Source organism: Excalfactoria chinensis, chromosome 1, assembly GCF_039878825.1.
Source record: "Excalfactoria chinensis isolate bCotChi1 chromosome 1, bCotChi1.hap2, whole genome shotgun sequence".
Taxonomy (NCBI): domain Eukaryota; kingdom Metazoa; phylum Chordata; class Aves; order Galliformes; family Phasianidae; genus Excalfactoria; species Excalfactoria chinensis.
This window is the reverse complement of record NC_092825.1, coordinates 12,181,079-12,447,641: the sequence shown is the minus strand read 5'-3', so window position 1 is coordinate 12,447,641 and position 266,563 is coordinate 12,181,079. Positions and strand designations below refer to the sequence as shown.

At 41.6% G+C, this 266,563-nt stretch overlaps 1 protein-coding gene across 3 annotated transcripts; it reads right to left on the bottom strand.

Annotated features, from left to right (window-relative positions):
* Positions 1-37,812: 37,812 nt before the first annotated feature.
* LHFPL3 (LHFPL tetraspan subfamily member 3) lies at positions 37,813-264,923 on the bottom strand. 3 transcript variants are annotated; one of them, XM_072350187.1, is made up of 4 exons: positions 264,341-264,923; positions 114,733-114,969; positions 71,100-71,127; positions 37,813-40,367 (listed from the first exon to the last, which is right to left on the bottom strand). In XM_072350187.1, the coding sequence occupies exons 1-3, from the start codon at positions 264,807-264,809 to the stop codon at positions 71,111-71,113; spliced, it is 723 nt and encodes a 240-aa protein (XP_072206288.1). In that variant the 5' UTR covers positions 264,810-264,923; the 3' UTR covers positions 37,813-40,367; positions 71,100-71,110. The 3 variants fall into 3 exon arrangements, with proteins under 3 accessions (XP_072206288.1, XP_072206279.1, XP_072206270.1); XM_072350178.1 differs by having other exon boundaries at positions 37,815-40,367; positions 71,080-71,127; positions 264,341-264,921; XM_072350169.1 differs by lacking the exon at positions 71,100-71,127 and having other exon boundaries at positions 37,815-40,367; positions 264,341-264,922.
* Positions 264,924-266,563: the final 1,640 nt, after the last annotated feature.

Here is a 266,563-nt window from a genome sequence, read left to right as displayed (position 1 = left end):
GCATTGCTTAAGCTGCTCTTCTCTGCTCCTGTAGATTAGTGTTCTGACATCAAAGCACAGTGCTCTGTCACTCCAGTTGTGTTGGTGGGTATTGGGAGAGTGCTCTGAACAAGAGTCTGCTCTGCGCAGTTGATAGAGCACTTTCCCACACCTCAGTTTTTGAGATGGGGCCCAGTGCAGACCCATCTGCAGTCCTTCAGAATAGAAGGGAGCTGTTGTATGTTGTAGAACATAAACATTCCAAGCCCTTGTTGCTACAGAAACACTTATTTTATTCACTAGTTTTCCAACAGTGTAAGTGGGTTTTCACACATCACATCAGTGCCTCACATCAAGGGCTTAAGTAACAAGAAATTTATCCCTAGTTATTAATGAAGAAGGCTTCAGGAATTTAGTCATTTTGGAAATCTAAGGCAGAGATGGGGGCAAAATCTCAAAGGCGTATTGTTAAATATTTACCACAAGATGCTATTAGTTGTAGACTCATTAGCTGGTCACAATTTAACAAAACTATTTCTACAGCAAATATGAAGCAGGCTTTGTCCTTTGTTTATAACTTGACAAGGAAGAAATTAGGCAACAGCATGTGGCTTGTAATTATGAACTTTGTAAAACAAGAGGTCTGGTTGTTCAGGCAGCCTGTTCTGATACTTCTCAACTTCTTACTGTTTGATTTTGTAGTGTTACAATAGAGCTGAGCTGAGCTTGATTTTCTGCAAATGTTTCTTCTGAGCATCAAACATTTCTCACTTTCATTTCATGGGCTGAAACAATGCAATTAAAACAATGAGCTTAATGACAGAGCAAGTCTTGCTTCATCCCATACTCCTTTCCATGGTAGCTCCAGTCCTTCACAAGTTACTCCTAATGCTGGCAGCGAAGCTGCTGTTTACAGCTCAGTCTGATGCTTTTTGAATACAATCTTCAGTCTTCTCTAGCAAATTAGAACCAGATGGGAACGGTAGGGAGCAGAATGGAATTCAGTTCTGTTTTGTGGCTTGTGATGTTAACAAAACTCTTTGGTTTGTTTTTTGGGTTTTTTTTTATTGTTATTTTGGCAAGAAAATGGCTGGTAATCCTTCTGGTCCAATCACTGTAATGCGCAGTTTCCTTCCAGCACACTGGGCTGTGTGCACTCACTGAGATGTGTTGCTTTACTTCCACCAGAGTGATGGACTGTGGTATGAGCATATTACACAGATAGTTTTTTTCCAAGTAGAAAGATCAAAAAACAGTACATCCAGACAGAAAAGTGTTTTGTCTGTTCATCTGGTGCTACTAATTCTGAAGCAAAATGCCTCTTGCAGCAATAAGTAATAAGTTTTTTCTCCTTTATCCTTTTCTCCCTTACACTCCCCTAACTGAAAGTACTTGAAGCAGTAAAGGAACACGTAGTGGAGTTTGATGAGGGAGATGGGCTCCGTCCCACCAAACTTGAAATGATCATGGGATCTTCAGTGCAGACAGGAAAAGGATTTTTTTCATGTAGCTACTGCTGTGCTGCTTCTGCTGGTTGGTGCACTCTCTCAGGAAGAGATGCAAGCTGGTGAATCACAGAAATGACACTTCCTGTTGGGCCATGGGGATTTTCTTACAGCTTTCCCCTTTGTAGCCACCGGAGCTGGTTTTGTGCAGCCTGTGTGTCCAGACAAGAACTGCTTGGAGACAGAAGCCAAACAGTTATGCATAGAGTGTAATAGTTTCTGACTCAAATTGTGTGATAATTGCAAAAATATTGTAGGGTGTGGTCGGAATTGCTGTGTCTAATATTGCTGAATATCTGTCACTTCGTAATTTGCCTAGAAGAACATGGTATGCTAATTCTTATTAACATACAAGGGTGGGGGAAGGGTTTGTTCTTCCCTCATTGTTTTGAACCTGTTAATGTGCAAGAAGTTGTTTCAGTACACTGGAGTTGTATTGGTTTATTGGTTTTCTTCCAGTTGCTCAATCTTAAACTCCCGTATGTCTAATTTCCTACAGAAAGAAAGCCTGCATGCAGGAGAGACAGTTATAACTTCAGAAAGGTTGCTTGGGAGAGTGAGTATTGGAAGCAATGGTAAAGCCTGGAGTTACTATCAGATTTCACTCAGAACTGAAAAAATGTTATGAAAAAACATAGTTTGTATCAATTGACTGTTGTGAGATATATACCTGGTCTTAAGCAGTTATTCCTAGAAACATTCCTGACAGTTTATGACAGTAATGTATTCCAGTGTCACAAACAAGACTTACGGTGTTACCCAGGACACACCTGAGAATTTGTGAGTACCCGGCTTCTTTGGTGATTGTTCTTAATGAACTGGGTGTCACAGCTTCAGGAGGTGGACAGACTGATGCTGTTTTTTGTAGTAATCCATTCAATTAAATCTTGCACTTCTGTATAGCAATGGCCTGCTCTGCAACGCTTAGAAATATCAGCCTGCTGCTTTCTGGGAAGCATATTCCCCTGGGGCTTAAGTTCAGGGCTGAGTCTAAAGACTCTTAATGCCTTTATTGTGCTGTCTCTATGATACAACACAGGCGTTTGTGATGGAAATATTTCTGTGGTCAAGTGGAAGTTCTTTTTCTTTTTTCGGGTGGTCTGTTAGATAAATGGGAATGCTTTTGATATGAATGCAGAAGCTTTCTGAATGTGGAATAAAGATATGATGCATTACTCCTGCATGCAATTTTGTTACTTCTCATCTGGTGTTGTCTTTTTACCCCAGTACCAGGTGTGAGCTCTGGAAGAAGAATCCTTCCTCTCCCATGTTTGAACCTTTGCTCTACTTGCTCTAGCCCTTGTACAGCAGACTGTTTACTGTGGTAGACTGTGTTCTGGTGCACATTTGAGGAAGTGAAAGAGTTAATGCGGGATTTGGATTAGAGGACTGCCTGGATTTCTCAATGTAGCATCTGACATTCAGCTTCCAAAAGAGACCATTCCATAGGATAATCTGTTTCCCAGTGTTTGGAATGCAGGTGTTGCCACTGCCTTTTGAGTCTTCCTTTCTTTGTTAAGGTGACCCTAAAACATAAGCTCGTATGTAAAGCACTGCCTGAAATGCAGTCCTCACACCGTTTTCAATAGGTAGAACTAATGCTTCCATTCCTAAATGAAGTTCTTGTTTGGATAAAAAGGGCTGTCTGTTTTAATTAGATACAGTTAAGGTCCATGTACCTCATTCGAGATACTGAAATTTTTTTCACATATTTTTAAATGAAAATATTCCTTAATGGTGAATGACAGCCATGTAAACTACTGCTAGACTGTGAGTATTTGTTGAAGGAAAAGCATGTTTTCAGAGTGTGGTTTTTGGACTTCCAGACTGATTACACAAGCTCAAGAAGGCCCACCCCACATCCTGTGTAGAAAGCCAGTTCACAGAAATGCCCATTGTTCATCAGGATTATAAGTCACTGTACTTTCTGCCTAGTCCCTTTTTCAAAGCACTATATGGAAAATCTTAATGTAAACGAACTCCAGCAGCTTAACAAGTGCTTGGTCCTGCCAGGTACTGAACACTCTGCTCGTACTGAAATGGAGGGAGGGGGGAATAAACCCACTGGCCTCTCTGGCTAAAAAACAAAGGTGTTGTGCTGATTAAAAACAGCTGAGGGTGTTTTATTAGTTCTGTGAATCAATTGATAATTTATGTACTTTGAGCCTGAAAGTTGTGGCAGCCATGCTGGTATTTACTTTCTTGGGGACAGGAGAGGAGCTACAAGGAATGCAGTTTGCTCTAAGCCTGATAAATTTATCTTGGCAGTGCTTCCTCACCGCTCACTTGCTAATGTAGAAGGAGGATGGGGTGTCTGGATCTCACACCCCACACTGCTGAGGTCTTGGCTATTCTACCTACAAGTTAACTGGACCTATCCATGAAGAAGGAACCTATTGAGTACTTGCTCAGCACTTTTGGTTTTTTCCTGCTTCACCTAAACTGTTAACTTGGAGAGTATATTTTTGAAAGGTGAGGGGCAGCTTGTTATGTTTTCTAACTGGAAAAAGTGTTTCAAGATCAATTTTAAATTTTGTTCTGTGTTTTTATTTATATATATATGTCTATTGTGTGTGTGTATACGTATATGTATACATAAATATATATGTATGTATATACACATATACATATGTATATACACACACACACACTGAATAGAAACACCAAGTACTGATATTGTTTGGTAGAGTTCAGTATCTGTTTAAGACCAAAATATCAGTTGCAGTGCAGGTGAGCACAAGCCTGCCATGGGAATATTCAGGGCTGCATTGTGCTTTACAGCAGCCCTCTGAAAGGAATCGCCTCTCTTCAGTTGCTGCCAGTCTCCTGACTGTTCAGCGTTCCCAAAACATGTAGCCCAGAAAATGGGATTATAAGGGAAGGCATTCAAGTAAACAGAAGTTCCCTCAGGACAAGATTTGCTTTCTCATGTGGAGCTGCTGCCTGCTGCAGCCTGGCTGCTGCTAGCCCCATCCCTGGCCAGGGTTTGGCACTGCTCCTCCAAGTGAGCCAGCTCTCATGCTGGCAGGGTGTGCAGCCTGCCCCTGTCCTGGAGGGAACAGTCTCCTGAATAGCTGGCACAGCAGAGCCCCCTCACTGTATTTTTGGAAGGGTTCACCTGATTCCGAGTAAAGGGAGCTCGCCCTTTCTGTGTCTTTTCTGTGTCTGCATGTAGCAGTAAATGACTGGTCCCATGGTGCGGAGCTAGCTGCCAAAAATGTGCAGTGGGCTGTATCCAGCAGTGACTGTACAGTACTGCTGCAGTGGCCCAGTGTGTTCATGCAGTGAGTTCCTGGATAAGTGGCTGGTGTTTTTTTTACATTTGTTTCTTTGAACAACAGTTATATTGGTGGGTAATAAGGTGATTATCTCAGTGATTGTGTGGTCCTGTCCAGCCTGTTTCTTGAAAATGCTCATCCTCAACCTCAGTCTGTAGTTTGAGCACTGTCGGGTTCTGTGTTGAGTCAAAACATTACATCAGCCTCAGCGAGGAGCATTCCCAGTCCTGCTCCCTCGTGGTCTGCATCTGGTGCTGACCCTGCCAATTCACTCTGTGGTTTCTGCTCAGCAGGGTTATGCCGTATGAGATATATCAAGTCACAGAGCCTTCGGACTTCGTTCCTTTCAGCGTATTTTCTTTCATAATTAAAAATAAAGCCACAAATCTCAGGTGCCTTTTGTCCTTCTTTTTCTCCAAGAGATGTTAGTCACCCCGGTAATGGTTCTGGTGGTAGAAGTCACCTTGTCTCAGCTTCTAGAGGTACCACTTTGTACTACAGCATGGAGGCTTCAGTCTTCAGAGGCTACAGTCAGAAGTGCTCCTTAAGACAACAAGAGTTCATCAGTTCACATACGTGTGTTCCAGGCTGGCGTCACGTTGCTGATGGCCGTTAGTGGGGATTGTTGATTTCGTGGTCTGTGTGGGACAGAAGGCAGGCTGGTGCCTCTGAGACTCTGCATGGTTATGTGTTTTTTCCATTACCTTTCTTCAGGGGTGACTGAAGAGAAACTGTTACACTTGTTGCAGTTGGCCTCAGTGTGAAGCTTTGAACAAATTCAGCGGTAAGAATTCTCAGTTTTCTGAAGAAACCGAAGCCTGCAACTTTGTTTTCTTGTTCTGTACTGAGCAGCCCTGTGAGCAGAGAAGCCAGCCCAGTTCCTGCCCTGCTCAGAAGCACTGAATTCATGCACCTGTATACACCCTACATTAGTCCAAACAAAGAATTACTTGCAGATAATTACAGATTTGAAGTTAAAAATAGCCCTTCCATTTTGCTTGTTGCTAGAATGGGTTAACTTCTTTCCAAAACTTCTGAAATGTGTAATTCATTTATGAAATCAGAAGCGGTAAATTCAGGGCCTGTAACTCACACCACAGATGACTGTGGGGTTGCCAGGAGTGACTGCACTCAGGAGTAACGTCAGCATCACAGATGGGCACAGCTCTCATGTCTAAAGGGTGCTGTTTGCTGTGCTGGTGGGTATGCGGTGCATGAGGGAGCAGGCTGCCTTGGGGTAATGCTGGCCTGCAGGCGGGAACACAGTTTTTTTAGACCTTTAATTCTCTTCCAGACTGGAACTTTTTTGGAAAGTTCTGTACCAAAGTCTGTGTAAAGCTGAGAGCTGTTTGTTTCTCACCATATTTTCTATATTCTCTATTTCATATATTCATTATATTTCAAATGTACTAGTGTTAAAAAGCAAACAAGATAGTTAGATCAGGTTTTCCAAAGCTTGAGGAGATTAATTATATTTTTAATACATCCCGGTTTATAGAGTCTGCTGAATTATGAGGGAGAGTAATGACACAGTTACCGTATTTTCCAAACATGAGGTAGAATGTATAGATCCAACAACAGGGAACTGAAAACGTCTTGTGAATAATAGCAGCAACACCTGCTTGTATTTCACTTCATAATTTCTGTGTGTTTATGTTGTAGAAAATTATGTTTTATGGACAAGCTTTTGAGGGCTATGGTACGTTGCTAAGGCTGCAGCGTTTTATATTATGCTGTGCAGATTCTGTCTTGTAAATCAAAGGAGACAGATATCCATGACCTCAGCTCCAAGAGCTCTGTAGTTAGCGTTGATTTAAATTAACATGGTTTATATGGGAAGGAGCTTTTTAGATATCTTGGCAAATTAGAGACATATTCAGTGGAGGGCACGTGGCATTGAAGCACTGACTGGCTGCTGCGAGCTGCCCATTTGGCTTCAGTAGGTTGTGCGCTATTAAAACTAACTGAAACCTGCATGTGGGGCATGCTGCTGAGTTAAGTGGAATCAACATAATTGCTTGGTAATAACGAGTTGTAAGCCAAGCAGATATCCTTACGGGAGTCTTTACCAATTCATTTCAACCTGTTCAGTAATGTAGTGCATCATTTAATGATTCAACAAAGTTGATCATGTTACCCTGGTTAATGCGAGCTTCATTTCCTCCTCAGTTCACCTAGATTGCGGTACTGGCAGTCAGGTGAGAGAGTTCACCTGAGTGTGATTATTAAGCAGAAAACTGATCACTTTCCTTGTAGCAGCCACTTGATGCTTTTTAGCTCTGAATTGGCTTCTCATGGGGGTCACGTGAGTGCCAGGGCTAGTGCAAGTGACATAGAATGGGGAACCTGCTGCTTTTTCAGCAGTCGGTGGTGAGATTTTGTTTCACACAGTTATATCAGTAGGTTTTACACAGCTGTCTGTAAAGCTGAGGACACTGAAGGTGCTGCCTCCCAGCAGCTCAGTGCTGCCCTGTTGTAGGCACTGCTGCTCAGTTTCTCAGTTGCTTGGCCCAAAGCCAGGCAGGGGGCACGTGAAATTTCTAGGGTTGATGTGGAGAAGTCTTAACAATAAAGTGTGGTCCAGATGATCCTGTTTGTATGTTTTCATTCAGATGAGACGACGTCGGTGCCACTTGTGTCTAGGCAAGTCTAGGCACAGGTTTGGTCAGGTTTGTTCAGGCACACAAGCCATCCTGAAGGAGATGGGAGGTATTCAGTGCATTGTTCTGTAAAACAGAGAAAGTAGTAGTAAAAAAATAGAAAATGCAAGAAGTGCTGGTTAATATCACCGCAGTCAAGCAGTGTAACTCAGTGTGCAAATCCCAGCCAGTTTTATCTGGGTCATTAGGCTGGTGTCAAAGTACTGGATTCAGTTTTTAGACTAAGTAAGACATTAGAAGGTCATCATCACCTTGGAAAAAACCTTCATTTTCCATGTGAAGTTGAAAGGCCCTGAGCACCCTCTCAGAGGACTGGATTTTACTGTTACGAGTGACACTAGAGATTACTAAAACTGGAAGAAGTCAGATGAACCAATCACTATTTCATTTCTGTTTAGCGCAGTCGTTAGTGTTCTTGGCAGTGTTTCATATGTATTCAGTTTCAGTGGGGTTTTGCTTCCTGTCTTATTTATTAACATAGTGATGTCATTCCTGTGCACTGCTGTGGAGGAGCATGGTTGTATGTTCTTCCTCAACCTCTGCAGGAAAGGCCTGGCCCTCCTGTGAGATGACTTCGGTTGTACTTTGGTGTTTGAAATCCACATGGGAGGGTCCCCTATTTTGTGAGCCTCTGCATGGAAATGTAGAGCAGAGCAGGAGGAGGGGCCAGCAGAAGGATTTCATGCTTCTGTAGGAGAGACTTGTAGGACTGTCCATCTTCACCTCCTGTTGGTGAGCAGCCAGAACCTTTGTGATCCTGTGGGAAGGCAGGAATGGGCAGGGAAACCACCTAGCCCTGAAGCAAGCAAAGCAATGCAATCTAGGAGCAGGAGCGTCATCCGTGTCCCTGCTTCTTTGGCTGGGGACTGAGTGTAAGAGGAACATACTGAGGAGGCCCCATCTGCTTGGTGTTCTTTGGTGACCAGGAGAGCAGCAGGCACTGAGCAGAACGTGTGATTTGTTCTTCTGGCATGTCCTGAGGAGGCAGCAGGTGTGGGAGTGTTTTTTCCATGGGGATATCTCTGGGAGCAGGCAGGTCCCGGCACATCTGGGCAGGTAGGCTTGGGCCTGCTGCTCTTGCTGTGGCCTGAAGCGCGCAGCATGCACCAGCCTGGGCTGTACAACAGGAGCAGTCATTATGCAGAAAGCTTGAAATGATAGAAATCTGCATATTAAAATGACTTAATGACTTTGGAAACACTTCCGGAAGACTTTGTCCCATTAAATCTCATTGGAAGGGTCCTTGCCAGCATGAGTCATTTGCAGCTGTAGAGGACCCTGGGCAGAGCCTTCCTCTTCTCTGCTGAACAGGGTTGTCAGAGCTCCCAGGGTCAACACTGGGAGAAAAATACCCTGATTCATTTCCCAACCAAATACACATAGGAGAACTCCCCACAGGGCTGCTGCTGGGGGGGTGAGGGGGGGGAGTTGTGGCTTTGGTTTTTCAGTCGCTCTGCTCTACATAAGCAACATTATGCAGCTCCAAGGTCCCACCCAGAGGACTGTAACACCCCAGAGCCCATCCCCAGGCAGCACACAATGGTGTTGATATGACTGTTGCTACAGAGGAAGTGGCTTCTGTTATAACCAGAGAGCAATCTGCCAAAGTCCACAGTCTGGGCAGCTGCCAAACTAAGTTTGACAAAAATACTTAACTTTGACTTTCATCTTAGCTTTTTCTGAAGATAATTCTCCTACTTCCTACCACTGATACCTCACCTATGCTAGGATTCTTATTTTTATATAAACTAGTTTATGCTTTTACTGAAAGTTACTTCACAACAGATTAAAATCTTTATCTTGAAAATTGTGTAAAATGTGTTCAGTGCAGTAACAAAACTGACGTTAGGCTATATGCAGCTCAGAGCGTTGCTCCGGGCTTTTTTGTACCCTCTCCCATTCTTGCTCTGAGCTGTTCCTGTTCTTGATCTGATTTAGACGCTGGAAATACTACAGAGGTACTACTGTAGCAGAGAACACAGGGTGTGAAAGCCTTGGGATATTTGAGGCCTCAGGCGCCCCCTTGTGCCCTTTCTTTTTTGTGTTGCAATGCCAGCAAATGCAGGAGATGCAGGCTGCACGTACAAAACAGCTGAGCTTCAGCTGCACCATTGTGTGGGGCCTGGGCTGTGCTCTGGAACTGGCATCGTACTCAGTCATAGTTTGGATGTGTAGGAGTTGCTTGTTGACAAGTAACACAAAAAAAGTTCACCCCAACTATACAATGTGCTTATTGAAAAGTTTTGAGCATATAGAAGCTATCTTTCTCTTCTAAAAGGCAAGAATAAGGTTTTGGATTCATTTAAATGTAGCAAGATTTGTGGGATATAAATTTTGTCGGGTGGGCCTGATTTTAAGTTGGGTTTTGAACCTCCCTGACTGTTAAGAATACTATGCAAACTTAGCTTTCGTTCAGTCTACTCCATACTGTGTTTTAAAATCATCCGTCTTGGAAAAGATAGAGTTCTTGAACATCTTTGTTGCTTCAGTCTTTTACAACTTAGGCTGTCCCTTGTGAATTCCAGGCCATGGAGATAGGAAGGAGAGCGGGGAAAAGAATACTTCCCTTGATCAGGGAGGATCTGGTCTGGGATCATCTATGCAAACTTGTTTCACACAAATCCACAGACTCTAATGAGATGCATCCATGAATGCTGAGGGAGCTGGCAGAGGTGATTTTCAGGCTGCTCTCTATCAACTTGGAAAGGTCTTGGAAAACAGGAGAGGCCTGTAAACTGGAGGAATGCCAGTGTCACTCTGGATGTCATCTCCAAACAAGTGAAAGGAGGGTATCCAGAGTAGTCGGCTTGGTTCACCAAGGGCAAATCATACTTGACTAATCTGGTAACCTTCTGTGATACCGTGACTGTCCGGGTAGATGTAGGAAGAGCAGTGATTGTTATGTACTTTGACTTCATCGAGGCTTTTGACACTATCTTCCATAACATCCATGTGGATGTAGTAAGCTTAGGAGGTGTGGGATAGGTAAGTGGGCAATGACTGGTGGTGCCCAGAGGGTTGTAGTCAGTGGTGCAGAGTCTGGTTGGAGGCCTGTAGCTAGCAGAGTTCCTCAGGGGACAGTGCAGGGTCTGTTCTTGTTCAACATCAATGGCCTAAATTAAGGGTTAGAAGGCCCCCTCTGCAAGTTTGAATATGATATGAAGCTGGGAGGAGTGGCTGACACACCAGAATGCTGTGCTGCCATTCATTCAGCAAGACTTGAGCAGGCTTGAGAGTTGGGTGGAGATTAACCTGATGAGATTCAACAAGGGCAAGTGCACCTGAGTAGGAATAACCATATGCATGAGTACAGGTTAGATGCTGGATTGCTTGAAAGGAGCTCTACAGAGAAGGACCTGAGTGTCAGCAGGTTGGCCGTGAACCAACAGTGTGCCCTTGTAGCCAAGAAGGCCAATGGTATCTTGGAGTGCATTAAAAAAAGCATGGCCAGCAGGTTGAGGGAGGTGATCCTCCCCCCCTACTCTGCTCTGATGAATCCACATCTGAAGTACTGTGTGGTTCTGAGCTCCCCATTTCATCATAGACAGGGAACTGCTAGAGAGTCCAGCAGAGGCCACAAAGATTATTGAGGGCCTGGAGCATCTCCTATATGAGGAAAGGCTGAGAGACCTGGGTCTGTTTGGCCTGGAGAAGAGAAGGCTGGAGAGAGATATTGCTTATATATATTTGCTTATATATATTTGCTTATAATGCTTATAAATATTTAATGGACAGCAGTCAAGTGGATGGGGCCCAGTGGCAGAAAAAGGAGCAACTTACAAATGATTTTAAGATGCAAAAGCAATTGAACATAATGTGTACAGTGTGTTCTGTGGGGATTAAAGGTGTAGTTTATTTCTATCATACTGACCCAGAGAAGTTTTAGACTGGGCTACCTGCCAATTCTGTGGTGACAATTCTAGCTAAATAGCAGTTTCTATCAGTGTACTTCTCCTGAGTTTGTTTCATATAGCAGTAACTAGAATATTAAGCTAGAGTGACCATGGCATACTTAGCCAGGATCCATCTACTTCAGTATCCCATCTCCAGCAGACACTGTAAGTGAATACCTTAATGAAAGTCTAAGAACAGATCAAATATAAATACTTCTTTGTTCACTGTTCTCACAGACTCTGACCATTTTCAATTCTCAAGCCGATTATGGGTTTTGTATATTTAGCAAACTTTGAACAGATTACTTTGCAAGATTGTCTAGTCTTCACAATATCCTTTGGCAAGGAGTTCAGGAGATCAGCTGACCCCTGGATGAGGAGCCTCCTCTTTTTCTTTGTGTTGAACTGCCTGTTATCTTCAGTGAGTGTTACCTCAGCCTTCTCTTGGAAGAAAAGTGAACAGTGACCATCCAAGGTGCTCACGATTTTACAGTCCTCTGTTCTATCCTTCCAGTTGTCTCTCAGTTGTCTCAGTCTGAAAAGTCCTGTCTTATTTAATGGAAATTGTACCGTATCTGTAAATAACACAATCTGTAAATATCAAATAAAAATCCTGACAGTTGCTTTGAGTCTTGAATTTCTACTGGAGACTGAAATAAGGCTTTAGGAACTTCCTATCATAACTTCAGTGTTTTACTTCTGAGTGCTAATGGTCAGTTCTGAATACATGTAGGAGCAGGTATGTGCAAAGTTAGAATTGCTTTTCTTCCTGTACATCATTTTGCACTTACCTCCATTGAATCCTACTTGCTGTTTTATGACCAGTTAATTCCTGTCTGGTCTGTTGCTCCTCATGCTCACCACACTGAATATCACAAAGCTAGCATAATCTTGTCCACCCCTTTTCCTAGTATGCTGAACCTGATAACTCTATCACAAGTCTCCGAGGAGCTGTGCTGGTGAACTTTGTTTACTGAGAGCATGTTGACCAGATAGAAAAGGTTTTAACCACCTCTTCTACCCCACAAGGACCTTTCCTTAAAAGCTTTGTTATAGTTGGAAGCTTGCTGGCAACTCAACTATGTTTATCAACCAGGCCACCTTATGAGCCCTTCAAAGAAGCTTGATAGTTACTTAATGCAGACAGCCTTGGTTCTTCCAAGCTGTCTCATGTTTAATAATAGATGTTTAATAATTTTATTCCTTGTTAAAGTTTGTACTACTTGCTGATAGGTGAAGTCACCAGAGATGATGAAAGAAACAGGTTTTTTGAGTAGTTAGACCTCTTGCAAAGTGCTGAGTGAAGCTCTTCAAAAGGCAGTGCAATTTGCATAGCTGAAATAGCTAATGTAAATGGATTCAGGAACAAATCGTAGCAGAATCAGCCATTCCCCAGCACAGGCTGTTGTCACAAATAATTTGATCACAGTGTGTGGATATAGTCGTTTTTTCATTACTACCTACTGTAAAGTAACAACAAAAGGCTCCTTGTGGCTGCACAGCGTAATGTCTGTGTCTGAAAACCTGACAGTGTCAGGTCTGAGATGCAGCTGTTGATAAGAGATGATTTGCAGATCTACTCCAAATTTATTCAGTGAAAGACAAAATAAGAGGTGAAAAAATTCTCCAACAGATCCAGCAACTTGGAAATAATTATTCTCTTTATGTTACAAGTCCTCAGAATTATGGCTCAGTGAATAATGCAGTGAAAGTTTCCGGAAGAATGGCAGATGTTTCATAAAACACAAGAATGCACTTATTAACATAGGCCTGTTCGATCTGTGCATGCACAGCTTGGGTAAGAACTCACATTGGTGAGGTATGAGGGCTACGCAGTTTGTAAATGAATCAGTTCAAATTGATGCACTGTACCTCATTCAGTGGTTGTTCTGCTTTGTGTGTATGCTTTTCTCTGTAATACCCAATAGTAAGCGTGACACAATTAAAAGCATCATATCCTGCATTTACAGGAAGAAGGAAAAGCTGGAAGTGTGTACATAAATATTCCCTGCTAGAACTGCTGGTCTGTGTCAGTCCATACTGTGCATTGCAGTATACTGTGCATTGCAGTGGTTAACTCTTGCCTTTAAGAAAAGAAGAAACGTTTGAATTCATCTGCTTTCTAGATGTGTCCAGGGGCCAGCTCTGAGCTCTGACTATTGCCACATGGTGCTGTTGCATGCAAGATTATCTTTCCAGATAAGCGTGATAAGTGTTCAAATGAACTTATCAATAATCAGTGGAAAGGATGTTTCTTTTGCTTATGAAACATCGGGAAGTAAAAGCCATTCTCGAGAGGAAAGAACACTGGAAATAAAAGTTCTTTGAAGTCAAATGGAGTACAGTGTCATAAGAGATTTGTGATTTCTTTTTTTTTCTTAATCTCTTAGATTTGTCACAATAAATACAGCTAAGAGAAAAAAGTATGTAAACAGGAGATGGAGTAAGGAAGAGATGCTGAAGATCCAAAGCATGATGTTGATTACTCAGTTCCCAATTCTCTGATTTCTTTATGTAATTAAACTACTTTCAGTTGAGTTTTGGTTTGTAGCATTTGCTGAAATGCAGAGTTTGTGTGATACAGTGCTGAATCTAAGCAGGATGTGATCAGAAGTACTCACTTCATTTTCTCTGAACACCACAGTCTCTCTCAGGACTCCCATCACTATTGGCAGGCACATTTCTCAAAATCTACTTTCTTACAGCATCAGTGAAATCAAAGAATCACGGAATTGCTGGGGTTGGAAGGGACCTCAAGAGATCATTGAGTCCAATGCCCTGTTAAAGCATGTACCCTACAATAGGTCACCCAGGTAGGCATCCACATCGGTCTTGAATATCTCCATAGAAAGAGACTGCAACCTCTCTGGGCAACCTATTCTAGTGCTCCATCACCTTTACCATAAAGAAGTTCTTAATGCATGTCAGTACAAAACTTACTCTCTTGAAGTTTTAGGCTATTACTCTTTGTCCTATCATTACGGCCTCTCATGCTACAGTACAAGCAATCTTTCATAAATTAATGATAAAAAGAATACTGACTTTTGACACTGAAAACTGCTTTTGTTGTTGTTTTTTTGTTTGTTCTTAGACAAAGTGAAACAACACAGTCTCTTACTGAATTTGGCTGATGCCTGTGAAAGATGTTATTTGATTATATGAAGTCTTAGACATAAGCCAGCTGAGAAAAGGAATGTCTTTTGTATACTCTAGAGTCAATGTTGTTTCCACGCAGTCTCTCAAAAGCATCTCTCTTCAGTGCACTGTTTCCTCTCCTGGATATTGCCCTCTTATATATACAGTCTGTGCAGCATCTAATGTCTTTGCCGCTTATCATTCCCCACCATCCTGGCATACACGACCTACTTCATTGCACTGACTCTAGTGCTCACATAGATGTTACTCTGTCCTGATTGAACACAAATCTTCTGTTTGCAGCATTGTATAATTTTTCAGCCAGATCCATGGTTGTATAAACACCAGTGCAGACAGAAGGAAGCAAGTATGTTTGGCTGGGGATAGATGAGCTCCTTTCATCATCACTTCTGCTTTAAATCTTGACTCTGAAGACACATCCTATTCAATGATGTGATACAACACGAGTGAGTTAACGAGAGCATCACATTCCGTGGCATTTAGCTCAATAGAAAATCACTCACAAGCAGATACAATCAAGATAAGGGGTGCAAGAAGAAAGAATAAAGACAGCATTAATACATTTGTGTGAATTATGAATAATTATCTAATAATGTAGTCATTATTTACTGTATTTCCGGATTAGATACATACTCCCATTAACTGCATCAAGCTAAGTAACTCCTTTGTTTATTAGCCCTATTCCCCCATGCCTTGTTTATGAGAGGATACATCTCCTCCTATTTGTGTCCTTTGCAAAACAGCCCCTTTGGCACAGTGTAGATCAACTAGCTTTTATGCAGATATTCTCTTAAGAAAAACTAGAGGCGTAAACGAAATATTTGTTTTGACAAGATGCCTACTTTGATCATAAATCTTAAGGTCAGGAGACAGTCGTATGATATTATACTCACTGAGTAATACGATCTGTAGTATCTTTCTCCAGTAATTTCATCATTAAGTCAGTAATTTCCCTTTGAACTAAAGTCTGTATTTTAGGAAAATACCTTGTGTTGATAGTACAAGGCCAATTTTAGCCATAGAAGAATTTGTGCTGTCATTTTGAAGTATTATACATCAAGAGAGAATCGAATTTCTTTACTAGCATTTGCAGCATTTGAGCGTAGATATGTTGTGCTCACAGTGCTTCCTTCTGGCCTGAACACTTGGGCTTTCCATTTTAGGAGAATAAACCCACATATGAATTCATGCATTTTTAGTGCCCCTCTGTATCTGAATGTTGTAGGAACACACAAAATGATTTTCTGTGACCATACCCAACCTTGCATCTCTGGCTAGGCTGCTGTTTCAGACTTCTACATCTGCATCCCTTCTAGGTTGCAGTTAGAGCTGCCTGCTTTCTGTCTGCTGCTTTTTTTCCCCCAAAGCTCAAGCAGCTGTGTCCTGTCTTCTGCTACCACTGCAAATCTTTGTCCTACCTTGGGTATGTGGGCAGTGACTTCTGATGTGTCCTGCCATCTTCCCATAAAGCAGCTTACTTGGTTTTCCACTTAGCCTGAGTGAGAGGTGGCTGTCAAGCTTCCTGCCCTCTGCCTCATCAGCCTGTGACTGATCAAAGACATGTTTAATGTCCTGAGTTTCCCACAGTGTGACAGCCTGGGATTTACAGAAACAACGTTGGAGGAAAATGGTTTTTTTTATATGGTTGCACTTATTGTGAATAGTCTCCATTCTTATGTGTCTTCTGAGCTGTGCAGTACGTCTGTTAAGTAGTCTTTACTATCACAACACAGACAACCTGGTATGATTATGGTGCCCATTCGTTGGCTTTTTCTTTAATTTCTCCACCTTTCCCATCGATGTTTATTGCCATCTTTTAACTTTACTGCTGCACAAAGGGGTGCAGAATGGGCACTAAAAAGTAATGACCAAGCAAGAAAATAAAGCAAAGCATACTCTTCACTGGTAAGTTATTGCACAGTTGTCAAGTTATTCTTGCTTAGTACCTTGAGTAAGACCTGCTAAATAAATATATATTCTGTAAGGTCTTGGGGGATGGCTCTGAAGTTCTTCACTCAGGAAGTACTGTGAAAATAGGGTCAAGAAAATGTGCCTCCTTGTGAGAGACCTAGGAACTCTGAAAAGAAGCATTGGCTTCAGTTGAGTGGTTTGAGAATGCAGAACTAAAGAAATCTCACACCCCAGATAGATATAGAATTATTGCTACATCTCACTGATGAGAGGGAGTCTCCTGTCAGGCAACTCCGCCGACATGCAGGGACAGATGATTCAGCCCTGCAGTGGAGAATGTCGCCAGTGCAGCTTTCCTGGAAGCATCTTCACTTGTAGGTTTCTCATTGAAGAGTTAATTTGCTTATGGAAATGGATCAGTTGACAGAGCCTGGGGTGGCACAGCTACAGGCAGATTTCACTCTCACTGGTGAGGATGCAAAGCTGTAAGCCAGCCTAGTAAGACCTCTGATGAATTTTCCAGTGAAACCATACCAGTAGTTGTTGGGATCTGTTAAGTAGATACAGGTTGGTTATCCTCAGTCCTGTCTTACTGTTGCACAAGGTTGTAACCATCCTATCTTATCAGGAATGAAATGCATGAGGCATATTAAAGGAGGCAGTGTTTGCTATTCACTGGTGATTTGTTACAAATAAAAGCTTTCAGAAATGGCACAAGACAGGTCTGGCAGCAGTCAACTGACCTGTAATTCTAAGACTGAGGTAATATTTAGAGAAAGGAAGCAGAGTGTAGCAGAACTCAGAGCCTGTTCATTCCCATGAGCTTAACTGGAACTTGAACCTACTATCATGTGTGCAAATGAGATCCCGAGAATCTGAATCTGCTGCTGAACTTCGCCCTTCTGGGAAATAAGGGAGAAGCCTGTTTCTATCAGAATTGGTTTTTTCCTTCCATTACAAGAGACCAACCTTATCAATAGCACTGATGTTGAGATCTCATTACCTATAGGCATTCTTTCAGCTCTTATTATTTTATGAAGGGTAATCTAGCTAGATAATTGTTGCAGGAAGTGGCTCTGTTATCAAGGCACTGTGGCCGCATGCTTAACACCTGTACGGAAGTTCTGCCCAATTCTAGCTGCACAAACCAGTTTTAAGCCCGGTTTGAAATATCTGATATTCTTAGAAGTCCTCTGGTTGCCTATGGCTGAAAAGACAGCACCATCCCAATAGTTGCTAGAACGAGCCCAGCTGGCAACCGTGATATAGGAGAAGCTGTCTGGAATGTGCACCTGGATGTTGACTTCACATGTGGAACAGGAGTTTGCTGAGCACCTGGAGTATCTGCTTTACTTGTCAGCCTTTCAGTCTCCTAAGCAAGAAAGAACAAACAGTGACACATCAAATTTGTGGGTCCCTATGCTAACAGTTTGAACACTGTTCTGCATATGAGAGGGTGGAGTAGCAGAGTGATTAAGGGGTCCCCCGTGCTGCCAGATGTGCAAGTTTATGTCTTAGTTTGTTATTAGCCCCCATCCAACCCAGGTGAAAGTTGTCTTTTGGGACTAGTGAAGTTAATTCCAAGGAATCTAGATGGTATGTTAAACCCTTCCTGATAAGGGTCTGGTTAACTGCAGAAAATGAAGGGTCTTAGCCAAACACCTGATGGATTAGAGAGCTGGCAGACTTCTGAACTCCGGACTAGAGAAGTACCAAACCATTGAAACCTCTGGACTCAATGAAACTTCTGTGTTGGTTTAGAAAAATAGGTTGGGCCCCTAATGTCATTAGGATGTTGCTTTATTTCCCAGAACTGACTCTCTTAACTTTAAAACTTTGAGCATGTCAACAGTTTTAGAGTGAGGAATAAACCCATAGCGATTTGCAAGTTGTGTGACTGCAAAAGGATGTTGTTGCTTTCCTGGCTGCAGCGTGTGTGCCTTGGAAAGTGTCAGATTTACAGGTATGGTAAGGCATCAGTGTGCACTGATTGAAGTATGTTCAGAAAAAAACAAACAAACAAAAAAAAAGGTTTTAAATTGCTTTTTCTTAAGAGAAACTTCAGCCTGTCCTTTTGAAATATCCCAGAGCTGCCTGGTTGCAAGAGTCATTTATTAAGAAGTCTTTAAAGTAGAATGAAAGTAAGAAATCCTATGAGAAAAACAGTTTGTTTCTTACATTTTCTCCACCCTTCCCTTGCCCTGGTCTGCTCCATATGCGTAAGAGGAACGTCTTTTCAAACCCTTTCAATCTAAACTATCATCAGATGGAGCAAAAGGAAAGCAGAACTTGCCCCAGAAGCATTCCCACACTAGAATGTTTTAGATGCTCCAGCCCCAGAGCTTTGGCTACAGAGAAAGTATGAGTAGGGAGATGTTCAGGCTGTCTGTGGAGGGGTGGATCAGAGAGAGTCTCATGCCTCTGGCAATGCAGGGAACTATCTGACAGAGCAGAACTCCTGCTGCACTGTGATGCTGTGGGGACTTTGGTGGCAATACTAGCTCACAGACTTCTTGCTTATTCTCTCTCCCTGCCTGCCCGTTTCCATGCCATGGTGCATCACAGTTGTGGCTGTGTGAGTGCGGTTCTCTACAAACCTACTGAAGCCTAGATTATTGTGAGAGCAGGGTGGGACTGTCCTTTAAAGCCAGGGAAGCCCGACACTGATTTTACTTCCAGCAATTTACATTGTTTACCCTGAGGTGTTACTGAAGGCTGCAGGGCACGCAGGAAGACCAGAAGAGGAACATGGAGTATAAAGTTTGTTGGGTTGAAGCTGCAGTTCAGTGTTGTCAAGACCAAGGGACTTGTATTAGAATTCCTGGGAAATCAGAAAAACTGGTGTCTCTACTCCAGAGCAACCTGAGGGAGCTTAGGGGTGTTCTAGATTCAGGTGGTAAGTTGCTGACTGAGCTCCACCAAAGCTGCTCAATGGATGTGCTGTGTCACCTCTCCTCTTGAGATAATGTTGTCACAGTGTTGTGTTCAGTAATGGGACTCTGAGGAAAGTTTGAATTTATGTGTATGCATATATCTGTATATGTATATGTATGTTCTACTAACTTTCTCTTGTCCTTGAGGACACAGAATGCATTCTAATTGCACAGTGTAATTGGGTCACACAATGACTAGGTGGGATAAAACCATCTCAAGTTTGTAACATAAGTTCGGGTTTTAAGAAGATTGCTAAAAAAAAAATAAGTTACACTATTTTTCCTCTTACTTTAACAAGTCAACTGCAAGGAAAAACAATTACCTAAATACTTGTTTTTATATGACATCATTAGAAAGAAAATGAGAGGAACTGCATGCCACATTTGTTGTAACTGCATTAGGATCCAGGTAGATCTAATTTATATGGGGAGCCTGTTTCCATGTTGAGGAGAAAATTAATTTCATATGGCTGACAATTGAGTTACGAAGGCCTCACATTCAAACTCTTCTCCAACAGAATGTAAACAGGACACATTGTTTAATAGGATCAAACAGATAATAAGGAGCTAAATGATGGCAGGACTCATCAGTCAGTGACACGTACTGCTAGACCTCAAAGGATGCAAGTTAATATTCAGTAAAGCTGAAGGTTTAGCTTAACCCTAATACCTCTGCCTGTCTGCCTGTCTGGAGAGTGGAAAGAGGACTTAGAGGAAGTAAATTTATAAACCTTAAAGGTAAACACATATTTGTGCGGCAAGTTACAAAAGCTTTGAGGTCTCTCAAAGACTTACAGATCATCTCCCTGCAGCACTAGAATTCCACTGTAATTATATATATATATATATATATATAGACTGTAAAGTAACATTTGAGACTTAAAATTTGTGCTCTGTGGATTGACTGAAACTGCACAAGCAGGATATTCATGTAGTGAAATGGTGAAAGTGCATCTCTTTTAAATGCTCCATGGAAAGTGCTAAGCAGGCTGGAATAGTTCCAAAATCTGTAGGTGGGATTGCTTTCCACAATTCACTCCATTATTGTCAGAGTGACTCAGCTGAAATTGTCCACAATATGCCAGACATATCTTACAGTCAGTATGTTTTTTCCTGGCCTTTTTTTTTCTGTGGCTGTGTGACCTTAATTCAACTAAATTTCTAAAATGGTTGGGTAAAGTGGTTCTGATAACAGCTCTGCACTTGTTCCTATCTAAACATGATGTAGACTCATCTGTATATTCAGGAAGGCAGTGTGCCATTGCCTTGTGTCAATGTTTTCTTGGTTAATCTGCTGACAAAAGAAAGATACTGCCTTCCCTGCTATTGGACTGAGCTCTCTTCTATGCATGGTGCTGCCAGTTGCTAAATGACCTTGAAGTACAGAAAAGCAACCACTGGAAGCCATGATGCTTAATTAAATCAACCAGCCAGTGAATCCTGTTTTCCTCTGTTTGGGGGAGCAAATGGACCATTTTCATTCTAAGATAGATTAGAGCTAAGTGAGTTTTGTGCAGATAAAAATTAAAGGTTTCCATGTGTGTATCTGTAATCATCTGAAATCATCTGGCAAGATGGCTTCTCCTGATGTTGTAGCCCACAACGCTTTTAAACAGAGAACAGTTTGTGCTTCATGCCCTTTTATCTAGAATATTGCTTGCCTTAAATATCAGCTTTTATGAGGGTTTATTTTTTCAACAAATTCACTGGAGTTCCCGTAATCTCATTGGAGATTAAAATCCAACGCAACATATGGAATTGCAGCATCTTGTTTTTAGAGCAGTCAGTACCAGCTGTTGCAGAATAAGATTGAAGATCTGTAGAGGCCAAATGTGAAATCATCTTGAATTCTGCCTCTGAACATTGAGACAGGGACTGAGTTGTAAAGCATGGCGGTGATTTTTAAATCCTGTCTAAAAAGTGTCAGATACCCTCATTACCTGCTTACCTACCCAGTAATGGTTTGGATACTATAAATCTCAGCACTAACAACTGATGAGGCTTTTATAGGTTAACTGAAGGTGTCACACTCCTCTGCTCTACAAACCTTCCATTTGCAATTGTCTTGCTTCAGTTTCATCATTTTCCTCTTATTTAGCTGTCATACCCTCCTGTCCTAAACACCCTCCAGCTTCCAGTTCTAGCTTCTTACCCCAGCTGTGGATGAGGTACGTGTGCTAAATGTCCCCTGTCCTTTCCTTGTTCCCCAGGAATCCTGGCACATTGGCTAAAAGGGAGACACTTTGGCCAGGTACCATTTGGGTCAGAACACTCATTTTTCCCTAAGTCAAGGCACAGCTCTGTTATCTTTTCTTTCTGTATTCCTTCTAGATAAAATTATTTGTATGTAACATTATTTTCTTGTGTTTATATCCATTTTAACTAATTCAGTCTCATATAAATAGTTTATTATGCTCTTTAAGATGAAATAAAACATACCAGTGCTCTTTATTAAGTCTCCTTGGATATTTTACAATGGCAAAACAGCTGCTTTTTGTGTTGGATGAGACAAATAGAACATAAAATTATGTAAGCACTTCATTCCTTAAAAAAAAAACAACAACACCAAAAGCCAACCAACCAAACAACAACAACAAAACCCAAAACCCCCAAATAAATAAACAAATGGTGGAATTTAGGCACAAAAACAACAACTCCTCAAGTCCTTGACCACTTTTATACGCTTAGGCCCAAGTGTCTCCTTTTCAAAGGAAGTTTCCTGAAACTTGGTTGTTCTGTTGTAGATTTGCAAGCCAAAATATGAGATTCCAGTTTCTACCACCCATCTCAAGGATAAGAAAGGCACTCCCTGGGGCAGGTAGCCAGAAAGTAGCAGATAACACAGAAGAGAACATGTAACTTAACTCCACTTGTGCTAGCAAGCCAAATTATGGGGACTATGGTGATTATGCGGGGCTGCAGGAAAGAAATGAGTGGCTGGATTTTGAGTTACAGGAGGAAATAAAATTGAAGATCTCTGTTGCATAGGATATTGGGTGGCACAAGAGAACTATTGGACCTCAGGCTAGCACATTTCAAACTACTCATCTACTGACAGCATGTCATAACCAGACAAGAACAAAACTATAAATAACAGTGGGAAATGTAGCTCTATCACGCCAAGACAGTGAGTCAGTTAGTCACCTGGTGCTTTTCTTAAAAATTGGGGATTTTGCCCAAATCCTACTGAAAACTGCTCCTCTCCCCTTCTTTAATACCAGAGGGCATTTGCTTTATGTGTATTTTCTTAGATTTGATGCCATTAGTTTGCCTGCCCACAGCATTTAACAAACTTTTTAGCATCTTTATTAAAAATCAAATCTGTTTATTAAAATAATTTCCCTTAGAAGTTTTTCTGCAAAACATCTCAGCCCTGTGCAAGGTAAAATCAGCACATAGGATAGATAGCTGGAGACATGGGAGAACTTGTGCTGTTCCACCAGCCTGAATTCCTTTTGTCTTTAGACCTATGTGATTAATAAAACAGAGAAGGTTTCTTAATACTGATATGGCAGCATATTTTAGCAGCAGAAGTATGCAATATACAAGACAGTGTAGACTTAGACTTTCTTACGTTCTGTGACTTATTTCATTTCAGGCCTTTAAAGCACTTCTTTTGAAGCCACTTATATATTAAGAAGTATCTTGTAGTAAGGTAAGTTTGGTCACACTGATAGATTAAACTGGATTGTTTAACTCACCTTGATCTGAGAAATCCACAAGTAACTTACTTCCATGGGGATATTTTGTCCATGTAAAGGATGGTCAATTCACAGGGTCACCTCTCACTGAATTCAGGGTGAAATCTCATCTCTGTGGTCTTTGTAGTCCAGCAGGAAAGTAAATCTGTGTGGATAAATGTCTTTTGTAAACACTAGTAAACTAAATAGTTTTAGGGATCTTTCTTGGAGCTAAACCTTCTATACCAGCGCAGTGTTTCCTAGTCTTGTTTTGGCCTGAAGCAAACATGATCTTCCAAGCAATTGCTCAGGTATGATTTGAGAATTAGCATATGCCAGGCCCCAATCCCAGTGAGCAGCCTGGTGAAACCACACTGCTTTGGAGACTAAGACTTCAATAGTAAGGGTGTGGGGCTTTCTGTGTCAGAGAATGGTCTCAGACAACTTTAATTTACTTTAGTACATTAATATTAATTTGTATACACTGAGCTATGGAGTGTGGATAATACCTCTGGGGAGAAGGGCATGCTGCTAGCTCAGCGTTCCCCCTGCCTCAGAGGAATGCTCTTCTGGCTTTAGTTGTTTAATGCTCTGCTGCTGCACAGGAGCATCACAAGCATCCAAACACCTCTCTGTGTCTTTGTTACATTGGCATAACAAGGTGGCAAAGGAGTAGGTGTGAAGAAGGATGACCACTGTAGGAATCATATCAATAGCAAAATGCAGAGTCTATCAGTATTACCCTGCAGTGCTGGGTTTCCTATGGAAGCCTCTGCTACAGACAGCTCTTGGAGGGAAGGGAAACCTTCCAGAAGGGAGCAGGGCTTCATGCAGACACCTGCTGTCCTGTCCATCTGCTGGTGGTAACAAGCTGGAAGCTGAGCATCAACAACTGATAAAAGACACTCAATAAGCACATTTCTGTGTTACCAGCAGGCAGTTGGGTGGGCTGCATTTCAGCTTTATTTTGTATTGATACATCCATCAGTACTGACTTTCAAAGGTTGGCACAATGGAAGACATGGCGGCATGGCCTAGATAAGCACCTATATGCCAGGAGCAGAACCTCACAGCTGCACAGTGGCTGTTTTGAGACTGAGAACTCTGTTGAGGACTGGCATTTATTATGTAAACAAACCATCTTGCAGGCAGGTACTGGGGAAAACAAGATAATTGAAAAGATAAGGTACCCGCATGGTCTTGAAAGAGTTGGGTTTATGAAGAATGCACAGCTTCATTAAGGAGATGTGGGTTGAAGCATGTTTGAGCTGGTAACAACAAAAAGAGAGTTGGGCCCTGATGCCTGGGTAAACACCTGAGATCACTGTGCTCCTAAGGCAAGGCCTTGGAGCTGACAGTTCTGCAGCAGAGGGAGGCAGAACAGCAAACTCTGCTCAAAATGCTTTAATTAAACCACAGAGGGGAGCAGGTGAAGGCAGATGTTTCGCAGGAAGGTCTCACAGGACCTGGCTGAGGCATTCCAGTGGGCAGAGGTTCTTCAGCCAGGAGCTCTCTCCTGAGTGCCAGCTGCTGGCGCATTCCTTCAAAGGAGAAGTCAAAATGCAAAAAGTGTTGCAAAAAAAACCCAACAAAACAAAAAGTACTTAAAACATGGTGTGAGGGTGGATTTACCATAGATGTTTCCCTCTGGAAGAATGCCCTGGTGAGCAGCTCCCTGCCCAGGACACTTTGAAGGTCAGGAGGGAGCACGAGTCAGCTGCCTGCTCTCACCTCCTCATGGCCCTCCCTCCATGGCAGCCCACCATCACCCACCCTCACCTCCTCATGGCTCTCCTGCCACGGCAGCCCACCCTTGCCTCAGCACAGCTCCGGTTTCAGGGGTCCCATTCTGCCAGGGCAGAAAGCCCAGTCTGGCTGGGCAGGACATCTGCATGGCCTCTGTGGAGAGTTTTTCATACACTTATTGTTTTTTAAGCATTAAATTGATTTAATGCAAACAGAGGCACAGAGAGCAAATGATTTCTCTGCATAAATCCTCTGTGTTCCTGCTTGTTTCCAGCTGTTCCCTGCTGTGGGCAAAAGGGTTCCAGAAGGTGCAAGAAGGAGATTTTTGAAGCTAATTATTTACTGGCTTATAGACTTTCAGGAATTTCTACCTGTCAGGTTTGATAAGAAAACCTGGCACTTCAATGAAAGCAATTAGCACAGCTTCTATGATGTGTTACTAAGTGATTGAGCAATTATTTATTTCCTGTAAAGTGACAGACCACTAAAAAGGGCTTTGTGTTTTCTGTTTGTAGATTATCAGGGTGGATGCAGTCACCAGGAGGATGGCAAGTAGTTGTGGGAGCACTACAAAGCCTTTCCCTACAACATTAAGAGGACATGTACTCTGCATTTAGTCTACTGTCCTCTATATTGTCCCTTCATTTTATTCAGTGATTATTAATCATGATGATGATACCTGGAGTCAGGTCTGTATTGGTGTTAGCTCTTGCCCCAGAGAGGGACAAGCACACCCTGGGTTAAAAGCATATTGTGCTGGGTAGACAAGGGGACAGACCATGGATGGACTCGTGTATCTGCTTTATTGGGCAGACTTGCAGGTGGATGTGTCTGTGTTCACTTATTGACAACAGAAGAAATAGCAAGGCTCCATTTGCCTCCACTTAGAGGTTTCCTTTCCAGCTTGTAGTGCTTCCTGCCAAGCTTGAAATCAAACCCCTTTGTATGCAGGAATAATTCAGTCCACCTCGAACCAGTTCCAATCCACTCTGCAGATGAAATATGAGAACTACTAAAAATAATCACCAACAGAGCAAGAAATAAATAATCCACGACTTTGTCCAGCGAGAAATACTTTCTGACTTGGTAATCAGAAAGTAATTATCCTTGCTGAAACTGTCTACGAGGTTAACGGTGCATATCTGATCCTGTCTTTGGAAGAGAGAGGGCTAGAGACTTTCTGAGGTCCTTTCTGGTATGATTGCAAGGATAGCACTACAGAAAATGTATAACAAGGGGATGTTTGGTAATTTGGACTTTTTTTTTTCTGGAACTCATGAACACTTTATAATTTTTCAAGGCCAGCATTGAATTGTTACAACTCTTGGAAGCTCTGTGAAAGAAAAAGAACAAAAGATAAAGAAGGAGCAGAAAGCAAATTTGCTAAATGCTTTAGTCCAAACAAATACATAAAATCTTTGAGTAATTGTGAGCCAGAAAATGAAGTAGAAAGGAAAATTGTATATGGTAAATACTATTTACCTTGAAATTGGAACAGCTAATGTTTTTGAGAATGAGCCACAACATTTGAATGAGGTTATTCCTTTGAAAGAATACCTGTTATGTAAGCGAAAAAGAGGTGCTTTAAGGTCTTGAGGAAATTATTTAAATTGTTATGAAAACCCAAATACATCCCAAGGACCTCTAGATGGAAAAGAAAAAAATGAAAAAAAAAAAATGAAAAAAAAGGAGAAAAAAACCAACTCCTGGGTTCTCTCGGGGCAATGATAAAGTGAGGAAAGTCTATACTGGGAAAAACAAGATTGCCACAGGCAGCACTGACCCTAATGTCAATCCTGACACTTATTCTTAGGATGGTAATGCAAGAGTTTCTTGAAGCTCAGAATAGCAAAAAAGAAATAATAGATATGTATTTTCTGTGTTCTTTCAGTGTGTGAGTGACTGAACCTCAGCTGGGCTAATTCTTTGTAGCTGCTCAGGCAGAAAGCCAGACCTTTCAGGTGGTGAGTTACTGGCACAACAAGAGTTCTGGCACACATGCAAACAGGGCACTCCTGAGCAGGGGAAAGCCCAGAAATTATTGAAGTGCCCCATACTGCTCTCCTACATGGGCTTTTAAGCACCAAGATAAGAAGCAACCAGCAGGAAGGTAGCAGTGGGATTCCAAGAACCATGAGAAGGGGCAAAGAATGTGGCATGACTCCACTTAACTCACCTGGAACACAGCTTTACCTGTCTTAAAGGATAGGTTAAAAAAAAAGAAAAGAAAAAAAAGTAGGGGACTTTGATGTGCATGCACAGTAAAATTAGTACAGAGTTTTAATACCTCTTCTGCTCCATAGGCCTATCAGTGTACATCATTCCTCCATCCTCCCTCTCTCCCTCCCTCCCTCATGCTGACTAATCCTCTAATACTCTGCCGTTAAATTCTCCTCTCTGTAATTTTATTATTTTTCTGTTTCAAAATAGTTGGAGCCCTTCTGATTTCCTTGCTTTGTTAGTGCATGTCCCTTCAAGCAAATGCTCCCTGACAGAGCCAGGCATTGGCACAGCACCATCCTTTCCTATAACAGATTCTGCTTCCCTATGGAAATAGATCCTCTACTTCTGTGTATCCGTTTAGGTGCCAGAGCTCACATGAGACCTGATGCTGTTGAAAGCTTCTTGTCCATCTAATTAATGAGCGCTTATCAAGAAATCTCTGCTCATGAACACAATGTGTATATCTGAGTGAATTAAGGTAACTTTTTTTCTGTATGCCATCTTCAGTTTTCAGTCTCAACTGTGTAAATGGTGCAGATGGGATGAATTCAGATTATGAGAGAATGTTAGGTGTTCTCAAGTGAAAAAACAAACAAACAAACAGCAAGCTAATGTCATATTAAAAGCTAAAGTTCTTCCCCAGGAGTCTGTATCTAAAAATGTCCCAGTCTGAAATCATTATTTATCCTCTGTGCTGTCATGAGTCACATAAAAACTCCTGAAAAATCTGAGCAGGTGTGTAAAATTTAGAATATCTGTATAAGTCAGATTGAACAGAAGAATATTTCCACCTCAACTGCCACAGAGCTGCTGTCCTGCTGTAGCTTCCCGGGACTGAGCTGAGATAATGGATCTCTCAGTCTTTCACTTAACTTTGACGGCAGCAAGTAACAGAAGCTCCAATGGGAATGCCATTCAGCTGGTGCTGGTCCATAACCAAACCCAGCCCTGCAGAAGGCAAGTTCCTTGCAGGAGGGTGGGGCTGCAGGGCAGGAAGGAGCTGCTGTTTCCTGTTCACTTGGCTAGTTGTTCTGTTCGGAGTGTTTGGCTAAAAGGACTGAGTTTGGGAAAGAGAAGGGCAATTTAGACAGTTTCTGTTGCCTTTGTGTTCTTATTGCATTTAAAAGCTGTATACTGGTGAGTTGCAGCTGGAGCAGTCCAGGCTTGCCTGTGCCATAGTGAGATGGGAGGTGTGGGGAGAAGGTTGGTGATCCCTGAGGGATCTGCTGGGGGAACCAAAAACTCAAAGCACTGTTTATGTAAGAAAATGGCATCATCTAATTCAGAAAAAAGGCATCAACTCAAATGTGTGTGCTGGTGGCTGTGGGAAAAGGATATGATTCGGTACCGTGAGGAGTCACTCCTCAGTTTTGAGGGACAGCTGAGAGAAAAGCAAATTATATCCCTTCACAAGTCTGAAACTTTTCAGTTCACCCTTGTCATGCAGGTGACCTGGTGATTTATCGTTGCACCATCAAGGTGGCCTGTCATCGGTCAAGATCTACGTGCTGTTTCTTAAATGAAAGCAAAAAGCCTGTCCTTTGACAGGAAGAACCAGCAGTGACAACTTGCTCCAGCAGTAGAGCTAAATTCAACAGTCTGACAAGGCTGTGTTCAGCGACACGGGGGCAACGTCTGCAGGCTCTGGCCCAGGGCCTCAGTTTGGAAAGGACCTGACTGGGAACCGTTCTACTGAAATCTGGTGCAACTCTGATAAAATGGCCCAGCCCATCCTGTAAAGACTGTTACTCAAAAATCTTGAAATAATCACAGGGGAAACGACAGGAACTCAGGCCTCACGTCCCACCCCGGCGAGACACTCCCTGTCTCTTTTTCCCTCCAGCCCACTAAGCACGCAAGGATCTGATGGAAAGGGCAAGAGTTTCAGCAGCTGGAAACCTGAGCCAGAGCCACAGCAAGGCCAGGCTGAGATGGAGCTGCCCCTGTGCCTGTTCCAAGGCAGGAGGGCAGCAGGCTGCTGAGGTGGGGCTGCAGCAGTGTGTTGAGTCCACACTAAACTTGTGGGAGTATGGAAATGTAGGATCAAGTTCAGGGATTGCAGTGGCAGGAAAAGGAGGAACAATTCCTTTGGCCTGAGTGACATTTCACTTATATGTGCTAGCTGTAAATCTTATCTGGAATCTTGAGAGGCTTTAATGTGGTTTTCCTCATTTACGTTTAAGAACACATCCAATTAACAGAAACACAGCAGCTGAAATGCCTGTTTTATAAGAGGGTGGTGCTGAGCAAGCTTAAGATGTATAGGACTGGAGTGTATCAGTCCCCGCTGATGAGACTTTCAGCTCTGCCGGCCCAATCCGTGTATCTCTTCTTTCATCAGTGGATTAGATACAAAGGAACTACTCTCCCTATTTTCATCAAGCAGGTGAAGCTGTTGTGTTTGATTTTTACCCTGTGGTTTTTGACAAGTCAGTTCCTGGTGAGACAGTCTGAATTGGGCTCTTGTTTGATATCAAGAAGGCAATGAGGCATAAGCTGTACAAACTGTACGTGCTCTTTTATATGCGCAGAGTGGGGATCTGCCTGCATATATGGTGACAGTGTGGGAAGGGAAGGTTTGAGGAGCTGTGTTCCTTGCTCCCTTAGATTCACCTGGGAAAAACAAACAGAATAACCTTTGATCCATGGAATTATATAGTCCAGTGACAGGAGGATACAAATGGGAAGTCTGATGAGATGAGGTGCCCTCAGCAAGGCTGTTTCAAGGCTTAGTGTCAGGCAGATATCCTCTCCTATAGGCGTCCTGCTGGATGTTGGTGCCACCAGCTCCCGCACTGCCAACCCTACAGCCTCAGCCCTTGTCCCAGGCAGCAGCAGGCAGCAGGGCTGGGGTGGGTTTGCCCCCTGTACCTCTGCATGGCTCTGAGATTCATAACGACATTCCAGACTCTGAAGAAGGCATCTAAAGCCTGTTCAGCCTGTATGAAGGAGCTGAAGTTGCCAGAGGGCAGGGAAGGGACCGCCAAGGGATCTGGACAGTCATGGGAAAAGCCATAGTGAGGAGGGATGAGCAGGCCTCGCTCTGGTCTGTGGGAGCCTGCGCTCACTCTTGGCCTGTAAATGACCTGTGGCAGGAACTGTCATCCCTTGTGAGACACAGTGGGTGGTACCGGCCACATAAAATACATCTAAATCCCAGCTCAGTCCAGACTGTAAAACTGGCTTTAAGTGAAAACAGATTGAGATCAAGAGGAGAGAGCTTCTTAGGCTTCAGACAGCCACCATTTAGCAGCTCCATCCGGGCCTGTGTCAGTGGGCCACCCTCACTCCTGAGCCCCAGTGCAGTGACGCAGCTCCTGTTTTAAGTCGGGCAGTGATGGGCAGCTGCAGCTGGGCCGGGAGCAGAGAGCTTTGCTGGCATGGCTCTGCGCAGTGCCGCTGTCTGCAGCGCTAGGTCAGCGCCCGATGGAGACGTTGCCCCTTTTCAGCTGTTCGTTGCCTCTCCGATGCCAGGGATGCCCTGGGATCTGCTGTCAGATCAGGGCAGGCTCTGTGGGAACACGTTAATCCCCTTCAGGAAAGTTCCCGTGGCTCAGTTCAAATACCCGGTTAGAACTGGTTAATCTGACCCGGTCGGTCTGTCTGGCGGGGCACCGACACGCTCTGCGCTGCCGCGGGTGAAGGTCGGCTCTCGCTCAAGGGCGGTGACGGGGAGCAGCTGGTTCTGCTGCTTCCAAGAGAGACATCTGCTCGCAGCCTTAAAATCATTTAGCCCAAATCCCGTGCAGTTCGAGGCTGTTTCCTGTGCAGCTTTTAGTGCTTTTTGTCCTTCCTTAGTTTAAAACAGGACTTCTATTGTTTGTCTGGTGAGGCTGGTAAAAGCTAGGAGGATATTCCTCTTATATTACCCCTTTATATCTGATTATACACCTGGGTAGCCAAGTCGTTTGTCCTAAAGAAGCAGATGGGGTGAATATGGGACTGTGTCTGAATTCTGCAGAGCGACTCACAGATGCCATTTTCGGCACGAGCTGTTTTTGCTGCAGCACAGTTTATCTTCTTGCTCAGGAGAAATTTCAGGAAGTTGTGCGGAGCAAAAGGGAGCAGCTTGGCTTCTCATTGTTTTCATTTCTCCTACTCTTCCATTACACAGGAAAACAGGGGAAAAAAATCCTCTCCCTGGGATTCATTCCCATGTTTCTCATGAACTCAGAGTTCCTCTGCCTGGAATCAAACATCTATGAAGTGAAAACTGAAGGAATAAAGAAAGCACTGGGAAAAGACCGCGTTCAGTGCAGTGCACATTTTTCATGCTGGTCTGAAGTTTATTTCTCCTAATTCCAAAACATTTAAGGAATCTCACTAATATTTATGCATAAATAACTTTCCCCGACAAACAGCATCAAACTTTCGTGCTCAGGAAGATTCATCTAAAACTGTTTTCATGTAAAACAAACTTGGGAGTACCTTTTTCAGTCATCTAATGGTAAGTATCCTACATTCACATTTTATGCCCGATGAAGGCAGACTGCTTTATGAACTATTTGGAGGGCACTGGCAAGGGAACTCTGTGTAGTTCCCTGCATTTGATTTAAGTAACCTGTGGCCATAGAGTGAGTTGAATCAGCTTGCTGGAGTGGCTGACCATGCAGATAAATAAGTACCAGAACTGATATGGGAGAGGTGATGGGAGCAGGCAAGATTGCTCCTTTGCACAGTAGCACATGCTTAGCTAAATAACAGCCAGCCCTGACACCACATGCTCAGTGATTTGGCAGGATTTTTAGCACATCAGATAGCCCTGGAAAAATTATGTCTGGGCTCGTTCATTCATGAAATTAGTGAAGACTTGACATCATAGAGGACAAATTCCTCTACATCCATCTGGTAAAGGGGACCTAACTGGGATACTGGGACTACTGCAGTTCTGGATAGGACTGGCTAGGGTGGACTAATCCCTGCATATATGAGAGCCAGGATCACTGAGACTACATGGATGGGCATACATGGATACAGAAATTGCAGCTGTATTGAATAGTTCAGTTGCTTATCTTCTAGGTTAAAGTACTGCCCAGTCCCTGTAAAAGGATTATATTGATCTCTAATAGCTGCAGCTTACGGAGTAAATAAATGTTTCTAGTAACACATCTGCTACTGTGCTTCACTGTTTACTCAGACAGTGAAGTCCCGGGTCTTGGAGCTTAATCCCTATTGATTTTCTGTCAATTCCTTCTGTGATGACCCCAAATCTTTACTAAACTGTAGCAGATCAGTGCATTTGACTGCGATTGGCTCCCCTGGGGAACTTGGAGGCATTTCATCTAGCTGCCACAATCTGCAAATGATGAATCTTGGTCTGGGACTTTCTGTATGGGACTCTGGTTTGCTCCATCTTCGGAAATACTTCTCCTTTAACCTGCAATAATCATTCCATCTGTAAAGTTTTCCTTTGCTTCCCGTTGGATTCAATAAACTTTGTTGCTTTAAAGGTCTCTTGTTGATACTAACCATCTGTCGTCTGGGGGGGATGGGGGAGCGGGGAGGAGAAGACATAGGAAAGACAACTTAAGTAATGAAGTGCGTGTCAGGAGTCTCATCTGTAAAATCCTGACATAGAAGCATGCTGGAAAGGGAGAGAACAGGAGTAAGAACTGGGAAAACTTCTGCTTCAGGCCTTTGTGTGCTGGCACAGTGCCCAGCAGGCACCGCATTAGGCAGCTTGGACTGACAGCTTGTTTTCACGTCCGCATCGGTGCTTCATCTCCTGGCCTGGGACGACATCTGGCTGGCATGTTCTTCTCCACACCCCAGGAGAGGACTTGTTAGCTGGTTACCGCAGTTCTCAGCATTAAAACGTACTGAAGCAGACCGCAAAGAAGCACGAGACTGATTTAAAAACAATGAGATTTATGTATTAAGTTGAGCTTTGAGTTCTTTTTATTTGCTTTCTGGCTCAGAAACCTTTAGAATGTGCGATGGGTACATTTTTTGCTTTTCATCATGATTGTGAATGCTTTAAACGCACACGCACACAAAGCAAGAAGACAAATGAAATAGACCCTTACCTTATAATTGAGAAATCCTGAATAAATGATTTGGGCTTTCACAATCATGTCTGTTATCAGAAACTTGCAATATAAAATAGAAGAATTGGCAGTATTCTTGCCAAGAAGGGACAGGGAACATGGTGGGACAAGAAAAATGGAGAAACTGGAGTGAAGTCTTGTTATCTTCATGAGGTTGCTAAGTCCAGGAAGTAACAGTAGTGTAACATTGATGGGCTTGTCTCCAGATTTTGGTCACTTTCTCTGAGGCTGGAAATAATTCCCTCCAGCAGCAGAAAAGGAGTACTGGATAAACAGAATCCATGGTCTGGAAATGGACACCAAGGCTGAAATGAAATACATCCACTTCAGGTACCACAAGTGTATAATTCAGTACCAGCAACAAGTTAGCACAAGTATATTAAAATTTGACCTCTGTGCACATGTCTAACAGTTAAAGATCCCTTCCAACACGACTGTTCCTGTGATGATGTGACTCTGGGCCCCTCAGGCACAAGCTTTAGTTTTTGAGACTTTTGCCTGCATTCCCTGCATCCCTCACAGTACACTTTTGCTTATGGTTAACATATTAATGGCCTCCTCAGTCCGTTTTGTTCCTCTATGAGGAGGAACTTTAACCTCTCCCAGCCTGCAGCTCAGCAATCCATAATCTCATCAGATTATAGTATGCATGGAGAGAACGCCATCCATGACAGCCTGAATCTGATAGTCTGGTCCTTTAGTGACCATCAGTTTTCATGCTTTGTAGCCTCTGAAGATGCTAACGAGTTTCCCATTGCATGACCACAACTCATCAGTGCTGTGCTTAGTATCTTCTCATGGTTATTATTCCATCAGCCTTATTAACCCCTGCTGTTGAAACAAGGGCAGTCTGGAGCAATGCTGACTGGTTGCAGTTGTCTGGTATAGCAGTTTGATACAGGAGAAACTGAAAGGACAGAGACTGTGCAGCCTAGAGAAGGAGATGGAGAGTAGGTATCATCAGTGTCCACAAACATCTGACTGGAAGGAGCAAAGAGGACAGAGCCAGGCTCTTCTCAGTGGTGCCCAATGCTGGGCCACAAACTGGAACACAGGAGGTTCCTTCTGAACCCCAGGCACCACTTCTGTTCTGTGTGGGTGGCTGAACACTGGCTCAGCTGCCCTGTGGATCTCCTCCTTGGAGATCTTCAGAAGCTGCCTGGCTGTGGCCATGGGCACCCTGCTCTGGGTGTCCCTGCTGGGGAAGGGGTTGGGCCAGATGGATCCAGAGATTGCTGCCACCCTCAGCCACTCTGAGATCCTGCAATAAGCTGCTTGCTTTACCCATCCTTTCTGATGCTTGATATCTCTCCTCTATCCTTCCACCTCATACTCCTGAACACCCCTAAAAGCCTCAATGATGGGCCTCCTGTCCAGCTGAGAACAGTTGTAAAAGGCTGTGGATTTAGGAAGGACTGTAACACAGCAATACTGGACTCTTCTTCAACTCTTCCATCAGTCTTCATTCCTCTCTCCTGTTACATCTCTGTACGAGTCACATTGCCCTATGGGCAGCTCTCACCCTGAGCTCCTTACGGCTTTGCTACCTTGCCTGTTTTTCCAATTTAGGAAAAAAATTCCAATTTAGGTTGGATATCAAGGGGAAGTTCTTTACTATGAGGGTGGTGAGGTGCTGGCACAGGCTGCCCTGAGAGGTTATGGATGCCCCATCCCTGGAGCTGTTCAAGGCCAGGTTGGATGAGGCCCTGGGCAGCTTGGTCTAGTATTAGACACCTCCATATCTAATGTTGGCCCTGCATGTGTCAGGGGTGTTGGAGTTTGGTGATCCTTGAGGTCCCTTCCAAGCCAAGCTATTCTATTCTATGATTCTATTCTACAGTAAACTGAGAGAAAAAGCCCATATGTTTTGTCACTGAGTACACTGCAAAACCTGCCGTGTGCCAAGAGAGAAGAAAAATCACCGTTAACTGCTTGTTCCCTGATAAGATAAATAGGGAATTAGTGTCTGTGCCCCCTGGGGAATGCAGGAACCTGACCTGGGAAATGCTTTACAAACATTAGGTGGAGTTCTGGTCCACATTTACCCAGATGTCTTTGTATATTCAAATAAAGGTGTAGAAGTTCTCACACGCGATGGCTCCCCAGTGTAAGTTAACAAGCAGATTTTCCTCCACCTTCGAAGAGAGGCACAGAAGAGACGCGTAACCTCCGCGCTGTTTTTCTTCCCTCGACCTCTGCAAAGGCAAACCCCCCCCCGGCCGCCGCTAGGGGGCAGCACGACTCCGCGCAACGCGCCCGGCCGCCTCTTTCGGCGCCCCCGGGACCTTCCGATTTGCTGAAGAATTTGTAATTACTTAATGTAAAATTAATTAAAGAATGTAAACGAGGGATCTCATCTGGTATTACAGCAAATGAAATGAAATGAAATAAAGCCATGGTAGCACGTATTAACCTGAAACGCCTTAGAATTTCGGAGCGGTTTTGTTCCGTATCCTTCTGAAGCAGGCGAGTTCAGCAGGAGCGGAGCAGCTCCTTTCCTGGCGGTGGGGGGGCGGAGGCTACTGGCCTAAAAGCTCCCAGCCTGATGCCGCCACCCACCTCGGCTCCGTGCCCGAGAGCCGGAGTACTTCACGTTCTTCTGCCAGCTGAGAATCACAGCAGCTGCCGTAGGATCACAGACCTGTTTGGGTTGGAAGGCACCGTTAAGACCATGTAGTTCCAACCCCCTGCTGTAGGCAGGGACATCACGTCCATCTTGTGGTGGGGGCCTGAGAACTGGATGCAGTACTGCAGATGGGGTCTCACAAGGGGCAGAATCACCTCCCTTGACCTGCTGGTCACCCTTCTCTTGATGCAACCCAGGATACAGCTGGCCTTCTGGGCTGCAAGTGCACATTGCTGGGGTAGTGTTGAGTTTTTATCAGCTGACAGCCCCAAATCCTTCTTCTCGGGGTAGATCTCAAGTCATTCTCCACCCAACCTGCATCCGTGCTTGGGATTGCCCTGACTGAGGTGCAGGACCTTGCACTTGGTATTGCAGAACTTCAGGAGGTTGGCATGAGCTCACCTTCCAAGCCTGTCCAGGTCCCTCTGGATGGCATCCCTTCCCTCTAGCATGTCAGTAGGCATTTAATGGAGCATAATGTCAGATAAAAAAGAACTGAGGTTCTAGTCATGTACCCCGAAAGCTGACATTAGTTCTGTGCTTCACCTGGTGCCTGTGAGAAGGCTTTGCTTGGGGACTGTCAGCATAATGAGGGGCCCAGTCCTGTTTGTGACACCCTGAAACCAGAGCAGAGCTTGGTGCTTAGAGCTCATGGAAGACTCCCAACAGGTAATGTCACCAATATTCTACATCGTTGTCTGCTGTAAAAAAGTGGAAATATTTTCAAACATCTGGTAAAGAATCTTCCGTTTAGCATATAGGATTTATTTCAGTTTTCTCCTTAATAAATACCAAGGCAACAGACTAATTAGATGTTACTTATTATTAATACATAAACCATATTCATTGCATTTAATTCTTACAGCTGCATGAGAAGACGTGTGAGGTTCATGGAGCTAAAGGCAGGCATAGATCCCAGATTTTTAGGGCATCTTCTGGACTGCTTTCCTGGTGACTGTGCTGAGGTTCACAGCTGGAGGTAGTCCTGCACCCCTGGGCTCAGTAATTGGAGTGCAGCAACATTCTGTGCCAGAAGGAGAGGATTTTTTGGTGCCTTGCAGGCAATTAGAGGCCACAGCTCCTTCTGGGAGTTAATGAGCACAGCATGTCGCTTATGCCTGATTTCCTGGAAATCTCTCTCTCCTGCACAGACATTACTTCCCTTGCCGCACTGTCAAGTAGAGAAGGTATGTAACTGCATGCAGAGGTGTTAGAGCACTCTGAAAGAAGCAGGGAGTGCATCAGTTCACTTTATAAAATGTATCAGGCTTTTCAGAATGCAATATGGGGTAACACTAAGAAAAGTCTACCAGAGACACCTGGGGATTAGGAAGTGGCGCTATGGTGTCTGGTTGCTGCAAGCGCACAGGGCTGTGACTTTGTGTACTTCTGCAGCACTGGGTGAGCATTGCTCAAAGCGAAGGGAAGAGTGTGAGTTTTGAGGCTGCATACTCTACTTTCTGCAGAAGTTTTGTTCTTGTGTGAAAGTTGCTTGTCAAATTAGTGATACAACACAATGAGGATGTGATGTCAATGTGGTGTGGCTGCAGGCATGGCTCAGTGTCCAATGTGTGCAGGTGTTGCTGCTGCTGCCCCAGCAACAGACAAAGCCAATCCCCCCTGCACAGAGCTCCCTAGGAAGGAGAAATGGGTAAAGCTACTGACTTTAGTGCGTGAGGAAAAAGCCTTGTTACTTTATGAGAACCAGCACGTATCTGGTTTTCAATGTAGAAACTACTCAGTTTGTTACCGTTTTCCTTCCTTCCTTCCTTCCTTCCTTCCTTCCTTCCTTCCTTCCTTCCTTCCTTCCTTCCTTCCTTCCTTCCTTCCTTCCTTCCTTCCTTCCTTCCTTCCTTCCTTCCTTCCTTCCTTCCTTCCTTCCTTCCTTCCTTCCTTCCTTCCTTCCTTCCTTCCTTCCTTCCTTCCTTCCTTCCTTCCTTCCTTCCTTCCTTCCTTCCTTCCTTCCTTCCTTCCTTCCTTCCTTCCTTCCTTCCTTCCTTCCTTCCTTCCTTCTTTCCTTTCATTTTTGGCTGGTTAACTGCCTAGTTCTTAATTCCTTTTGAATAATCAGATAATCAGCTGAAAGTACTAAAGCTCTGTGTAGGTGCAGGTATGTGGGAGGTGGCCAGCCTTGTGTTCAGGAGGACAGTAATCCCAACAACAGCAGCCATTACCACATGTGAGCTGGAGAAAAGCACTATCACACTTTATTTTAGTATGCTACAAAATTCCTTGTTGGACTTTATTAGGTACTTTAATACCAAGCATACTTTAAAGTAACAAAAATTATTGTCGTTATTATTTTTTTACAGAAAATCAGGTATTCCAACAGTTTTCTTTACAGTCTTTTGTTGACTTAAAAAAAATTACAGTTGACAAATTACAATGGAGTGTAATGGGAAAACGGTTACATTTAAAAAGGGAAAACATACTATTCATACTGAGCCAACATTTAGTGATGTATGTCCTCGTAAGTCTCCTGTTTGTGTACGAATGGTACCTTTTGGTGGAGCTGTCCTGCTTGGGCTGCAGGGTCTTGTGATGACACTTTTTGCAACGTTGTGTGTATTTATAAAGGACTTTTTCTTCACACAGTCACCATGATGCAAAACTTAGTGCTATAGAACCAAATAAAATACGACAGAGAAACCCTGTTTCAGTGATTTCCGTCACAGCAAAAGTCCTGCGACTGCAGTAATCTGGGATAGAGGTAAACATAAGGAGCAAGAGGAGATGGTGATACAGCAGCACATCCAAATAGCGGAGCTTCCACAGCCTTTTGAGCTGAGTGTGTGTCTGTGGGCCAACAGGATCACTGACTGAAGGTAGGCTTTGCTGAGACACCACTGAGTAGGAACTCCTGAATGCACCCGGCCTTTGAGGATGTGCATTTCCCAGCTGCCATAGGTTGGACTGACTGATCACAGTCTTAAAAACCTTTTGGAACTGGGACCTCAGTGATTTCATACAGCCTCACGTCCAATTATCTGTTTTTATCTCTGCATGCACTTTAGCGCAGCAGCAGGTGCTGGGATTGCATTTATGGGGGGTGGGTTGAGTTGGGTGGCATTTTTGACCAGCTCTAACACCAGTCCTGCAGAGGTCAGGGAGTCTCCTACACACAGTTACAAGAGCAGATTTAGATTAAAACAACATTTATTTATATCTCTTTTTATATGCTCCCCAGATTCACATATAAATTTATTTGCAGCCATCCATCTACATCAGTGTTTGGTTTCTAAAACCAGCAGTGCCACACTGGTACCTCGGTGATTAGATAAGTTACCAAATTCCTTGAGTTTATTTGCTGGAAGATGATTTTTCAGTCAAAGATGAAACCAGTTTTCTGAGATCTACGCACTGAATTCTTGAATACTTTGTGTTGTGCAGCTAATCATTAAAAATCAGCTTTAACTCATGCTTTGCCATGTCTTCAATGTATCATATCATTTAGGACTGACAATAGCAACCAGTGATGCTTTGAGCCATTTCTTCTGATACTCAGGAGAGGGCAGGAGGAGTGTGGGGCTGCTGCCATGCCATGAGGAGCTGCACGTGGCACTGGGTGCAGTGAGCACAGGCTGCTCTCTGCCTGGTGCTCAGACCCAAGTCTTTCTCAGTACCGTGTCTCCATCTATGTTCTGCTCTGGAAGGAGGGTGCCTGTTGGGCAGCCCCTGCGGATTGGAGCCTTGGGCTCTGCACACCCATATGGCACAGAGCTGTCTGCAGTGGGCATTTGTTTGTGGTCTCTTCACTAACGTGTGGGGTTAAGGCCAGAAGGGACATTTAATCACCGATTCTGATTGGCAATAATGGGGCCAGATATCTTCCCCTGTAGTTGTGTGGCAGAACAGGGAAAAGAACAGAAATGCCTTTACAGCTGTTTAGTACCTTTAAAGGGTAAATCTGTTTTCCCTACGAAAAAAGAAATCAAATGCTTTTGTTTTGCTACTTTAAATGCAAACAATTCTATGTTGCTTGGGAAATTATAGCATGATGATATTCAGTCAGACATATCTTATACTATATATGCTTCATAGAACTAGATTATAGGTCAGAAATAATTTCTCAGTCTTAAATTTGTTACAGACATAGATTAATTGGAACACATATGCCGTAAAAATTGAGAAGCATTACAGTTTTAGTCAACTTATTATACACTGAAGTAAATGAAGTGCAGAAATGTAGCATTAAAAGTTATGCTTTTCCACTAGATGATGGAGACATTCATTGTCTATTTATAAATGCTTATTTAAGAGATGTCCTATCAGCTTCTTGGCTACTGGGATAGGAATAGTCTGGAGTTAACTGCCTCTCTACTGTGAAAGGTTTTAAAGCTCTTTGCTTTCTGTCTGAATAAAAAAAATGACATTTACAAACCTCCTCGATGCATATATTTTACATATGTTTGTCTAGCAACAACTACACCCCTTTGAATTTATTCCCCAAATGTGACTTTTCATGCATGTCTTCTGAATGCTGTATTCAGCAACAGTTTCTAATGAGCTGGTGTGTAATCCATGATTGCATTTCTCTTCTAGAAATCCCTTCCACGTCTGGCTGGTCTATGTTAGAAGGTAGCGTTTACCAATCAGGCGGTTTTGCTCTCGTCAGCGTTCTTCTCTCTCGGAGGCCCCTTCCCAAGCTTCTTCCCATTTTAATGTTGATGTACAAAAGCTGTTGTTCATTTTGTTTTGTGCTCATTCTAGTGAGGATTGGCTTAGAAGGACTGTGAAAAACAGAGAGAAGAGAAAAGGTGGTTTACTGCCAGCCAACATAGAGACGTTCACACTGCGTGCACTTGGCTCAAGCCAAACATCTGAGCAGTATTTGCACACACTTCATTACTGGCATTTCCACTTAGCATGAAAAATGGCAAGTTCAGTCTTCAAATATAGCAATGATTTGTAGACCATAAGCCTTAAAAACCAGTTTTCATCAGAAATTAACACATGAGGTCAAAATAGCGATGTTGTTTCATTTAAGTTTTGAATGATATGAAAATAAAGACCCAATGTGTACGAGACCAGAATCAAATTTGCTGGAGGAACACAGAAATGCACGTTTGTAACCGTGATAAAACAATATATGGTGATGCTGTAGGGGATGGTTGTGCTGTGCCCACCCTGTCAAGCCCTCAGGAGCTGCTGTACACAGCTGCATTTGGCTTTGAACCAAAAAGTGCCAGTAAACTTGTATCTGGATGGTGTTCAGCCCAAGGGAGAGGAAGTAGTACCTCCATCTTGATGCCACTGGGCTCATCCTAATGTGGCCTACCATGGGAGGCCGCTGGGATTTATAACTTAGAGGAAAACACGGTTGTTTAGAATGAATTTGACCATGGAATGACAGTGAATGAAGTGTTTCAGAACTAGAAGCTCTTAAACATGTTGGAGCAAGAAAACAGATAATTGATTCTCCCTAAAGTTAATTCCCCCTGGCCCTGAGCGCTTGCTTCCTGCATCAACTTCCCATTGATGCTTGAATTGATGTCTTTCAAGCAAAGTTGATCCTGGCAGGAAAGTTCTGTCTCCTTTTAGTTCACACATGTTCAGCATTTATTTATAATCCAGATGTATTTCACAAAAAAAAAAAAACAAAAAACAAAAAACAAACAAACAAAAAAAACATTTTTAATTGATGTTGCTGATACTAGGAACTAGGAAATAATAAACCATCCAAGAATCATAATCATTGTTTCTTTTCTTATACAGTCCAAGGTTGGTGAAACAAAAAGGTGAGGAAAGCCATAGTTACATGGTGAGGAGCACATGTCCTTATGTCATATGAGCAAGGTAAAACTAATAGAGCTGAAGAAACCATATATTTCACTTGTTTTTTAATCATAACATAATGTGCCCATGTTATGCAAATCCTTAGCAGTGTTCTTTGGATTTCCAGCAATACTCAGTGTTTGGACTGTAATAGTGTTTGGGTTGCTAAGCCCTTTATTTATTCCTTTGACAAATTTTACATACAGGTGTTACACGCAAAGAAATGACATTTAGTAACTGCCAGAGGTGCCTAGCTGATAAAGCAGAAAGAAGTCATTCACATCCAGCATCTCTCAGTCTGACTCGTTATCACCCCATGGGCTCTTGATTGACTCCTTGCTGCTGCCTAGAAATCAGGTAATGAGAGCCATCTTTGTGAAAGCTCCATTGCCCGAACCACCCAGGAACTCTGCTGTTAAATTCTCTATCTAAAGCTGTGAAGGACTGCCTATTGGGCTGACATCCTGACAGGGTGTTACTCGTATTTGAGATATTCTTTTAGGGAAGTTGCATGTCTGTTGATGGCAGACCTGGGTTACATCCACTCTGCAAGGGATTTGCAGCATTTTAGTGTTCATGTAAATATTCAGGGAGAGGACACTGCTATTTCTGTGTTTTGAAGATAAAAACAGACGTTAAGATTCTGTGGTTGCTCCCTCCCAAGGTGTGGAACACACTGGATTACATGGAGTCAGTTACATGCTATTACCTTGAAGCCAGCTGGATGGTAAGTACATGGAAGAAGGCATCCTGCAAGTCAGAATACAATTTCTCTACAGCAGGCTTAACACTCCACCCCCTTAATTATCATCAGCCACATTCGAACAATCTTCTTGCTGTTTATTTGACTGGTACTCTAGAAAATAGCAACTTTCTGCGCATTAATCTTTTATTGCTGTCTCCAAATACACTCAAACACTGTGGTTTCCCGAGCTAATGATCGGCTGGCATGCGTGGCCACACCAAAATCAGTGCTACTCCAAAACCACATCAATTGGCAGGAGCCCACAGGTGAATGGACCAGAGGTTTCTCCCAGCACCTCCACAGTGTTCTTCCAACCTAGGAAGCAACATTTTCTATCTCTAGGGGGCTGGTATGGTGTTTGGTGTCTGGTAGCAGACGGAGGGATCTTCTTACTTTGAAGATAATCCCTTAAATGTAAGTGATAAAAATTATTTGGGTGGCCTGAGAGAATGATTTTATTTGTCTAGTGTTGAAGAGGAATAAATAGATGTGTGTCCTCCTTGGCTTACCTGCTATGGGTGCCTTGTCCTGCCCAATGCATGGAGCACCTTTGCCCTGGCCTCACTGCATGTTCTTATGCATTACCCTGATAGCCACGCTGGGGTAAAGTCAGGCATCAGCTCAGATCCTCTCCTAACTCATAAGAGTCCAGGTGTCAAAGCCAAAATCCTAACGTGGGCTTTCTGGGGATTCATCCCATAGACAATTCTGTCTAAATGTCCCACAGTGCTGTGGGAAATGGTTTCAGAAGCATTCAGGAATTTTCTAAATGCTCTGAAAGAACTCCCAGTCTGTTTTGCCCACAGAAGAGTCAGTTCATGGTTGCACAGGGGCCTTTCTAGTATCCAAGAAGAGAGTTTCAGGGCCACAGGGAGATGGCAGAAATGAACCATTAAACCAAAAGAATGGCATCTTATAAGAGACCCTTTCCAGGAAGAGGTAGAAAAATGGATAAAGAGAATCCAGTCAGAATAATTTTGCTGACCTTTTGGTATCTGCGTACTTCTTACAGCCATAAACAACTCATATGCTGTCAGTCACAAGGAGAAACCCTGTGCATTGCAGGCACACCGCAGACCTGAAGCTGCACTCCATGCTCCCAGTATCTGCCCTGTAGTTTCAAAATCCAATCTATTCTTACACTGCATTATGTTTTTCCTTTTTCTGCTGCTGTATGTAGAGAATGACACAGAGCAGGAGAAAAATGCTGTGGGTGCAGAGAGGCTGTTTGGTTGCAGGCTCAGTGTGCTCATTGTGCTATGGAGGAGGAGGGGGGAAAGAGTGGGATACATTATTTGGGGGATTTTTTTTTTTTCTAATTTTGAAGGTTTTTTTGTGTGTTTTGAAGCTGTTACAGTAAGAAAAAATAAAGTTTCAAGAAAAAAAATGTGATTTTTAAGAGAAATTTGTTTGAAAAAAAAAGAAAAAAAAAAAAAAGAAAAGGAACAATTAAGCCCAATCATCTTGTGCCAAAGAATGAAAGGAGAGATATATTGGGAAGTCAGGGCTGGAGCCCAGGGTTCAGCAGTCTCCCTGTTTGTACTCTTGATTTCTTCAAGTTCATTTTCTTTTCCAGATGAAAGAGTTGAGGAGTTTGGGAGGAGAGAAGATGGAAGATAGGAGGTGGGAGGTGGGCTTGGGGTGATATTTCACGTAACATCAGCTCCCAGAGTCAGGCATTTGGGCAGGCAAGGGAAACTGATTCCATCCTCTGATGGTTCCTAGCATTGGTGAGCACCTGTGGGCACCTGCAGCACTGTAGACCATGGGAGGAGACTGGAGTCCTATATCTGAGATGGACAGAGTGAGATGTGGGAATCCTGGACGATGGGATTTGTAGTTGTCCTGTATGGAGACTAACAGCATGCGTGGAAATGTGGAGAGAGAAATTGCTGCCCACGCAGTGATGATCTTTATCCTGAAATATCGAATTATTAGGCAGTTGTGGATTAGTTGTTTGTAGCAGGTTGTCAGAGAACTCATGTCAGCACAGCTTGAGGGCTGGTATTTTTAGTCCTGCTGGGGCGTGAGGCTGAGTCTCAGGGCTGCCTTCATAGAGCAAGAATGGCTTTGCCAGAGGTGAGCTTAAGGCTTCACCTCCACAGCAGTTGGACTAGATGATTTTAGTGGTCTTTTTCAACTGTAGTGATTCTACAGTTCTGTAATCCTAGAAGGGCGGAATTCATAGGATGAGAACCACAACACAGGGGCTGGTGGACCTGGTGCAGGGGTGCCAGGAGGAGGCTGGGCAGGTGAGGCATGAGTCAGGCTCACAGTAAAGAAATCTGTCCTCCCACTTGTGTTCTAGTTCATGCCATTGCCCCTTGTTCTGCCTCTGGGCACCACTGAAAAGAGCATAGTCCCATTCTCTTGACACATACTCTTTACATATTTTTCAGTGTTGATAAGATCCCCTTTCTCTTCTCAAGGCTGAACTGTCCCAGGTCTCTCAGCCTTTCTTCATCTCTCCAGCAGTTCCCTGTCTTTCTTGAACTGGGGAGCCCAGGACTGGACACAGCACTCCAGCTGCAGCCTCACCAGGGTAGAGTAAAGGAGGAGGATCATCTCCCTTGACCTGCTGGCCACGCTCTTTTTAACGCATCCCAGGAAACCACTGGCCTTCCTGGCTACAAGGGCACACTGCAGGCTCATGACCAACCTGGTCTCCATCAGGACCCCCAGGTCCTTCTCCTCAGAGCTCCTCTGCAGCAGGTCAGTCCCTCACCTGTACTGATGCATGCAGTTATTCCTCTCAGGGTGTAGGACAGTACACTTGCCCTTGCTGAACCTCATCAAGTTCCTCTCTGCTCAGCTCTCATGTCTGGGCAGCTGGAGTTTGACTGCACTTCTTCAGTGCCAGTGTTAGCTTAAAGAAAGCACCTCATCAGAGCCTGGCAACTTCTTTTCTTTTAACAGGATTCTCTTTCAGATGAACCTAGATAAAACCAGATGGCAATGACAGGCTCTGAAGCCCCAAGTAGAGGCTGATTTCAAGCTTCATCCGCCAACCTGCCTAATCCCCAGATCAAGTGGCCTTCTGGTTTGAAAATGGCTCCAAAAGTACAACATATGCATGTGCATTGGTGAGAAAGGCAGGAGGAGAGTGACAAGCAGAGGGAAGAGAGACCTATCCAAGAACAGAGGAACATCATAGTTGCTATCCCTGTCAGCTGTCAGTACCAGTCTGTGCTGATGGAAACATCCTGGGATGACAGCTCTTCTGCCTTGCCACCAGCAGCTCCTGGGTTCCCCAGTGGGACAGTTGGGGGCCAGCACTGCCACTGCTCTGCTGCACAGCACTGAACAAGGCAGGAGGCTGTGTGCCAAGGTGGGTGCCGGAATGCTGGGATGTAGGGACCAGCTCCAGCCAAACAGTGGAAAGTGTTTTCTTCCATTTCAATATTTGCTCTGTGCCTAGTGAGAAAAGGAAGATTTTTATCATAATGAACAAACACAGCAAAAAAAAGCCTCCTATTCTTTCTCCCAGAGAGCTTTCTTTTACTGAAGAACAGAAATTCAAGAGGCATCTGAGAGATGCTCCTTCCTCTGGTGGTTCCTTTCCAGAAGGCTCATCAATTTGTCTTTTGTACTTGCTGATGTTGCTGGGGGTTTGGGATGGCAGCCACGTCTCAGGACAGGTTTGCTGGCATGGGGGATCTGGTCTGTTGATGGAAGGATGGAGAGGCTAAAATGCCTCCATCAATACCGCCTTTCACTTGAAGCAGCTTCCTGCTCCACAGAGTTGTAGGCTCAAGTCAAGCCGAATCAGTGACTTGTTGTTCATCTATTTTTATTTCCTCCGTGTGGTTTGCTGCAGTCTTTCTTTACCCAGATGGTCAAATAAATTGCTGTCACTGAACAGGAGTCCCTGAGCAGCAATTCCTAAACTCTTCCTGTTCCTTAGCTGTTGAATGAGAAAACATTGTACTTTCTTTGTATTCTACACATTTGCTGGCATTGCTTTTTAATTTCTTTCTTGGAACCCAGAGGATCTGTGGGTATTTTTGTTTGTTTTGTGAGTTTTCAAGCTGCGTGACCAGACTGCTCAGAAAGCTCCGCATCAGCTTTATTTAAAAGCTGTTGGGATCTTTGATCTTACTTGTTTACTGAGAGCCATGCTGAGGGCCAGGCTGTGTCGGAGCAGTACGCAGCCCCGAGCAGAGAGGCCTGAAAACGTTTGGACTGTCAATGTATATTTGTCTGTTTTCCTCATTTTGTTAATAATAGATTTGTATTGAGCATTACTAGTTCTGTACATTCCAGGAGTTTGCTGGTTCTGTGCTGGACAGCATTAGAAGCTGATGTCAGCGTACCTTCAATATGGGAAAACAGATCCTGCTGATGTTGATACAAAGCTCTACTTTTTCATGCTGAGAAGTCAGAAAGGAGCCCAGAACCATCCTGTGGGGCTGTGAGCATGGCTGAGCTCAGGGAGAGCTGCTCACCAGGACCAGCACCATGCTCAGGCTTAGTGATGTTCCAGACTCCGGTGAGACCACGGCTTAATTGCTTTGTTCAGTTTTGGGCCCCTCACTACAAAAAGGAAACTGAGACCCTGGAGCATGTCCAGAGAATGGCAACAGATCTGGGAATGGTCTGGAGCACAGCTCTGATGGGGAGACCTTACTGCTCTCTACAACTGCCTGAACAGAGGCTGTGGTGAGGCGAGTCTCTGATCCTGTGTAACAAGTGACAGGACAAGAGGGAACGGCCTTAAGTTGCACCAGGGGAGGTTCAGGTTGGATATTAGGAACAATTTCTTCTCAGGAGTGGCGAAGCACTGGATCAGGCTGCCCAGGGAGGCGGCGGAGTCCTTGTTCTTGGTGGTGTTCAAGAACCAAGGTGGATGTGGCACTGAGGGACATGGTTTAGTAATGTTTGGTTTTTTCTTTTTACTGTGGCAGAAGAAACAGAGCTTGGCTTTGTTTCAAGAGATTGGATTTCCCCTAATAATTTCCCACTTCATATAATGAGCTTTTCCCCCATTAGGAAGCAGCAGAGCCGTGACAATTTGCTGGCCATTCTGGCATGTTAAAAGGAAATTTTCTATGCATCAAATTTTCTGAAATAATTTGCTGACTATCCAATGTTATACTTCATTAAAACAACCGCAAGAAGTTCAGTGTAAGCATCTTGGAAACCATAGCAAATAATATCAGTGCTGGTAAATCTTTAATGCTGCAGAATAATAAAAGCTTTTAAACTGTCTTTTCTTTCTGTGAAATGAAATTTCCTCCTCCTTGGCCAGCACGATCTGAGAGCACTGCAAAGACCTGACCTGCAGGGACTGGTGCTGCAGCCTGCCCTACCTTGGTGTCTGCAGTACCAGGAGGCATCCCCACCCTAAAACCTGTGCTCTTGATTACTTCTCTTGATCTTTAGCATCTACGGGGACAAATGTTTGAGCAAAATGGAAGTTTCAGCAAGGATGAGTGTTTCAGTGAGTGCTTATTCATTTTGAGTGCAGCAGTTTTTCCTGGTGCCTCTGACTGCAATCAAGATTCATATGAAACAAACATGAAACAAATATGCAAGGCTCATCACAGGGCTGTGTTCCCATGAGAAGCCATCAATCCTCAAAGCCATCTCCAGAGCTGATGCAATGCGCGGTGTTTCCTCACCCAAGATAGCTCCTGCCTGTCAGTGTGGAGAAAGCAAACACTGAACCAGGGCTGCAGGAACCTGGGGTCTGCATCCCAACCCCACTAATGAGCTGCTAGCATCGATCCACTTCCTGCTCTGCTAAGAGGTAGTTGCCAAACGGTGTGTTTGAAGGAAGCAGGAAATTAATGTTCTAGAGAAGCTTTAGTCCTAGGCTCAAAACCACAGCTTAATGTTTAGTTAAAGGCTTATTTGAGAATGCGAATATTAATTAACTATCTATATATTCTTTGGGAAAAGAGGGAATATCTGGGGCCATGCATAATACAAATACACATGTAACCCAAAGCAATGTGGTTACATGTAAAACTCCTCCTTACAGGAAATTACCCTAAAATATCTCTATGAGGCTCAGTGAAATTCAGCTAGGTTTGGGGATGGCAAAATGAGGATCTAAAGAGAAGGAGAGACTTCTGGTGACCACCATCAGCCATAGAGAACTGCCTGGCAAGCAGCAAGGAGCACCTGAGACCTCCTATGTCCTGAGGGAACTTCTGGCAGCATCATTTTGTTCATCTTCCCTTTCAAGCTGTCCTGCAGGATTGCTGCAAAGCTGATTTGTGAAGGCTTTGGACAATATATCAGGGTACGTATCAGGATATTGTTATTAATTTATATTATTCCCTTAAACATTGTTTTTTAGTTGCCATAGGAGTTCTAAGTGCAGACTTGTGAAAGAAAGTAAGATTCCCTCTCCAAAATGCTTTCAGCTCAGAGGACAGCACTCAGCAGTGCAGAGACAGAAATCCTGCACAGGGAAGGAAGGGAGGGCTGTGTTGGGAAACTGCTGAAGAGTATGCAGGAGGGCTGTCAGGTTTGCTACAGCCCTGAATGGCATCTAGCAGCCTCTCTGTAAGAAGATACAAATACAGAAGCTTAACTGATTGAACTTCACGGCAGGGTGGAGTCATAAAACCACCAGCCTGACTGGAAAGACTGACGAGAAGAGGAAACACCTCACTCACCACCACAAACCAGCATCCAGTTTTATTGGGCTTCTCAGAACTCAGTGATCAGTCATCCTTTCCTCAATGACAGTTCAGCACTGCCCATTACGTAAAGGTGGCACTCATGTAGATTTACTCAGAAATGAAAGTTATCAGTGAAAAAAGGGAGGATTTGGGACAAAGACAAATTGAATGTGGTCTGTGCTGTTACACCCTCAGCAGCATTCCCTGAGGAGCAGTGAAATTGTGCCCTTCACAGCACTGCGAGTCCTCGGTGCGGGTGCTAATGGAGTAGCCTGCTGTGCAGCTCAAGCAAAGCTCTCCTAAGGGCTTTCTACCCTAAATAAGTGATTTTTGTCCATTGTTCCCTCTCATTTTCCTCCACCAGGGTATGGCACTGTGGTGAGTGCAGAGCCAGGACTGTCCTCTCCTACAGCCAAAGCTCAGCTGTGCCAATTGCCAGCACAGATGCCTCCTGCATTTGCTATCTGCTTCCCGCTGAGACACCTCATCGGAGCTTAAATCCTAATGATGGATTTCTGCTCTGGAGTGACGGCTTGTGATGTGAGTCTGGGTTAATACATGTCAGCTGTCATCCTCCTTGTCAGTCGCTGCTGTCAGTGAGCAGCGGATAAGTAAATCTGTGATGATGAATATCCCAGAGAGAGCAGGGTTTAAATATTTCATTGCTTCAGACACCAAAACTTCTCATTTGGAGTTCTTTTCTTATGTCCTCTGAGATCACTCTGGCCCTGGAGAAGAGCAAAGGCTGTGTGGGTCCCCTGAGAACTCAGCAGATGTGGGACAGGGGGTGGCTAAGGCAAAATTCCCAGCACTTGGTGTGGGCTGAGCTACTACTTCAGCCCCAGTAAATGCAAAAACAAGCAGAAACTGAAGGAAAAAGGCAAATCTTTTCTTTCTTTTTTTCATCATCTTCCTTGCTTCCCCTCTGCTGCTGAGCAGGGTCAGGACTACAAGCAGCCAGCTTAGGTCAAACACCTCTGGGTAGGGTGCTGCATTTCTCTGTGTGAGCAGCAACACTATGGAAGGCTTCAGCCATGGTTACCGTTTAGTAGGCATGGTTGTTCCCAAAGCTGTGGGTCTCCAGTACCTGGAGATGGGCTCAGTGTTCATCTCTATGGCTTCTGCAGCACTTGGTGTTCCTTTGAGAATCATAGAATATCCCAAGTGGAAGGGACCCATGAGGATCATTGAGTCCAACTCCTGGCTTCAGTTTTTTAGATACAGCTCTTTCTCAAGCCTCGTTCATTGAAAAGAAGTTCTCTGAGCATGATGGTTGGAGTGGCGATGGGATGTACACTGAAGTGTAGAGATATCCTTGGATTTGTCTTTGAATAATATGGCCAATAGTCCAATTGCATAACACTATCAGAATTACCCTAAGGCATCTAAAGGATGACACCTTGCTATAAATTCATTTTATGACTTCCTAATCAAGAATAAGAACTTCAAAAAGCAGAGTTAACAATCATTTCCACCTAGGGAGAAATAATTGCATGCACCAATACAGGCTGGGGAATGACCTGCTGGAGAAGAGCTCTGCAGAGAGGGGACCTGCGTGTCCTGGTGGACGACAGTCTGGCCATGGGCCAGCAGTGTGCCCTCTTGGCTAAAAAGGCCAATGGCATTCTGGGGTGCATTAAAAAGAACGTGGCCAGCAGGTTGATTGAGGTGATCCTTCCCCTCTACTCTGCCTTGGTAAGGCCTCATATGGAGTACTGTGTTCAGTTCTGGGCTCCCCAGTACAAAAAAGAGGGATCTCTTGGAAAGAGTCCAGTGTAGGGCCACAAAGATGGTGGAGGGCCTGGAGCATCTCCCCTATGAAGAAAGGCTAAGAGAGCTGGGTCTGTTTAGCCTTGAGAAAAGAAGACTGAGAGGGGACCTGATCCAGGTCTATAAATATCTGAGGTATGGGGGGCAAAGTGGGGAGGCCAGACTCTTTTCAGCACTGTGTGGAGACAGGACAAGTGGAAATGGACATAGGAAGTTCCGCATGAATGTGCACAAGAATTTCTTTACAGTGAAGGTGACGGAGCACTGGAACAGGCTGCCCAGGGAGGTGGTAGAGTCTCCTTCTCTGGTGATATTCAAGACCCGCCTGGACGTCTACCTGTGTGATGTGGTGTAGGGAGCCTGCTTTGGCAGGGGGGTTGGACTCGATGATCTCTGGAGTGCCCTTCCAACTCCTACGATTCTGTGATTCTGTGATTCTGTGATTCTGTGATCTCCCACATGAGTTAATGCAAATTCAAATACTAGAAAAAAAAAATAATAAAATCCAGACTTTATGGCAATATACACTGAAAAAATTTGCTAAGACCATCAACACTTTATTGCTCTGAAGTATTCTCAGTCCTCTTCTGGGGGAACAGACAGTTAAATACATACAGGTTTCTACCAGACACTTACATGTGAATGCTGCATGTTTTTCCTTTTACACCTCTACCCCTCCTGCTGCTCACTTAACCAAAGCATCCAAGAAGAAGCAAGATTTCTTCAACTGTCCCCTCCTGTCACTCAACACCACTATGACCACAGAATATCCAAAAGAAGGAAGAGGAGCTGCCTGGAGGTGAGTTTGTTTTCTTCCTTCTCTGTAGTGTCCCACAAAACTCCTTGATAGCGAAGTCTCATTATTGATCACTTGAAGGCAGAAAAAAGATGCAGTCATTCATATTTTCAGTCTCCCAGGCTTCCCAGGTATTTTGCCCACAACAGCTTTACAATAAAAGTTTTTTCAGTGCAAAATACCAATTTGTTGAGACTGAAGTTTTCTCGGGTGCTTCTTTTTAATCACATCAAAGATGTTATTCTGGGAGGGGTGTGGAAAATGAAAGGAAATGCTCTGATAAACAAGTCCTTAGCTTCTTTGGGAACTGGCTTTTTTCCCTCTAACTACCTACAGAACCAAATAAAAATGAAAACATGCCCATTTTTGTTCCATGCCAGAAGAGAGAAGCACAATCCTGTCAACATTTCTCATGAAACAAAGTCTTTGCTTTCCAGAAAACCTTAATGAGCCACGAATCTCCTAAACAAGGGAGACCTACAAACTTCAGCTTCTGAAAATCTGATTTCTTTCTTATTTACCTCACATTTCTTGAAGGCAGGAGTTTTCTTGGCAATTATAAACAATAGGAAGGGTTATTATTTGAGAACTGATATTCAAGTTCAATGCAGGATTCACATGAAAAAGAAGATCTTGAGTATCTGCAACATTTCTTAACCTGCAGGAAACAGTGCAGTCATTTCACCTTCATCCTTTCCTCCTTTTTATCTCATCTCCTGTTTGTTGTGCTTTTTATCCCTGGACAACAGATGAGCGATATCTTCCATACGATCATGTTCCTGTAAGTCTGTCTCTCTGTCTCCCCTGTCTCTGGTATTTGAGGACTCAGCAGCTAGATCCCAGCAGAGGACAGGTAGTATGAATTCGTGGGTGGAACTTGCTGCTTCCCTATTATATAAAGCACCCAAATCAGTATTCATCTGTGCATTAAGTGGCAGCATTCTGCTTTTTTCATGCAGGGAAAGTACAGTTTGTGCTGTCTTCTTATATAAAAATTGGAAATTTTATGAGATGCATTTCCCTCAGGACATGAGGAATAGAATTTGTTCCTTAATAACTAACCGATGGGTTTTATCATAGTATCATAGTATCATAGTATCGTGCGAGTTGGAAGGGACCTTAGAGATCATCGAGTCCAACTCCCGGGTTTCGAGCCCTCTGTGTAGCGAAGCGGCACTTCTACCCCTGCGCCACAGGGGGGATTCGAACCCGGGCCCTCCAGTGCCGCAGGCAGCAGCTTAAACCACTGCGCCACTTAATTGCTTGCTTGTTGCTATTACCTGTTAAATTTATCTAAAAGTGTGATGCTAGCAAAAAACCTGCTTTACTTCCTTCTACTTTTCATCCATCAAGTCACTTCAATAACTTAGGATAAAACGTGACAGATGACTCAAGTCACATATGGCAGTTCATAAAATATTGATTCTTAATGTTATCTCCTAATGAAACACGTAACTGCAGTAAAGTCTTTAATTGGGATTCCTTGCTTCTGGTTCTTAGAATCCTGGCTTAGGCTGCAGTCTAGTATTCTGGTTTGGGCTTGAAAGGTTGAAGATGGAAATAAGGAACCAGTTTTACTTTACTTTTCTTAAACCAATACTTCAAATCCAGGCTCCCAGTCATATTTTCTGTTACAATATTGGTTCCAGTAAAACATTTTGGACCTTTATGATCCTTTTCGAATCAGTAGAGCCAATCCATTTCTTAGGATCGTCTGATAATGAGAAACACTGCAGCTCTATCAAGGATCTTATCCCAAGATAAGCACCTCCTCTGGATTATTTATGAAATATATAATAATCAGTTGCTAGTTTATTTTTCAGAGCTTTGAAATTTATCTGACCAAACTTTATTTTCAGACTTTGAAAGTCCATTTCCAGCTAGCAAAGACTCAGAGTGGGCTTTTTGTCTGTTCTTCCATCAGAATGGGGTCTATTTGTATGAATTAAGATGAAGTTTGTTGAGTGGAGCTCAGTGTGTACAGTCTCGGGGCAGCAAGGAGATGCTGCCCTCCTTGAACCTTTCAAGCAAAATTCTAGAAAATAATGTTCACCATTAGATTTACAGTCTCTTTTGAACAGGAGTTATGACTTCTGCAAGGTTTCTAATCCCAGCTGGAAAATTTTGCTCCTTCTCTGAGGGAGGGCATTGCCAATGTGGCCAGGGCTGACAGTAGGAGCCGTCTGGATGATTCTGTTGGTGTGGCTCGACCTTGTGGGTATGTGCCTGAGGTTTTAGGGCCTACTTTTGTGACCAAATGATGATTAGAACTGACACAGTACTTCACCCAGCAAGTAAAACAGTCCTTGTATCACATCAGCCCCATCAGTAATGGGTGAAAAGTAAAAGTCTATTGAAAGTATAAAAGAAATATAAGATAAACTGTCTGATGGCGCACCTGCATTCCACCTGTTTTCCATTTATTCAATCTACTATATATATTGTATATAATTATTCCATTTTTAATGTAAATATGCACCTATTTCCGATTTATATAAGACAATCTAATAATAGAATTGAATCATTCCTGCAAACTTCGTGCTTGGTAATTACCACTGGGGCTACAAGCTGAAGAGCATTCTCACAGCATCTAAGAAACACTATGCAGGTAAACTGCTATGAAAATCAATGCAAAACGTGTTGGAAAAGCACAGTCCTAGGGCGGTGATCAGTGATTCACAGTCCAGCTGAAGAAATGCATTAACTGGAGTTACATGGCAACCCCTCTTATGTCTGATATTGTTCAATGATTTTCATTGACCATTTGGATAAGGGAATAGAGGACCTCTTCTTCCATTACGGCAGCCCCCTGGGGTCACTGTCCCACAGAGGCTGTTAATAAGCCAAGTGACAAGCGAGGGACAACTGCTCACAATTTCCCCAGCTAACAGAAGGGCTAACCTTCACAGGGGCAAGGTGCTTTCTTCCCTGATGACTTACACAGAGGGCATTTCCACCGATGAGTGGAAGAAAGATTCCCCAGCCCTTATTTCTGTGCCAACTGCACTGTCTATTTTTAACAGCAGGCTCCCATTAGCATTTGTTTGCTAAAAATAAACATATTTCAAATGCAATTCATTATATAGCACATTAGGGTAAAGGCAATTTATGCTTCAGTCAAGAAGAAACATTTTTAAGAGACAAATTGGTTCATGCAAATATCTGTGCCTTGCACTCAGTGCACATGGTGCCAGCGGACATGGTGCTCTGATTTCAGTGGGTTGATGGGATGGATCACAAATTGAGGAAGATGCTGAGGAGATCAGCTCAGCGTTTTCTTTTAACTCAATTAAAACTGCAATCATCATTGTGTAAAACAAAACCAACCAAACAAACAAAAAAAAAAAAGGATATGGGTGAGTAGGTAGAAACAGCACAGGTGTAACATATGGGAGGATGTGGGTTTATTTTTGGGGAAGAGAAGGTGTCCTTGTTGTACTGAACAGAATGGTGCCCTAAAACCTAAACTCTCCACGCTGCTGCTTCTCACTTGCAGAACAGGGGAATATTACAGACGCATTATTTGAAATCTGAAATGCCAGTGCTGAGGATTTTGAAGTGGGGGTAGATGAACTGCTGAGCAAGGTACTGCAGCCAGAAGGTGATCTCTGGTGGGTCTGTCCTTCGTGAATCGCCTACTCGCCTTTTGAGTTAAAAAACATAATCACAGCATCAGAGAATCACAGAACTGTGGCAGTTGGACAGGATCTCTGGACACCAAGTCCAACCCCTTGCTAAAGTAGGGTCCCTGCAGTGGGTCACAGAGGAAGGCGTCCAGGTGGGTCTTGAATACTTCCAGAGAAGACGACTCCACAGTATCTCCAGCTTCATAAGAATTTTGTGAAAACAAGGTATTTTAAGCAAAACTTGTTAGTCCTGGTGGCACTGTTAGTGGGAGGGCTTCTGGGGCGTGCCAAGAACCCCTGCTCTGAACTGAGACACACACAGGAACTGAGCCCAAGCCTCACGTAACTCTTATAAGCACCCCTCTCTCCTTCCTGTTATAGCTCAGGACTAAAATAAAATGCCACAAGTAACTCACAAGCCATAAAAAGATGAAAACAACTCACAGACTCTGGAATATGTGGGGATAAAAGCAATGCTTTCATTTCCAGCCAGCGCTAATGAGCGGGATGCGGCAGGTCCTGCAACGCTGGGCTGGGCCGCTTTCACCCACTAGAGGGCAGTGCTGTACCTACAGTTACCAGCTCCCTCACAGCAACACTGCTCATTCCAAACTAAGTGGCATTATTAAGAAAATTAATTAATGTTACTTGTAATTTAATTAAATATATATGTATATATGTAATTGGAATGTGCATGAAAACGTTATTACATCTTCTAAATCCAAAAATAATAGCTTATCAGATTTAGGATCCTTCATTAAACACCCATTTGGGGATAGCAGACTTCTTTTAGAAAAAAATCTCCTGCTTTTTCTGAAAAAGGGTTTTTTTTTGCTATTTCTCCCCTATCCCCCCCATACTGTTTCACAACACGCAGATGAAGTAGTTTAAATTAAAGCCCATTTTGTTTAGCCTGGGGACTGTATATATAAAACACTCCTGATGGTTCACAGTCATTGCTGTTAAATCTGCAAAACCCCGTGCCTCACCGTCCCAAAATCATGTGGTGTCAGGATCTCAGCTGCTCACAGTCACCTGAAACTGAATGCAAAGGGGGAGGCAAGGGGTCCAGGTGTGCTTCCCACTTGGGTTGTGCTGCTGGGGGAATGCCACCTCCCCAGGTGTAGGGCCTGGCATCTCCCTGTATGCAGCTGCACAGGCTCCCATTCTTTGTATCTGCTCCACCATCCTGGTCACCAGTGCAGATGTGAAATGGCATTGGCCCCATTACCAATTGGTGATGCTCTGGCAGTGACAGGCCTCCAGCCTCACACTGCGCCCCTGAACACAGCCCTTTAAGCCCAAGAGTTCAACCAGATTTCAATCCACCCCACCGGCTGCTTCTCTACCTCATACTTTATCAGCTTGTCAATGAGGATGTAAAGGCAAACTGTCAGAATCCCTGCTCGAGTCAAGATAAACAACTTATCCTGCTTTCCCTTGTGCACTGAGCCAGGCGAGGCTCCCAGCTCAGTCAGCCCATGCTGACTGCTCTTGATCACCTTCTTGGCCTCGTGTATGGAAATGGTTTCCAGGATGATGTCTCCATCCTGCCCTCATGAACAGTGGTGTCTGCCACACCTACAGCTCCCTGTGCACTCTGCCTTCCTGTAAACAGCAGTTGCACTAAATGCTTTGTTTCTGGTATGCCTAAAATATCAACTGCTTTTCACAGCTGTTTGTTTGGTTCAGCCACGGAATGGAGCAAACATTTTTCATGGTTTCTTCTCATTAAGGGAATGGCAATCTTTTCTGGTGCCCCAGAAAGCAAGGATTTCCCTCAGACCCTCCCTCATCTCCCCTGCCTTCTTGCAATGGCTAGAGCCAGAGACCAGGAAGCAACCCAAGGCAGATGAGTCACTGAGGTGTTTCCAAACATGTGACCTGGTGCACCACGGGCTCTAGGGGGCCACGTGGATTACAAGCCAGTGAAATACAGGCTTTGCCCTCCCAGAGTTCCTTCCCTTCCTTCTTCGTCCATCCCTGCAGTTCAGCTACCCCCTGTTCCCTCTCCTCCCTCGGTTTCTCCCCTTGCTTTGCTCCCTATGCAGGCAGGAGGGCACTTTTCTCTCATTACTGAGGTTTTTCCTTCCTATTTCCATCACAAGTTTCAAGCTATTCTCTCCTCATCTGCTTTTCATTCTCTTATTTTTTATTCCAAGAGGAAAAAGCAAGAAGCACCGGCATCCCAATTATTTATATGTAAATATTTTCCCTAGTTTTGTCCTGATTTAGCAAAACTCGGAGTCCTGCAGGAGCCAACAACAGTCTCTTTTATTCCCATCAGGCATCCTTGCAGCTTTCTTCTTGGCCAGCAAAGCAGTTTACAGGACTGACAGAAAACTGGCATTCTTTTATCCCTGCTGCAAAACGTGTTTCATAATTCCTATTCTAAAATGTCTATGCAGCCTTAATCCCCCTAATATGTAGGGTTTAATATGTATAAAATGCCTGCGATGTACATCAACTCAGAGCAGAATTTCAATCGCTAGAAAGGCTGAGACCGAATTAAGGAGGAAGCACTGTGCATGGCAATGAGCTCATTTTGACGGGCTGAATTAATTTTAAATAATAAGGAAGTAATTTCCATCTCACTAAATGTCTGCGTTTTCCTGCAAAAATAAAACAGTATAGACAGAGAGGTACTCCAGAGAAATGAGCCTCGCACAGAAAAGTAAACCAGATAGTAATTAAAAAAGTAAATAAGTCATAATTGCAATTGTAAAAGGTAGTAATAAGTATTAATGCACTTCAAGCCCGGTTGCTTTGATTGCTTTATCTCATTAGCTTTATAATCAGAAAAATGTCATCATTTGAAGATCCGCAGATGTAAGCACAGACAAATACCTACAGCAGCCGGATCTGGTGTTGTGAGGATGCACAATCATTTGTGTAGGAAAGGACTCTCAAAGGCCATCTCATCCAACTCCTCTGCAATGAGCGGGGACACCTACAGCTCGATCAGGTGCTCAGAGCCCCATCCAGCTTGATTTTGAATGTATCCAGGGATGGGGAATCTGCACCCTCTCTGGGCAACCTGTGCTGGTGCTTCACCATCCTTACTGTAAAAAACCTTTCTCCTATATCCCATCTAAATCTCCCCTCTTTTAGTTTGAAACCATTTTTCCTTGTCCTATCACCACAGACCCTGCTAGAGAGTCTGTCCCCTTCCTTCTTCCTGCCCATCTTCAGATACTGACAGACCACTCTCAGGTCAGGTCAGCTTGCAGCCTTCTCCAGGCTGAGCAGCCCCAGCTCTCTCAGCCTGTGTTTGTGGAAAAACCAGCTCAGGCATAGGTGAGCATCAGGCTTTGTATGAAGTTTGGGCACAACATCCCCTTTTTATATGCAACATCCTGGTGGCTTTACCATGTACCAGGAGCTGGGACAGCCTGGCTCAACTTTAATCCTTTCTCCAACTGCTTTACTCTAAAGTCTCCTGTGAAATGCAGCTTTCCCTGCCCTGTAGGTGAAACTGGGAGAAAGGGAATAAAAAAAAAAATGAGATCAAAGATGACATTGTAGCCTGGTGACAGGGGCACTAAGCTGCTGCAAAGGTGATCTGACTTCCACTCTCTGCTCCCATTAATATTTAATAGTCATTAAATTAAAAGTCAGGAATATGTAGGATTAACTACAGGTCAGCATCCCCATACTTATATCTGAATGAATGAGATACTCTTTGTATGGCTGGAAATAAGCTATTAGCAGTGAGCATGCCAGGATGTCAGCACCAGGCATAAATTTAAATGATTTAAACACTGTCTCCACAACAAGACACAAAAATGAGATGGCTGCTCCAGGACAGAACTGCACAAACTTAAGCCTGATGGGTGCAGAAACTCCCTGAGATCCAAAACCATTTGGCAAAAATCAGCCCTCAAAGCAGTGTTGAGGCTGGCATATAGAACAGTCATGAACACCTTTTCATATACTCAGAAGTAATGATCACAAAGCAGCAGCCCTTGAAAGGTGCCACAGTCAACCCTTGTGCCTCAGGAGGAGGATGCTTGGTGTGCCCACTCCCAGGCTGCTTTCTGCTTTGCAAACTTGAGTGGCTCCTGGCTATAGGACTGCCTTGGGATATGCTGTGCCATGCCATGCTGTGCCGCTTGATGACACTGAGCTCATCCCCCTCGTTGCAAGGAGGATGGAGGTGGGCCGGTTTGAGGCCGGGTTCCTTGGGCTCCCCACCAGCTCTCCCTATGCCTGTAGGCACAGCAGTGCGGCAACACTCCTCTCCAGGGGTGCCAGTGGGCTTGGCCAGACATCTCACATTTCCAGTAGCTTCTTTTCCCATAGTTGCTAAGAGACCAAAGCAGTCCTCTCAGCTGCTAAAACAGATGTTTAGTGATTTCCTGCCCCTTCCCCCACCCCCATCATAATTCTGGTAACAACAGCAGCTCTGAGCCCAGGACCTTCCCTGTGTGGAGATGAGCTGGGCAAACAGGGTGCTGGGTGGGGGTTATGACCCCAGCAGCATTTTGGGAGGGAGATAATGGCAAAGATTGCTTCCATGTACAGTGGTTGTGCACAGAGTGCCCACAGCTGGGAGCCAGTGAGGAGCAGCAATCCCACATGAGCTTAGAATCATACAATCATAGAGTTTTGAAGGTTGGAAAGGGCTTCTAAACCACTTGGTCCATCCGTCAGCCCATCCCCACCATATCCACTAACCACAATCCTCAGTGCCACATCTCCATGTTTCTTGAACACCTGCAGGGACAGTGACTCCACCACCTCCATAGGCAATCTGCCCCAGTGTCTCATCACTCTAAGAACAGATTTTTCCTAATATTCAACCTGGTGTCCACAGGGAGCATTATGAGGAATAACATTCATCCCACACTGAGCTGCTATACCTGAAATGAATGGGAAAATGGACTTGGGCAAAGGGCAGGAAGCTGATCCTTGTGAGGTCTCTGGGTCCATTTTGTGCAATAGCAGCACAAAACTTTGGGCTGCGTTTGGATGGTGATTGAATGCTGATAAAAACCCTTGGGAATTCAGTGATGAGGATCTCAGTGATCTTTGGGGTCCCTTCCAGCATAAGCCATTCTCTAATTCTATGATTCTATGATCTCTGCACAAATGGTTCCAGGAACATCTCTTGTTATTTCTCTGCCATTTTAGGATTTTTCTAAGTTCAGCTGTGTGCTCACAATTAATAATGGGTCCAACTCAGTGAAGATTTGTTGTGTCTTGGAAATACCAACAATCAAGATACACAAATGCAGCTAAAACAACATCAAAATATTAAGTAGTGTGTGTGTTTGCTAACTGTGCTGTGCTGACTGCCAGGGCTGGATGGCAGCTCCCAGCTCAGTGCCTGTAAGTCCCATCGGCTCCCTGTGGGCTTGGGTTGACTTTATTAAGCAGTTATGTGTCATGCTTCAAAACTTCTTCCCAATTGAGCTGTAGCTAGGAGAAAAACTTACAACTTCTCCTCTTATAGCCTTGGTGAAAACTGTTCCTTGTATCACCTCATATATTTCCTAACTCCGGCAAATAACAGAAATAAATCTGGGCACATTTATAAAGCTGAGATTTCTCTGCTCAGGGAAGGAGTGAGGGTGGTGAGGACTGAGTGTTTGAGCTGAGGATGTTCTGCTGAATCAGTGCTGCTGCTCTGTGGTGAGATGTGAGAGATGGGGTGTAATTGTCCTAATAAGAATACTGGGCTGGTAGAGCATGAGGGCACAGAAGGGGACCAATCACATGCAGCAGTATTCCCAGGTAAGCAGGTGTTCCCCAGGCAGCTGGGACGCTGCTGGTAAGGGCTCATTAGGGTGAGAGGGAATGGCCTTAAGTTGTGCCAGGGAAGGTTCAGGTTGGATGTTAGGAACAATTTCTTCTCAGAAGGAGTGGTGAGGCACTGGTGTAGGCTGCCCAGGGAGATGGTGGAGTCACTGTCCATGGAGGTGTTCAAGAAATGTGGAGATATAGCACTGAGGAACATGGTCAGTGAGCATGGTGAGATGGGTAGGTAGTTGAACTAGATGACCTTAGTGCTCTTTTACAACCTTAATGATTTCATGATTGTATGATTTCACACCTGAGGTCAGTTCAGAGGCCCTATCAGCCCATTCCTTTTTTTCTGGCAGTGGATGCCTAAGGCAGAGCAGGGAGATCTTGGGGGTTGTATTAGGATATTGTGCTACCCAGCAGTTTCCCTGTTGGGCTTGTGGAGCCTATCGTCACCAAGAATCACTGACTGGAAGAACTTTGCTTGTCTTTCTTCTATGAATACATCCAGTAATTCCATGAACTGTTTTAGCACAACTAGTCTCAGAGAGGGAAATAGGGGAAGGTAAAGTCCAAATTGATAGGACACGGCTGCCTGGCCTCAGCCCACAGCCTGTGGCATGGTGTCAACCTCCAGGCCATCTCACTCTCTGCAGGGTGAACCACTAACTGTGGTTAAGATAGTGAACTAACTTACTCCTGAGCAGGCACCATTCACCCAGTCAGTCATTAATTTTTCAAGGCTGACATGTGGTTACAGATATAAAGAAAAACAGGGCTGGTCCCCCAGCATGGGAGTTTTTGTGTGAGCCCTGAGATAACAGAAGAGGAGATGTTTCTACAGAGCATGGAAACAGTTATGACGAGCACATTTGCTGCACCTTCCGGTGGTATCACTGATGGTGAGGAAAAACAGGAACAAGAGGATTTCTGATTAGCTGGGTAAATAGCCAAGTTACCTAATTGGATTCCTCCAGGCAGCTGCTATCCTCATCAAGAAACATGGCTATTATTCTACAGTGGCACAATCTGGGAAATCCTGCCAAATTCATGACCCCTATTTTTTACTCCTCTGAGCAAAATGTCCATGGTTTTTCCAAGATGTGCCTGTCTATCAGACAGCATTTAAAAACACATCTGACTGACTGAGTTACTGAGCTCCCAAAAAGAGGCAGGAGTAAGTTTTCAGTGTGCTCTGATTAGAAAAAGAACTCCTATCCCAACACGTAGTAAGAGGAGTGTCATGCTCTGAGTATCACTAGAATGATGTACATTTAGCCAAACCAGATGATTTTCCACTTGGGAAGTGATGCTCACTATTTACTGAATTAGTATTAATCACCAGACCAGCACTGCCAAGAGTTACTACCTGGTTCTCAGAGTTTTCAAGGAAGCCAGAGAGCGGCCTGTGCTTTTGCTCAATTGCTAGTTTATAAACGCTGCCTGTTACCTTTCATACAAAGGGCTCATCAAGGTTTATGTGAAGGAGGCAGCCTTTGTAGGACTCAGTAAACTTTACCACTGTGAGTGACAGAGATGCTTTTAAAGCAGATGAGAAGCTCTGCATTTTTATAAGTCTCCAGACTGAGATCGTGGAGAGAGATTTATTACTAGGGGCATGTAATCTACAAATTAATTAAATTCTAAGCATGCGAATGGAGCATCATAACATTTTATACAAGCTATATTTAATTAGACTTAGAATGTACAAGCATTGCTGTTCAGTTATGACTTGCACATATTTTGCAACATTGAAAACCTATCACAAATGATTTGACAATTTTTTGCTGCAGGACATGATGTCCATCATGGCTGCTATTGGTCAAATGGGATTTGCCCTTTCAAATGCTCTAATTTCGGATGTAATTTCTGTAGTATAATTATCCTGCCTATCTAGGCTCTAAAACCTTAACACCTAAGTTATGCACAGCACTCAAAATCGCCAACCACTGTAAGCACCGTGGGACACAGACCTGAATGAATTACCCCAATGCACTGCCTGCTTATATCATCAGTATATAACAGATAAAATAGTTGTACTCTTTTTTGTTTGTTAATTCTGATATGTAATTGCGAAGACTAATCTTCACTCTACAGCGATCCATTTAATCACAATTAATTCTTGTTACTCAGAAATCTTTGTGGCATCTCTGATCTCTCTAATCTGTTATCAGCATTGCCTTTAAAGAGACTCAAAATTCACTTCTTAATTACAAAGCTCTTCAGAGGCAAGTGACATCATGCAAAATTTGTCTCTAAATAACAGAGCTGAAATAAGGAGCTCAAGTAAATGGTCTGGGTTACAGTAACTATTTCTAAACCTCATATTCCAGCTTGAGCACCATAGGGTAAGGTGGAAATACTTAAAGAACGGATGTCCTCTGGATGATGGGTAGAAAAAGCAATTACATTCAATAAAGGTTATTCAGACAGTACCATGTGGTCACACTGATACTTCCATTATTTTTTCCTCTCTAGAAAAAACAAACAACCAAAAACCAAAAACCAACCCAGCAGGATTTCTGGATACACTCATTCTTAAATATTTTCCCTCTTCAGATGTAATTCATAAATCCATGTAAATTTTCCAGAGGGATTCTTTTCCACAATATAATTCTAATACAATGCCAAGTGTATCACCGAGATTTAAAGCGCCCTCTATTCCTAATAACTTCTAATGGAGGCAGGAAACACACAAAGGCTACAAAAGAGAATGTCTTCAGCTAAGGATGAGAGCTAGGTCCCTTGCTACAGAACACATGGTAGAAATAAACCATCTCTGCCTTACTTTGAGGTAAGCTCATCAAGTCTAACTTGGGCAAGAGCAAAGCACTGACCTTTCCTCCAGCAACCCCACACATATTGAGTCTCCATGGGGCACTGCAGTGAGAGGATATGCATCCGGTCATAAGGTAACACCTCCGTGCCAGAGTCAGGAGGAAGTGGGAGACCAAGGGAAGACTTGAAAATAGTTTAGATGGGCCTCATTCTCTGAAAACAGCTCACATCTGTGGAAAACTTGAAAACTAATAGGATTTGAAGCTCACCGTGGTGGCACTGTGAGAAGAGATTCTGTGTCACATTGGGAAACCTCACACAGAAGGAGAAACAGGGAACCTGGAGTAAAGAAGGAGACAAGCAAGACAAACAGGAAGGCCCAGAAGAGTTGTTTTATGGAAAATTTTGAAAGACTGGGACATGAACTTGACAAAGAAGATGAAGGTGAAGAAGTGAAAGGATTTAGTGTGGTTTGTTTTTTTTGAGAACTGAATCAAAGAATCAATTTTAGCTGTGACATTTTGAGGGAAGGCAAAGTGAACATCAAGAGGGCCAGAACAGAGAAGGTCACGAAGACTGAGGATATAGCTATCAGCCCTTACTGTGGGAAAAAATAATAATGAATGTTTGTCTGTGGCACTGCAGAGGGAATTTCAGTGGGCTTAAATGACAGCATCAGCCTGGAAAGAAGAAGATGGTGAGAATTCTGGAAATAAAACTGAGGTTGTGTGCTGCCTGGATGTGGAAGATAATAGTTTTACCAACTACAATCAAACAAGATAGGCATGTGAGGTAAGATAAGGGGTCACTTGTAGCTACAGCTGCATAGTTAAATGAAGCCATTTGACATTGCAATTGTGGAGAGTGGAGACCTCCCTACAGAGAAGGGACATAGATAACTCTGCAAGAAGGTACAGACTGAGGTGCAGACCCTAGGGCACTCGAGGTATTGTCCAGAAGCTGTCATTGCTCAGGAGGAACAGTATGGAAGATGGGGAACAACAGCTACATCAAAATGTGAGGAAAGAAGAACACAAAATAAAGAGTATGAAGGACAGATATGAAGGACTCAGGGAGTAGGCAAAGTTGGGATAGTTTTTAGTGGCGTTTTTGAATAGCCATCCTGCTGTAGCTTCCTGTATGAGTGCTCTTTCTCCTTTCAGCAATGAAATCTCATCAGTATTTGAGTTTTGGTGTATTTGCCCCCAGAGTTTAGCAGGTCAGTGGTGCACATGCACAGAACCATGTATGGTGTAATATGTGCTCTGTAGACCCATGTTGCATTGCTTTCCCATCCCTTGGGTATGTGCCTGGGATAAATCAGAGTCAGACACTTCAGTATCTGTGGACATGTGTGTGTACAGAAGAATTCAACCCCTCCTTTTCTGGCTTAGAGAGTGACTTTCCCACATGTCTGAGCAGAAGCAAATTTTACAGACTAAAGGGATTATGTGCTGGATATTGCACATACAACACACCAACACATATCTGCTGCCAGCCAGGGATAATTTGACCTACTGGTTTTTGGGTGGTTGGGTTTATCATGTCCTTCAGTCAGGCGCACAGACATTGTCCTACAGAGATCATACGATATTCAGCCGGAGGTGAGTACACTCCCCACAGAGATATGCTATTGATAGGGAGATGTAATGACTTAGATGAAATCATTACTTATCCTTCCAGTAAGTCATGTCCTGATTTAGTAACAAATTCCATTTGTAGATCATATTGTCTCCGGTGAGTCTGCTTTACAGCAGCAGTGCAAACAAATTAAACAAAGTTTTGATATGCTTTTATCAAAGATTTGTCCCTAGTGTCCTTTGATTTACTTCTTAAGTTCTCCTCTGGCACGAACTGGATGGAAGCAATATTTTCTCCCCTTCAAAGCCAATCTGAGCTCAAGCACCTCTGAGAATATATGAGCTCTGCTTTCAGAGCTGGCTTCGGGCATTCTGGAGAATGACTGTGCTCCCCTTAATATATAATAGGCTGAAGATAACTGTATGTCTTCATTTCAGTGAAACTACTTTTTTTCTGCATTTCATTGGCATCCAGATGGTGGTGCTCTTTGTGGCTTGAGCCACTGCCAGAATCAGAACAACCTGCTGCCCTTTCTCACTGGTTGATGGAGTCAGAGAGGTGAATGTTCTCCTTGCCTTCAGACACCTTTCCCTTTCTAGTGAAGACCAAATTCATGGACAGATCTCACAGGGAAAGATTCTTGTATTTTTCTATTTTTGTAGTCGCACTGCAGAGGTTAGAGATGGGACAAACCTTTTAATTAGCATTTACATCACTCAGTGTCTGTTGAAGTTGGTTGTCTGTATCAGGAAGTATGGTTTCCAGTGAACATGCAGTGAAACGTGGAAAGGGAAAAGAACACCCTATTCCACTGGCAGCAGCATGCAGTCTTTGTCTCTAGTTTTCCAGAAAAGCATTTTCTGCTGAAAGCACTGTGACTAAGAGATCTCATGGTGCTAACGTGATTGCCAGTGGGACTACAAAATGGAAATACATTTTAAGACTATGTTTTAAGAATATCTTTAAGAAAATACTTTTAAAGATGAGCTCACTAGACAGCTAGAAAATCCCAAATAGCCATTCACCATGAGGACAGGTAAAGCAGTGTGTGCAACAGCATTCCCTGCTTCTAGCTCACTTTGCATATAATAATTTTCCAGGTTAATGCATTGTCAGGATAATAAGATGCTAGTGCTCTGTCAAGGTTTCTTCTCTTGTGTATCAAATTCTTTGGGCAGTCTCAGTGCAGAGGAGGGATACCACTTGCTGCCAATATGAAAGAAAGATTTTTATGGCAATGATATAAAGCGAATGCAGCCCCCATGACAGTGGATAACTTCTGATCATTTGTCCAGATATGGTGAGAGGTTCAGCTCTGGTTCCTATGCCCCGTGTTTCCTGTAGGACTGACAGCATCCACCCAGCACAGGAATACCTGTGGCAGGACAAGCTTTGGATCTGCAGACACCAGCACAGCCAAGCCATGTGGGCTTCAGATGTGAACCCAACCTAACTGTCTTTTATACTGAGTGTGGGACAGGACCCTGCCCTTTTCTATAAAATACTTCAAGACCTTGGTGCACTGATGGACAGTCAGCTGAATATGGGCCAGAGTGTGCCCAGGTGGCCAAGAAGGCCAGTGGCATCCTGGCTTGTATCAGGAATGGTGTGGTGAGCAGGACTAGGGAAGTCATTCTGCCCCTGTACTTGGCATTGGTGAGGCCTCACCTCAAGTACCGTGTCCAGTTTTGGGCACCTCAGTACAAAAGGACATGGAGGTGCTGGAGCAGGTCCAGAGAACGGCAACGAGGCTTGTGAAGGGCTTGGAAAATCAGCCCTATGAAGAGAGGCTGAGGGAACTGGAGCTGTTTAGTCTGGGGAAAAGGAGGCTGAGGGGAGACCTTATCGCGCTCTTCCAGTACCTGAAAGGTGCTTACAGTGAGAGCAGGACAAGTCTCTTCTCACTGGTGACAGGTGACAGGATGAGGGAAAATGGCCTCAAGTTGTGCCAAGGTAAGTTTAGGTTGGATGTTAGGAAAGCCTTCTTTACAGAAAGGGTAGTTAAACACTGGAATAGGCTCCCCAGGGAGGTGGTCGAGTCACCGTCCCTGGATGTGTTTGGATGTGATGCTCAGAGATAAGATTTAGCAGAGGGTTGTTAGAGTTAGGGTACTACGGTTAGGCTGTGGTTGGACTTGATGATCTTCGAGGTCTTTTCCAACGTGTGTAATTCTATGATTCTATGTGTTTCTTTTACTGAAAGATAATGGAGAGAGATGCTGGAAGCCAGACTCCTAATCTGATGTGGGCAGAGCTGCATACAGCTGAAGAGTGAATGAAATTGTAGGGGGCAATTCTGATCAATGATGATATTCTGGGAACGACTTTCAGAGGAGTTAGCTTTCACGTGAGGGATAAAACTGTGCTGCAGGTAATAAAGCAAAACTAATCCTGTCATTTGCTCAGGAAGATAAAACTGAAGAAGATAACTGTACTGAGCACTTTGTGAAAGATGGGTTTTCTGAGGCTTGAAGGGAAAGCAACCAAGGCAAAAGGGTTTGCAGAAGAAGATGTGAGAACATATTCTGGTGGGACTGGGGTATAACTCACTAGTGATTCTAACTAGGAAGCACCAGAAAAAGGGAGATAGGCTAGTTTAGCACAAGGCTCTCAGACAGGTGTAGTTAGGTTATACTCTTACGTTTTGAGAACACTAATTAACAAATGACTGGCTTTACTGAAAGCCAAGAGTATGAAGAAAATATGAAGAAAGGTTGAGGGAACTGGGCTTGATTATCCTGGGAAAGAAAAAACTCCAGGGAGACTTCATTGTGGCCTTCCAGTATTTGACGGGAGTGTATAAACAGGAGGGGGAATGGCTGTTTGCAGTGAAAGGACAAGGGGAATAGTTTTAAACTGAGACAGGGGAGGTTTAGGTTAGATATTAGGAGGAGGTTTTTCACACATAGGGTGGTGACACACCGGAAAAGGTTGCTCAGGTAGGTTGTAGATGCCCCATTCCTGGAGGCATTCAAGGCCAGGCTGGATGTGGCTCTGGGCAGCCTGGTCTGGTGGTTGGCGACTCTGCACATAGCAGGGGGGTTGAAACTGGATGATCATTGTGGTCCTTTTCAACCCGAGCCATTCTATGATTCTATGAAAAGCTCAGCAGATGATCTTTATACAGGTTGGCTGGCTCTGGGGACACTGTTGAAGCTGGCTGACTGTGTAATGCCAACCTACACCCATGTGAGGATGTGCATAGAAGGGAGATGGTGACATTCAACAGCCTGCAGCAGTTCCACAGGTCTGTCCTCTCCTGCTGATGAGCTGGTGTCCTGGTGTCACCACTCATTGTGCGGGCCATCTAATGTGGTGATTAAATTCTGCAGCTGCAGTTGTTAACATAGATTAAAATAACACAATCATGAAAAAAAATCAAGAGATGACTTCAGGAGGTCATGCAGACCACTCCTTGTTCCAGGGCAGGCTAATTGCACTGATGGCACTTCTGATACGTTGTCCTGATTTGTCCTTAAACCTCTACAAAAGTGGCAGCTCCCATTCAGGGAAAGAAACATGGTTTCAAGTACTATTGACCCCATACAAGTGCTGAAAGACAAAAAATACCCTCTCTCCTTTATGGACCACTTCCTCAGACTTTTAAGATAAGAGGAAAGAGTTGAGGACATCCCTGTCATGCCAGGGATATCAGAGGGGAAACCAGGCTTGCTCCAACAGTGCCAGGACATCACAGCACCCAGAGAGGGATGAGTAAGGAGGTGGCTGTTGAAAACATGGATTATAGGTTGAATAGGCAGAAGCAATGCACACATCAGCAATTATCTGCCAGGCACTGGTGCCTAAGAGTCAGCTGGTGGGAGCAATCCTGCAATTTGGGGCCGGAGTTGAGAGGAGGCAGTGGCAATCTGGGGGAACTAGTCCAGTTCAGGTAATGTGAACTCTGAACCAAGAGAAGACTAGGGGAAGAAAATGAGAAGAAGAATGTTTATCTGAGTGCTATGGGAAGAGGGAGTATTTCTTGTCACAGGGGTGCTGTGCAGCAAGACTTGAAGAGCTGAAGTGGCTGGAGATAGTAAAGGTGCTCCTGCACTGGGGTCATAGCTGAGCTTCAGAGTCAGACTGCTTGTGGGAACTCACCCAGGAAAGGGAGGCGGTGTAATCACAAAACAGCTATTGAGTCCCTGTTTTTCTGCAACACATCCCCAGCATTAACTGTATTTGAAAATACAGCTTCCAGGCTTCTTTTACAATTGTTTCAAAAAATAATCTTACCTCTGTAGAGTCTTAGCTTGTGTGCTCTACTTTTTCCCTAGGTTTTAAGTTCACCATTGATGTTAATTAGGACTTCCTTAGCCTTGTTACTTTGATGTTTTCCTTTGTCACTGAGGATAGAGAAGGTGACCTTGCTCACCAGGTGGATTTTCTCAGCTCTGACAGTCTAATCGTTAGCCTCTTAGAGAATAGAGGTAGAGATCTTACATGAGAAAATTGAGATAAACCATAAAAACATCACATAGATGGCTGTCAGTGTCATTTGCCATAGCTCTGATAGTTCAAAAAATAATAGATATATTTCTGGAAAGTCATTCTGTTCCCACACAACACCTGCTGTAACTCCACACTTTATAGTATAGTGTACAATGCAGAGAAGTGATGGTTTTGTGGCATGATAAGAAAACACAGCAACTGCCTATGAGTGTAGCTTGATAGCAAGAAGCTGAACTGGGCACACTGAGAAAAATAACTGACATCTTATTATGCAGAAAAGTGGAACAGTGACCAGTATATTGACCTCTGGTGATCTGGTTTCACACTATAATTACAGCACAGTGAAAGATACTTTGGTGGCTTTACTGTACTCTCCACCAATGCAGACATGAAATTACAGAAACATTGAAAAAATTAAGTTGAAAAGGATTTCTAGAAGCCAGTGCAGTGTGTTCTAGAAGATCCAACTAGAGCAGGTTGCTTATGGTCATGCTTAGTCAAGTTCTGAATATCTCCAAGGATGGGGTTGACACTACTTTGCTGGGTAAACTGGTCAGTATTTGATCATATTCACCACAAAAACTCACAGTGCACTAAAAATATGAGTGGCAATCCTGGGTGAACAGGAATCCAGACAAGGAATAACTGAGTTCTGCCACTCACTACCGGACAGCACCTGAACACTCACTTGAATAAACATATTTCAAGACACTGATTGGTGTTACCCTCATAAGTGTTACAAACACTAAGATTAAAATAAATATATAAACACAGGAGAATATAATCTTTAGGATCACATAATGGTTTGGGTTGGAAGGGACCTTGAAGGCCATCCAGGTGGGCTGGTTGCCACCCACTGGACCAGGTTGCCCAAAGCCCCATCCAACCTGGCCATGGGTGCCTCCAGGGATGGGGTGTCAGTAACTTCTCTTCATCCCTAGCAGTCTTTTTTAAGAATACTGTGAAAATATAACATCCATAATTCCAGCGTGGTACTTGTCTCATGAAGTAAATGTTTTTTTTTTTTACAACAGAAGAGCTGGGACAAAGCATTCACATTGCAAAGGCACAGCTGTGCGTAGCAGAGCCATACGCAGCAGGCAGCTGCACCAGTATCAGCCTTGAATTTTGGAGAAAGCAAACAAGGAGCTTCTGCATTTCAGCGATAAGCACAGGAGCAATGTCAATACTGCTTCTGATCCATTTGGACTGAAAACTTAAATAATTCTGCAGCACGTTTCTGAACAGCCATAACCAATTGGGCCCTGATCCTTGCAGGTGTTTCTGAACATTAAGAATAACACACACGGCTTGCCGATTTGCCACTAAGCAGTTGCCACAAGCTACTGAAAAAAGACAAATTATTAAGACTATAAAAATACAAAGCTGGGAATATAAAAATCATATGAATGCTTAAACATTGCTGAACATGCTGCCTAACATCAGAAACACGAGACAACAGCAGAAAGCCATGCAACGTATTTTGGCAGAAGCGCGCAATCACTCCACAGCTCGTCCCTTGGATGCCATGCTCACACTTACATTAGTCTGTGTCATACTACCTTAACTTGTTTTAAGCATTTCCATCATCTGTGAGGTAGGGAGGGAAAAACAGAACAGTTAAGGTATAATCAAATGAGATTATGCACATTGTAGTATGATTTGTAAACAATATTATTTGTTACGGTGGGGAGAAAGTGAGTCATTCAGGTTTTTGCTGCTATTTAACCAGATATGGAACTTTCTGAAAGGCAGGAGTAATTCAGTGGGTTACTAAGGATGAAAGGGTAGGATTAACAGATTGTGGCAGAACTTCAATAAACGCAAAACAGCAAAGTAATCCTAGTGTGTTGCTGATTTTTTTTTGCTATTGTATCAGAATCAAAACTCCAGGTAACATCTTTTGTTCCATGGGCAATTTTAAGCACTACGTTAAACATACTACTTCAGAAGGATTTGAACAAAGGTGTAAAATTAAAAAAAAAAACCCACAAGTCAGAACTGTTGAACAGTTATTGAGATGAAAGATGAAAACACATCAGTTACAATGTCAGTAAATACAGATCTACAGAATTTTGTTTTCTGGATGAGAAGTAATAAAGATATACTTACTACCTGACTCTCGTTGGCTTGTCATTTTTGACTGTACTTACAAAAACATTGGCACTGTCTGAAAGAACTCAACCTACCTGTTGTCTGCAATGGCTAATATCTGAAGGGTGGCTGTGGCTTGTGCTTTAAATTATGCACCCATGGAACTACACACTGGTGAGGTCCTGCACACCTGGTGCCCTGAGGAAGCCAACAGGAAACCTGAAGATACTTCAAGACTCAGAGGAGCGTACTTTCAGTCATGTACTCAGGTAATTTTTTGTGAGTTTACAGCACTTTACACAGCCTTCTGTGCCCAGTGAGCACTGAAAGTCACCTACAAGCTACAAGGATTTATATCAAGAAAAAAATGTGTGCCTGCATCTCTGTATACTACACTTCTGAGCATCTAAAAATCTGTAACAAGCTTGGGAGAAAGAAAAGAGGATCTCCTGTGGGAGCAGCAGAGCAATCAATTGGGCAAAACTTCTGCTGTTCCAGAGGGGCTTCAAAAGAGATGCTAAAATAGAGCCTCAGATCTTAAAGCAATCATTTCTCAACTAAAAACACAGCCCAGTGGTTCCAATAGCACCCCCAGATTGTTTGGAAAACAGTTTAAGAATTTCAAACTGGACTTGACGTATGAATCTCAAATAGACAACAAAGAATCAGACATTTCCTAGCTGTTTCTAATGCAGAAGAACTGTAAAATAGACCAGTAGAGTTAGAAGGAATAGCTGGAAGTACCTACATGGAATGGTTAAACAACTGACACTGGTGAAAGTAATATTAACTTTTCTAAAGCTTCACAGCAGGCAGTAAGAAATCTATTTTTTTTTTTTTTTTTTTTTTTTTTTTTAACACAAATCAGCTGGATTTCTGTCTGCCTTGGAAGCTGCGACCGCACGTATACTGACACTGGATTGCCTCCTAAAACAAGGAGTTGGACTGGCTCCTACCTCTATTTGGGCAATGGAAGGTGGAACAGAGACACTGAAGGATACACATGCTGGCTGATTACTGAGGTATAAAGCAAAGCATCTATCTCATATATAATAATGGAAAATGACAACAAGAGGAAAATACACTGTCCAGTAAGTATTAAGTAACGTGTTAGGTTGCTCCTTCTGCACTGTAAGACCAACATGGAAGCATTTGTATGTATGTAAGTGCACTTGGCTGCCTGCCTTCTTCCTATACATCCTGGACAGGTGGAACTGATGTTGGTGCAGGTTGGGTGGCAGCTCTTACAAGTCAGCAGCACCACAGTGATTTGGTACACTTGGGAAATGTCCTAGGAAAACTATTCAAGCATGCACTGATGAAGGCTCCATCCTCCCTGTGCCCTGCTTTTCCCCAGACACATGCACTTTCCCCAGGAACCCAAGGATGTTCCTGCTCCTCTTTCTGCCCCCAGTGACACACCAGCTGTCCAGCCATGCAATCCTACCCATGGGCACTATGGAGCAGGCCTAGGGGAGCCCAGGCATTTATTGCCTGGGTTGAGGTTTGCCATTCTTGTGGAGCTGAAGACTTAGTTATCTCCCCGTCAGCACAAATACATGCAAGGGGAGCCATTGGGTCCATTCCAGCCTCAGGAACTTCCAGCACATGCTTCCAGCAGCAGGCAGCTTCCCTCAGCAGGACGTGTTCCTGCCAACACTTTAATCAGGCCAAGGAACATTTCCCCTCCATATGTATGTAAGCATCACACAGCCATATGAAGAATCATTCCTGTCCCTCAACTGACTTGCTTTGCTCAGATGTAAAATTCTTGTCCTCCTTTTAGCTTCTTCTTGGCATTAGACTCAGTGATCCTCACGTGTCACTTCCAACTCAGGATATTCTGTAAGTGATGTACCTCTCATTGTGCCATAATTCCTGCATCAGTCTGTATCCCAAAATACTGGATTTTATACAGGTTAAACGCATACAGTTGGTGACTGTCTCCTATACAAACCCAGTCATAGGAACAATCCAGCACCTGGTGAACTGGGAAGACCAGTCCCCGTTCTTGTTTCTCAGGTAAAGCAGGATAATGTACATCAGATAGTGGCAGGCCTGAGGCCATCTAGGGATATGTCCACACTCATGTTCTGATTGGGATCAGGAGTATACTTCTGAGGTGAATTTCCCATCAACTGTGCTTGTTCCAGCTGATAACTGGCTGATAACCACAGGGGCAAGAAGGAGGCTGGGTGGAATAATGACCTCCCTACACTGTGCTGCTGGCACAGACATGGAGCCTCAAGCATGAGCTGCACGTCCCACAGCACCACTGCTAACACAAGCACTGCCTGGGAGAATCCTGCTGACTTGATTGATCGTATTTAAATCAATGCAGTTGTCTATGTGAATAAAGTAGACAGACCTGGCCCTAAATGGCATTTAGTCTACCCTATTATTTGGTGTATAAACGGACAGTGGTAAATATTTTGTTACTATTGTGAATTCAGAAAAAATCTATTGAAGTCACTGAAGGAAGTCCATACTTACACTGGCGTTACCAATTTTAGCATTTGACTGTTTTTTATTCAGATATGTAAAGCAGCCTTACTCTGGAGCAAGTCTAAGGAGAATCATTTGTCTTTCGGGATCGTTGACTATAGAGCTAGAGGAAGAAATAATCAATTTTGTGATAATCCCTTTCTTCTCAGTGATCAATTTTTGCAGGTTACATATCTGTGCATTGCTGTTTATATATTCTTTTAACTTTGTTAATGGTGACAGTAAAATTCTCCATGATGTATATAACAAGTAATAATTTGCATCTAGAAATACTGATGATGTCTTGCCTTTGGCAACAAACATGTTTTAATACAACAGCATAACGTGCCATGTCTTCCTAATTAGTCTCCATTGATTAAACATGCAGATTATTCACAAAAAGCCTGACACAACTGAAAGGAAGGATAACTAATGGAATGGTTGTATTCCCAGAATCACACGCAATTCATCTTTACTAAGCTATCTGAGCCCCTCAAAGTATTTATGAAATAAGTAAAGTATTTATCTCAAAGTATTTATGAAATAATAGGGGGAAAGCTTTAAGTCAAGCATATTTGGTATAAAATATGCTTGTTCAATTTGTTTCTTAAGATGAAATTCTATTTTTGATGGAAAAGTAGAGAGTCCAACGTGTTAATGCCACAGACATCTTGCAGTAAGACATAAGAAACACAGAACACTAGAAGTAATTTTTACAATGCTGAGATTTTGTTCCATATAATTAAACATCTCAGTTCAGCCACAGAAACCTGTATCAACCTTGCCTGCCCTATTTTACACATCATAGCAATTAGAGAAGCACACTGTATATATTTAGACAAAGACTTCGTGGCAGGAGCTGGTGATAGAGTGACTCAGCAAGGCATCATCAGAAGGTATTAGCAGCACTCAGGCTTTGTACACCCCTGGGAGGGCCAGACCTGTCAGATTAATACACGGGACTATTTTTGTATCACCCAGAAAGTTTCTGCCATACATCAAACTGCACTGGCTGCTTATTTTAGATGACAGCAATTCATATGTTTTACTCGAACAATAAAATCTTCAACGTTTTTTTGGTTATGCACATCTACAATGAATCTTTCCTTTGAAGCATTTTGCAGAGGAAAGGTTTCTAAATGGAGAGCATCAGAGACATTTTCATCAGACATTCCAACGTACCAGTGAATTAACCACCCACACACCAAAGGCAGGCAGCAGCCGTGCTCACATGCTGATGCGGTACCAGGGTATATGCTGGGCGCATACTCTGGGATGGATCAACATCTGGATGAGTGCCTTGCTCTGTTGTACCCTGTGGGGGGCTCAGCCCCATGCAGTGCCTCTTGGAAGAGCCTGGGCTCCTCAGCTTCTTGCAATAGGAGCACAGATAACATGGCACTGGGATGAGGCCCTTTGGTAGTAACAGAATAATGCTACTTGTTCTTAACTTTAGATTTGATCCATCATTTTTTCTTTTCTTGATAATTCTTGAGAACTCTTTTAATTTCTATAAGCATTTTCCCTTCAAATTAGCTTTAAGAAGAGCTGCAGCCATTGTATAGTCTGTAAACGCAGAATAATTAAATCTTGTCCCCTTTTCCTTCATTGCCTTTCTCTGTCTGAGGTGAAAAATCTCCTTCCCTGGTTGCAGCCCTGGCATGTCTCTGACAAAGTCCAGTTCTCCCTCTACATTTCCTCCCTCTCCACTTCCACACTCCAACATCCTCCATCTCTTCCTCCTGCACCTCCACCACCATAATCTTTCCAAAGCTGGAAACTGTTTTTTTACTTATCCTGTTCATTTCTTCTCATTGCAATGGCAATCTCTTCCTTCTTGCCATCCACTTTGTTTTTATTCCTGAAAACAACTTGGCTGAAAACTGGTGATTTGCTGCAGGTGTTGTTGATGTTGGGTCATATGAATGGCTTATGTGATCCTGACTTGAGCAGCCTGGTACTAGGGGAGGGCCTGTGCTCTGTTTTAATTGCCTGTAAATGTGCCTGTGGTATTGGAGGGTTAGCCTAAAGCTGAGCATTTTACCTCCTGCCTCCTTCCACATGCCTGCACTGGAGGGTCAGATCCCAATTATGAACATGTGAAGATTTGGAAGACACCAGAGTGGTCCCAGTTTCTTCTCCATGGGTAGAATCAAGGATTTCAAACAACTTTGAGTGAATGGAAATGGCCACAAAAGCCAGGTAATTTCACAAAAAATCATTAACGTTCAGCTTTCACAACCTTTTCCTTGAGTAAATTTCAGAAACGTATTGTTAAAGAGATCAGTTATTAACTCTAACAGGACAATGAAGTCATTTGGAGAAAGTGACACTGGAGCCATCAATAAAATAGAAGTGAGCTTTTCTGAGTCAGAGGCTGACTCTTAGCCCTCTTAGTGCCTCCTGCCTCGATGCTGCTGGATGTCTGTCTCCCCTTTCCCACTGCCCTTTTGAGGTTCCATATCAGCTGCCCAACCTTGCTCACCAAAGCACTTACCAAAGTGCCTTAATTGGAGTACAGTCCCAGGTCACGCTTGGTAAAACTTAGCTGTGTCTGCACACTGCTAAATGAGGATGGATTAATTGCATGCTTAAAAGCTTTTCTGGACAGACAGCTGCACCCTAAAGCCAGACCAACCTTCATTACTTGAGGCTGGAGAGAGAAGAAAAAGATGTTTTTCTCCTTCTCACATTCTGCCTGGGAAAACAGTGGGCAGGGGGAGCACTGACTGTTTCTGCATCAGAACAGGTGGTACACAGCTCTCAGCAGTGGAGAAAGTGAAGTGTGAGGCTCTGAGCACTTGCCTTCATCCCTGGAGCACCCCCTGAGAGCCACCAGCAAGGCTGGCTAACAAGCCCACTATGTAGCAGAGGGTCTGCCATGACTTTAATACAGATGTTTGGATAAAAGGACTCCCTGCTGGGAAAAAAATCTCATAAAAATATCCAACATTTTTTTGTGCAGGTACTTATTAAAATCATTAGGGTTGGAAAAGACCTCTAAGATCATTGAATCAAACCATCCATCTACCACTAGTATTGTACTCTAAACCATAGTTTTCGATACCACATCTACCCTTTCCTTAAGCACTTCCAGAGTTGGTGACTCTACCTCCTCCTTGGGCAGCCTGTTCTAACACCTCACCATTCTTTCTGAGAAGGAATACCCAATCTGAACCTCCTCTGGTGCAAACTGAGTCTTTTCTCTCTTGTCTGAGTAGTAGTATACTAAGATAATTAGCAACAATAATAATAATTGCTGGCATAAAAAGAATTGTCCTTTTAATGAGAACTGGGTATTAAAAATACTTTTAGTTAAGTGGCCCTTTTATGTGCAAAACATGTGGGACAGTGTCTAAGCCATGCAATGTGGAGGTCCTGGAGCCCCCACTACGTCAGCTACTAAACAGCCTTTAAACTGTGGAACAAAAGAACCATGTTGTGTCCATTCCTATAGGAACACATCATTTAACACCCTGGTAGAAGGAGAGACTGTATTTCTTACATCTTTTTTTCTGACCAAATCTTATTTCCAGAGAAACAACCGAGTTTAGACTTAACCTGTTTAATCACACCTTCTATTTTTATCCCTTTGTGTTGTTATCATCAATGTGCAATAGTTAAAATATCTGTTCACAAATTTCTTTCTCTTTCTCATGCATTATTTTTGCTTCTGAGCGATATGTAAACTCACCCGTGGTATTGGGGACAAAGGTCTGTCTGCTGAAACACTACAGTTCATAGGAATTTCAGTATTTATCTCTACGGCAGCTGGGTCAGCTCCCTTTTAGATCCTTTCCCTTTTAAGCTATAGCTTTTGTTTCAGATCTCCCTGGACTTCCAGTATCGCTCACTGAAGCGCGAGCACAGGGTCTCACTGCTGGAGCTGAAACAACCATTGGTTTTATTTTTAGTTCGGCAGCAAAACCAGGAAAAAAAAAACACACAAAAAACCCCCTTTCTATCAGCCTTCTGAAATGAAATCTGAAAATTTCAGATCAGCAAAACACATGATTTGAGGGACAGGCTATAAAAGTAGAGGAAGAAAGCCTGGCAGCACAAAGCGGAGAAGTTGGATGGCAGCTATTCTTCCCTGACCTGGCACTCAAAGGAAGGAGCGTTCACTGAGGTCAAAGCCACGCTCTGCTCCATGCAGGGATTTGAGCCAAGGCTTTTCTTTTACTGAAGATGTTCCCTAAGTCCAGCCAGAGGTCGCCTGAAATAAGATGTTCTCCAGCTCTCCAGTGGCGGCTATTTTACTTTTCATTGCAACAGCACAAACTCTCAACAGTCGCAAGGGAAAGAGCACGTGTTAAAAGTGACTGCAGCCTGGTGGGTATGGTACCATTGGGTTTGTGGCTGGTGGCGATGACTATTGCAGCCCCAATTAAACTACAGGGAAAGAATACTTTTGGGGCACTTTTCCCCACATTTCCTGACAGTGTGATGGATTAATAGGGACTTTCCTGAAGGGTGGACAGTGGTGGGTCCTCTTTCCTGGAGGAGGGCTGGAGCCCCACATCCTGAACGTTCAGCAGTACATCTGGCAGAGAAGAGGGAAGCAAATACCAAGGTCCAAATTATCAGATAAAATTATGCTGAATTTGACCCAAATCCATAAATAATTGTTATGACCCCATGTGGGATTTTTAATTAATAAAAGTAAAAAAAACCCAAATGCTACTGTTAAACACTGCTCACTATCTCTGAACATCATGTGCACTGAAATTGCCACTTTCTGTGACATCCTATGGCCACACACAGGAAGGTGTCATCAAGGTCCCAGTCGCACCCCTATGATCTCCTCACACCTCTCTGAGCCAGACCAAACCCGAAGGACCTGCACACTAATGCTATATCACAAATCCCACTATTTTAGGTTGGGAATTCCTGATGCTGCACGTCAGCTCCATCACACACACTATTATTTCTATATCTAAATCTTCTTTAGATATTGAGCAAGTTCTTTTCATAGCTGAGCAGTCACTCCAGCAAGTGTGGAGGTTGATTTACAGTTTGTACTTTGTACACTTTCTGTAGCAGAGCATAAAAATAAAGGCTTACATCAAATTCATTCATACATGGACACATTCAAGAACAAATTAATTTTAAAGCACTTACACAATATGTAATGATTCTATGTCATACCTTATAAATCTATAAAGTAATTTATAATATAAAGTCTGCTTTAGAAGAAGGCTGCAGTAGAACAGATATGAGGGCAATTTAGATCAAAAATATCCTGGTGCTGTATTCCCCCAGATATCTGCAATTCAGATCTGATAGGAATCATGAGTAATCAGTTTCTAAAGCAAAAATATTATACAGGGAAAGGCTCTCATTACAATACCCACTTGCAAAACCAGGCTATTCTAGGACAAATTAAGTTTTCTAACCATCACTGTGCAGCATACTAGATAAGGTGAGAGATTCAGATCTCAAACGAGTCTAAATCAGGAATCATGGATATGCAGGACTAGAATAAACTCATTTAGATGAGTACTGGATAAATGTAATGTGTCACTTCAATATCAGTGCCATTATAATTAACCTGAAGAGAATTTCCACCCTGTCCATGAGGTACTATGGCCATGGTCCTTCTCTTCTGACCTGCACAGCCCACAGACTGCACCACTGCAGAGGATGAGCATCTTCTCTGCACCATCTGAGCATGGATCTCTCAGTGTTCCATCCAACATCTTGTGTTTCTGGGGACCACTGGCTTCCTTTTGCTTTCTTCAGCAGGCTCTGAGAACTGCAAACACTTCTGAGACCCAGGCACTCAAAGCAATATTGTGCTTATAAATTCCCCCACGCTGAGCACTTGCCATTAGCAAATCACAGAATCATAGAGCTGTTTGAGATGGAAGTGACATCTAAAGATCAGCTAGTCCAATTCCCCTGCAGTGAACAGGGACACCTACAAGTTGCTCGGAACCCCATTCAGCCTGATCTTGAATGTTACAAGGATGGGGCATCCACCACCTCTCTGAGCCATGAGCCTCATCTGTGCCAGAGCCTTATCAAACTTACTGTAAAAAAAAAAAAACAAAACACATTTTCTTGGGGTAGGCAATCATCAAAAATGTTCAAAGACAAGTAATGACCCAGACTCAACCCTAAGATGATCAGCTACTTCTCTCCTGAAGTTGCAGACTGGCACAGGCAGGATGGAGTGCTGAGCCTAACGAACTGGCAGCCAGCTGGTGTCACAGCTCCTGCTCCCTCGCACCTGTGTTTTTTCAGGAAGCAGTCTTGCTCTCTTCAAGCTGAAATTTCATGTACTAAAAGTACAAGGAGTAAAATAAACAGCATTGGCTGAGAAGTTCTACCATGATCCTCTTAGCAGAACTCACCCAGTTTGGCTTGCATGAGACACTGGGGTAGCTGACTCTAATTCAGACACAGTGTAATCCCTCATCTTCTCTGGAGAAAAAAAGACATAATTAGATTGAGGTGGCTTCTAAAAGGTGCATATTTCAAAGGCAAAACCAGAACATAATGCTTTCCTAAAATCCACAAGAGAAGTATAATCTGTGCACAGAAGGAAAATTCTGTTCTTCACTACAGACAATGTCTGACCATTCTTACTTCTCACATCAGAGGGAGAAAGGACTAGCTTAAGCTTCCCACACTATGAATTCTAAGTTGTTTATAAAAAGTGGTATAACAAAAGTCAGTGATCTGGGGAGAAACCTCGGTGACGCAGTGGCAGAGCCCTCCCCGAGGACACACCAGTCATGCAGGATGGAAGAGCTGCTCCTTGATCAGGTTTCTCAAAAGCAATTAAGAATATTGGGTGCTTTTAAACTGATTTTAAATTGATTTTGTTGGATGTTTTCTTTAAGGAAGCGTGTTCAAACTGGGTCCCCCGTGAGCCAAAGGTCCTTAGGAACAGGCTGATCTTTGCCAACCTTCTTGCAGCCTACAGCTGCAATGTCTCTGGTATGCATGATGGAGCAATGAATGAAGAAGAAAGAGCTGCTAGTAGGAAACTCTGAAATGGAACAGGAGGCAGATTTCAAAGGAACCTGAAGAAAACTGGCATCCATCTCAGTGGGAATGCCTCAGGTCCAGACTTCACCTATTTCTGTACAGAAAGCAAGCTAATGCTGCAACCTGCACAATGGCTTTAAAGAAAAGAAATCTGAAAAGGAGATTTGTTATCAGAAGGTGATTGCCTGCAGATGGGAAGCAGGATGAAGCAGTGGGGTGCAGGAGGAGCCTCACTCCACTCCTCCCAGCTGCTGCCCAGCGGCAGCTCTATTGAGGCGCATTCTGTTGTGCATTTTGCTGAACGTTTTGCATACTCCCCTTTGTGGTTGCTTATACATACGCACAGCCTTAATCATTTGGGCTGGAGTCCTCTGTGACTTCTTCCTGCCTCTGGTTGCATTTTTTTTTTCTTCTTTTAAGTTTCAGTATAACAGTTCAGCAGTTTTTGAGAATCTGTATGATTGCCTAAGGAGTTCCTGACTTTGAGAAAAGACAAAACTCATCAGTTTTCCTGAGACTGTCACAGTAGTATTCAAATATTCAATAAAGTGTGTTTAGATGGAGTTTTTCTGATTTGCGGTTGTGAAAGCTAACCATAAAGATCTTGATAATTTAATGTCAGTGTAGACATAGCCCACCATTGCAGTACTACGGGGATCCAAAGTGCTCTGGGGCTATTTGTGCCCAATCATGTCAAGATGATGTATCATCCACTTTGCAGGGCCTAAGCTGCTCCATCAAGCATTCACAAAGCAGGAAATAATAAGCAGCAGTCTGCAGTGTAAGGGAGAGATGGGTGCCTAAACATGGGATCCAGGGAAGTCAGTGCAACACAGAAGGACCATCTACGCCAGGTGACAGAAAATAGAAAGCATGGAACACATTGGAAACATAAGACTGTTGAGCTCTGCACAAAATGCAGAGGAAGTACTCCGGCCTTTTGTGGCTGCTGGAGAGCTGCTTCTGCCTGAGAGCATTTTAGTGCAAACTTGCTGCTTCCTACCCCTGCATTCTGGAAAGATGGCTATTGTAAATCTTCCCATTTGTAGTATAAGGCTCAGGGAAACCTCATCACAGTATTCCAGTACTTGAGTGGTGACTACAAAGAGGACAGAAGCTCTCTTCAGAAAGATCCACATGACATCCAGAGGAACCTTGGCAAGCTTGAGAGGTGGGACCATGTGAACTTCATGAAATTCACCAAGGCCAAGTACATGGTCCTGCAACCTGGGTCAGGGAAATCTCAAACATGAATACAGGCTGCACAATGAGTGGATTGAAGGCAGACCTGCAGAGAAGGACTTAGCGATGTTGACGGACAAAAACCTTGCATGATCCAGCAGTGAGCAATTGCAGCCCTGAAGACCAGCAGTATCATGGACTTCATCAACAGAGAGGTGGCCATCAGGAAGAGGGAGGTGATTGTCCCTCTCTGCTCTGCCCTCGTGAGTACTGCATCGTGGCCTGGGGCCCTCAGCACAAGAAAGATGTGGAGCTGTTGGAGTGGGTCCAGAGGAGGACCACAATGATGCTCAGAGGGCTGCAGCACCTCTCCTATGAAGACAGGCTGAGAGAGATGGGCTTGTTTAGCTTGGAGAAGTGAAGACTCCCAGGACACATCATTGCAGCTTTCAGATACTTGCAAGGGCCTAAAGGAAATCTGGAGAAGGACTCTTTATCAGGGAGTGTAGTGATAGGACAAAGTGCAATGTTTTTAAACTAAGAGAAGGGACATTCAGATTAGATAAAAGGAAAAAAATCTTTACTCAGAGGGTGGTGCACTGGCACCCCTGAAAGTGCTCAAGGCCAGGTTGGATGGGGCCCTGGGCAGCCTGATCTAGTGGAGATGTCCCTGCCTAAGACAGAAGATTGGAACTAGATCATCTTTAAGGTCCTTTCCAACCCAAGCCATTCTCTGATTCCATGGAGAAGATGAGGGATGATGGATGCAAGTTGCATTGGAAGATGTTTTGTCTTGATATAGAATATTTTTTTACAGTTAGAACAGTCTCAGGAACAGCCTCCCCAGGGACATGGTAAAATCCTCATCACTGGAGACTCAAGCCAAATTTGCCTCCTCTGGCCATGCAGATCTTCAGATTAATAGTGTGATGTCTGCAATTTCAGGTAGAAGTGAAAGCTCCCTGGATATTGCCAAGTATCTCTTTCATGCCTAAGTAAAAATCTGCTACAGGTAGATCCTTGCTGTGTGTGGATAAGGGAATAATCATCAAGCAAATGCCTGTTTGCACAGAAACATGCTTATTAACAAATTACATTTGTTTCTCAGTGTTAGCACTGTCATAACTTTCTTGGTGAACTGAAGTGGAGGTGTTTCTCTCTCTGGAACTGACTCTTTAATTGCACTGCTAATGAGGTAGGTAGAGCGCCAGGGTAAATAAATACACACAGTGCTTGCTACTGTTATGGCTGGAGATTACCTCCACCTGCTGAGCTAACACAGCAATATTAAAGGCTGCAGGGTAGATAAACATTTTGCTATTGCCTCAGCTTTCAAGTTAGCTTATAAAAATATGAATTTATGTAATTAAAAAAGAATTTCAAGTTGTCTGACTTCATATTGCAGGGCATAACATTACCACTGTGTAGGTTATATAAATCCCATATGAAACAAAGATTAAGAACTACTAAAAACTAAGTTCTCTGAGCCCAACTTGACAACAAGCTACCATCATCAAACAGGTGATTGTTTCTAGGCCTAAAACTATTCACTAGCAGTAGATGCTACCTTAGAGCATGGCTGATAAAATCTGTAGCTTACAGAAGAAATGTAAATATGTAAACATGTAAAATAACAAAGAATACAGCCATATGATCTGTCACTTGGTCGTCTGGGCACATTGTCTTTAAAAACTGCCAAACACAAAGTTAAAGTCCAAGAAAGGGGAAATATTAGCTGCTCTTTTTAGGTGCTGTTTTTCCTGAAAGGATCTAGAGGTCAAACAAGAAGATGAAACCTCAAGCCCTATTGTAGCTGAAAAGGCTAATGAGACCTTAGGTGGATAGATGTGAGTTGCTGGACAGAGGTAGCAGCTGGCTATCCTCCCCCTGGTAGTGTCGGGGCTAACATGCAAGTGCAGTGTGTAGTCTTAGTACTTGTTTCATCATGGATGCTGAAAAACTGGGAGAGACACAGAGAACTGCAAAAGTGGACCAAGGACTGGAGAAGGTACCTAATGTGAGAGAGAGATTTAGAAAGTACAATTTGTCTAGCTTATTAAAAAGAAAAATTGAAAGATCTTGATTACAGTGAATAACCATCTTCATAGGGAAAAAAGAACCCTTTAATCTAATGGGGAAGGATGAATGGCTGAAAGCTGAAACTAGATACATCTGAAGAGGAAATTAGGCAAAACATGTTAAAAAGTGAAGGTTGGAAACAAGCTACTGAGGGAAGGCATCTGCAGTGCTTGAAGAAGACGGCACGATGCTTTTTAAAGGACTTTCACATACATGTACTAGGCCTCGGTCTAGCCCAAGATAGACAAAGCTAACTAAGATTTAAAGAGCAGTGATAAACCCAGTTGTCTCAGTCAGCCCCTGGCTCTGTGGCCCCATATGAGCTGTCAGGAGCTGCTGGGCCTGAGAAGGGAGAAAGGGACCCTGGTTTCTCTCCCTTGCAGCAGGATAACTGAACTGGGATTTACCCCTGTAGGCTTGTCTGGCTGTTTCTTCAGCCTGTCTCCAAAATGCCTGGCATCACAGTGAGCCTTTTGCTCATTTTTCTGTCTGAAACTCAATGCTTTTTTTAAACTGAAATACATTTCCTCCCCCTGTCCCTCTCACCATCTCCTCATGTTCCACAGACATAAACAATTATATTTTTCCCCAGCATAACAACAGCATCCTTCAAATGCCTATTAGAGAGCTTCACCCTCGCTTAGGTGGTGAGCTCAGCTGTGCACACGCTTTCCATGAGCCAGTGCTTGCAGCCAGAACAGCCATGCTGCACTGCGGCTGAGCCCTTGCATCTGGCAAATGATTCCTAATACAATTATAATGTTTTCAATCTGCAGCAGGACTGAACTCAACGGGACTAAGATGCTCAAAATAAGATGGCTATGATGTAATCTGCAGAAAACCCAGAATCCCCATCTTCTTTGAAACTAGCTGTAGCTATTTTTTTATTCTTTCATGCTGTCAGTCTCATGGCAAAATGCTGGCAAATATTAATTCCCACACTTGGCGCTGCAGGAGGAAGGGAACTGCATCACAGAATGATGTTTCAGGCTTTAATAATTTTCTTTGATAAAATGCATCTTTTTAGTGAGAGAAAAGCTAAGCTGGAAATAAGCAGAGAATTCTAATATCCCAGCATGATGCTTCTAGACTTTTTCATGACGGTGATTCCCTTACTTAAAGATCACAAAAATTGTCAATCTCCATATGCTTACTGTAGAAGGAAAAGTGAAAATCTGAATGCTGCAAGGGTATGTGGCTGGAGCAGCTCCTGCTCCTGGGATACAAAGGCACAGGAGCTGAGTTACAAAGTTGTTCCCTGAGCAGTGCCACTCACTGCTGGTTAAGCTCAGAAATACTCTCTAGTTATTTTTCTTAAAGGAAATAGAGAAGACTGTCAGACAATAAAGCTAAAGATTTAGCGATGCATTTTCAAAAGGATGGAATAAGAGTTATTTGACTGAAAACTGAGCGGCTTAATTGTAGCTCCTCCAACACCTATTTGGTCAAGGTAAAATACGTTGACTTTCCTAACAGCCCTAATTAACCAATCAGAAGTAAAGGACAAATTATACCCAAACAGCACATTTCTAGGCAGTTAAAAGCATAACATTCTATCTAGTAGAGATGTACAAGGAGTGGCTGAGGTCCCTGTGTTTGCTCAGTGCAGAGCAGAGGAGCTGAGGGGAGGCCTGATGGTGGCTGTAGCTCTTCATTGGGAGCGGAGGGCAGCGCTGAGCTCTGCTCTGTGTGACAGCGACAGGGCCCGAGGGAACGGCATGGAGCTGTGCAGCTGGGGGTCAGGAAAAAGGGTCTGTACCAGAGGGTGGTGGGCATGGAACAGGCTACTCAGGGCAATGAGCACAGCACTGAGCTGCTGGAGTTCAAGAAGTGTGCGGATAATGCTCTCAGTTTGAATTTTGGGTGGCACTTCATGGAGCCAGGTGCTGGACTCAATGATTCCTCCATTTCCTTCCAACAAGGGATATTCTATGATTCTATAATTCTACGAACCTTTAGACCATCTGATCTAACAACAATTAAACAAGGCCTGGCTTATGTGTACGATAAGGGAATCAATAGAAAGGTCAGGATAAAACACGTGAAATTGTCAAAGAGAAACGGAGAAGTGGAAATTAATGACTTTTCATAGCAAAGAGCCTTCCAGGGCAACAACTCCTCAATAAAGAAGAGGAAAGCAAAACTTATGAAAACATTAATCAAGATACAAGTGAAAAGAAAATGAGGTGCTTTGGGGCATAGTGATGACAGGACATGTATCTATGGCAATAAAGGCTGATGGAAAAAGGAGAATAAAACAAAGACTGCGTGTGGAAAAGGATGCAAGTGCTGCAGAACACCTACTCTGACAGTGTAGTCTCTTGCTATTACTAAAAGAGAAAATCAATAAACTGTGTAGGATGAAAAGCTTATTAAATGATTGACTGTCCAACTGGATACTCCTGTTGGCAAATACATTGCTCTGTGTGATAGATGGTCACCAGGGTCAAGAGGTCATTCTCTGAAGTGATCAGGCTTCATAAAACATAGATTTGCAAGCAACAGAGGCAATGGTGACCTGGTGGAGTTACTGCTTTCAGGTTGTTTTTGTTTTTTTGCACAGACACCAGCAGCTCCTGTATTGCACAGTGGGTGTTTCAGTCAGTGGGAGGATGCTTGTAGCTCTGCTTTGGAACACACCTAACTGTTTTACCCTGATGGCCACAACCATCATCATCTGCTTGGCTTTTCAGCCAGAGGGAGAACCTCGGGGAACCTGGCAGTGGATGTCATCTTGATACAGCTGGACCTCCAGCTCTGACAAATTGCCCCCTTCTAAGAGAAGAATGGACGTGATTTTGCCCTGGCCAGGCACTGCCTATTTTTCTGCCTGCCTTCCCCACTGGCTGTTATCAGCAGGTCCCCAGTCACTCAGGCAAGTCTTAGAACACTGGTCACCCCCTCACTGCACTGCTCTCACCCATGGGTGAGCTGTGCCTCTCAGGCAGGACCAAGATCTAGGAGACTTGTTTTAGACTGACGGAGTACCAGGCTTTGAGGATAGGTCAGTGGTGTCTGTAAATCCCCAGCTCCCAAATGCCTCATGTTTGCTTGATGTGGATTTGTATCTACCCAATTTGACCTCAACTCGAAGTTTTCCTGCTTTTTCAGAGTTTAAGGTTGGAGAAAAGACAAAATGATTTTCACTTTTCCTGGAATAAGAAGTGCTCTATCAGGATTGTGAACACTTGGGGCTTTTGGCTCGCTTCAGTCTGAGGAATGACAGGGAATCAAACTGAGCATTGGTCCCTTGACTGTAAAAAACACACAGAAAAGCATTTAGAGATTGTTTCTCCTTCCCAAATTAACATCAAGAAAACCTCGTTGTTGCTTGTGAGTTGAGGAGAATTTTTACATTCCATTTCATTTCTTCCGAGTGCTTGCAATTTAGGAGAAAAACAAAATAATTATGTACATTAATAATAACATGTAGACATTAAGATAACCTTGAGGCATCTGAATTTGATACCTATTTCTCCAGATTGCAGTTAGCTTTTGAATGTGAGTAGATTAAAATAAAGAAAAATAATGCAAACAAAATTTAAATGTAAATCCTATTGTCTAAAACAAAAACCAAACAAACATCGACTTGTAAGTAGTTCTTATTTTCCACAATCAAAAATAATCTTTCTATCTGGAAGGAATGCATTTCCAACCTTGAATAGTTAACAATATTGAAATTAGTTACAACTTAGGAAACTCTTTTTCTTCCTTAAGTCGTAAATTGCTTTTCTCTAAAAGACAGTAAAATTCAGTTTTATTTTGCTGCGCTCATGCATCATCATCCTCTTAATACTCCTCTTATTTAGAAAGAGAAAATGCAAGTTTTCTTTTGTTTCTTCTGGAGAAAGCCTATTTGCTTATGTCAAGGTTGGCAGGAGTCTCAAGAGGGGGAGAATGTCTCCACTTACTATTTCCTTTCTTTTTTGCATTTTTGGTTGTGTTTAGAAGCAATGCTATTTACAGCCTGTGCACATGACACACTTGTTGAGCCATGAGCAGTGAAAAGCAGAAAGGTCAGCAGTGGTCTGACTCCCATACCAACCAGCCAGGCTGATGCATGTTTCATAATTTAATGATCTGCTTCTTCAAGTACCAAATTTCCCCAGCTGAAAATCTTGCTGGAGGTAAGCTGACAAAACCAAAGACAGAAACCCAAGAAATATGGTTGAAAAACTTAGTTTCCAAATGTAGTTACATAGCAGGGACGTAAAAAAAAATATCCTACAGTTACTCTGGTAGCAGAACCTTTCCAATTATTTGCCCATTCAAACATGTTAAATCAATCAGGGCTGTATGAAATCTCCTTAGTTAATAGGTCAAATAAATCACTGGGGCAGTTTCTCTGGAATTTGATGGACTTAATGCTGAGAAGGAAGTTTGCCTTATGAAGTTACAGACAGTCTTAGCTGACCAACTTGCTATCTGATCTGGATGTTAAGTGGCAATGAAATATTAAGCAAGTAGAACAGTGTACTCCTTGAAGAAATTGTGTTGTGACTCTCAGGAATGAATAGGAGCAGAATCCTAGTTTTAATGAAATCTGGGCAATTCAGAAGGTCCAGTCAAATCTGGCCAACCACATGGAGCAGAGGTGTACAACTGCAGTGCAAAGAAAGAGGGTCTTCAGATGTTGTCTGTGCATTGAAAATAGTTTGAACTATCACTGCCAGAGTGACAGATTAATTTAATTTTAGGGGCAAAGCAGAATTGACACTGATGGATGACCAGACTGCAGGAGGGGCAGAGAGCATCACAGGGAGGGTGTTAATGCCAGAGTGGCTTCTGTGCAGAGAGAACTTCCTCCTCCAACACTGGTGACTCAGCAGAGGGCAAATATTTAAGGAAAGGTCTCACTCTGTTTAATTCAAAAATTGGCTCCAGGAATTCATTTTGCATGAGGGTATGCCTACAAGATTCTATAAGCTCCCCTGCTCTATTCCTGTCCCTTAGAAATGCCCCACAGCAAACAGGGATCCCCAGGCAGAGTGCTGCATCTCTCATTTGAAAAAGTGCCTCTTGAAATCTTTCATTTTTCACTTTTCTTTGTAACTATATATTATCAGATGCATTTGATGCCTAATTTAACTTGGTTTCTGCATGTTATTATGCTTACAAAATGTCTTTGTCATTCAGTGAAGCAGATGCAACCGCAAAATCTTACTCTTAATTTCCAACTACTCTTCACATTTATATTTCTAAATCCAGGCCAGCCTGCTGGACATACTTAATAATTTACTATTTTCAATGCCCGTTGCCCTTTTCCAGAAGAGGATAACATGACAGCCCTGCAAGGGAAAAGACTGAAAACAGCCAAGATCAAGAGCAATATCAGGTAAATTTTTATGTTGTCAGGTATTTAAGTAAGGAAAGGTGAGTTCCAGCAGGAGGGATGAATTTAGACCATAAGCAGTGTGCATTCACTGTGATGAAGTAGTGTGGGGTGGGAATCTTCTGTTCATATTGCTGGGAGGGCCTGAACAGGAGCTGAACAAGAGGATGTGTAGGATGATTTACCGGAGGGTGCTGGAGTGGGTAATGAAATGGTAGAAATAACAAGAAAAGCCCAGCAGCAGTGACTGCGGCAATGTAGAAAGGATTTACACAGCTTGCCAGAGCAGGTTGTCAAGGTAGGACCTGGGGTTATGCCTACACAAGGAAAGAAAACAGGCCAAGTTCTGCTCTCTAGTCCTGAGAGCAAATGGCACACACAGTGTGCTCATCCTCGTCTCAGTCAGCCTTGTTTCCTACAGGGTGCCCTCCATCCCAAATGACATCCTCTCTAATGCCTTATGGTTCTGGCCCGTGTCATATCACAGAACCACAAATGGCCTGGATTGGAAGGGACCTCAATGACCATGAATCTCCAAATCAAGCCATATCCCAAGCCATTTCCCAGAAACTGGTAACCAGAATGAGCTGACCATGGGATGTGCTGACAGCACACTGCTATCCACCTAGACAGTGCTTCAGCCCCTTCCATGCCCGTGCTTATTATTAATATAGTTGTACCAAGAGCGTCCAAATTAGAAGTGGAAGATATATATACCAGCAGAGTTCAGCTGGCCCTTCTCTGATAGATGAGTTGGATGTGCTTTTGTGTTTCAGTTTCATGTACACTCAAAGGAAGGTTGCAGTGTTCATTAATAGTTTAAATACCAGAAATCCAATCACAGTTAACCCTCTAGGTTCCTTTAAAAGACAGTGGATGAAAATAGGCTTATTCAGATAGTAGTTCACCCCCCAGTTCTTTGTGGATAACTCATATATTCTTAGCAATCTCAAGTGGCACTGGGCAATTAAATTGGGCACCTGAAGTGTGTCCCTCGAAGGACAAGCTGAATGGCCTCTGCTCTCCATTGAAAAGTACTGAGGAGTAGATTTCCTTTGACAGTCTGAGAGCTTAGGTACCTTACATGCATATGGGAGCCTTATCCTGGAGTTGAACTTGGTAGTGACTGTGTTGCCATTGGTCGTGTTCTTGCATAAGATACATATCAAGGATGCAAGGCAAAGTCAAATGAAGACATGCCTAAAATGAAGACATTGCAGCTATCTGCTAACAAGATCACGACTTCCCATCATGTATAAATGAAGTTAGTCCATGCCCCATCCTCTGCCTAGCAAGACTTAGAGCAGTATAGATGCAATGATTCATCGCTATTATCCAGCATAGATTTATGTGCTCTCATGTTCAGTGCTGTTGCATCTCTATTGTTATGCCTGCACAAGTGAGGTTGAAACTAACTCTGGCCCTGTTGCATGGAGCATGCTTACATCTCTGAATCCTGGTTGTCTGAATCAAGGAGGTTTGAAGTCCCCACATTCTGCTGAAGAGCCAAGCACCAGCCACAATTTAAATCTGGTAACTTGCTACTTCTGCTCAGGTCAGACAGAAAGAGAAGCAGAGCTGCTCCTGCTGTATGTGTGAAGTACTAGCCAAGAGAGACACAGCTGTCATCAGCTTACTAGTATGGTGTGCATGAAACCAGTATATGAACTCCATTATCTGCCTGCTGGGTACTGGACGCTGAAGTTACAGGGGATGAACTTAAGTCACTGCCAACAAAACACAGAATATGTGTTTGAACTGTAAAATGTGATTGAACTCTAAGAATTGAAGAGGAAAAAGAAACAACATCTCGAATAGAGCAGCCCTGCTGTTCAGGAAAGTAAATTAGAGAATGGAGTCAGAGATATGTATAAAAGGAGACACCAATATATTCTTTTCAAAATAGCCTTATGGAGTGAATGAAAAATGAAACTGGGAAATGAACTGTAAACAGAACGAATTTACATGAAACTGAACAAAATGGAGACTCACTATCTTTATCTTGTGCCTTCAGGATAAAAAAAAATGAGCTTTGAAAAGGTTATATATCTCATGAAATACATCTACTGAGCTTCTAATGGTTGTGCTGCAGGTAGAAGACATTGCCTATCAAAGCATAAATAATGTTCTTGCTTTTTCACACTTAAAGAGGAACTGTAAAGCCTGTGAGTGGGTTTCCCCAAAGCAGGCTCACCCTGGAAAAGCACCTAGTCAAGGATGGGAGCCTGTGATTAATTCTGCTTCAGTTAGGCTATTGATCTGTTATGCTGTTAACATATACACAAGTCCTGTGGATGCACTAATATCCCGCAGTGCTTAAACCGAAATAAAGCAATAAACACAAAACCAAAAGAAATATTGTTTCCCATGCACTGTATGCTGGCAATCATAGCAAGACTGCTCCTTGGAAAGGTGTGGAATAAAGGAGCCAGCCATGTTTCCTCTCACTCTGTAAATATCCCAGGGCTTGGAATTTTCTCAGGTAGTTTAGTGCTTACAGAAAACACGACACTGACAGCCCTGAAAAATTAAGTCTTCGTTTCCAAAGAGCAAAGGTGTGTCCAGTAGAAAGATTATTTTTCTGCAATTTCATATAAATAGGCTGAAAGATGTTTTCTGGAAAATGGCATTTTCCAAGTAGGGAACTCAGCTCCTGTGCCTCTTGCTAACAGAACCAAAGGTATATCCTCCCATCTTCTACAGATGCTCCTCAGTGAAGGAACAAAGTGACAGCTGCACTTTTTGCTGCAGGGCACCCAGGTGCTCTGTGGTTAAGACAAGGTATGTTCATGCCTGTGTTTGTGCTATGCTGGCAACTTTCCCTGCAAAACTTGATTGCACCACAGTAGCTACCAGCACATTACCACAGCCTTGTTTTTATCCTCTCCATCTTCCCTGACGGCACCATATCCCATAGGCTACATGTTTTCAGTCCAGAACTGTTGATATAATTCTGCTCTGTTATCTCCTTGCTATTCGCATATGCTCACAACTGTCCTATTTGGATCAAGTCTCTCCAATGGAGCACCAGACTAGAAAGTATCACAAAACAATGTCTGAGTAGATGGAGCCCCAGATGGTTTAACATTTACCTGTGGTATTCCACACTCCTATTCATTTGACAGCAAAACAGTGCCAAATAAGATGGTGCAGCATTTCTCTCGTAGGACACAATGGGATGCTATTGTGATACATTTCTGCTGTGGTGATGGTGATAGTGGGTCACCTCAGGGACAGAGAATGCAGGCTCTTGTGTGTCACTGGTGGGAATGCATAGCTAATGATGGTGATGTTGTTGAAAAATAGTGTTTTGTAGCTGAGAATTTGCTCTATCGAGCAGTGTTATTGTGCTCTTTGTATCTGTTGTAGTTTCCATGGAAATAAATAGGAAGCGTTACTTTTGGAGCACAGTTTAATTGATTCAAAACATTTGCATAATTTCTATAATGGTTTTTAATTGTGCAATTAGTGTAGAGACAGATAATCACGTAATTAGGCAATGTAATTACAATATGTAATAATATTGTAGTGTTGTTATACGCATCCTTTTTAAACAGGAAAAAAGCAAGTGTACTATGCTGAAACCATAATTTGTGAGCTCCAGAGTGCCTGTATATATTTCCTTATGTACATCCCCCTTTTCCTTGTGCGATCCTTGTGGGATAAGACTGTTGGTGAGATACTGAGTATTGGAAATTGGCTCTACTAAATTGTGTGGTACTATTATGGAATGGTTGTACTAAGGAAGGGCATATCTAAAGACAGATGCTGAGGAAAGATGTGATCATAAAGCACACTTAACTCCTGCCTGCAACGAATGGATAATGATGTCCTTATGATGTGGCTGAACTCTCTGCTTCTTTGAGTGGAATTTAATGCTGACTTGATCCTGCAATCTTTAGTTCAATGAAGAAGCTCCCAGTGGCTTCAGCAGACTATGCTTGCATTCCCTGCCAGGCTGTTCCCCCTCCATGAAGGACTTCAAGGCTCCTTCCACCCACAGGAAATCGGTGCCTTATTCTGCATCCAGCTCTACCTCTGACCTGGTAAAGTCAAGTGTAGTTTCAGGTGTAAAGTACTTGAATTCATGTGCCTTTCTGAGACAGGACAATATGTCTCAGAAAGAAAGAATTATTTCTCTTGAGTTATATCAGCTCCCAACAGGATCAGACAATCTGTTCCATAATGCTGAAAAGTGTTTCACAACTCACAAAATTAAACTAAAATGGGATTAATAGCTGTAATTACTGACTTGTTTTGAAGAGTTCAAGTGAATGTCTCCAACATTCATCCACATTTCATTTATTTTAAGAAAAGGGCGGTAAATCCCCAAGCCAGACAGATGCTATTTGTTTGCATATGAGACATTTTCCACCCCCAGCTGTGGAAACTGCATCATAACTATCACTGTTTTTGTACAAAATTAATGAACAGTTTGCAAAATGTATCATGACCTTGCTAGCTGATGGATGTGTTAATAAAGCCTTACTTAGATTTTGCAGAAGGATGACCTAGTTTCGTTCACACATTGGCACTGCAGCTTTCAATGCAAGCAGGTGCAACTGCTGGAAGGGGTCTGTGCAGCTACCTGGATGGAAGTCTGGAGTGCCTCATCTGAAACAGCACAGCTGGATAATACCTCCTTTGCAATTTGTAATCACAGAATCAGTGACTGTCACCAGTTCTAAGGGGCCCACAAGGATAACTGAGCCCAGCTCCTGGCATTGCATGGAACTGTACAGAATTCAAACCCTATGTCTGAGAGCGGTGTCCAAACGCTCCTTGAACTCCAGCAGCTCAGTGCCGTGCCCACTGCCCTGGGCAGCCTGTTCTGTGCCCACTGCCCTCTGGTGCAGACCCTTTCCCCAGCCCCTCTTCCCACCCCTCCCCTGACAGCTCCATGTTGTTCCCTCGGGCCCTGTTGCTGTCACACAGAGCAGAGCTCAGCACTGCCCTCCACTCCCTGTGAGGAGCTGCAGCTGACATCAGGCCTCCCCTCAGCTCCTCTGCTTTGCACTGAGCAAACACAGGGACCTCAGCTGCTCCTCATGGCTTGCCCTCCAGAACCTTCCCCATCTTCATATCCCTCCTTTGGGTGCTGCCTAATAGCTTCATGTCCCTCTGATGTTGTGGCACCCCCACACTACACCTAGTGCAGGAAGTGAGGCTGCACAGTGCAGAGCAGAGCAGAACAAGACCTCCCCTCACCTGCTGGCAGTGCTGGGCCTGCTGCACCCCAGGGTATGGTTGTCCTTTTGGGCTTCCAGGGCACACCGTTGGCTCAGATTTAATTTGCTGCTGACTGGGCAATGTTTGCTTCAGGCTGTGCCAAAGTGTTTGAGTCACGATATGCTCCTGGTCCACATGCAGCTGTGCTGATCTAATAGCTTTTTGCTACCAAGAGTAGGTTTTGCTTTTCCTTCCTCTTCTCCCCTCCAAATGTGCAGACCATGGGTTGTGTCATCACGCTCATAGTGTTGCTGGAGACTGTGGAGCTCTCTGTGAGCTAACACAACCGGTATGTATTCATTTTTTCTGGTCTGTGTGCTTCACTGTGCAGTACCACAGCCACAAAGCATGAAGACTGGGCTTGAATCAAGGGACAGAGGTACATGGTGAGGTGAGCAACAGAATTACCTTCATTTGGTACTAATGAGCTGTTAGACCAGCTCCAATACAATGTTCATCATTAATAAGACCATCCACGATAGCATCATAAGCAGCATACTGTGCCACAACAAATTCACTGCTAATGGAGGCTATATATTTTGAGTGTATACAGAAGATAAATAGGCTTGTGGTCTATTATCCTTGTTTAGTTCTCTCACCAGAGTAACATTTTACTTCTGCATTGCTGCTGTGTTAGGAAAAAGCAGCTTCTCCTCTCATCAAAATAAAAATAATATTGGTTAAAAGTGATGCTTCCTTGAATCGAAAATGATTGGTTTCAAACTATTCATATTTTATTATCACTTAAGAAAATAAAGATGGACTTAGGCATATTATAACAGTCTCTGAAAACCTGAGTTTTCAAGTGTTCCTAAAATGCTAGCCATGAAGTCATCCTGCAGTGAGATCCAGGTGAATACACTTGGATGGAACTCCATTAGTGACAGACACTCATCCCCTAAATCATGACACTCCAGTGATCGCAGCATGACCTATATGCTGAAGCGGAACTGAGAAAGTGAGGAAACCTCTGAGTGAATGTGTTATTCAGTGAATTTATATCCCTGTTTTCTCTTGGTTTCAGTGGTGACAGGGTTTGATTTCTGCCCGCGTTGTTCACAGGCCAAACTACTGCTTCTGCTATTCTGATCTGCTCCGTAATTTGCTTGCTATTCCTATTTGTTTTGAGAGGATGCCTCCTAAATTCCACGTGGCAAGAAGGTTTTTTTTTTTTTTCTTCTAGATCAAACATCAGAAACTTTCAGAGAAAGGAGGAAAATACAAAACTTTGCATCTAATGAGGTGAAACCAGACAGATAAAACCTCTGCACAAACATCCTTGCAACCTTTTCTTTTCTTTTGGCTGGACTTTCTTGAAGTGTGCTGTGAGTGAGCTGATGTTTGACATGAATGTTTGTAGCAAACAAGGACTGAACTATCAGAGTGACTGCATAAATTTTACTTGTATACATCTTGGTGAGCGCTCCTTGCTGCAGTTCTCAAGCAGCTCAGCCAAAAGCATTGCGACAGCAGCTGAAGTTTCCCAACACGCACAGTCCTGCTGATGCTGCTGATCAATGAGATGCAGAGCTTTTTTTTTTTTCCCAGTACAGCAGAGATTTAGGGGTTGCTGCTTGCATAAGTGAAAAAATCAAAAGTCTGAAGCAGACTAAAGAATAGAACCTGGCACCTTGACTAAAACAGCACTTCCTTTCAACTTTCTCAATTTGACAGACTTTTCACGAGAGTTATTTTTAACAAATTGTTTTTTATGGTAATATACACTTTTATCATATCTTCCTCATGAGGAACTCCAACTGTCTCAAGGCGTTAATTGAAAAATCCTTGCAGAAGATACTGGAGGCAAGCAGAGTGTGCCAAAGCCAATGCAGGACAGATGGGAAGACGGGCATAACACAGGTACGTGTTATGTCCAAAGTCATACAAAACATTCTCTCTTCTCCCCAGTCCTTTGTTCTGGCTTCCAGGTGGGGGCTGCTTCCAGCCTCCTCTCTTCTGCTTTTGGAGTGGATTTGAGGAGAATCATACTAACATACTGTCTTTGTTTTGAGCACAGGCAATGGTATTTATGCCACCTCTGGATTGCTTCTCCCTTTCCTGCGTCCAGTCATATTTCTTTTGTTTGCAGATGGCTAGGCAAGATCTTGCTGGAGAATAGCTTCAGCAGGGACACAGGGTTTTCTGTGTCACGCAAGGGGACGCAGCCCAGATAGCCCCGCAGAGATGCTTTTCTCTTGGTCAGGCAAGCCTGCAAAAGAGCATGGCCAGCAGGTTATCCTCCCTCTCTGCTCTTCTCTGTTGAGGCCATATTTAGACTACTGTGTCCATTTCTGGGCTCCCAAGTTCAAAAAAGACAGGGATCTCCTAGAAAGAGTCAAGCATAGGGCCACAAAGCTGATTAAGGGCCTGAAGTATCTCCTGTATGAAGAAAGGCTGAGTAACCTGGGTTTGTTCAGCCTGGGGAAAAGAGGACTGAGTGGGGATCTGATCAACGTTTATAAATATCTAAAGGAAGGTGGGAGGCAAATGGATAAGGTCAGGCTCTTCTCAGTGGTATGTAGCGATAGGACAAGGGGTAATAGTCTAAAACTTGGACATAGGTAGTTCTGTACTAACACTTCTTTACAGTAAGGGTGATGGAGCACTGGAACAGTTTGCCCAGGGAGGTTTTCGATTATCTTTCTATGAAAATATTCGAGGCCTGTTTGGATGCCTACGCATGTGTCCTACTATAGGGTCCTACTTTAGCAGGGGAAGTTGGGCTCAGTGATCTCTTGAGGCTCCTTCCAACCCCTGAAATTCAGTGATTCTGTGAAATCCTGCAAGTCAACAGGGCTAATTAGCTCTGACTGCACTGCAGTAATGCAGTAATGCAGTTGTGTGGCTGCAAAGACCCAAGCCTTGCATCTGTGGGTGCTTACAGCTTAAGGGAACTATGCACCACGCGCTGGATGTACACACACAGAATGCACCTTTCCAAGTGGAAGCAGCATCTCAGTAACAATTAGAGCAGGGAAAAAACACTTGGGAGTTGAAATGCTGGGATGAGGGCACATTCAGGCATGCGTTGCAAGTTTAATGCTATACTGAAAAGCCTTACTGGAATAGCTGCCCACTGCCTCCATCCCTGGACCGAGCATGGACCTTCATGGAGCAACATTTCCAAATTCCCCACCCACTATGCTACTGTGTCCTTCCCTCCCAAGCTTGGGGACACATGTAGGAGGGGAATACCCAACCACAAGCTAAATGCATGGAAAATAATTTTTTTTTTGTTTGTTTGTTTTTGTTTGTTTGTTTCCCATTGGGTAACAGTAACTTTGCATTCAACCCATCTTTTTCTTGATACTTTGAGCTGGGGGTTATTATCAGACTGAAAGTCTCTAGCGTTTGTCTGCTGAAGAGAGGATAATGAGTATTTTCTTTTAGGAGGAGGAAACAGTCCTCATGTTTTCAGTGGGCACATTAAAGCAAGGACAACTGGACTTGATGCTGGCCTTGCTTACACTGCTGCAGAGGCTACAGTAACAGACAGCAGGGTTGGATGATGGTGATTTGTCTCAGAGACTTCTGCACCATGCTGTCTATGCAAGGTGCTGGGCATGGGCTTGGTGTCAAAAGTGGCCAAAACCCAGACAGAGCAGCTAGGCACAGCATAGCCCTGGAGCCCCGGTGCAGAGTTGTTTGGCTGAATGTTAATGATACTTGCCTTCCTCCACTTTTTCCTTGATTATAACGAGAAAAATGCTGCATACTCAGAATGCTGTATTTCCTAGACAAGCTCTTCTCTATCTTTCTCTTTTTAAAAGGTAATTGTAGCAAAGTGCTGATTGATGGGGCTTGTGAACACAGCTTTTTCTTATCTAAAAACCAGTTATACTGTGGGCGCTACTTGCCTAGTGCTCATTAGAAAGAGTTAATATCCATTTTCTGGAAGACTGAAGAAGTTCCCCAGGCACAGCCCATGGCCCATTGAGTTTGTCAGCTGCAGTAAACATCATGACTTCAATCAGTATTGTAGACTTTGTCTCTTGAAATCTGTAGCATAAGCCCTGGTAGCATTTGGCACATTCAAAATGTAATCTGCAGATGAGAATCGATTGTTTTGTATGCATCGACCTTCAGAAGTTTCTTACAGTGGCTGCTGCAATGATAGTATCTCCTAGGAAGATTACCATCTGTGGAGGCAGGTAGCTTGGTTCTACCTTGTTTATCTCCAGATGAACAAGGAAACAAATCTCTGAGGCACAGCCCGAGATCTTATCAGCCAGAACTTAATAGGCAGCTCTGGCTCCCTGACACGTTTTGGGACACACAAGTTAAGCTTGTAGCAAAAGGTAATGGCCATGCCTGTGCTGCAGATATTTTAAAGTATAACTGTTATGTAAATAACCAATTTTTCAGTTCTATGGCTGAAGCAAGCAGTAGAAAAAACAGTTTGGAGCTGAATCAAAACAGATTTTGTACAGATTCTTTTGAAAAGTGATATCCCCATTTCTTCCTATGGTATTGTTTCCTTTAAAGTTAATTCAAAATATTTCAAGAGCTACTTTTTGAATTATTTAGATGCTTGAATAGACTTTTTATTCAACTTTAAATGAACCCAATATTACAAAAGCAGTAAAATGGACTAATGGAATCTGACTGTCAATTAGCAGCATGTACCCTCCTCCTGTATATCCTGAATACAATCCAACTCCTTTGTCATGGCCTAATAACACTTCCATGGCAACACTGGTTCCACTAACACCCATGTACCTTCTCTCAGTGATAGCTGTCTTATGGACTCAGATCCTTCACTAGCACTTAAAACTGCCCTTGGATTCCTACAAGTTTCTACGCTCCCATGTTTCCCATATGTCCCAAATGTCCCCTCTCTCCTGCAGGACCCTTGGTTTCATTACATATTCCCTACCTTTTTATATACACAAATGCATAAAGATATGTATATAGAATACATATAAATACTTGCAACGTTTTTCATGTGCTCTGCCTAACTTGATTTACCATAAGAGCCAATAATGAAACAGCAGGCAGTGCAGTATATTTGAAATGAGATTTGTGCTGACTCGGCCAGCCAAATGCTGTAAAGCGCTGAGTCTCCTGGCTTTCCCTTAGTGGGATCACTCATTAATGCTCTCTCTTTTATCCAGCCATTGATCTTCAGAACACTTCAGGGAGTTGAATGTTTTTAAGATGCTAAGCTTTTGTCAAGTTTTGTTGAAATTGCATGATGGGTTTAAAAGTTATTAGGGAAGAGGATTACTAACCAGGTGGAAAGATAAGCAACGTAATTCCATATGGAATTTTTTTCTGATGAAAAAATATGCTTTAAGATATGAAAATGAAATGAGCCAGCATAAAAAAAATCCAATTAAGACAAAGCATTACATTCAACATCCATCCATTAAAAAGCTTTGTTTCTTGAAAGCTGTATTTAACTAGCAGTTTGTTCAGAAAGAGTTCCATGCTGGGGTTCCTCTTGGTTTGAGATCCAGATGGTATCCAGTGTGCTAAAAGGAATCAATGAGATGTTGAATTAAAGTCAGACTTCTGAATTTGTTGATTATCTTCAGAATAAGATGTTGAAGAAGTCCTACTTCCCTGAGGACGGGTAAATATAATGATCAGAAATTCCATCCTTGTTACCAGCTCTGAAAGTACATGAATTAAACCCCAGAAACTGGACATACTGAAAAACTGAATAGGGAACCACAAATTCTTCACTTTTATTAGTTAAATGTGTGGTGCAGTGTGCAAGCGTACATCCTGCCAGTGTGGTGCCTTGTCTGGTTTACCTGCCAATGCCTTTTTATAAGCAACAATAAAGATGCTGTTCTGTAAGGATGAGAGTAGGGCCAGCTTTTTATTGCTATAAGCAATTGCTAAAGTACAAATTATTTCTTTAAATGAGAATGCAAATCAATTGTAATTGAATTACCCAGTTGGGAGAATAGACCATTGAAGGAGGACTGTTTTTATCTTAAATATCTCATTATATTCATTGGGAACTGGGAGCTAAACAGTTACTAGAAAATGGCAGACAAAGTAAGATCATAATCACTAGAGACTAAATTTCTTGGACACCTTAAAGAAAGAAGTGTCAAATATAGGTTAATTCACCTAATTCAATAGATTTCAAATGCTTAGGCGGAATGGAAATGCAGAGAATGCTGTACTATCCAAGGCAGATACAAGCTGTTGAAAGTTAACCTTTGGCTCTACTGCATAGCACTTTGAATGCATCAGTTGTCTCCTAATGTATTCACACTGCTCCAACCTTCACCACATGCTCATTCTACAAGGACAGTCTTGTCAGGAGCAAGCACTTACTGTTCTTCAGGGGAGACCTCGAGGTGATTTGCTTTTTGGGTATATGATATCCCACACTGACAACCCAATTTTCAGAGAGCTGAATGACATGTCTAGGTGAATTCTGGGAATAAATATTAGCTGTATAAGGTGAGGAGTCTAAAGAATCCCAAACATATTTAACTTTGGATATGTAGGTATATTCTTTATTAATCTTTGTTTCTTTCTAGTGAGAGTATTTATTAGTACAGGGTTAAGATCTTTATTTTTCTGTTATTGACATCTGTCTGCTACCAGCTGAGCAGAACCCAATGTTTTTTTTTTACATATTTCAGATATCAGTCACTCTCTGGATTCATTTTTTGGTCATTTTTCATCAAATATGTGCATATAGAACTCAGAACTGATTATTTAGAAATGAAAAGTATCAAATGTTTCAAACTGTCAAACCAGCATGTTCACAAATTTGATGGCACGATACATTAATGAGACTGGACAAGTGATGAATTACTGCATTCTTTTTCTGTTGTTTAAAAAAAGAATTGGTCAGTGCAGAGTGCTTTGAACTGATAGCTATAACAGCTCATGTGTACTTACTGCATGATAACATTCACCTCCTCTTCCCAAGCAGGCTAAGAATGACAGTACCTTTGTAATACTTCTACTGTTGGAGTTTCAAATGTAATACTAGATATGCACCAACAAAATACACTAAAAAATAACCCCCAACGCCCCCTTTCTTTGTCTTCTTGACTAATTATATAATCTTTCTGCCCTCCCCCAATAATCCAATAATCAGGGAGATACAAATTGAGAAAATACCTAGTCCTGTGATTATGGAAGTTGAAGGTCTGAAATAGAAGTGAAATAAAGAATTTTTTTTTAAGTGAAAGGGATACAAATGTGTGCTGTATGAAAGCAGGGGAAGAAAGAGAAGAAAAGGAAGAAAGCACAGCCCAGGAAATCTGATGGGAAGAGAAAATGGAATAAAAAAGCTTGTTTGTTATAAATGCCTATTATAAATGCCTTTATCTCTCTACAACATTTTGAGGAAAGCTTCAATTTGCGTCTGGAAATCAAACAAAGGCTGATTGTTGTAACCTTAATACTATGCTGGGCTTTAGAGAATACTCTGAATTATTATTGCACAAATGTATTACAAGTTTAGAACATGCTGGACAGTGCTGGATTAACCTGACTTGTTTCAGGTGAAGATTCAGAGTACGAGAAAAAGAATCTAAGTATCACAGAGTGTGCCATAGTGAGTATGGATGTTCAACCAGCAAGACCACTTTCCATGACAAAATGAAGAGGGTGTTAGCTTGGTAATTTGATTGTGATCATAAGGTCAGGATCTGATACAGAAATTGTTCTGAAACATGAAATCCAATCAGTTTATGCCAATGTCTACAGTACCTAGTGGTTATGCAATATTTTTGTATCTAAATTCGTGTCTGTGTACAGCTTCACCATATCTAACCTGTAGGAGAACTGGTTGATTGATGAGCAGATGCAGTCTCAAATGCCAACAGCTCACTAGAGTATACATGATTGATCAGTGTGTAAACCTGCTGATCTTCTGGCATTATTGTAAACATACAACTTCTAATCACAGAGCTTTTTTTATATGGATTTATTTAAGATAAGCGTGTCAGTCCTCATCAGGAAAACGGTTGGGCTGATAGTTATATTAGGAAGATTTATTGTACTTCATAACATGTCATCTTTGCCCATACAACATCTACAGAGCAGCAGGGAGAATACTTATAAAACTGAGGCAGAACATTAGAAGGTAGTTTTGCTCTTTTGATAGCTACTGCCTTGGCTTGGAAGTACTGAGGCCACATGCCAGTGTATTCTCAGAGGTTTTCAGCTATCATTTTAAATTCAACAATTAGATGCTGCAGGCTACCTCTGAAAGGGCACAGAAATGCAGCCTTAGTACTGATACAATTTTTTATTTTCTCAAGGAAGGTTTCTCCTTAACCATTTACCATTATTTCTTTCCATTTGTCAAATCTAGCATTTCCATCCAGGATACAAAACTGTTTTATTTTGTGGCTGTTCTCCTCTGTACAGCACTTTTATACCTTGCCAGCATGGCTTCTGTACTCAGCTTCCAATTAACTCATCGACAACATTTTCATCTCCCTCATCTTTGAAAGACATTGACTGATTTCTAATACACTTTCACTTTCTCTAGTAGACCAATATTTCTCTCTATAGTATATATGATGTCAGAACTTCATTGCTTTAGCACAGTTCTATTCCAAGGGGTTGTTATTGCTGGAATGTTCTTCAAAGGAAATGTGGAACTATTTGATACATGTCAACATTGAAACACCCCAAAAAAGGGTTGTTTGATGCTCTTTATTCAAGGATTAATTTAAGTGAGATTCACGAACATTTAAAATGTGTATGAGTTACTCTAATGGATTCACTTTACTCCCACCCTCTAAAATTCTTATTGATTTATCAGGATGAAGGAAATCACTGCATAATCACATCCAACATGCCCAGGGGAAAAGCTCTGAGATTTTGTTTCAATATTCTATGTAAGTATAAAAATAAAAGGTAGTAAACTCTTTGTTTAAAGTGAGAACGTTTTAGCTATGCCAATCTAATTCGGGTTCTGAATTTGCTTTCTTTGAAGTAACCATTAAATAACTGAACTACTGTATTCTGCACAGTTTCCAGATGCACTCATTTTAGCAGGCATTTACATAATACTACTATTTTTCTCAATACTTCTCCAATATACACCTTTCTTTCACGTATGTTATTATGGTAGAAATGTAAAAGCATACAGCTAAATTACTGCATCTGTATTCAGGAAGCAAAATACTGTATACTTTTGAACTTCATTTTTGGCAGCAATGCTGGTGGATTTGCTCAGTGTTTCAAGATGGTTGTCTACCTATTAGACCCTGCAAGTGGGAATTCAGCTGTACCAGACATTAGGAACTACTCATACAGTGAAGATTCACCTTTCTGGACTATCCATGTGGAATGACAGCTTATGAAACCCTTGGAAAACTGAGGAAGGAAAATAAAGAAAGACACAGGGATGCACAGTGCCCTGACACTCTTTCTTTGGACAGCGTGGCTTATGGTGGAATGATTTGCTAACTGAATTTAGTATACGCATATAAAAGAAAGAAATTAACACCTGGTCTCCTTTTCTTCAGATCTTTTCCTTTCCTGGGAGGGGAGAAGTGAGGAAGAAGGGGGAGAGAAAGCTACAACATCCAGTTTTTCTTCAGACTATCAGCCAGTTCCAATGTCCATTTGATCCCTCTTGTTTTCTATGGCGAGGAGGATCAAAGAAGTCTTCATTTGTGTCAGCAAATGGCTCATTCTATAAGCATGGCCTGATGCAGAATGATACACCATGGAGCAAGAAACATAGCCACACATTGACAGAGACCATCTGGAAAGTCAGTTTAACATGAGCTGGAGTGGTGCGGGCAGATAGAAGGGCTATCAAGCATCTTGGCTGAAGAAAAGGAAACTGAGTAAAGTAGAGGTGTAGTATCTCTTCTGGGTATGGCAGAGTTAAAACCACTCCTGGAAAAGTATTCAGCTCTGATTCTGCAGTTTAAGTCATGCTCATAAGGGGGATTTGGACTATCCTACAGCTTTTGTGATATCAGAGAGTAGCTTAAGAAACCACACTGAACTTTTCAGTCTCTATCAGGCAGAGTTGGTTCCAGTGTGCAGGTACTACACATGAACAACTCACTCAACCTGGAGAGAGTTCATTGTGAATATGAGGGCAGGACTAGGGGAAATGGCACTCAGAGCACAGAGTGATGGTCTGTCTTGTGTCAAATGCTTCCACCTAAAAGGGTGTAAGTACTTTGAGATCATAGTATCATAGTATCATGTGAGTTTGAAGGGACCTTAGAGATCATCGAGTCCAACCCCTGTGATTCAAGCCCTCTGTGTAGCAGTGCGGCAGTTCTACCACTTGCGCCACAGGGGGGATTCGAACCCGGACCCAGCGGCAGTTCTTCCACCGTGCGCCACCGGGGGCACACAGATGAATGACTGCAATTCATGCCAGCTCATTATGATACTGATAATGTTTAGATTTACAAAACTAAGGTGAAAGTGGTTTGTAAAATCACACAATCATAGAATCACAAGGTTGGAAAGGATCTATAAGATCATCTAGTCCAACTGTCCTCCCTTTACCATACCTACAGCAAACCCCTAAACCATATCTCCTAGCTCCCTATCCAGAAGCTTCTTGAACACTGCCAGGGATGGCGACTCCACCACTTCCCTGGGTAGGCTATTCCAGTGCCTGACCACTCTCTGAGAGAAAAAATTCCTTCGTATGTCCAACCTAAACCTCTTCTGATACAACTTGTGGCCATTTGCTCAGGTCCTGTTTGTTCAAATCAAATGTGCAGTTGCATTGAGAATATGTTTAGCTAAAGAGGACTGCAAGGAAAACCCTATTTTCAGTTACATTGTGTCTGTAAAGCATCTTTTAAACTAATACTCTTAAAGTAAGTGCATGAAAATATTTCTGACAGCTGGAATGCTTGCATACCAAATGCTTGAAAGACAATACCTAATAACATGGGCCATGTGCTATGAAAAAAGTAATTTATATCATTTAAAAATATGAATTAAAAAAGCCCCTCTAGATACAAGAGGTATTGAAAACTATGATAGACTCTCTCTGAATTATAATTTCACTTGTCATCCTTGCATTCCTTTCTAACAAATGAAGTTACGATACACTTAAAGCAGACTTGAGTGCAATGCTACTTATGAATATAATGTTTCTGTTTCCACTTGTATTGCTACTGACTGATACTGTGCCAAGCAAAACTGTTCATGGCAAAGTAACAGACAAAGATCTTGGCAGCCAAGAACCCTGTCTTTTAGCCCCATTAAGCTTGGGTCTCGTGGATCAACACAGAGCCAAGGAACTAAAATGCATGTCCCAGGCCCAGGCTGCCCGGGCATACGGGATCAGTGGGAGTTATCTATTCAGAGCCCACCAAGCTTGTCACTCAGGAGAAGATGAGGGATTTAACAGAAAGCTTGTATCAACTCTGAAAGTGGCCCAGAAATAACATGAACAGTTTGAAGTTTCTAGAAGAAAGCAATATGAAAATAACTGACTAGAGAAATGCCACACTGCCAGAACCAACATGATCGAGCTTTTCCTTGTTACTGTAATAAGCTGCCTTGAATGTTACCTGTGACAGAAACCTGAAAGAGACAGATATCTTAAATATCTCATTAGTTATGTGTCTTACTGAGTATAACTCTGGAAAACAAGGCTATTTGCCTTGCTTTCATTTGGAGTTTTAGATAGCTCCTTATTCTAAAGGTTCTGACAAAATCCTTTGTTTCTGTTGACACTGTGATCACAAAGGGGGAGGTTACCTGAATTTATTTTCAGATGCCTTGTTTACAGACAGAAAGTTATCCTAGTTCTATGCAACTACTGAATAAGAGTCAAAACAAATTCACAGTAAAAATATGATAATGCATCTAATGACTTTTTAAACACTGAGAAAGATTTCCAAGAAAACTGCTAGAACTTCAATGGGGAACAATTAGAGATCAGTTCTACAGGCTTCCTCTGTATGCTAGAACAAGACATTAGGACTGCTGTGAGCATATGGACAGTCCAGAAGGCTCTCTGAAGTGGTGGGTTGGACTGGACAGCAAAATGTTCCCATAGATGAGTTGTTCCTCATTAAGTCTAGATTACTGCCATAAACCTGCCTTCATTATTTAGTCTGCATTGACACACTGGCCCAAAGCACTCATGCAAGAAGAACTGAGTTATAAGCTTTCCTGTCTTCCTCTGTTGTTTTTCCTAAAAAGATGGTCCCCATCAGTGGGGAAGGAGAATGGATGGTAGGGTATGATGATCTTTCTGTGTGACTAGCTCTAAACAGAATGCAACATGTGCCAGATACTTCCCTTTTATATACCTATGCATTGAAAAGTATCTGATTTTTGTCCACATTTAAAAACATATTTTCTAATGATGCTATTAGGCTTGGCACTATCAGATTTTGGCTGTCTGGCTCGGTAAATACAGTCCTTGTAAAAGACCTGTGACACAATGGGCTGTGTTTCAAGTTAATAACACCGGTCTCCAAATCTGTTAGGCTTTGCTTAAACTTGTCTAGGCCTGCCACAGTTCTGTTTCATCTTGTAACAGCACCTCATAATGAGATAATTTCCCATTCATATACACCATGCCACTACAGTTTGCAATGCTTAACTCCTCTGTGGTTTGCTGCCCTACAGAATTTTCAAGCAGAGCAAAGAACCCATATAACGCATTGAGTTCCCCATTGTAAAGGACTGACAGCATAGCATTTAAAAAGTGTTTCTGGCTAGCTTTTTGTGATCAAGGTGCCTTGAAGTCCTGATACTTGGTCCCTCATATCATGAGCTCATTAAATGTAAAGATAATTTCTTTAACTGAACTGTTGTATGAAATTCCTTTCAGATTGTAACAGCAAGTGGGATCCATCTTTCTGAGAGACAGTTAACAGCTCACTGTTCCCTCATTAATCAGTGGGGAACTAAGACACTATTCATGGTCTCCAGCTTCTTTGGTTAAGTAATTAATGCATATGCTTAGGACTAATTTTACTTTCTCATTATAGAATATAGAGCTGTAAAGGAACAGTTAGATCAGCTGATATATCAATCAGCACCACTGCAAAATTGACCTTTATTTAATAAGGCATTTTAATCAACTTTTGACTTTTAGTTTTCATGTTTCATTTGACTCTTTTGAAGAGTGTCATCATTAAACACAATGGTAAAGTCATTCCCTGAAATAATATGTTATTTGGTACTTGGTTTCAGTACGTATACTTTTACTAATAATATTTTCACTTCTAGTAATAATATCATCAATATTTAGCTTTCCTACTTCACTTTCTATTTCTGAAACACAACATATATCATCAAAGTCATTCTCATTATCTACATTTAGAAAACTGAAAAATGAAGAAATCAAACAATATTTCAAGCTCGGTAAAAAGACTAGAAATCACACCTTGCTATCCTGCTCCACGCTTTTCCTTTACTGCCACTCGACACATGCATAAAAGTCTAAGTAACTTCTCATGTGCTCCTAAATGCAAAAGTATATATATTTTAAATTAAAGATCTGGGAGTATTTTCTAAGTCCACAGTGAAACACCTTGACTGCTGGTCCCACTTCCCAGATTTCTCATCTCAGTTTCTACTAAAACCTCCAATATACTTCCATTTTCTGCCTGCCTTGATGTGAAGTTCTCTCATGATTGAGGTTTTCACATTTCCAGCTCTGCTCTCCAAGAAGCATCCTACACAATATATTGAACATTTTTGTGAAGAAGGGGCTTGAAAAATCCTCTGACTTCAGCTGTTTTTTTAATTTGTGTGATAGAATTCAATACATACTGGGCAAAAGAATGCATGACATTAAGGCATTGCAAAGGAAGGTCCATGATTTGGATCCCATGGCTGTTTATACAGTCCTTGAATGAAAGTTTATACCTTGGGTAGAGACCCAAAGGCAATGCTGTGAGAATCTTCATCCAGGAGATATGAAATTCCCTCTGATGCTGATCACAGTGAACATTCCATTTTTATATTTTATCTATTTATGTAGCTGAAATAACTGGTGAATACTTGCTGTTATCTAAAGCTGGAAATTTTGGGTAAAAAGCTTCATAAAAGAATATGTTAGTTTGGCACCTAGTTGCAGCCTTCAGTTGAGATCTATCTGACTCTATTTGCCTACCAAGAGTTTCCTCTAGTTCACTGCGGCATGGTAGGATGTCATCAGATAAAGAAACTGAAAACTGGAACTAATTGCTGTGACGTTATGGTAAACAAACCATTTGTCGTTTGAAGCTGAAGGAGAATAGTGGACTTTTCACAGCTGTGACAAGGATTTGTTCTTGGCTGACACAGCAGAGAGTCGTGTTTTGAAACAAGAAGTAAGAGTCAGGAATTCCCAGCCTGAAACCCATGACTCTAGGCTTCAAAGACCCCAAATCTGCCTTTGAAAAGCAGGGTTCCTAAATATTTTTCCTTTGAGGCAAGTCTATAAACCTTTTGACGTAGTTCCAGTTTCCTCTGGCCAGCTGCAGCCTGGTGAGCACATGTGGTGGGCTGTCTACAACAATCCATCACACATCGCTCCCCAATGACTTCATCTCATGCTTCCATTCTCAAATGGAAATTCAAGTGGCTAAGCTGGTTCTGAGTTCAAAGTCACCTCAAATGTTTTGAACATAGGGCCACACTGAAGCAGCAAGAGACTGAAGTGGACACCTGTGGATCACTTTTGAGCTTCAGAAAGGAAGGATGAGAGGAGGAAAGCAGACACTAAGATAAATGCCACTCAGAAAAATAGGGAACAGAAAACAGAGTAACGGATATGCTGTATTTATATTTGAACAAAAAGAATGTGATAATTGAAATGGAAATGTACATATACTGACTTTTTGTGTATCAAGAGAAGTGGGGTGTACACAACTTTACAAGAAAAGGAGCAATAGAATTTTTTATCAGATACGGAACATAGAATGCTTGGTGTTCTGACTGGATTTGTAGCCTTTATTGCTATCAGAGGCTGCTTGCAACTCTTCTTTCATTGTAAATATAAGGGAAAACTAATATTGGGTATCAAAATTCATGTGTTTATTCACCTAGTTTTGAACAAGTTAACTTGAATGTTTGGGAATGTATGCCATGAGAGCTACATGCTTCTAAGCAGGGCTTTGCAATTTTGCGGCAGTTTGCACACAAGCTGTGACCTGAGCTATTTTCCTTTCACAGAATGACTGCTGATGTGCACTCTGTCATATAGTACTTCAGTGGGACAAGCGCACTGCTGGCCTCTTGTCACTCAGCTCCACTGTCTTCTGAAGATAGTTTTCTGTTGCAGCTGAAACCACATAGGCAGAATATTCTTGTTTACAAGGATAATTCTCTTGCCAAAGACATACAGCTCTCCAAGAATGCTATTTTTTCTTGCTCTTAGAGAAAAGTGCTTTGTCACCAGCGAACTCCTTCCTTCCCCTTAGCTTCTGCCTTCAAGCGTGTGTATTCTGCAGTAAACTCAGCACAAGCAAATGTACAGAGCTAGCCTTCAACAGCCCCTATCATGTGCTGGCAGCACCAGAATGGAGAATAATGAGGGCACAAGTGTCAATAACTGGTAAGTAATCTCCTGGGCATTCTGCACCATGCCCAGCTCTCTGTAGGTTGGCTGCTGGGAGCTGTCTGGTGCAGTCTGGATCTTTCTGTCTGAATTGTAATAACTGCGAGGTAGATGAATCCTTCAGATCTTCCACCTAGCTGCTTTGGTCCTTCTAGCTATTTCAGCCATGGGCTTGTAACTCTGGAAAGTCTTTAGTGCAAGTTGCTTATCTGTGACCATATGGGCACCAAAGGTGAGTCAACTATTAAGCATACACACCTTGTAAAGCTGTTTCATTCATCAGAAAAGGCACTGCTGTCCACTAAGTGCACCACCACTTGGTCTGACTGGTATTACTTAACAGGACATTTTCTTCTGAATGTTCGTTTATTTATCACACTTAATACAGACCAAATTACCACTTTCTACCATAAAAATAATTGCTTTGCACCTTCAATTTCTTTTGCAAACATTTTATTTCATCTCCTCACCCTTTGGGCAAAACTTCAGTTTTATGTCATTAAGAAGACATTAGAGTTGAAAATGTTACATTCTGTCATTACACAAAGCACTGAGGTTTATGCCTGATGCTGATGGGGTTGATGAAGCTTAAAGCTAAGATGAATCCTGACCATTTTTGTTATCGCCCTGAATGTCATTAGCTTAATAACATGCAGGCCTTTAAGTCATTCATTACATACGACATTGCAATTATTTCTTATAAATTAAACTATGTAACAATGTTCTCACCTCTTCTTTTGCTAATGGCATAAACCTAAAGTGAAGGTCTTTTGGAAATACCTTTTTTTCTTCAAAAGGCAGTTTTTAAAACAAGGAAGGCACAAACTGTTATGTAAAATTAACATGATTAGGAAAATGGATTAGGTACAATGTAAACCAAAAAAAGGTCTGCTAAGCTTGAGCTTCAGGTGTGAAATTTACATGGTAGTTTACTCTCCAACCCCAGCTAATGAGAAATGAGAAAGCATTATTTTTATCATTTGGTGGAAAAGGAAACGTTCTTGTATTGCAAAAATACAGCTGAATAATTTTAGCAGTCAAATTCCTAATTTATGAGCATTCATTAGCCTATGTACATACACAGAACTTTAGTAATCAAAAGCATACAGCAGGTGGTAATTCACCATTGTAAGTCTGCAGAGAAGTACAGCTTGCTCTTTTTTTCATCTTTTTCTCACCTTTTTGCCATCCTGTTGCATACTGTATACTTCTAAATGTTTACTCATCACCAATGCTCAGAAGCAGCTGTGCTGCTGCATACTTGCTCCAACTCACAACCCCCAGCAGCTCTCATTAATGAGACTGTGGGAGCTGATCTGCAACAAGTCCCCAAGACGCAACTTCTACCTGATTAAGAAAAGAGCTGCCCAGATGTCTGATCGTTGCTTAATAATTCATTCTTCTTGAGGATTTTTCCACAAATGAAAACAGTTGTGATTCTTACACTTAATTTACAATCTCTTCCCCTCTGCTGAGCTACTGCATAACACTGCTGTGCGTGGAGCAAAGCCCTGCAGCAGAGGAAGAGCTGAGAGGGCAAGTGGAGTTCCATCTTGGTACAGTCAGTATCGATTGCTCCTCATGTCCACTATTCTGAAAAGCCACCAAGAAACCACAACTGTCTCTTAAGAGGAAACCTTGCTTATGGACCAGAGGTTGTTCAGGCCTGTGGTCAGAGGACATCACCACCATCATCAAGGTGGATGATTTCCTGGACTCTCAGCCAGTGGACAGCCCATCTCCAGTGCTCACTGATGGTTCAGAAACATCTTTTTGCCCTTAGAGGACAGCAGCACTCTGGGGACTCCTTCTTGAGAAGTGGATACTCATGATCCAGCTGTGCTAACCTGGAAACAAGACTGCAAACAGATGGCGAGGAGGAAAGAAGAGATGAGTGTCAGTCTTCAGTGTTCATGACTGCTTCTTGTGAGAACTTTTTCTTCCCATTATAAGAGTGTCTGGGGAGGCTGAGGGTGGAATTACTTATATCCACAATTTTATTTTCTTGTCTGAGTGGGAGGCACATTAGTGATATTTGCATACTTCAGTATTTTCATATCCTGACCAAGAGATGCATGAGTACTTTGCATGTGGACTAAATCTGGTGAGTATTTCTCCAGCCCCTACAGGGCCAGAGGGGCACGTTTTATGGTATGAGTGGCAAATCCCTCAAGCATACATATTGTGTGCAAAGGGTACAGACAGGAGGTTGCTTGCCAAATCAAGGGCAAGCATTGTCCCTTATCTTTTGTTGGCATCTTCACTGTGGTGTTGTAAGTAATCAGCACCCCCTCTACCCACAGACCACTGCCCCAGACTGACCACCTGAGCCTGTAGAGACCACCAGAGGGAATTAAATGTTTGTGCCTTCTTGTCTCAGTAGGTGCTTCCCAGGCACCCTGAAAAAGTACTTAACCCTAGCCAGGAAGGAAGTCACAGATACCAAGGAGAGTGCTGGCCCTGTCTCTCACTGAAGGTGCCAACCCTGCTGCCCCAAATGCCCTGCCAAGAGTCAGCTCCTGCAAAGCAGAGAGCCTGTGTCAGAGCAGTGCCTGCCCTGCCCCATGTGGGAGATGCTGTTTGGCAGAAGCTTTTTGTGAAGAGGGAGATGTCATCTTTAGAAGGCAGGTTGTCTTTTTTGCTTTTCATCTGAAGGACAGTTTAAAAAGGTGGTGGGTATTAGGCTTGACTATGAAGGACAAAATAGGCTGAGTCCCTCTTGGTTGAGTTCTGGTTTGCACTGTACCTAATGCTTTGGTACATTTCTGTGCTTTTTCTGAGGAAAATGAGCTGCTGAATGATATTGTCTGACACACTGAGGATCAAACGTTCTGGCAGGAGCTTGTGCCAGCCATGTGAGAGGTGATGAGTCTCCTGAAGCTGTGTTTTGCTCACAAGGTGCCAAAACATATGAAGTTCTTTGATACAAACAGTTGTTGGGTTCACGAGCTTTGTATGGCATAGACAAGCTGAACACAGTGCTAATGTTGAAGGCATTTGTGACATAGCTGTAAATGTTTTTCTTATAAATCTTTCAATCTTCAAATACAGTTGAATTTTACCCTTGAAGCAAAGGGCCACAGAGACTGTCTTCAAAACAAGTGCCCTCAGTATACCTGCAGAATAGATGTACATGGGCAATTGCAAGCAATATACACTTTCTCTAACCCACAACATTAGTAGGCTCTAACGAGGTCTGGAGCTGTATGTGAAGTTCAATCTTCAGGTCCATTTATCTTAGGGCTGAGTGTGCTGACTGTCTGCAAGTCAGCAGGTTGGAGCCAATGTGTTGGTGCTTTCAGATACATGGATAATAGTCAAGAGTAGGACTGAGACCAGCTATTTTTGTACAACACAGGCTGCCAAACAGCTTTTGATTTCCAATTCAGTACTGAAGAGCTTCTAATATCTCTGCTTTTACTTGAGCAACAAAATTACAAAGGTGGTAGATGAGCTGAATGCAGAATCCTGCACTTCTGGACCTAGGGGAAAGCTGATGAAATTAATCGAGGATCAATTGAAAACAGAAGTACTGCTTTAGCAGTTTGTAGTGAGCTTTGAGAACTGGTGGCCATGTGGTGTTCTGGGAGCTGAGAGTGTCAGCAGATTCAGAAGGGATCAGACAGATTCGAGGGCAACAAGTCCATTAAGAGAAGGCAGGGGTGAATACTCTGGTGTCTGCTACATCAGATTCATGGCTATGGGTCCTGAGGTGTATGAGACTGCAGAAATCAGCCCAGCTTGCTAGTTGAAAGCAATACAATCAACAGAATCCAAGTTTCTTTTTCAATCCTGTGTCTGATCCTTGCTGTGAATCCACTAGTGCCCACCAGTATAAACAGTACTAGTTCACAGCGAATCTCCCTAGCCAAGCCCTCCTTCCTGCCTGTCTGCTGTGCTAATACCATATTACTTACATACTATGCAATGCCATATTACAGCCATTCATATTACAATGCAAAATTCTAAAGGAACCAAATTTACACATCTTGCATAGAGTATAGAAAAAGATGGAGACTATGAAATTTAAATGCTAACAAAACAACGTACAAGTGGGAAACACAAATACGTCCAACTTACAACTCATTAAGGATAAGTCACACATTATGCAGAAGTTATGTCAGTTTCAGACTTTTTTGGATTTTGGAGGCTGAAAAGTAAAACTTATCTGCCCCTTGCATTTCCTCTTTCCCAGCAAATTAGGAAGTAAGCCAGCATGCTAATTCTTATGTATAAAACAAAATAAAGCAGACAATTATTTTAAAGCAATTACTCTTGAGGCCACCCAACAGTAGTGTTTCTAAAGCAGTCCTACCTTTGTTTTCCAACTTGAGCTCCTCTGCTAGCAAGCTGTCTTGTCTGTTGCCAAGCACAAATGCCAGAAATGAGAGGATCAGGGCATCCAAGATTCCAATAATAGCCAGGATATAAGCCCAGCGGACTGAACAAGCCCCCAGCGTGTACTTGTCTGTCTTTTCACCACACATCCGTTTTACCTCATCTGAATCCCAGCCATCGGGAAAAATCATACAACCCAGGACGAGACAGGCAGCTTGGAGAAAAAAAGAAAAGGAGAATGAGACCAAACTATCATTCTGACAAGAACCTCACAGTTATCATTAAAGCAACACACTTTTTCATCCCGAGCTTCAAAGCTAGATTACTTAAAAATAAGTCATACAATTATATGCTGTGATGAAGTATTTAATACGAAACCCTATGATATAACATCAACTCGGCACCTTGCTTAATAAAAAGTTACATCTCAACTCCCTAGACAAATATTGTACCTTTTTGCTGTGAGACTGAATTCTTTATTTTGCTATGAAAGGCTCACACAAAACAAAAGATGGAAATGATTCTTAAACTGGACATTCAAAGGAAACATTAGATTACCCCTAAATGGTCAAGCAAACATGACAGAGAAAAATAGAGTAGAAACCCTATCTCTCATTTCAGGCTATCTAAGAGCTTGTAATACACATAGGCCACAGTATGGTTTTTATATGTATTTTACTTTCTTGGTAAGTTGGCAGTACCATTTTAACTGAAATATGTTTTATTCATAAGGTTTACACTCAAAAACACAAGGAATGACATTATTCTGCAAGGAAAAATAAGCTGTCAACATTGCTGTCAACTTCTGAACTGGCTTACCTGAGGAATCAACACATGACATCTTGAACATGAAACAGTGCTGATCCTTTTAACTCGTAGAGAAAGGTATGAGAAGCCTCTGCCCTCATGGACAGCTAGCTGACATCAACTGCCAGCCACTTTGGTGGGGTCAACTGAACCATGTAGGGGACAGAAGCAAAGGATATGTGATTGGGTGCTCGGCCAATTTTGTCAGCCTGGGTGACCACAAAACAGCTGACCTTAATTTTTTAAAAGCAGAAGTTTGCATTCACCCTTGCTTCCCAGGGGAACTGCCCTGTTGGGGGCCAAAGTGGCTGTTGTAGAGCAGACAAAATGGCATGATGCGCTTGTTTTATTCAGAAGCAATGAGCTCCTGAAGTAGTGCTGCTGTTGTTTGCTGGCAGCTGCTGGGACATCCCCTGCCTGGCTGCTGCCAGGGTTAGGGTGCCCAGTCTCACTTTGGTCAATAGACCTCATGCACATCCTCAGTGGGCTCTGGAGCTTGTCACAGCCACTGCTCCAGTGTCTTCTGAACATAAAATATCGCTTCTTCCTAGCACAAGGGAGCCACATTTCCTAAGAGAGCAATGTACTTGAATGGCATGGGAACACATCCTGCTTCCTTAATATGGCTGATGAGATATAATGGGTCAAAAAGCCACTTTATTTTTATCAGTAGTCCTCAAAATGAGAGGAAGCTCGGTACTCAGTTAATGATAGATAGATGTGGGATTTTTTTTCTGTTATTTGTGTAAGAATAATTAAGAATTATTGACATCTCTCTCTCTCTCTTTTTTTAAATTACATACCACATCAGACATACATTCTTAGCACTTTCGAAAAGTAATTCAACTTTGTTCTTTTCCACTTGTACAATTAAAAACATGGCCCCCGATCTCAGGAAGTCAGTATGCAGCCTTCCAGCTCCATTCCTGAGTTTTCCAATTAACTCATCTTTCCTGACTTCAGTTCCTTTGCATGTTGATATACACCCTTAATTTCTTGTAGTCGTTCTGTTGGTTGCAGTTGGACTTCTGTTGGCAATAGGAAACACAGGTAAACAGTGTTTGGACTGGATCCCTTTGCATGAAGGCCAACATCAACAACAGGATATTATTTTCTCCTTTGCCTATACAGTATAGGTGCTTTCTACTAGATGACTGCTTGGTCAATACTTCAGATGCAAGAGTCATACTTCACCCAGAGAGGTTAACCTCAAGGCTTCACTTGCTGAGGGAACATTTTGCACTGAATCCTTTAAGAATACAGACTTGCTCAATAATATGAAGCAGGTAATGATTCATCTATCAGCTACAAGAGCAAAAAGACAGGTATGAAATCCACCTACAGATCTACTTTGTATTGCAAGAATTTTCATTTTAATCCTTCAAAGGAGGATTAGAAGATTTTCTCTAGAAGGAAATTACTCTCGGTTTTATAAAAATTTGAGAAATGAAAACCATTTGATGTTGCAATTGCGGTTACACTGCTAAGAGATGATTTTATAACACAGACACAGGTTCCATATCTTACTTTGTCTGACATTCCACTGACTCCAATGAAATCATGACCAAAATAGAAATGTGAAAAAGGCAAAATGATGCACTGCTACAGTTTTACAGTTCTCCACTTCAAATACATTCAGAAACTTACAGATTTGGAAAGCTTGCCTACTGAATGAAAAGACTTAAATCATTGGCTCTTACAGGCTTTTTAGTTCAAATAAGGAAAAAACTAAATCTGTATTTGTTGAAGATGGACTCTGTGCAAGCTGAATGCATTCCAGCAGCATCTCCTTCCCAAGCCTGTCAACAGGCCGCTGTAGTGGCTCTGCAGCTAATCAGGGCTTGGATGAGAAGCAGCAGGGGGAAACTGATAGCAGGCTGATTAGTGTCATTGACACTGTTCAGAACTATTTGGGCAATTGTAAAACTTACAATAATAATATCCACCTTGTTTTCCCTAGAGGAAGCTATTTGCAGGAATAGTACCTTTGTAGTGATGGCCCCAGACATCCCCCAGTCCTTTCTCTAATTCTCTCACAAGGTGAGTACTAACAAATTGTTTCACCTATGTATTGAAGGCTGGTGAAAAAATAATTGCTAAATACTATGCAAGCATGCCTAATAAACATTTATTACTCTTGGTGAAAGCTTTTTATCCCATACGAACCCCTAACAGGAACTGTCATATAGTTTTCCTTTACAGGCCTGAGTGACAAGTGAAAGCATTCATATTAAGCGGGAGAGTCCAGAATCTTACCTCCTGGGATGTAATGATGCAGATATGACATTTTCAGAGATTGGAAACAGACCCTGAATTGTTTCTGGCACTGACATACTTGTGACCCTGACCAAGCTAATATTATCACAGCCTGTGCTCCGTGCATGAGCTCAAATGGCAATTAGCAAGCAAGTGGTTCATGATCCTGTTGTTGTGCCAAAGATGGTGACAGATTAATATTATATTATTGCATGGAATGAGATTCTATTTATAAAAAGGCTGACTGTTATACAGGAAACCAGTGCTAAGAGATTCCTGCTGGCACACTCCTCTCTCATCTTCATTCTTTTCCTGACAACAGACCCAATTTGCTTGTATGTAGAGTATGAAAATAGCAGATTTCCTGATAAAAGCATAAAAAAGCCCTGGAATTGGAATTACACTAGCCAACCTAACCAACTATTTCCTTTCTATAACCACATATGAAAGAGCCTCCATGGTTCTAAAAACTGAAAGGTTTTTTCTTTTCAGATTTTTTCCTAAATGTTATTTACAAACATAATTGCTCGTTAAACTCCAATAAACTGAATAAATTGTTTTCCAGGTATGCTGGTGTGATGGAATGAAATGAAAGGTGAGGACGCAGGTGGAGAACATTTATTGGGACTGCGGACATTCTTCAAGAGTTGCCATCTGGATCCCCATGGAGATGACATGACCTGTTAATTTGTGCCTTGAGCAGTCTGAAAATTCTTCCTCTGGCAGCAGGAAAGCTTGGTGCTGCTCATATGGGGTTGCTAATCTCATGGTCACTGTTCAGAATGACACAGTCAGTAAGCAACTAACATGAAATTCAAGAAGAAATTCAAGTCCAAGGACGGTCCCCTGGGTGAAGGAGCAAAGATATTGTGTTAATCTTCCTTCAAGAAACTACGCGTATAAAGGAGACCTTGGGTCCAGGAGACCAGACTAATTCTAATCTGAACTCAAATGCTATTAAGGCATAAGCTGAAGCTTCAGCACTACAAGCTTTAGTCCACTGATTCTTTTATTTTGTTTCATCTAACTTGCTAATTTAGAAAAGCTTGAACATCCCCACAGGATTCAGATTATTTACAGACAGTATTAAAGGGAAGAAAACGATTCTACATTCACGTGATAACATAAAAGACCCATCATGTTGTAGTCACTTGACTTCTTAGGACAATAATTTTGATGCCCAATCTGTTAAGAAGATCAAGAGATATGAATACTTTCTGTGCTATTTCAATACACAGAAGGATGAAATAAAAAACACTGCCGTGTATTCAGTGACTGAACAGAAAAGAGAAAGAAAATGTATTATGGAAAACAGCAGTGAAATAGGTGCCACAGGCAGGGAGGAAAGACTTGCCATGACCTCATGAGTTGACAGATAGCTGAAAGATATTTTGATGCTTGCTTTACACTTATACAACAAAATAGAAGATTTTGATCAGTTATTGCAAATGGGAAGCTGGATAACTGAAATATGTTTGAGCAAAAGCCATCCCCAAAGACAGGCACTGAAGAGTGAGAGTTGATCAGAAAGGTGTAAATAATTGGAAAAGTCATATCAGATGTGTGGAATGTGTTAAGCAGTGAGTATCTGAAGAGGAACAGCACAGACAGTGCAATCTCCTTCAATTAAGATCACTTGGAGGATGAACAGTAAGAGAAATTTTACTCTATCAAGGGGAGCTGTTTTAGACCTCAAGTGTTAGATTCATGTATGGATAGATATTTCTTTGATATTACAGACAGAAGTTCAACAAAGGGCTCTGTAATCATGGGACTCTAAGTTTTGATCATTAGGCATGATAATTAAGCTTTGAGATTAATGCATGTCTATGAATAATTTAGTTAATACAACAGCTGTCTTAGCTTGAACATAAAGATAATATAAGAATACCTTAGGTTTTATGTTTGTATGGCAGTTGACTCAGAAGTTGTATCCTACTGACTCTGTATGAAGGACCACAATTCTGGTGTTCTAATCACATTTACATGGAACAGGTATTTATAGTATCCTGTCCAGAACATACATGGAAGCTGGAGCTATTAATGGATACAGTGCTAATCATCATGTGGGTAGAAATTCCCTAGACATGTCACGACAACGAATTGCTAACAGCTATAGCACAGGTAGATGACTAACTGGTGACAAATAGATAAACTGAAATTATAGAATATAAATGATAAAAATATTCCTTTACAGTGCAGCAGGTGTGGGAGGTACTATAGGTAGAAGCCCAAAGGAAGGCATATTCCAAAAGTTACATTTATGCTGCGTTGCCTCTGATGGTGTTCAACAGCCCCTGAGATTTAGTAATTGTTTTTTTCTGTTTTTGCTGCTGTTATTAGATCACAGACATCTAATGCAGTTTTAGCTCGGCTTTACCTGCTAAGAAGATTTACTGCTAAAATGTTTATTTTGAATAGTGTCATGGTGGAGTGTGACAGTCTTCTAATATTATGTTAACTTCACTTTGTAAAACTTGGTCTTTAGCCAAACCATATCAAACCAGAGCGTACTGAATTGTGTTAACTTCAGTTAATGAATAAACTCAATGTAAATATGTGTAGGCTACAGCAAACAGATGGGAGAGTCAGTGCTATTTAGAATGGCATAGGCTAGACATAGCTTGATATTTATACAACTAATGGTTCTTCATTTCTTCACAAGTTGCTCATTGAAGAAGTGAAGCTATTTTAAACTTGGTTTTGGTACCACCACCATCTGCTTCTGATGTTGTGGGCCAACAAAATAAAATAGAAAGCATTTCTTTCGGAACAGCCGTGGTAGCTTGCCAGAAGTAAGCTGTGCTAAATCTTTCAAGAGAGGTTGAAACAAAGTGGAATAGTCTTAAATTAAATTGTCACAGCCGAAAATAGCAGCAGAGCAGAAATGGACAGAGGCTGGGACTAGGAACTAACTTTTTACCTCATTTTTAATGAAGAAGAAGACAACAGGAGGGCAGTGCTCTGATGGCTGATGGACATGAGCATTCAGAAATAGAAACTCCTGACTCTTGAGTCCACAGCAAAGCTAAGCTGATAACAAAATGTTCAAACAGAGGGAATAGATCATCCAATCCCATGTATTGTTGCATAGAAATGCTTACAGTGCTGGTGCACTGAAGGATTTTATGATTACACTGCATAAACGGCAGAGAATGGATTCCAGAGAGGGGGAAGAGCTATTTAACTGGAAGGCCAGTCTTGGCACCTGAACAAATGGATGTAAAGTGTCCAGGAATACATTAAGGCTGTAAAGTAGAAGGTAGTTTTCAATAGTCTGGGGAGTTGTTTTGGCATGCATTCTCTGTAGCTATAGTCAGGCCAAGAAGTTTTAAGTTGTCCAAGTTGATGCTTTCAAATAGTTATTAAAAATGGAGTTTGATTAGTATATTAACAAAATATTAGGATGTATTTCTCTGTGAGGCTAATCTCAGCTACCTTGGACCTGTATAATAGCTGCAAGAATGTTAAGGTCTACATTCCTCAGTCTTATGCCAGGTATTTTCAGTTACCGGGAACCCGGGATCTGGTGGTGCAGACAGCACCTGCACTGAAGGCAAGCTTCAAGTTTGAGTGCTATGGCCATCTTGCTGCAAAGCTTGAGATTTATTTTGCTTTGACAGTAAGTTGAGCAAAACTCTCTGCATGGATAAATCCTGCACTCAATTGCAGTTAGCAAAGCCTTTTCTTGCCTTTTTTCCCACCTGTGCGAATCCAGCTCTGCACAACTAGCAAGCTCACAACCATCAAGTTTCCCTCATGCTGTTACTGCTGTAACCCTCAACCTCAGGAATTGCTTGTCTTTCACACAGAACACCCAGCATCGTATTAGTAATGCATTAAGGAATCAGCCCACATGGACTGCTGCTTCTGAGAAACATCTGGTATGACACCCTGCTTGTGTTCTCAGTTACACTTACATGACCACTTAAGGGGATTTGATGGACAAGACTGGAAAACAGGTTAAGTCACCCATCCACCTCAAGGAACAGCTGAGGTCAACAGCCAAAGGCTGAGTGAGCAACTTCAAAGCAACTACTTAGAGTCCCACCAATTGTTATGCAGCCTCTGCTTCCCTGGCTCTCATGCAGTGAAGGAAACACAAACAATTAAAACACTTGTGAGGGGAAATGAAATCAAAGGAAAGAAAGGAGAAAAAACTTTTCTGAGATGTGCTGAGCCTCTTGTACCTGCTGTTGGTTAGTGGCCAGCCAGAGAAAGCTCTCTAGTGGAAGCTGGTCAAGGGTTGTTGGTGGGTGAGATAAACAGCCTCTGGCAAGGATCCTCTGCAGTAAGCTGAGATGTGAGCCCATGGGCACTGCTGCCTTCTCTGCCAAAAGCACACCTACGATTCCCAGAATATAAAGCATCATGATAGGAAAGTGTGGTGTAACCCTGAAATGAAAAGATAAATGTTTTAAATCTACCATTTATGAACATCCAAACTGTTTCTGGGCACAGCTGTTGCATTTCCTTTGCTCTCACTTTGGGCTGTGCACTCCCTGTGTATGGAGTGATGTTTCTGAGGAAGTGACTAGAAGGCAAGTGAAAAGATGATGTGATGCACAAAGGCAAGGAAAAAAGAAATAACTAAGGAGGGAAAAGGGAAGGTTTTCCCTCTTTTCTTTTGTAAAATGCTTAAGTTTTCTAGAAATTACCAGCAGCTAACCATATGACATACTTTTTTTGTCAAGCAGGAGCTGCACTCATCCCTTCTGAGATGCTGGCTCACCCTCCAAATATTAACACCTGCTTAGTGTACACTCATTTCTTCGGGGCTGAAGGATCCCTGTAGTGTGTTCTACCAGAATGGAAATCTGCTCAGGAGGACTCTAGCCACCCCTTATGGAAGGTCCAGCTCGAAACTGTTCTCATTCCTCTCTTTTAGATCAGCAGCCTTCCCGGAGCCAGTCTTCACCTGTTCCCTGTCTCCTTAGAGGGTGGGGACCCACACCTGAAACTCAGAGCAGGGTATAGTATAGAAAAAATGGGACACAGTACTGATACAAATTTATTCTGCAGGTAATGCAAGGCTAAAGGCCTTCAGGTAGTAACTTGATATGTGAAGGAGATGGGCAGCTGGAAAGCAGCAGTAAGAGACAACTCTGTCTGAAGAAAGAACTGGAATCAGCAGAAGGCAGTCTTGTTCTTGAGATGCGAATGTTAAGGTTTAACTAAAGCCATTATAATCATTTGCATTGATTGCCAAAACAGTGCTAGCCGATATTGCAAATGGACTGGCACAGATGCAAGACAAGCTCCAACAGATGATGAAGGCATCAACTTTGTTTAGTGCCTTCCACTGTCCCTGAGGCACATGTATATGTCTTTATGACTGCACAGCTTGTCATGTGCTATTCTTCACTTATCTCTGCTGCAGCTTTGCCTGATCTCCTAACAGCTTTGCTCGGGAGAGAAGAGAAATGGACAATAGGCCCTGAGACCACTCAGCCGCATTGCTTCTTCATTAAAGCTGACATTTGGCAATGGCACCTTCATGCCTCTCAAGAACTGACATCTCACTGAAACCAACAGCAGCATAGGTCTCAGGGCAGCAGCATCTGTCCTGCTTAGTACATGAGGTGGTGGGAGAGAGCCTGGAGGAGACATGTTTTCCTCCCTTGCCTTTTTCCTGGTAAAGTAAGAGTGTCCTTTTACCTAGGGCCAAGCCTATGACGTTGCTGACCTCCCGAATTCTTTGCTTTTGACAAGCCAGAGCTGAGTAAATTTGACATCTCTGAAAAATCTCCAAAAAAAAAAAAAAATCTTCCGTCTGGGTTTATGATATCAAGCTCTAATACCTATTTAAACATCCAGTCCAGCATGTGTACAGTTCCGGTTCTACAATACCTTGATATAAAGCAGTCCTTAGTATTTCTAGCACAGCAAACCAGCAGGCTGGAGCTGATTTTCAATGCCAATGCCCAGAAGTCAAAGAAACTAGGTCTTTCTCCATTTAAAATCTCTGCTATATGCATATTAATATATTAATACTAGTGATTTATGTCTGCAAAATTAAGATGTCTGTTCAGACATCACAAATGCTGAGATGATGTGAGGCAAGGTGGCAATGTGAGGCGTATCTGACAGTCCCAATGAGTGTGGCATGAGCTGCATGAAAATCTGTGTACAAAGCATGAGGAGGACTGAGAAAGCCCAGCTGCTCAGCAGCTCATCAGAAAGGATGAACCAGGAGGTGCAGTGTTTCCAAAGGGAGAAATCCGGCTCTACCAGCTGGACCTAGGGAAAGAACCAAAGGAAATGGGAGTTTAACTGGGATTGTATTAACCGTGTCTTCTTTGAAAAATGTTAGTATGCCCTGAAGACATGGGGCTTCAGGATACCCCATGTCCTGGGTGAAGAAAAAGAATCCAGGAGTGTTAGTTGACAGCTGGTTGAACATGAGTCAGCAGCTTGCCCAGGTTGCCAAGAAGGCCAACAGCGTCCTGGTTTGTATCAGAAGTGGTGTAGTCAGCAGCAGCAGGGAGGTGATAGTCCCTCTATACTCGGCACTGGTGAGGCTACATCACAAGTGCTGTATTCAGTTTTGGGCCCCTCAGTACAAGAAGGATACTGAGGCCCTGGAGTGTGTCCAGAGAAGGGTAATAGAGCTGAGAGGCATCTGGAGCACAAGTTGTATGGGAAATGGCTGAGGGAACAGGGATGGTTCAGTCTGGAGAAGAGGAGGCGCCAGGGAGACTGTATCTCTCTCTACAATTGCCTGAAAGGAGTCTGTGGTGGGGGTTAGCCACTTCTCACAGGTAACAGCAACAGGGCAAGAGGGAATAGCTTCAAGTTGCACCAGGAGAGGCTCGGGTTGGATATTAGAAACAATTTCTCCTTAGAAAGAGTGCTGAGGCATTGGAACAGGCTGCCCAGGGAGGTGGTGGAGTCACTGTCCTTGGAGCTGTTCAAGAAAATAGTAGATGTGGCATTGAAATATGTGGTTTAGTGGGCATAGTGGGGATGGGTTAATGGTTGGAATAGGTATCTTAGGTCTTTTCCAACCTTAGTGATTGTATGATTCCTTTCACCAATTCTACCTCTCAGAATAGTTTCTGAAAACATGTACAACATGTACAAAACAATTGTGAAGTAGAAAGTTTAGCTTAACAGATAATTTTGCTGCTGGTGGACACCAGCAAAAAAAGGAAGAAATTCCACAAGCTAATTAAAATACTGCTGAATGTAAAAGACAGCAAGTATTTCTATCAGCAAGTATTTCTATCAGTAAATTGCAAGCAACTGACATACAATGTAAGAGCTACTTGAGCATTCCAACAAGTACATAGAAAATATAATGTTCGTCTTGCAAGCAATCCATTATGTTGTCATTAAAATGACACAACTGTTTTTAGATAAAAGTTTAGAGGAAACACAAACGTTAGGATCTCAGTCCATTAGAATCACTATTGCTTGTAGTAAGTCAGCAATCTGTAATTCATGATTCCTGCATCTATTACTGGTGACACCGGTGAATTCATTTCTGTCTCACAGGACTCCTTGCTTTGGAAAGTGGTACTGTAAAGTGATGGGGCTGAGAGACCCTGACCTATGCTGAACAAGTGTTTTGGAAGTAAATCCAATTTAATTCAGAGTTCATGACCTCTTCATTGGAAACCTGTGGTTTGGGGAGTCACCTTCTTTAGTTTACTGACAAACACTGGAACCATGATTATGTACATGTGGATATATGGAAAGTGGGTTCAGTAATTCTCTCCAGAAGTCCAAGTTCAGACTCTGAAGTAAAGGAGTATTTGCAGCGCCTGGTTCAGGGGAAACACAGGGTCTCCAGAAATGTCCAGAAAAGCGGTCCAAGATACCATGCAGCTCCTGAGATATCAGAAACTGTAAAAGCCATGGATCAAACTTCCTTAAAACCCATGCAGCAGGAGTCCTTCTGCATGAATTCTACTTTTGGCATTAGAGACAATACCATGTTACAATTTGCTTCTTATTAAGACTAAGGGAAAAATAAAGATTGAAGAGAAAACCTCTGATTCACGCAGGAATATCAGCCAATACTTTTCACATTAATTTTGTATAATTTAAAGAGTTGCATAATGTTTGTTTTTGAAAATTATCCTTTGACACTTCAAGATCCCTAAAAAAATACTTAAATTTTATAAAAAGGTGCTAACAGTTTGCTTACCATACTCAGGTAAGGCAAATATGGACTTGTCAGGATTAGCACAAATTAACGCCAAGAGAAGGCTGCTGGTGAGGCATTCAGATGCTCAGCCCTCAGTTACCTTAGCGCTGAGCCACTCAAAATAAGTTTTTCCTCATGGCCATTCTACTGTGAGAATAACATTTCCCAACTTGGTTCATTACTACAGCATAAAGATTCACCATGCAGTCTTAATAACATATTAAATTCACGCTCACCCAGCCATGACCAGCTCAACTTGTTTTCAGCCTACTGAGAATCACATTTAACATTCATCCACACAACTGCTCAGACAATAATAAGACGTATTCTTGGTGAATGTTGAGCATCAGAGGCAAAGAGCATCTTGTCCTCTCTGAAGCACAGCGGTGGCTGTTAGCTCACCTCCAACTATGTTGCTCTGAAGCAGCATTCATATATGCAATGCTGCATTTTAAATAAATGAATTTCTCCTGACCTCTCTATATTCATTGCCTATGCAACACCCATGCTGGTTTCCAAATGAATCCATTCATATGCAAGTTTCCTTTTGACATATATGTGTGTAAGGAGCATAATCCCAGTTTGGATGGCAGCTGATGACATCGTACAAATCAAGGAATCCTCTGCAGCAAGACTCTTGATTCTGTTTAGATAGGACTCTTTCCAGCATTGCAGAAACCCCAGACCAGAGAAAAACACATCTAGCAGTGGCAGTGAAAGTGAACTCAGTTGTGGGTATACTGATACATAAGACCTCACTGATCAGAAAAGTTGCACTGACCCCGTGCAGTAGTTAAACTGGGCAATAACAAAGTATTTTTGTTTGGGCTCATTATCAGAATTATTTTTCTTAGGAAGAAAATGCAATGTTAAGCTGTACTAGAGGTGTAACTATGGGAACAAAGTAATAAAGTCCTGATATAAATTTGGTGGAAGTTGTTTAAGTATTCAAGAATTATGCTGTCATGTGTTAACTTAAGTACTTCTGAAAATGAATGTATGAGATAGTTAAAAGGTGAGATTAAGGTCTGGTCCCTTGGAGCTTTCCCTTGAGCAATATTGGGACTCCTGTAGTGTTCCAGTACAAGCACAGTACCTTGCCTCTGCCTGGCAAATAATTATTTTACCAAGTAAGAACTGTACTCTTCTTCCTGCTTAAGCAAACCATGTTTTTTTTTGTTGTTACAATTTCCTTGTGGCAAGGCATAAATAGAATGTAATCATTTTCATTATATCACACTGAATCTAACCAGCATGATCTGACAGCAAGCAAGTCTTCCCAGCAGATCCCCCACAAAGCATGGTATTTGGCAGAAAGGCCTGCCAATGGCCTCACTTGCTTGGATTTCAGTCTCTCGGTATAGATTTGCTGCCCCTACATCCTTTGCCAGTCAAGGCTTCCCGCTGATGCCTTCCCTCTTGCCAGTGTCAAAATACCTCTCATTCTGCCAGTACTGAGTAAAATATTTCATCTGAAATATTTTTGCCAGTAAAGATAACAGCAGGTCAATTCAGGCTAATCACTGTGAAGTCTACCAGCTGAACACAAACCAAGAAATATTTCAGAAAAAGAACTAGAAGTTTGTCATTTTTATTGAGAATCCCCCCATCCTCCCAAATAACATTATTCTCCATCAGAGGTAGAAAGTATGTAATTTGAGGCTTAGCCAGAATAATATTTCTTGCCAAGTTTTCCAGAGACAACAGCAAACTGACAGACAGACTTTCCTGCACGGTGCCAGTGCTGGAACAAGAAGTAGGCACAACACATCGCACTAGAAACAAGATTTTTCACATGCTCTGTAGCCTGCCCTGAGTCTTCCAGGGCTGCCTCTGGCCTGGTCTCACCTGCAGATGTTTAGTTCACAAACATGCTCCTCCACAGGAGCTACAGCTGAGAAGCAAACACTCACAGTAAGCTGGCAATGTCTGTACTCTGCACCTACTACATGTGCCTACATATGCTACAGCAGCTATAGGGCCTACATAAAACACATATATACAAGAAAGAAGAGGGACCAGCCGGTGCAACTGCAGAGGTAGAAGCTAATCAGTAGCTTGAATGATTTCACAGGGTGCTGATGGAGCAGTGAGTTTTGCTGTGATAGCTTCTTGAATAAAAAACCCATGAGATATGGCATCTAATGTTTTCCCTTGCTTTACCACTTGTCAGCACTTTGAGATCTGCTCCTGAGCTCTCTTCTCTTCCTTTCTCATCTTCCACTCTGTTTAGCTTTTTTCTTTAAGCGTTCTCTCTCCAATCTCTCTGCAAAGAATTGCCATACTTCTCAGTTGAATGTTTCCACTGCTTCCTCCAGGTATTTCTCTGTTGTCTTCCTCCCTGAACTCTTCAGTAAGATTTCCAGACTGATTGCTCCCTTGGTTCCATCTGTTGCTCACATTCCTTCTTTCTGTTTCTAGTGAGCAGCAGCTCTGCCTCTCCTAAAAAACTCAGATCTTCCTACTGGGACTTGGGTTTAGCAGTCTCTATTTAGGGCTTGCAAGGTTTTACACTTATCTGAATGCTTAACACGCCTGTAGGTTTGGGGCCTTGGCCCCCAAATGATCACTCCTTTGAATTACTAATGAATCAAAACAAACACATCCTCACGAACCTGCAATGTATAGCGGTGCTAAAGACCTCACTGGCACTATGCTGTTAGAGCTACATTTCATAGAATCATTAAGGTTGGAAAAGACCACAAAGGCCACCTAGCCCAACCATCAGCCCATCCCATCATGCCCACTGACCATGACCCTCAGTGCCACATCCACATAGTTCTTGAACACCTCCAGGAATGGTGACTCCACCGCCTCCCTTGGCAGCCTGTGCCAGTGCCTCACCACTCTTTCTGAGAAGAAACTGTTCCCAATTCCTGAACCTCCCCTGGTGCAGCATAAGACCATTCCCTTCCATCCTATCACAGTTACCTGGGAATGGAGGCCAACCCCCACCTTGCTACAAGGCATGAAGCTGTCTGTGGGGATGCCTTCATTCTGCCAAGGCTCAGAAGTGCTGCCCTATCCCAGCCCTGCCACTTACAGCACAGCATCCATCTGTGCAGGGCAGAGCCTTCTGCTCATATGTAGCATCTTAGTGGTAGACTCTGTATCACTTGAAGATACATCAATTGGAACAAATTTCTCTGCACATGCTATTTTTTTAAAGTAAAAGAACTTACTTCGATATTACATGAGCTTATATTATTTACATGGAAGCACCATATGACTGTTTCACCTTCTTTAAAAACCATCTGGCACGGGTAACCCAAATACCTTTACTGACCTTGTCCTTCACATATCTCTGTGTGATTGCATTGTTAACCCCTGTAATCCACAAAGCTCAGAAGAACATAACAGCATAAAAATACGTGTCCCAGGTCAACTTTTTTCCCTGTATTGCCATCATCATTCTCATTTCCCTACACTCCGTTTCCAGCTGTTGGCAGCAGAAGCGAGAAAGCATGGTGCAAACATGCAGCAGCATTTTGTCAGGTTATTCTGCCAGTCTCAAACAATTTGTAGCACATAGAGCAGTGGAAATATCTTTATCTTTAGTGGGACATCATGGTTTTTTCTTCCTCAGCTAATTGTCCAAGCTAAGTTTTATAATCATGTAGGCTGTCCAGTACCAACAACATCTTGAGGTAAAGAATTTTATAGCTCAGTTATCCATCAGATGTAAAATAAAACATTGAATTTTTTCATTTGCTATCTTCATTTCATAGTTCTTAAACCCTGTACTGGAAAATGTAGTGGACTGTACTCTTACACCAGACATACCCATGTACCTCCTGCTTTGATAGACCCTGCCCTACCTTTGCTGACTCATGTCCTTTTCAAGGATGAAAGGTCCTGGTCTCTTCTGTCTGTCCTTGTACAGGAGAAGTTCTCTCCTTCTCTCTGTTACTCCTGTCTGAGTCTTCTCAGACCTGCTCTACTGAATCATAATTTCTGTATCTAAAATCCATGGTGTCTACTCTGAGTGCTAATTCAAAATTTCTACCAATTTGCCCAGGATAGCTACTACCTGTGCTGTTCTGCTGTTCTGCAGTTCCTTCAGTCTCCTTTGAACCCTTGAAAGACTGATATCAAATTAACTGCCTCCCAGTCATTCAGTATCAAGGCAGTTTTCAATAAGAAGTTAGACTCTGCTGTTGAAACGTCAAGTACTTCATCCCTGAATTCCTTTAAAGCATTTTGGCATGTCAGTTCTTGTTGTTGATCCTTCCAATATATTATCATTCATTTTCTCTGTTTGCTCCGTGATCTTTTCTATTCCCTTTTTAATTTGAAAAAGAACATCTGATAAGTCTCCCAGAAGGATGATTTCTGCTGTGTAAATTTCCTCAAACTCCTCCAAAGTAACTATGTGTACAGAAGATATACATGTATATATATATTTATTTACCTATACTCAAATATGTATCTTTTTTTTTTTTTTCCTTGAATATCCTCGTCTTCTTTGAGATTTTTAACAGAGACTTCTCAGAGACTTCACACTTTGATCATCTTTCTGGACTTCTGGCAGATTTTGTCCTTCTGATGTTTCTTTTTTTCCAAAAGGATTAGCAATCTTTATGCCTTTTTCTAGCAGGTTTTTTTTCTGTCTCAGTATGCTTTAATTCAAAGTCAAATTGACAGAGTTTAAAGTCTTCTTTTCCTCCCTAGCTCCAGTGTTCACAGATTACAGTAGTAGGCCTGAATCTGAAGAAGCAATTTCAATTTGGTAAGGACCCAACACTCCATTTGCTCTTGAGAAAAGTCATTGTGAAGGTTTGCAGACTCAAATGTTGCTGAACCTTTGCATTTCCCAAGACATATGGAAAAGAAAAATTAGTGAGTTTTCTATCCCAAAACCCATTACTGGAACTATCTTAGACCATGTTTGGTGCTTTTTATCTCTGCGGATTCAGTAGCCATGCATTCAGTGAGTCACATTGGTAAGTGAAATGCTTACCTTAGAACATGGGAGAAATGATATATCTTCAAATGACACCTCAGCCTGACCACCTCTGGTGTTTGGGCATATTGTACAAGAACACTTCAGGGCCCAATAATGAACTTCAAGCCAAGCACACAGTGTATCAGGGTTGTCAGCTAACATGATCTGATCATGAATCTCACAATGTCTTTAAACAGTTACTTTGATGTGAAGACTTTTATGTTTCATAAAAAGAAGTCATAGAAAATTTCTTTACTCAGAGGGTGGCGAGGCCCTGGCACAGCTCCCCATAGAGCTGTGGGTGCTCCATCCCTGGAGGTGCTCAGGGTTGGGTTGGATGGGGCTCTGGGCAGCCTGAGCTGGTGGGGGGCAGCCAGCCCACAGCAGGGCTTGGGACTGGTGGATTTTAAGGTCCCTCCTAATGCAAGTCATTCTGTGATTCCATGATTCTATACATGAAAGATGGTATGCAGAAAATAAATAACAAATAATCCCTCAAGTATTTCACTTCTTCAGAAATAAAGGCTTTGTGAACTTAAGCTGATCTGATAGAGGGATGTTTAATTTCTGAGACACTGAATCCCAGTAACCTCTGTGAGAACCCCTGATGATTCTGCAGCCTTTCTCCTGTCAGACACACTAGATGGATCCCATTGCATTTCCTGCCCCGTAAGCAGCCCCTCCCTGTAGCAAGCTCATGCTCACTTCTTTGAGATGCACCTTGACCATCTTAAACAAGTGAGAAACTTCTCATTTTCAACAGTCACATGCCTTTTTATACCATGAAATTGAGCTCCTTTCCAGCTAAAGTTCCTGTATACCTCACATATTCATCCCAACATCTCTCAGTAAGATTTTGAGGCCAGGCCATTCAGAACTTTCCGAAAACTTAACAAAATTTAATTCACTTAATGCGCTCCTAACAATAAAATGGATCTGGATTAAGTAGGTAGGTAGCTGCTTGCAAGTGTAAAATGCCTACTGTTGTGGCTTCTTCCCACTGCCAGGCAGTGGACTGAACAGCTGAGCTTGACCTAGAGCTCACTCAGGCAGCTCAGTTTTGCTCAAAGCTGCAGCTCACCAATGCAATTCTGACATGTTCATCTCTCTGGTATGGATGTACTGGAATAGGCTGCCCAGGGAGGTTATGGAGTCTTCTCTGGAGATATGCAAAACCTGCCCACTCTAGGGAGACTGCTGTAGATGGGAGTTGGACTTAATGATCCCTGCCAGCCCCTACAATTCTGTTATTCTGTGAAGGGCCAGGCCTCACCTGCATATACTGCTGTCCACATGATGTTCCACAGGATATTCAGAGGATGAGTGTATTGAGTACCAAAGGCTATGGCTTGTCAGAATGATTTATTTTTGTAAATGTAACCAGTAGATTGAAGGCTGAGGAGTGTTATGAAGTTTATGAGAGGCCACTCATATCATAAACTTTTCAGGAAGGCTACAGAAGAAGACAGATATCATGTGTAGGGCTGGTTTGCGGGTGTAGCACAGAAGAGGAACCAAGTACAGCACTACCAGAGCCTCACTTCCAACTGCATGACTTTCATTCATTGCTCTTTTAAAATGCAGCAGACCTCAGCTGACTAACTTCAAGCCCCATATATAACACTGTTTCTAAAGCTTTTATATAACTAGAAGTGTTTGAACACATGCCTTCTTCCTTTCTGAAATGTTAATCAGCCTTCTCCTGTCAGACTTCTAATTTGACGTATTTAAACACCCTGATAGGTTAATAACAGTGTCTAAGATCTCAGTGCTTGTAACAGCTTCCAACTCCAGGCAACACTTCTAGACGTATCAGTACACTTCACAGACTATGTAGGTAATATTGTACGATTTGTTCAGGAAAGATTTACAGATTTATATTATGGCCAAATTATGAAATACGAACCAGAAATCTAAGATTTGTAAACACAGGTGCACAAGCTGAAAGGCTGCAAGAATGAAAATCATCATAAAATTTCGCCCTGTGCACTCCAGGTAGCATTCACTACTGGGATTATGTTTCACAGTGTTACACTCCGCACTTCAGTAATTTGGCTGAGAAGCTGTTTACTAAGCAAAGGCACCTACAAACACCTCCCTCAACATCAAAGACTACAGCTTGGATATTTCCAGCCAGCCTACAGTATTGAGAATCCTGTCTGTCAAAATAAAGAAGCAAGGGATTTCTTTTTAACAGGAGGTACATTGCACTGAATAGCAGCCAGGTGTGCAGATATTGTGCTCCCATCTTTGCTCCTGCTGAAGTCATGTACAAAATCCCTTTTGATTAAAATGACACCATGGTCAGTTTCTCTGCACACCTTCTGAAGAAGTAGGGAGTTTGTTCTGTGAACTTCATATAGAGATTGTGAAAAGATACAATGGTTTTAGGTTCCTTGACTCAAAAATATTCAAAGCAAGCAGTTATTTAAGGGAACATGTAGGACACCCTTGGTATTTGAGCATCTAAGTTCAAGTGCCAAATACACAATCCTGATCTCAAACACTGAAGCTTTGGCTGCTCTCACACAGGTATAGCCATCCTCATGTCCTCTCCATAACAGTACAGGGGGGTTAAATGCTTCTGAGATGCATTTGTTCTGTAAGCACAGTGCTAGCTGTAGCCACAGCCAATTGTGGAAGGTACATGGTTGCACAACTGCATGAGTCCTCCTTAGACCATAACACAGATATATTTAATAGCATTTAAGTGTGCGATTAGGATGTCTTTAGATTCTCTGGTTTATTTTTCCTGTATCTACTGGCACTCTAATTACTTATATTCATCAGAGACTGAATGTAGATGATCACTATGGTGCCTTAGACCTTTAGAAATGTAGCACTCATGGGAAAAAAGCCATGGAAAAACATAAAACTGGGGATGTTGATTTTAAACACCTTAGTCTTTGGGTCCTTCAAGCAGATCTGGTTGACCTGCCAAACCCCATGGCTAAATAAGAGGTTCTTGCTTAGTTGGTTTTTTTTTGTTTTGTTTTTTTTTTTTTTTAAGATCTGTTCAGTAATTCATTCTGACATGAGTAAGAAATGCTGGCACTTGTGTTGACAATGTACACAGAGATTAAGACAGCAAAATTGAACTGTTTACACTCCAATTGTAGTCACTAGAGATGTAGTCAATACAGCCAGTGGAGTCTAGGTGGCAATTCACCCATCAATTTAAAGTGTCAGATTCCAAGTGAACTGAATAACTCTCTGGGTTCCATCTCCAGGAGGCGTTACTGGACACTCAGTGCACATGAAGCCCTGCACATATGGGTATGTAAACTAAAGCATCAGTGTGCAAGTTGCGTCCAATCCTATATATCTCCATTGGCATGTGCATTGGAGCAACTGAGGGAATAACACAACTCTGACTGCTTCTGGGGGCAGAATAAAATTTGGTCAAGAGAATGATGAACTGGAACTTATTTCTGCATATTATTTGAACCAGAACATAGGTGATTTTTAATTGGAGAGACTTTTTGAAGAGCTTTACACATGCCAGTGAATTGGAAGACACTTCTAGAGTCTGCCAAGGTGCATTTCTTATTCTGATCCAATGTTTCTAAAGTTCCTCTGGTCCATCTAACACAATGTTTCTGCAGCGTAAATCCAAACTGCGTGATGTGCCATGCAAAAAAGCCATGAAATGCTAGCTGTAGGCAAGGAAGGCCAGAATAGCCGCACACTACCATCAGCTCTGTCTTTAATTAGATTATCTATTCTTCACCCTAAGAAATTTTGCCATGTCTTTTTTCTATCTGCCACTCAAGGGATTTATTTTTCCTTGTTGTAGAAATAATAAATCAGAATCCAAGGTAGACATTTTCTGCTGTAAATGAAAATAAATGCTGTGGTCCAGCTGTGTGAAATATATTAACACTATTCTGTTAAACAAACTATGTATAGATGAGCAAGGGTTTGGATGCTGTTATGCTATTGATAGGCCACGAATACCCTAATGTGTAACTATAATCATATTAGAAGGGATTTTGACTGTATTTTATTTGTAGCACTTACCTTATAGCATCGCCTTTTTGATGGTTTACAATTTCTGAATGAATAATTATTCAGCATGTCTATTTAAAAAAGGAGGAAGATTAAAAATAAAGCCTACTTAAGCCTTCTTAAACACAACTCTCTTTATATCTTAAGAGTTCTTGGTTCCCTCAGCTGTTTCCTAAGTATTTCCATTTATATACCAACCACAGGCAATTCTGATCTCACACAGGGTAGTTACACTGCAGTTAGTCTCATTTTTTAAATTGAATAATGAATGTGCAATAAATCTACTGTAATGTTAACAGAGTCCAGGCCACAGAAAAATGATCTGGCTGAAAGGAATTCCGAGATAGATAGCTTTAGAGTCAGAAGATGACAGTTCATCCTATTCAGCCAAAGGACATTTCAGATAATTTTACTCAAAAATTGTTTCTCTCTTTCTGGTCAAGGTGCTCTTCATCTGCAGGTAGATGCATCAAAAGGATTTGGGCTGTATCCAGCTTTTCATTACAAAGTGTGTGATAACCAGCCAGATAATAAATTGCATGCTTAAACTCCTGAGTTAGATTGCAGTATCAACTTAACCAGATTTTAATATTTGATTTGGTCAAGTATACCATTTCTAGTATAGACACGCTGTCCTGTTGCAATGTCTTAAAAAGAAAACATTACTGCAGACACTGACCAACTGTTTTTCTCTCTGCCACTTTCCAGAGTTTAGTGCCAGGTGCAGTTACACACTATATGTGTTAGTGTGGGCTTTGTTTTAGTCTCCTTCAGCCTTGTTTAAATGCTCAGTGTGGCCACAAACAACCCCTTGCTTTTGGATAAGTTGTGTCCAACATTTAAAACATAAATACACTCTGTCTAACAATTCCAAATGCAGAAAAATCTTTGAAATAGAAGTGAAAGAACTGTGAACTTTGGGTTTTCCTTCTTTAAATCTCCCCCCTCTCTGGGTCATTAATAAGTATTAATTCTTTAATTAGTATCAAAACATTTGCGGTAGTTCACATAGATATTGGAGAAAATGTAAAAAACTAAACAAAATATACCAAAACTGCAAGGATGATAAATTGCAACAGATTTTGAGCCCACAGCCAGATTTCCTAATGCTTTTTAATTTTAAATTCTCAGAAAGTAAAACTTTCCCATGATAATCATTTTCCTTTCTTTGAATGGAAACTATGACTAGAAAATGATTTTTGCCTGTGAGCAACACATAGGTAACACAGGTAACCCTCGGGAGTGGGATCTGAACAATGAGAAGTGTAGAAAAGCTGGTCTGAGCTGTACTCCTGATGAGAGTAGTGTGGGAGATCATTCTTAAAACTGTAATTATACTTTCCTTACATCAGTGCCACTTTTCCACTGAAAGCATCACTTTCTGTACAGAATTCTTTTAGTGTTCAGTGGTGTTCTGTTTTCCAATTGGAAGAAATTATTTATCTCAGCAACAACTTGTGTCATTCCATTTGTCAAATTCTTGCTAGTTATTAACCACAATATTATCATTTTGACTCTAGATTCAGAACTAGGAAACTGAAGATGATATTCAAGTAACAACTACAGTTCACCAACCACAACATGCAGAGATGTTGGACTACTACCAATGGGACACTGTGGGCAGTGTTTTGCCTGTAGCACATGCATCCACATACACGTAGCTCTGTGATATATGCGTGGTATATGCTTACTGACACAGCAACGTAGATTTAAGGATTTAGTGTTCCTTTTGTATAAATGTTGACTACTGGGCTATTACTGGCACAATCCTGTCATTACAGATCAGAACATAAATGAACATCCTGATGCAGTTGATATATCGGTCTGGTGAATTACTCAAGACATCTTCGTCTGATACTGTGAAATTGTGAGAAGTCTGCAAAATTGAAGAGCTCATGATCTGAATAGATATGATCTATTTTCATATAGATGTTCCAGTTAATGTTCTATGTGTATGTGAAATAAATGTATGGAATACCTTTGCATTTTATGACATCTAATGGGAATAACAGATGCACTCGTCTTCATGCATCACTTCTGAGTTACTCACATTAGTGCTTTTCAAACACAGTGTTGCCCCAGACTTCTACAACTCGTAAACCTTGTTGAGTTATTGCCACTTTCTCAAGCATTCCTGGAGGTACTGCTTTTTGGTACAGAAAACACAAACCTGAGCCAAATTTGCTCTGACTGAAAGACAAGAATTAATTCCCATGTCTGCTGTGCTGCATGGCTGGCTTTCCTCCTGGCTGACAAGGTAAATGAAATCGGCCTTTGGTCCAGCAAGGGTGGATACAGAATAAGCTTTGTCCTTGAATTCTAGATAGCTGCTTCCCTGTGCAGCGTGCTGCCAAGATGAAACGTGATGGCTGTTTGCTGCCTGTTATTAAGCTGTTGATTAGAATGCAGGAATTGACAGCTGAAAATTGTACATAAGTCAGTTCATATGAGCTAAGCATCACTTGATTAAACAGCAAAATCTAAACACTCTGTGTGGGGAATAGAAAAATAGTGGTTTTCCCTTGTGTTGATTCATCATATTCAGACCTTGTGAAATATGCAGTAGTTAGCAGTATGGAATATACTCTCACTTACTTTACTTGTCATTGAGCATTGAAATTGAAAGATACTTCTGCTCATCCAAAGACCTTGCTTCCTAGGGTTGCATGTGGTTTGATACACAAGGCGAGACAGACAGATGATAAAAGGGAAAGCCACAGGGGTGGCAACAAGAAGATGATGGGATTGCTCAGTGGGGCATGCAAATGTTTTCACATTTGTTTGCGAAAGTCCTCTCTTTCACTTTACATAGGCAGGGTAATAGAAATGAATGCTCAGATGGATTCTGAGCTGATTGCTGAGACTAGCCTTGGCAGAATGGGAAGGAGGAAGAACAGGAGATTCCCTTAACAGAGGTGGCTCTGTTGGAGAAGGCTTGTAAAAGAAACTCAATGTATATCCGGAAAAACAGGTGGAGGCATGTGGGATGAAAGAAAAGCAGTAATAAGTATTTTGCTAATGAGAGGCTTCTTCTCAAGAACAGGAAAGCTAAGTAAAACAGCAATGGGGAATATCCTGGCAGTATCATGGCTCATTTTTTTGATCAATGGAAAATGTCTTACTGGGAGCCAGCTCACCATTTGGCATTATCCAGGACTCCTTTCTATTAGCCTGTATTTAACCCATGTATCATCATTTCTGTCCTGGTGGTTCCATCATTTCTTTTTTCCATGCTGCCTCATTCCTTTCATTTTCAGAGTTACAAAATCAAAATGAGAACTGCTTGCTTAAGATAATTAAAATATACTCCATAAATCTGCAGACTTTCAACCATACCAAACTTTCAAGACATTATTAGCATTTCAGTTTTACTGATGTATTAGTTTAAGGGCAGTACTTCAAATAATAATGTCCTGGAAGGATTTTGAATTCATAGAATTCAACACAAATGATGTGCACAGAGATACATGAGAGTATAATTTCAAAATCCTTTAGAAACAGGTACTCACTTGTAATTATTTTGTGTTAGTTTTAAGTTGTAAAGTGAAAATGTTAGTATTTCATTCAGTGACATCAGAAATACAGGATGGAAAGTTTTTTTGGGATCAGCAGAACAAGGCGTTATTGTTATGGTTCTGTGTCCTGTATCACTAGGTCTCAGATGCAACATCTTAATATCTCCAAGTCTCTTAACATCTTTCCTTCATATTCTCTAAGGATAAGGATATCATCTCCTTAATCCCACATCCTCTAACTGCCAACCAGACAAAAAGCAGCAGATGCTGTAAGTGGTTCTCAGCCTCATGCATGCTAATTGTCCCTCACCAACCAAGCACGAGGGCAAACTGAGCAGTAGGTGACCACTGAGCTCACTGCCATTCTTCACCCAATGAAGGCTGTAAATTCAGACACATTTGTTAAACTTGAGTGTCTCAGAACATTAGTGCATTTGGGTCTCTTCTCTTGCGTTAAATCTGACAGTATGCCCAAGTACAAAAAAAAATTATTAGAAGGAACTGACAGACAGGGAGACAGCTTGGTCATGCACACCTCATTTCCAGAGAAAACCAGGCTAAAAAGCCTTGTTATACAGAAGAATCCATAAGGGATTTTTGTTAAACATCACACAAAGCTAAACCAAAAGCTCTGTGTATCTCTTGCTTTATGTGGCATGTCTAACCAATTTTCATGTGTTTCTCACAGGGTCAGATGATGTTGACAAGCAGAATGCAACAGTCTAGCACACAAATAGGTCATTATTTCAGTGTTCAAGAATATCCAGTGGAGAGCCTTAGAGATCAGGGTTTTCTGCTTACAAAGCATGAGACATCCAGAGGATGAGTCACCTGAGACAGGTTTCGAGGACAGGCTGAATGAATCACCCTGCGGGTGTTGTCTTTCCTTAGTAATTACTGGGGAAAAGCTACCTTGTGGACAGCCACTGATAGGTAAAGGAAATCTCATCTAAACTGACTAATGTGGCTGAATTTTAAATATTTAGAAATGTCTTCAAGGTACAGAAGGCTCTGTAAGTGTTATGAACGAAACGACTTTAATCACCTTTATTTGGTGTGACCATTGGTTGTATTACTTATAAGGCAGCTTTTACCAGTAAGGCTCAGATCCTGTCAGCTAGGTTGTACAACTCATTGGATGCCTCTTGAAGGAGAGAAATTACTGATAGGAAGGATTGCATTTGTTTCTACCACTGCCTCTTTGTTCCTCCCATTCACCCACCTCTCCAGCTGCAGCTTCTTCTTATCACAAGGACTAGAACAAGGAGAGAAGTTTTTATCACTTAATATTTCTCAGTACATGCTTTTTTAAATCTTTCTTTCTGAAGAAAATGGAAATAGCTCTATTCAGGCAAACATATATACTTATATTGAGTAAATTAATCTTCATTGAGTGGAAACGGTTACTAATCAAGCAGGATATGCACGATGTGAACTGTCCCCATATTTTTTTGAATGTTTCTAGAAAGATTCTGTGATCACAGATGATTTATTCTTACAGACCATGTGTACAGTAAGAGATAACCCCAGCAAGTACATTCTGTCAGACTCCACAAACTAGGCAACATCTGAATGTAAATTCAAGCCATCATGGCTAGGCATGCACAAATTACTCAATTCCACCATGCAAACTGCACTGGGAAAGGAAACAACTAGAGGTTCAGGCTTTGTTTTGGACTGGCAAGGGATGTTCCACATCTACATTATAGCTTACATGTCAGGTGGGAACCTGCACCTCTCCCAAGGCAAGTGCAGGTTGGTCTATAATGTGCAGTACAAGAAAGCGCCATCTCTCAGAATAACGCTGACATAGCAAGCTTTGAAACTGGAAGCACACCATCATGTCAGTGTGGACATGCCCAGGGAAATCTGCAGTGTTGAGAAACAGAGATAGAGAGACTGGGCACAGTAATGGTTCTAATGTGGTTAGAATGTAAGGAGCCAGCCAACACTTTTGTGAAGCAATGGGCTTTCTGATACAGTGCAGTTATGTGCAGAGACTGTGAGTGGGCAAGGGAAATCATCACATCTGCACTAGCACTGGAGGAGAAGGTGGGGTAGAAGTACAAATACAAGAAAGTGCTCACACCTGTAAACTGTCCCAATTGCTTTCCTGTGGCTGGCAAAGAGGAATCTGAAGCTGCTTCTGAATCATTCCAACCCACTGGAGTACAGATTAGAAAGCTGCCATCTATTATGCTTTGCTGAAGCTGAAGAAACAACATGGATTGTAGCTTATGATCACCAAAAATAGACTTTTTGTGTCTATTCATTTTATTCAATTGCCCTTGCTTAGGAGTACAAAGATGTAAATCAAGTATTCAACAATTTAATTTTGGTAACCACACTCACTCCTCTGTTGACTAACAAATACTCTAATCATTAAAAAATACAAACATGCACAGAGTGTAATTGCTGCCATTTTTATGTAAGTTAATAAGGATGTGTTATTTTTACTCAGACAAAAGCTCACCCACCCCCTCTAACCTTTACTACGGCACAGAAGCAATAAGATGCTGTGTTGAAACATCAGTATCCACACCTGAGTAATAGGAAGTCGCTGTAAGCAGGGAAACTGAGCATTGGCATGGACAGATTTTCATTTAAGTGTAGATGGAGAAGAAATGATTACTACAGGATACTGGCTTTTGAACAACATCAGTGCACTGTGACTTCAATGTTATTTTTACTTGTGTGGAGATAAAGTGTTCTGGAGTAGGGAGAAATATTTAAAGGCAAGGACAGTACAGAGCTTCTAAATGGATCAGATTTGTTACAGTGAAAGGCTCTTTGTCACATTGTAATGGACAAAATGTGCTTGCCTGGTAAGTGTGTGGAGATGGTGCTTACTGCAGGGTCACCTGCAAACAGGAGCAGGAACTGTGCCATGGAGAGGACTGCCCCCACAAGCCACTTTCCTTCCTATCTGTAGTCCTCAGATGTGACCTAATCAGGATGAACCACAGCCCTGCTGAAAAGAACTTGGTGGACGGCAGCTGGCCATGAGCCAGCAATGTGCCCTCGCAACTCAGAAAGCCAACTGTATCCTGGGCTGCATCAAAAGCATCATGGCCAGCAGTGAGAGGGATGTGCTCCTCACCCTCTGCTCTGCTCTGTGAGATCTCACCTGGGGTACCGCGTTCAGATGGGGAGTCCTCAGTGCAGGAGAGACACAGACCTGTTGGAGTGTGTCCAGGAGGGCCACGGAAATGATCCAAGGGATGGAACACCTCTCGTGTGAGGACAGGATGAGAGATCTGGGGCTGTTCTGTCTCGAAAAGACCGAGGAGACCTGAGATTGACCTTTCAGAATCTAAAAGGGGAGCTACAGGAAAGAAGGGGACAGACTCTTCAGCAGAGTCCATTGTGATAAGAGGGAATGGTTTCAAATGAAGAGAGATTTAGATGGGATGCAAGAAAAAGGTTTTTTGTGATAAGGATGGTGAGGCACTGGAATAGGTTGCCCAGAGATATGCTGGATGCTCTGTCCTATATTACTAAATTCCCTTGCTGTGAACACTCATTTCAGTAAAATTTCATAACTCAAATGTTTATGAAAAACAAACACTGGGAGCAAGTCAGATTAAACTGAATGAGTTATCTGAAAGTACATACCGGCCAGAGATAATTTTCAGTAATATTTGACTAATTTCTATTAATTAGAGTAAGCTTAGATTTTCTTCACAAAAGGTAAAATGTCTTCCCTTATCCAGTTTCTGTGATGATAATGGGACCCAAACCTGGAAACATCTCCTTAGAGATAAGAAATGTTTCTTTGTTATTCTCCGTGCAGAAATGCATCTTGGTAAATTACTTATTTTTAGCTTTCTGTGTTCTACAGGCAATGAGGAGAGAAACAGCCTTTTTTTCTTTCCCATGTGGACTGCTAACAGGAATATCCTTTGTTAGCAATTCCCCTTGAAAAAAAAAAGTGTAGAGGTAATTAGAAGAAAAGGTCTCTGAAGACTTAGATTCACTGTACTTCAGACTTTCAACAACTGAAAGCTTGAAAGCATCCACCTTTATTACCAAGTTGTTCATTTTTTTTCCATCAGAACATTCTGAAAGTAAAGTAACAGCTGTGCAATTTGCCACCAGAAAAGATCTTCCTTCTAAATTAGTTACTTTTTCTTTATTGCTTTATTCACTTCTTGTCTGCTAACTATACCTACAAAATCCAGCCAGTGATCAAATCTACTAAGTTCCTGGAAGTAACTGTGTGACATCTGTGGGTCTTCCATTGAGCTACATGATGAAATTTACCCATCCAGTACCTGTAAATTGTTGATTACTGAAGTGAACTTTTTAGACTGATGAATTCTCTAGGAGAATTTAACATATGTATTCATCTACCCAGGCCACCAATCAAGCTGGGGTTTGTTTTCAATTCACATTTCATGTATAAAATTGGACCTTACACTTTTAACTGTCTGCATTTGAAAAAGGGAAATTCAGATGATGTTTGTATGGATCAAAACTATAATCTATAAACTATAATCTGGTAGAAGCATAGCACACTTCAGTGTCACACCAATCCCACAGTTAAATGGGAAGACATTCAGAAGAAAAGGGAAAAAGCTCTCATGTGACAACTGGATGTAGGAGCTCAAAATATGTGTTCATTCATTTTCTGATGTCATGAGAATAACAAGAACACAGTCTGAGCTGCAGGTAACTATGTTTCCTACTCACTATGCAGTGCCACTGCTCTGGCTCTGGGAGAAGCCCAGTGACTCAGGATACACAGAACATGAAGCCAAATACAGCGCATGGTTTACAGATAAGCAGCCAGGACTCCGGGCACTGAGAGCTTTCTCTCAATCACATTTAGCCAAAGACAGTGCAATATGGAGGATTTGTGTCCAGATTCCTATTCATTTAAATGATATATTCTATATATTGTTTGTTAAATAAGCAAGGTAATTCTGAATTCTAACTGCTCAGCTTGAGTAATCAGGTTGAATACAGGCTAACTAGAGAGCAATTATTTTGCTAGAGATCTCAGCAATCACCTTCCTAGTCCTTCCACAACATTTGGAATTACACTAGGAAATATAGAGTAAGTCCATCCATTAGTGATGGACTCCACAGATGGAACTCACTAAGACGTCAAGCATTAGCAGACGTATATCAGTGAGAAACCTCTCCTACCAGGCAAGGTTGTAGAGGATCACCCAGATGGCAGAGAAGCACAGAATGCATTAAAAATCAAAATTAACAAGAGCTAAGATTTCATAAAGTGAAAATCTACCCTTACAGCTCCTCCTGTACAGCACATGATGGGTGTAATCTGGGCCTCAATACTCAGAAGACAACTGGGGAGAGAGATTACAGCATTCAGGGATACCAGCAAGAAGTAGGAGTTTTCCTGGTAATCACAGATACACAACAGGAAACTGTGTTTCTTCTAGCCAAAACAAATCAGCTTTCAACTCATGATCACTGCTTAGAATTATGAGCCTACTCTTTTTTTTTTTTTTTTTTCCTTTTTCTTTTCCTTTTTTTTTCTTTTTTTCTTTTTTTTTTTTCTCACAAACCATCTCATTAACTCGAACAGTGCTATTTCTATCTCTGCTTGGCTTAGTAGGATGAGTAAGAGTTGTTGGATCAGGCTGTGTGTTTGGAGTGTGATTTTTATTTTAGACGCGTGGGAGCAGAGCCCTGAGTTTGCACAGAATGATGCTGGTGTGAAATGCTGAGGAAAGAGCATCCATTGAGCCCTGTGAAAAGCAGATAAAGAAGTAAGTGAGAGAGAGGGAGGATGAATGGGCTGAATGATAAAATAGTCTCATAACAAGCCCCAGACATTTGAATATTTATTTTGATTTATTCAGGTTTTGATAGCCCCAAAGAGCACTTTTAAGTGCTTAATTTGCTTTGCTCCATTGATTTTAATTAATCTTGCTTCAGGCTTTCAAACTTGATGAGCATGGAAAACTTAGGGGCCAAAAAAGGGGGAAAGAAAAAAAAAGAGGAGCGTGTTTCCTCACCCTGTTACATGCCTTAACCTCATAGCAATGATGGGTGCAGTGGGGCTATGCCAGCCCTGGGCACGAGCACTTACTAGCCAGGGCAAATCCTTCAAGGGGGTCCTTAGAGAGGCTCATCCATGGCAGAGCTGCTCGCAGGGATATGCAGTGTGCTAAATTCATCTGCTGAACTTAAAGTAGAAGACAAATATCTTAACACTGAAAGCATACATATAGCTAGAGAAGGTCCCATTTCTACTGCAGCCAACCAAAAGTCAACTGCCTGTCTTCAGGTTCCATCAAAGAGGTAGGAGGCAATGGGGAGCCCGGTGTCACAGAAAGCTTTGGCAGTGGTTGCTGCATCCAGCATCTACTGCTGTTAGATCAATTGGCTTGGGGAAGCAGCAGACCATCCTGCAATGTGAAGAAGTAGCGTTTCCTTCCATATCCAAATCCCTACAACACCCCAGAGCTACACTGGACTTAACACATCTGTGTTGTGAAAGGCTCTGTGAGGCACAAGGACACATCAGTGGAAGAAAGAAATAAGAGACTAAATCGAGAGAAGTAGCTGTCTCCCTGGAAATGGTGGTAGCCCTTTTAGCGAGATAGCTTCCAGGATCTTTTAAAGGGCTCAATAATGAATAGCGACAACTGCAGCTTGGAGAAAGATGCTGGCATTGAGTCTTCCTAACAAAGATGAATTTAACTAATGCCAGATAGTTAAGTGGTATTTAACCAGCTATTAAACAGCAACTGAAGGATTCAAAGCTCTTCTTTTACACAACCCCTCCAAAACTCTTGCTTTTTCAGTATCACCCCAGTGGGTAAGGCATACTGGGAGATGAAGGAAATCACCTCCGAGTGGCACTGTGGGAGGATATGCCATTAGGGCTAGGCTGAGGCAAGGAGTCCTGTCCCATCATGCAGCAGGGTGGTAAAGGTCAGTCATCAGCTGGGATTTACTTCCTGTCCTTCTAAATGGCAAGACACTGACCAGCATTAACTAATTGGTGATTAAATTGTTACTCAGAAACCATAATTTGACATTTCTGACTTCTGTAATTGCTACCGTCTCATTCTGCATCTTGTCTTCCTTGGAAAAATGATTAGAAGGTCATATGTTTTAGATAATCACAAGTTGAATCTCGTGCCTATGAATAAGCAACCTTAGATTTCTAACCTGCGTAATTCTGAATAAGTTTATCTGCATAAACAGTCCAAAAAAAAAAAACAACAAAAAAAAACAAAAAAAAAACAAAACCAAAAAGAAAAAAAAAAGAAAGGAAAAACAATTTGCTTTAGCAAATGAAGGTATTGATAATGTATGCCCACAGGAGGCATAATAAGAAACCCACAAATAGATTAAAGTAATTCATTAAGAACATTAATTGGTTTCAGACTATCACACAAGGTACTAATCAATCATTCTAATTAAAAGGAACCACGCATTCTCTCACTGTTTTTACCTCAGCCCATCTTTTTCCAAATCGATGATTAAAAACGTCATATTTCAAAGGTACTGAGTACAGTCTCTGTAATCTTTGTTAGAGAATTTCATAAAGTATCAGATGTCTGTCTGTTGTGAGAGCTTACTCAGGAGGAAACGAATCAGCTGGCAACTCCAGTTGCTGTGCCTTGTGTAAAGAAAGAGAGATCTCCGCCTCAAAATGAAAAGAAGTGAACTAAACCACCCGTTTCTTTCCTGGACAAGCACAGCTTTTCATGCACACAAGGGCACATGCTGCCACTAACCCCCTCCCATATCTCTAAGGGTTATTAACAGCTATCTGCTATGCTTCAGGAAACTGTGCCTCAAGCGTGCCTGCTGCAAGGCCCATGGAGATGCATGAGATGCATGAGGGCATGTTCTTTCTAATGTAACAGAAGTTCTGGAAGACCATAGTAATGCTCTGGAAAGAAATAAAAAAATAAAAATAAAAAAAAAATAAGAAAGACAAACAGTGAAAACCTGGGGGCCTGGGGGGTGAGGAGCTTTAAGCAGCAGTCTTGGGAGTCTGCCACCAGAACTGGGTCACAAAAAAAAAGAAGGAAAAGTCTTATGGAAGCAGAAAAATACTGAGGTACTTCCCTATGGGGTATCCGATGAGAGATTCATTCTGCCCAGTCTGTTCTTCAGCAGTTGCCTATAACAGATTTCAAGGAAAAGAAGGAAAGATGACATAAACAGAACATATTTAAGGATATTTCTTGTATCTCACAGGTCAGAGGCTTCTTAAGCCTGAGGCAGCATTTAATTGCTTCAATGGGATTTTCATGCTGTGCGTTTATTCAGTCCTTTTCTGAATCATATAATGAGAAAAGACATATTCTTTTCCTTGAATATAAGCTGCTTTGTTCTACAATTTACAAGGCAATCTACTACTAAAACAGCAGGAAGGAATAAAACATATTTGCACTTATAACAAGCTAGGAAACAGTTTTGCTACATTCATCAATGTGTTGCAGTCTCCTAAGATCAAAGAGTGCTGCAACTTGTCTTTCAGGAGCACAGGGAAGAATAAAACAATGAAAAATGCATTTGTAAAGTGGCTATATCCTCCCTTCTAAAAGGTTCCTTCTGAAGCTGATCCCAATACTTTAATGCTTAGATGGTATCTGCCTCTGTCTATCAGCATGAAATTTCAAAGAGTGCTTGGTTTCTGAGATGTCTAATGTTGATTTAATTTAAGATAAAGACAAGGCTGTAAAAGTGAGAATCAGTCAGCAAGAAAAGCGTAAGTCAAATGTTGTAGCAGGGAAGATTTTTTCAACTGTCCTTTTACTGAGTAAGAGGAACAAAAAGCAGATGGATTGGTCATAATAGAGATTCTTGCACTTAAACTGCTTTGACAGAGAGATTCAGAAGGATCATTTCATTTTTCACCACCCTGCAAGACAGTGGATGAAAATATAAGCAGTTGATATAGCTCAGTAGTACTTTCAAAAAGCCATTGGCAAAGTTCTCTACAAGAGGAGAAGTAAATCATCATGAGAAAGATAAGCAGTGACATGGCCTGCAAACACTAGGAGCAGGTGCATCAGTAAAGCGTTGCCTCCTCCGTAGAACTGAAGGTTGCTCTCCAGTGTGCTGAAATCCCAAATTGAAGCTAGCTGTGCTAATTACACTCACGTGTGAGAGAATTAGAAAAAAACTGTATTTAGATTGATCAAAACTAGAGAAAAAACTCACAATGAACTCTTGAAGTGAGTTCTAATGAAGCTATGTGATGATGCTACCTGAAGAATACGACACAAGCAAATCTGAAAGAAATGGTTTGAGCTACTCCTTGGTATTATTTGCTTGGAAATGTAATGCTGTCACAAAGAAAAAAGACCTCTGTGTGCTCAGTATGAACTTCCTCTCATAGGAACAGTCAAAATGTTGGTATTTACAGAGAACAGAATAGAATTTTTTATTGATAGTGTTCAAAGATAAACAAAATTTTCAGATTTTGCCTTTATGAGTGCAACTGTTCATTTCCTGAAAGAATATAGTTTAAATAGAATGAGATAAGAAAGGGATGGCACAAATACTAACGGACATGGGGTAGTTAAGGTAGAAAATAATTTCTGTATTAGAGAGAAACTAAAAAGCCTCTGGCTATTTAGAGAGTAAGTGAACAGAACAGGACATAGCAAAGATACTAAATGATTAATTACATGAAGGTCTTTCTGTTCCTTGCTCTTTAATGAAACAAAATCAAAGGAACATTTCAAGTATTTGGAAGGCCACATTTACTTAACTCTGAAACATGGAAATGTTCTCTTTTTATTTTTATTTTTATTTTTTATTTAGAAAACAATGGTTAAATAACCCATAGACATCATTATTTCAAGGTATTATTGCAGCCAAAATCCAGTAGATGAATGAATATAAAACATTCATAGAACTGATAGTATTCACCAACCTTAAGTAGAATAAAATAAGTTGAGATATAAAATTTATATTTATCTTTCTAAGCTAGTTATTAACTTGACCACTGTAAGATTTTCAGTTTCAGAGTCCATCAGCAAGGCAGACTACATAACGGCATATAATGGCAACATGGCTGAATTAGCACAGAATTGAGTTTCAGTAGTGCAGTGCAGCATTTCTTGGACTAAATTTATCATCTGTGATGGTGATGTAGTCCAGCCACATCAGTGCATATATTCTATAAGGAAGAGGGGCAGTGCTGACCTCACATGACCAAACTGCATCAATTAGAATAAGTCCACCTCCCCATTTCTGTTCTTCTAACTTGTCACTTAACTATTTTTTCTCCTAGTCAAAACTAAGTGGCATTCCTCATTGATACAGTCTTCACCATAATACATTCAAAATACTTTGCAATTCAATTCTGAGCTCTAAAACTATGTTGTCTTCAAATGGTCACATTTGGAGCAACCCAAATAATAGCAGTTCCTACCTTTTCCTAATGCATTTTATTTTTCTTTAATTTCTTTTCTTCCTCTCTTTCTCTCCACCCACCATTTCTGGGCTGGCAGTTAGCCAAAGCCATGCAAGAATGAATTGAAGTGTTGTGGCATTTAAATTATATCAGTGCTGAAATGCAGAAAGGAATCTTTTTCTATTTTATTTCTAAATTGAATGCTTTCACGGAGAGGCACTGTTATCTGCATTACAATTTGAGAACTATATTAGTAAATCTCGAATGCTCAGAATTAGAGTATTCAACATTTTAGATGGATGGTTGAGTTCACCACAAAAATGCATTAAGATGAAGATATGGCTACATTTAGGATGAGCATGAATTTTGAACATCTGTGATTCAGAAATTTGCCTAAATTTCTTGGGGCACTGCCATGCAGATGTATGTTACTCCCTTCCTTTTCAAAGTAAACCTTTTCAGATTTTCCTGTCTAAAAGCTACGCCTGCAGAGTGATTCTCTCAGTCCTGTTTCTCTGTCAGATAGGAAAATATGTAGATTTCCACATTTACAAAATTATGGGAGCAGTCTTAAAATGCTGCCTGAGAGTAGAAAAGGTTCCCATTTCTTATAAAGCATGTTATAAATGCACCAGTAATACTGCAAGCACATAGATATAGTGGAACTTAGAAACGCTATGAGTATGGAGAGATTAGTTCAATCTTCTGAGTACCTTAAAGGCTTTTTCCCTAGGTCTACACTGATGCTGCAAACCCTCAGTACTTCACCACCACCCTTGTTCCTTTTAGCCTTAACCTACTCTGGAAGGTTGTAGGTTTCAAGTTGCTGGGGTTGCTGTTGTTTGCCATTCCACATCTCTGTCTGGTTCACAGTCAAAGGGGACTGTTTCTGGAAGCACAGTGATTGTAGGGGCAGCAAAGGAAACATCTGCCGTTTTCTGAAAACAAGCAGAAGGAGAAAGTGCATTGAAGAGCTGTGTCTGGGGAAAATGTAAGGATTATGATGATCAGACGGTGTGATTTCCCTGTAATAACTGAGGCTTGCTATTCAGAAACATGAGTTCCAAACAGTAGTCTGTATTTTTGTTTTTCATTTGTAGGCAGTATTTGGTGGCAAATATTGTGGCAGCCCTTTCCCTCAACACAATACAGAAAGAGTATTCCATAGAAACATGGAATGAATTATAGAATCGTTTCAGTTGGGAGGGACCTTAAAGCCCACCAGCCCCAACCCCTGCCATGGGCTGGCTGCCCCCCACCAGCTCCAGCTGCCCAGGGCCCTGAGCTCCTCCAGGAATGGGGCACCCACAGCTCTATGGGCAGCTGTGCCAGGTCCTCACCGGCCTCTGAGTGAAGAATTCCTACCTAATATCTAACCTTAATCTCCCCTCTTTTAGTTTAAAACCATTCCCCTTGTCCTGTCACTATCAGACCTCATGAAAAGTCTGTCCCCTTCCTTTTTATAAGCCTTCTTCACAGACTGGAATTTATGTCACTCAGATTCCAGTCATTATTATATTTGACTCAACTGGTAGTACAAAAGACAGGTATTCCTACAGTCAATGCAGTAAAGTCAGGAAACAAGTATTGCAAAAGAAGTCCTTTGCCACTAAAATTATTATATTCAGGAAATCAATAAAAGTTATCTGACTTGTATAAAATGTGTCTCCAACACAAGGATTATTTGCTTACAGGGAAGAAGCTGACTCAGAAACTTCTCTATGTGTAGCAAAGTCCTTTGCTCAAAGAAGCTAGAAAAAGGATGAAGAAATCTGTGTGTGAAAACCTGGAAAAGTTAAGAAGTTCAATGTGTAAACTTGAGATGAACCCCAGAGAGATGTGACCATAGCTTTTAAAGACCCATCAAGACAGGGACCAGATTACCACCTGTGCCTGGGTGAGGAGCCAGGGTCCAAACAGGGGACCAGCAGCTCCACTGCCCTCTCCCACTTCAACAGCAAGGGGCTCTGTCAGTATGTTTGGCCCTTTCCTGTGTTTTTGTTTCAGCATGTCCATGACTGATTTTCTTGTTGGTGCAACATCTCCAGAAACAGGTTTTGTTTTGTATTTCTTGGAGAGTCTCACCAAAAATCACAATATGTTTACAATTAATTTGGCCAAACCCTATTTTCTTCTTCCTCTCAACCATCTAATAAAAGATACTGAATATTGTTGAATTGCTGCAGGGACTGTGCCTTCCTTTCAAATTCATCAATTACATCATAAACATTCTGCTTTCTAAGCAGTACTAATGGAATGCTTTCAGCTCTGTGAAGTATGTGTAAATTCCATTTGAATGCACTTTATCAAATGTATTCTATCACATAGAGTACACAATCATTTCTTTTTTCTACAGAAATCTCTGATTTCCACATGGGTTACTTTGATTTTGAATGAAACTGCTCTTCTTTGTTTTGAGAATCATAAAGACAGAACTTTTTCCAATGTATCTGACACTTATTTTGCTGTTTGGAGCTGAGAAGCCAAGAACAGAGCAAAATGTATTCATATTGAAGTATCAGGAGGTATCTGTCTTTGATCTTACTTTGGCTAGGATCAATGGTACCCACCAGCTTAATGACACCTGTGGCATTTATGAAGCGGGAATACTAGAGAGTCTTTTGCCTCCAGCACTGCTCTCTGATGCTATAAAATTCATAAGCTCCACACGCTACCTGGACCAGAAAGACTCTGCTCTTTCAGTGTTTACAGGCTTTGCAGAAGTGCCAGACAGGATTGAGAACCTCTGGAATATTCCAGAAGTTATTGAAATGCCAGAGATGTAGACAAGCAAATCTGCAATTCTTACAGCCTTCTTTAAAAGGAAATACATTTTCATCAATCAGGAATTATTGGGGTTCCCTATGGGAGTACCTAACTGAAATTAGCCCAACAATCTCACTCTAAAAGGCTCCAGCCTGATGCGGTTTAACTGACTGAAGTTATTAGATGCAGCAAGCTTCAATGTAGGATTTCTGTCTTCGTTCCTCCAGCTATTAGTAGCAATGTAGAAAGAGAAAAGTTTACATTTTTTTCTTTTTTTTTTCCAAGATGGAAAACTCATATGTTAAGAATTATTTGAGATGAAAATCAATACTGAGTAGCCCTGATGTTTCTCCCCAGCATCCCTCACTTTGAGAAAAATTTGTGATGAATGAATATAAATTTGATGTATGATTTGCCACAACTGTGGCATGACAATAAAGAAACTTCTTATAATCTTAACTGGGAAATTTTTTGCCATTTTACAGCTAGACTGTTGAAACACAGTCATAAAGAGAACCTTAAATAGCAACATACAGTTCAATTCTTATCCTGCATGCACCATATGATTTTGTGTCAGAGACAATACTGAAGTAATGGCAGGCATAACTCTGAAACCCGTCCTGACTGTGAAACCTGTGAACTGATGGATGTTCAGGAGAGAGAAATAAATTAATATCTAAACTTCTAATAAAGCTCTTAGTTCACTGAAAGCAAGATCTTGAAGAAAATCAAAAGCTTACACTGAATATTCTCTTAAATACCATTTTAAAATGTCTAGATTCATTTTTAAAATTGAATTTAATATTACATTCGTCCTCTCATGTGTTGCAGAGGAAGAAGAACCTTGACTATATTTGGGGAAGAAAGCCTTCAGATGAATAAAGTTGTACCTCTTCAATTAGGAGCACTGGGAGAGATAGGGCAGCCAGGCTTGGACTAAGGCACTGCTATGCAACAAGACAGATTAATCTCCAGGTAAAGCTTATCAACAGTCTTTCTGACTCCAATAAATTGATGCAGGAGAAAGAACATGTCTGGCAGGCAAGATGCTGAGCTAATTACACAGAACATTGACAGATTCAGAGGAGTGAGAGAGACATTCAAAGTCCTCAGCTTGGAAAATGGCGATGGGGGATAGAAAACATTTAGAGATAAGAAGAAAGACTGAGGAAAGAGCAGTGTCTTATCATTCATCTTCTATGTGCTAAGAAAGTATCTACAAGAACAGCTCTCAATGGGCTGAGCTGCAAACCACTTGGAAAAAGCCAGATTAGTTGCCCCTGAGTGTATGGCATCATCACCAGGACAGCAGCCTCTGGAGGAGTACCAAAATTAGTAGGGGTGGTTGGGATCAACTGGAGGTGCATAGCTTTGCCCTGGCAGGCCTTGTAAAATGACCCATGGTTTCCTACATTTAAGTGATCCTAAATATCTCATTTACATATTTCCACTTTCTGGCGAACTTGGGCAGTATTCCTGCTTGAAACCAGCTTGTGGTCATTTTTGCATCATACTAGAGTGCACATCTTCCATGGGCCATACCTCCCTCATCTGCTGCTAATTACTTCCCAATTCATGAACTGATTTCATCTATATCAGACAGGACAGCTGAGATTTACAGACTCTGTAGAAAGCTGCAGGGTACACTGAGGAGAGCCATAGTTCAGATATGCACAAGCTTATCCCACTCTTGAGTCTCTTGGCTGAGATGTGCAGTCAATGGTTGCCTGCATGTTGCCATTAAATTACTCTGCAGGAGAAGACTATACATATATGCAGAGATAACAGAAAATCTCACAATAACTCAGTCATAAAGCCAATCAAGCAAGAGACATAAATCTGTAGGAAACTAGGCTTTGTAAGAATAGGTGCTTGCAAAACCGCTTGTTAGCAAATTAAGTTTTCTAGCCATTCTCTACCTGCTGTTAACAGTCTCTGTGTGAATGTTTATTTTCTGCCTGAATCTGAAGGCTAAAACTGTAATTCAAAATGCTCAGGATGAAACAGTAATATCAGCTATGTAAGTTCTTTGTGATGGTGTATTGTAGACTGAATTCTTTAGCCAGAGCATTCAGAACAATTTTTCTTCCCCTACTGACTCAGATGAGAGTTTCATCTATGCAAGACTTGATACTAATTGTCAGTAAAAGAAGAATTGGTACTGCAACTCTGCAGAGAACTTTAGCCTCATGTTTAAAAGATGAAAACCTATGAGCATGGTCTTAACTGTGTGCTTAAGAGTTTTGCTGAACTAGGTTATAATCCTGAATTAAAACCTAAAAAGATTCTAATTTAAACAGTTAAAGAAAAAATACAGATCTACTTAGGTTATTGGGAGCTTTCCCTGAGCTAAGTCTGGCCTTTGTACAACAAAGAAATACACGACTTGTGCTCTTCACCATTGGGCTTGGCTTCATTTAAAAGGATATCTCGTTCTAGTGAAAGGACTTCCTTCATTTGTGAACAAATCCTAATATACCAATGCAGACTCCTACTGACTTCCAAAAGCCAAACATTCTATGTCAATACTCAATGATTTTTGCTGTTGACCACCAGCTGACTACAGATGCTACCTTAAAGATCAGAAATTAAAGCTTTTGTGCTCACAAATAAACACTTTGCGGAAAGATAGGAAGACTTCTAAGGAAAGCAGGAGATGCTGATTGCCAGGTTGGGGGGGGGAAATCATGGGGATATGATTTTGAAGATCAAGTGAAAGTGAGACAGCTAAAACATCAGATAACCCCTTTTTCAGATTAGCTTATTGTGTAATCTCATTCAGCTCAGTAGGACTAATCCCAGTACAAGATAGCATTTCCCTCAGTTAAGAGTATCATTATCAGAATTGTTAGTCATAGCTGAAGTTATGTAAAAAGAACTCGTAATTTCCCTTCCTTGCTAACTTTAAAAAATTCAAGGAAAGCTGTCAGAGGGTACTTCATCCAACCATTAGTTCCCACCGCAGCTCAGTTAAATCAAATGACAGATACAGAGAGTGTTTTTCTCATGATTACTATAAAATAAGAGTCCAGTGTGATAACGTGAAAGCAAACTGTGCAAATGTATGAAACTGTACATAATGTACATTGTCCTATAAAAAGCAAATTTTCTGATTATGCACATGCACCATTAAAGTTTCTTAGGATATACTTTAGGATCTTGCTAGTTCCTGATTTCTTCCTGAGTTTCTTCCTCTCTAAGTTCTCTGTAATTTAAATGGGAATTTTTAACAGTCTGAAACTAAAATACTCATTAGAGTATCAGCTGCAGACAGTGGAATGAAAGGATTCACTTCTACAACACAAGATTTGCTTTGAGTTCTAGCACAAAGCTCTATGCTGTTCTGCAGTATTTCACTGTATTTCAGACAGTGGTGCTCTGCCATCTTAGCAAGGTTACGATCATCGACAATCAGAAATCCAAATTCAAAAACTGCAGAGGAAAAGGCATTGTTGTCAGATATGCTAAAATGCATTCATTATGCAGTTAACATCTGTAGCACAAACCTTCACTGTTTTCTCAACAAAGATTACATTTCTGCACTTGAAAAAGTAAGGTGATAATAAACAAGATGAATAAATAACACTGAACGTCCAGATCTTCTAAAAATGCTCCAAACCAGCCATTAACTTCTTTCTAAAACAATAGCTTGACATTAAATGTGTGTTAGATGTGTGGAGAGACACAATTGCTACAAAAAGGATGTAACTATAGAAATGGCTTTCTCTTGGGCTGTTGCTCCCCTAAAGATTCCTATGATTCCTTTTTTTTTTTTTTTTTTTCCAGTAGTGGATCTGAAAGTTGACAGAAACATGTTAGGCACAACAGAAATGCATCATTACGTAAAAACCTTGGAAAGGGAGATATGACAAATTTCATGGTCTAGTTCTAAACAGCCTAGAGTCCCAGTGGATCCTCTGAAAAATGAGGCATGTTAATTGGCAATACAGGCAGCAGAATGTGCCTTTCCAGGAATGAAGACTTGATCCAAATTTGAACTGTTTTTCTGTAAAAGAGGAGCATCTTAGTGAGGCCAATAGATGTGTGAAAACCAGTAAGAATGGGACTGGATCAGGGGGCCTGACTGTCTTACACTGCCAGGAGAAATTGTGTGACCACAAATGCAAAAGTGAGAAGCTTGTTTCTTCCCTGGTAATGAAAAAAACAAGGCAAAGAAAAATGGAGAGGCTTATTCAAGATGAAATGAAGCATAGCATGGTAGCTTGCTGGGGAAGGGCAACTTTCTCTCTAATCACTCATTTTGCTGCCTACTTTTGGCATAGAGATGCACAGCTTCATTCTCTGTCAGTTTATGTTGTGAGATCTCTTACACTGAAATAGAGCTAGAGGAAGGAACAATGGAAAAGACATGCTCATACCCTCGAGTAGTCTAGACAGAAATGAAAACTAATAAAAGCGATGATGATGTTAATAATAATATGGTATCTGAAATAACTACTGCTGACATACGATCTATTGATTAAAGTCTTTCATATGACAAGATGTCAGCCAACAGAAATAAGAAATCAATACCTAATTTAACAGCAAAGAACATATCAACCTTCTCCAAGACAAAGAGAGACTGTGATGTTTGAACAGAAACAATGTGGATTTTACTCTATTAATTAATTATTTCATTTATTTATTTATTTATTTTGAGCATTTATGTGAAAGAAAATATTAGTTCTACTAAATAAAGCATTCCCTGAATTCAGCAGGGAGGTGCATTTGTCAGGTCACTGATGAGCAATTAGTAAGTCCAGACAAACAACATCTGTATTGATACATTTCAATGTATGTTTCTGGATGTCAGGATTTTGAAATAAATTGATATATTTCAACAGCTAAGGACTCCAACAAACATGTATTTAATACATACAGAAAAGGCATGAAAGGGGTCATTTGGAAGGCTTGGATATTGTTCACAGACTGGCTAAAAAATGCAGATTCTATCCAGAAGGTTGAATGTTTGCCAGTGAGGCCCCAGTAGTGTAGTGCTCTTCCAAACCAATGTGAGTGCACTACCCTAGGGAGAAGATGGGCATGTTGAGTGTACCTCCTGGTGCCTGAGTAACAACAGCTTTCTGATCCAGGCTACCCTACTGACCCAGGCCGAAAAGTGTTGCATGGAACTAGATGGTTGATGGTTGGGCTAGATGATCTTAGTGGTGTTTCCAACTTTTATGATTCTAAGATTCTATGAATGGAGAAAATAAAGAAAGCTCACTGCAGATAATAGGATATAATGTGCAGATATGATGAGTTGTTCATCACAACCAATTTCAATGAGGCAAATATTTTAGTTGTTTTAGTTATATTGTTTAGTGAGTCCAAAGTTACTGGGATTCATAGAGAAATGAAGGGTGAATTCTTGAATTATATTCTTATAAGGAGTCATACTGATGTTATTTCTCTTTCTATGGAGAGAATAAAGAGATACAAATAAGGCTTGAATACAGCAAAACAATTTGTATGACTACATGGGAAAGCTCTTCACCACAGCAGAAATATCACATTTTCATGCATATAAAACTGCAAGTGATCTGTAGAGAAAACAGATTCTTCACAGTTTCACCAAGAAAAGAGATTATATGTGCAGTGTCATAAGAGAAATTTAATCATGCACACTCTCCATGAGTATTGCCACCATATTTTTGTTATTTTTTGTTTCATCTTTGTTCTAACACTACTAACCCTCATGATAGTGTAGTTACTACCTGGCAGTCATCAGCCCAGTGGCCCTCCGGCTGCCACTCAAAGTGAAGAGGCTCGGGAATAGAGTGAAGTAGTGCCACCACATTTCTCTTTGTTCAGGCACGTCCCTGTCCTGACAGGTAGAGCCCCAAACAACGCCAGATTTCACTTTTCAATAGCTAGAGTTAAAGCCTTATGCTTTTTCTACACTCTACTATACTCCATAATCTGTTTTAGCAAGTATACCATGTTTTTGAGAATTAATATTCAGATGAATTTTATCTCAGATTATGATTTATTACTAATACGATGATCTTCTGAAAACACGTGCCCATAACTGATGATTTCCTGTAGCTATGTTGACATTGTCAGCAAAGAGCCAAAGATCAAAAGAGTGTGAATACTAAATAAACTTTTAATCAAAAATACCAGAGCTAAAATTCTCTGGCATTGCAGTTTGGGAAAATCCATTGGTAAGCTCTGTCTGTTCTCTGCTTCAAAAAGGCTTCAGTCTCCAGAGCAATAAATTGTTCACAAAAATAAATTAAAAAGCAGACTATAGAGAATTAATTAATTTATAATTTCAGTATGGAGAGATGAGGATAAAAGCTTAATATTATACAAGCATGCGTTTTTATTATGCTGATTTTCGTTGCATATACAACAATGAACTAAACTGTTCTTGGTTTAATCAATAAAATATATACATTTGAGCTCACATTCTTGAATAGATTTTAAAGTTTTCCTATGGATATTACTGATTTCTATGCCTATCGCTACCAACCATCACATTCAAGTCATTACGCATTCTCAGTGTTTGGTACTGCTGACTAATTAAACCCTACCACATACCCTTAGGAAATGCAATAGTCCAGCTATATAATAGACTCACAAGTTGTAAGGAAAATACCATATCTTTTGGGACCTGGAAAACCTCCAATATATAACTTGTCTTTTTTTCAACAACAAAATGACTACCTAGAAAAACTGATAATCAGGTTAGACATTAGGAAAAACGTTTTCTTGAAGTGGCGAGGCATTGGAACAGGCTGTGCAGGAAGGTGGTAGGGACACTGTCCTGGAGGTTCAAGAAACATGGAGGTGTTGCACTGAGGGATATGTTTTAGTGGAGATGGTTTGATGTTTGGACTAGATTATATTAGAGGTCCTTTCCAACCTTGATGATTCTATGATTCTATGAAAGGTCTCTGATGACCTTTATCTCAGTTCCATATCCCACCCACCCAAAAACATGCCCATGTTCTGCGAGTTAAACATGGGTGCCTCAGTCTCCTCCAGTTCTGGCCTTGAGAGTGGAAAGTCTCAACTATGAAGATAGCTTTGGAGCATCATCACCTGCAAAATCACAGCTTGTCTCAGTGTTTTGTAGCCCAGTATCAAAGAATAACAGGATGGCTGAGGTTGTCAGGGATCCCTCAGTCCCTCTGGCCCAACTCCTGCCTAAGCAGGGACACCCACAACAAGGTGCTTAGAGTCACATTCACGTGGCTTCTGAAGATGTCCAAGGAGGAGAGTTCACAGCCTCTGCACAACCTATGCCAGTGTTCTGTCACCACGCAGCATGGAACACTGCAGCAGGCACTGGTCTGATTACCAACAGACACTGGAAAACCATAAATACTGAGGACATCCTTACCACAAAATCCATCTGCAGTGATGAAAGAAAATCACAACCCAAGGACATTAAGATGTGGAGAAATGCACTTTGCTTAATTCCATACTACTGTCTATTCAAGAATTTTCTACAATAGTTTATAACATTCTTTTCAGGCATCTGACTATTCATGTGTGGGATACAACCTTCTTCTGAGAATCTGAGGCAGTCATTCAACTCTGCACTGTGTTTCACTTAGGACTGTCCAATCTGCCTTCCCAAAAACTGTCTGCAGCTCCAATATGCTCCCTGGAAAAATAGTGCAAGTGCCATAATACAAAAAAGCCCAGCAGCACCATGTACTGCCTCAGAGATGTCCATGGTGGCATCGGGACAAGAGTGAAAGATGAATCATCTCAGTAGAGACCAAACTGAAACCTTCATGACACTGGTCACCACTGGGCTTTCCTCATGCACAGGACTTCAGGCTGGTTGAGTGCAGCCATAACATCACTACAGAAGCCCAGCCTTTACACTGCAGAAACCAGTACTTGAAAAGCAATATAGGACTGCTCAGTTATTAGCTGTCTCACTCCCAGAGCTCTGTGACTTTTAGGGACTACTCCTAAAGCTTTAAGATTTAAATATTTTGGACTGGGCCACACAGTAGTTCAGCACAGAATGTGACATATCAGGAGGAATTTTGGGACTGGTATATATTATTTATCTCTCATGTCCACAGATGATTTCTTCGGCAGGCTTGGAAAATTTGTTCACTAAGTAGTGGGTAGAAAATACTTAATTTTTCCCTTCAGAAGCTATTTTTCAGTTAATATTGTGTACCATCATGTGCTTTTTGGTATTATTTTACATGGATCAAGTATTTAATTAAGAATCCTTGGAGTCTGAATTTCAAACATCAAAATTAGATATAACTATTTGACCCTTGATGTGGACTTAAACCTCATGTGACAGAAGAAACTGAAGAGCAAAGGAAAACTGATGTTTTCTCTTAGATGTATGTTTTTAAGAAAGACTGATGCCAGAGGGTAAATGTATTGTAAATCACAAGAACTTCCATTTTAATTACCAGATTACTTCCTTGATTCAGCAAAGTGAGAGACAGCATAAGGAGCTAATCCTGGGGCAGGGCAGGGCTAGAATCAAACCCTTGCTGAAAATGAGAAATGGCAAGGCACGAAGTGTATGGGGTTTGCTTTCATCATAGGTTTAGCCCTGGGCAAGGCTGTCATGCACTGGTAAGCGTTAAAATAACTTGCATCGTGTTATACAAAGTGCACATGCTGTCGCAACCATGCCCAAGTCGGAAATGAAACTGAGAAATTAATATATCCTACCTGCACTGTGTCTGAAGCTATTGTAGAAACACCCCTTCGGGGCTCCACCAGCACACTGAACTTTAATAACTCAGTGATTTGTTTCTGAGCACCATTTTCCAGTTGCAGCAGCTACCTTCTACCATGCTAGAAATCTCCTAGTTAACCTCTACTGATGTTGAGGTTGACCAGTTTTTCTCCTAACAGATGTAATTGCCCTTTTCCCATGTCAAAGGGGGGAATTGGCTGGATCCTCCCCAGTGACTTTTGAACCCTGAGGCACTGTTGCTTGCTTGGACCTATGCTGATTGTCAGGACCAGCTCTTGACACCCTCTAAAATGCCCTGGATGCAAGGTGACTCTCTCCTGAGAGATGGAGAGGACATGAGCAAGAAACATGTGGACAAAGACATCTCTAACCGAGATGTCTCTTCTTGATCATAGCGGGCCTTACACAATGGGTTGGAAAAGACTTAAGCCTTTCAGGACATAATAGTTTAGGATTAGCTAAGGGGAAAGTAATGAATGGGAAAAGTATAAAATCCTACATGGTTTAGGATTAAGTCAAGACCTACTTGACTGCTCATTAACTTTGGTGTTTTCTAAAATAATCTCATGTAATGTTGGTGCTTAAAGCAGTAAAGCAATCTCACAAAGCTTTGCTCATCTATTATCCACATCAGTAACAACTTTTTCTAAGGAGGAAGTAAATTAATGTTAGTTTTCTTCTCTCCCATGCTGAGAAAAAAGGGCTTTTGAGCAGAATTTATGTGTGGGCTGGTGAACATCCTTGACAAAAGTCTGACTTTAATGCATTTACTATCACAAATAATGAGAAATGAAAATCATTATGTTGAAGACATTTATAAAAGAACACTGAAATCAAAAACATCCTTTAAAGCTGGTAAATTTATCTTTGGTTCTACAACACAGATAAAGAAATGGAGGAAGTCTGATGATGACCTCTCTGTGTGACCTGCTCCAAAGCCACCAGAACTGTGAGAAGAGATTCTCAGGATAGTTTGCTCCCTGAAAAGCCCTGTCTGGGCAGCAGGAATTCAAAGATGGACACTTCCAGATCTGATTTCTTCATGGTCAGTTCTGTTGATATGATGGGAAGTGCTGGTGTTCAGGCATCTCATGCTGTGTGATAACATCTGGACCAGAATACCAAACCAACCAGCATCTAAACTATAGCACAACCTCCTCCACTTCTCTGCTGCAGCAAAACACTGCCAGGAAGGAGTTGATGGAAGCACTGTTGAGGCTGGGAAAGGAGTAATTTCTAACTTGCATAAAGCATCTCAAGGGAAGAAGCATCTGAAATCTGGATGTGATTTCCCATTTTTGGCTAAAACTTCTTCCCTGCTTAGTTTTTATAATAATATTGTCTGCAGAAAACAGACACTTTTCACAAGAGTATACATCTAGTTAGTAAACTACTGGGAAGTGATATGAAGATCTTGACCAGAATTATTGAGAGAAACAAACATGAGAGTTGCAATAGCGCTTTAATTACATACAGCTCTCCATAGTGCAATACATCAGGTGCTATTCAAGGCCAAACAAAGCTGAATTGTATTCAATTCACAGCAATAGATGTCCTTATGTCACTTGCACAATGTAGAACAGAGACAGAGTATGATGTGCTCAGTTTGTCTTTTGGTTGCTTGCAAAACAACACTGTGAAGTTCTGTGGAAGATCTGATAAAAGCTCTCAGGCTTTATCTTGGGAATATGGCTGAAGAAGAAAGCCAACAAAAAAAGAGTGGTCCACTAGGGAGGCAAGTGGACACTAAAATAGCCTCAGGCAATGAGCATGAGTTGCAGCAGTGGCACATCATCACAAGTTGATGTTGCTTCATGACTGCAATATAGGATCTGTTCATTACCTTATGTCTCTGGAAGTCTTCACTGTCAACGTAATTCCCTGCCTGCTGTGAGCTGAGTACTGCTGACCTGAAGAGTGCAGTATATGGTTATGCAGAAAGCCTAATTTACACCCTCACAGTCGAATAGCATAATCACATTGCTATGTAAACAGGATCTCTGCAAGGGACCCAACTGCCACATTTGATAATTCCTTCATACATGCAAACTAAGGATCTGAACTGCTGATGGGCAGCGATGCCTGAAATGTGAAAACAGCACATAAGAAGTTCAATATGCAATTAACCATAAAAGCAGCATTGCCTCACTTTTTGGGAACATTTACAATACGATGCCTGAACTGATTTAATAGCATGGAAGAGATAGCAACTGACATTGTCTCTCAGAGGAACAGAATGAACACAGGAATATCTAACATACGTGTGACAAAAATAGTAAGTTAGAGATAACAGTGGGCAGCCAGTTACAATTTGACTAGGCAGCTCCTGCTGTCGGTGAAGATTTTCAGAAACAGAGAACAATTTTGAAGGTAGTTAGGGCAATCGAGACCTGTTGTTCAAAACACACTGACTAGCCTTTCTCTGAAAGTAATGTCACCATGTGGTGTTAATATAGGGCAGCCTGGAACTGTGGCATCCTCATCTGTTAGCAGGACAAGGGGAAATGGTTTTAAGTTGAAAGAGGGAAGATTTAGGTTGGATGTCAGGGGCAAGTTCTTTACTAGAAGAGTGGTAAGGTGCTGGAACAGGCTGCCCTGAGAGGCTGTGGATGCCCCATCCCTGGAGGTGTTCAAGGCCAGGTTGGATGTGGCCCTAGGCAACCTGATCTAGTAAATGTGGAAGTTTGGTGGCCCTGCCAGACAGGGGGGTTGGAGCTTCATGATCCTTGAGGTCCCTTCCAACCTGGGTCATTCTGTGATTCTGTGTGATTCTGTTAGCATTTTTTTATGCCAGCCACCAGAAGGAACAGCCTCACAAAGGTGTCTGCTTGTGCTGCCTCTCAGCTCTGGGTGAGACAGAGACAGAATGCCCATTGCACTGAAACCAGAGCATGACCTGAGCTTTCCCACCCCAAACTGTGTGGCTGTGGCATTATGGGACATGGTTTAGTGATGAGACAGGGTGTGTTGGGTTGATGGTTTATATTGGTGGTCTTAAAGGTCTTTTCCAACCAAGATTTTCCAACCAAGAGCTCAGAGAACATTTTACTATTTTTCAAGAAGGTTCTTTCAGGATTGTTTCACTTAAGGAACTATAAACTGCATCTATAAACAGCTACATCTCTACCCTCACTGAGTAATTAATCATTTCTGAAACTGAAAAAAAAAAAAAAAAAAAAAAAAGAAAAAAAAAAAAAGAAAAAGAAAAAGAAAAAGATGTATGGAACAGGAAATCCAAAAGGTGAGAGGGCCTCAAGGTGAGAGAAAATTGTGGAAAGCTTCTGTCCTTGAGAGTTCAAAACTTTGTGAGATAATCCAGATTAATCCCTTCTCACCTTTTTTCTTCTTTTTCATGTTTGTTGCCTCTCTCAATCTGCTGTCTGCTCTCTACCAGAGCTGCAGCCTCAAAATCATCCATTTCTTCTAAATCTTACACGTGTGAGTTTATTTCACTCTTCTGAATGGAAGTAAATGAATTTTATTTTCCTGGCTCACTCTTCCAATGCCTTCTGCGCAGTCTGATACATTAATTCAGATTATAATTCTGTTCACTTTTTGCATTAATTCTCAACTGACTGACCCTCTTCATCTGTAATTATTACCATGAAGGTTTTGAATATCATTAAACTCTTCTCACCGACTGCATTAACTTTAAAAGGTAATTTGATTAATTCTGCAAACCACTGGTAGATGGAGATTTAACGCCTCATAGAATTTCTGCATTATCAGTATTTTGCAGCAACTAGATCTGAAAGATAAACGAAATCCCTGGAGACCAGATGAAAAAGGTTGGTTGTTTTTGTGAAAGATTTTAAGTAATTTTGTTAAGCTTTAAAAGCAGTGTTCTAAATTGTTTTTCCCAGAATTACAAACAGATCATTCCTCTGCATTCCCCTGCAGTACTGATTTAATAACTTTTCATTTCTGTGAAACGCATATATTTCCAGAGCTCAGCCAAAGGTTCTTCACTTGGGAAAACACAATGACTGTGAGGCAGCAAAAGTTATCAACTGATAAATTGTAGAACAATGTAGTCTGCCAAAATAGTCAACATGTAACGAATTCACCTAACTTCAGAACTTCGTGGAAACCAAAGAGGCATACTAATGCTGTTTCAGTGACTGGTGTCACCAATCTGATGCTATCATCTTTAAATAAAAGTGCTTGGGGATGATAATGGTGTAGAAGATGGTGCACAGTGTTACTGAGCAGCAATGTATTGCATTAATGATCTGCTATAAGGAACTGCAGATACTAATTCCCTTGCTGAACTTCTTTTCCTCCATTGCCATATCTGACTGCTGTGCTGGTAACCAGAACTTTTCTGCATGTCTTACTTCAGGGGAAGCAGAAAGATAGAAATATTCATTAGAATTTCATAAAAGTTAATAAAAGGTCAAATTATAAAGACTGGAGTAGGAAATAAGGGCTACCTGTATTCTTGCATGGTGTGCATTGAAGAGCACGGCAAGAAGCATGTCATAAAATGAGAGGCAGCATCTACAGAATCTGCCTTTGTGACCCACACCAGAGCAAATCAGCTACAAAGACAAATGGTTAATCCAATAGGGCTGAGCTGTTGGAGAATGGATGAGATCAGAAGACAGCTGCTCTACAGGGAATTATTTACACATCTGTCACCATTTCCACAGCATAGGCATGAAAAACATACTCTCTTCAGAGCTGCTGGCTAATGAGGGAACATACAAAGAGGCCCACCTGGCACTTGGGCAGTAGACACTGCATAAGCAGAAGTATCTAGTCAGTCCCCAGAAAAGGCTCCCTACACTGTGACTGGATTCCAAAAAGAGCTGTAAGGTTCTCCCTTGTCATGCTCCCATTTCTCACCATCCTTTCTTCCATCTGGGTGGCACATGGCAGACTGTTAAATGGATCAAGGCTGTAGATCTTTCTTGGCATGCAGCTGGTTAAGGAGGCTACATTTGCTTGCTTTGTTTTTGCAAAAGCTTCCTGCATAATTCAAGTTTTATTTTTAAGGCTGTAGATCTTACAGGTTCAAATACATTCATCAATCTGTAAGCTGGCTGTAACAAGGACATTGCTAGAAGGCTGGAACCAAGCTCTCCAAAGAGTATGTTATTGTATTTATTTCATATGTAGTTTATAGCTACTAATTACAATAACCTCAAATGACCCTTTAAACTGAAACACCTAATTAATGTGAGTCAAGGAAACAATATTTTGCTGTCTGTCAATGAAAATAATACAAACAGTGGTGAGAGGTGGACATATGCACTGGCCTGTTACTGTCCAACCTTCTACACTGTTAGTTCAGTTCCTAACATGGTTTTGCAACAGTGCTCGGAAACGACATGACATTACCAATTCAAACAGCTTGTTAGCTGTGGTCTGTTTTTTGCTGATGGGATAAATTTGTACGTCCTGTCAAATCAGTTGGCCACAGGGCTATAGAATGGTCCTTGGCTCATTTTAGTTACTAAACTGGATGCAGTGATTGGAGGATGCAATAAAGGGAACAGGCGATCCCATTCAGAAGGACAGTCTGAAAGAAAGATTGTCCCAGTATATTTTTCATCATCTACATTCTGAATGAGTGGAAGAATTTTATTTGTCTACCTTCGGAACAATTTGTTTGTCCCTAGGAAAACACTACTGCTTTCATGGAATCAAAGAATCAAAGAATTCTTAAAATTGGAAGGGATCTGTAAAAGTCGTCTAGTCCAACTCCTCTGCAATGAACGTGGACATCAGTAGCTAGGTCTGACTGCCCACAGTGTGGTTCAGCTTGGCCTTGAAGGTTTCCAGGGATGGGGTATCCACCATACCTCTGGGCAACCTGTTCCAGTGCCTCACCACCCTCATTGTATAAGACTTTTTCCTTATATCTAATCTAAACAAGCTTGAAACCATTTCCTCTTGTTCTATCACAACAGACTCTGCTAAAGAGTCTGTCCTTCTTCTCACAACTTGTTCCTTCAGCCTAGTAGAATTTATGGTTTTGCATATAAATTACAGAATTTGTTTGTTTAAAGGCTAGGTGTAAGTATATATTCAAGTCTTTCATGTCATACATAACAGAAAAGGACCGCAATACTACAAAGTGTTATGATACTATTAAACATTTATGATGTTGAGGTTGAAGCTGTCACTGGGATTTGGCTTTCCTCTCTCCCATTGCCAAGGACCTGAGGACATTCCAATATTCCCAGGGATTTTGTTGCTCAGTCTCAGTGTCAGCTTCAACAGGCAGTCTAGCCTCAAAGAGAACAGCAGGAAGCCTTAGCACAGGTCCCTAAGGAATTGCATTTAATCCGATCCTTTGAGAGTCTTTGTCTGTGTTTTAAGCTAAGTTATGCTGCAGGAAAGTCCATGCCCAGTCTCACAGCTCCCTGGTGTGGACCCAGAGCTGCTGGTTTGACTCCTGTCAGATCCACCTCTGTGCTACAGAAGCTTCATGTAGCAAAGTTTATTCAGCACTTGCTTTGGATTTCCTGGGTCATGAGATATAGGTGTGGAGGAAAATCCTGCTGATCTATCTGACTTCTGCTGCGCTATGTAAAGTAATGGGAGCACTCCTTTGCTGCCGAGATTGATGAGAGTATGGACCTGAAGGGCATAAAAAAGGTACACAGGGAAGAATTTTTTGCTGTTTGTAGTAGCAAAAGTACTACAAAGAATGCAGTCAGGCAAGAAGTTTTTAACAAATAGAAGAAATGATTTTTTTCACCATAGAGCGAGTAATTGAATTGTGAATGGCACACTGCATAATGCTACAGAGTAAAAAATAAATAAATGAATTAGAAAAGAAGCTAGACAAGTTAATTTAAAGGATAAATTCATACAAGTATTCTGATATTTTTTCTTCTGTTATAGAATACAGAGGGAATGTCAGGCAAAAATCCAATTGTCATGTTTGTGTCAGGCAGTTATTCAGTAATAACTTTAGCATTTTGGGATAATGGGTATAATTTGTTCCCCACAAACTAGCATTCTCTGCTTCTGTGGATTGTTTAGGAAAAAACACTGTGGGGATGAATGCAGATCGCCTGTTGAAGCATTAGGTAATGAAGCTGACTAAATGTGTGGATGCTTGTCCTGTGCACCTGCAGTTTGAAGTTCCCACACCAGCAAGTGGGACTCACAATGAAAGCTTTGACGATGAAAGCTCAATAATGTTCAGACCTCTCTGTGCACTCAATGACCAGCCACTAGAAAAAGCTCCATCCTTAGCCATCTTCTGCATATGTTCAAACTGCATTTATGGTTGCTATTTCTACAAGTCATAGAGTCAATTAAAGTCTATTAATGAGCCCTATTTTTAGATCAGTGCAGAGAGATTGATCTACAGAAATAAATCAGAATTTCTAAGTGGGCACTTTGGCTTTGTTGTCAGCTCAGGATAAGGCAGCATATTATTCCATATTCCAAAAAAGAGTACCTTCTTCAAACTGTTCTTGTTACTTGCTTAAATGTAAAAACACATCAATCACAACATAGCTGTGTATTCTGGAGCACAGCCTACTTAAGGCATTGAGAGAAATTCATAAACGTGGATTGAATTAATTCTGACATCTACTCAGAAAGGCAAGAAATATCTTAAAGATCTCATCATTGAAAAAAGCCAGTGATTAAGTGGCTTACTGGGAAGTGTTCAGGTATTTCATGCCTGCCTTTAAGCTCCATCTTATGCCTGATCCCTAATGGCTGAATGAAAGTTCTGTCTACAGGCTTCAGCATCTTTCGAATGTAGCATGTTAGTTATATTCATTTGTTTTACAATGTAACAAAAGCATAAGATGAAATGAAATCAGTAACCCAGAATGTTTATCACCTCTATACTAAAAATGAGAAAAAGGCCCCACAGACAGATGCAAAGAGCAAGCAAAATCTTCCAGAAGCCAAATCACCATCCAGAATCTTGGAATTTAGTGCAAGATGAAGCAGCAGTACTCAGAGAAGTCAAAATGCAACAGCAAAAATTAGAAATACAAACATGGGCTCAAGCCCAGTGTAAGTAATGTAAATGTTTAGTTTGCATGTGGACATGAACTATATTTAGCTGCACCAGTTGTTTGCAGTGAGGAGGTAATGAACTCCTCCTGGATCAAATGCTACATTTCCTGTAAAATCAGTATGGCAAGCCGGGCAGCACTGACTGTCCAGCCACTACCCTGAATGAAGCTGGAGGTCTCTGCTGAGGGCGCAGAGAACTGATGGAAAGTTATATAGTTATACATATTGTTATATAGGTATCATCATGCTCTGAAGCTCAAGACTGAGCAAGAGGGCAAGAGCACAACTATGTCGTTGGAGCCCAGTAACTGAGCCACTTTCCAGAGATCCTGCCAAGCCTTGGTAGTGTCCAACTCCAGGCAGCCTTGTCCAGCACAGAGCCCTAACGCTGGGCAGAACCTGGGACAGCGCCTGGCTCAGAAACGACTATGTTAGAAGAGAAGGGAGGGATCTTCCCTTCACTCAGAACTGAGCAGACCATGCTTCTGATCTATGCATGCAGCACCTTGCTGGGGACCCAAGAACCAAAAAAGTGGCAGAAGTCAAGTTGAGTCAACACAGTTATTGCTGGCTTTTGTAATTTTCCTCATGGTGTGACTTTCAGCATCTGTTCATGACTCCAGAGTCTCTTTCATAACATTTTCTATCTCTGTAAAATCTGGCAATAAAATAGGGTGGGTTAATTTTTTCTTTTGTTAATAGATAATTAAACTGTCTAGAGATATCACACTGCAAATAGTATGAGTAGAAATACTGCCATTTAAGCTGTCACCTTCTCTCCTGTACTTTCCCCTCCCCCACCCCCCTTCTTGAAGAAAGCAGCAGATCCTGTCTCCTCTGCAGTCTGGGGCATGTCCCTCCCACGAAGGGCCCATGGCAGCTCAGATCTCCTTCTCCAGCACAGACAAGCTCCAGGCCATATCTTCAACACTTGGACGTGGTCTCAGCTGTCCACCCTTTAACCCTCCCCAACTTATTAACACACTTCCCAGAGGGCAGGTATCCATCCTTTGATTGACTGCTTTATGTGACCCTTGAAGGACTTGCACAAAATTTTTCAGGAAGATTTCTACCCTAGAGACACTTTGCTCTCAGAATCATAAGAGAAATATCTTAGATTCAAAATGAAGAATAACTGCATCAAACCCTTTTTTCATTTCCTCCAAAATTTGAGTGCTTGCAGATTAAATCTGTGCTTTTATGCTCCTGGATTCCCTATGCACCATCTCTACTTTCATTTCCCATTTGCCAGCAAGTGAGCAAACCATTGCATTTTGTTCAGAGCTACTGTTTTCCTCATGACACAGCAATCCTGTCCTCATGTCACTTTACAAGGTTCATGTTCTTCTTCATATAAACATTATTATGGATATTATGTTATTATTTTACTTTTTAAAATAGAAAAGTAGGATCATAAAACCACTAAGGTTAGAAAGATCCAACCCTCAACTCATGATGTTAACACATCAGCATGTTACTGCATGCTATGTACAACAAATCCATACCTGCATTAGAAGCCATATAACAGCAAACTCAGAGTACAGGTGTGAGTTTGGGAAAAGTTACACAGTGCTTGTGATCCTGAATTTTTTGACACTCTTTGTGTAACTGCAACCTCAGGGGGAAGCCTGTATACTGTGTACTTTTTGTTTGAAAAAATAAGATTTTTATCATGATGTTTTGGATCACCAATTTCCTGTGTCAGCGGAGTGAAACAGACCTAAGTCTTTCCTTGGCCTCTACTTCTACTATTCTGTAACATTTTCCTTCATTAGGCAAATGTTGGAAATACTGACATGTCAGGCATTTACAGACAAAAATTGTACTCCACATTTTCACAAACAGAACATCATTGTCCTTAATTAAACATCCATGTTCTCTGAAATTCTTAATTTTTGAAAAAGGAAAAAAAAAAGTGAGCTACATAGAATACCGCCCTGAGTCACAGCTTATGCAGAAGTGTGATGCTCTTGAGTTGTCCTCAAAAACCATTCTAGATGATACCCACAAGATCTGATTTCTCAATAAATATATTCAGAAGAAGAAACAATAAGCTCTTTTTTTTTTTTTTTTTTTTTTTTTTTTTTTTTTTTTTTTTTGCCAATTCAACTGCATAATACATAATACATTCTCTTTGTTTTGTAAGTTTCAGCTGCAGTGGTGGCTCTGAAATTACAGTGAAATTATAGTGTCCCTTGAACTTGGAGTGAAAGAAAATGTACAAATTTCAAAATTAAATAGCAAAATGCTGGTTCCAATATAGACTGCATAAAATTTATGTTATGAATGAGCTGCTTTGAGGCAGATGGAGGATGGAGAAAAGGAGCCAATTGAAGAGGATACTGTGGTAGCAATGATCTTGTCACATGGCAGTGGGACCCACAGTGGGATCACAGATCCTACCCTGTGGATCATCTCTCACACCGTATGCCCGTCTTTATACTTCCTGAACAGTAAATCAGAACAGAGATGTTCTGATGTTCCGATTCACCTGTTATTACCTCCTGTGTTTTTTTGGTCCTTACTGTTCATTGGTTACCTCACTGCACATTACATAAATTAACCACATACCAGCTTCCCTACAGCCACCATACGGCGCCAGCTGGAATTAGCAGTTTATAACTCCCTACATAGTCTTGGCACCTACCAGCTGGCAAGGAGTCCTTCCCTTAAAATCTATTCAAATATTTGTGGTTGTTTTTTCCTTTTTATGCAATGTTGTGTGTTACTGGCATTGCAGTACTGTACTTATTCAACTTCAAAACATTTGAATGTGAAATTCATATGAGATGGCTTTTTGTCATGAAGGATATGCAATCAAGACCTAATTTTAATGTTATGTGTTAAATACAAAGAATCACAGAATCCTTAGAGTCAGAAGGGACCTTTAAAGATCACCTAGTCCAGCTCCCCCACAATGAACAGGGACATCATAGATAGATCAGGTTGCCCAGGGCCTTATCCAGCCTTGCCTTGAAAGTCCCCAGGGATGGGCATCAACTACAACACTAAGTAACCTGTTCCAGTGCCTCACCACCCTCACTGTAAAATATTATTTCCTTATATCTAGCCCAAATCTACCCTCCTTGAGCTTGAAGCCATTTCCCTCTGTTCTATTGCCACAGACCCTACTAAAGAGTCTGTCCCCTTCTTTCCTGTAGCTCCCCTTTCCACATATGGATGCAGTACTCCAGGTGAGGCCTCATCAATGCAGAGAAGAGGGGCAGGATCACTTCCCTCACTCTGCTGGCCAGGCTGCTTTTGATGCAGTCCAGGACAGAGTTGGCTTTCTGAGCTGTGAGGGCACAGTACCAGCTCATGTCCAGTTTGCCATCCATCAGTACAGCCAGGACATTTTCAGCAGAGCTGCTCCCAATCCTTTCATCCCCCAGTCTGTACAGGTAATATATGTTGCCTCGACCCAGGTGCAAGACCTTGAACTTGGTTTTGTTGAACCTCATGAAGTTCACCGGGGCCTACTGCTCAAGCCTGTCTAGGTCCCTCTGAATGGCATCCTGTCCTTCTGGCGTGTTGAGTGCACCCCACAGCTTGGTGTCATCAGTAAATTTGCTGAGGGTGCACTTGACCCCACTGTCAGTGTCACTGGTGAAGATATTAAAGATGTTGAAGATTTAAATATGTAGGCAAAGGACTGGGAAATGGTAATGTCACACAACCCAAAATGTTTTGTAATGTATTTTGTGATTACTTTGCAGACAACAACAAAATCCAAGCTAACATGTACTTAAGAGATGCAAAACTGATAACAAAAGGCTTTTCAGAAATTTGTGACCAGGTGGGAGAGGACAACAAACCAAGCTCCTGAGATATAATATTCTACCTCATCTGCCTCAAAGTGTAAGTTATCTCATCTAAAGTATCTGAATATTTTTTGGTGGGTTTGAATACAATGGAGACACACGTTAACTACTAGAGCACCAGAACCAAGGGCATGGGTAAAATGTTAGTTACAATGTGTCTGTTCTATACTGTGATAAAACTGCACTGTATCACAAAATGAGCACAAGTCTTAATTAAAGAAGTATCTTCATAAATGACCAATGCTTTAAAATCTGTGAGATTATTTGCAAACAGCTGAAATATTTAGACTAAGCTGTTCCTCTCAATCTGTGCTTCACGTTGTTGGTTTTGAAAACTACTCTGCTGTAAAAGGCAAGAAAATATTTGTTATACATCACTACAAGAACGAAAAAAATTGAAGTATGGACACAAACACATTTAATGTTTGGCAATCAGAAGATGAAAGAGATTCACATAATCCTTGTAAGAGAGATATTATTCAGGGAATCACTGGCAATAAGTAGACGCACAAATCCCTGACTTAATTCATACACAAACCCATCAGAAATAAATGCAGTATGTCTCCTTGGGTAAGAACTTGGCTGCACTATGAAATGACTGGAGTTAGACACCATCACATGTAAAACATATCTAGCTCCATTTACCTGTGCCTTGATGGCTGATTCAGTTCCACTCCAATGCTCATAAGTTGTTTCATTTTAGCTACAGGTAGATTTTGATGGACCGCAAATTGCTCCAACAAACCCTGAAAGCTCTTAATCTATACCATAGATTATAAAGAATACTATTAAGCATAGCCTACTCTTTCGGAACAAGATACACACATAAGCTGGCATAAATACATGGAAAATAAAGAGAAAAAAATGACCTTAGGAAAGCTGGTTCCAGACACAACTCAGCTAGTCGGAAGTGAGAGCCTGAAGGTGACAGGGAGCGTCTATAAACAAGAGTCAGCTGTATGAACACATGGGTGTCACACTGTCATACTCATCTCTTCATATTTTAATGCTTTGAATGACACAGTGCTTCACCAAATACACCATTTTACCTTGAGAGCATGATTTTTTTTTTTCCCCCTGAAGATTATGAAAATAAATAACTTTACATTCTGCACCTTGCCAGTTACTGTTGCAGTTATAAGTAGGGTATTGCTATTAATGCAATGACTAAATGCAGTAGCTGTTGTCCTTTCATTCTTGCTTAAAAGCAGGGTAGCAAAAGTGCAAATCTTTGATTTCAAATCTCCCAGGCTTAGACAGTGGTGGAGTTGTTGTTTCAAAGACAAATGCAACCATATTTGTCAGAATTTTGCCAGCTTTTTCAGTGTTTTCCTTAGTGAAGTTTTGCCAGAATGGAGATCAGATTCAGTTTGAAGAAAGAAGCACAACAACAGCTTGCTGAATTTGATAGAAATCATATTTTTATTAGTTGTATTGTTATTACAGAATTCAAACACACAGATGAGATCCCAATATAGATTCATTACTAACACAATGAAATATTTACAGCAGAGAAAAGTCATTTAAGAACTTAGAAAATATCTTAAACTTCAATATCGTGGAACTTGTAAATGAATGTATGAACACAAAAATCATGTCTTAATTTAAAACCGTTCCTAATTTAAGTGTTCTGTACCTTTTAAATAATTTTAAAAAGTTAAATGAAAGCACAGAGTATTCTAATAATTTAAGAAGGCTTCCTGCTTAATTTATAGGATTTATCTCCTTTCATTTTTGCTTTAAACTTTCATGCATGTGTGAGCTACACCATGGATGAGGTTACAGGCAAGTTAACAAGGCAGAGAACAGCTCTTTTCTCTTGTCAGTAGATTATTTCAGATTGATCTGAAATGTTTTCTTAGTTGGTCCTCAGAAAATGGTGGAAAACCTCCTGGAATGGAGTGTCAGTGTCACCCTTGAAGGGCAATGCCTGTTCTACTCCTGTTGTCTTCCACTGCTTTGTCTGTCTCCTCAGCTCAATGGAGAAGGGCTCTGTCTGCAGGGTTAGCAGATTTTCTCTTTCAATGTAAAACTAATATTAGCAGTATATATCCACTGAAGTTAGAATGCTGTCAATACTATACATCACGCACAGGATCTTCACTGGGAATGGCATTTTGGATGAGGTTTATATAATGGTTTGTACTCTCAATATTACCTTTTCAGAGAGACTGACCATAATCTGAGTTTTCTTCCTGAATGATTTCCTAAACAGCTTAAAGAAATAATGTCCACATGGGACATGAACAGTTTGAAGGCTTTTAAAAGCAGATTGACCTGATCCCAGGGGAAAGTACAACCATGGAGCGGTGCTGGTTGTGGAAAGCCTCACACCAGCTCAGGAAATGTCAGGAGTCTGCTCCACACTGTTTCCTGATCTGGTTACTGTATTCAGCTGAGAAAAGAAAAAGTGGTATGGTCTCCTACAGCAACTAGAAAGCCCATCTACTTCAGTGAGTCTGGGGGCTGGACAGCTGCAGACAGCAAAACTATTGGAATATAGAAGCTCATGGCTTTTCAGTGGTCTTTGAGAGATGAGAGCCAAAAACCTTTATTTTCTTTTTCTGCATGCCTTTGCTTTCAGCTCTGAGCTAATTATCCCCTCTTATCCCTTTTAAAAGGTTCCTTCACTGTGAGTTTCATTAGGAGTCTGTTAAAACAAAGACATCCATCCATCCAGTGCATGCAGGAGACATATCTGTGGTCTCAGTGGGGAATTTTTGATGTTATTTCTGCAAATTCCACAGAAAATGAAACTTCAGATGAACTGAAAACATCCCATGACTCCTGCATGGTGACTGCCACCAAAATGTCTCAACTGAGTGACAAACCTCCTGCCTAGGAGACAGGAAGAGTGATGGGTGAAAATACCATGACCATGAGCAAGTAGCATTCAGCAGGACTCACAGAGAAGGCAGGATGGCTGCAAAATCTTCTCTCAACAGCTTCAAGACAGTACCATGGACCAACAGGACTGCAGGGCATGACAACCAAGACATTTTGAGGTGCTGACACCAGCTGGTATGAATGCTCTGCATTTTTTCCACAGGTGATGACATCACCTTCTAATTCCAGCCAGGAATTAAACCTGCTGAACTTTGTCTCAGGTCCCAGGATGAAGTCCTTGGGAAGAGAGAGGCCTCTCCAGTGCCTGACCCATTCTGAGAGTTCCAACAGCAGACAGAGAAAGAGAATTACACTCTTTGGCCTGTATCTCTTCATGGATTGCAGGGTGTGGGTGACTAGCATGACAGCTACATCCAGTTCAGGCCAAGCCAGGCAAGGTCATTCTTTATCAGGTTGACTTAAAAAATCCTAACCTGACAACAGTAAGACATTTGATGAACTATATCATATACCTGCTTTTTGTACTTCTCTCTGGATACATTCATCCACTGTCTTCACTCACACTTGCATTACACCTGCTGGCCTTCATGCTCCATGTCTGTGCAGAATCCATCCCTGCTGCGCAGGGCTCCTTTGAACAACAGCAAAACCCATAAGAAATAACAGGCTGTAGCAGAAATGTGGTGCTTTACCAGGGTACAAATTACAGATCTCTGGGAGCATTTCTTTATGTTATAGAGCTGAGCTTTCCACAGGCTGTGGGTGAACCTATATTAAGCATCAACCTCCCTGTAGCTGACTTGTGCTCTTTCCAGAAGTATGGCCTGATTTTTCTCTGCAGACAGCTCAAAGACCTTAAAACCACCTTTCAAAAGCTCCAAGGGAGACATTTCTGGCAGGATAGAATGAGCCTTGCTCACCTGGGTTATTATTGTGCTAGTAAAGCTCTGCAGGAAATAATGCTGGCCTGAAGAACCAAGGGGTTTTCCAAGAAGATGAAAGCAGCTCAATCATTATCAGCTCCATTTCCTTGGGCTGCCAGCAGGCACGAATTAATGGTGCTATGCCAAGAGCTTCACATGGTTAAAATAACACAATCACAGACACACAGTCCTTTGCAACATGCACAGTCTGCACCTCATGTGGATCCCGTGCCCTGAGCTTGCACTTGCAATATGTACCATTGGGACAGACTTCACTGTAAAGTACACCCATGGGGGCTCACACTTCTGTAACTCACTTAGCACCCTTCAGCACCTCCATGGGGCTGGAGAAAGCAGGAAGATTTTGATCTCTTTATAGGTTGAATTTTTGTTAGCACTGAAGAGTCCAGGCCAGTCTAAAGCTTTCTTAGTGATTTAAGGTGCTATAATATACTTGTCATCCTGCTAGCATAAATGCATCTCTGAGGTAATGCAACTAATCTTTACATTTCTAAAGTCAACTGGGAGCCATAATCTTAGGAAATACGCAACATTCATTTGTATTAAAGAAAAATTATGTATCCTTTCAAGTCCATCTTTTTTTCAGTGCAGAATTTATCAGTTGGCCATATCTGTATTACTTATCTTTTCCAGAGATAAGCTTCAGTTTTTGCTTCTCAGGAATATACCACTCTTTTTTTCTATACTAACTCAGCAGCAGTTAGTTAGCAAGCTGGATGATACCAGAAAGCTGAACAGCGTTTGAGTCTCCGAACAGCACTGTAAAGTGCTTTCTTCTTGGAAAAATGCTTTGATATTGAAGTCTGTTTTCAGAGGCACAGTCACAGGCTAGAGTAAAATGAAACCTAAGGACAAGTGAAAAAACAGGGTTCTGGGAAGGGACAACATCGGCAATGAGACTAAGTCCCAGGAATGAGTGAATAGATGAAAAAAGCCCACCAAAAGCCTCGAATACGGCAATATTTTCCTTCAGACCTACCCTGCACAGATCAATATATTTGCAGAGGAGTTATTCAGGTGTTAGATTTCACCAAGAACAGTTCTATCCATTCACACTGCCTTTTGTCCTACTCTTGCAACAAGTATATATGCGTATTCAAAAGGATTTTTCATGCTACAGAAATACCAGAGAAAATTTAAAAAACAAGATTTGAGACTAATTGTGAGACACAGGCTTCCTCACCTAGACCTTAACATCAGTTGTATACTCTATCATAAATACCACCATCATTTGAAGATTATCACCTTGCTTATTTTATTGCCCTTCACTTTGTACCTCCCCATGGCAACCAGAGCCCATCAGGATTGTGCAGTGGGGTGTCAGCCAGGAAGGTGGGTTAAATATTTTTGCAGCATGATGTGATAGACATTACTGAAGATAAAAAGCTAAATTTCTCTAAATTATTGCATAGATTGTGCTTCAGCTGTCAGGATGCTCTGCCCACATAGATAAGTTACCCACCAAACTCCAGGGTTTTCATATTTCTCCTCCTGGAGAAGCCAGTCCAAGCCATTTCTAGGCAGTAATGCTGTGGCTGATGGAATGACTACAGGAAACAGCCAGATACTCTCTGCAAGGATCAAATGATCCCCAAAGTCTGAATATGGTTACATTATGGGCACTCAGCAAGATGGAAATCAGAGGAAAGATTCATCTATGTCTCATCACAATTCACTGACGTGTACCTTAAGTGCACCTACAAAACTGACTTTATAGCTTTGCCTTCACGAGGTCCTTCTTCAATTTACTTGGTTCCCCTTATTTTCTTAACAATTTCCATTTGCTCCTATGTCCTTTCCTCACTCTTTCATTTTCTTCCTGACTCATATGTACCTCTCCTTACAGTCCCACAGCAACCTCAGTTTCTATTCACTTTGAAGAAATACACATTTTGGACTGGTTTTGATGGGATATGTTCTGAACTGACTGAGACCCCTGAAAAATTGCATAAAAGCAAAAATATTGCTTAAAAAATATAGAGTGTAGGTACCAATTATGATCCTCTGCCCCATGAGCACTGATTATATCTTCCAGGAGGAGAATTCCCACAACCTTTTGCAAGGATCTGCAATTTTACTTATTAAATTGGATCTGAATTCAGGGCGATTCTTTGTATAGAGACATAATAGAGCAAAGTCTCTGCAAAGAAGTTGGCAAAGGACAAGCACATCACGTGGAAATCTGTCAGCAGTATCTGGTAGAATGGATAAAAACCTGTTTTCTCCATAAAGATTGTGCTGAACTTGAAAGAAAGCAATATTCTCATTCCTGATTTCAACCAATCACAGAGAAATTGTTCTCTATTGCACATGATGTCCTGTCATCATCTTCTCTTTAGAGCAATGATGGTCCTGGTACAGCCCAAATAAACCTTCCACAGTTTCCACAGAGGAATGACTCCCTGGGACAGACAAATTATGTTTAGAGTCTGTACAGTGTTGAGTGCATCTATATCTGCTTGTGTCTCCTGACTTTGCAAGGCATTGCAGAAGAACCAGAGACAGATAACTCTGGGTTTTGGACCAAATTCCCAGCATCAGGCACCCAAATGGCAGGCACTGCAGCACTTACCGTATAGGTGCCACCTCTTTTTTTGGCTGTAGTCCAGATCTTTCATTACACTTGCTTCTTTCACAGTTGGAGAAGTTTCTTCTAAGATTGAAATTTATCGCTTGCAAAAGTTCAGCCTTTAAAGAGTGATGACGTGTATTACCCTACTGATGTGAGCTTTTTTTGTCTGTGTGTTGCAAGAGTAATTAATGAGTGGCAGGCCTCAGAGTTTTGGCAAACAATCTATGAAGATTAATTATGCACATGTACAAAAGGTGAGAGACTGAATTTTATCTTACCAGTTCTGTAAAGAATATGCTTCCACTGTGCCAAAAAGTACCCAATTAAAATCTCAAAAATAGATTTTAAAATAAGCATTAGTTCTGCCCATGGGTCAGTGCTGATGCTATTTCTATTCAAAGGCCTAGAAAATTTGCCTTAAAAATCTCCTGGAGATTAGGGTGTCTTTCTGCATGCACAATCAGAGTACTTCAGAGTGGTTACACAGAGGCTTTGTTATGGCTGTTCTGTGCACCCTCATACTCCTCATGCTGAGGAGTGGGGAAGCAGTCACTTTAAATGTTCCCATGAAAGTGACAGCTACAAACATGTCTCAGGTCCCTATTACCAGTGTCGTGATGCACTTCAGGGCTGCAGAGATCTGTCTTAGGTTCTGTGACTGCTTCTAGAGCACCTCAGAGCTATGGTGGTGCTCTCTGGTCAAATCAGTTCTTGTTTCACTACATCAAATCAACATGGCTTCAATGGTGACTATGGTGAGTGGGTCATTCCTTCCCTCTAAAGACATGAAATCTGGAATTAAGTCATCTACGCTGGAAATTCTAGAAAATTCTTGACTGTGTGTTTGGATTCAAGGATGGCAGCATCCTCATGAAGACGGCCATGACAAATGGGACCTTTGGGAAACTGCAGAAGTGGATGTATGTGTGAAGATGCAGTACAACTATGCAGTCACTTTATGTTCAAGTTCCATGTAGGCTTTAACCACAAGATGAGCACCAAACTGCTGAACACTGCTGAGACTGGAACAGTTATGGACAATTTCCTGGCTCTGGGGAATCTGGTCATTAAAACTCAAGTGTCAGCAGACAGATCCATAAAAAAAAGATGCATTTGGACAAGGATATTTACTCGACATGGGTACTGAGATTCTGCCTAAACCTCACACTCAACCCCTAGGTTTTACATGAATGTGGATCTACACACAGCAAAGCTAATCACTTCAAGACACAGAGTGAGAGAAAGGAAGATTCTGCAAGACAGAGAAAGGGCAAAGAGAGAGGATGAGGAACCAGCATAAGGACGTATGTATGAGAGAGGCCCCAGAGATCAGAAAAAGCTGTAAGCTGTACAAGTGGGACCTGAATATTGTAGAAGGCACCAGCTTAAACTAAAAGGCTGAACTAAGGAAACGTTGGGAGCAGATATTTATAAACTGTATTATGTCCACATCTCTTAAATAAGGCCTGGCAAGGTGGACCATCATATATTTCAAACGTTTTCTTCCCTAGATCTACATATCATCTGCTGAGCTTGCTTGCATCATACGTGCATACACAAGGAATGGAGGTAGATCCATAGTTTGGAATTAATCAGAGTACTACTTTGTCACTTCATATGCTCCCTGAAACAATAATGTAACCTTAGAGCAATTCTTCATAGAAAAGAAAACTCCAGTACCTCATAGCAAGCTGCATTTCTCTACGTTATATAAAATCAGTGAAGATTGCTAGCGTGTTATCAAATGCTGCCAATAGTCAGTAATAAAAAGTGAAACAAAAGATCTTCCTTCAAATGAAACGGGTGAAATCTATTGGTGGATTTTAAGTGTTATCTGTTCTTTTCAGTTTGTTTATTTGTTTTCTTAAAATTTTAAATGAGAGAAAAACAATTCTGGAGGATCTTTCCCCCATTTTCATCATTTTTATTCCCAACAGCAAAAATGATACGCTACAGTGATTCTGTGAAGCATACAGAATAACAGGAAATAGAAGAATAAGGATATTGTGTCCAGAGGCCAGATATAATTTCAACTTCACAAGCAACAACCCTGTTTAAATTTTTGTAAGACTGATAATTACACACCAAACAATCTATTTCTAAATCTAGCATCAAATCTTTTCACTTGGCAATAACTGCTATGAAACATGTCTAGAATGGTTGATCAGCATAACTAAAACTTGGGGATAAGATATATGTTCAAATACATGTTTTCCTCTGACAAACTTCTACATTAACTCAAACTAATTTTCAAAGAGTGACTTCACTGGTACCTGTTTCTTCAATTAGGCTTTATCTAATACGCATTTGCAGAGAACTGCAGTTTCTTCTATAAAAGCTACCATATCTGAGACCTGCAATTGTAGCGTGGGGATGAAGAAGTATTAGTTGCTTTAATAAAGTCTAAGATTTCTGAATTCTTTCAGAACAAATCATTTGAAATGCCTTCCTCAAATGGTATTTCCTCAAGACTTGCACTGTTCTTTGCAGCTTCTGCTATGTTTTGAGGTCCAATTGCTCCTGAACTTCAAAATTCTGTTGTATCTTTCATTTTGTGCGCTATTTCCTGCAGTATCTTAATTACTGTTCTTGTCTAAACCAGGATTATTGAGGAGCCTGGGAAGAAACAGGTTTTAGCTGAATCTTACTGCTTACTACTTATCAAAATACTCTCTAATCCATGGTAGGCTTACTCTCTGTAGTGTTTCATTACTATTAAAGGACAAACAAAATTTGCTATTTCCATACTGCATAAAATGTTCTCTTACTTTTAACAGGGAATGACTGAAAACAATACCAGAATGTTAAACACAGTGGGGAAGTACATTTTAAAAGAGCAAGGGTAAGGGAAAGTCAGACTTGTGGTAAGCTTAATCCTGTACCCCTAAGAGTCTCAAGCAGGAAGACTAAGACAGTTCAAACTCTGTGATCTGGTCTGCTTTACTGAGATTTTTTTTTTCAGATCTTGAGGCAAGAATGCGATTCCAAGGTTGTCAGAATGCATTCTCCAACTTCTTCATGCCAGGATTCATAGTGTCTACCAGTTTAATATCAGAAGACATAGATAAACTGCAGTCTGGGCCACCAAGATGGTCATGGCTGGATTATGTGCTCTGTGAGGAGAGGCTAAGAACCTGGGATTTGTCCAGCCTGGATAAAAGATAGCATCAGTGAACTGAACAGCAGACCCCAGTATCTATGAGGAAGTATTCAAGGAGACAAACGAAGACTTCACAGTGTACACATGAACAAGAGACAGTAGATATTAGCTGAAATATTAAGAGTATGTATAAAGAGAAATTTTTTCCCCATGAGGAAGTTAAGCAGTGGAGAAGCTGCTCAACGAGATTTTGCTGTCTGTGTCTGCAGATATCTTCAAGACTTAGTTGGATAAAGCCCTGAGCAACTTGGTGTGATGCCATGATCTTTCTTTGAGCAGGAGGTTGGACAAGAGACTTCCTGAGATCCCTTTTAGCCTGAATGATACTAGAACTCATCCTCTTGGATGAATTTCTACTGATCATAGTATTTCTGCATGTCTGCATGGGTCCTTAACATGTGGAGTCTGAAACATGTGGTGTGGATGGAGCGGGAATGTGGCAGCAGTGGGAAGAAGTGTGTTAGGGTCCAATTCGTCAGGACTATTGAGTAATTTCTATGCATGGAAACACAGGATTTCTTTTCTATGCATGAAAACTTTGCACTTGAAACACAGCCAGAAAAGCAAGTGAAAAGTTTACACCAGCTGCAGTTTGTTTATCCCCAGCATTCCCAATGCATCGTAGGAATAAGCTCTGACAAGGTTACCCAGGGTTCACTGAATCAGTGAATTGGCTTAGATGGTTGCCAGTGTGGATCTAAGAATATCTGCCCTAAATTTTTTAGCACTCCAAATACTACAAACACTCAGCCCAATTGCTTTCCAAAGGGATTGTTTCTCTCCATTGAAAAACAGCCAGCTCCACAAGGCTGCCTGAACTCAGTTATAGCCTGAGCCAAGTTGATTTTTACCATTAAATAATGTCTCTAAATTGCTTTGGGATCCATGGATGACAGTTTTTATGAATTTGCAAAGAAGGGTTTAGCTCTGCAAAGACCTGAATCGTACAAGCAGTTCCTATTCAGTGATATCTCCTCTAATTTTCAGGGATATTTCTGTGTGACTACAAAGTATTAGATTACTCGACTGCTATCTACATTACTGTAAAACACGAGCAAGTCCCACAGAAAATAATGTCAACATGAAAATGATGAGATCCGAAAGATTCTTTTCATATGCAAATTTTCAATTGTTAAGGAGTTCCAGGGATATTTAAGAATACTTCTGACGGGCAGATATCCTTGACTTGTTCTTAGGATCATCCAGTGATGAAGATATTTATAATATTCCTCACAAATTTCTTCTAGAACTCCAGAATTTTAAAATAAAAGCTGATTATCCATGCTTTCCATTTAAGCACAAAGCTTGTATTCATCTTACAGAGGATGCAGAGATTCTCAGCCCTGGAAGAGGCAGGAGAAAAGAGGATAGATAGGAGAATTTGGCCTTTAAGGGACATGTGGTGTCTATCAGCCATGTGGACTAATCAAACACTTTTCTCTCAAGTTTTCCTATTAGGCCATGTTTACTCCATCTCTGATTTGTCTTACTGCTGAACTTTTTTGCTCTCTAGTAAAGTTTCTGGAAACAGGGTACTGGAAACGTGGTGCCCAAATCTGGACTGATTACTCCAGTTAAGTTTTCAATGGAACATTTCTTTCATTACCTATTTAATGCTATATCATGGCTCTGCATGCCACAGTTTTGGATGGCTGTTTTGCTTATTTTGCAGGTGATGAGCTGCTAGATGGTGTACAGACAAACCAGCCATGTGCAGCTTGCAAAAAGATGGATGGAGATTACACAAAACATTTAGCATTGTATGGAGGGGAAGTCAATCAGGGAGTGTTCAAACAAAACACTGGCAGACAAACTGGATGAGCTAGATAGTATGGCTACTAGTGGGAGATTGTATGCATAGTGTATGAACAATTAAGTTACCCAGTTAAAATGTTCATGGGAGGAATGCACGAGATGATTTATATGAAACCCAACAGATGCATAGAAAGGGATCCAAGCTGCGCTTGGATTGGTTTTGCTTCGGACTGATGAACATTTGGGCTCAGCATGTTCTGTTCAGACTCCCGTATAGAGCTCACCACTTGTTATGCAGTCTGGATAAAGAAATCCAAATGATGAGTCCAGTGCCAAAACAGTTTTTTTGTGAGTAGACAGGTCTGCTACCTATAAGGACTAGAATCAGAAACAGGATCAGAAGCAGACAACTGTGCCTGGAGGGCAAACACTGCACTCATGGCACAGGCAATAGTGCAGGTTGGAGCCAGTGGCTGCTGATAGGAGAGGAAGGCTGGGAAAAAAGTAACCAAAATCAATGAGTTACATACAGCATAGTTCAGAATTTTTCCCCAGCCTGAATTTGAAACTTGTCCTCCAGCTCCTTTTAGTCTTTGTAAATTTAATAAGCACTTTCTTTAGTCACCAACTCATATCGCTGATGTTAAGACTGAACAGTTTTCAGTTCAGGACAGAGCACTGTGTAGATGCTTGTTGGAAATGACACTACTGATATCATTCTGTCAACATGGTTATGAAGCCAGTGTTCAGTTACCTTGTCATAGTTTCAGATAGATTATACCTTCCTCCTCATCTCGCTTTTGAAAACAGTATGCAAGACAGCACTGGAAGTCTTGCAAAAGGTACATGACACTTGCTTTCCTTCTGTCCACACTTATTGTCTTTGTTCTAGGAGGAAATTATTTTGTTTTGACATGATTCATTCTTGACAAATTGATGTTGGTTCTTTCTTGTCATTGTACTACCTCTCTGTAATCCATTCCAAACACATGAAAGAACTTCATAAATATATAAATGAATTAACTAAATATTTCCTTCCTAATCTTTAATGAAATCTACTCAGCTCATAAAAATATTTACGCAGAGGCACATTATTAACTTTATGTTTGTCTGATCCCTTCCACATAAATGCCTAACATAGCTGCTCCCTGCACAAATTAAATAAGTTAATTCCTTGTAAAAGAAATTAAAAGCTAAGCTTTAATTTGTGAGGCCAGTCACTCACGGAGAATCCTGGAGTGGTCTTTCTCAGCAGCTGAGAAGGTTTTGGCTCTAAGAATTACAACTCTGATACTGCCCTACATCTCTTTTGAATACATATTCAGGTGGTGAAAAACCTTTTAAATAATAACATCAAGTACAATATTGCACACTGAGGTTCATGTATCATTTTGGTGGACTTAGGGGGTTTCACGAGTTGATCTGCAAAGTATATAGGAAATATTTAATTAACCCATTAAATTATTTATAAAGCATTTTAAAGGGTCCTAGGTAGTTTATGAGCACGCAATAAAGAGAGAAATTAGTGTTAAAGTGGGTTTATCAATTCAACCTTATCTCCAGAGAGAGGGTTTAATTAGCATTTCTACAAAGTCTCCTGCTCTCTTTGCCGTCGCAACATAAATGTTACACTTTTCAGCGAGGTTGGGATAAGATGTAGTACTCTTTCTTAAGCATTTATAATACAGCAGTAAGTCATAGTTTGGATGCCAGAATGACAGGGCTTTGAAAAATATAACAACATATTTTATGGTATCCCTGGCAGAACCTAGGAGAGATTACAATTTATACTGAAAACTGAAGTCAGAATTCTCATTCAGAGCAGAAGGCTTCGAGATAAATGATACAATACCCTATGGGTTTCTCACAATGATTATTGATTGCACTGTATTAGGGAGTGGTGTCACTTGACCTTACGAAATACTGCGTGCATTCAAGAGGCAATTTATTAGGTGTTTTATATATCATAGGGGAAAAACAAACAAACAAAAAACCACCACCAACAAAAAAAAACTTGCCTACATTTAGACATTGCCTACACTAAAATACTGTGCACAAATCACAGATGATATACACTGTCCCCTTGGTTTACTCCTATATGGATGGGAAAAGAGAGTAGATCCCCTGCAAGGAACAGCACAGAGATACTGCTCTGTAGAGCACATGTGTATAATGCCCAGAATTGATCAAACAATTCTGTTGATCTCTCAGAGCTTTCAGTTCTTAAAAATGGATGTTGTCCCTCAGTAGAAGGACACTGATGAGAGAAGGTAGTGGTTGGATTTGGGCACTGAGGCCCAGGCTGTGCTGAAGTGCAGTGACAACCACCTGCAGAAGACTTCTGGCAGAGAAAGGGCAGGGTTGGGTTAAGGTGGCCCATGCAATATACAGAATGATGTTTCCCATCAACCTGCCCTAAGATCTGAGGAAACTTAATCAGAATTCTCCAAAGCACTCAGATGCTGCATGAACAGGAGGATCTGTCCTCCAGCCCTCTGCATAACCATTGGCTTTGAAGAGAGACTTCCTGCCAAACCTTCCCGTATTTGAAATCCACCATTTACCCCTGATACAATGTTTTGGTAGGAAAGAGGAAGTCACTCAACAGACTATTATTCTGTCGCTGACACAGACTTTCAAAACCAAAATAAACTCCAGGCCTCCCTCCAACTTTCAAACCATTATTTTCTTAAACAGAGGAAGTATTTTGTCTTACATAATAACACAAATTATAATTACGTAGTCCTTTTATCAAAAACAACTAAACAGTATTACTCACTGCCAAAGATCTGCACAGTCAATGAAAACCAACACTGCCTATCATAAATTACTATTTATTGTAGACAAATAAATGACTGTCTTTGAAAATGGACCTACTTGTATGGTTGGAGTTTAAAGCAGTGTTTATGGTAGCAATTTAAGCTCTTAAAATATACGCTTTAATAATAAAAAATATACGCTTTAAAAATAAAAAATATACGCTTTAAAAATAAAAAGATCCATTGTAATGTCTCACAGCTGCATTTCTGCAGAGGAGTTTTAAATCATTCCAATTACTTAATATAGCCTGCAATTCATTGGCCCAAATAAGTTAGGCTTGTCAACCACTGTCTCAGATACATGTAATTGTTAAATTACGTAAACTTCATGTGTAATATGAATCCTTTGTATATCAAAGGGCTGCCTTCAAAGTCAGTAAGTTAATTCTTACATGAAAAGAGCACAACGATTCCATGTATCTGACTTTTTCTTACAGTCCAGTGTATTTTTGCATAGTCTGGGAATGTGAGTGAAGAAAACAGGGCTTAGAGTGAATTAGCAAATTATGGGAAGGGAAAGAAAACAATGGAGGAACCTGTTGTGCTGTGTAAAGTCACACGTTGAAAACCTACAAATGAACACTCAGAAATTCCGTTGAAGTTAGCAACTGTTGTATAGCTGAGTCACCACTTTGGCCAGAGCATATAGACTCTGCAGGCAGGCAAATTGCAACTGTATACTCCTCTTAGGACTTTGGTAACATAAATAGTACTATTTAGAAAATGAATGTCATCCAGAGAGACCTAGACAGGCTTGAGAGGCAGGCCTATTACAGCCTCATGAAGTTCAACAAGGCAAAGTGCAAGACTCTGCATCAGGAATGCAGCAATTGCAAGCACAGATACAAGTTGGATAAAGAATGGCTTCAGAGCAGTCCTGAAGAGGAGGATTTGTGGGTGTTGGTTGATGAAAGACTCAACATGAGCCAGCAACGTGCACTTTCTGCCCAGAAGGCCAACTGTATGCTGAATTGCATGACCAGCAGGTTGAGGGAGGTGATTAAGCCCCCCCTACTCTGCTGTCATGGGTCCCCACCTGGAGTGTGCAGTTCTGGGCCCTCCACACAGAAACGACATGGAACTGTTGGAGCAAGTCCAGAGGAGGGCTACAAAGATGATCAGAAAGATGGAGTTCTTCCTTTATGGGAGACAGTCTGAGAGATTTGGGGCTCTTCAGCCTGGAGAAGGCTTATAGTGTGCTTCCAATACTGGGTCTGGAAGGGGGATACAGAAAAGCTGGGGAGGAACTTTTTATAAGGGCATGTAGCAACAGGATGAGGGGAAATGGCTTTAAACTGGAAGAAGGCAGATTTAGACTAGATATTAGTAAGAAATTCTTTACCGTGAAGGTGGTGAGACACTGGAACAGGCTGCTCAGAAAAGCTGTGGATGCCTCCTCCCTGGAGGTGTTCAAGGCCAGGCTGGATGGTGCTTTGAGCAACCTGGTCTAGAGGGAGGTGTCCCTGTATCGGAACTACATGATCTTAAAGGTCCCTTCCAACTCAAACCATTCTATGATTCTTTGATGACTAGATGATCTCCAGTGGTGCCTTCCAACCCCTACAATTGTACGATTCTGTGTGATTCTGTTAAATGTGATAATTTCTACATAGATCACTCCTGCCTCAAAAAGACAGCATCCCTGTTAATTGCCTGTGTAACAGAAAGGATTTCTAGGTGTGCCATAAAAAGTGACATTGAAATTCAACTTACATGAGAACGACTTTGCCCTTTGTAATGTTGATCAGTGGCTTAAACAAGCAGTATTTGCTAATATGCTGGCAACAGAAAGGACATAATTTTGGTGGGGAAATATAAAGACTGTGGTGGTAAATAAAATCACTTATTTACAGATATATATATCCGCAACAAGAGGAACCAAATGAAGCCTTTTCATGCTGTGCCATCATCTGGCTTCATCCCTCTCCACATCTTTCTAGTCAAGGTACTTGGGTGCAGCAGTAGAAAAGGCACTGCATGCAGGAGAACAGTGCTGGTTCAGCCCTCTTGTCCTTACACACATGGGCCAGAGTCCACTCTTGTAGGCCAGGAACCTGCTTGCCTTGCACAAAGCAATCACAGAAGTTCTTCGAGATGATGGGAAATTCAGGTCAAGAACAGTTTTATGAGTTCTAATGAGACAGATGGACATGTATTATTTTCACCACAGCATTTATGAGCAACTACCATAAGCAAGATCTGAAACTGCATTTCAACTTTTTCTCCAAACTGCATACTCTCCTTTCCTGAATGCTGAAGATCATTGTGCACACAGGCTTTTTTTCCAGGTTTTACGCTATAATGTTTGAACACTGGGTTTCACTGAAGAAGAGAACAAATTTCCAATTGGCAGTATGAAATACAATAGAACAAATTATTTCTGTTGTAATAACGAGTTCTTACCAAAGTTTCCTTTGTGCATAAAATGCTTTACAGAATTTTAAGAAACACTTAATTTGATTAACAGTTTTCTACATTAATCCTTTGCTCAGTCATTCTCAAGAGCGGCATTAATTTAACAGAGCCTTTGCCAGGCTGCCTGCACGGACATGGATCAATATCCCAAAAGACAACCATGCATAAGCTTTGATTTGTGACTTTATGATCAAGTAAGGAAGTCCATCCAATATGAATACTAATTGCAATATCCAAACCATTATGCTTACTTTTCTAGATTACAATGTTTAAAATAGAGCTACCAACAGAGCTTAAAACCTCTTATTGCACTTTTGATATTACTTCTGATTATGATTATGTTTGAAAGTATTTTAAGACTTGGATGGTGTCCCAGTTTTTAGGCAGTACAGATCCATTCAATCCTGGATGTCATTCTGGGTTTTCCAGCATACACAACAATATTGCACAACCATATCCTTTGCAAAAAATGCACCTCCACAAAGCCAGCCCTACTCTTTATTGATGGTGAGGGTAGTGGGGATATGATTCTTCCTCTTCCAAGATCCCTGCTGAACACTTCCCCAAGAAGGAGGGGCGGAGGTGCATCCTCATCACATCAAATCCAATGACCTTTTCAGTTTCTGAGTGAATTGATGAGCAAATGGGTAGCCAAAGTGTGATTTTTCTTCCACAAAATGAACCTTTTCACATAAACAATCAGAAATGTATATTCACACAGCCAAACAGACATTACTAGGGCTGCAGGGTTTGTAATTGTTAAATTTAAACCTGTCAGCCCACGATAAAGAGAGTTCAAACCAACTCTGTTAGGTTAAGCACACGGTGAGGAAAGAAAATAATAGATGGTTGTTATAAGAACAGTAGGGAAAATGAAGGAAGAAATTAGAGAAGACCTGATGTTTGCAGAAGAGCATTTAGCTTCTTTACTGAAAAAGGCCTTGGGGAATATTTGCAAAACACAGATTAGCACTACTGCCACTGTGTGTGGGATTTTATTATTCAAGGAAACCTCTCTCTAACCAACATCTATTTAGTATTAAACTGCATTTCTTTGATGTGTTTAATGGTTGACAAAAGAAAGTTATTTCAATAGACTTTTTTTGTTTGTTAGGTGTTGGAAAACCTGGGAGGTAAGGGAATAGGGAGTGAGAGCATGGACACACTGTGTCTGAATTTAATTCTTGGAGCCTTCTGCTGAGATGTTTTCCCATTTTATATTATTCTAACACAGACATTTAAGCTGAAGCACATTAGAGATTTTAAAATATTACTGCAAAATGAAAATATTACACTTGTTTGCTGCAAGATTGCTCCCACACCACAGACAGCACAGTCACTCAGTTCCATGTCCAGAACCACCTGTTCATCTATTGCTGGATTTAAATAACATTTAAATCGGTTTACCCAAACTGATGGAAATCCTCGTGTAAGCATATATTACACTGGCTTCTATCAGTTGCTTTTTAACATGTGAAGCTATTTAGGACATTAATTAGGTGCAACCAGGCCATTACTTCCTTCTGTTCAATCAGAATTGCTCTTCTCTGTTTTTCTCCTCTGTTTTTACTTCAAGTTTTTGACTCTTTGCCTTGCAGCGGCTCTTATTTTTTCCTCCTTCCCAGAATCATCGTTGGATTCAATTCTTCATTTTTTCATCATTCTTTCAGTTGCTCTTGCCAGTTTTTATTTTCCTACGTGATTTCTCCTCCTGGAATCAGCTTCTTTCTCTTTTACTGGCCAGCCTCAAGCTTCTTCAATTTTATTTCATTGCCTTTTCAAGGAGAATTCTGCCTTCACATTAAATGCCTTTGTCCCATCTCCATACGTTCTCCATCTCAGCTTACAGAGAGATAGACAATTGATAGTTAATCAGTGCCATTTGTCTCAGCTGTCTCATTTGCTTCAAATTGACCTCCAAATCAGCAAATCAGCTCCTGTGCTCAAGCAGACAGCTCTGGATGGATAGCTAGGGAGAGAAGTAGTCAATAAACTGGGCTTCACAGGCCAACATACTACTTGCAACAGAAAATAAAGATACTTGTAATACAGAAGAGGAGAGGTAGAAGGGGAGGGTGTGACAGAATCTGCAGGCCATGGGACCTGTATGATAAGCTTTCTCTTAATGTGTTACAAATAAATGAAACTTTAAATCTGTAAAATTCTTTAATGATTTGACTCCAGATTTCAGTCAACTGCCTTTTTAAACTGCTCTATTTCTGGCTCTCTGAGCGCATACAACTTTTTAAAATGTGGAAGAGATAATTCAATCCATTAAGTTTTATTAGTAGACTTGGCTGAACGCCACTTTGCTCAGTAATGAAACTAGCATGAAGATCATCCGTATCATGTAGTTCTGGTAGATAGCAGGGAAATTTCATAGATTGCTCCCTAAATCTTATTAAAAATACGACAGCTCTCTGGCAGTGCTTTCTAAAGTACTTGACCCTTCCATGGAGAAAAGTCAGGTTCTTCTCTATACTTTTTGTCAGGTTAAAAAGCCCTGGGATCTACTGGAAGACAGCACCATAAAGAGTTTTACATAATACTATTACATAATACTATTTATCATCCTGGAGGGTGATTGCTCTGAACAGCATCCTCAGAAGCCAGCTGTGAAAACCACAAGAACAGATAGTGGAGGTGAATGCTAGCTCTCACGTTTGAAGCCTTGGTCTACAGAAAGGAAGTAGAAGTGTCTGTGGCTTCACAGATCCCTTCATTGAAATCCAGTCTGAACTGAGACTATGGAAGTGCTCCTCTTTGGACAGAGGTGCAATTCACATTGGCCTAGCTGTTACTGCTGGGGATCCAAAAGCAACCTTAAAATAAACACACAGTGTTCTTCTGGCATGGGGAAGAGTAGCTGTAGTAGTAAAAACTGTTTGCAGTGCATAAAGAAAGACTGCTGGTGTTAGTGGCCGCTCAGGCTTTGCTCCCCAATTCTTCTAGCTCTGTCATCACTGCTTCTTTATTTATTTATTCATTTATTACTGCTGTATGAGAAACCCTCAAGTGAACTAAAGATTCCTGGAGGAATTGAAGCCAGCATGTAGAAAGTTCATCCAGACACAGACAAACACTTGGAGAAGGTTAGCTCTTCTGGAAAGCCCTCGTTAACAAGTGGGCAATACGTTGCACAGAGGCAAAGAAATAGATCCTGAAAAACTGATCCATGCCTTCTAACATTCACCATGTGAACACCACAACAGGAATCATATCTTCCAAGCACTAATATAACTCGAGCAAGCTGGCATGTTATGCTGGATATTTAAACTTAGAAAAAAACTGTTCCTTCTTTTGTCACCTAACATTTGGGACGTAAGAGAAAGGACACCTGGGATCATTCTCCCAGTATAAATGGGTTGAAGCATACCAAAGCATTATGAGCTTTTAAAACATAAATGAAGTGTAACATGGAAATATTATTTGAGCTTTCCATCCAGTGAGATGATAGCTTTGGGTATGGACAAATACCCAATTGAATGAACAGTGCTCAAGGAGCAGTGCAGCACCCCACACACTCAGTAATGCCCTTCATAGGTCTCTGGGTGGTTCAAGCACTACCTACAGGAAAAAAACATTTAAAAAGGAAATTTTCCATGCAGCAGACTGGGTTGACAGTAATGAGTATTTGCAGAGAACAGACTATTGAAGCATCTTTCTTACACATATTTAGGTTTAGAAATCAATGATGGAGCCTGTATATTGTGTACCAACTGTTATTGTCTGTTTATTTGCATGAGCATCTTTAGACACGCATACAGCCAGACATGCCAGGCTGAAAAGACAGTAATGTAATGTCAGAACCAAGTCAAACTAGCATAAATAACTCACAGGAAACTAAAATACATAGGTCTCTCTGAAAAAAATGCCTGAGCACTAGCAAGAGCACAATAACACTATTTGATAGAGTAAAGTCTCAGCTACAAAACACAATTTTTCAACATACTCACCACCAACAGCTATGCATTTTCACTAGCAATGAACAAGAGCTTGCATGACATGTTCCCAAAAATCCATTCCACTGGAGCTGACCCACTCTTGCTGTCACTACTGTTGAAATGCACCACCCACAACCTCACTGTACTTGAATCCACCGCTTGGTGTCCATAAACATTTAGCAAGCGTCAATGAATGTCAGTGGATGCCACTTTTTTCACATGGAAGAATTTAATGACATATCTTTGCTTCATCCACACTTCCATGTCAGATGCCATTTTGTCAGATTGCCCTCCTGCTGCCATCTGTCACACAGCAACAAAATGAAATGGGATGCTGGCAGGAAGGTTCAACCCCTACTGCCATACCACCAACATCCACCTCTGCTGTCATGAGCCAACATAAAAAAATAAATAAAATAAAATAAATAGGAGGCATTACTTTCGGAGCAGGGCTGTTAAATCAATCATCACGTAGCAGGGTGGGTAAACTTAGAGTACTCACAAAATCAAGCAGCTTTTGTGATATTTCCTATTATTGTGAGAAATTACACACAAGAACACTGCTGTTCATGCCTGCTGCAGTTCATTCTCAGCAGGTATGCATGGAGAAAATCAGTGTAACCAATGCAAACACAGATCAGTTGCCAGCTCCTGCATTGGTAGCCATGGGTTCATGCCATCTAGGAAGAGGCAAATACCACTGAAACTAATCACTCCATCAGTTGGATCAGCACATTATTGAGTGGCTTCCTCAGAGATTTCAAAGCTAGTGTTGGTTCTGCTTGTTTACTGCTTGGCTCTGGGAAAGCAGAGCAAGTAACCCAGCCACTCAGCAACACTGCTGCTCATCCACTCACCAGTTGTGCTGATGGTGTTACTCCTTACACGTGAACTGCTTTAGCTGATGGAGCTCCCTCTCCAACGCTACCAGAGCTGGAACATCAGTGTTTTCTTCCTAGCTGTGGTGCAAACAGAGTAGGGCTTCTTCCCTTTAAAATAAATACACCTGTCACTGTCTCTGTCTTGCAGGGAGAATAAATGTTTTCAGCAGGAAGTTTCTTGTGCTTGGTTTCAGACCTCATGGCAATATTTTTTCTAAGCATCTGAACTTTAGATGTTTTTGCTATTTTTGCTGGAAGAAAGGAACGTGGAAAGACATCCTTTTAATACTGGAAAAAACATTTTCACAATGTTTTGAAAGGGAACAGCTGTAAAGCTTGGGGTGGGAAATCAAATTCTACCAGAGAACAATGTGCAGCCTTCAACTCAGTTAAAAATAACAATTAATCCTCTTCCTTTTTTTTCCCCTTTTGTACAAGAGACAGCCGACTTAAATGTTTTGTAAGCGAAATCAGTAAGTTGACAGCAGGTTTTTCACACAGACGTGGTTTGCTAATTGCGATGGTGAACGATTCAGTTAGCTGCATTTATTCCTCAATCTTTAAAAAGTATCTTTCTCATCATCAGTTTATTCCTCAGCTGTCACTTTCTTACACGTTTTTATTGCATTGCCCACCCTTTACTGCACCTTAGAAGTTCTCTTAAAAATGTATTTTTTTAAAGAAGGTCATTTGAGCACTTTAATGTTAATTGTTTTGCTAAGTGAATAAACACTCGTGTTGATGGTGGTGTTATTACCATTATTACTGTTGTGGAATTTGCATCAGGTGTTGCAGTGTTCCCCCCGCTTCTCAGTTGGATGATAGAGAATCATCCCATTATTTTCAGGCCCATGGGCAAAACCTGTGGAAACACCATCATTTTCAGGGAATGTCTTCCAGAAATCAAAATAGGGAAGAAACTCAACGTGCAAAGCCCTGAAATATTCTTGCTCATCCATGCAATAGTGCTGCAGTGTAGCCACGCACATATCTGCCCTGTTGTTGAGTGTCTGATGCTTTTGTTTTTCTTCCTCATTGTAAAAATGCTTCTGTTTGTCCTCAAGTTACATTTTCAGAATAATGAGAGAAACAGTTTTCCACGTTATAAAATACTAACACTAAAGTGAAGTCTGCAGAGTGTCATAAAGGAGGTTCCTAAACAGACAAATGACTACAATAAACTTAATCGCTGGACCAGCTACATACAGAGTACTAAGCTGGTTCATTTCCCTCTTCCAAAGCAATAGATCTCACCATTATTTTTCATTAATATCTGACTCATGGAGCTACATTACCTTGTAAAACTCAGCTTCTCCCATTCTCAACTTTGCTTCCATTTGAAAAGAGGGAAAAGAAATATCAGTTCTAAAGCAAAGAGTGATCATAGAATCATAGAATGACTTGAGTTGAAAGGGACCTCAAGAACCACCAAGCTCCAACCTCCCCCCTCCCCACCACAGTCAGGGCTGCCAACCTGCACATTGAATACTAGACCAGGCTGCCCAGGTCCCCATCCAACCTGGCTTTGAACAGCTCCAGGGACGAGGCATCCACAGCCTCTCAGAGCAGCCTGTGCCAGTACCTCACCACTCTTTTGGTAAAGAACTTCTCCCTGACATCCAAACAAAATCTTCCCTCCTTCAACTTAAAACCATTTCCCCTTGTCCTACCATTATGTACCCTTGTAAAGAATTGACTCCCTTCTTGTTTATAGGCTCCCTTTAGGTACTGAAAGGCTGCAATGAGGTCGGCCCACAGCCTTCTCCTCTCCAGGCTGAACAGTTCCGCTCCCTTGGTCTGTGTTCATAAGGGACGTACTCCAGCCCTCCAATCATCTTTGTGACCCTCTGGACCCTCTCCAACAGCTCCTTGTCTTTCTTGCATTGGGTGCCCCAGACCTGGACACAGTACCCCAGATGGGGTCTCATGAGGGCAGAAAAGAAATGGACAATCACCTCCCTGCCCCTGCTGGCCACCCGTCTTCTGATGGAGCCCAGGATACCATTGGCCTTCCGAGCTACAGGAGCACACTGCTGGCTCATCTTAAGTTCTTCATCCAGCAGGACCCCCAGGTTCTTCCCTGCAATGATCTATTTTTTAGTTTTATTTTTTACAAATCTGTTATTATAAAATCTGATCTTGTTGTTTTAAAAAGTGTCATGATTTTTATGTTCATTCATACACCAACAGGGTTGGGCTTGGTAATCCTCAGAAAAAATGGCATTTCTTGGAAAATAAACTATTTATCGGTGTATGATTCATCAAGGCATTAATTTTTTGAATGCACATAAGAATAAATCCCTAGAACTGTTCAGTACTGAAGTGTTTTGGCAGCGCGTGATTTCATTCAACAATAAATGTAGTTATGTATCTGAGTGCTATCAAGGGAAAGATGGATGATAACTCCTGTTACTGTCAGAATTTTGGTTTGGTCCCTAAAATGTGCACAGGTACATTACAGAGCTGGAAATAGAAAACACCGCAATAATAGGTCCCTGCCATTTCTTCTGGGACATGAGCGCACGGGGAAAATGGGACTGTTTATACAGTGGATGAGAGTGTGAAGGAAAGGCACTGTTGTTTCATTTGTTTGCTTGTTTGTTTGTTTTCCCCACAAAACATTCTTTTTTCACATCCTCCTATTGTTTAGGGAACCACATGCTCCGCTTCCTGCAAACTCGAGTCCAGTAATATGCATTTTAGGGGTGAAATTACATCTTCAGTGTTCTGCAGTTTCTATGGTTACCATCCTACAGCATCCCTGCATGAACCACTAAAAGAAACACTGCAAATATAGATGTGTGCATTTTAAAACAAAAGGAAAATCCTGACCTACCAAAAATAACAAAAGAGATCTATATTCTACATGGTAAAAGAAAAGGAACTTACCTGTGGTCTTATTCATAAACTCACTTGTATGGGCTTTAATAGTTGGAGTAGGTTTTTGCCCAATCTAGAATTGGTAAGATGGATGAAACCTGGTTAATCCCCACACTTCAGAATTACCCACCACCACAGCATGCCTGGAAATGGGAAGGCACCTTCTGCCTTTTTAACAGTAGGAAAGTAATTCATCACAGCAGTATTCATGTTGGATCCTAATGCCAACGTGGGCAGGCTGCCCTCCTCACAAGGACAGGTAGGATGTCAGGGGTTACAGTGAGAGCTAGAAGCTTTGTCCTGATTATGGATCGGGTCCACAGCAACAAAAGGTGGCTATGATTAATTCTGGGAGAAGCTATGTGCTGCTGTCCATGGACTCAACATCAGGCCAAACCTTTTCAGCAACCTCAGTTGTCTTCCACATTGAGTGCTCTTCAGCAACAGCTTGCTACCTCTTTCAGACCAGGACCCTCAGTCACACCATCCCATGCCAGCCTTAGGAGTTTCTTCTCTGGCTGCCCCTGACCCAGACTACTAAGAGAGACTCTTGCTTAACAGGAGGTGTTCAGACACCTCACCCACAAACATAGCTGAGCATGATGGGAACAGGCACATTCCTGACCTCTTCTGCATCCTGAAACAGGGATGTCAGCAGTACTTCTGGCCACAGAGGATTTGGAACATCCACCCACATGAGTGATAGTTAAGCAAGTCCTTTGTCCTTCCTGAGCAGGCACAGCAGATCTGCCCTGTGGGAGCTCTGACACTTAGCAGGACAGAACCAGAGACTAACTGGAATAGAGAAGGGGAGTAAAATGAAACCTGTCTCTCTGGTTAAAGTGCTTGGCCAGGGGGAGGAGACCAGAATTCTCACTTCTCCAAGAGGTCTAAGGCTTTATGTGACTGTAATCACAGGGGTGGAGGTGGGAAGCTTTCCTGGGAAGTGAGAAATGAGAGTTTGATTGCCCTGCAGGCTGGCTGGGTCTGTAGGCAGACTGGATACTCACAGTAATCACACACTCATCAACCATTCCAAGTTTAGACGAATGTGTATGTAACATTTCTAGGGAAAGATATCACTAACTGAAAACCTTGGTCACTGGGATTTGAAGGAACAACATAGAACTGAATATGGTTGTTTCAACAATCCAGCAACTAAGCAAAAGAGAAAAGAAAGAAACAAACAACAACCCTACAAGTAGAGTTAAGGTTTAAAAAAAAACTATTAGTATTAAAAATGTTGAACTTGAGTATGTTGAACTTTAATAAACCAGGTATCCTAGGGAATATATTGAGACAATAGTTGGTGGTCCACTCCCCAAGTACGTAATTATCCACTCCCATAAACAAATAGCCAAAGAACTGACTCCAATGGCACACCAGTGGCTTCCATTTCTGATGCAGGGTAATAATGCACTCACAGTGGCTGCTGATGTTGTAGAATAATCCAATTTATGTGAAAAATAGAAGCTAGTCTATTCACAGGACCTGATGGTGTCATTATCCTGCACCTTCTCACTCTTGCTTTTTCTGTCAGCATCATTGTACTATAATTGTCAGTGTTTTCACTGGAAAAAATAAATGCAAACCGAATACTATGCCTTTACTTTACATATTGAAAAACATTCCTAATTATTTTCTTCTATGTTTGTTGATTTGAGGTTGCATAACCAAGAAGGTCACTGCATTTCAGGGTCACCTTTTTATATCTGATCTACAAAGGCTGATTGAAAGCACAGCAGCATCTGAATGGCAAGCTCTTCCTTCAGAGTACATAGCAGAGGTAAGGTGAAATTTCAAGAACCAGCAACAAGGAAAGTTCTGGATGTTTCGGCTTCATTGTCCCTGTTCTTCAGCAACAAATGATTGGCAGAGGGTGTTGTGAAATGTGAGGGAATAAAAGAGAACAAAAGTGTGAAAATGCATCCTGTATTTCCCTGCACTTCCTCTGCTGTGTCCTTAGGACATTTCAAGACTTACCTTGGAAAGACTTTGCATAACAATATCTGCTATGATTAGATATTCTTTTTTTTCCTTATATAATGCATAGAAGTCACCTGATATGCTCTGCAGAATTACTTACAATTAAAGTTTCAAAATGTTTCAGATTATAGGACTTCTCCCTCCAAACTAACAAAGCAACCTCATTAATTTTCTCAGAAGACCCTCACTACAGCTCACTTAACCAAAAGAACTCTCTTTTAAATTCCTTCCAAATACTTAGAAATTCACAGCAGCAACAATAGTCCCAGGGCTACAAACAACCCACAAACGGTCAAGTGCTTGTCATCAAAGAATGGCAGCTCTGAGAGTGAGGTAAAAGCTGCTTCAGGAGGAATACAAAGACCAAGGACCAAGTATTGAACATACGTAAGAGATGCAGCCTGACGTGGACTTGCAAGCCAGTAAAAAAAGAGCAAACTGAAGTACAAGTTAGCAAATAGAAAAACGATCCCCAGAGGATCTCAGAGGGAGAAGGTGAAAGAAATCAACACTGTGTGACTTGACAGGCTAAGGAAGCTGTGAACCCTATCACTGAAGCCACTGACCACAGAACCCGGCAGAGCGTTGGAAAGATAACACCAGAGAAATGGATGGCGTTGGAGAGTTCTACATATAATTTTAACAGCGTACAGTTTGAACCTGTTAATATCATTGTAAAAATTCGTTCATTGGGTTCTTAACTTCAGTAGTCCAAATTCTTGGCTTTACATCTAAGGTGCTTTCCTTTGGCACCTAGCAAGACTATATATACCAAACTAGGTAGGGCTTCAGGCAACATGTTCTGTAGCTTCTACGCAACAAACTAGTAACAGTCACCCTGAGGTTATGTTGCCAGTAGAGCTGAACCTGCTCCTCACACACAGCAGCTGTGCTCTCCTGGGGAAAGCTCGGCATTACTCTTCATGAATTCAGTCTCCCAGGCTGTAGATGGACATGGACAGACATAGTAGCAGGGAAAACAAATGCCTGAAATGACAACAGCTAAGAATATGGGGCTTCTTTTTCTACAAAGGAGGCAGGCAAAAGCAATGAGACATACTCTAGGGTCCTTCTTCCCCTTTTTGTGATTTATATTTGGCTGAACTGTATTTACAGTTATTTATGTTCTCTTTGTACTTCTCCGTGAAAAATAATAATGTCCTTTGAGTACTAAACCAACTGCAATACTATGGCAGACTTAATCGTAAAATATAGCTTTGCAAAACCTTCACCCCTGACGCAACTTGAGTGATCTTTTTCCTTTTTAGCAGCATTTATTCTACTAATTTAAAAGCTATTAAGCATGATGAAGTATTCACGGGCAGTAAACTGTAATTCTTAAGTCATTAGCGGATAGTTAGTGTTTAATCCAAATGTTAATGCAGTTTAAACTTGGTATAACCTTTCTAGACTTACAGTCATCGGCAAATAAAATGTTCATAAAAACTTCCTGATTGTATTTAGGTTACGTTTTGGCATTAGGAAGTATTTCTGAGAAGAAAAAAATAGTCAGCTAGATAGTAATATTAAATGCTGTATATATGTTGAGAAATCCACAATTATGAGGTCAAAACAAATTTGGCCGTATGTAATATATCGGTCTATTGGTGACACTTTCTCTTCGTATTTGAATCTACTCATACTGAATGTTAGCAGCCTCTAACCTCATTCTGGCCATTATACATCATGCAGAAGTTTCACATTTAATGTTGAGTGCTCTTGTTTTGTTTTGTTTTTTTAAAGCAGTGACAAAGAGCACTTCTGCAGAGAACAAAAACCACAGCAGTAAATGTTGTACACAGTTTGGCAAGCAAACTAGCTTGGAGATGAGTGGAAAAAGGCTCAGTAACTTTACCAGAGGCTGCAGCATAGCAGTGCCAATAGCCCGAGGTAAGGGAAGCCCATCTATTTCTGTGTCTGCTCCTGTTATTAGAAAAGCAGGCTACATTTCCATTATGCTAAAATGTGCAACATATTTTGATATAAAATGTGAATCTGCAAGCCAAATAAATCATAAGCACTTCCCAGTTCTGCACTGTGGTGGCTGCCCCTGGAACAAGGATGGGTTTGGTGGTAACCTGCCAGGGTGCTCTTAACAGAAAATCACTATAGCTTTTAATGCATTTTGTTAATGTAAAAACCTAAACTATAGAAGCTGGTGCATCGAAGTAAGAGTACTGATCTATATTCACACAGTCTGCCTCTTCCTTGTCATATTACAAGCACAACTCCAGCATTCAGAATATTCTGTTTGCTTTATTGAACAGATAAAACTTCTATTACTGATATTTTTATGGTAGACTCTAAAGGTGTCATTCTTCCTGCAGTAGCAGAAGAGCCCTCTCAGGTACTTTTAATGACTGTTACTGCATTCTCAAAAAACCCCACAGAACTCCTCATCCAGCCATATCATGGGGTCAGGATAAAGGTCTCAAGGAATAGGCATCAGGCAGTAATGCAGAAGGGGTCATAAGAGACCTTCAGGAATCTAGTGCTACATCAGAGAGGAGGATGTAGAAAGATGGGCTCTGCAATACTTGAATGAAGGACAGAAGTAGGGACAATGATCCTACGGAATCAATAGAGTCTTCTTCCACTTCCCCGACAGTGAGTCACATGCAGTGCTACGCAAAACCACCAAGATAAACTTCTCAAGTTTTGTATTGGCTGCTGAAGTCTGGGAGACACACTGGGTTTTTAGCTCGTCAAATCAGGTAACGTAATTAATAGAACAGTGGAAAAAAATAAGAATGAAATCTGAAAAAAATATCAGGCAGCATCCTATCCACACAGAATTTGAAATGGACATATTACTGCTAAATTGCCATGCAGATATTCTTGCAGCAGCACTCCTAGGCCTCCAGCCAGCCAAGGATTGCGCCGGTAGCGGTGGGTGGAGTGTGACGGAAGAGATGAAAGGTTGTCTTCCTTCTCAATTAACTGAGTGTGAATTTAGAATAACCATGGTAAATCCTTCGAGCAAAATCACTCTGCCAGTCAATAGTCTACTTGCTAAGCATGAAATATCATTTATGAACACAATCTCTTATATATTTTCTTAATTCTAAAGATGATGATACTTGTTATTGTTATACAGGGAGACTTCATGCATCACACAGTAGCACTGACAGTCAGGAAGAAGTCAGGTTTCCCCCATGAGGTAATGTTTTCCCTTAAAACACTCAATTTAATTGTGCCCACAACTGTAAAAAACAGATTAGCATGCTTTCATTTTGCAGCATTTGTTAGTATAATTTTGAGCCATTTGTCTGAAAACAGTACTCCATTTCACTGCCTCTTGTTCAACAAATACATTTGATTAGCAGGAACTATGTTGCTCCTGTGAAACTTAGAGCTGTATTTGGAATTAGGACCTTTTTTATTAGTATGCATTAAAATCTGTTATTGATCTCCTAGAAGTGCAAATATAAGTGTCTTCTGTAATGCAAAAACAAATTAGATTCTGATCAGGTTCAAAGTATTCAATCAAGGACTACCTAGCAGCATTTTTAAATGAAATGCAGGTTGTGTTTGGCATTTCAGATCAGCTATTTGACTGAAAGTCAGGAAGAATTCCCAGTGATGTAGCATCTTTCTTCCTTTGCTTTCATCTAAAATGTATCTAGCATTCGGCAGCTGCATAATGTTGACATATTGTTTTGTTTGGTCCAGAGCACTTCGATATTTAATGTATACTATGCTGACTAACTTCAAAGGGACCACTGCAGTACATTAGCTTAAAAAACATTCGTTAAACATTTTAAACCTAACTTCTTTATGGTTAAAGACTGCCACGTTCATTAACAGAATGCAAATGTCTAATATATCACTTGTTGTATTGATCCTCTTATGGTAATATTAGCTATCATAGGAATGCAGTAATAGAATACGGTGTAATGGTTTTAAACTAAGAAAAGGGAGATTAAGATTAAAGATTAGGAAGAAATTATTTACTCAGAAGTGGTGAGGCCCTGGCACAGCTGCCTGGAGAAGCTGTGGGTGCCCCATCCCTGGAGGTGCTCAAGGTTAGGCTGGATTGGGCCCCGGACAGCCTCGTCTTCTGGAGGGTGTCCCTGCCCACATCAGGGGGTCAGAACTGGATGTTCTTTAGGATCCCTTCCAAAAGAAAGCATTCTATTTTTCTATGAGATGAAGCTATAACACAGTGGTATTCTGAGTCTTCAAAAAAGCTCAGGAAATCACTGCACAAGGTGCTGTATATGGATCCCTATGAGATAGACTCTGTCTTGAAAAGCTTGTAATTTATACTTGAAAAGCAAGATGTGAGGAATATTATGACCTATCTATCATATTCAAAATGACACAAGGACGTTTTCTTCTCACTCGCTCCCTATCTGAGTAAATCACACTAGGCCTACAATAACCAATGGTGAGAAAGGCAATTTGAGGATGCAGTTTATCTGATCTCTGCTTTAGCAGAAAGCCATTCTCTTAACAGAAAATACAAAGCCATCTACTTTTGCCAACCCTAACAGTACATCCTGCCTTTCCAGATGATGCGAAGGGCACTTCGACCTCCATCTATACCAGCTCTTCTCAGACATGGGCACCAGTCTCATCTGTTTTAGAGGAAATCAGCGAGTCTACTCTGTGATGAAAGCCCAGAGACTGAGACTGTTGGACAACGGGCTATAATGAGACTGCATGGAGACAGCTGAGACCAAAATTCAGCCCTTTGGGATGCTTTTCATTAAACTGATGCGATTTTGAGCGATTTGGCTTTGCTAGAGATATGCTCACAGCATAACACAAAGCCTCCAGGCTCAACACCACAACTCTGACGTGCGGCTTGGCACGCAGATATTACTGCAGCAAAATGATGTTTTCAGAGGTTTAGTCTGTTTATTCAGATTTAGACTAACTCAACCAAAAAAATACCAAAAACAACAACAACAACAACAAAAAACCCTACGTGCTATTACAGCTAAAATACAAAATTAGACAGAACTGGCACAACATACTGCATCAAAATACCAGCAATTAACCTCCTGGTCAAGGAAGACCTCCAGCTGCAGCGCACACCAGGTCCTCTCTTAGAAAGCCAGCTGATGCCTACAGGGACATCTCCTGAACAGTAGGATGCAGCCTCTGAGTCAACAAAGAAGCTGAGGCTACTCTTTCTGACTCAAGTGGATATCTTGTCATGCCAGCCACTGCTCAGAGTTTACAGCTATGAGAGCTCCTAGCTTGGGTAGAGCAAGACTGCAAGAAGAACAGCACAGAGGATTATGACTCAGAAGCTGAACAAGAAGGAAAGCGTGTCTCATGTGCTGGCTGCTAAAGTGGTCACGTCAGCACACCCCTGAGCAGTGAAGTAGGAAGGAGGGATATGTAAGAAAATACAGCTTCATAACTGGTGAGTAACATTTCTTCTCTGTTGCCTTCTAATGTAACATGTATTAAAGTCAGAAAGTGATGACCACACTACCTCATAAAAAACAACAACCTATACATAACCCCCTTTCAGCCCTACCTTTCTGAATGTTCTGGGAGGATGGGAAAACTAAAGGACAATGATTTCTGCAAGACCCTCTGAAAGGTCAAAATATTAGAAGATTCTCTCTGGAACTGACATCACTTGCCTGCACCACACCAACAGCAGGTTCTGGTGGGACAGACAGCACATTGTATTCAGTGCAGTTAGAGAAGCAGCCCCTATCTCCAAAGTCACATCACTCTGCCCAAACAGCATGAGATAGATGCATCCCACAGCCTTGGCAGGGCTTGGTATCACCTCTGTTTAACACCAGATGCTTGTTGCCATGACACAGCACTGATGCGCTCCCTCCCTTCCCCATCCATGCTCCCAGCTGTGCCTACAGCTCCTCATCACCAACGTCACCAGCCACATCTGCACCTCGTGGTGTCCCTGACACACACACAGACACCAGTCCAGAACCTAACATCAGCATCAACTCATCCTCTGCCAAAACTGAAATACAATTCTAGCAGCAACTGCTGTGGGAACAAGATCCCACAGATCCAGATGTCTGCTTTGTGCACTTGCTCCTGGCTGATGGGGATGAGGTGGTGGTGAGAGCCATGGAGCACCAGGCTGCTGGGAAGTGGTGCCCTCAGCTCTAGCATGGCAGAAACCTGTGACAGAAAAGCCCTGCATTTCCTGGCAAAGCATTTAATGAGGCTTATTCCAAGCCTATTCAAATCACTATATTAAAATAATGAAATTGTTTAACACATACCAATTTAATTCATATTATTTTATTAACCAAAAGTCTATTCGCTGCCTGGTAACAACATGCATTACTGCATAAAAGCATGTGGCTTATCATGTTGTGCTGAATGTACTTTATGTTTATAAATGGAAGGCTGAAAACTACCCTTAAGGTAACTTCATTAAAACCAGTTATTCCAGGATTGATCTTCATGCAGTGATAGACTCAGGTTTGTAAGGACATAAAGCTATTACAGAGCATCCAAAGGAGGGCAACAAAGACAGGGAAGGGCCTAGAGTGCAAAATGTATAAGGAGCAGCTAAGGTCCGGTGTGGAACCAGGAGCTGGATTCAGTGATGTTCATGGGTCCCTTCTCAAAGGGGATATTCTGTGTCCTACCTTATGAGTATGGTATCAACCCTATTGTGCCTATATAGTGCCTACCATTTGGGTGAGCATCATTATTTAGGTAATAAGCAATGCTCACACAAAAACTACTGGAAAAACTATCTTTTTTGAGTTACTTCAGAAACGCTCCAGACTGTCTCTTAAAGGAAAGTACAGACTGCTCAAGTTGTCATGTTTAAACATTTTCAATTAGTTGATACACTAGCAATTTGCACGGTATCATCCTAAATAATAATACATATTGTGACTGAATTAATTTGGCAAGCAGCCAACAGCTAATTAAAAAAAAAAAAAAGTTAATTATGTACTTGTCATAAACTGTATGAAATGTACTCTATTTATGGCAAAACGTGTTGACTTTAAGTCAATCTTGATATTTACAGTGAATTAAAAGTTACCACAGAGTATAAGTATTTATGCTCAGGATGAGTTGGCTGGAGGGAAAAGCAAGAAAAAGAAGGAAGTGTTAGCAGTCTCTGGCTGGGGAAGCATGTGCTGGGCTGCAGAATCCCATTGGCTTCTCCCAAGTCACCAGCACAGTGGACAAGGAGCCAAGGAGGGGCAGCTGCTCTTCATTGGGCGCTAACACAAACAGGCAGACAGTGTCTGAAAAGGCTCTGATAAGCTCTGGCTGACATTGGTCGTGTCTTTGCAACAAGCCCAGAGAGAAAACCTGAGCACTGCAAACAAGGCACCTAGCTCTTGTGCTTTCTACACTGACTTTTTAGACCAATCATAGCTTCAAACACAGACCTGTGTTTAGGAACAGATAGAACACCTGCTAGCAGCCGGGGATGTACTGCATGCAGAAACTGCATAATAAGACCCTGAGACCATGCAAAGGCTCCCCAAATGCGAGGCTACTCTTTTCAAGAAAGCTTGTCCCAAAGCGAACACTTGTGGACAACCAGTGCATACAGCAGCGTGCGGGCACTAAACTGACAGTTTAGACATAAACAGATTTATCTGCAGCAATCCCTGAAGTCCCTGTGGTGTGGAAAGGCATTCTTCAGCAGTGGAGGACACAGCCTCAGCCAGGCCCAGGCAATCTGACCACCCACCACTGTGAAGGGCATTTCTGCTCCTCAGTGGCTTGCCTACATGGTAGTGTGCTCCTAACACATAAGTAAAAAAGAGCTTTTGTAAAACAAACCATGCTGTTCTTTGCTAAGATTCCTTACGAGGGACAAAACCAGAGTGCAATGCTGATAAGAATTACTGCATTGGAAAAGGGTTATCAGAGGATTTCCTCAAAGATTAATATTTGGGATCAATCTCATTAAAGACTGTAACCAAAAGCAGAAGTGCAGTAATAATTTTCTGGTGATACCTAGTTAGGAGGAACTGTCAATTCAGAGGAGAACTGGGATTACACATAGTAATAACCAGGCGACCTTGAGGCCTGAACTAATAGAAATGGGTGGAAATCAATTGTGCAAAGTGCAAGGCCATACATCTGGGGACTAATAATGAGCACTTCTGGCAGAAGCGAAGAGCTCATCATTTGGAAATGGCAGAGGACAGACACTTGTAGACATCTAGAAGCACTGGCCAATAACAGAATCATTGCAAACAAACGCTGTAAGGTAGAAATGATAAATATGATTCTAAAGCACAACAGGAATATTTCCATAGAGATGGGGAAACTCCCCACAATATTATGTATTTCCCCACAATATTATGTATGAGAGGTGATCTCAAAGTGGATAATGAAGTGGGACATTTAAGACATGAAATATTTAAGCACACGAAGAGACCAAAGGAACACGGTTGGGTTAAAAAGATGATGGAAAGCAGATATGATAATCCAATTTAAATATGTGCTTGGTAATTTGAATATGATTTATCAGGAAGAAAAAAAAGCTGGTTAAGATAGAAGAGAAGAAGAAAACAGATGAAAATAGGTGGATTGTTAACCTATTTACAGCAAAAGTAGGAAGAGGACTTTTAATCAATGTTAAGTGAGTAGTGAGCCCATTAAGCTAAGCACTTGGCTTAAGACAGAAGGTTACACAGGTATGGAAAAAGTTGCATGTGACAACTGCCTGCAACTGTGGGGGTCTGGAAGTCCCTTCAGAGCATCTCTTGGTGCCCGAGGTGTCCTTCCAAAGCCCTGATTTCTGGTGTGACTTTTCCCTTGTCACTCTCTTGCAGATGCAACTTGCATAAAAAAAAAAAAAACATCCCCATGTTTATGATTCCATACAAAGAAGTTGTGTTGGTTTTTTTTTTCTGAAGGAGCAAAACCCCTGGCTTTCTGATGAAAGAACTTTACCATGTGCAGTCATTTTACTCATTCAGGGCATTTCTCCCCAATGTCAAACAAAGCAAGCCAGCTGGTTCCACCTCACACCCAGGTGACGTAAATGGATCAAATGATCACTGGTTCATCTGTCAAAGAGATTATTTAGCATTCACTTCTGGAATCCCAGAACAGAGGATATTCAAACATGGAGATTGCAGAATGTTAGTGCAGATCTTCATCTTTTATCATGATATTTAAACCCTGTAAATTCTCTATTGTCCATAACTGGACACTACCCCCAGTGACCAAAAAAAGTAGCATTACTTGAAATTTTCTAAGTTTATAGCAGAAAAGTATAATTTACTGACTGCTATTATTACTAATGTAAAGCATGGCTCTTATTCACATGGTTATACAAAAGAAAAACTTCTCAACCTTAACTTCAGTATATGTCAGGTACTCGTCTTCCTGCCCATTTTGCCTCCAGAACGAGAACTACAATAACATAATAGGCATTAAATCATCAAACCAAAAAAACGTATCAGCATCTTGTGTTGTTATGAGAGGTACTATACAGTACAATTTACAAGGTAATGGGGCTATTCATCATAGGCACATCATTCACTCTGCTTTCTCTGCTCAGATGATGCAGGGCAGGAATTTTGATAGACTATTTGTCCTTGATTTGATTAAAGGATGAAACATGGCTTGAAAACAAGAAACTTTGCCTGCCATTCTGAACCTCTGAAATACCATACTTGTGCTGCTAGCGTGTACTAGAAGTACTAAATATGCTGATCACAACATTATGAAATCAAATGTTGTACCCAAACCTCATCTTTTCTAAATTCTCTGTATCAAACTGAGATAAGAATCACACAGACATCCATTTATCTTCACATTTCAAAATTTCCCTCGTTGGGCAGCAAGATAACTCCTGAGTTAATCCTGGACTCAGTGCACTTGGATCTGACTCCCTGCTGTGGCCCAGTCCCATGGGACCTTAGAGAGGTCTTTTAGGTTACAGAAAACAATGTGTTTCCAGCTTCCCTCCTGATCCTTCTGACTGCATCTACACCAAATCTCTCTCACTGTTTTTCATAATGAATGAAGATTGCAACACACATGGATATTACAGAAATGAGCTTATAAAAAAAGTTTTTACCAATAATTTTTAGTGCAGTGGCAAATGCATGCCCTGCTCTGTGACCTTATGGGCTGGCCTTTGCACGGCTCTCACCAGGAGGAAATGTTCTTGCTTTAGATGTTCTCTAATACAGATTTTGCTACCACTTCTTTCCGATTTTTCCAAGGGGCTTTTTAAATTGCAACGCACAAGATAACCAAGGCTGAAGGAATCCACAAGAGAAAGACATTCAGAAGTTTTTTTTTTATTAAAACCTTACTTAGTTACTCTTTTTCCAACAGTAGATGAACTAAAGACTGCTGGGGTGGATAGGAGTAAGGTGCTCCCTTCACCTTGGCTAGTTAGCTGTACACACAGTAGGTCCGAAGGCTGAAACCCTGCTGGACCCCACAGTGCCAACACACCATACAGCCCCACATTAACCTGCTGACTCCAGATGCTCCTTCTTTGCCCTCCATTACTGCATTTCCATCAAAATTCTGTGTTTCCTGGATAATGATAAGCTAAAAACTCTGCAGTGTTCCACTTCTTGCATGACAATACACTCAGAGATCTCTTTGCCTTGCTTTCTGAACCAATGGCACAGGCTTGTGCTTGTGGCCATGGCAGATGATCAGCTATGGGACCTAGGAAGACTGCAGCACAATCCCTAAGCTGCACACTCTCCAAAGTGCAATTCTGTCCTGAAATATCATTTTGAATTTTCATTTCATGGTCTGCAGCATTTCAAGTTTCTCTTTCCATATTAAATACGCTTGTTTCACAAAGTACAAAAGCAAACTTCCTTTCATAATCCTGTACCTTGCAAACTGAGGTCCTCACTGAAACCTGAGGACTGATCTGGAAAATCTCACTAACTGTCATCTAAAACATTTTAAAGGACAACATGAGGGTTTTTTTCCCCCTCTATCTCTCTTGGAGTGTCCTGATGCCGGGTCACTGTGTACTTCCAGTCCCAGCTGGCCCAAGAGTACTAAATAAGCTCTAGAGGACGTCTGCAATCTCACACCCTCTGACAATGCACTGGATTTGACCTCTTTTTTTTTTTTTCCCCCAGAAAGCAGAACTGATCTAATCCTGTCTCTTAAAACAATAGAAGGCTTGTCTTTTATAAGGCAACGTCACTGCCATGCTGCAAGGTGGAAAAGGCCACCTTATTTTCCTGGGGGGTACCTGCACCTTGCTGCTGCTTTGAAGGACTTGACATGCCTCTCTTGTGCACATCTCCTCCGAAATCCTTTCCATCTCAATTACAATCATTCATTGCAGGCTTAAAACTGGCGTACACAACTGCCTATGACAAAGTCCAGTTCCAGCCCCACTTACCACGGGCAAGGTTGCCACCCACCAGATCAGGCTGCCCAGAGCCCCATCCAGCCCAGGCTTGAACGGCTGTAAGGATGGGACATCCATCTGGTCTGTTCCAGTTCCAGTGCTTCACCACTCTCTGAGTAAAAAAATTCCTCCTAACATCTGATCTAAATTTCCCCTCTTTTAGTTCAAAGCCACTCACTCTTGTCCTATCACTACCATAAACATTTGCTCTCCCTCTTATTTATATGCTCCCCTCAGGTACTGGAAGGCCGCAATGAGGTCTCCCCGGAGCCTTCTCTTTTCCAAGCTAAACAAGCCCAAGTCCCTCCACCTTTCTTCACAGGAGAGGTGCTGCAGCTTTCTGAGCATCCTCATGGCCCTCCCCTGGACCTGCTCCAACAGCTCTGCATCCCTCCTGTGCTGAAGGCCTTAGGCGTGGATGCAGTACTGCAAGTGGAACCTCACAAGGGCAGAGCAGAGGAAGAAAATCACCTCCCTCTCCCTGCTGGCCACCCCTCTGCTGGTGTGGTCCAGAATACTGCTGGCCTTCTGGCTCACATTCAGCTTTTTGTCCAATTCTTGAGTTTGCTTCAAGCTGTGGGTGATGCCACACTAACAAGAAGCAGGACTGTTGTATGGAAGGACTGTGCTACAGACAGCCCTGCTTAAGCCTAGGGATAGGACTGATTGTGAGAGCAAATGAGTTGGCCTAACAGGGAGGCTCAGGGGAGGCCTTATAGCTCTCTATAACTTCCTGAAGGGAGGCTGTGGTGAGCTGGGGGTCGGCCTCTTCTCTCGTGTAATTAGTGATAGAACTAGAGGGAATGGTTTCAAACTGCGACAGGCGAGGTTCAGGCTGGACATCAGGAGGTATTACTTCTCGGAAAGGGTAGTCAGGCATTGGAATGCACTGCCCAGGGAGGTGGTAGAGTCACCAACCATGGGAGTGTTCAAGAAACGTTTGGATGTTGCGTTGAGGAATATGATTTAGCTGGGAAGTATTGGTAATGGTTGGACTAGATGATCTTCTAGGTCTTTTCCAACCTTGAAAAATTCTGTGATTCTGTGAGTGATGGCACACTGCTAAAGTAACAAGGGTGGTATTTGCACGTGCACTCTGTGAAGGCCTGCTCTCCACCATGAACCCCATTTTCCAGGCACTACAGGCACTGGTGCAAAGCCACATGCTGGCTGGTCAAAAGCAAATTTGCTCCATGTTGTGATCTGACAAGAAATGTGAGTCCATCAGATAAATAATGCCCATTTTTCAAAGGATGTGCCCAAATGAATGTTTATTTGATGATTGCTTCTGAAGAGCATTTTGTACTAACAGCTAAATAGTATGACATGTTTGCAAAACAAGGTAATTATGGAGCCATCATATTTATTATTTTATGAGCCTGCCACTAAACAAGACAGACCTGCTGCAAAATTAAAAAACAGAATTTGTCCACAAAACAGTGGTAATCATCTCTGACTCCACCTACGTGTTCAGAACCATTTCAGGGGGACACAGAAAAGAGAACTGCAAGAGGACGGACTGATAATTATTTCTTCTTAATTACGATTTGATCTTTTGTACATCAGGGGGATGAAATCACGCACAGATACACACACTCCTGTTCATCTGGTAATTCTAAATGACATGGAATTAAAAGCGAAGCGGTGAATCTCTCACTCAATATGCATGCATAGTTCCCATTAAAGACAGTGGTTATTTTGCTGTAACCAGCGTGTGTTTTGAATGTGTAATGTCCATCACAGGTTTCCATTCAATTAGGTCTACTGGCAACAAGGCTTGAACACTAAGGAGGAAGGTGAAACAGAGGTTAAAACAACACGCTAATTGCTTATGCAGTGTTTCTGGTACTGCAACATCTAAGCCTGGTCACAAACCCCTACCTCTCCATGCTTTTCTCTTCAAATACGCAATGCCCCACAGGGCAGCTGAGGAAACTGTGTGCAGTTCCATACTTGTTAAGGCAACCATGGAAATGAGGAGAGTTTCTTACCAAATGAAACAGAACTGGATGATTGTTATTTGCTCTCAGGACTTGGAGGTCAGAATGACCAGCAGGCTCCACCACCCACACAAGAAGTCTGAACAATGAGAGCCCCTCGGCTGCAGAGTCCCACACGACTGAGCTGTGCTGTACCACATCCCCAGTGTCATGACAGAATGAGCCCCCTGGCTTGGATCCCTTTGGCATTTATATCACCCAATTTATGTGCATCAGCAGCATTTGGGGTTGTCACTCAAGGGGCAGTCTGCACTTTACCTGAAAAGAGTCATGCTGTGCTGGGGGAAGGAACAATAGATGGAGATGAATTTTAATGCCGTTTCTGATATTTATGAAGTCCATTGAAAGAACACATGACAGTATTTGCACCATCAGCTATTCTGTATCACATCCTGTCTCTGCAGTGGTAAATACACCAGGGGAGTGTACCTGACACATGCCTTCAATGGCAAATCTGGTCCCTGATAGTTTTGGGGGTAGCATTAAGCAGGTTAGCATCTGCAGGGCTTCAGGAGGATGTGCCCGCTCTGCAGTGATGCTGTGGAGAAGCCATCCTGCTCTGCAGAGTTCTTTTTTTCCCCCCAAATAACCCCCAAGCATGAATGAAAGCCTGGTGTTGCGCTACACTGCATCATGATAATGGACTGTTTGCTATTTTCTCACTTTATTTGTTGACATTTTTCTGAAGAAGTGTTATAAACTAAACATATAAATAACATAAACTGTCCCTTAATTTTAATTCGAGGAATATTGGTTTATTATCCCAATAGACCAAACGTTGTCCTGCTTCCTTCTGTAGCATTTTCCCAGACATAAAAATCAGGCACCCTGTCATCAGAAATACACCCATCTGGAGGCTCAGAACTCCACTTTTTACTTTTGTAAAAAAAAAAAAACACAAAAATAACTTGACAAGATCCAGCCTGCATGAAAGTATTTTCTTGGCTCCCACAGAAACTGATAAGAAAGCAAAAATGAATAAATACCTTATCGATCATTTGTCTGCAGAACGTATTAACTTTATTGGATATCTTGTTAAAAAAATCACAGGATTTCTAACAAGAATTATCTAAATTGCTCTGAAAGCAATGCCTCCTATTTATCTCCATGGAAACAACAACAGATACAAAGAGCACAGTGACAGTATCTGATGGAGCAAAGTCTCAGGTACAAAATGGGGGTTTAACATTTTTACCACCATTAGATATGCATTTTTGTCAGTGATGAACAAGACCATGCACACCATGATCCTTAAAGTCTGCAGCAGCAGAGGTGACCCACTGTCATCACTGCCATTGCTGAAATGCACCACCCACTGCCTCACTGTGCTCACATCTACTGGTTGGTCTCCATAAATGTTCAGCCAGCATCAATGGATGTCAACGAGTGTCATTTTTTCCGCATGGAGGAATTCAATGGCACACCTTTGCTTCATCTGCAGTTCAATGTCAGATGCCATTTTGTCAGACTGCCCTTCTGCTGCCATCTGTCATACAGCAACAAATTGTAGTGGAATATTGGTAAAGTTCAGCTTCTACTGCCGTACCACCAGCATCCACCTCTGATGTTGTGGGCCGACATAATAAAACAGGAGCTATTTCTTTCAGAGCAGTCCTCATCTTTGGAGACAGCTATGAACCCTGTTTCCACACTAGGAACATGAAGACAGCAGTGTCACTACTCTGATTTCATTTGTGACCCCACTGCCTGGCCCCACAGACCCAGACAGCACTCCAGACACCACTGCCTTGGAACACCTGTCCTGTGGTGTTGCTGGCTCTTAGCATGGAGCTGCTGTTGACTAAATACCCTAATGCTGCCACACGAGTTGAAGGAGCCACCTCCTGTGCACTGATCTGTGGACGGGTGAGTACATGGATCTGGAGTACAAAAAGACAGAAGGGAAGGGGCAGATGGAAATTCACCCATTATCAAAGTGCAGCGGCTCTTCCTGGTATGTAGGGCCAGGAGGTACCTTTCATGTCCTATCACTTACACAGACAATCTCAGTGGAGTTGTTTCCAATCAGCCCGCAGTAAAATGGATTAGATTTGGTTCCAGTGTGTACTCATAAAGTCAGATAACTGTTTTCATAAGCAACTAAGACAAATCACTCAACATTTGATTTCCTTTCATTAGAACAGCAATCAGTCCTGGTGTCAAGAGTAGTATACTCAGTACCTTTCTCTGCAACGCTGAAACTGTGATTTTTGTAAACTTTTCATAGGATTACATGATCACCATGGTGTAAGCCAGTAGAAAGATCCGATAAGACCAGGAATTTGATAGGGGAATTATGCAGAAGAAACATTCTGCAAAAAGCTCCTTCATACATCCTACAAATTTTGATGGCTTGTCAAACAATTCCAAAGATAAGAAGTTTCCCTCTTCTCTTAAATATTTATGGAAAGATATAGAGGCTCAACACCCAACAGAGAATTAGGGTACGAACAAAGCAGCATAATTCCCCTCTTCCTTTATCACTGGGGCCAATTCTGGCTGTGCAGAACTGGCTTCTTTGGCAACACTGCAGAACAGAGGATACAGGGAAAGCACTGGAAATCCAAATCAAGGATTTCCGAAGATGTCAAATTAGGATTGCAATATAGTGTTTTGTGTAAGCACAAACCTCACTTGAGAAGCACAAACAAAAATGCTGTGTTCAGATATATCCACACGTAATCTGCCCTGTTCTGAGCACATTTGAGTTTATTACAACATATAATACACGCATTTTGTAGTAGACACAAGTAAATGTTAAGTAAGTAACCTAAACCCCCAACGACACAACCAATAAATCTAATTTAAAGCTCAGTGAGTACACTAATAAACTTTGCAGTACTCCAATGTCACTGTCTGTGACCAGCCATGCTAAAATTTTACTATATGTTAATTTCAAAACTGAAAGTGAACTATTGTGGGCAACGGCATAGCAGGCTGATACAAAGCCATTATGATATACCATCTGTGCAAATGTCTGTCCATGCGCACATTTTATTTATAAAATAAAAATAATTAACATGGTGTGAAAGGTATGAGAAAACCTAAGAAATAATTAGGAATTAAAACTTGGTTTTATTAAAGGACAAACATTCTAAAATAAAAGTGCCTAAAAACATGTTTGTTAGGACAAGGAAAAGCACAACAATCTTGCACTGTAAATCAGTATCATTGAGATATAATCTCTTCCTAAGCAAGAAGCATTCTTCAGTGTCATGGGTAAGTAATAGTGGCTGCAAGTCAGAAGAAGTGATACAGGCCAGGACGTGGCAACAAGATCCCCTACCACAAAGATAATGGCATGTTGTGAAGCAAAGATAGGACTTTTAATATATGATCAATGATCACTGTGGTGTTTTCCAACTTTCATGATTCTATGATTTTTCAGGGGTTTTTGCTCCCCTCTGACTTTGACACAATAGCTAACACAGGCTGTGGTGACATTCAGGAGGGACACCACAGTCTTCCTACATCAATTATGAGGTCAGCACCAAGGACTGAAGTTCTAAAACTACAGTTTTTTGTTAAGTATATTACAAAATTCAGGTTTTAGTAACCTGAGAGTAACAAAATACCACTCCTTGTTTGCTGAAATTCAGTGCTTTATTGCTGATATGGATTGAACAATGAATGCTGTAATGTTTCTATGTGCCACAGCAAGGAGATACATTTACTGTGTAATCAATCCATTACTTCACAATAGTCTGTTTCCATAATTTGTCTGAGTAATTTGTTGGGTTTTTTTTCCAGCTAACCCAGAATCTCCAGCCCTGCACAGGAGAGGGGCACAAACTGCTCTTATCACTCAAAGCTAGGGCAACAAGATTTATTACCCAGAGGATCTGGGGATCAGATGAGGGGTATGTGTTCCTCCCCATCCCTCTACAGACTCCTCCAGGAGTCAGCCTACCAGCAGCAATAAAGAGAGATTAAAACCCTCTCACCTCCCAACTAGTTTTTTAAAAGAACTGCATTAATTGCAGTGGTTGGTATTGTAAAATGTGGAACAGTGTCAAAAAAAAACCCACACAATTTCCTTTGCATCATCTGTTTTATGATTGCCCTGCACTCCCAGAGAAGAGAATGGGTCAGGAAGTGCCACTGTGTGAACAGAGGTTGGGCTTCCAGATGTGATGGCAACAGTGCTGTCCCAAGGATATTTAAAACAGAATTAGGTAACTGTTTTATCAATATTCATGTTCCCTTGGAAATGAATCAACATCAAGATAAACCCATATATCTGCAAAACAAAGTGTGCAAAGATATCAAAAGGACAGAAGATGCTCTTACAGAGTTCAGGTTCTGCATTTCCTCCCCCGAAGTAAAAGAGGATTTGCTTTCCCTTATATATATGGCTTCAGAAGCCAGTTCCCGGCTGGATAGAGCTCACACAAGACTGTGTTGTTTCTGAAATTAAGCCAATCATTTCCTAGTCTGGCTTTGCTCCAGCCTCATCTCCATGATATGTCTGTGGGCTGAAGGCAGCTACACTCCTGCCCATGCCAGACACTTCCTTGGGGAAGTTTCCCAGTAAGTGGCTACACAGCTCAGGGAGAAGAACTGTAGAGCTTTCTCACCTTTTTAACTTAACTTCTGTGCATCTGCAAAAAGAGCAACATTCACTCCTGAAGATCCTGCTCCTGTTCTTCCGTGTTTCTCAGTTTCCAGCAAAGCAAGGAAGCTCCTTGCTTTGAGCTGACATTGGCATCCATTGGATGGAGCAACAGCCACAGGGTGCTGGTCTGGACCTGCTTACCATCTGCTGTCACTGTCAGAGAAAACCAATGTGAGCACAGGATGAATTGCAGGATGCTGACCTTTGAAGCCCAATGCAACCCTGGTGCTTCTTCTACATGCCCCTGTCAAGCAGCCAAGCTAACATGTGCTGCTAATGATGCTGCACAGAGAGAGTGGGAAGGGAAGGAAGTGGGACCTGCTTTTGGAACTCTGTATTCATTAATTAGGGATACATGTAATTCAAAGTGCATTTTTTACTTCTATTAGAGACCAGAAAGGAGCTTCAAATTTGGAGTAAGATTTTGATATTTTTAAAGTGGAATATATAAACAAGGACTTCTAGTAAAGCATCTCAGATACAAGACTTCAGCAATTTTCCCATTTGTTTATAGTTTTAACGTTTGACTGAGAAAAAATACTGACCAACAGGCCCAGTGACAAGTGAAGAAATGTTCAGAACAGTAATTTGTTACTTTTATGTCCCCAGTTATCAAGCCTCTCATATTTCCAAATGATGGAGGTAATATTATAAACCTCTGCAATCAGAAAATTGTTTTTCATATGAGCTACATGCTCTCTTTCTGCCTGCTAACATCTATTATTTTTACATGCACATTCAATGGAAACCCTTCTGTGTATTTTAGTTTCCTCTAAAGCTACCCTGTAAATAACAAAGCTTTATGCTCTCCTTATTTTTCTCAACATTTTAAAATGACGTGTTCCACGAATTTTAAAATGTAACCAAGACTTTTTAAAGAGATGCCATTATGCCATGAATATTGTTCTTTGTATGTGAGGGTGTAAACTTTCAGACAACTACAACAAGAGTGCTGTTGTGCCTGCATTTTCAATAGGTCACATACAGACAGCTCAGGTAATTAAAAGCTTGTCAGCCTGACAGCAATCCAAGAGAAAATAATGAAATGGCTGAGAGGGACTTGATTAATAAGGAAATAAAGATGGCTAATATAATTACCGCCAATCAATGTGGGCTTACAGCAAGCAGATTTTGTCAAACTAATTTGATTTTTTATGGGGTTTCAAGTTGCTAAAAGTAACAATGATGGTATAATAGACTTCTAAAAGCTACTTTAGATGGTGCTTACTGCATGATGTTTTGATTAAACTGAACGACATAAAAATCAACACGACATAAAATTAAAAGGATTAAAGTCTGAGTAATTGATAATTCATTAGGGAATTGTTCTTGAATATGTTTTTCCAGTGGGATTGTAAAGCTAATAGTTCTTAGCCCTACTCTTTATGTTTTAGCTCTGATCTGCAGGAGAACATAAAATCGTTACTACTGAAGATACCAGATGGGACAGAGATTGAAGGAGTGGCTAAATAACAAAGAGAAAGAATTAGCAGCACAGAGTGGATGGTACTGCTTTAGGAACTAACACGAACAACCAACATCAGCTCCAGCAGGGCCAGATGGAGACCATACTGAAGAAACAGGGCTCTCTTCTCAGAAAGAACAAATAGGAAAAGAGCCTGGGGACAACGTGGGCTTTTCAGCCGAACATGCATTTGAGTAAGATGTTCTGGTAAATGAATAAATGTCATCGGTGGATGCACCGAATGGCCCAGCCAAGTGCTTACCTTAGCATTCGGTCCTGAAATACAAGCCTTGATGCCCACAGCCCAACACAGATGTTGAATAGCCAAAATAAGTTTAGAAAAGAGCCAAGAGAATGATGTAAGTACTGGAAAACATGATTAATATGAAAAAGGTACAAAGCGCTTCAGATATTTAAGAAGAAGGAGGGGGAATCTTATCAACACTTATAAATATCTAAAGGGAGGGTGTCAAATAGATGGGGCCAGGCTCTTTTTGGTGGTGCACAGTAACAGAACAAGAGGCAATGGACACAAACTGGAACACAGTAAGTCCCATCTGAACATGAGAAAGAACCTCTTTACTGTGAGGTTAACAGAGCAGTGGGAGCTGCCCAGAGAAGACACTGAGTCTCCTTCTCTGAAGATACTCAAATCTTCCCTAGACACCTTCCTGTGTAACCTGCTGTAGGGAACCTGCTTTAGCACATTTGAACTCAATGATCTCCAGAGGTCCCTTCCAACCCCTACGATTCTGTGATTCTATGTGGCTTTTTAATAGGAAGCTGAGATAGTAACAGATGCTGTAGACAAGAGACATGAGTTCTGACGCTTGCGCCCAGGACGTTCTGAAAAAGACAATTCTCCTAAGCAATTCTGGATAGGCTGACAAATGGTCACTCTAAAGCTTTAAGTTACTGCAGTGCTTGACTGGGTTTATATTGATAAACTGGAGATGAAAGGCTTTTTAACCAATATTCTCTGTATTTGCCTTTTAACTAAACAATATTTTTTGTGCATATGTGTATATATATATATATATATATATGAAACTCATACTTTGAATGATATTTAGCAGATGAAATAATTACCCCCAATGCATTGTATCACTACAGAAATCACTGAACTGGAAAAAAAAAAAAAAATCACTAAACTTTGCTACGTGACCTGCAGAAACTGAGCAGAATACCGATGGCTCACAGTATTCTTGCTCCAATTAATGACTAAAGAGAAGTAGCTTACCTGGGAGAAAATTACACTTCCCATTTAAATTGGAAGCATTTAAAGATAACAATTTAGGGGAAACTCCAGAAGGCAATCAACAACTGTTATGAACTTTTCATATTTCAGAACTTGATCCTCAGAGGGGCCAAACCTCTATAAATGCGCATTGCCTCTCAGGATCACATCTTTATTTTATGCTAAGTCCTCTTTCTCATTCCCATTAAAGCCACTCCAAACCCAAAATCATGAGATAAAAAGGTAGTGGAAAAAGATATAAATAAAATGTGCAGTGCAGAATAAATTCACATCTAAATTGCAGGCCAAGATTAAAAACAGCTTCTGCAGAAGACTCATCACATTCACCGCCTTCCCTTTCATATCTATTTTTCTACCTTTATTCCTAGACTATTTACTGTTTAATAACACGTTCAAGGTCTTGCTTGAATGCTTTGATGCTTCTTGCTTGAATAGATTTTCTCTAGAACATACTCTATGAGCTGTATGCATTATGTTTGCTACGAAACATTTTTTGCCCAATATATTCAAAAAGAAAAAAAACAACAGCAATTTCAGCCAAGTTTTTTGGGACCATCCTTGAATTCAGTGCACAAAAATGTATTAGAATGGTCCTTGCAGGGGTGAAGGGAAATTTCTGATATGCTTCTGATATATATAAGGACTGCTCTGAAAGTAATAGCTCCTGTTTTATTATGTTGGCCCACAACATCAGAGGTGGATGTTGGTGGTGCGGCAGTAGAAGCTGAACTTTCCTACCAATATTCCACTACATTTTGTTGCTGGGTGACAGATGGCAGCAGAAGGGCAGTCTGACAAAATGGCATCTGACACTGAACTGCAGATGAAGCAAAGGTGTGCCATTGAATTTCTCCATGCGGAAAAAATGAGTCGTTGACATTCATTGACACTTGCTGAACATTTATGGAGACCAACCAGTGAGGCAGTGGGTGGTGCATTTCAGCAGCAGCAATGGTGACTGTGGGTGACCTCCACTGGTGCAGACTTCTAGGAGCACAGCATGCAGACTTTTGTTCATCACTGGCAAAAATACGTATCTAATGGTGGTAACAGTGTTGAAAAACAGTGTTCTGTATCTGAGACTTTGCTCTACCAAATACTGTTATTGTGCTCTTTGTATCTGCTGTTGTTTCCATGGAAATAAATAGGAGGCATTACTTGCAGAGCTATGTACATGTATACCACTCGCCCATTTTCATTTACGTCACCAAGTTGCATTCCACGTCCTGGCTTCCACGTGTTCCTTACTTTGCATTAGTACAAACACTCTAAGAACACCCTGCGTAACTGAGCAGCTCCATTAATTAAAAAAATTAAGAATGTTGCCCACAGAGTGAAAGTAAATTAGAGCCCAGGAATGATTTCCTTGTGACACTGTTACTGATGTCTTATCAAGCTTTACTCCTACTGTGATTAAGGTTTTGTTTCTACTGTTCACAATGCAAGGAGATTTTATCCACCTTAATTATTCCCAAAGATTTTTGTTTTCACCACACTGGATTTCTGAATGGCTGTTTACTTTGTTTCTGATTCATTTCTTAAAGACACTTGAAAGCGCATTTTTCTGAAGGCTTTTTTTTTCTAGTTTTATTTTTCAGTCCTTTCTGGATGCTGTAAATATTTTTCTTTCCTATTGATTTCTGTCCTTTTTTTCCTTCAACCAATGCTAATTATCCTACTGGAGTTAAATGAAACTTTTACTTGTTTCTTTTTGCCTAGTAGTTTCAATGCTTACATTGCTATTATGCTGCCATAACCTCTCCCACTGGCAGCACTACCATTTCCACAGGAAAAGCAGTTACATTTGTTGAATTGTTACTTTAATTAACGATAATAGTTTCTGTTGAAACCTTTATGGATTCCCTTATGACCTATAATGCTGATTACCCCAAGGTATAAATGACACGTCAAAAGCTACATTAAAAGAAGTCTAGGGCTGGAAAGTCGAGTAGCCCATAGTTAGGAAACACCAAAACTAACACATGCATAGATGCACTATTTGAGCTCTTCTGCACCATTTTAACACAAATAATGGCAGTAATTAAACATAACAATGCATTAAACATCCAACCACAGTACAATGTACTCAGCAACAGTCCTGTATTTACCTGTACAGTTTACTGTGCTATCAAGTATTCCTCATAACAAGAGTAATTAATCTGAGAAACTTGGTTCACTTCATTTGTTACAGACTTGGGCTTTCAAAGAGCAAAGGCAAGAATTCCTCCAGAGGCTTCAGAGAGAGATGAGAAAAGTAACAACTCTATGCCAACAGATGCACACAGTGAGTTTTATTAAGCAAATTACAAGGCTCAGTGCTAGTTGGTGTTAATCAGAATGGAAGAACGAGCCGCAGAAAAATGTTGCCTCAATCTTCAGAGTTGGTTTGGGGCTTTTTTTGTCTACAGCAGATCTGCGGTGCTAGAAAAACCACTGAAATAAAGTGCTCACACCACACTTTGTGGCTGAACACTTCCCACCAGGAACCAAACTGACATTCTTACCAGAGCGCTTCATCAGCTTTACAAGCTGTGAGGAACATGTTTAGAAAACTGGAAGGACTGAGCTGGGAATAAACCAAAACAACATATGAAGCTGCACTGCAAAGTAGACAGGCCCACAGCAAGGCCAGCAGCTGGCCTCACAGGGTGGTCAGGGACCAAAGCAGGGAAGTTCCATCCAAACCGATCTCAACTAAGAAGGCTTATGAGCTCAATCATCTTAACTTTTCAGAATAAAATTACAAACTGTTAGAAATAAACCCTCCTTATGCTGGACAATGATCAAAACTTCTGCAGGAAATTTACAAGAGCAGACCAGAACTGAAAACCTTGTACCTGCTTAGGTGTCTCCACTACCTTTTAATTCAGGACATCTCATGCTCTGCAGCATCCATCATTTAGGAGGACCTCAGGTCTCAGAATAAGCACATCCCAGGCATATATATATACAGACTGGGAGGAGCAGTCCTTGAGAGGAGCCCTGCACAGGAGGACCTGGGGGTCCTGCTGGATGAAAAACTTAACATGAGCCAGCAGTGTGCTCTTTACAATGATACATAATGGTAGAATAGGGCAAAATGGTTTTAAGTTGAAAGAGGGAAGATTTTGTTTGGATGTCAGGGGGAAGTTCTTTACCAAGAGAGTGGTGAGGTGCTGGAACAGGCTGCCCTGAGAGGCTGTGGATGCCCTGTCCCTGTAGGTGTTCAAAGCCAGGTTGGATGGGGCCTGGGCAGCCTGGTCAAGTATTGAAGGTGGAGGCTGGCAGCCCTGACTGTGGGGATTTTGGTCCCTCTGATTGGGTATTTGGAGCTTGATGATCTTTGAGGTCCCTTCCAAACCAAGCTATTCTATGAACCTGCCATCCAGACAGTCATTTTACAACCTGAATCCTATCTGCACATTAAAGTTACAGTCTGTTGAAACAACGACTCAAAAAGTTTTTTCACAAAAATGAGGTGTCATAGGAAGGAAGTTGGAAAGGTTTCCCCAACACCATCCAAGTGCCTGCCCACTCTCCTCCCCAGGTGCTGCATTTTATTCCATAAATGATTACTTTCCTTAGCTAGTAATAATATGCAGTATAAATCTGGTTTGCAGTTTCAACAGTTCTCACAATCATCTTTCCTGCTTCCTGGGTAAAAGTCTTAGAAGTGTCAAAACCACATGAAAAAAGCCCTATGACACGAGGCAGACAACTTATGTGTATTTTATCTGCCTAGCCAATGAATATTTTATTCTAGATAGTAGGCTTTCCCTTCTGTGATCACTTCAGAAAATGAGAAATATCCAGTAATTAATCTGTTAGACGAACTACATGTGTACTTAAAAAATCATTTTTGTAGTGGCTTATGTAGAAGATGAAAACTCTGAGCTTTGACTCCCTGCCTTCATCAGTATAAGAAATAACATTTCAAAGAAAAATCTACTTTACAGCTCAGTACTTGGCTAAAAATAAAATTGTCCCAGAGAGAAGATGATGCAGAAGACACAACTTATGTAAAATGAAGTAAAATGTCATCTAAGTAGAAGGTCTTTTTATGTTGCACTTCAGTTTCAGATCACTTAGCAGACACACAAGATCTTTTTTTTTCAGCTAGTTGCACTATTAACTAGGCAAATAAAAGCTTTCTTAAAGACGATCTTTACTTTCTTTCCCTTTAAAGCAGATCTCTGCCAGAAAATTACATCTCAGAGTGAGTCTAAAGCATTGTCACGGGTTAACCAAAAATCTACCTGTGCCCGTGACAGGGGGACAGCCGGCCTGCAGGGCCGCTGGCCCAAAAGGGAAGGGAAAAAGGGAAAAGGAAAAGAAATACAGCAGCAACGATCTAAGGAGGCACACTTATTTACTAAATACTATATTGAAATACAGGATAACACAATATAATACAATATAATTGGAATTAAGGCTAACGAATCAAGTAAAATAGGAGAGAGAGTGAGTCCCAAAACCGAGAGGCCTACTGTAACTCTAGGCAGAATGGCTGGAACACTCCCACACGGCTCCCCCTCTGGCTCTGAGGATCCAAGAGAGCGAGTCCAGCCCCAAAGTGAGATTATATGGTGTCCTTGCCTCGTGACTTATCCCTGACCATGATGTTCTCTGGGATATGTAGTCTTCTTCTGTGAGCTTCACATTCGGTAAAGTTATCCATGCTTTACATGATGTTATGATGTGGAATACTGATAGCAAAATTACAAAATTACAAAACCATGACAAACAGTTAGATATCATTACACCAGAGGAAACAGACAGAAAATCTGAAAGTTAAAGAACAGCCAAAGAACTGAGACAAAGGCCCGCTCTTTATCAAGAAAATAAAGGGAAGTTTAAGCTGTTGTTTTGCTTTTTTTTTCCCAATCTAGTAATAAGGTTGCAGGTCAATAAGTGTTATACATTTTCTGAAAAATGGCTCCAAGGAATTAACACATTTGCAGTCTAAAGCATTTGGAGGGGGGTCGCTTGCTCAGATGCAGATATCAAAAGAGGGAATAGGTAAGGCTGAGTTTGTTGACTAGATCTTGTTAAAGGCAGTCAATTTGACAGATCAGACACTTCTGAGATTCAATTTCTATCAAACAGCAGAACAAAGTGACTGTTCCCACTTACCTAGCTACATAAGAAGCTCCAGATGGAGACAGCTTAACACCCATCTGTCTGGATGCACTCACAGAGCCAGTGGCCATTCTATTCAGCATACTGTCACCATTATCTTTATTATTATTTTTTTGAGACAGTGGTAATTAAAAACCAAAAATCTTAGAGGCAGAATTATTTTCCTGCGAGTTATCTAACAGTAAGTCAGTGTATGCTTTTACGTAAGCATCTCTGCCAGACCTTTAACAAAGACCCGGTGTAATACACACATTCTCTCCAGATTTTACAGATTTTTTTTGACAGTAGACAAACAGCATCCTGTGCTTTTCCCACATTTCTAAACTGATTACAGCTCCTTTGGCCTCTGTTTAAGCTACCGACTTCACTGATGTAATTACAACTTTCTGGAGTCTGCCAGAAGTCAGAATTCTACTTTGTAAATACTGCAGTGGAATTTCTTTTTCATGATACATATGTGAGGAGGAACACTGAAAAGCAGATACAAATAGATCTAGAATGTCTTATCACAGCCTTTTCAGTGATTATTAAATGAATTTCTTCCTCCTGATTTATCCTTCCAGGTAGATAAGTTGAATTTTTATCAGCTTTGATACTGTATTCATAAAACGTGGTTCAGTCCATTTCATTTGCTGCACTTTTTACTTAGTATATATTAACTTTTTCTTTACATTTAGATGACTTCAGCTGCTTTTGATTCCTATTCTCATACAAAGAATCACCTATCTTTGTGTCTTTCTAAAGACATCACTATTTCCATCCTATTTTTCCTCCATCCTCCATTATCAAGTACATCAAGAGGAGGTTTCCTTCAATTACTACTTTGGAACCTTCTCTTGAACACACTTGCCATCTTCAGAAACTAAGAACTGTTACAAACTGAGACTTGCAAGAAAGTCAACAAATGGCTACAATACCACCAAATATTATTAATAGTAGTATTACTTCCCTTCTAGATATTTGTTATTTAGAAATACAAGAAGTGTCCTGAAATGTGAGTAATACTAATTAAAACAACATGCAGTCTTTTGTTCAAGATGGATCTATATGCTTTGTAAATATTTCTGATGTCTTCTGTGCTCTAGAGTTAAGGAGAAACAAGATCCATCAGAATAATACTAACCTTGCTTTGTGTGATTTTCTGAACAAAAGTGAGAGGCAGAGATGATTGATAGTGTATATTCATCCAATCAAGAATTATACTGATCTTCATTGAGGAAAAGAAAACAAAAAAGAATGGTTCTTTTCTCAATTTCTTATCTTTTTACTTCTCTTTATATTGATTAGAAATTCTATCTTGCTTCTGAGGAATCTTCAAGTAATAAAAAATACACTAAAAATGCCAACGAGCTCCACAAGTTGTCTTCTTTAGTTCTCTTTGCTCTTTTCTCTTGGCTGTAGGCACAGTATACTTGGCTATCTGTGGACACAGTATTTACCAACAAAATGGGGAAAACAGCACATTTCTTAAGTGCATTTGATAATCTTACTGTTCTTCGCTACTCTAATTGTTACTTTCTAAAGAGCATGCACAATAACAGATACTACTGAATGTATGAATCACACAGAACATTATTATTCCTCTGAATTTTAAACTCCATCCCACAAAACTTTGATAAACATACAGTGCCTATGTTATTCCCTCTCTTCCCAGATACATGGGATGCAAACACTGTGTTATGTGTTTCTCTTTGTTTAGAATGAAGCTACTGGTACATCTTACAAACTAGAATTTACCTTAAAAATAAAAGCAATTTACCTCTCTTTCCTTCATGACGCATTAACACCTTGAAGATATTTATCAGCAGATTGTCATCTGCACCTCTCTTATCAATCATCTTATTTTTGATGGTAATACTAATATGTACATACTGACTTCTGCTGTGATGAGTATCGATATTTATTGACCTCAGGGTATGTATTTACCAAAGCAACCTGCAGTTGATAACTTCCTTGTGGAACAGTAACTCTTGACATTCACGGAAGTATGAATGTGGCCAAGAGGGCCAATGGCATTCTGGCTTGTATCAGGAATGGTGTGGTGAGCAGGACTAGGGAAGTCATCCTGCCCCTGTACTCGGCATTGGTGAGGCTTCACCTCGAGTACTGTGTTCAGTTTTGGGCACTTCAGCACAGGAAAGACATGGAGGCACTGGAGCAGTTCCAGGGAAGGGCAACGAGGCTCGTGAAGGGCTTGGAGAATCAGCCCTACGAGGAGAGGCTAAGGAAGCTGGGACTGTTTAGTCTGGGGAAAAGGAGGCTGAGGGGAGACCTTATCGCGCTCTTCCAGTACCTGAAAGGTTCTTACAGTGAGAGTGGGGCAGGTCTCTTCTCACTGGTGACAAGTGACAGGACGAGGGGAAATGGCCTCAAGTTGCGCCAGGGCAAGTTCAGGTTGGATATTAGGAAGCACTTCTTTACAGAAAGGGTAGTTAGGTACTGGAATAGGCTCCCCAGGGAGGTGGTTAAATCACCATCCCTGGATGCGTTTAAGAGCCGTTTGGATGTGGTGCTCAGGGATATGATTTAGCAGAGGGTTGTTAGAGTTAGGGTACTGGTTAGGCTGCGGTTGGACTTGATCTTCAAGGTCTTTTCCAACCTGTGTAATTCTATGATTCTATGATTCTGTGAAGACAATGCTGGGCGCATACACTGAAACCTCTATAACTTACATTGCAATAGACTATAAAGCTATGCAAAAAGTAGTTATGGTCTGCCACAAGTTCTGTGCACATCAGTACAATACTTAGTTCTCCTTTAACAGAAAAGAAACCTCAATCAACAGAAAAGGTAAAGAGACTTCATGAACAGCTGCTTTGCTCCCATTGCCTCAGTAGAAAATTTTAGTGACTATAGAAGAATGAATACTGTCTTACTGGAGAAAACAGCTCCTACCTCCCCTCAAGCTATGCATAGCCACAGTTCAAACACAAATTTAAACATACAGATCAGAATCTCACAAGATTTACTCTGTTTTTTGCTGCTTCCCAATTATTCTGTTAATTAAAAAAAATAATAATAATCTTTGAAACTGAAGTGTAAAGCCAGAAATTTTCAATACAATGTCAGAAACAACAGATTTCCCATTTATTGATTTTTTTTTTTTTTAAGTAATAAAATATTGCATGACAACCACTCTGCCGTATCGTATCGTGCTGTATCATGCCCCATGCCAGCATGGGCTAAAGCCTGAAAGAGGAAAGATGGTGAAGAATTCTGAAGAAAAGAAATTTTAAAATAGTGCATTCTACAAGGTGAATCACATTTAAGGGAAAATGCAAAACAAGCAACAAAAACAGCAGAGCCTAACCCTTTTCCAGCCTCTGTTTTCGGTAAGCTCTTCTATGGAGCTCAGTAGGATCAACTGGGGGGTGCTAATATGCCTGTGCAAACAGATGTTCTTGATCTCCATGTTAATGAACTTGGACACAGCAAATAGTAACTTACTGACTCACTGCAGGAATGTTTACAACCAGTAGCGTAAGCCAGAAAATGTACAACCATGTTTAGATAAATTATCTCCTCCTCAGCTAAAACAGCCTCTTCTGAATTGCTTCCATTGCCACCAAAAATATCACTGCCTACTACAAACTCTTCAGCTGTCACAATGAAGCCTTTTTTTGTTCATACTGGGCCTGATTATCACTTTGTCCTGCTTTGCTTTACTGCAGCTTTTCAAACTTCAGTTTGATACCTCTGGATTTACACCAGGATGAGCAAGGCTCCTCTCTGTGGTTTGTATCCATCACTAAAGCTCAGTGCTTCGATACAGTTTTATTCTTTCAGTCTCTCCAGTCTCCAGACTAAAATAACAAAACATATTATCTTAATCAGCAAAAAGTTTCCTCTTCTTACATCTTGTCATTTATTGTGCTTCTCATTTATATTCAAACCATTTTATTTATATCCTGATGTACAACTGACTTTTTCCCTGCATTTGAAAGTAAATATATCTGCCCACTTCTTTATATTCACCATCTTTCAATTACTAGACAAGTCACTGCTTTGCTGTGCTTCCAGACGGATTATCTTCAGAACCTACTACTGTGTCTCCAAACACCTTTAGCTCTCCTGCATCCACCTTCTTGATGCTCAACCACTTCCTTTGCAGCTCTCAATGTAAAATACTTCTTCCCTCTCACTTGGGGAAACGACATTTTTTTCCTTCTTCAATCCACAACTTGGCCTTTAAACACAGCTGGACAAATATAAGAGTTGGTTGTGCCATTTGTCAGGATGTGGTTTGACATTCTCAAGTTAATTAAAATAGAGAGTATTTTTAAACTGGGTTAAACTTAATTGAAGTCAGCTACCACCACTCAAATAATTAAAGATGACAGAAATGCATCTTTCTAGTCAAAGTCTAGGCATGTTGCATAGCAAAAACTCCAAAGATTCCGAAAACAACGCTGAGTATTTTTGTAAGCAGGAAAATACGGAACTGTATGGCCATGCATGATTCAGGGAAAACATACAGAGGAAAAAACAGCCCCTGGTCATGGCTGCATTGGATAATGAATGCCAAGAACAAAGCTATGATAAACACCTCTAATACGAGCAGTAAACATAAGCAAAGAACTCAGTATACCTACTGTAAGCTAAGAGTTCTTCCAGTGAAAAACAAACAAAAAAGACTTTGGTCAACCTGGAATGTGCCAGCAGAGATTATCTACAGCAAGGATATTAGAAAACACACCCCGAACATCAGCTCTGAAAAGAAATCAGAGTGAACACATGGATGGGAAACACAGGATGCCCATTTGGGCCACTCTAAGGATTTATACTTTAGGAAGAGACCAAGTGATACAGATTGGGATCCTGCCCTTTCTACTATTATGAAGCTAGTTCCCAAATATGAAAGGAAGAGGGTCCAGCCAGACAACTCCAAATACATGGAAAAAAAACACTTTACATCAGAACTGTCTGGGGTAAATTAAGAACAAAGAGAACTTGGTCAGTAGCACTGAAAATTTACTGTATGAAGTGTCATTGAGTCAGCATGAACTTCTTTAGCTAGGCTTGTACTTACTGGTGAGTATCAGAATTGGAAGCTCTGAGAAGACATGCAATTTGCCAAGGGACTTCAATCCTTCCTACTACTAGTATCCCATAATAGGAAACAGGCTCTGCTGAGAAAGGCATAACATAACAAATGTTTATGATCAAAGTCCCTATTCTATTAAGGAAGCAGATGGATAAGAGAAGAAAGATAAGGCATTAAAGCTGAGATACATGAGAACCAGCTTGATAGTTTATGCTTTGTTTTACAAAAAAAAAAAAAAAAAAAAAAGAGAGAGAGAGAGAGAAAAATGAAAGAAGAGATCTAGGTCAGATGAGGCAAATCATACAAAACTGGATGGCAGCAAACATTAAACACTGTTTTTCATTCAGTGGGGGTAAACAGATGAATCTTAATCTGAGAATGAATTTTTACCGTAAAGAGTTCATGTGATACCCAAAGTTCCTGTCTACTAGTTTACAAAATAGAGAGCATTTGGTTTATGTACCAGCGTTTCTTTCCTGTGCAAAACAAGGCATTTCTAAGTCCTGTGCCAGTATGAGATCAAGAAGAGGCCAGGCTAAGAGAACTCAGAGCTCTTGCTCTGTATCATTTATGACAGAAAACTTCTTCCAGCATTGATGGCCAAGATGTTTCCGGTTAATAGACAAGAATCATTCTCCCAATCCCGATTCAGTTTGCTTATAGAAGGGCAGTATGAGAATGACACCGATACCCATGAGGTTTCCCTGTTAGTCAGTGAGGAAACACATACCTGAGCAGCCAGTTTGGTCTCACATAGAGATCTGGCTAAGTCAAAATTCAGTAGAACAAAGATTAGAACTGGAGAAAACTAAAGTATTTTGAAATGATTTATATCCTTTATTACAGATAGATGATGATTTGTAGCAGCTCCAACCAAAGAAGACATGAAAATGGGTCTTGGCAAGGTGAAGGAGACAGAAAGGATGGGGAATACCATTTTGACAGCTATACATAGGCTCTGGCAATATATAGTGACGCTCCTGGCTTGGGCAACACACCTGCCATATCTGACAGGCTTACAGAGGGAATATGACATTGTCTGCCTCTCTCAGTTGCTACATTATCTGCAAATGATAACCTAAGGCCAGCCATAAAATGTCTCTGCAAGAAGTGAAATATTTAAAATTATTCTGAGATAAACTGACAATGGCTAATCTGAACCTGAAGCCAAAGAAGCAAAGGTTGTTCCAAAGTCAGGAAGTTTTCTGTAGGTATATTGTTAGCCAAACAGAAATTTCCACTGATAGAAAGAAAGGAGGCTGTGCACTGAACTGCCCAGCTCTCCAAACATCCATGGATATGTAGAGTTTTGTAGGGCTTTATTCCTATTATAGAAAATTGCTTTTTCAAATAAATTATTATTACTGAAAAATACTTTGTCTCTTGAATGAGAAACAGGTTCTGTATCAGCAGACTGGGTTTTGCCACTTTCCAAATTACGATGACTTTTGTAACTATCCCCGTCATAGCTCACTTATATTTCCTATTCTTTTTCATACTGGATGGAATAAACATAATTTGAGAGCTTAGCCACAATTTGGAAAAGCACTGACACAGGGCTATGATGAGTTGAAGTGGATGGTAACTGACTACAGGAGAGTAATTCTACAGAGGAAAATCATTCATGACCTGAAACAAACCCCAGACAATGGGTACAGTCACAGTCACACTTGACACTTGAGGAGATAGTTTCTGATCAAGACTGAGCATCCACCTCAACAATGTCTCCAACAGATTCTGTAAACTGAGGAGTAATTTGCTAAATAGCAGTAAAATCTGTACCGCTAGGACTGTGCAACTTCACCCCAGCACCAGAAAGCAATGTTGGTGCCTTGTCACAATAGCCTCGTTTAAGTGATAGATTGCAAACACTGCCTTGAGTAGTAAACCAAAACTGATTTCTCAAAGGAGCAAGCACGCTCAAGAAAAAAAATGACCATCTTCTCTCATCCTGTAATCTGCAGAAAGGGAAATGCTGCTCATTTATCCACTGGCAATGAAGTGTGACCAGAAGAAGCTAGATGTTTCCTACGTACAAGGGCTCCAGTTTCAGAACAACCAATGACATTAAAAAACACAATGCAACCCCTTCCTCACTTCTCACAACACTGTCAAAATTTTCTGCTTCAAACAAACAAACAAACAAAAAAATCACAGTTTTTGTGAAAGTATAACTGGGTCAGGTTATCCTCAGACTTGTTTGATCTCAAAAGCAATTCAGTTTTATTTATACTTCAGATTTGAATTCTTAAACAAAATTCTTTATGTCCACCTGTTAAAAAAAATTAAAAACAAACAAACAAAAAAAAAAACTACATGAAATTGCAAGCAATTCCTATGTGGGATGCCTGCGGTCAGTGCCCATAATTAGGCCTTGTTCCTGGATTCCCTTCACACAATTCTGAGTTTGTAGTATTACAAATTACATAACTGTAGTATCTTAGGAAAGCAGTAGGAAGGAACTATGCTTAGTTATTCACTTGGCTCTTCACTGATCCTTGCATTGGTCTGTCCCTTTTTTGAGACCTCACCTTTTACCACTGCAATGCTCCTGAAGAAAAAGAACAGAATTCCAGTTCTGCGTATCTGTTCTCAAACAGAAATCCTAATCAATTGGACTTGACAGCTCCCTAAAGGTAAGTTCTCAGCCATGACAGTCAGGGTTATTTTCCAAGGAAATGGTTTCTGGGTTAGTATTTCTAGTTTCTGCCTCCTCGGATGGCTATACCATTTCACTAAAAGGAAGGAAACCGTATTTCCAATCATGATTAAATCCCCTGTGAAATATGTATTCACAAACTGAGCAGTTTTATCATCCTGACCAGCATGTACCTTGAGATAGGCATCAGCTCAGATGAATTTCAGCAAATGTGCTCCAGAGAGAATGCAACTAAAAGTTCTTTTGGTGTGAATAACAACCAGCACACAGAGCGCTTGGGAAGCAATTCCGTTTTCCCCTTAAAACCCACAGGAGTTGGAAGGTTACACAAACCTTCTCAGTGAAAAGCAGTAGCAGTCACAGATAATCAATTTCCATCTTTTTCCCAGTAGAAACTGGTGGTGACTGATGGTCAGTGCTGGGTGGTTGAGCCTGATTATCCTTGCTTTGCACAGATTCTGCCATTCCAAGTTTCATCCAAACAGTTCTTATATGCACAACTATTAGCTTTACTTAAACGATTTTTAAGAACACCCTACTGTTTTCTTTACTAAATACTTGATTTCAAGGTAATTAATAGAATTTTATTGAGGACCAATCCTTGTTGACATTCAGTTTGCAAGGTGTTTCAAAATCTCAAGAAATAAATTGTGCTTGACAACTGTATAAATGGAGTTAGCAATATGGCAAACTGCATGATGAATTCATAGCCCACTCTGTTGAGCAAAAGAACGTGAGGCTTCCAATCTTTTCCCTCTAATACCAAAGTGCTAATGCATCTAGAGGTAGTAAGTTCTGACTGTGTTATATGCACTTTCACTCAACCACACCTTTCAGAATTACGTTCAGATTTAAGATAACAGGAGGTCATTATCTGACACACTCATCACTACTGTTTGATGCCTTGCAGATAATTCAAACTATTTTTAAAATATTCAGCCATGTCAATGTATATAGTTTTTATATAAAATTACCCGTCATGAATTGTGTATAATTAAGCTTTCTCCTGCCAGCAGCAGAAAGCTATTCAGCCCTAGCAGCAGAAATTATGATTGCAATTTTAAAGGTTGTAATGAAGTATAAGAATGGTCTTTTCCTTCTAATATTCAATGAAACCATACCCCTCCAAAGCAGCAAGTAATTATACCATAGCTTGTTTTATTAGATAACTTACTTTAAGGTGGTCAGCAAATCATTCTACCACTGGATCAGTAGCCAAAAAATTCCTTTCTTTTAGAAGAAACAGGCAAGCTTATCACCTAGATTTCTGGGGAGAAGAGATTTTCCCATCCAACTGTCTTCGAGTCTCCTTGTTTCCAAAGCGCCTGTTCTACATGTAATTCACAGACTCTCCTTGCTTCTGCATCTTTTTTTTTGCTTTAAAACAGAATTTTGCTATCATTTCAAATTCATCTTGCTAAATACTTTTGTTTTCAATTCTAAGGCTCCCACTCACAATCACTTACAGGTAAAAAAGAGATGAATTCAGATGAGTAATATGCACCGCATGTACAACCCAAGCTCTTTACTGTTTGTAGAAATGATTATCTGCCACAAAGTTGACAGTGTATCAGCCAACACAATACACAAAAAACTCCTCAGTTACATTTGAATTGTTAATAAAATCAAATGTTAAATGCAGATCTTTCACACAAAGAAAGCTGTAGATATTAAAATGCCCCCTTTTATCACTATTCAGTGGCCTTGTATAAAAGTGACAGAAATTAGCTGCATTCAGTAAAAACAGTAGGGATGGTTTAAACATAGAAATCTCTTGTTCACTTTGGCCTCTCATTTCCTGGCTAGAGCTTCTGCTACCTACCACTACTCAGGTTCTCAGGTCAAGGGATACAGCAGGCAATCATGTAAATGACTGCAGTACAGACCTTTTCTCCCATCTGCCTGCAAACAGAGAAAAAGAGAAATCAAGCTATAAGCAATCACTGTTATTTCAGTCATCTAATTTATCTGGAGCTCCTCACATCTTACCATGACTGCAATGATCTCACCTACTTCAAATATAGTCTCTGGAAAAAAAGAGGAGAGTGAAATAAGCTCAACGGACTGTCAAGGAGCACAGGAAGTTGCATTGTCCTTTCATAAGTGAGCCTTGATGAAGATGTTAGTTTGTAAGTAGCATGGCATTCCAAGGGAAAAATAAAGCTACGAGGCTTTTAGAAACCTTTTTGCAGCTCAACAAAGAAATCCATAAATGCCTATCATTACATTAGTTCTATCTTACAGCAGAAACAGATTCAAATTGTGATAAAAAAAGATACAAATAATTAAAATGAGGGAAGTGTAATGTTGCAGCATTTACAACCAAAATGGACTCATTCATAAATTGTTGCATTTGGCTTTTTGTGGACACACCTGTGACATTCACAAGCCCTTATTCAGGCTTCAGTCTAATAGAATTTGATGATTTTTAGCCAAAGAGAAAGAAGCGAAAGGACCCACAGCCTGGTGAAGATAGGAAAGAGTAAGAGAGAACAGAAGGCCTGGGGAAGCAACGTTCCTGAGCCAAACTGGCCAAAGACTTCAACACGGTAATAAAGGTTCTGCAATAGACTGTGGCCAAGAATGAACACAGAACACTGGAAAGCTGAGCTCAGCCTGTCATTACCAGTTCTGCAGTCAGTAAGGTCTTCTCTTAAATGGAATACTTCCCTCAAGAAATATTTTGCTTGTGGATAGAATGCTGGATTTGGGCTATACTTTTGTGATTCATTTTTGCAACATGATTATTGCTGTTACGCCCAGCCCCTTTTTAAGTCAATACAAGTGGCTCAGAGGTCTGCTGTCACAAAATTTTAAGGAAAGTTTAAAATAATCCTATGCGTAATGCTAGTGATTAAGTCATTGTCCTTAGGCTATATGGCAGATTACGTGCCTGCTCTGTAAGGCTATAGTTTTTCTTTGAAAACTCCCTAAGACTCATTTCTGCTCTGGTATATCTAAGAAACTTTGTCAAGCAATGATGCTGAAATAAGTATTGAAGTATTATTTAAAAAGCCACCTTTGGAAATACATTCTGTCCCTCTCGTGTATCTGCTGCCCGCTGACTTGAGAAAGCACGATATTCAGGGTAGGTACTGCTCATACCTAGCTCCCCCACTGAAAGCCCTCCTGCTGAAACAAAAGCAATGAATCACTGGGTTTTATAATCCTCTTCAAGCCAAAATCTTGCATGTCTCCAAGGTACAGCCCAGCACCAGTCAGGTGAATTCATGAACTGCATTGGTAGAAGAACTTCAGGACTTCCATGCCTAGGACAGACCATTACGTGCCACAGTTATCACTTAAGTGGTATCAAAATTAGCTGAACATATGGGCCACATAATCAGACCAGCATTCGTATTCATCACGTTTTCAAACGGCATGGGAAATGGGAGACTATTCCAATTAAACATCCTGTATCTGTATTCAGCCAAGTAGAACGATCTGAAACGTAGAGGATTGTTAGGCTCCCATACGCCTTTTAAAGCCTTCCATCTGATCTATTTATCAGGCCTATGAAGCAATAAGAAATGAATGGAAAAATTCCCCCCAAAAATCCAACCCACAGTCACACACCAATAGATAAGTCACTTCTGAGTTCCCCAGAGCCACCCTTAGTGCATCCATTATGTCAGCAAATACAGTATATTATTTTTACCTGGAGTATTATAGATATCAATGTAAATGGAAAAGCACCAGTTGAAACCAAAAATACTACCTAAACAAGTCAGAATAGCAGTGACTAAATCAGTTATTGAAAAATACAGCTGAACATGCTAATAATATGGACATGACCTTGTGAGCACACTCATCAGCCACAATAGGATAAAGGCTATTTTTCTTTAAAATTAATCTAACACAGGCTATGTTGCTGTCTATGTTATGATAGAAAAAGCTCCCTAAAATGGCCAAAGGCTGTAGCTTTCAGTCCTATAATTACAGGTAATGGTACTCTCTCAGTGATCAAGGAAATTAATTTTCACTGAGGAAAGTACTCACATTATTTTTTTATTTTTTTCCTTCAGAGGGAGACAGTAATGAGATTTTAGACAGACAAAATATGGATTACAGTGAGCTTTCATTATTATCCCCATACACAAAACAGCACTGCAATACAACACAATAATACCCCTAGAAATACTTTGAATTCCTGCAGTGACCAGGAAGGACGGATATTAAATTTGGAAAAGTGTATGGGAATGTTTGGTCTTTAATAAGGACTCATCCATTTATTAATGAGAACTGGAACTAAAGGGCTTCCTGTAAGTTCCAGAGAAGGAGGGAAAAGGATCCAAATATGATTAAAGAGCAATCATTGATACAATGCCTTTGGCCTTTTTCATTTATTTACTTGGTCTATTTGTTCCCTCCATAAGGGGAAAACACAACAGCAGCCTTAAGATGGGTTCCTCAAAGCCGTACGCGAGGAAATTCCTTCTTCCTTCCTGAGTCAGCTGTGAGTGGTGGGCAGCACAGCAGCAGGCAGTGGGCACAGCGCGTGCTGCAGCTCAATTAAAAGCATACAAGGGACTCTGGTGGGCTGCCTATAGTGACTCTGCAGCGTGCCACCCCCTTCACAAGCTGAGGTGCAAGCAACACTTTACATTGGCTTTTAATGCTACAGGACTGTCTCATGTGTGTGCGGTTAGGAGAGGGAATAGCTTTTCTGCAGAGCTTGAAAGATGCGCACTTGTTACGATGTGATCAAGATCTTTCTTAAGATTTTATAGGAGGAGGTGCACCCTGGAACAGGCAATAGGCTGATGGCCATGGCATCCTCCTGGTAAGGAGAAATGTCTAAGATTCAAGAATGTGTGCTTTCCACCTCAAGGGAGAAATGTGATGGTGGCTGGCTGGCACCTCAGACCTCAGGCTCCTCTGGACTGTTCCCTCAGGTAGATCTGATCCAGACACCGTTCCCACTACTTTCAGTTTTACTGACACTAGCACAGTGCTACACATTGTTTCGATTCCTGCAAATCAGCGTTTTCCAATGAAAAAATCTTTTTGTTAGCATTTACTATCAGCAATATGGATTATCTTAGAATCACTCAGGGAATTCAGCTCAGAAAACACCCAATTACTCCTAAGATGTTTCCTCTGATGAATCAGGAAACATCTTTGCATACATCACTTTTGAACCAGTGCTGTCACTAAATCCTTTAAGCAGAAGCCCTGGAAATGTCTCCACACTGCTGTTCACCACTGGATAAAGCAATTGCAAACCTTTTATAACACAAGCTGATAGCGGCCAGAATGTGAGTGATTCATGTAAATCAACAACTCCCAGCTATGTCATTATGGATTAGGGATGTGAGATCCAGCATTACCAGTACATTTATAAAATGCAGAAAAGCTGAAAAGCCTCACCTCTTTGAGTCAGTCCCTCTGATAGCAGGCCAGATGCCCTAACATCTTGTCTACTCGAGCAGAGAGGACACTGCAGAGCACCATTAGTGGGAAGGTCTGTACATCTGAGTAACACTTGCCTATCTATAAATTCAGATGATTGCAGCATGCATTATTTATTTAGTTGTGCTACACGGTAATTAGCAGTGCTGGAGATTGGAGAGCTCAGTTAGTTTAGAGGTTAGATGTGCTCTGTCACAACACTGCTAACCCCCAGCCATCTGCCCCGAGATGTCAGTGCCATTTGCAAGTCTCTGTTATGTGCTGCAGCAAAGTCGAGTAGCCATGAACCTGTATATGCTTTTTAAAATGCAGTTCTTTATCCATTTAAGCAGACTTGTAGAAGTCAACAGAAAGAAAACAGTATTCACATCCAAACATAAATAATCTGTAGCCTTTCTTCCATCGCCTTTCACCACTACTAGAAATTTGCTTGAAGTGAATATATTGGAAACAGAGTCAGGAAAAACAATCAATTTTTGATTTGCAAATTGGATCTTCCCTTGAAGCCAGCATCTTATGTGCCAACTTTAAATGCTGCTAACTGCAGAAAAACTCTTACTCTCTGAAGAGGATGATTTTTAAATAGAACAACAAAAATTAAGGTTGGACTCATTCTTTGGTGTCTCAGCTGGACAGACCGACAGCCAGGCAACCGCAGTGGACAGTGGAATGAGGACATGATCACATCATGACAGAAAGCAGGGTGAATCAGAGACGTGGGCAGGATGAGCAAGTGTCTTGGAACCAGAGTGATGACATGAGAATTTTGACAGCTGAATGCAGTAAGGAGAAATGCTGGATCTCCACTATATGTTGAACTGCAAGAGAAACAAAGTTCATCATGACCAATACAACAGAACAGGCACCCCAACCTCCTGGAATCTATGAAAATTTTGTTTCTTTCCTGCTGGAAGCACACACATCTGTAGGAAAATATAATCCCATATATGGCAGTTAAGCATGTTCATACTGCAAACAACAGACAGATGCTGACATACTTATCAGAGACAGCTATCTCATCTCACACAGTGAAAGATCTACAATGGCTTTTGTGCTGTCTGACCTTTGCTGCTGCTGTTTGTTAAGAGAAATCTGCTACTTTCAGTAGCTGAGCCAAGCCAGGCATCTTGACCTCATGCTTCAAGCTTGTGTGCAGCCCTGCCCTGAAGGGCCGCTGAGCCATGTTCCCCTGAGAAGAAGAGATGGAAAAGAGCAGCAATGGGAAGATCTTCGACTTTGCACACAGGCCAGCTGTTGTTGGCTCATTCATCCTATACAATGAAAGGGCAGAAACTATGGAAAGGTTCTGAGGTCAATGAGCTTTGAGTTTCCTGCTCTGGAGCCCAGCAGGTACTGCACCAGAAGGTATCCTTTTCCTGACCCATCTCATCTGTTCACCAGCTGCAAAGCTTATCTGTTTTGAAGACAATAAGCTATTTACATAGCTTCCTTTGTTACCTTCAGGTCTTAAGGACAGGAATTCCACCTCACCTCACTCAGAAAAAAACCTGATCTCTGTGTTTCTCACAGGTCTTAGCTCCCAGGTTGGTGGGCTTTGTTCCCATCCTCTCTCTCACATACACAACATCCACACAGACTAGATTCTTCCCATCTCTACTCAATCCTACAATGTCTGAAGCAAGTCTTTCCTTACAGCCCCCTGCAAAGCCTTTGTTAAGAATGGAAAAACCATACACCTGCAGCATTCTGTAATCCAGATCTGAACTAGAAACTGAAAAAGGGAGTAATTTCTGGAGAAGCATGATAAAAATGTTTTGAAGTGCAGGTTGGTTAGGAATTTACATCTCAGCCCAAACAAATGGACTTCTCACTTCTCAATGCAATTTTGAACTGTTCTCCAGGCTCCTGCACTGAGGTGAAGTACCTTGTTCTTTGGGTATTATCCACAGACAGTCTGCTCCTCTTTTAGATGCTGTGCATTGGACTATCATAGAGTTCCCTGCCCCTCTGCATGTACGAGAGAGGATTGCCATTTGAGAGATTTCACAGTAACAGCCTTTCCATTCTATAGCTTTTTTGCAAGGCTATAATCAGCTGCAGCACAGAACTGTGACCTCAGACAAACCTGGACTCATTCCTACTTAAAAGTCACGGAAAGAAAGTAATTCAAGGAAAAGGTCATTCAGTACTAAATAATAACTCATCAAAAATACAGCACTGATTTTATTTATTTATTTATTTTTTTGTTAATCAAGGCCGTATTTACTTCCTAGGGTCACTGGCAGTGTTCTGGTGATTGCAGACTTCCCCAGGTCCAGGCAGTTTATAACTGCAACACGGCTCCATTTAAAGGAGTGTTTGGCAGTCATTGCAGGGGTAATCTGCTTATTAAGAGACCACAGCAATGGCTACAGACCAGTGCATGCTGCACCTTTCCCAGGTGACTCTGACCTAGTCTCAGAAAACACGTGTCTTCAGGCTTGGATTCTTGAATCTAAACTCTTGATGTTTCCCTGAATCTCACTTTTCTCCTTACTAAGTAACCACACTGCTGCCATTCTCCTGCTGAGGTGAAGAAGTTAATCTCATGGATGCTTGCAATGTGCTCCTACACTCACAGATGAGACAGTAATAGCAGTGCCGAGAAATCTTTCTGTTCCTGAGGGACAAGAAGGTTTTTAGCTGGTTACATATCAACCCCTTGTTCTCCCTTAATAACTCCCAAGGAAACAACCAATATTGCTGTAGTCTACAAAAAATGAAGCTATGGTTTATACCCAAACAAATCCATAGCATGGCATGATATATCTAAGCGCTTCTAAAAACATTAACTACCGTGTTTCTACAGCAGATTTGAAGTAAGTACATCTGGCTTAAATAAGGAGAAACTCTGTGATGTGCCCAAGGCCACAGTGAGTTTCCAAAGCACCAAAATTATGATTCTAAACTGGGAAATCCTCACTATTTGATCTGAGTGTAGGTGGCCTTCCTCTTAAGAGCTGAAACTCCACACGGAAGCAATTTCTCATTCCTACTCAAATTGCTTTAGCTATTTTTAGGTCAGATGAGTAGAATATGTATCATTTAGGATTTTTTCAGGCATTTTTGGAATTGCTTCCTGAACAAAGAGAGATTCTTTTCACAAAAATACATTCTCCAGTCATTCATCCATAAAGGCACTAAGACCTTTTGATATTCTTATAATCAAATCAAATAAAAAACCACTAAGTTAATCAGGTTAAAAAATCCAATTCTATATATACATTGCAGCTATTCTTTGTAAAACTTTTAGTGGGCCTAAGTACAGCATATCAGAGATAGACAAGACCCAGAGCCAAGCTGTACCACAGTGAAGTAGAGAAAGAGATCAAGCAATTTGAAATGAGGACAGTGGAGTACGTAATGACCACAAGTATCTCTCAGTGAGGGCTGGAAGAACATTCTCTAAAAATGGCTCTGTTCAGTCTGTGGAAATTGGTACGAACAGCCCTCCCAGCATCGCTTCTGGGCAGCAGAGCTTAGTGGCTGGGACTGGAGGCTGTGCTTGTGGCTCTACTGGGGCTCCTGGCTGACATTCCCTCCTGCTTGGTCCTATTTAGGATATGAACTTTTCAAGACACAGTCATCCCTTTGTACCTGCTACTCAGCCTAGTGTGGCTCACATCCTGGCAGGACACCCTTATGCACTCCAGACACAGCTGACCTGCAGCTGTCCAACTGGGGTTTAAGCACCCCATAAAAAAGGTAACCCACAAAAAGGTACACCAGAAAAGAAACAGAACCACTGTGCTCATGCATCTATGTGCTGTGTACTTACCCCTGGATTGCCTTGGGACTGATTCCCCATGCAACCAACCCTCTGCAAGCCTAGTTCTCCCCCATACACAAATTCCTACCACCTTACCTAAGTGTTTGCTATGATCTGTAGTTTTGCATCATCCGTGTTATCCCAACGCCCTCCTCACTAAGCTGCATAAATGAGTTTACCAGAACAACATCCTCTTCTGCTCTGCTGACTGCAAGGGATAAAATTCACAGTGTTAGTTGCCTACAGTCACAGGAGGAGTGCATGGCAGACACAAACCTACAGCTGAAAGCTTTTCTGACCTCTGCCATCACCAAAGGAGCAACCTTCCCTCAGGAAACATTCTTTATCTTGACAGGCAATAAGTTCCTGTAACTACTGCTGATTTCAGTAAGACCTGCTCTCTCGGGCATTTGCCACAAATTCTTCTGGTCAATTGGTAGAACAGTGTCAAAAGAGAGAAAAGACTTTTTGGAAAGAATTATACAGAGAAATAAAACTGTCAGGAGAGATCCAGAGAACAAAGGAGATGTTCAGGGAGGAAGCAAGATATGAGATGTTGTCCTCTGCATCTCTGACATGTAAGCTTAGACTGGAATGGATAATGCTGTTGTTTCCAGCTCCCAAAACTCCAGCAGCAGAGCCTTGTGAACATTGCTATACATCTGAAATACAGAACAGAGTGGACAAAGAGCCTTCCCAGACTGCAGAGTGCACCTGCTCTGCTCTCAGCCATCATCAGCTGTCTGTAGTGAGCAGAAGACTATGATGCCATAGAGGAGAAGGGCTGTAGAGACAGAAGTTAACGAGTAATTAAATGTTCCAATCAGAGTTTCCCTTGCAGTATCACTCTGAGTACCCAATGAGAAGGATGTACTTATCAGAAAACAGGAGTCACTGCTCTAATGAGCTTGAAAGCCTGAGTACAAGCAAAATTGGCCAATAAGCAGAAGAGAAGGAAATCCATTGATCACTCAGCAAGGCATATATATATATATCTATATATAGTTCAGTTAACTGAGACGCATCAGCTCCATGCTTAAGAGTGCCCTTCACAACAGCATTGCAGCAGAAACCAGTCCTGTGTGCTACAGCGCACCAGCAAATACTCAGCAGCACCTCAGGAAATGAAGGAAGTCAGCCTGCAAAACACTCTTCCTAGGAATCTAAAAGCAAAGAGACAGCACTACCTTCATCTCTCTAGTCAACCTGAAGTTCAGATATACATGCCTCGGAGAGCTATTTGATATCTTCTACATTTCTGCCCCATTTACAGCAATGGAGTTCAGTTTCCGTCTTTGAGCAGAGTGGTTGGCTGGGTCACATACACAAAAAACTTCCCAGCCTTGGAGCCCAATAGCCATTTCATCCCTTTCCCAGTGAATCTCCTCCAACATAAAGCAGGGTGAAGAATAATCCCTAGCGAATGCTGGCTGCAGCATAGGATTTTCTGCTCCACTACTTCTGAACATCTCCAAGCAATCACTGGACAAATTGCACAAGTAAGGGGTCGGTGCCATCGTGAATATTTCATTTAGACAGCACAACAAAATCCAGCTTAGAGAATAGAAAGGGAAAAAATCACTTATCAATTATTCTTTTACTCAATACCACTCGTTCTTCAATAAAATACTGCAGAGTGATTTCTCTTGCAATCAGGAGGAGAAAAAAAAACCTCCACTCTTGGCAAACTATTTTTGGAAGCTGAAAATCTCATTCTGGTTTTTTTTTTTTTTTTTTTTTTTTTTTTTTTTAAATTCCTGCTTAGAGGAATTTTATGATAAGGATGTAAGCCTTGCAGCTTATTAGAAATTATATAATTAAGAAAAAACTACAAGAGTTGTTTTTTTTCTACAGAACTTGACTTTTACAATCGCTGCAGAGCCAAATTTATCTCTTTCAGGCAGGTGTTTTTTTCCAATTCGTATCACTTTCCTACATGCTGGCACTTAACTGTCATGAACTTTCTTGTAGGCGCATTTACCCTTTCTGCCATTTTTTCTGCCCGCTGTATAAAGACTTTTTTTTTTTTTTAAGACGGGATCACCAAGCCCTGTCATTTAATCCAGATTTCAAAAGCATACTCCAATTAACAGGTTTTCTCTTTCAGGTTAAAAACCTGAATCACAGAATCATAGAATCATAGAATTACAAGGTTGGAAAGGACCTACAAGATCATCTAGTCCAACCTTCCTCCCTTTACCATACCTACAGCAAACCCCTAAACCATATCTCCTAGCTCCCTATCCAGACGCTTCTTGAACACTGCCTGGGATGGCGACTCCACCACTTCCCTGGGCAGGTTATTCCAGTGCCTGACCACTCTCCAAGAGAAAAAGTTCCTTCTTAAGTCCAGTCTAAACCTCATCAACTTACAGTAAAAAAAAACTTCCACTGTCCCCACTGCAGTACATTTGGAAGTGGTCACCACTGAAGCTCTGGCTGCAGTTCCTGGGGGGTGTATTTTGTTAATTGTCAATTTGTCCTCAATGTTGCTCACACTGAGAATTTCACAGAGTATCTCCGATATCTGGTGATTTATCAAAGAGCCAGCCTGGAGATCTGCGTGTAAGCAAGAATGTCAGGCTAACCTTCAGAGTAGTAGACCAAACTCTAGAAATAAGAATCAGTATAACTTCAAATGGTAATTATTCCTTCCAAATGAACTAGTTGTTTTTTTAAAACATTTTATTTTTATGCAGACTTTTGTTTCTAGAAGGTCTCAACTCATGACTACTCATGTCTAGTTGACTCACACTTCACAATCAGATTTAAGAATTCACATATTACCAGTAGTTGTGTCTGAGTTCATATTGTTGCTAATTTTGCTTTCAGCTATACAGAATACCCGCAGCCCTCAGGACTGCAATGTGTTCCAGTCCCACGCTAAAGGAGTCACTGAAGCTATCTATGGTCCTTCACTCCTTTCAGCTCTGCTACTTGCAGAACCAGTGGTCCTATAAAAAGCTAATCCTGAATCATAGCAGTTTAGTTTTAGAGGACAAAAGAGTAGAGGAAGGGGATGTATTCTATTCTGGGCTCTGATAGTAATGTCAAACACAAGAATGGGCAGTCAGCAAAGCCTTTTGTCCTCAGTTGCTGAGGCTGAAAAAGCTGATAGTGATAACTGTACCTAACCTTATGCAGGAAATATTTTGGAACAGTTGAAAACCCCTACAAAAACACAAATTATTATTAGACATTATTCTCACTTTGGGGCACTTTTGCATTCACAAACGTCATGCACAAACCATTTACTAAATCAGCTCACACTACATTTTTGAAATCATAGGCTACCTGGAGGAGATAAACTTAGTAGCCATCTCTGGGACATGAACAGAATGATCCTGCTTGGCAGCAAATGCTCGCTGCATCTTATTACAGTTTCTAGCAGTGTAAAGGAACAAATATTGGCATACCTAGGCTCTGTATAGCAATAGCTTGGTAAAACTCTACAGTGTGTGCTATCCACCATAGCTGACCAATGGACATGTTCAGACTACAGTCTATAGATGTGCGAATTCTTTTTATGAAAAGACAGTCTCCCTAAGCACTTTTGGTGTAGGATGACAATTCACACCAAGATGCTGATGGTTCAGGCAACCCTCTGACTGGCACTTCATGCTGGAACGTGACATGGACCACAGAAGGAAGAAGTAATCTCTGCTACATCTAATTAATGTAAATTAACACATAAGAACTGATATATTAGGTGAGATTACTGTTTACCTATCTCGGAATGACAATCCCAACAGCAGACAGTATCAGACACTTAGAAGCAAGAGAAATATGAAGTGTTTCTTCCCCCACCGTGACATCCTTACCTCCCCTGATTCTGCTCCTCAGCAGGTAAAGCTGGTCACAACATGCCAAGCAGTGAGTTCAACAGTGATGACTTCATCTCCTTTCTTAATTGTCTAATTGTCTTCTGAAGCAATCAAATCACAACCTGGGAGAAGTTTCTGCTATTCAGACTAGAACACCAATACAGAACAGAAACAGAACATTGCTCTGAAGAGCTAAGGTGCTTTCCAAGAGGCAAGAAAAGAACACACATTTCTACTAGTAGTAAGCTGTCCTCCCTGTTGAACATCCTCACCTCCACCTCCCGGACTCATGGGGAAACCCACAGAAGACAAGATCAAGTCATCTGGAGGTGAAACAAAGGCTGTCAGAGGGCTACAACACTCACAAGCATCTCTAGAGGACTGGTACAATCTGGGCTAATGTAAAACCCTCCATCAGGAAGAGCACTCCTTGCTGTGTTTCTTCATGGACAGCTGTTTTCCCTTCCTTCCTCCTTGTCACCTGTTAGCAAACGAATAGTATGCCCAGTCTGGTCTAGGTGCTGCTGTCACCCCAGTTACTCTTTGTGTAAGAGAGCCTATTTTGTACAGTCACTATAGCTAAATGTATTAGGGGAGTATCCTGAAACAAACCCTCGTGTTCCTCTGCATATGAACACTTTATCTACATGCATTTTAGGCCATAAATTGGAGATGACAGCAAAGTAATCAGGAGAGTATCATCCTGTGCCTCCAAATTCTCCTGGGCCTCCACCGATTATATAGGAGAAATCCAAGCAGACATGCAATTAAATCACTTTCCTTACGTTGGGCTAGCAAAGCTGTTCCTTAAATGACAGATTGCTAACAGCTCCCTTAATGACATCACCCAATATGTCATAAAATTTGCTGCCAGCACGATGGACTTTTTTTTCCCCAGCCAGAAGCATTCTCAGGCTGTAGAACAGAAGTTTCATTGACAAAATGTGGCTTGAGAAATAACCTTTAAAGAGTTCCAATGCATAAGGCAAGTGCCACCCAAAAACACATTGAAGAATAAAGTTATACTTCTTGGCACAGCTTTCCTGGAACAGAGCCCCATGTCAGATTTCTCTTAGTGTCTGTGATTGAAATTATCCATCCACCATCTCTGCAGGTTGCACTAAACTCACAGCTCAGGAACAGTATCCAGATCTTTGCCAGATTACTATCCTTGGGTGAAAATTGTTATCTTCTTACTGATTTCACGCTCTTTGGAAGGAAACTCTTCCCAGGTGGGTATTAGCATTAGAGAAGAAACAGATACAGTTGCAGTACAATAGCAAGGATTATTTACCTGGAGTTTCACTATTATCCCTTTACTTCCAGGCTCGCAACAGTTTTTCACCAGAAACACAAGTGAAGTGACAAGCAGAGCACACAGAGGATGAACAGCCTTTCAGAATTTCTAAGAGACAATTTGCAGGTTTTTCTCTGTTCTTCAGACACTGGGGATTTGCCCTGCAGCAATGTACCACAAATTACTATATATTTGCTTTTAAAATGTTACAGTGAAACCCACTTAGGCAGCCACCAACCATGACTGCACAAAGGGCGCTTAATTACACATTTCTGTAATTCTGAGCTACCTGGTTTTCTCATGAGCATCTATGTCATGTCTTATACAAGAATTAGCTCAGCTGAATAGGCTGTTTTCTAAAAGGAAGGACAAAGACTTTACTAAGAAAAATACTTAGTAAGTGGAAGAAGAAAGTCTTCCCTCTTTATTTAGACTTAAACTAATTCCTGCTTTATACCAGAGCACTTAGAGGCTCTGAGCACTGGTCCTTCTGATCAAGGTGAGGTTGCCCCTCTCCATTTATCTGCAGAAAAATCAACGTTGGCTGCTGTTCCTCTAAGTCACTCGGCAAACAGATCCCCTTCTCTGCATGTGCTGTCTTTCCTGCATGCCAGCATCTATCCTTTCAGAAGCAGATATAGTTGAACAACCAGAACACGTATAGGAAGGGAAACAGTGCAGTGCTGAATCTTGTGGGATCTTCAGGCTAGTGCATTCAGCTGAGTGGTCCTCAGATGTGGCTTGAATATCTTTGGTAAGCACTTCTTTTCTCTACAGCAATTCTTGCCAACAGAAAACCCTTCAGCACACCAGTATGCTGGGGATGCTGAAAAACAGGGGTTTGAGCAATCTGTCACTCATGAAAGTTCAGAAGAGAATTACTGTGAAGGCACTCACTGGCACTGTGAGCAAATGAGCTATGACCTGTATTTCTGGATTTGCTACAGTTCTTTTTTGAAAGAAAAAGCAAATAAAAAACAGCAGTGTAGCACTCTGCTGAATGCTGAAATGATCAAATAAGATCTACACCTTGGTCTGTCACTCATTCCTGTCTGTATGACAACATTCCTTTCAAGTCCACCCATGATGGACGCAGCCTCAGTACTTAGGTTCTTGAGTGACGCATTTCAACCTATGCCATCTGCCTATGTTATCAAGTAACTTTGGTCTTGTCATGCACGCAAAAAGCCTGGGCTGGCTAAATGTGCTACAGTGCATGTATTTCCAATCTGCAGAGCAAGAGGCTTAAAAACTGCCCGTGGATTTCCTTCTCCAGCTCAGAACTGCTCTGCCATGATTGCAAAGCGACAGATGTCAAAACCCTGCAGAGCACCCCATTAAACACAGAGACAAACACACGAAATATGTTGTTTGAGATGACAACCCAGAGTGTTGATATACGTGTGCCACTATTTATCATCCCACAGATGGTTGCTTACACTGAGGTACATCCACAAATATGTTTAACTTTGCTTTCCCCTACTCTAGGCAGTCACCATTTTCCCTTGTTTACACTGACTCCCACTAAGACAGCGTGAAGATCTCTGTGTTTTCACAAGGGTGAAGGGTTACACTGCTCAAAGCAAACCCACAATCTGCATCCCATCATCTCTGTGCACTGGTAATATAATAACCAGTACCTGCGAAGCATTTTTTAAGGAGTTATCTCACTCTTATTTTGCAGATGGAAAAACTCAGAAAGGTGAAATGACTTACCAAGGTCACACAGCAGGCTACACTCAGTACACAGTTGCTATTGTTGCAAATTGGCCAGCTCATCAAGCTCATGCTACTCACACCATTCAGATACAATTCAAACAGTAATTATTATTTTTACTGCCATTTGCACTGCAGCCAGGGCTGGAGGTCACAGTCAGGATTTACCTATATCTGTCTCTGTGCAAACATAAAATCACAGTCCCTGCTCCAGGGGGGCTGCTGTCTCAGTGGGACACAGTCCTGTGGGAACACAGAACAGTGAAAACGGAGGGAGGGACAGAGAATGGTGAAGTGAATGTACGGTTTCACATTACTTTGGGTAACTGCGAAGTATCAAAGCTTTAATACTTAAATAATTTAAGTGGGTAAGAAATATAAGCATGTTCCTGACAGCCATCTGCCTAGTTATTTACATAGCAGTTTATCTTCGTAATCGTATTTGCTCAAATACTTCCCTTTCACTCCTGTGGTCTTTGCTTACACTGACAGATGGAAACCAGATCCCAGAATTCACGCTTTGGGGGACTGACTCACACTGCACTAACCACAGACATACATCACACTGTACTTTCTATGGGATACATTACAACTAATTTTACAACTCCTCTCTAATCGGCTGCAAGAGCACTTCTTGCTGAAGACCTCTTTATGTGATATCTGCTTAAACATTCTAGCATGTGACAGCCAGGTATAGTAGCTACAAGCTAACAAAATCAGTTCCCTTGTGCTAGCTTTTATTAAAATCTGTGTCAGTATAATAAGTATTAACTCCCACCTTACTGTCTGTTCTAATGTGGCTACATGTTAGCAACATATTATGCATCAAGTGGCCATATAGCCAATCTTTTTTAGAAGATTTAACTGCGCATAAAATTGGTTGCACAGTGATCATGTTATGTTTATATCACAAAGACAAATTTTCTCTCCTTGTAGAGTCATACTGGGTTTCATCTGATCGTACAGCAGGATATTGAACATTACAAGTGTGCAGCAAGATCTCACCATGATGTCATACAGTGTAAGAACTAATAGCTCTTCTAATCCTGAATGGCACCGACACAACGAGATTATATGCAAGAGTAAAATTGTTCAGTACTAAGCCAGGATTGCTGAGCAGTCCTTAGAAGTTAACCCATTATTTTTCTGGTGTGAACCTACCACTCTGTTATTCATTATAATGTATTTACGTAACTCATGAAAAAGGAACCAAGTTTACAAAATAAATATTTGATGGCTGACATCTGTAATCTCAGACAGGTAAGTATTTTTTCTGCATTTCAATTAAGCCAAGCATTTAAAATGTTTCCAACCTATCAAAGCCAAAAGTTAAGCATGTGGATAAATCCTTTGCTCAGCTGATGCATTCTGTTGCAATAAATGGGCATCTTGCCATTGATCCTAACAAATTCTAGATCAGCACAATAATGCCATAATGTACTCTAGAAGAGCTTGATAAATCACAATTTAAATAGATTATGTTAGAGAACAAAAGATTAAGCAGTTCCTTGCTCCTGTTCTCAAATAGTTAAATCCATATACAAATTAATGGCCTACCACAATGTCAGCTGGGCATTCCCATCAAAAACAACGGCATGACAGAACTTATGTAAATATACTTACAACATTTCATTTCAGACTATGAAAACTTTTCATAAAATGCTGCTAGGTACGCATCACTACCTGCATTTACTCTGGTCTGACAGATACCACTGAAGCTCAGCAGAGCTTAGATACGTAAATGATCAGAGCCTGAGTTTTTGTCCTATGACAAATGGAAGCAATAAATGACAACGGCTTTGTTTAGCAATTGTCAATAGCTATTTTGCAGCTCTTTAAACACTATCCACTAATCTTCTTCAGAATCGGGTAGTTCAGATTCCTTTATCACATTTCTGATACTTGAGATTTATAAAACCGACTTTATTTTAATCCCAGGTAAAAACACATTAAGAAAGAACTGTGATTGACAGTATACTGATAATTTAGAACAAAATACTTCCAGTAATCTCTAAATTCAGCATATAAATCCAAAACATACGTAAACCTAATTTCGTAAAATTCAATATGTGAAAGCATAGCCTGTACGTTGACATCACTGTGTTGTATATCGCAACAAAGCGGACTAGAAAAGCAGAGCAGATGGTGCTTAGGACCTAATTTGCGCTACACACGTTTCAGAGGTTTCACTTTAGACCAGGTTTAGTCAGTCCCACGGGTGGCACACACATTAGAGGTAGAAGTGTATTAGATGTACTTCTAGATGACATCTTGTTTAGTTCATTTAGGAAGCAATCCAGTTTGCATATCCTAAGGCAATAACATGAATCAAGGAGTGGTAAGCTGGGACAACTGGAAGATTTGTTTTAAAAATGCACTCCTGATCCAAACTAAAACACCATTTCAGTAACCCCGAGGGCTGGTTGTCCTGTAGATTGATGGCTGAAGCAGTTTTACATCAAAGTCTTCTACAGATAAGCCAAGAGTATAAGCTAGAGTTTGATCCACTTGCCAGCATGCTGATGCCTAATGCCACTTGAGCTGTTCTTCTGTTTGAGACATCCATGGGCAGATGAGAGACACGACAGAGAGCCTGTGGAAGATCTGCATCCTTCTGACAAAGCAGTCAGAGGTCAGACAGGATCCCTAAGGCACTCTAAGCACAGACACTTAGATGTAGACAACTGCCTGGAGGTTTGGCCTTTGCAGAATGAGCATGTCTCCATCAACAAGGATGAGAACTTAGATGTTTTCCTGTTAGGTTGACCTCTGCCCATATAGCAGACACTGTACTGCATTTGTACTGCTCTGGTCTCCTAAAACACAGAATCACACAGAATCACCCAGGTTGGAAGGGACCTCAAGGATCATGTAGTTCCAACCCCCCTGCCTAGCAGGGCCACCAAACATACACGTTTATTCCCAGTTTATTACAGCATAGCAGTGAACAGAGAAAGCTTATCTCCAAAATTATATCTTAACTAAAACCATAAACAATATTGAAATCACTGCAGAGACACTTGTTTGGCCTTGCAAGAGTCAGTTTAGGGCTGCCAAAACCTGTGATACCCTACTACTGCAGCCTGACAGGCCAAGACAGATCTGCACAGTCAGGAACTACTGTGCACATCCACTAGCACATCCCCTGTATTGCATGTATGCTTACCCATAGTGTCATGCAGCTCCTCTGCTCCCATAAAATGGAGCTGTCCGTTGAAGCACACTTTACATTTTGTTCAGACCTGATTTTGGAAAAGACAGTCCCGAGGAACAGAAAAGAATTACACCTCTTGTGAAGAAACAAAGATGCAGCTCTATTTTTCCAGACAACCTCACTTCTGCCTTGGCACAATTCCCCCAACATACAATATAATTAAAATGAAATAAAACGTTGTGTTATGTGTTTAAAACTCAGCTGTTAAATTACCATCTTAGATTAATACAGAAACTCAATGAATTCAGTGAGGCTAAATTTCAACTCAGATATTTGTATCTGCAGATCTGTCCCTGAGGGTGTAAAATCCTGATCAGGCATTTTTAAGTATGCATACTGCATCCAAAAGCTTTCATAGAAATGCTTATGATTAAAAGTGTTTACGCTAAAGCTCAGAGGGTGCCTTTTTTCCACAGAGTTTATATAGAGTTGTTGGAAGCACTGAACACTTGTTTATCCCGTCGACAAAGCATTCCCTCCCCTCCATCCTCTCAGCTGGTTGCAGAAGGCAGGAAAGGAGGCAGAAGTGAGGGGGTATGGAACACCACAAAGATTGCCCAATAACCTCCTTCTTTCTGCAAATGCAATGCATCTGACATAAATCAAAAATGAAACAATCATCGAAATATCAACAAGATGCAGACATTTTTTCCTCTTAACTCGGCTGCTCATGAAGACTGCTTGGGTAGCAGCATGGCATCACAAAACAGTTTTGTGAATGGAGAGATAACATAGGCTAACTTCTTTAAGAAACAAGCTTAGCCAAGCTCTATCTCTGATGTGCCACAGAACTGATGATTTGTAAATGGCTCTTCCTAAAAACCTGTTAATGCAGGATGTTTTAAAGATTTATTTTTCAACTACTCTCACTTTAAAACACCAATCTCTACCTTTTAAGGAACTGTATTACATTTTCTTACAGGAAATTGAGTATGCGAGTCCTGTGAAAATGTTGAATGCAAAGGGAAAATGTGAAGCACATTACTGCACATTACTGCAGCAGCTGGTGAGACTGTTTTGCTGTTTTACAAGCAAAAACCTGGCTTCTTTGTTCAGAATAGTGGGCAGGAATAGAGCTACAGATGTTGGCTACTGCCTGTTTTTAATCCTAGAAGATACTGAGGTAGGATGTTAAAGAAAAAATAATAATAATAACAGATGAGAATAGAATAGATTAGAACATTCACCTAGATGGAATTTGTTCTGAGGAATGAGAAATGCAGGAACAAGGCACACTGTCACGTCCATCTCAACCTGTAACCTCTTCCCCACACTCATCTCTTTCCAGGGTACAGCTCAGTATTTTGCCAAATCCACTCCCATGAGAAAGTTGTTGCAGAGCCTTGGTGCTCGAGTAATTAGAGACTTCCTTTTAATTTCCAGGCTGAAGTGATTTATATCTAAGTTACATCCATTTGTTCTTGTCCCGCCATTAGCCACAAGTTTAAAATCATTATTTTTTCAATCTATGGTCCATGAACTCAGGAGGGGTATATAAACTACTTCTAAGGGAATTTTAAAATGTAATGAAGCAAAACAGCCCTAACAGGATGTAATTTGCTCTAACAATGCTGCAGGGTATGCAATACCATCTCTGGAAAAAGTTTAGGAATCCACAAATCAAATAACATTGCAAACCACTGGCACAAGCTGTTCTTTCGCCTTCCTCTTGTTTATTAAAGCTCTGATAGAATTTCAGATAGAAGACACGGACCTTTTCTCAACATTTCTCTTTCTGCACTAAAGACACCAACTTTTCCTAGGTATTCCTTGTAAGAAACGACTCTGTTCTCTTAACCACCCTGCTCAGCCTTGTTGCAGCTATTGACATTTCCGATATGTTTTACCAGAATCCCACATTTCAGTCCCTTGCAAAGACTGCCCTAAGTCAACTGGAAACACTTCATGAAATAAATCCCAGGATCACATGTACCCCCTGCGCTACACTGGGTCCTCACTGTCATCCTTTGGTGAGCTGATATGCTCAGGTTCTCTCTTCACTCATTTTTATTCTCCCTCAGCTGCGTGGCCTCTCCTTCTGTACTACCAAGTCCATGCCACTGCTGTCTCCCTCTCTCCTCAAGGTCTGTGTGTTGTTCCACCTGCCCTTGTACAGAACCACGTGGGCACACACTGGACAATTGGTGATGTGTCAGTCTGGGAATCTGTGCTGGTACACCAGCTGGTGACGCCACACCAACAGATACAAAATGTCTGACATGAATTAAATTAGTTAGAAAAGGGCATAAAGTCTTTTTTGGTAGTCCAGGTTTTGCAGTTTTAATTAACTAACAAAACTTGCCTAACAAGCCCAACAATCAGCAAATCATCTCGACTCAACTCCTCCTCCAATTTTACCTTTGTATTCTCTATCCATACACAGAGAAAGCCAGACCAGCAGCAAAACTCCTAGATGCCTAATGCAAAACCATATTTTTCTTGTCTAATGACCATGAATTGCAATTTCAGGACTTTTCTTTACTAATGTTCTAATTTTCCTTCATCAGTAATGCTAAGGCTAAATAGAAAGACACAGCCACCAAGTAGTAATTAACTTTCTTTAGAGGAACATAAAGCTACAAGGATGAATAATTTTATTGTCACGGAAAGTCTAATACTTCTCTCATGGAATTAATCTTAAAACTCTGAATTAACTGTTTGGGAAGCTACATCGAGTGTCTCTGAAGCAGAGACTCAACACGCAACAGTTTTACAATGCGATGTTCAAAGACGTATTAATCAAGCTCTAGACACCTGGGGAAAATCTGAAATGAAGCACAGAGTCTACAGCTGAAAGAAGGTTCATTAATGATTTTTGGGCTCGTAGGTCACATTTTTGCACTCTGTAAGTCAAACACTTTCATGGCTCAGTCCCACAGCATTTTGGATAACTTTCTGCTCCTGCCAAAGCTTACAAGGATCTTTCATTTTCAGGGACTGCTTCCCAAGCCAGATGCACTTAATGCAAATTTTTCATCTACATTTTTTTGGTTTTTTGTTTGTTTGTTATAAATGTAAATAATGAAAATGAGAAATGAATACTATGGCACTGAGCTGCAGTTACGGATTGAAATGAAAGTTATAAATTCTGTGTTACCTTCAGTTCCCTGCACAAAATTAATTCTGGAGATCCTCAGTCTGGGATTTTGCTATGTATCAGCCATGTCTGTATGGATGAACTAAGCAGTGCCACGGAACATTCCCAGGCATCAAAACTCAAATATCCACAGTATTAAATTGTAAAGAATTGTCCCCAGCATGTGCCACAGCAATGATTTCAGTCTGTTCCAGCTAACTCTCTTCCCAAAAATTGTTAGGACACTCCAAGAATGGTTCCCAAGAGGTAGTTTCCGGTGGGTGACCTAGTTTTAGAAGGTAAAAACAAATAATAGAATGGCCACTGGCCATTGCACCAGCTGAGGCTGCAGCAGGGGCTGACACTAGACACACTTAATTTGCCAGTGTGGGCACAGCCACGGTGTGCCTCTGCTGGGCTCCTGCAAGCTGAGGAGATGCCCAGATACAGAGTGCTCTGAGCTTCACTTGGAAGGCTGTTAATCTCCACGAGTCCAAAAAGAGCACATGCAGATGCTTCATGCTCACATGCTGTCATCTGGAGTGTTGGAAAACAACCTCTCCAAGTCTCCTCTTGTCTACATCAAGAGACTCTGTGTTATAAAGGAGCTTGAGACGTGTTGGCTTTGCTGAAGGCAGGCCAGCAGACTGTTCCTGCAGAGGCAGAGGCAGGAGGGTGGGCAGGAGGAGAACACGCAGCTCTGGCCCTCCTCACTCCACCACTGAAATCTTTCTCTGATCTTATGAGTCTTTGCTCTGTCTTATTCATGCTGCTGTGGCACAGAGTTTGTCAGGACACAGTACTGTAAGACCAGGGCTGAACACAGCCTACGACAGCAATCCTAGGCACAGCACTCACAGGAGATTACTGACCTCATTTGGTGAACTTCCATAGGAAAGTACATGATTTTTGACTTATAAAAGGAAGCAAAAAAATTCCCATGGTTTCAAAAACAGCATCTTCTAAGCATCTCAACTCAGAATGGCCATATTTGAACCTGTAAATACAGCACGTCTTATCTTTCTTCCCTATAAACTTTTCCTTTCTGAAAGGTAACCAGAAAAATAAGGGAAGAGGAACGTGTGACACCTCATCAACTGTCTGTAATAATTTATTTTAAACCGTTTATTCTGTAGCTCTCTCCCTCTGATGCAGTCTCAATTACTTGATTGAATAATATTCTCTGAAATAGCACATGATGTGCTTGTGTCAAAGAGGCTCTCCACAGAGGCCATCAGCTACCTTTTAAAATCAATGAAATTCATGAATCTGCATCTGGCTTCTCAAGGAGAAAATAAAGGAACCTTTTCCCCCAGTATGTATGACCTTCTCATTTTAAGGCCAGCTTATTTCAAGTTTTCTGTACCTCTGAATGCCGATGTGAAGATGGATAATATCTTTCTTAGAGGAGATAGATCTTAAAGTCTATTATAGTCCCCTTCTTAAGGATTCCAGCCATAATTCTCTCTTAGTAATTGGGATCTGCACACTGTTCCACACAGTAATGCATATGCTAGCTATCCACTCTGTCATGCTGCCACTGCATTTTTAACAATGCTGATAGCAACTGATATTATCAAATTCTGCAGGCATCTGGGGCTCTCTGCTTGTGCACGTATTTTTTTCATTTCACATTTCCGAGCAAAAATGCTTTTATTTTTCCCTCTGTGATGCTTGGCGGCTGTGACCCTGCCATTCTTTGCAGCTGGATCTTGTTAGTTTTCAAATACCGAGACCACACTGCCTGATCACACCACAGATTTTCTATCTTGATATGCTTGCTGTCTTTACGTTTGCAAGATCAAAGCTAATGTTGCTTACACCACAGTGCGGGAAAGGTTCGCTTTTGAAAAGGTAAAAGAACTTTAGTGTTTGAAAGTCTAGCTTTGTTTTATGCTATGTCTTCTGCTACTGATAATACACATATCTCCTCATTCTTGCTTCATTTCTTGTATAGCAATTTTCTTCATTAAACTTCTAGAAGGGTTTACAGAAAGAGCTCAGCAGCAGCCTTATTCCACACTGTGAAGCCCCTTCTGCTGCATGCAAGTAGAGCTGGACCAATACCAGTTGCTTCCAAAAACCTCATTCCCATTTCTTTTTCCCCAGCAGTATCTAAGTTCTCAGCTCACCAGATTTTAAGAAGTAAAATTATCCTCTTTTCAATTCTCCCGTGGTTTCTTTCTTCCCTCTTTTGTTTTTTTCTTCCAATGAAATGGAATTTGTCCTCAAACTGCCTGGATAACTTCACACATTTCCTTTTATATCTTACTGCTCTGTTATCTTAGTGTTTCTCAGGCAGTGGACCACAACCCCCAGGATGTTCATAAAAGGCACTTTGGGACAGTTAAAAGATGCTGAAATTTTTATTACACTCTAAAACAAAAAATATCTTTGCTCCATTCCCAAAACACCGCTACCTCTCAAAATCAAGTTTTGCTATCAAATTCTCAAATCACTCATACAAATAAATGATATACACTTCTTAGATGATACATTTTACCCATGTTCTCTATAGAGACTGATGTGGATGTGTGATGATGAATTTCAGCCCAATTTGACTGCTGGTAGAAAAAGATGGTACTGGGGAGAGTGCAAAGGATCCCAAATTTCCACTAGCAGAAAGACAGGGATTGTTTAACAAAACCAAGTGGTAGCCTGAGGACTTCAAATCAACTCACAAATACCTTTCAGCCAGCTGTAGGACATACTGTGTCCTTGCCAGCTATACAGGTAAAGAGCCTGTGAGAAATCTGAGAGCTCAACTACAAAAATAGAACTGATATTCTCAGAGGAAGGGGATGATGGGATATAGGAGAGAACTGGTGATGGTGTGGATAGAGAAAGAAACAGTTCTTTCTTTGGGGGAAGAAACAACTGTTTGGGATGCAGAGGAGAAACTGAGCCAGAACATTTCTCCCTCAGTTGCACTGTTCACAGAACACACCTTTTACCTCTATTTTTATAGCCAAAGCATGGAACTCATAAAACGTTTCCACAGAATGGAACTGAGCAGGCAGCACAGCCACAACAGTCTTTTCACTCACAACTTCCCAATCCAACCCTCAGTTTTTCACCTTTCCAAACTACGCGAAGAACTCTCCATCTCACCTCAGAACAGGAGGAATGCCCAGACCAAGACGGGAATGCCCAAGCCTGCCAAGAAGGTTACCTCTGGATCTGAACAGACAGGAGATCTTACTGGCAGCATGAATTCCCTCCGAGAGAAACAAGACTACATACCAGGCTCACTTGAACTGCAGATGTCCTTACAAGCTTGATGAACAGTCCATTTGTCAGCAAGCCAAGCACCACAGCTGATTCCCTGCTCCATGCCCACTCACACAGCTCCAGCACCCTATTTTCCCACCATGTGGGATATTTGCACTAACATCAAACCCATCGGTATTCTGCCAGAATTTTCTGCCAAAGGTCTGGCACCCATGGCTGCTCATCATCTCTAAATAGCCTCAGCCAGCTCACCAGGTAGGTCAGCATAAATGCTGAAACTCAGTTCAAATCCTGCTGATGTTCTTCGGCTTGCCTTCCTCCCTCAGCCTTCACACGCATCTCTCTTTTTACAGAAGAGGAACACCATGGGAACAGATGTGGGCAGGTACGGTGGTTAAGGACCACTGTTTGGTCTGCATATAAATATTAAATTAACGCTGAGAAGTACTCAGTACCGTGCCTCACAAGGTACTTTGCTTCTGCTAAGTTAAACCACATCTCTTAGAAAGAGGCACTCAATCTTATCTAAAGACTTAACTGGTAAAAAAGACCCACCCTGTAAACATAACTTACAAATGAAGCTTAAGTTACAAAGCCAGATGCCTCACAGCGAATGCAAATGTTCTGAACTTCAGATTCCAAACACAGCATTTGTCACATTAAGGAACAAGGCACTACTTGAGATCTCCTCCTGTGGGTCCTCACACACCATAATCTGTCAATTTTTAATCTTCTTTTGAACAGCAAGAACACTCATCCCTTCAGATCTTCTTTCATTTACTTAAACCAGTCTTGAAATCTTTTTGTCTTTATACATGAAAGGGAATGATGTTGGAACTGGACAGAGCGTGCATGGGCAACACTGTGGGTGACAGAAAACCTGTTTTTGTCACACTGACATTCAGGTACCACACTGGATCTCATGAATGCAGCAATGCAGTGAGAGCTCCCACTCAGATGCTCATCTATCACAGCCCCCAGTCCCTCTTCTAGTTAACTGTTTTCCATAATATGGTCTTCTATCAGTACGATGCTTCCCATGTTTTAAAGGAGTTTTATGCTGCATTTGGTATTTTAAAATACGGGTTGCTCAAACAAGCCCAGTTCATTGTGATATCTGAAAGTCTAGCTACCCTTGTTATAATTTATGAAACAACTAATTTTTGTGCCATCTGATAACTTCAGCAGCAGTTAATATACATTTCTGTTCTAACAAACTGACAAGAACACTTAAGAATCTGGGGCTGCAAACAACACCACTGTCTGACTCCCCGAGGCACCCTGCCCATATGCTGGCATGAGGCTGAGTTCTTCCAGCCTTCCACAACTCACCCCTATACCAACTTCCAAAAGACAGCAGTAACAAAGTCTCTGAGCGCTTCAAGGTCAAGCCTTTTAAGACTCTTATGTAAGTCTCCTTGTCCTGCAGACTACTTTCAAGTAAAAAGGCAAACAAACAACACAGCTGCCATGAAGAACTTCAGCTTTTCATTCTGAAACAACACTCTGTTTTAAATGGACTTCTAACCATGGCATGTAACCTCCCTCTTATATCTGCTTAGGCTGCTAAGAACGGAAAATCGGGTAATATGAAATCACTTTCCAAAGGAGTTCCTGGGAAAATGTGGGTAAGTGTGGAAAGCCTGATATCTGCACCATGCAAGTTGGTAACAACTATGAAGGACAACAGATTACGTCCAAATCAAGTAAGGCAGAACGAACACAGCTATTTATTGTCAGGTTCTGCAAAATTAGAGTTCTCTGAAGAAGACAAAACATTAATGTCATGGAAATGTAGCTAACAAAGTCCACTTGGATCTTGATAAATCTGTCATTCACAGGTCTTAAAAAAATGAAACTCCCAGAGGATAAAAATAAATGTCCTTGCAAGGAGAAATAATTAGAAACAGATGGTAGGAGAATACTGTCAATTTTCAGAGTGGAGAGAGGTCACTGGTGGAGTCCTGCAGGGATCCGTGCTGGAACCTGGGAGCTGTTCACTTATTTATAAATGAGCTGGAAAGCAGGGTAAATAGCGAGGTGACAAAGTTTGCTGCTGAGAGTCATTCAGGGGAACTAAGATAGCGGCTGACTATGAAGAAAGATTTACAATACTGAGTGACTAGGCAATAAAAAGGCAAATTAAATTCAGTGTAGATAAATAAATATGAGGTCATTTCTTTGAGGGGAAAATACCTAACCTCACCAAATGATGTGCTCCAAGGTGACTATTACCACCTCAGGAATGAAATCTTGGGGTTATAATAGGCAGTTCTATGAAAACACCAGCCCACTGCTCACTTGCAGTGCAAAAGCAAGAATTAGGAATTAGTAGGAGAGGATCAGAGAATGAAAGAGAGAATATTATTATAGCACTGAATAAACTGATGGTTTTTTTTTGTGTCTTGAATGCTGCATGTAGTTCTGGTTCCACCACCTCCAAAAAAGGTGGACATTGCAGGCTGGAAATGGCACAGGCAAGGGCAGCAAGCATGGACAAGGGAATGGTACAACCTGAAGACTAAGCAGATAAAGATTCTGCAGGTCTGACAAAGTAAGTGAGGGGAGTCAACAACAGTCTAATTGAGAAAGGCACTGGGAAGGTGTTTGGGGATCCACTGTTCACTGCCTCTTTCAATACATTGGCCAAGGAGTTACAAAGGTTCAAAAAATGACTAGCTAATAAATTATAAGAAAGAAATTCTGCCAGGAGCTTTGAAATGGTCAGGATTTGGAACAGGAAATCCCTGAACTCGAGTGCTGGAGGCAGGTAGAGCACCATGAGGAAAAATTAGTTTCTTATGTCCCTGCACTTCTGTAGCACTTTCAACCATGCGAGAAGACACTAGTCTAGACTCTCCTGTGGTTTGGCTTGGGACACACGCTTTAAGTTGCTTTGTTCAATCTTGGATTGGACTTCGGTATCCACTGAAAAACGCTGGTATTATCCTACTCATCCATGGAACATTTCTTTGCCTTTCCTTTGTTTTGCCTGCTTTTACCTTTTCTGTAACTTGCAACTTCATAGCAAAGAAAAAAGTAATGAGAAGTGTCTAATAGAAAAATCACAGCAAAACTGGCGTGTTTGTTTAACTTCTACGGGAAAGAGTCAATAAAAGTCTTTGTTTGTGAGCTTCCTTGCAAGCTTTAGATGCCAAGTATTAAAAAGAAATAATACTCCACATCTAACACCTTCACTAAGCGCTTTTGCTCACACAGCTGCTCAACTTAGGTAAGCGTACACACAAGAATTCATCCATATGGCTTTGAAACATCAGAAGGGGAGGCTAGAGAATCACAGAATCACAGAATTGTAGGGGCTGGAAGGGAACTCTAGAAATCATCCAGTCCAACCCTCCAGCAAAACAGGCTCCCTAGACCAGGTTACACAGGTAGGCATCCAGGTGGGTCTTGACCATAGAAGGAGACTCCACAACTTCTTTGGGCAGCCTGTTCCAGTGCTCCGTCACCCTCACTATGAAGAAGTTCTTACGCAGATTTGTGCAGAACTTCCTATGCTTCAGTTTGTGATCATTTCCCCTTGTGCTAGTGCCACACACCACTGAAAAGTCCGGCCTTGTCCCTTTGCCTCCCACACCCTAGATATTTATAGACATTGATCTAAGTCTTCTTTTCCCCAGGCTGAACAGACCCAGGCCGCCCAGCATTTTCTCATAAGAGAGATACTCCAGGACCTTTAGAATCTCTGGTCCTCCACTGGACTCTCTCCAGGAGATCCCTGTCTTTTTTGTACCAGAGAGCCCAGGACTGGACACATTATTCCAGGTGAGGTCTCACCAGGGCAGAGTAGAGGGGTAGGATCACCTCCCTTGACCTGCTGGCCACCCTTCTTTTGATGCAGCCCAGGACTCAGTTGGCTTTCTGAGCTGTGAGGGCACATTGCTGGCCTCTGTTCAGCTTGCCATCCATCAGTACCCCCCCAAGTTCTTTTTCGCAGGGCTGTGCTCTATCCTTTCATCCCCCAGCTTGCGCTGTTAGTGGGGGTTGCCACGACCCTTGTGCAAAACCTTGCACTTAGCTTTGTTGAACTTCATGAAACCTCACCTGAGTCCCCAGCTGGAGCCAGTCTAGGTCCCTGTGGATGGCATTTCATCCCTTAGGCATGCTGGCCACATCCCATAGCTTGGTGTTATCTGCAAATGTGCACTACATCCAACTCTCAGTGTTAGTGATGAAGACATTAAAGTGCATCCATCCCAGTACTGACCTCTGAGGGACATCACTTGTCACTGATCTCCATCCAGACACTGAGCCATTGACCACTACTCTCTGGGTACAATCTTGCAACCAGTTTCTCATCCATCAAACAGATGATATATTGTGTACCTTGACAGCATTAAGCACATGGAACAAAATAAAACTATACAAGCAATGGCAAAAGCATTAAGTCTAATGTATGTTGTCCTCACATACACATAGGAAATTCCTTTTGTTCTCAGATTTTTCTGCTTAATCATGTTATGGAGATGATTAAACGAAGACAGGGATTCAGAATGCATGTGCCCAAGACACTGTGCATCTTTTCCTTAATTAAAATACCACCTCTTCAAAACAAGAGCTAGATCATTCTGACGATTCACAATGACTCACGCAGTTGTGAATGTGATTGAAGTGTTTCTTTTAAAGAAATATGATCCTAAGCTATCATTTGTAACCCTAAATGAAGCATGACCCCATGTTGAAAAAGGGAGACTTAAATTTCATCAACTATTACTACATGATCTAACTGAATATTAACACTACTAAGGTACAAAATAGCAAGCAAAATCAAAGCCACTCTCACCCACTTGTTTACTACTTCAGGTTCAGTTTTGTTTCTGTACAATGCATATGTCACATACATGTAGCTGACATTACTATATCATTACCTGTGAGACAAGCATTGAAACCTTGCTAATGCTGCTTACTTACACTCCCCAAAACAGGAAAACAAAATCAGAAGCCAATCAGGTAGCTTAGAGGAAGGCTATCAGAACTCACTATAATTCTCCTGTGCTGCACATTTTGTTCCATGTTATACCCATGTCTTAATACCATAGCTTTCTTCTTGAAAGGACGTAATGCCAACCAATGCAGATTTTCTTTTCTTTCCTTTTGAGGAAACTTCTTTGGTGTAACACAGAACAGCCAGGCCAGTGCTAAATTAAGTTACAGCATACAGCAAACAACAAGATAATTCTCTATGAGTAGGCACTATTATTACAGTTCTGCCAGGGCATCCCCATACGAACAGGGAATGATGGCCAATAATCACGTGGCTATAAAGGTGTTCCCCTATTATTTTAATTGTGGATTTCAGTAGTTTGAAAAATGATTCTGCTACTGATATAGAACTCCTTTTATTGACTTTTAATACCAACAGCACATCTACCAGCTTCAGAGACTATGAGAATCCCATGTCATTTTGCCTGAAAATATATATTCAGGGCTCCATGTAACACATGCAGCATGATGTACCCTGGATGGACTATCTGGCCAGCTACATGCAGTGGTTTCGAAACATTATTATTTGCCTGTGCAGCAATACAGTAAATAAATCAGATGATTTTTTATCTACCCTACACTAGCTTCTAGTGGCATAGAACAGTAGAACCCTGTAAGTAAAATATTATCCCTAATGGCAGTAAGTATAAGATAGCTGAAAATTGTGCTGTCTACTGCATATAGGACATGAACAGAAGAGGCTGAGGATGCAGCAAACCAGTATATATTCATGCCATCTTTTACAGGTGGAGAAGTAGCTGAAAGCAAAAGTCCTTAACAGAGCAGAGGAGACATCAGTGGTGCAAAGATGGAACACTTTGCTTTGCCTGCAGCCAACAGACATGACTACAAGCAACTAAAAACGCTGTATTGGGAACACAGTAGCCACCAACATCACATAGGATTCCCAATGCCGAGAAGATGAACCCAACCCCAACCTCCCACTGGCAAGGAGAGAAAATTTACTGATCTCAAGTGACTGCAGATCATTCCCCAGGTGATGAGAAACTGCACAGAAACTCAAATAACAAAAAAGAGCATAAAATACACAGAACACACATAGAAACAGAGAGAAATGGATAAAGCTGTCTCACACAAACCAGAAATTTCCACTAAGCTTCATGAACTAGGTGCCAATAAGCTGCTCAGGAAACGACTCAGAACAATTACTGCTCAGAAAATGAAATGAATGTAGGTCAATTGGGGGGACTGAAAAGTGATTGTGAGTCCATTCGGGAGACATTTTGCTCTGCCTTCCTAACAGCAACCCCTGAACTTCTCCTTTTAAGGGATCTGTCGGGAAGACAAGCAGAAGGCATGCTTTGACTTAAGACTTTTTTTCCCCCAAAATTATTCAAGAATTGATCTTTTCTATCTCACTGACACTATCCCAACTCCTGAGACCATTCCATCCTCCCTCTCTGCCTTTCCACTGCACGCTGCCACATCCCCACCAACTCAGAATGAAAGCAATGCTGAAGATGCGAGAAGGGATGTCCTGGTGTTCCCCCTCCTTTTTATCACGCGCTTTCCTCAGGGAGATGCTTGATGTGATAGGGAAAGTCAAACGAAGTCAGGCAACTAGCAACGGAGATGAGATTTTTGTACACTCTGAATGTTCAAAGGGACGTAAGCCTCGTAAATGGGGGGGCAGGACCCAAACCCAACCTCAGGCACGCGGACTCCAATGCCCTCAGCCGCCCTTCCAGCCTCACCCCGAGCTCTCGCTCCGTCCCGAGCCCGGCGCTAACCACATCGGGCTCAGCCACCTCCACCTGCCGCTCCCACATCCATTTTCTCCCGACCTTAGCAGCAGACCAAGCGCCGGAGCACGGGGCCGCGAGCGCTGCGGGCGGGCCGGGAGCGCTGCGGGCAGGCCGGGGCCGAGGGGCCGCCAGGGGCCACGGGACAGGGCTGGGGTCAGAACAGCCCGCCCGCCCCGCGAGTCCGGATCCACCGCCCCGCCGCCAGTCCCGGGCCGTGACGGGCGGCGCGGAGCCCCCGGGCCGGAGCCGCTGCCCCACTCACCCGAGGTCAGCTGCATCCAGGCACAGATCTTATAGACGGTGGCCGTGTTGCAGAAGAAGAAGAGGATGAAGCAGACGATGCAGGCGATGATGAGCATCATCGAGAGCCCGATGAAGAAGGAGGCAGCTTTGAAGGCTCCGGAGGGCAGGCTAGAGAAGTCCGTGAAGCTGCCCCGGCAGGTGAGTTCCCGGCTGAAGCCGTTGCCGATGCAGTAGTGGAAGAGCCCGAAGTAGCCCGCCTGCGGCGTGTCCACGCCGTCTCCGATCCAGTAGGGCTGGATGAAGCACACCACGTTGACGATGGCAAAGCAGATGGTGAAGATGGCCCAGAGCACGCCGATGGCCCGCGAGTTCCGCACGTAGTTGGTGTGGTAGATCTTGGCCGCCTCCTGAGCCGGGAGCATCCCCGCTGCTGCCGCTCCCGCCGAGCCCGCTCCTGTCGCCGCCGTCCCTGCAGCCGCTCCGGGCATCCTCGCCGAGAAGCTCCCCCCTCCCCTTCCTCCTCCTCCTCCTCCGCCCCGCTCACTCCTCTCGACGCGACGCGCTCCGCCGCTGCGTGCGAGAGCCGAGCAGCCCCTCCGCCGGGCTTCCGCGGCGCCGCGCCACCACCGCCGCCACCGCCACCACCGCCACCACCACCGGCAGCGCGGCCCGCCGCCTCCTACCGGGGCTCGGCGCCGCCGGCCGCCGCGCACCGCCCTCCCCGCAGCCCGCCCTCCCGCCGCCGCCCGCAGCTCCTCGGCGCGCCGGGCGCCAACGGCCGAGAGCCGCGGTGCCGCCGGAGCCCCTCCGCCCTGCGCAACCGCGGCCCGCGGGGGGCGGGGGGTGCGCGCCTGAGGCGGCGGTGGGGCTCTCGGGGCGGGAGAAGGGCCGGCCGGGTGTGCTTGACAGCGGCTGCCGGCCCTGAGGGCAGGGTCCGCCTGGGCGGGGGGCAGCCGGCGCTGCTCGCGCTGCGTGTCCTGGGGGGACGCATTCGGGAAACACCTGGAAGTTTAAAACCTCCACAGCGCTGCTCGCTTGGCTGTGGCGGGGTGAGCAGGGGCACGGGTGGGCTCCGCTCGTGCCTAAATCAGCCCCCAGCCGGGCTGAGGTACATCCAGCTCCAGGGGAATATCGAGGGTTGCTTCCCGCTGCACGCAGCGCATCGCAGCGCACGTGGACCAGAAGTGCCCTAAAGCAACGGCGGTGCGGGGCTGCTGCTCCTGGGGGGGCGTCGGCGAGGGACAGGAGGTGACACCGCGCGGAAAAGCCGCTCAGCCGCTCGAACGACTTGGGCCTGGCACGCTGCGCCCTGAACGTTTTGGCATGCAGCAGTAATTAGCATATATTAATGAGCAATTAGCATCTGGTAATAATCATTCATACTCCAATGACACTTGGATTCGCAGTCCCCGACCTATGCATTGAGCTCGAGTTAATAATAATAATTGATGGTGCATATATAGAGCTCTTTGAAGATTGCTCCCCTCGGGAGGCGCTGCAGCTGGAGCTCCGGGGACGCAGGGAGCGGCTAAGTGGGGCTGTGCGGGCCCGGAGCCGGCAGAGGGCTGCACGCAATTAAGTATTAGTGCTGATCAGTCTTGGAAGTGTGGGAATTGTTCCCCCCGCCCCGCACGGTTTTGCTGCTCCTTCAGTCAAAGTTTGACTTTTCAGTCAATTGGCAGAAAAAAAATGGGCAAGTTGAAAAAAGTATGGGCTGTGTATGACCCAACTGTTCAGATGATGCCTTGGAGAGGCAGCTGAGCTCATTCCAGCCTCACACAGCAGGAGGATCTTAGTGCATTCCCTTCTCAGTGCTTGTCCTCTTTTCTGTAGGCCGAGGTTAGTTGCGCTCCAGGACACAGCAGAGGATACCTGGTATCTCAGTGCAGTAAGGAGCCATTAGGAGATGAAGAGGATTAGAGCCAGGCCTGAGGTTGTCCGTGGAAAGCTGCATGGAATAGAAGGACGTTGGGGTGTGAGCTGACAGCTGGCTGAACATGAGCCAGAAGTGTGCCCAGGTGGCCAGGAAGGCCAATGGCATCCTGGCTTGTATCAGAAATAGTGTGATCAGCAGGGCCTGGGAGGTGAAGAATTCTTCTCAGAAAGAGCGGTGAGGCACTGGCACACACTGCCCTGCGAAGTGGTGGAGTCACCATCCCTGGAGGTGTTCAAGAAGAGAGTAGATGTGGCACTGAGGGACTTGGGTTGGTTATTGGGCTAGAAAATCTTAGTCTATGCCCAA

Coding starts and splice junctions, on each gene's coding strand:
- LHFPL3 (XM_072350169.1), bottom strand. CDS start 264,809: ATGCCCGGAGCGGCTGCAGGGACGGCGGCGACAGGAGCGGGCTCGGCG. Junction 114,970..264,340: donor CTGGATGCAGCTGACCTCGG/GTGAGTGGGGCA, acceptor TTTTTCTCCAAG/CTGCCTGTCTCGTCCTGGGT. Junction 40,368..114,732: donor GCTCAAGTTGGAAAACAAAG/GTAGGACTGCTT, acceptor TGTTTTTCACAG/TCCTTCTAAGCCAATCCTCA.